Raw genomic sequence first — 278,756 nt, forward strand, 5'->3', positions numbered from 1 at the left:
AGGGTCTGAGAATAATGATCAACTCCATATCTTCTATTATGTTCCCTCGATTTTAGATGAAAATAAGCAAAAATAGAAAACAGGTTCTGAAACTTCTTGTCAATATATTTTCATTCCGACCTATACGTGAATATACCTGAATAAGCAGTTGGCCAGTTACACGTCTGGTTTGATCAACATCTGGTTGAAATCTCTCTTTCAGCTCACTCCAGCTCAACCTAAGCCGCATGTCCTCCTGGTTAAATCCTGTTGTGTGCATGACCATCTCTGAGAGGTGCAGCTGAGACAGGGCAAACTGTGAGGTGCAAGTGTATTTAAATAAGCCATTGTAGTTAAATCCTTATATTTTCCTGGACTACATCTTCTTGGCCACAGTTCCACCTCTGGTCATCTCCAAATTTCACCCAGAAAGTTGTCTTATAAAAATGATACATAATTGCACCATCCTATCAGCTTGTTCACCTGCATGTAAATTGAGATCCGTATGAAACAAAGGTTCGTTATCAATAATGTCTAATTCTGTTTATTCAACCTATGGCCAGGTGGTTTTATCATGTAAGGATTTTTGTTTTTTCTATGTGTTGTTTTATGTGGTACTGGAAATATATGATGTAAGCAAACTGCCTTTAAAGAAACTTTAAGGACACATTTGCTTCCTATGGTCACTTTCTATAAACAGATTTGATAAAATACTACAAACTACCATCAGTTGAACAACATAAAAGCGAGATCAATGACAATTAGTCTCTCATTTTGCCTTTTGTAAGTGCATCTCTTTTTCTGTGCATCTTTGTTCAGGAGGAACACTGCTCCCTGTTCTGCTTCTTTGGTTAAATGGCTGAATAGAGCGCTGGTCGTGGCCTCGCTCATTTCCAAATGGTCCTGTTCGTATTAACAGCATCATGACAGGTTGACCTCACAGCATTCACAGCTTCACACCTCACACCCATTCACTGCCCGAAAATGAAAACAGGCTGCACCAAATAAAGAAGAACCGCTTCCCCTGAAAAGATGGAAACAGTTTAGTTGGCTTGCTGCAACAATGTGGGATGTTGCACAAGGAAGCAGCGTCCAAACACTAATGAGGAAATGCAGAACACTGCGTTTCCCAAATTGAATGCTCTTTCTGGCATCTTTTTATTTGTGGCTGCTGGACCATGTACAATTATCCACCTGCTACCACTGAATGATGGCATTTTCCTGAATGTTGATTCAAATCTTCCTAAAAGAAATTAAATGGCTTTTCAAAAAAAAACAAAAATGTGGACTTTGCATTCTCCAACATGGAGGCGCAGCCGGCCCACACGGTTTCTGTTGTGCACACAAAAACTCAGCTGTTTAAGGGTAAGTTCTTCATCAGAAAGTTGCTTCGTTCACCAAATGAAACGCTGGCAGAGAATTCCACAATCTGAATCGGTCTAGAAACTCTGTAACAGATACAGAAGATGGGACAAATCTATAATTATGTTTACTTTTTAACTCAAGGATTTAAGGATCTATAATCCTGTTTCCAAAAACATGGAACGCTGTGTATCGAATGCAATCATTTGTAAATCAACTGACAGACTACGGTGTTCAAAAGAATGCGTGTTTGTGAAAGTCTCTGTGAGGCCGTCATAAACGTCATTGCCTGTTTATCAGATTATATGTGGAATGATCCAAACGGTTTCTCGCCCCTCTCTCTCTTTACTGGAACACGTTTCTGTAGTTAAAATCAAAATAAGTGTTTATTTATATTTAAAATATTTAAAAATTCTCTTCGTAGAGTTTTTAATTGTCAAATAAGAGTCACCCGAACTTACGTTGCCTTGGTGGAAACATGCAAAGATAAAAAAAAAAAAAGGCTACAACATCATGTACAGTTTCAGAGTTCAGTAGCAGTTGCACCTGCGCATTTTACCTTTAATTTATTAAATAAGACACGTTCTTAAATGTTTGTCTTTCAGAACATCTAAGTTAAGCTAACAACAATAGCCTCTTTATTAAAGAATCGAAAGGGGCTCTTCCTTTGAAGGACAGCCAAAAGCAGCAATTCTGTAAGACCCCCAGCGTCAGAAAAGGCCTACAAAGCCTGATTCCGAAAGGACAAGGACTTCTGGCAAATAATAGAAAAGCAAATGTTGAGAAATGAGAGCTTAGAAGACTGGAAAATTTGCTAGAATCTGTGAGGAATGTATTGAGTGCAATTCCCCGGGAGAGAACGCGAAAATAAAGGGCAGCGGAGAGGGGCATCAGCTGAGGTCAAATTGTGTCAGCCTGAGTTAGGTCCAGATGAGCGCACTGAAGTTGACCTGTGTTCCAAGTGTAAGCTTTCACCGGCCCATTTAAAAGGCTTGTCTTCATTCCCGTTCCTTGATGCCATTATATCTCCAGTGGGCCATGTGCCGATAGTTGACAGCCTCCTGGTTTGGATGACATTATTTGTTCACAACCGCCCATCAATGCAAGCATCGGGGAAACCTGCAGCGTTTGTGATGTGGCAACAAATTAGACCATTCATTCAGAACAATGACAAGGATTCCAGCGTCTGCACGATCACTTTCAAAGGCCTGTTCCAGTGAAAGAGCGCAGATCTGATTGGAGGTGGGGTTTAAAATGATGCTTAAACTTTGTTTATGTCATCTGAGGACTGAAGGTTGCATTAGGAGATGTTATATTTTATAATACTGGACTGAACTATCCTGAATAATGAAAAGTGTTGCGAAATAAAGGAGCGGCTCAATGTAATTAAATGGAAAAAGTTGAATTTGCAATAGATTTCATGGGAAATTAATGTCTGCATTAAAACAAATATTCTACTAATATTACACCCTCCCCTTTCCAGCATGTACTGTACATACTTACATTCAACCAAGATCCATATTAACTCTCTGTCAAATATATATATACAACTTTGACTCCCTTTTGCAGAAACACATTAAGACTTTTGACCAAATATAGATTTAATTGAAACAAAGTGTAACAAAGTGTAACAAAGGCATGCTGAGAACACTGACATGTAGAAATGTGATTATTATTAGCATCTATTTATTGATAGCTTTATAAAAGAAATGACTGGAAACACTGTTGGCTGCTGGGTTTTTATTGCCACCTTCAGGCAGGAGACCATATTACAAGCTGGTGCTGAGTAACAGACAAAGAACAGGTTTCTTCCATGATGCGGTGTTGCTGTTTAGTGCAGGATATTCCATGTATTTGTATTTATATAGCACCATATCATAGCAGAACGTTATCTCGAGGCACTTTGCGGGTGTAGGAGGGAAAAACCTGCAGGGAAAGATGTAAAACATCATAAAAGCATCTTATGATGCCCTCTTTGCCACCTTTAAACAAGTTCCGAGTTAGACCAGCAACAAAATAATAATAAAATATAACCCAAATAATCTTTGTAATAAAGAACTAACCTGATAATGATGCCCAATTTATTTAGTTAGCTATCCACCTTGTGGACACACAGCAGTACTACACCTGTCATTGACACGTCTCACTGTTCTTGTGTCAGTTTATTACTCATTTGAAAACTGATTAAAAAATAAAACTGACTAACTGACAACAACAAAAAGTATTTTAACAAATAATCTTTGAATGCAGAGTTTTGGACTTTATCTAAAATCTACTATGATCTGTTAGAATGCTACACATATATGTCTCTGATTTGAACTTGAACAGAACACATCATATTCGTACAAATGATGTCCATAAAAACAGACGTTGCCTCCGGCTGTTTAATTAAATGCTGCCTGCAGAGACATCAGGCACCCAAAACAAGGACAGAATCAAAGATCGTGACAGGAAACAGTCAGTCGTGCAGGAGATTTGATGCTGTTGTGATTCATTTCAATCGTTGCCTGTATAGGAACTCTGAGGGTGTCGCTTCAAGGTGAAAATCTATTTGATTGACTCATTTTTAGACACAAATTAACAGCAAAATGTGGGCGCTCATTATCTTTTCTTTGTGGCTCCATTAAGAAGCGACCTTCAGAGGCCTCGCGTGCCTCCTGAGATCTGCAGGGGATGACAGTGGAGACTCTTTTCTCCTTAGGCTGCACTTTATGGCCTCGTCCACTCTGCAGAGATAATATCTTTTCTTTCCGAACACCCAACACACACGATGAGATTCCTCAGCGTAACGCAGTCACACAGGCCTTCAGACACTCATTAGCCCCTCCTGATACAATAAGTGTCACCCTCCATTACATGGTCCTGGGATGGATATCAGGATTGGAAACTCACCAAATCTCCACACAAGGGCTGCAACCCTCTGCTGCACAGCATTGTTTTTCACGCACAATGTTGAATTGTTTTCTTTTTGCTATTTCATGCCTGAAATATCAATACAGTTAATTAATGTAGATAGAAATAAGAAATGTTTTCAACAACATTGAAACAAACCACCAATAAGATGAAGTGTTATTATTTCTTCACTGCGTTTGTCCTTGGCGCTAACTTTGAGGTTCGTTTCATCTCAGGCAGCTGTTTTGAGGGACCCTCCGCACCCCTCCCCGATCAAGCCATTGTCTCACGTAAGAACAGCACATGCAGACTTGTCAGAAATCTTCATTAAGACTCTTAATTCTCCGTGCCGTCGCCTGACCGAGGCTGTGTGCTCACGTGAAGCGGCATTCTTTGGTCGTTGAGATTCCCGGCTTTTCTGAGCAGCTAAGAATTTTCCTTTCTTTTCCAGAAAACGTGGATTTTGCGCAGAAATGATTAATATAATGGTTTATTTTCCATTTCAAATGAATGACCCTTCACGTCTGGTGCTGACGGAATGATTGGATTCTGGAGATGAATAGTTCACATGCATGATGCTAATGCATTTCCCTTTATATATGCAAAGATACAGTTTGCTGCACATCACCACACACGCAACGATGCTAAGTGACAGCTGTTTGACACTGTAAATGTTATTCCATCCCTGGGTTTTCTATGCAGCCCGTTGGTTTTGGAGGCTTCTCCCCGTGAGCGGTGGCAAAGGTCATGTGTTCCTCTGCAGAGCAGCAGATGCCCACGAAGAAGACTTGCGACAGATGAGTCAAAAATTGAGGTGTGTTAAACAGGCGAAGCCCCACAACACTGACGTTTGACAAGATGATGGGCGTAGGCAGTCATTATTGTCTCCGCTCAAGCAAGCAGTAAATATTCAAAGCAAAAGCCATAATACAAATCAGCTTAAACTGACGTTCATTAATGAGTGACGTATCTGAATAGATTGTGATCACAGCGGCCTGGTAAGACAAGCGTGAGCTAAAAATTACTACTTGATTTTGATAATGAGTTTATTATTTGCACTGTAAGTGCCTGAGTCCATGAATTCCTTCCTCGGCCACTTTTCCTCCTAATGGACCTTTGACCTTGGTCCTTCCCGCCTGACAAAGGTGCCAACGATAGCGGGCTAGGCATGAAGAGGAACATGGCAAGGAGATGCCGCCCTCCAACCCCCCTCCCCACGACACCGCCACCCCACCCCCCCACCCCCTTCCAGAACCATTTGGACCACAGGGAATGGGTTAATCACATTAGAGGCCCAGAAGAGAGATGGGAAGTAGACAGTACCGTGACAGCCGGGGTAGCACTGGCACGACTAATCCCGTTAGGCCGAGGAAAAAGGGGGACGCCATCGCGCCTACAAGGCTGAGAAAGAAAAAAACATTTTCCCAGGAATGAGTTCACCTGTATGGTAACACAGACAAGTCGGCCTGTTGATGCCTATTACAAGAAACAATCACGCTTGGCACATGGAATTGTTTTTTCCATGCTGGGCACCACTTTATTGTCAGTGTGCTAAGATAAAAAAAACAAATCAGCAGCAGACAGTGGCATTGCATGAGATCCTCTTTCATGCCATGGTGAAACAGCGCCTTTCAAGCCAGCGCTACCAGCCTCAGTGAGAAGACGGGGAGGGGCGCTGTAAGGAGGACAGAGCTTATTTCATCAGCTATTGTAAGTGCACCCGAGTTCAACCTTAATGTAAACCTTTGCAGGCAGGATATGAAAAGGATGCTCTCTTTAAAAAATATATCCTGCTGGGTAATCCGGCAGATGGGCCCCGGCAGCGGACACCGAAGCTGGCCGCTGCAGAGGTAAGAGGGGAACGTCCGCTCAGCGGCCACTCTGCATCCTGCAGGGAAATGCGGCATCAAGATTCTTAACTCCCTTCAGCAACAGAGCCGTCACTTTAGATCCATCAAGCGTCCACTTAATCTCACGCAGCACTTTTTCCTCTCCGTTTTCTCTCTTTTTGTATCCTCCCCTTTTGTTGTGGGGATTAAACCAAGTGGTAAAACAGTGATTTAATGATCTTTCCATGGCTATGTGCACCACTTAAACCATGAGACAAACAAGCTGAGGCATTCTAAGAGTCACCCCCTCTAAAGGCGGCCCGCTCAGGAACGCCGCTAAGCTCCGACTGATTATTTTTCCCACTGTCGTGTGGTGTGCTGAGCTCAGCTATGGGAAAATGTTGTGTTTTGTGAAGGCCCGTTGTAAACAATAGGAGAGGAGAACAGTTGATACTTATTTAATTGTGGTTTTATAAAGATGGTATGGTGGATTGTAATGATTGTATCATGAAGATGAGAAGAAGTGGTGTTGATTTATCATAAATAACAAATTATTTGAATGGGGTTTTTTTTATCAGTTGAAACACGCACATGAACAAAACCTCCATATAACACTATTATCATGTGTTCTGACAGATGTTTTGACTGCATTCTCCTACTGCAAGCCATGTGCAAGTACCGTAAAAATGAATTTTAAAAAGGCGCAAATATTTTATTCTGCTGACAAGTTTAAAAGCATGATGTGATGATGTCATGTGCTATACCAATAACGACCAACAGGTGGCACTAATGGAAAACTGAGCGGGGAGAGAAAGAGCACTGGAGGATTCAACTTTAAACTTAATTTATTCTTTCATTTACAAAAATGTTGTGAAAAACTTGTTGCCATTGGGATATAATAATAATGCATTGGTTTTATTTGGCACTTTTCTCGACACTCAAAAACGCTTTACATTGTGCATTATTCATTATTCATCCACTCCATACTTATAAACACCATAATTTATGTGCATTGTAACTTGATGAATTCAAGTAAAATATTCAACAGAGGTTTGGAAATGTTCCATAATATTTCATTTTCATGGAAATATAGTTGTCATACTGAAATGTTTGTTTTCCATATAATTGTGGAACTCGTAAAAAATTACATTTTACATTTACAAGGACCAAAGACATCCTAAATTTTATTCCCCAGCATGGATCATTCATTCAAGCTCTGGGATACCTGTGTTTTTGTTGAGACAGGGGAAATGTTGAAATGTGTGTATGTGTGGGTGTGAGTGTGTGTGTGTGTGTGTCGCCCATTTTCATTAAGTAACCATCAAGGCATTGACCTCATTCTCTCATGGCAAATGACTAAAGCCATAATAGGGTGGAAACTGGGGGTGATAATGGGAAGATGGGAAGGGGAAGTGTCGTACTGTGGTAAATACCTCTTAGCCGGTCATGAGATCATGGCACTGCCTAAAATATGGAAGACCCCTCACGGGGCTATTTGACTTTTAGGCTTAACCAACTAACTCGATCAACAGCAAATATAAATGTACTCTGAGCATCCACTGATCTTCTTCATGCATCAAACAGGCTGTTGTCTCTCTGTCTTTGTCGACTTTCTTCTTCCTGCAGCAGACTTTGTAACTTTAGATTTTAATAGAAGCACAAATATAATTGTTTGCAAGCTACAATTTCTCTCCTTTAACTTTTTAATTTCATAATACCCACTGCTATAATAACTGTGAGTTATAGAATCATGCGTGCTGCTTACAAAGATTTAAGCCCTCATATCTGGGTTACGTTTGTCCATCCAGATGATGCCATCTGTGAGGAAAGAACAGTCTGTGCGTGTGCGTGTGTGTGTGTGTGTGTGTGTGTGTGTGTGTGTGTGTGTGTGTGTGCGGTGGCTTTCAAATCGAATGCTGTCTCATTTCATGATTAATCCACGTCGCCCCACGAAGACATTAACAGAAACTCTGGGACAGACAGGCTGCTGTTCATGCCAAGTGGGTGGTTGAAACAAAAGTCTGGCATGACAAAGGAATTTAATTATCAGTTTTAGATTTAGACTCTTTGTCGGACAAAACAAGTTCTGTCCAAATCTTCATGTTGGTCTGCTGATCTGGATAAATTCAATTGAGCAGGAAACAGCCGACCCTTATTAACATATTACACCAAAACAGAGGCATTGATTAATTACATTTAATTAGGCATATTAAAAATCTAAATCACAGAAAGCAGCTAATGAGGTTTGCTAAATAACATACAACTGATCTAACAATATCAAACTGCCGGCACGAAGACTGTGATTGGATAATGGCTGTAAATCTGGTGCACAAATCCCCTCATGGCTCAAGCTGTGCCTGAAGAGATTTGTTTTCTCCGTCCAGCAGCCGACCTGCAAAGTGTTCTGTTCCTGCTCCAGTTGGCTGATGAGAATAAAATGACAAGAAAAGCCAAGGTAAGATACCTTGTTGTTGTGTCCTGGTTTATAAAGCGCTCCGATTAACCTCAAACTAGCAGAAAAAAATGTTTGTTTCCATCATTCTTCATCACTGTATTTATTTGCAAATTATTATTATTTTTAAATTATTATTACTTTTTAAATTGACGCAAGTGGAGGAAACAACATTTAATATAAACAGCACTGACGACTGTAGTAATCCTCCCCCTCATGGACCGACACAGCCTCTGCATGATGTCATCCTGTGGCTGCATGGAGACGCTGTATCAGTCACGAAACCGAGCACACGGGTTCGCAGTGGCGTTCAGGACCAGAGCAGAAGCACCTTCTGTTTACCAGCGACACAATCCTCTTACCCCAGCTGTCACGTTTTTGCAGATGTCCTTTTCTCCCTGGTCCTCGTCTGTTTTTAGAAGGGTGGGTTTGCTGTTGTTGAATATAGGTATTTCTGTAAAAAAATATATATATATTTTCAGACTCACAAAAATCAGGCAAGCATTATTAACTATGTATTTAACCCGTTTTTTTTTTTTACCTTTGGTTCACTGAAGACAGCACAGATTAGAAAGCAGTGTCCTAATATATATATTTTTTATCCAGTACTCAACACGGGAAACATAACAGGTCAAACCTTGATTATGATGCTGTCCATTACATGCAGTATTAAAGACTCCTGCATCAAAACAATAAAGGAGGTCATAAAAAAGCCATGCTTGAAGTTTAATTCCACTTTGACCAAAACAGTAGAAATAGTGCAACTTTTAAAAACCTACTGTTCCAAGAAGATGTAGCAGCTGTCCTGCATCACCCAGCAGGTGCTGCAGCTGAGATGTGAGACGAGGTCATGCCTTTGGTCAAGAGAAACATCGAGCCCCGGCACCTGTGTCACGGTGCAGTGCCTGATGGGATTGGCACCGAGCTGGAATGTGTAACCAACAACACGCTTTCCGCCGTCATCCGTCAGCTCAGCAGTTTGAGTAAGAAAACAGTCACGTGAATTTAGCAATGTCACTTGTCATGTAAACTAAGTGGGCAAACCCGCTGTCAAACAGATGTTCAAAAAAACAAGTCGTTTAACAGCGGATGGAAGGTTTCTGCGGCGTTTATTTATACTTGCTGTGTGAGTTCTGATCCGGATGAAATTGGGCGGTGAGATAGAGCTCCCTCAGCCTACAATGACTGCAATGTTAACAAACATTTGAAAGTGTCTTGTTTTGTCAAGAATGTTTTTGAGTTATCTTGACAGACAAACCTCTGCCAGGTCCTCGTGGGCTCTCTTAGGATTCACCAGTGCCACGTTGACCTGCGTCTAGTTTATGCCAGAAGTGATTAAATATTGTTCATCCCTGCAGGATGATTATATGAAAACAATGGGCACATAGCAAGAAAACAATCATCCGCTGCTGATTACTGTGCACTCAGATCAGCAACGTTTGTGTAGAAGACTGGTTGAAGTGGTCGGGACGCCTGTGTGTGTGTTTGCTGTGGAAGTGGGCCTGTGGTGCACGGAAAAATGTTAGAGAGGGAAATGCTGAAGTGAGGAAAAGGCTATTTTGGGAAGGACATTTACTCCTGGACATGTGTGTGTGTGTGTGTGCGTGTGTGTGTGTGTGACGTTACAGGAGCTTAAAGCTTACCGTAAAGCTTTGTGTCACAGACAGATAAGACAGAGAGTGGGGGGGCGGAGACATTCTAATGAAGGCACCGACATTAACTGGATTTCAGCTCTTCGACGTGTGAAATTCTGACATTTAACAGGAGTAAACACTCATGCTACAGTATAATCCACGCAAATGTAAAGGATTTGTACCTTTTTAAGGAATAATCTTTGTTTTCTGACATACAATTAAAATTTGAACATACGTATGGTACCTGGAATCAGAGCCAGTCAGAAAGGTGCTGCTATATCAGAAATCACAGGTTAGCTGATGTCTAAAATAGATGTTGCTCCTCTTTCCTTTGCCTTGGAGATTCAACCTTTTTATTGTATTTACTAAGTACAGTAATTGTATGTGGCTGTGATTGTTCCACTTGCCGACGGATTATTAAGAGTTCCCTTTTTCCCCTTCCTCCCTGGCTGCAGGTAAACAAGCAGAAAATGTTTTTGGGGAGCTTTTTAATGAGGCCAACACTTTTTATGGGCGCGCCAACTCTCTGCAGGACCGTATTGATCGCCTGGCCGTCAAGGTCACCCAGCTGGACTCCAGTGTGGAGGAGGGTTAGCGCACTGGGCTTCCTGTTTGTTCATTTCATTATATGTGTTCATTGTCACACACAGTATATATATATATTTATTTATTTTTGTATTTTTTTTAGTATCCCTCCAGGACATAAACATGCGGAAGGCATTCCAAAGCTCTACTGTACAGGACCAGCAGGTGTTGTCCAAAGACAGCATCCCAAACTCAGTGGCTGAGATGCACAGCAGCAGCGACGGGCCTCCTCCCCTCGGCACCCTGACCGCCTTCAGGTACTGCACAGTGTCGCGCATCTCCCCTGGATGCAGGTCCGGTTAAAATGGCTAAATTATTATTATTTATTTTGTAAACACAGAGAGGATTCCACTGATGCCATGAGATTCTACTCAGACCCATCCCACTTTTTTGACTTGTGGAAGGAGAAGATGCTCCAGGATACCGAGGATAAGAGGAAAGAGAGACAGAGGCAGAGAGTGAGAGTACACTCCACCACGGCTTTGTTTTTATGTGTTCATTCAGCACGGGGGGGGGGGGGGGGGTTTCATCACTTCTTCTGTTCTGCTGCCTCCCAGGAGCAGAAGCGATCCATGGAGACCAGCACCCTTCAGCGTGAGGTAAAGAAGGTGAGAAAAGCTCGGAACCGCAGGCAAGAGTGGAACGTGATGGCGTTCGATAAAGAGCTTCGCCCAGATCACCGCCGTCCACAGACTCTCCGGCGAGGGGCGTCATCGGAGGGCTCGCTGTCCGCAGACGGCAGGTTGGTGCTTATTCTGTGTCACAGCAGAAATGTGTCTTTCATGCCGAATCAGCATTTGAAGCAGAGACTGTGAGGTTATTAGCAGGGATGGCAACTTTAATGAACGTTAATTAAAAATGTAAGAATAATACTCAAAATACTGTATTCTGTACTGTACTTTGACATCTACTCTGAATGAGAAGCTCTTCCTCATTGCACTCATTCACTCATTCATCCAGGCCTGACCTACCAGACTATCCCGTCCCTCCAGTGCCTGCCCACGCTGCTTGTAATTATGGCAAGTCACGTGATTATGTGTCAAGGAAGGCGCGGTCTTCATCGCCCGTGGAGCATGAATACCACAGCATCGATGTGAACCACAAAAGAGTGACCTACGCTGCAGACCGAATCGCCGGTCCCAGACGCCCACCTGTAGATTACAAGTATGCTCATTTGCAGCTGGGACAACAGCAGAATTAAAATGTCACTGAAACACGATCTCTCTTCTTTTGCTGCCCACCAGCTCTTGCCCCCTGCCACTGGCGGCCCCAGGCCCACCCATCCCATCGGCCCAAAGGGCCTTCGGGTTTCCTTCGGATGCTCTACATGACGGAGTAGGTCGAGGCTACCCGCTGCCACCTGCGCCTCCTACAGGGCCACGCAAGCTCCCTCCACCCCCAGGTCCCCCGCCTCCACTCCGCCCTCCTCCGGATGTGCCCTCAGGTCAAGCAGGCAGCAGACCTGAGACGAATCCTGTGAGAGACGCGAGAAGTGACCTGCTGTCCGCCATCCGCATAGGTGGGGCGGCTCTGTTTATTTGCCACTGTTTTCTGCAGGTCAAATGAAAGCGGACACTATTCTATAAAGCTGTGCTTTTGTCATGCGTCTGAACCGTGTGCAGTCACCCTTTAACATACTGAATCTCTGCCCCTGTCAGGGATCCAGCTGAGGAAAGTCCAAGAGCAGCAGGAGCAGCAGAGCAAGCAGGAGCCGGTGGGGAATGACGTGGCGACCATCCTGTCTCGACGCATTGCAGTGGAATACAGCGACTCTGAAGACGAGTCTGAACTGGATGAAAACGAGTGGTCAGACTGAGCACATGGATGATATATTACTCTATTTGATAGCTCCTCCTGGTGGACCTTTCATATCGCCCCAGCACGATCACAGTCGCACAGTATTTCTATCAGTGGATTACAAAATGTTGATAAATTATCTAATATTTCCAATAAGAGTCATAAAATCGTCTTGCGATTGTGTCCCCCATTGTCCTCCTTTGAATGTTTCAGAAATACTGGGCTCTATAATTTAGTAGCAAAGCAGCATAACAAAGTTTATTCTGTTATCATTTTTGTTGTGCGGAATCGGTGGAGTGTGCACCTGATTTTAACAGGTACATTTTGATACATATCACCCTCCTAACATTTTATCTAGTGGGCCCACTTTGCAATTAGTTACTTATACTTACTGATAGATTACTGATACTGAAGGCCTGAATTTAATAAATATATGTATAAAAACAAACAGGTTAACTGTCCATGTTATGTTGTTATGAGATAGAGAGGAACAAAATGTTAAATGTGGATTCTGATTCTAACTGATAGGTTAATACTCAAGTAAAGCATGGAGCCAAGCAGCTAAAGTAGAAATTAATCATTCAGGTGGCTGCCCCCACCTCATTACCTGAGGAGATGAAAATACAGATTTGTACGTGGAGTCCTATTTAGTTTGAATTGAGATGATCGTTTACATTTGCATCCACTAGAGGGCAGCAATGCGCCCGGATGAGCATGCGCAGAACGCCTAGCGGAAATGATGGCGCATCGGACGCCATTTTGGCTCTAGAGGACAGCTCAACGAGTCAGCGCAGAGGAAACAGGCTGAGCCACGATGGAGGAGGTGTGTTTTTTTTTCACCTGACTTTCCTTAGCGTCACGTGATTAGCACAGCGACGATCGGAGACGAACCAGGAGGATTGGTGAGATACGTGTAACAATCTAAACGTTTGGGTTTAGAGTTGTTTGGCATTCGCCTGGATCGTTTGGACCAAATAACGGGTAAATAGTCGTGAATCGATCTCAGTCTGTTTGTGATGACGGTAGACGTGAAGATAAAACGAGTGTTTGATAGCTAGCTAGCTAGCTAGCGCACCGACACACGTCAGCTCTGCGCACGAAGATCACGCCGTTTATCCGTCAAGTAGACCTTCAGAAACAAAAAGTGTTTCTCTTACTTCTCCTCGTTTTTGTTCTACGATGGAATCCATTTAAGGTTTTTCAGCTTCGAGTTAGCCATTTAGCTGTCGTTCATTTTCCATGAAGCCAAAGCGCAGACGGTGGCTTGTAAAAGTCGTCTTCCACATTCTGACAGCCCGCGTATCCCAGTATAATAATAATAATAATAATAATAATACGCACCGTGTGTGTGTGTTAGATTTGTCTATCGAAGTGCGTCGTTGTTCATTTAAGCTAGTTGACCGCATCGATGTCTAATTTTAGCACCTCAGAAATTCTGCTGGACATAAATACGATCAAGATGGACACGTCAAACCTTCCGAAGATCCGGGATGAGGAGCGAGAAAGCGAGTTTGGATATGTGCATGGAGTCTCCGGTCCAGGTCTGGTTTGTTTCCCTTCTCTTTAAATAGTTAAATGTCACTCTTTGGCGATGGATCGATCACAAATCCCTTGAATAATGTGGCACATGTGAGACTTGTTTATTCCAACTCTTCTCATTAACAGTGGTGACGGCGACAGCGATGGCCGGAGCAGCCATGTACGAGCTGGTTCGCGTGGGTCACAGTGAGCTGGTGGGAGAAATCATCCGTTTGGAGGGAGACATGGCGACCATCCAGGTCTATGAGGAGACCTGTATCCTTTCCGCCTGCATCGGTAGCGTGATCTGTGGTTATGAGCCACCTCCACATGGCTCATTTCAAAATGGGAGTCTGAATGTTGACGTTTCCCTAACTTGATGCTGCAGCCGGTGTTTCTGTCGGTGACCCCGTCCTCAGGACGGGGAAGCCCCTCTCTGTGGAGCTAGGACCAGGAATAATGGGCTCCATCTTTGACGGTATCCAGCGTCCGTTAAAAGACATCAATGACCTCACTCAGAGTATCTATATCCCAAGAGGAGTAAACATTGGTGCTCTTAACAGAGACCTCAAGTGGGAATTCACCCCCAGCCAGAGTCTTAGGGTATGAATAATATCTTTATTTTTCATGATTATTTTTCTCTTGTCTCACCTCCACCTGTCTGATTTCACTGATTTCATGCGATCTTCTCCTCTCCAGGTTGGCAGTCACGTGACGGGAGGCGATATCTACGGCATGGTATTTGAAAACTCTTTAATAAAGCACAAGCTGATGCTTCCACCGCGAAACAGAGGCACCGTCACCTACGTGGCCACGCCTGGACACTACGACATTTCTGTACGGTGACTTTCCTGGAGCGTAATTCTCTACTTTTCGGATAATAATTCTGTTTCACACGCATGTTTTTTTTTTTCTCTCTCTCTCTCTCTCTTGCTGCATTCAAGGATGTGGTTCTGGAGCTTGAATTCGAGGGCGTGAAGGAGAAGTTCACCATGGTGCAGGTGTGGCCCGTACGACAAATCCGCCCAGTCACGGAGAAGCTGCCTGCCAACCATCCGCTGCTGACTGGTCAGAGAGTTCTGGACGCACTTTTCCCGTAAGTCGACAAACTCAAGAGAACATTACGTATTGATTTGCAGAGGTTAAAGAGCTGGTTTGCAGTGTGTATGTTGTGTTTAAGACTTGTTTACATAAGCTGAGGAACAAATAAGGGGTTAATAGCATGTATTTAGAATATAGTAACATACACTGCTGTGTAATCTCTGCGTTTCTAAAAATGAAAGTTTCATTAATTAAGCCGTAAAACGGAATGCCTGTAGGAGGACTCGTAGTAAAAGGGTCTCCTTCATCTCTGCCATGCTTTATGCTTTGTGGTATGAGTGAAATACGAGGTTTGCTTGAGTCTGGTAGGGCTGGGGCTGCAGTATTCCTCGACCACGGGGTCCGTCCTGTATTTTACGGGATGGTGATCGAGGATCATGTCGTGCGTGTTCAAGGAAAACTGTACCGTCGGCTGTTTCACTACTGTTGAACTGTGGCTGCTGTAAAAAGTCTATGACCTGCCAATCAAATACGGGAACATGCCTGCGTCGTTCGGAGCAAAAGCTACATCCTCCCTAGTCGTTATGTGCCCCCGACTAACGGCGGCCGTTGCTACTGAATGAGTTACTTTAACACGTTTGCTGTGTCGTAGAGTGTTGAAGCTGCAAATGAGAATGCGGTGACGTCTGTGCTTTATAAGTTGTGTGCAGGGTGGCACCACTGCCATACCGGGCGCCTTCGGGTGTGGAAAGACCGTGATCTCCCAGTCGCTGTCCAAGTACTCCAACAGCGACGTCATTATTTACGTCGGATGCGGCGAGCGCGGAAACGAAATGTCCGAAGTGCTGCGGGATTTCCCTGAGGTGAGAAGGAAAGCTTTTCGGGGGGTGGGGGGGGGAACACCAGTTTTTGTTTTTTTTTGCTCATTATGTGTGTTTGCATGCCATGCAGCTTACTATGGAGGTCAATGGGAAGGTGGAGAGCATCATGAAGAGAACAGCCCTGGTTGCGAATACATCCAATATGCCTGTAGCTGCCAGAGAGGCCTCCATCTATACGGGTAACCACCGTTCACATGGCATCCCTTTACATTGTTCTCCTTGGTGCCAACATTAAGACAAATGTCTTGACTCTATCTGGTTTTTTCTTCGCTGCGCATATAATCCAATAAATGACGCATTTGTGATCTGAGCATTTGCTGCCTTCGCAGGCATCACCCTGTCTGAATACTTCAGAGATATGGGCTACAACGTGAGCATGATGGCCGATTCGACGTCTCGCTGGGCCGAAGCCCTGAGAGAGATCTCTGGACGGTTGGCCGAAATGCCCGCTGGTAAGTTGAAGACGGATGTGTGATTGCTTGTCTATTTCTTTTGCGCCGCGGCTGTGGAGACATTGTCGGCGGAGCCGGTTAAAGCTGTGTCCGTCATCGTCCCACAGACAGTGGGTATCCCGCTTACCTGGGCGCAAGGCTTGCCTCGTTCTACGAGCGTGCCGGACGCGTGAAATGTCTGGGCAATCCCGAGAGAGAGGGCAGCGTCAGCATCGTAGGAGCGTGAGTCCCACATTGATTTGATTATTTAACATGCTGAACTTTGACTTATTGATCTGGTATTCCCTTCAGTTGATGATTGTAAACCAGTCCGACCGGGGAACATTTAGTTGTGTTACTGCCGTGTCTTTGACGACTACTTGAGTTTCACCAACGAAAAGAGAAACTAGATACGACCTTAAATGGGCCGAAGAGAAAGAAAGAATTAGAGCATTCGTCAAAAAGGGAGCTTGAATGGGATTGAGCCAAAGACGGGGTTAATATTGTTGTTTACATACATGTCACAAGATGTTGTTTTTAGCCTACCACATTGGGGGCTGAGCCTCCCCCCCCCCAACGTCTGACCCTAGAATTGCCCCGGCCCCTTTATCTACATTTTATTGCAAGTTTCTTTCTTTTGTGCAAAGATAGAGTCTAAAGTCTTAAGATCAGACCTCATGTTCAGTTTTGCAGTTGTTTTTGATAGATTATTATTATTGACTGACCTTTCCTCAAATTCTCTAAATTCCTCTTAGTGTTTCACCCCCCGGTGGAGATTTCTCCGATCCCGTCACGTCAGCCACGTTGGGAATTGTTCAGGTCGGTGACTGGGTAGCCCCTTCATCACCTTGCCAATGGTTCTTCCTCACACACCGTACAGAATCTGAAGTCATGGTTTTACATGGTGTGTGTGTTTTTTTATAGGTGTTCTGGGGATTGGACAAGAAGCTGGCTCAGAGGAAACACTTCCCCTCTGTGAACTGGCTGATTAGCTACAGCAAATACATGCGAGCTCTGGATGAATATTACGACAAGCATTTCCCTGAATTTGTTCCCCTCCGCACAAAAGCAAAAGAGATTCTCCAGGAGGAAGAGGATCTGGCTGAGATTGTACAGCTTGTCGGCAAGGTGAAGCCAGTTCAGGTTTTAAAATGTGTTTTTATACAAACTGTGGCCCCGGGAGATCCGGTGGCGTCTGTGAAAGGCTGATAAATGATCGTTTAATAGCTTTATCTGATCACATGATCAGATAAAGCTAAAAAATCACATGATCTGTGATGTGATGACAGAACTGTGTTTTTTCCAAAGAGGCCTCAGGTTAATATTTTTAATGGTCTGAAAATGGTTGTTTTTTTCCTCACAGGCTTCTCTGGCAGAGACGGATAAAATCACTCTCGAAGTTGCTAAGCTCATTAAGGATGACTTTCTGCAGCAGAATGGTTACACACCTTACGACCGGTAAACACAACTTCTTACAATCACAAGTAGCAGATCTGCTCCGATCAGAATGGCTTTGTCTTCTCTATTGGTTTAAAAATCCATAATGAAAATAAAATAAATTTTAAAGACTAAAATAGTATTTTTGCCACAAGAAATGAAGGCGACGTATGAAAGCTTCCATATTCAACTCCGTCTTTCGGCGGGATTTGCTCAGAAGAGCAAGCTGACAATCTAACTTACCAAGCTGGACTGTGATTGGCTGTCAAGCAGCTGCACGGTCTGGACGGATGTCTGGAAGTTTCTCACTGTCACTCCATTCCTACAGAAACCGAGCTTTATCAATCAATGACGTTTCATCCCCACAGCTTCTGCCCTTTCTATAAAACGGTTGGCATCCTCTCCAACATGATTGCGTTTTACGACATGGCCCGGCACGCCGTGGAGTCCACGGCACACAGCGACAACAAAATTACCTGGTCCATTATCAAGGAGCACATGGGAGAAATCCTGTACAGAATCAGCTCCATGAAGTTCAAGGTACCCGCTTCCTCGTTGGGGTGTTTCATATTCATCGGTCGCCACTTAATGCTCGTTTTATTCTGCAGGATCCTGTGAAAGATGGTGAAGCTAAGATCAAGGCAGACTTGGCCCAGCTGCTAGAGGACATGCAGAACTCCTTCCGTACCCTGGAGGAATGAGTTTCTTGCCACGGTGCCTCTGCACAACATCCAAAGCCCAGTGAAAACACCGCATAGAGCGGATTCATTAATGGGCTAATTGTTCTGAATGTCTTCCTTCGTTATGTGAACTCCGTATTCCTCTGTTTCCGGTTCCCTTAAAAAACATTCCACAACCTGCAAAAATGTCCCTTTTCCCCTTTGTTTGATTTCACTTCAGAAACGCAATCCTGCGATCCCTTAAGGCACCTGAATTTATGGTTTATGATTACGGTTCTGTAGATTTAGCAACGCCATCAGCTCGCAGAGTAGCGCTTACGGATCAGTGCACGATCATGTTGTACAATCAGTGGGCCCTGAACCAGCTGCTGTACTTGCACTAAGAATAATACTTGGATCAAAGAGTGGAAGCACTGTTTATATTGGCGATGAAGGCATTCTTCCACCTCTTACCTCTTTGGTGTGATTGTGGTGATGTGGAATATATACTTGATATTATGTGTAAAAATGTGAATAAGTTCGTGTTTGTTGTGTTGTAACAGATGTCTTACAGTTATATTCGTGCCCTGAAATAAATGCATAGAAAAGAATAACGATGATTGTGTTGACTCTGTTCAGTGAAACAATGAATGGCTTTTTGGTTGTGTACAGCCGTGTTGGGGAACTACACTACTCAAATATGATCCCGTATGAGGTCATTGATGGGAAATGCAGACATTTATCAGAGATATGTTTTGCACAATTAAAGACCTGCAAAGGGCAGGGTGAAGTGGAGAAGGTTGATCTGCTGCGGCGAGCCCTCACGGGACAAGCCGGAAGTACAGTAGTAGTAGTAGTAGTAGTAGTAGATGTTTGCGCACTAAGATTAATACAGATTAAGACCATAATACATGGCATGACAATTATTTCATATGAAAAGTCGTTGCATGTACGAGTGGGAGGTAACGTGATCCCAGAGGGCGGGGCTGCCCTGTGGATCATCGCTGCCTCTCTCATCCGTGAGCGCCTGTCATGCTTCTCGTATTCACTGGTCCAGCATCAGTGTGGATTGTCGGGACTATTCATCACCTCGACGTGTCCCACGGATCAAGAGCTGAAAGGCTCCTGGCGCTCTGACTGCCCCAACCACACAAGGTAGTGTCTATATTTACCAAGCATACCAGCTTTAGAACTTCAAAGGGCAACTGATAGGAGGTCTGGGGCAGAAGTGATTTGTGTTGTGAACTATTTAATGACATTTACACCAAACCACTTGTCAGTCGCCTCCTGTTGGGACAATCTCACCTCGGGATTCAAGGACCGGCCGCCGTCCCACTGCGCTGATGATGCCGACTGGCTGCGTTGGTGCAGCACCGTCCGGCCAGAGACTTGCTGATTTCTTTTTTTCAACACAAATGACTATTTAGAAAGGAGGCTTTTAACTTTTGACCCACCCTGACATTTACAGGGTGACAAATGGTGATCTGAATCGTTTCATGCTGATGATCACAAAAGCGTTTACCCCGGAGAGGGTAAATCTGACATTTCAGCACATTTGCAGGTTTTTTTATATAATTTTTTTACTTTTTGTTCAGGATAAGGTAAGATGACAGGTAAAAGGTTTTACCGATGGTGTGACGGTGAATTGTCCTTTTTACACAATTGAAACAAACGCATTAGTAGTAAAATAAGTAACTGTGGATGTGTAATACTGCTGGTTATTATAATCTAAACAGATTAATTGAGAGAGAAATCTGATCAGGCAAACTTGCTGAAATGTCTATTTTACCTTGTTATTTTTAATTATTCTTATGACATATTTACAAACCAGACCTCAATGAACTATAACTCAGATATATGTGAGAATTGAGGTGTTGGATCTGCTGGCCTAGATAGTTTGTCTCTGTAGACACAGTGTCCTTGTTTCAACAAATTACATCAGGATCCATTGGGAAATGACAATCCTCTAATTTTGACAATTTTTAATTTTCTGACACGCTTATCTTGCAGTACATTACAGGCCACGGTTGAGTCCTATAATATGTGTAATGCTGTGTTGTTCTTCTACGGCTTGACAGATTGATGGTAACAGATATTAAGTAAAAGTAGTTAAATAAATACATTAAATGGACTTTCTCAATCTATAAAGAGGAATCAATATATATATAAGGTAAAATAGAATTTAAATTACAGACATTACATAATATTTTAACATTTTCTGTACCCAATTTGCTGTTTATTGTTCAAGGTTAAAGAGTAGACACATCTAAAAACATCTGGTAAATTCCACTATCGTCCACTATGAAATGGGAGAAGTTAAAGCCTCCGGAACCGGATGATCGTATGTGTTGCTGTGAGTGCGATGGCTGCCAATGTGGCTGCAGCTGTGACTGTGAAGACCTGGATGAAGCCTTTAACAGGTATGAAGAAAGTATTGCATGGCTTAGTTAATACTGTACTTATATAAGAAGCACCTATTCAACTAAATCCTTTTAAAATTCTGATTATTTTTGGTAAAGTCCCTAATATTAAAATTAAAAGCAGTGCGTGAGCATAACATAAAACAAAAATGGCAGAGCCAGTCATCTGTCTGACAAAAAATAGTCCCCTCGTGCAAATTCAAATTCTACATTTTATGTTTAGTTTGGTTCTTTTGCGCCGATGCTTGTTACATTTTGACAGCCAGTCCATGTCCAGTCTTTTTTTGCAAAGCTTCCATCTTCTGACTATAAAACAGTTTAGTGAAACACCAAAAGAACAACATCTCTTCTTTCTAACTAAGGAAAGCCAATTTGTGAATATCTCAACATTATTCCGTTCGCATGGCATCAATATCAATGCCCCCCCCCCCAAAAAAAAGAATAATGATGTTAAAGTGTGAGATGTCCTGCTTTCCCCCAAACACAATGGAACTAGATGGGGACTCCACGCTGGCGGGCAGGATGCCGCTATTGTTTGCATCTCGCATCTTATTAACATGATTCTCAGGTGGATGCCTATTTCCTTCTGACGATACAGTGTTCTTAGGAAGAACAAAAAGAAATGTAACAAATGAAATTGCTTAACCATGATGTGATATTCTGATTCTGAATCAGCAGTGCAGGTAAGACAGGATATATGTTGATTAATTTGTGTTGCCTCATATAAGCCACAATAATCGATTAAAGACCGCTGTTCTCAGCAGGTGGCTGAAAGGGCGACAGATTCAACGTGGACGCCTGCCTGCTGCACTCGGAGCCGTGACCGATCACCTAGAAGTCTCCGTGATCCCTGTCTTGGTGCTGCTACCTCTCCTACTGCAGGCTGCAGCGCTGCACTACCTGCTGGGCATCCTCATCCTGACAGCTCTGCCCGGATTGGTGCTGCGGTACTACCACGTCACACACCGGAAGAAGAGACGGACCCTCTTCTTCCTCACTCTGGCGCTCTACTCCCTGTTCTACATGTATTACCTCTTCGTAACAGAGATTTTACCACGTGGGGACATTAGTCAGGGGCAGGCGTGTGCTGTGACGGCTGGTATGGTCTTCACCATCCTTTCTCTAATTCACACCAAGAGAGGCCCCGGACTGGTGGCTGCCGCCTCCCGACATGAAGCACCAAATCACGGCCAGGAAGCCAACGGGGATCCCACGCATATTTATGGATCATCTGCCCAATCAGAAACCTCTTTGTCAGGAACTGTGGCAGAGTTGCAAATGATAAAAGAGGCCCTGGCAGAAAAAGGGAGCAGATGTCCTGTTTGCAAAGTCATGAGACCCCCCCGGGCTGGACACTGTAGGACCTGTGGATCCTGCGTCCAGCGGATGGACCATCACTGCATCTGGTGGGAGGATTTGACTTTAACGTTTTGGCTGCAGCTGAGTGTCGTTGCTTCAGTCTCCTCTGACGGATATTGTTTCTGTCCTTGTAGGATTAACAGTTGTGTTGGACAGGCAAACCATCGCAGTTTCCTCTTGACTATTTCTGTGTTTGTGGTGACCTCTATGTATGGGATCAGTTTGGTGATTTGCAGTCTCTGTCCACGGCAGTATCTGATGACAGCTCTCTTCTACTGCCCGGCCGTCTACAGTCAGTCGAGGTACATCACTACATGATATGTGTCTCAGCCAGAGGATGCAAGTCACTACTATTTAATACACAGACAGGACAGAATTTGATTTAAAAAAAAATCACACATGGGGTTTGTTGGGGTCCTATTAGTATGCATCACATAACACTTTGCTTATTTCCTAATTTTTAGACACACTAACTTGGAACGTTGGCTATTTTCAGTTGCTCAGTAAGGGAGTCTGTTTTTTTTTTATGATCCACTATAATACTGCATATGAAACACACTTTTTCTTTCTGTTTACAGCACGGCATTATGCTTCACATGCGTCTGGTACAGCAGCATTGTCACAGGTGGGCTGCTTTATCTTTTAGTGGTACAGATTCTGAACATCAGCTTCAACGTGACGGAGCGGGAGTCTCTGCTGGCTCTGAGGAACAAAGCGGGCCAGAGACGCCTTTGGGGACTCGTCATTGATACTGGAGAGTATTCACGTGGCTTCTGTCAGAACTGGATCGAGTTCCTCACCATGGCAGACGCCTCGGTTTCTCCTCCCTCCACCTTCACTGACTTGGTGTAGTTTCATATAAACACTCTGCTGTAAACTTATGAAAGCGGAACAAATGCTACACGTGTGAAGACTTTTGCACACATCAATGTCAACTGATGACCTCCAAAGCTTCTTTTTTTTAATTAAGCAACTCTTCACATGTGGTATAGGAGCAGCATTGTCACGGATAGGCTATATGTATTTAGAGATACAGGAATTGTTTTATAGTTTATTTCAGATATTAGTTATTAATATGGAGTTGGAGACCAAAAATATGTCCTTTGTTGTAAAGTACTACTTTAAGTCAACCTCTTTACCCTCATGTAGAATTTAAAATAGCAAGCTAAACAGTTTGTGCGCTGTAACGTCTCCAGTGTTTCACTCAGCATACCATTACTTCCCATTATCATTTCTTATAAAGTCCATTTTGGGTGGAGCCATTGATCAGGCTGTTTAAATCAATATCTATTCTCCACTTAAATCACTCATCAACTATTAAGCCTTTGTGGTGTCTCCATCCTCCTTACCTTCATGCCCTTTGCTCTGGAGACGGTGATCATGGTCTGAGTGGTCTTTGGTGATTATCTCAGACCAGTTTGTGTTTTACAGCCACATGGCAGTAGCTGGCTCCAAGGCTTAAATTATCTTTAAGTAGATTTAATTATATAAAAAAAATATATAAAAAAATAAATAAAAATAAAAACATTTTATGAAGCGCATGTAGTTTTACAATAATAATAATAATGCATTGATTTTTTTATAGCACTTTTCAAGGCACCCAAAGACGCTTTACATTGTGCATAATTCATTCACTCCAGGAATCGAACCGACAACCTCACGGTCGTAAAGGACGACCCGCTCAACCACCTGCGCCAAAGATGTTTGTTGTTCAGCTCAATCAGCTGTATCTCTTTTTCAAAGTTTGTCCTAAATATGCCGTTGAATCTTATTTTAAGTTGCATTTTTACATTATTCCTCTCTCCGTCAGGCCTGGGCAATGAAAACAAAATGTACGCGTTAAAAGCCAACCCCGCTTTCATTTTAACAAACGGCTCCTGGAGATTTTACCGAATGAATAAACAGTACAGGTGATCTCATCGCATCAAGGTGTGGTCATGGCAGTGCAGGGAATTCTGTCGTTTCACCTGAAGGTATGGAAATTGATAGAAGTCGGCCGCCGATATGCATTCAGAGTGATAGCGCCACCTGCTGGCTAAATCTTATGCCAAACATTTGAATATTACATTCTAATAGATGGACAAAAAGCTTTCTTGTTGCAAACTGTAAAGATGGTGTTAATTCTAATAATGTGTGTAATGTGTTTTAGGTGAATATGCAATAAAAGCTTGTATTTATTGATCATGATTTGAATCAATAATCTGAAACCACAGGCATTAAGCACAGTAGAATACAAGGTTAATGTATTTAGTGTCCAGTGATTTAGATTATACACTTAATTTTACTTCTGTCTTGTATTATTTTCCTCAGAGCATGAAACAGCAGGAATTATTAACAATACTGTTAAAATAAGAGATTTAAGAGACATGTTTCACTCACTTAATACTTTGTGTATATATTTTTTCTTTTCTCTCTGTCCTTTTCACCCACCTGTAATGTAATCTGTGTCATTTTGAAGACAGATGAGGACGGATCGTTATTTCTAGATTTCTAACCCATGAAAGAGACTACAGTTTCCCAGAGAAGCATTTCAGTTCACCAAACGTTGATGCACGCGTTAGCGATCCAATCAGCAACAGCCTTTTTATTGTTGCTGTGTTTTATCATTGCAACTGCTGATGGATGATTTTCATTCTGTGGGCTTCTGCGATCGAAAGCCCTGGAAGGCAGCCATTGTCTGGTTTACCACTGTGTTTTCGCAGTTTAAACTCCTGACCTGGAGGCTGAAGCATGGACCTACACTATCAAACATGTTGCTATGTAAACTCTTGCTACTGGTATGCCACAGGACATATGGGTTGTTATTCAGGTTGTTGATTCCAGACATGTTCCCCCTTGCTTTCTGTCCCCTGTCAAGCATTCAGCTCTCACACAGCTGATTGATCGAACTGTTCCTGGCAGGATTCTAAGTTTCTCTTGTTGCTGTGAAACTGCCCATTTGTCTGAAGCTTCATGTGTTTGAACCAATCCCAGCTCCCGAATGTGTGTGTATGTGTGTAATCCTGCTCTCCACTATATAAAGGGTTGGTCAGGCAGAAGCCGGGCAGCAGACCACCAGACCTTCATCTGCATTTTTCTACGACTGGAGCAGTAGCTATGACTTTACTGCCGATGGTTTTGGGAGCTGTGCTCTGCTCCTTGGTGCTTTCTTCTGATGTCCTACCCCAGGCAGACTTCAATTTAGAGGCGGTAAGACACACAACAGGGAGAACGACAGACAGTTATGTGTTGCTGATTTTAGTTTCAGAATGCAGGGAGGTGGGGATTATGATGTCTGATGAGATGCATGGCTAAATCAGAAAATGCAAGGATTTTAGTGTGATGTTTTATTCCCTACACATTTTAGAAAATATATTTAAACAGCTGTGCTCATAAATCAGATTCCTATATCTGCATTGGCATTTGCAAGGAGAATCCTGAATTTAGGGGGGGAAATTGAGAGGAATCCACCATCACATTTTTGAGCGTCAGTGGACAATTTAGAGCCAGAATCTTTTGGAGGGCCACATTACAAACTAGCAGCCACTTGCTCGCATACCTCCCCCAGGGTCCAGCAGTCTGCTTTCAGTTGAGGTCAAAGCCCTGTAAACCTGATTTACGGTTGCCATTTTTTTTTTTAACAGCAATCAATTAAATCTGGTGGATCCACATTTTTATTTAGATCCACAACAAACTGTAATACATGACGAATTTGTCATATTTTTCTCATCATGAACAATCCACAAATGTGAAAATGTACTTTTTTCCCCAAGTATTTAAAGTCCACTGTGTAAAGCTAACATGCCATCAGTGCTGCAAGTTCCCTACACCTTGTTAGGGTATGCATAGTGCTTTTATTTTACTCCTGCTGTTTACATGTTTCCAAAGATGGCAGGGAAGTGGCACCTGATTGGATTTGCCAGTAATGCCCAGTGGTTCGTTTCCCACAAAGCCAATATGAGGATGGGCATTACCATGTTGACCCCAACTGCAGAAGGGGACCTGGAAGTCGCCTACAGCAGCCTGAAGTGAGTGACGGAGCAGGTGGCGAAAGAGGAGATTTAAAACCAGTGGTGGGCTGCAACGCGTCTCAATGGCTTCTCCTTGCAGGTCTGACGGCTCTTGTTGGAGACTCAACAACATGGCCAAAAGGACCGACGTGGCTGGAAAGTTCTCGTACACGAGTCGACGTGAGCACGCACAGACACACACATTCTGCACAAACCATTTGTTATCCCCGCTGTCGCACGACCTGTTCTGTCTTCCTCTCTCCGTCAGGCCTGGGCAATGAAAACAACATGGTGGTGGCGGATGTGAAGTACGACGAGTACGCCCTGGTTCACATCTTTACGGCTAACGGAGACGTCCCCACCGTTGTTAACAAACTCTACGGTAAAGTCGTCATCTGCCCATTTCTCACGCCGCCCTAGGAATGTGTTGATCGGAGCCGGTCAGCCGTAGTGCAGCAGACTAATGCCGTGTTTTGGCAGGTCGCGGCACCGACCTGAGTCCTGATTTGCTGGAGAAGTTCAGGCAGTTCTCCTTGAAGGCTGGCATCCTGCCTGAAAACATTGCTTTTCTTCCCAAAAATGGTAAGTTTTCTATCACTGAAGATAAAAAAAACAAAAACATTTCCTGTAAAAATAAGGCTGCTCTTTAATCTCATTGCTTTCCCCTTCACCAGCGGAGTGCCCAGCTGCCTAAATCTCCAGTCATCATGTCAAATGATGCTGTCTGAAGATCTTGTCGTTGGTTGCAAATGTTGACGCAATAAAATGTGGAGAATAAAAAAGGGATGCATTCCCTCTGCTCTTTCAGGGCGGCTCCTTTCACCATTTAATTTATCTATCTTAAGTGGTAAGCGAAACAAAGCCATTAAAGATCCACTTTAAAGGTTTTTGAGACATTAAAGTCTGCTTCTAATTAGGTCTCACAACTTTCTATGAAAGTTGCATTTTAAAATGCTTACAAAAATGTCCATCAATGCCGAAATTGAATGCTGGACACAATACCTCCTCATGCACAGAGGGCTTCAGATGCTCACATCTGGCACATTGGACTGGGATTAGAAAATACGTGTTCTTCAAGGTTCCCTGTAATTTTTCCTCATATAAGAGGTCATTATGAATTTGTCATGTTTTTCACATCAACATGTATAAATTATTCTCTGTTAAAGGTGGGGGGTGGGGGGGTATTCTTGATCTGCGTGTAAATTCTAAAGGGGTCTCTTCTCGCCATAGACAGATCCTCAGACAAAGTTTCATGGAAATAGTTTTTACGTAATCCTGTTCCAACAGACAAAACTCCTTTCAGAGATAATGAACGATCCACAAATGTGAAAAGGAACTTTTTTCGAGCACCGGTATTTAACCTCCACTGTGTAAAGCTAACATTCCATCAATGCTGTTTCACACAAGTAAAATGCTTCGTTTTTATTAGTTTTTTTTTTTTAACAAATACGTTGAGGTACATCCATAACGACACAGTTCAGATTTCCTTTTTTTTATCAAGTGTTTACATCTACACGCTTTGTACAGGTTGTATACAAAACAATAATTTACGTCCCATAGAAGTCTACTTACACTTAACTATACAACAACTTATAAATGAAATAAATATTAAAAAAACAGAAGTAATCACTGGTGATAACGAAAAGTGTAAAAAGCCAAAGTACAAGTACACCACCAGAACCTGTCTCCTGGAGTAGCATTCTAAAGAGACAAGTTTCCCCTTCTACTGGTAAAAGTACATCAGTGTGTGAGAAAAACACAACGCTCAATCCATGGATTTACAACAGTAGCCTCCAGATGGACTGTGCGATTCCAATGTAGAGCAGACAGTCTCGCCAGGATACTGATCTTTAAACTCAGCCTATCGGAGTCACACGGACGCCAACAGGTCGGGCCGGTTCTAAGATTTAATGTCAATTAATTTAACAAATTTGCTCATAGAAAAACAAACCACATGTCCAAATAATTCATCCTCCTCACAAATTGGCTTTTTTATATATATATATATATATATATATATGTCGCATTTCACCTCCTCGTTGGCATAGCAAGCTTAAAAGCAGTTGGTCAGGATTTCATCTCTGCTGCTTTGTGTGCTGATCTGGAACAAATTTGCAGCACACCTACTGATTTGGAACGTGAATACTGGACAGGTGTAGGCCAAACGAGCTTACGGTGTATTGATGTCATGGAGACATAGCTGCTTGGGAAGCTTAATTCACTGCCTTGTGGGAAAGACGCAGCCAGCCTTGTGTTTCGTGTTAACACAACAAAAGTTCACCATTTAACAGAGTGGTGAGGTCAGAGCACCAGGAAGCGCGACAGTTGCTTTTGTCAGTCATACATGTACGCTCACACACACACACACTCGCACTCACACTCACACAGCATTGCAAGTGCTACTGGGAATAGGCTGTTCATTCAGTTAAGTACATTTAAAATAATGTAAGCTTTTTTTGGAAATTACAATTGAGTTTTAAGATAGATAATTAGGGCCATTGTGGCAACTGATCGCTGCCTGCAAAATAAAAACATGTACAAAGAGCCATCTGCACTATCTGTCATGCACACTGTCACCAGGAAGGGACATGCAGTTTAAAGTGCAAGTCTACAAAGAGGTTCTGTTGCTAGCTCTGACAAAGGCATTAACGTTATGTACACGTCTATACATTTCTAAACAAACGTGACGAAGGATAAAAAAAAAAAAAAAAAAAGACCAAATGGTTAGGATTATTTCGGCGTGACCGGTGCTGTGCTCAGGGAGCAGTGATTGGGATGCTGCTGCTTCTTCATTGTCCTGTTGAGGCACAGAATTTGGCTCGGTCAGAGTCACTCTGCCTGCACCGCGTCCTTGTGGTGGCGCATGATATGCTGGTTCTTCTCCGAAGGTCGTCTGAAGCCTTTCGAACAAATCTCGCAGCGATGCGGGTAGTCTTTTGTGTGGATGGAAATCACGTGCCGCTTGAAACCTGAAGCGTCTCCAGTGCTATAGTCACAGTACTGGCATTGGTAAATTCGCCTCTCTTTTTGTCCTTTGCCAATGACGACAGTCACGCTGCTGGCTAAGCTGGCCGCGCTCACTCTGCCGGCTGGGCCAGAGCCGCTAGGCGCACTGGGCGCCGACTTTTTAGGCGTCGCAACAGGAGTGTGTGTCTCTGTCCTCTTGGCCTCGCTCTTCTCGGGAGAGGCCTGTTGCTCTTTTGTGTGGACAGACAAAATATGACGACTGAGGACGAAAGGGTCTGCAATTTTGTAGTTGCAGTGCCGGCACTGATGAAGCTTCTTGGTGCGGTGGGACACAGAATGCTTCTTTAGTTCAGACGGTCGATGGAAGCCTTTTCCACAGATGGCACATTTGTGTGGGTAGTCTTTCGTGTGAACGGATATGATGTGACGTTTCAAGTCGCTGGAGTTGGAACTCTTGTGATCACAGTGGGCACAATGGTGGGTCTTGTTTTCCTCGTGAGATAGTCCATGCTGCATTAACTCCTCCTCGTCTGCAAAAGTCTGGAAACATCGCTCACACTTGTATGGCATCTCTTTACTATGCTTAGTCTTAATGTGTGTCTTGAGATTAGAGGAATCAGCCGACTTGTAGTCGCAGTAGAGGCAGGAGTAAGGCTTCTCGCCGGTGTGCGTGCGCATGTGCTTCTTCAGCTCCGACGGGTGTCGGAAACCTTTTCCACATTCCACACAGATGTGAGGGAAGCTTTTGCTGTGAACAGCCAACAAGTGGCGATTGAGCAGTCCTTGCTCAGCAGTTTCGTAGTCACAGAACTTGCATTTATGCATCTTGGTGGGCGGCGGAGGCGGCTGGTTCTTGGGCTCTCGGTGGTGGTGCTGCAGTCTGTGAGAGAACAGTGCCGCCTGCTGGTGGAACTCCTTGCCACACATTTCACACTCGAAAGGGGCCTTGCTGCTCAGAGCGTGCACCTCCATGTGGTTGTGGAGACTGACTTTCTTATTGGTAGTGAAGTCACAGTCTGTGCATTGGTACTTCTTCCTTGTCAGGACATCCTGATGATGATTCTTGGTGTGACGTTTCAGGAAACCTCGTGATTTGAACTTTTTCCCACAGAGCATGCAGGGGTAAACCGTCAAGGGCTGGCCATATGGGCCGATGATTATGGCTGGAGAAAATGAGGACAAGAGAGACCGAAATGACAACATGATCTGGAATAACAGCGCATACATACAGAACAAATAAATAACCAGGATCATTTACAGGAGCGCAACACGAGCAACTGCCGTACATCTGTAATGATTTGTTAAAAGGTTAGCTTAGCACACACAACTCCGCTTTCTCCTGATTCTCTTTCAGGGATGCAGTCTGTCTGCGTGTGACCTTTGCATGAGAGTCAGGGTTTGTTTATGGTAAGAGAGGCTCAGGTAACAAAATAATATTTACATAAAAAGGAGGTGCATTGTGCCACAGAAACAACTAATACAAAGCTTTTCAAGTGCCGTCTTCCTGCATTCTCCAAATTTGAATTCTTCTTATCGCCCGATAAGATTAAAGTTAACTCAATACTGGTCCATGAAGGCAACGTCAATAGTCAATGGCTCAAGTCGCTCTTACCTGTCTGTACCTGGCGAGGCTCCGAGCGTCTTCTGGTCTTGTTGTGTTGTCTGTTGATTTCATCGACCCCGTCGGATTCATCTATGTGCAGCAGCGCACTGGCCGCACCATTTCGGTTTTCACAGCCTTCGCTGTCCTCCACACCTGTAAGACCAGAAAAATTCCTTTAATATAAATATTACAATTGACAAGACAAAACAAAAAAAGAAAAAAAATCTGCAGATAAGGCTCTTAAGAGATGGGGGGTGGATGCAGCACAGGCTTCCAGTTTAATAGACCGGGGTGCGCCCATACGCAGCTGCCCAGGCCACAGGCATGAAGTCCTTGCTTAGAGACACGCTGTCATACGAGCGGCCGTGAGTTACCAGTTCTTCACCTCCTACCACCACCCCCATATAAGCCTCACCAGTCACATTGGGCCCACCTGTAGATGAGCCCAGCATGCTCAAAACCAAAAAAAACTAGCAGCGTCGACTTTCGTTACAGTCGTTCCCCACGTCAGACCCAAACGGCTCACCGTGGGTTCCTTGATTGTGATGAGAATCCCCGACAGACATGTAAACCAACTTCTCTCTGAGTGTTTGGCCTGAAGACTCATTTAACGCGACACTTTCCGTGTCTCCGTCGCTGATGTCGACCGATTCTCCTGCAGAATGACAGTATTTTTGAAATACTCCGTGTATTGTTTATTTTTTGAAGTCTGTCATCGTTATTTTTCAACTGTCGGGAAAATGAACCCTCAACCCCTTTTTTAGAGGATTCATCAAATTATTAAAAAAACAAACCTTGGCATGACGAATGCATTTTACTGTTTTTCCCCAAAAGATGGCAAACAGTGTCCATGATAGAATAAGAGAACATTCTTGCTCCAAAAAGCGATGTAAAAATAAAAGAAGAACTTTTACTTACCCATGTCGTCCTCCCCTGAATCAGCCTTGAAGATGTACACCTTTATCACTTCCTGCCCATCTTCATCCTTCTCCACTTCCTGGTCCTCCACAGCCCCCTCCACTGTCACCTCTGTCCCATCCTCAGACACCATTTTCCCAGCTTCATCCACTGGCAGGGGGAGACACACAAAGCACTTTACATTTAAGAAGTACACACGAGTGTTGCATTGAGAAAACATCAATTTCAGAATCAAATCAGAATCAGGGAAAATTATATACTGCACTTTGTTTGTTTTAACCATTTCCGGATGTCTATCGATTCTATAAAGATGATTTTATTTTATATGCTTAGCTTATTTTCTGAAGCTTTTCTGAATCAGTTCTGAGACGCAATTTTCTGACCGATCACTAAAAGTCCTGACCTGCCGATCCCGATTTTTTTAAATAACTGACCAGCACACACCTTCAATGTTCCAATCTTATTTTACTGAAAACAAACAAAACTTGTGCAACAGGTTACCCTGCAGACCTGTTTTGCGCTTCTCGCCAAAAATGCACAGCAGTATTTTGCTTTTACAAATAAAAGGAAAACAGGAGCAGAGAAAGGGAGTGGCTGGTGTTGGGGAGGACGATACAAAGGGCAGGGTGAAGTGGGGAAGGTTGATTTGATTTGCTGTGACGACCCCGGACGGGAAAGTACAATAGTAATAGCAGTAGTGAAAGGGAAAGGGAAACAATACCACAGCTAAACACATCTGAGTTTACCGGTGAACTCCAACACTTGATCTCCAGCAGCCAATGGCCCTTTATATGCAGTTAACGCTTTATTCAGGCACCCGTTACAAAAGACAATCTTAAAACATTGCTGCTCATCCTCTGCTGCAGATCCCCATCCAGATTAAGTTCTACAATACAAGATTAGGTATGTGTCCATCTTTAAAACATAACTTCATTTCCACCATTTCACATTTTGAACTGATTTTTCCAAAGACTGAAGTTCAGTCTGTTTCTCAAATGCTTTGTGGATGCGTTTAAACTTTCTTCTAAATATAATTGCGATGGCCTTGAGATAGACGAAGTTAAATTATATCAAGGTGTCCACAGGAACATTGACACATCTGAACGCAATCAACACTTTTAACTTACGGGATATCATCAGATAATCTCCACAGCCGTCTTGCTCATCCTCTTGCTGTTCAGGATCCAGTCCATCTTCTGGGATGTCTCCCATGGCAACACCTTCCTCCTCACCCTCCAGAGCCATCACGCAGGTTTCTACAGCAACGTCTTCATCTTCATCGCAGTGCACGTACTCAGAAACCACATCCTCAACAGCATCCTGTATGACCAGGTCATCTGGGGCAAACCTGTGAACCGCCATGCCTTCCCCCTCACCTTCTGACACCAGCACAGTCTCTTGAAGCTCCACAACAAACTCCTGCCCGTTGGCACCACCCTCATCTAGAAAAAAGTGAGATTACTCAGTTAGCCAGGCAGAAGACAAGAGAAATGTTGTAAAGTATGTTTTTGATTGCAAATTAAATATTAGTACTAGTTTCTTACTGACAGAATGCAACCAATATGATCTTGAGCTAAACCGCCCTAACACATTACGTTATGCAAATCAATTAGTTCCACTTTAGTAATTACTCCATTACCATTCATTTCACACTCTATGAAAACAAAACACACATTAATATATTCGAGGCTGATTACCGGATCCGTGTAATATTATTTTAGGCTCTTCAGAATGTATTGAAAGCCTGGTGACATCCTCATCCATTGTCTTCGCACTGCATCTGTTACTGGAAAGCTGCAAACAAATCAAACAATACTATTTAGCAAGATCATTTTTGATTTATCATACAGTTGATGATAACATTGGTAATAGTTAAATTACCAATGTCATTTAAAATGTCATTACATCCGTACTATGTCATACAGTATTTACATAAGTCTTTAAATTTCTCACGCCATATTAAATACTTAGTACACTTTATTATTATTTTAGTGTATTGACAGCTATTGAGAAAATGTTTCATTGTGTTTCACTATTAGAGTTGTAAGTCCAAGTGACTTGCAGTCATCCTTCCCGCAAGTAGGAGTGTGTATTTGTGGTCATTAATCTACCAAATTTTAATATGACTATAATACAGTTATAATGCAGACCATCAAATGCCAGAATCCAATTCTTTAAGTTGACGCTAACAGAATCAAGAATTCACTTGTGCAATTTTGCCATGGGAAAGTAGAATCAGTTTGATATTCTTTGTTGTACAGTATTAAAATAAACATGTGGGCTGTTAGATCATATACATGTCCCATATGGTCTATATGTCCCAGTATGGGAACTAGTTTTGGGGCGGCAGTGGCTCAGCTGGTGGCTGGAGCAGGGACAGTCTACCCTTGAGCAATGCACCATCTGCTCTATGGCGGCGTCTTCACCTTATGCTCCACAGGATCCATATGTGTATGGATTGCTAAATGGGTGTAAATGACATTTTGTGTGCGCGCATTGATTGTAATATATATGGCAATAAAGAGTTCTTTCTTTCTTTTGGAGGTTTCACATTCAACATCTACTACAGCCAGTGGGGTTGGGTATCTCATCTCAGTCCTTTAGTTATCAGGAAATGTCCAGCTTATAGCACCGTATATTGGATACTGTTAAAAAAGAAAAAAAGTGTACTGTTGTATTTCCCCTCTAGCACCCTGCCATTATTTATATTATATGTCTGATGATAAAAAGTTCTATTTACCTGTGTCACACAAAACGAAGGTGACTTGATCTGAATAATATCACCCGACTAGCAAACGGAATGATTTGAATCTATTGAATTCTCATTATATGTATTAATACATATACAGTACTTGGAACTATCTGCGAAAACGAGAGTTGAACGTGATCACCATGGTGTCTCACTGCTTGATATCCGGAAACCAAACGAACATTTCAGGCCAACTGGCCCCAGCTTGGTGAGATAAATGGCAACGTGCGATCAGATGCTCTCCCCGTCAGACACACAGATGAATGGGAGATGTAAACAGTGACCGATGCAGTCCGGGTGCCATTAGATTCACACTGGCTGTACCATCCCCCACACTCCCGGTAGAAAGAGATGACAACTGAGCAGAGCTGTTGTGCGCACACAGTATACCACATTGCATCAATGTGCCGATGGCTGCAGCAGAGATAGAAGCTACAGGGCAGATCTGACCAACTGAAGACTAAACACCGCGTAAATCCCGACGACATGATAACAGTAGTGTCTTCAACTGACCACTGGAGTAGCATTAGCGCGGACTTCAACGCTGTCACAGCCGAAGCGCGCATATAAGAACAGCCGGTTGCAACAACATACATGCGGTTTGAAGCAACCACACAATAAAAAAAAAGTTAATTTGTCTTAGGTCTACACTGCTCAGGAGAAAGCTAAGGGAGGCTAGACCTGTATTTTCTACAATTTTCGTCACACTAGCGTCCGCCATTTTGTTAGCTTAGCGCCTAGACAATGCTAATTGTAACACTACAAAATACCCCTCTTTCGTGAGAAAATGCCGATTGTACTTCCATCGAAAGCAACATAACGCTTTTTTAAAACGCATATATACTGATTATTGTAAAGGATTAGAACTGATGTTCGTCATTACGCTAAACGAATCCAAAACCCCGCTCCTTTCAGCAAGTAGGCTAGCTAGCTAACCGGATAGGCCGTGTTACCAATTACGGCCTCTATAGAGGCCTGGGCCCGAGAAGAAAAGGCCCATCCCTTTGCGGCCTCTCAGTGACAATAAAGAAATATATTAAATTATAGCATGCATTTAAAAACAAAGACACACGAGCAAACACAATACAGTCAGAGTTCTTCAAACGCGCGCCCTGGAAACAAAATACCTCGCATACCAGATTTAAGCTGCAGGGATTGCTTCAGTCCGTTGTTTGGCTTCCCAGGCCGCCTGGTTCCCCCAGACTCGGGCAGGACTCAGTCGGGAATTTTGTGTTATTTGGGCGGGCCGGAGAGGAGCAGAGAAGGAGGGGTTAGGGGTTGTTTCTGGAGCTCTGCTGAAAGCAAAGCAGGACGTCTAAAGCCAGTTCTTGTCATGCTATAGCCCCCTGCTCCTCCAGCTCCGAGGCCGCCGTCAGCACGACACGTCACAGCCTGAGAGCAGCAGGAAAATGCGGAAGGGTTGTGGTGGAAATCACACCGACAAGCACCAAACAGGCCATAATCTGATGACCAACGCGCAGATGGGCTATGTCTAAACGGCATTAGTTTATATCCTAAGGCTGCTGGAGCTGGTTCAGATCCCCAAACAGTGGACTCATGCAACAATGAGATGGTTAAAAAAAAAGAGCTGTATAACCCCGCAGCAGACAGCTTCCAGCATTAATCCAGCCGGTTTATTATTCGATTTAACACCCTAAAATAGTATCATCCTAATGTGTCTTTATAACAAATAATCTGATCTATATTCATTTAAATTATACTAGAACACTGGCAAGAACCATTATGCTTCTTTATTAGTACTTGTAATTCATTTATCGTATGTAATACTCATATTATTTTATGAAAACAATGTTTGCAACGCATGATTCTTCCTATTGCATATACAGTGTAACATTTTTGTTTTTCTGCTTTGATTTCTATTAGTTATTTTAAACTCTATAGAAAAAACATTATAAATATAAAATACAAAGCAGTCCCTCTGCAAATTGTGGTTGTGTTATGAACATGTGTCACATGTAGAAAGTAATTAGAAACAAATCCGTGTATATGTTTTTCAAATCTTCAAATCTTTTGGATAAGTTTAGATTTACAGGTCTCAAATAAATCAATGGTATGCTCCAATCAATTAGTGGAAATTGTTAATTCGTTTTTTTACAGTCCATTTTTAAGTGAATGTTTACTTAGACAGTGCCAAATCAGCGAGCAAACAAAACGGACTGTTTTGCTATAATGTCAGTAAATAAAGGTACAATTGAAATCACAGTAAACTTTGTTGAGGAATCATCTTTAGCAGTCCTTCCTTTTCAATCCCAAAGAGATGCCAGCCCTGCTCAGATGAGAGATCACATGCTCCTCTTCGCTTGTAGAACTCAATAGACTTTGTGTTGTTTTCTGCTACTATGAAGTGCATGCTGCTACAGCGAGTCTTCACTGCAGTCTTAAAGAGGAAGAGCAAAAAATCACATGTGAACCACAAGACATATACAGTATTGGATGAAGTTGAAATTGAGTGTAATCTGTAAAAAAAAAAAGTCACATTGGTGATTGTACCTCACTCAGGACCTTCAGGATTTCTGAACCAATGCCAAGACCTGATGAAAGTGTACAAAGTATCATTAAAACTGTTAGTGGATGACTGTCTGTGGAAAAATGCATTTGAGGTATAACTGATTCACTTTTACTACCATTATTTATGGCAACACTTGTAAAGAACCTTACCACGAAACTCCTGCGTGACAAAGAAGTCTTCCAGGTAGAGAAGCTTTCCAGTCCAAGGGTCATATGTGAAGTAATACATGGCAAAGGTGATCACCGTGTGGTCTAGAGGAGAAGGCCACAAGTTATGTGTCTGATTTATGCTAGGTCGGCCTGATTCTGAATATACGACAACTTAAATAAAAGCATTTGTTTTCTTATTGATACATTTTCCATCTGAGCTCTGATCTTTGGGGACTTCGGCAACCAGACAATGATAGAATGGATGTTCTCCAAAGCCATCTTCAAGTAGATCTACAAGGGGGACATTGCTTTTATAAGAACAGTTAAAAATATTTTTGACTATCCAGTTATATGTCTACAAATTGGTAACACGTTTATTGCTGAGCACTATTGTTCAGAACAAACCTTTCTCACTAAGCATAACCTTCTCCTCCATCTCTTCAAATTTCGCAAGTTCCTAAAAGGTGAAAAAGAGAGAGGGCAGCTGTTAAACGAATGAAACGTGCCACTGATGGTCGAGAAGACGACGCTCTAAAACATTTGGCTTACCTTTATGAGTTGCAGGATATCGGATACGTCGTTGGGTTTAGCTTTCCGTAACCGGCCATTTCCTCTTTTTACTCTTTTTCCCTTTGCTTAGCAGTCCTCTGAATGTGAACAAAAGCAAAATGTGTTTCTCCATCCGCTCCTCAGGAGATCAACCCCGGGATGTGAATTCAGAACACAGCATAAAGGTTTTCAACAAATGTGTGACATGGAATGGCACCGCAGCTCCAGTGGTGGTGCTTTTATATTGCCCTTGGTGGAGGTCAGATTTCTTTGCACCATGTTTTTTTCCTTTGTCACTTGCCTTATCTTGAAGTAGGTGACTGTTCGTAAAAGTCTTTAAGTTGTAAATATGAACAAGACCTGATAAATCTGTACAGAAAATTAACCAATTATTTTTCCAGTGGAGCGGTTGTTTCAACGTTGAAAAAAAAAAATTGTAACGTTGCTTTTTCAGTTCCAAAAAATATTTCTGGAAGGGCTGACTGTCATCAGTACTTGTTTAAAAATGAAACACATCTCCTTTCATATTATTAGTAGTACTGCACTTCAAATATATAACTGGCTTTTCTAAAATTATGTTGAAGTATACACTGTTAAGGCGTTAATAAAGGGCTATACGCAGGGATTTATTTTCATTTTCTTTTGTTTTAAGTGAGTTTGAGCTAATCCATCATTTCAAGGTCATGGATTATTCCCAATTAAGGAGTGAATCCCTGATTTTTCAGTTTATCATTATGAGCAGCTTGAAGACAGCAATTTAACCAAGAACATTATACACAGGTAACTGTGTAACTATTTAACTACCTGGTAACTGTGTAACTATTTAACTACCTGGAAACAGGTAATTAAAATGTGATGGTCCAAATCTTCTGGAATAGCTCTACATGGAAGCCTTCACAGTGAAATGTTCTAAATACAGGTGCTGCATATAAAAGGAAACCTAATTTATGGGTGAAGGAAACTGTTGAGGGACTATTCAGTCTTAGTGGAGGTTTCAGAGTAGTGTTGGGCCGTTTCGTTGCGCTATACAAGAGAGATTTTGTAATTTTAGTTATCAATTTGCTGTTGATGCTGCCAATTAAAAGTTAGCATTTGGAAGCTGCTATGTGAATTTATTATATTAGTGGTGTAGGCTTTAAAGCATTCTATACTAAAAGGACAAAGTATGAACCACCGTTTAGGAAAACACACTTTATTTTTTCAGCAAGTCGTGGATTTCACAAGCTTGGACGAGACAAAATGAAGATCAGTTCAGCTTATCAAAATACTTCAGCTTGCCTGAAGGGTCCGGAATGATCTGTGAAGAAAAAAATTCTGAAATCACAGCATGATCACATTTTTTTTTTATACAAAAGAAAATACCCAAAGCCATCATCGACGCATACTAGAATAAGTTTACAAACCACACTATGACTAATGTAGCTCCCTCTCAACAAAGGTTCCCTCTCAGTTCTCTGTCATGCAATTTATTGTTCAGTATCCCAGCATGATCAATCAAACCGATATGCATGTGTACCCTTTTATTCTACCACAGTAGTTAAACAGAACGAATCAGAATGCAATGATCTCAGTAGGGCAGACAAACGTACTGCCAAAGACAGACAAGCTCAAATAAGAACACACTCTGCCTCCCGCAACACAAATGATGCGACACTCACAAGTCCAAGGGATAGAAGAAAAAGACAACATATTTGTCGTTGTAGTCCGAGAGCGTCAGTTCCTTGAATTCTCCATTAACCAAGAAGCCCCCCAATGAGTGTGTTCTCGTTTTTTTATTTTTTTTTATTTTAAGACTTCAGCATTTAAAAATGAGATTGTTTGTTTGTGAATGGGAATCAATATCAGAATTTTCATGGGACCATGTTTGTGATGAAATGTTACAGTGTTACTGTGTTACAGTGTTACTGTGTCTTTGATGTAACGTGTCATACTATTGTCTTTGATGGTGGCGGGGGGGGGGGGGCACATCAAAGGGTTACCTCTTTTGATGTGTATGGTGATATTCGACTTTGATGTGCTGTTGAAGTCATCTGAAGGAAACCTATATATACAAACACACGAACACTCTCAGGTATCTACCAAAAATCGATGACAATTACGGAGATGCAAGCATCACCACAGAACTCCGAGGACAAGGCTCTGGCCCTCCATACACAATCCACTTTAAAGCTCGGTGAGCTTTTCACAGGATTCCTTGGGAATCTCACCAAGGAAGAGTGGGAGGGTCTTCAGTCAGGGACTGTTGATCCGAATACTGACACACAGCTTGGGAATTTGTTCACAGATTTAGTTCAAGTTGTAACTGATGATGTGCGTCAAGCAGTTCTGGAAAAAGCTCCAGAACTGCTTGAAAAGATTCCCAGTTCTCCCCTGAAACCAAAAACGTCAGGGACCGGCTTTGCTGTTGCACACCAGCAAGTCCAGGAAGCGCTGGAAGACGTGATTCCACCGGTCCTTGCCTTTACAATGGGTGTTCCAGAGGTTGTTGAGGTCATGACACCGTATGAAATATCACGGCTTTTATCCAACGAGGTGATGAAGAGCTTATGCTCTTCGTCACACAGCAGCCCCGTAAAAACTGCGAACACGCCGGAAGCAAGTGAGCCGCGTGTCTTCAAAGATCCCGGGAACAATTGGTTGAGGATACTGCTGCACTTCAAGGTGCTCCTCCAGAGATTTGCACCCAAGGTCCGCAAATTCCTCCGCAGGAAGAAAGCGAAGGAAGTACCGGCAGTGAATGTGGGAGATTTTATTCCTCCAGACGACGTGCAATGTTCCATTAAAAATGCTACCGATGCCGTCGTCAAAGACATAGAAAGTACCGATTTTAAAAGGGAAAATGTCGTCTGTGAACCCACAGAAAGGAAAAAGGAAATTCTTCCAGAGCCACCAGAGGCCCCGGCCATCATGGAAGGGGTGCCTTTGGTGCCTGTGGAAGAGGAAGATCTCCCCACTGAAGAGAGGAGTGATGTCCAAACAGCAGCGTCGCCTGAAGACTTGGAGAAGCGCTGTCGCTGGATTGTCACAGTGCTCTTCTCAAGGATCTTCCAGGGGACGAACGTTGACATAACGGACATGATGGAAATGACCGAGCTGATGACGAGTCTGTTAGTCGCCAGGATGCAGGAGTCGAGCGTCTCTCTGGAGATGAACCTGAAACAGGTCAAAGAGCTCGCCAAAGCTGTCCATAAGAAGCTCTGCAAACTGATGGACGACACGTGGACAGTCCGCATGATCCTGATGGGGAAGAAAGTGCCAATTTACACGCTGGTCGTCGACATGCTGGTGACATGTCTGGAGAAGACAGAGACACAGAAGAGCAACGCTTTTGTTCGGGTCTTCAGGTCTTTCTGTGGCCTCTTTCGGAGGTCAAAGAAATCCGAAGACCCATCCAAGTCTTTTCGGTGAGACGATCAGGTCCGTGTACCCCGGCCCCCCACGCCTTGCAGGTCATAGGTGTTGCAGCACCTATCACCGCTGGCTGTGGGCGAGCGGCGGGGGTGCACCCTGAACACGTCGCCACACAGACAACCATTCACGGCCCGGCATCGTGTACCCCGGCCCCCCACGCCTTGCAGGTCATAGGTGTTGCAGCACCTATCACCGCTGGCTGTGGGCGAGCGGCGGGGTGCACCCTGAACATGTCGCCACACAGACAACCATTCACGGCCCGGCATTGTGTACCCCGGCCCCCCACGCCTTGCAGGTCATAGGTGTTGCAGCACCTATCACCGCTGGCTGTGGGCGAGCGGCGGGGTGCACCCTGAACATGTCGCCACACAGACAACCATTCACGGCCCGGCATCCTGTACCCCGGCCCCCCACGCCTTGCAGGTCATAGGTGTTGCAGCACCTATCACCGCTGGCTGTGGGCGAGCGGCGGAGTGCACCCTGAACACGTCGCCACACAGACAACCATTCACGGCCCGGCATCCTGTACCCCGGCCCCCCACGCCTTGCAGGTCATAGGTGTTGCAGCACCTATCACCGCTGGCTGTGGGCGAGCGGCGGAGGTGCACCCTGAACATGTCGCCACACAGACAACCATTCACGGCCCGGCATAGTGTACCCCCGCCCCCCCACGCCTTGCAGGTCATAGGTGTTGCAGCACCTATCGCAGCTGGCTGTGGGCGAGCGGCGGGGTGCGCCATTATTGAATAAAAATTAGAAAATGTCTATCTTTGTCTTGTCTATTATATTGATGGTGTAACTATTTACATGAATCTTCAACAAGAAAAAAAAAGTCCAACGCTTTCTTCACTTTTGGCAACGTGGGCGCTGACGCTCTCCTCGCAGTTGTCACACTGTCGGGAACTTCATCCTCGCTGGGCGATTTGATGGGCTTGACTTTCGACTTCCCTATTTCATGAGGGCAGGAGTCATTGATTCGGGCTGAAGCTTTTATTTCTTCCGTGCGTTTTATCAGACCCATGGCGACTTCGGAGGTGAGCCTCAAATCACGTTGACTTTGAACTGGAATCTTTTCTGGAATCCATTTCCTCTTTTTACTCACCTACTTCAATTAAAAGTTAGCATATGGAAGCTATGTGAATTTATTATATTAGTGGTGTAGGCTTTAAAGCATTCTATACTAAAAGGACAAAGTATGAACCACCGTTTAGGAAAACACACTTTATTTTTTCAGCAAGTCGTGGATTTCACAAGCTTGGACGAGACAAAATGAAGATCAGTTCAGCTTATCAAAATACTTCAGCTTGCCTGAAGGGTCCGGAATGATCTGTGAAGAAAAAAATTCTGAAATCACAGCATGATCACATTTTTTTTTATACAAAAGAAAATACCCAAAGCCATCATCGACGCATACTAGAATAAGTTTACAAACCACACTATGACTAATGTAGCTCCCTCTCAACAAAGGTTCCCTCTCAGTTCTCTGTCATGCAATTTATTGTTCAGTATCCCAGCATGATCAATCAAACCGATATGCATGTGTACCCTTTTATTCTACCGCAGTAGTTAAACAGAACGAATCAGAATCAGTCACAGCCCTGGTGATACTCACTGTGTCGCTGCCTGGTTTCCATCCTGCTGGGCACACTGTAAAGACAAAATACGATACAGTTCCAATTAAACAGCTACTACGAGTATCCATGTAGCTATATTTGCTCCTAAAAAATTCCTTTAATATGAAAACCTTAGTGAGCCCGTCTTAAAGGAGCTTTCCTTACCTTCACCGTGTTTGTCAGTGTACTGGAAGGCCTGCACCAGCCGGAGAGTCTCATCCACAGATCTTCCCACTGGAAGGTCGTTCATGGTGATCTGCCTCAGGATGCCTTTGTTATCGATGATGAAGAGTCCCCTGTGAGTGATTCGCCCACGACTTTAGCCGTTTACTGGTTGTGAAGCACATGTCATCCACATTGTAACAGCATCAAATACGAACACAACCTGACACCAATGTAAATGTGAAGCCGCACCTCAGCGCGTGTCCCTGGTCCTCCAGGTAGACGCCATAGTCTTTTGAAATCTGGTGAGTGAGATCCGACAAGAGAGGGATTTTCATTGGCCCAAGACCACCCTGCTTCCTGAGTGTATTGATCCTAGTGTGAACAAGAAATGTGAAGAAAATATCAAAGGAGAGCGCTGGAGCAAATCAATGAAGGCGCAGCATTAAAAAAAAAATATCTCGGGAACAGAATCCTGTTCCAAAAATTTATAATTCCAAGGCATCTAGCGCAGTATCCATTTTAAAGAGAGAGAGAGAGAAAGAGTGCAATCATACCAAGCCAGGTGGGTAAACTGGGAGTCCACAGAGCAGGCGACCACTTCTGCATTGATGGCTTGAAACTCGTGCACACGATCGCTGAATGCAATGATCTCAGTAGGGCAGACAAACGTACTGCCAAAGACAGACAAGCTCAAATAAGAACACACTCTGCCTCCCGCAACACAAATGATGCGACACTCACAAGTCCAAGGGATAGAAGAAAAAGACAACATATTTGTCTTTGTAGTCCGAGAGCGTCAGCTCCTTGAATTCTCCATTAATGACAGCTGTTCCCTCCCAGTTTGGTGCAGGCTTCGAAACTGAAGACGTTAGGAGAAATGTTTTAGATTTAATACATTTCAGAAACGTGTGAAGGGTTAAACGACAGCGCGTAAAGGACACCGGGACTGACTCTGTGGCAAAAACATTTTGAAGCCATTCGTTACATGTATTTAAGCTGAACTGTCAAATTTCAAATAAGTTTTTCCCCAATAATCAAGACAATTAATATTATTTATAACAGCTGTCAGAGACTTCATTCAGCAGTAGTCAGTGTTTTTCTGTTCAAGTCTAAATTTATATATGATGATTTAATAAATTCTGGTAATGTGGGACGTTAAGGAAACTGTCCAGAAAGTTAAGACGTTATTGCTGCCTGGCAAAAGAAAAAAAGATACAAAGTTAAAGTTGGAACTAGTTGGATCGCAGGTCCAACAGCGACACGATCTGGGCACGTCACAAAGAGGAAGCTGCAAAGCAGATTCCTGTCGAGCTAAAGCAGACGTATCCCTCAAGTGTCAGCAAAAGACCAGCAGCAAGACGTGGACGATGAAGTAAAACTTTCAGAAAGAAAGAAAGAAAGCCTTTACTTGTCATTATGTTACACACTGCAAACACACAACGAAAACACCTTAGTAGTACACGCGGTATACGTGTGTGTGGGGAAACACCTGTAATATACGTTTAAACTATATTGAAACTATTCTTCTTTGATGGTCTGGTTTTGATCTTGGCTAATATAGCAGGCAAATTAAATATATATTCGCCTTTAGCTCTCCAGCCCCACCAGAGAGGCTGCGTGGATGTGCGTGGAAGGGGCGGGGCCGGGGAGAGGAACGCAATCGATCCAGTTTAGTTTCATAGACTGACGTGTCCTTAAAAGCGACACATCGGAAGCTCAGCGGTGCGTCCCATTACCGAAGGGGAATAAAACCACGAGAGGAATCTAACACGAACCCACGCGACACGCAGACACCCATTTAACCTGCATCATCATCATCATCATCATCATCATCAGAGGAACTCACTCTTGGCTTTGCTGAGGTGCAGGGAATGGTCGGACACGGGCACGCGTGAAGCCTCTCCGGGATAGACGTGTCCCGCCGCGTAGTTGTGACACTGGGAGTTTTTCACGCGAGCACCTTCCTCTGCAGACGCGACTGCGCTGAGGAAGAGGAGAGCGGCGCAGAGCGCGGAGAACAGCTCGCGCTTTACATTCGTGTGGAAGAGACACGCCATCATTGTTTTTTGAATAGAAGACTTCTTCTTCTCCTTCCTCGCTCTTCTTCTTCTTCTTCATGCAGGGGTTGCAGCGGTCGGCGTCCCGCCTGCCGCATTACTGCCATCTTCTGGAGTTGTAGCGTATTACACTTTTAAATCCTGGAATAAACAAACTGCCGCAGACTTTTCTACAGTTCAGCCCCACGTCGCATATTGTTCATATTCCCACGCACATGGTTTATTTTGAACCTTACTCTTTTCTATTTTTAAATGCTGACGTTATCTATTTTATTGACACTCTCTATCAGTCTATCTCCTCCTGTTTGCGATAGTTGAACATGACTGAGTGACATCATAACACTGTATGGCTACAGCTGATAATTTAGGAGTTTCTGTTGTGATCACTGGAAATTCATAATCATAAAAAAGATACACCTTGAAAGCCTTCACTCCACGACATAGAGGCAGCAGGTCAATTAACGCTTGGCCAAATCAAATGAGATATGACAAAAAAGAAATCATCTGAATTGGAACTGGCTCTACTGCCATTCATTCATTAATCTTCCAAACTGCTTTGTCCATTACCGGATCGTCTACTGGCATGAGTTCACAATATTAAAGAAGCTATGCGCTACTGCATTTATTCACTATTTTGCAGAAAAGATTATTTGCATTGACCACAGTTCACACCCAGTAGCTCTGCATACATACAAAGAGGAGAACATAAAACAGTACCTCAAACTCCTTTATTATAATTTATGCACACGTAACACCAAAGCTTCCATGGAGCGTTTCCTTGCATATTTTTGCCACCCTCAGTGTAACAGTTAAGCACAACAAATCCCCCGTGGGCATTGGTACTGACATTTTAAATATACTTTTCCCGATTTGTCTCAAGAACTTTCCTCGCCACCATTTTAAGAGTTACAAGTGCTGTTACCATGTTGTCACCGTACATGTTGCTATGCAGGGCATTTATTTTGTTACCTGATATCACTCAAGATGGTTTTCACAATGTTCAAAGTATGTGACAAGAAACAATATAAATAAAAAAAATTAATAAGGTTATTTGCTGTACATTCAGGCAAATAACTTTCCACTATATGTGCGTTAAAATATCACAAAATATTGTGAGCAGAAGGGGCCCATCAAGTTACTCTTTTCTACAGGTGAAAAATAATACATCGATAGTAAAGCTCAGATGCCAAATCCACTCAATTGATATCTGATTGCATTTGATATTAATGCTTCAGCTCGGTTGATTCGATTGTACATGCTTGGGATAAATGTTTTAACATGTGGATCGTGTGTAGATGGAAAAACGGAGAATTTAGTTAATGTTTGTAATGTTAGCACAAATGCATCTGTTAAAACAACCATTTGAACAACAACATATCTATGAACTTCAAACTTTCAGATGTATTGAATCACATACAGTACTTGGCTTGGAGTGCGACACATTAGGGGAAACATTCATCCTCGAAACATTAACATCATCTGTAAGATAAATGTGAAACCTTTCGAATGAAATCATCACTTTTCGATAAAGAAAACAAAAACATAAGGAGGCTTACTAAGAATGTTGAGGGTAACAATTATGTTCTTAATTATGGGAATTTATTTTAAAAACAACACTAGTTAAGCAAATTTGAACGGTTTTCAAGTTCGGAACACAGAATACAAAGTCCTTTGTTGCCCAATAGCTCAATATTCTTTAAAAAAATTATAAATACATATTGGACAGAGCTTCTTCAGGAGACATTGGCACTGTTGTGACAAATAAATGTACCTGCGGATTTTTCAGACACTGAATGCATTGTGGAAACTACTTTTTTTTCCCCAACAGTATAAACATTAGTGGTGGTTCTTTTGAAGATATTCAAATAAATTAGGGCTAACTACTGAGACTGAGTCTGAAGATAAATGGAATTGCAGAAATGGTCAACAATGTCAATCTTAGCTTTACTCTCATGACGTCTGTTAGTACGGACTTTGCTTTTAAAATATAAAGTAGTGGACTAATTGACTTGCTGATTCTTCAAGCTCTGAGTTTGAGGCACACGTTTATGGTACATTATATGGTGGTGTTGGTGCGTGTGTGCGTGTGTGTGTGTGGTGGGGTGGGCAGGGTGACGAAAAGCTTTAACTGACAGATTTCAGCTTGGACCAGGGGTTTACTCCGCGCACCTCCAGGGGTGGGTTGTTGTGAAAGATGTGGCTGCACAATTCTTCCAGTTGGGGTTCAGGATCGTTCGTAGCAAACTGAGCAGCATCTTCTATTTCCTTCCTCACCTCCACATCAATCTCCTACAGGTAAAAAAGTCAGTCATTTCCTATCTGCCGTTCACAGTCACCCTACACAACAATCACATTTACGTAGATGAAGAGTTTGACTTGAAAGAATATTCAAAATGACCTTTGGAATTTAATTTTAAAAGATTAGTACCTTCAGCTCCTCGACACTGGCCATGTTGTTACTAAGAAGGCGGTCCTTCAGCAAGGAGATGGGGTCGCTCTTACCACGGACCTCCTGGATCTCTTCACGTGTTCGGTAGCTGAAATGGAAGACGGTATTGCTGGGATGTTGTAGGGATGCACTTTTATGTTTTCACATACAAGAGCTACACATTGAGAATTTGATAAAACACCAATACCGTATATATATATATATATATATACGGTATTGGTATATATATACGGTATATATATATATATATATATATATATATATATATATATATATATATATATATATAATTAGTAAATAAATAAATGTGATAACTTACCTGACACCAGGGTCACTCATACTGTGACCATGATAGCGGTATGTCATCAATTCCATGAGAATGGGACCCTGATAAAAAAAAATAGTAGCAGAGAAAATTACAAAATCACATTTGCTGATATTTATTTTTATGTTTTCAGCTCACTTTGTCGGATCTGCAGTGATCAGCTGCAAACTTGGTTGCTTCCCGGACGGAGAGGACATCCATCCCATCCACCTAGAAAAAGATTAAAATGTACAATATCCAACATTTTAGTGATTTACTGTATCCACTTCAGAAAATACAGCACAACAATTTATACAAAGCTCATCGGTTTTAATGGACGAACATGTCTGATAGCACAAGTATGAGCAGTACCCGCAGACCAGGAATAAAGTCTCCTCTCTTGTAGTAGTCCGTGCTGGCTGCAGCTCGCTCCACTGATGTGCCCATACCATACCTGTTGTTCTCACAGATAAAGATGGCTGGCAGCTTCCAAAGTGCTGCCATGTTGTAGGTTTCAAAAATCTGGCCCTGTGAAATGCACAAAAGACACAAAGAACAATCACACACCGATGTGGACAAGTTCCAGCTCCATTAAAATCTTTTCAGACAAATCAAGACTGATGAAACTTAGGTTCATTGTAATGTATTTACTCAAAAGTAGTGTTAACAACAGATGAAAGGATGTTAATGAGGTACATTTATGTTAATCCATAAAAAATACTGCCCCCTTTTCATGAACACGATGAGACATTAAAACCAGTGATTTCCAGACACACCTGGTTTGCAGCACCGTCACCATAGAGACAGACACAAAGCTCATTGTTGCCCATATACTTGCAGGCAAGAGCCACACCAGCACCGAGAGGAACCTAAAGACGAATTCAGAGATGTTTGAGATCGCGTCATATCAATTATTAACACAGAACAATCATTTGAAAGAAGTTACAAGAAGCTGAGTGACAATATATAATCAATACCTCAAAACATGGAATTTAACAAAACATTACTGCAACAGTGCAGGTCAACCAGTTTTTAAATGAATCCAGGGACACAATAAATTGCTAGTCCAGAAGAATTTGCTAATATAATAATTCTATCTGCTGTTTTGCTTCATTTTACAACTATATTACTAACGTTTAATGGCATCTCTTTAGAAAACAGATTATTTATTTTTTTTGCTTCAATATTTTTAGCAGCAATAGAAAGCTAGTTAGCCCTTTATGGAAAACACAGCACTTAAGTAGGGTTTATGCTCCATTTTCTGTTATTCCACTATACCAGAAGACAGGAACAACAGAGCATTTGATTCTGCTTACAATTATTACAAAACTAAACCGCAATTGCATCAAAGTGACAGCTGACTCTGCCGATGTACCTGTGCTCCAACAATTCCATTTCCTCCATAGAAGTTCTTACAGTACATGTGCATAGAGCCTCCTTTGCCCTTTGCTATACCTCCTTTTCGGCCTATAATTTGAAAGTAAATAAATTCAAGTTAGAAAAGTAATAGAGAAAAAATGACCTGAATATCAAAATCAATCCGAAAAATGACAATGTTTCAATCACCAGTGAGCTCAGCCATGATCTCCCTCACGGCCCCTCCCCTAGTGTAAGTGTATGCATGGGCACGGTAAGCAGTGATCAGGTGGTCGGACATATTAATTGCTGCTTCAATACCGACTGCACAGGCCTCCTAAAAGGAGAGAACACACAGCATGAGAAAATGTTCAAGTTCAAAAGGTTCACTAACCACCAGTTCAGGTAATACGTGGCATCTGCTTGCATTTCACAGTAGATTTTACGCCGACATCGTCACATATCATTCTTCAGTTAGACACTTCCATTTCATTGCATGATTGATATAAAAAAAAGAACTATAGCACACTCAACCTGGCCATCATACAAATGACAAAATCCTCTGATGATCTTTTGTTTATACAGCTGATCGGCCTTCAACTCCATACGCCTGATGGTCTGCATGGTGCGATAGTATTCCAGGCCCTCATCCCGAGTCATAACCACCTGCGTGGCTGGGCCCTCCTCAAAATTGTGGAGGTCGCATTTCTGAAGTGAGAATATCAACAACAGCTCAAAAACATACCTGTAATGATCAATTCAGCAGGAGATACAACTTGGTGTTTGCTCACCTTTATTTCAAAGGTAGCCTGGGTTGTGAAGTCAGCATACGTACGTGCCGACATGAAAGCTGCAGCTCCCTACAGATGAAGAGATGGATTGAAAAGGAAAAACAAAAAAATCACAAATAAAGCATTTTCAACGTATACTACGAATTTTCTAATTTGAAAAAAGTCAAACAATTACAAACCGTACTTATCGTATCACTAATAACTCATACTTTATCCCTCTGCATTTACTCATCCCACCCGTTGCCTGAACTTCTCAGCAAATCCACAACATCTCTCAGATTACCTTAATATTTTTAACATCTGAAAAGTTATTCAAAATTAAACAACTATTTTTTTTTTCAAGAAAAGTCTAACTGTAACAGTAAACAAAGTTCTATTTTCAATGTTGTCGGTTTATCCAGCACTTGACAGCAAGATTTTATGTTAGTCTTGACTTGGGCTAGCAATGCTACACACTTTAATAAAACAGCTGCCATTCTGACAAGATAGTTCTGACTCCATAAAGGCAACTTATACTTTGATATTTGTTGTAGGACTGTAATTTAACGAGCCAAAAACACTGAAGCTATCGTGAAGAGTATTGTGAGATTCCACGCATACATCAGCTATGTTAGCAAAACAAGCTATCATTTGGGCCTTACAAGGTCAGAACAGCGTTGGCGGTCTTGTTTAAAGTACACATCAGAGGCTGTGTTGGACTAAGTCCGTCTTTTCGTATAAATATTGTGCACTTACATTCCTCTGAGCGCTAGCCCTCAGCACATTACAAATCTTCACCAGCATCTTTCCCGAGCTCCGCACGGAAAGTCTCCGTCCTTCGGTTAAGCTACCGTCCTTCCGGCGTCGCTGTTCTTCTTCGCTACCTTTAAAAAGCAGCACCAAACAGGATGCCGCTTACTGCCACGCCCCTTCTGGCCTGGATGAGACAACGCACCCAGACCAGAAGGGACAGGGATAACAATAGCGACAATTGGATTTTCTGACCTAATTAAAGGCTCATTACTTATAAAGTAGTATTGAAGAGGCAATCTTTTCCTCAACTCGGTACAACAAAATTATCCCATAAAGGATTGTAATTGCACAAAATGAGCCAAATTGTTATGTTATGTGCATGCAATATATATATATATATTTGCAGCTGCATGGGGTCGGACTGCTAGAACATGTGTACTTCAAAATCATGTTCATTGTAAAGTGTCCCAAAATCAGCAAACATCATAAAATCATATATGTACACATCTTACCGTACTAATATGTGCGACCCACAATGAGCCAGGGGTTGGATACAGTTCAGTACAGGAGTGCAGGCAATAATTTTAGGACTACAGGCACACAGACATGTGCATTATTCACTTTAGAAGATGGGCACGACAGCGAAAGCTGCAGGAATGCTGAGGATATAGGGAATTTAAATTCCTTTCTCAACCAGGGGCCTCCATTGCCACAGCAAATGTTTTTACCGTGGTAAACCAGAGGCATTGATATAGTTTACATTTACGATGACGCTTTCCGCAGTAGCGATCTGCTATGCTCCACAAAGCTTGTTTCTATATTGGCTCAGCTCTACAGGCTCAATCCCCTGTGCGTGGTCTGCCACCATACACCTCTGTTTTTACTTTCTTTTTCCCTTTGGAGAAGTAAAGAAAAGATATTTAAAGAAAATATTTTCTAGTTTCTAAAATTTGGCACCACTTGGTTTCATGCAGCAACATCAGCAGTGTTGTATGGAACAATAAACTATAATAGCATGGCATGCAACGATATGCATTATCTTAATAAGGAAGGCCAGTTCGCGTATCAGACGGATTTCACACAGAAAGCAAACAAGGAAAAAAGAAAAACGAAAATCTGATTTGCTCCAACGGAGGTTTATGTCTCGCAACGAGCCGCGTACGCACCGACGCTGCGCGCTGTCCTTCATGTTGCCATTGTCATCTAACAGCGTTCGGTTGCGTTCTGGACTGCGTCTAAAAGGCGGGCTTTCGCTGCAACCAATCGATAGCGAACTCGATTTTGTGCGCATCATTTCGATCCAGCCCCGCCAGCATCCCTCTCCTCCATCCACGCCAGGCTGCCCCCCCCCCCCCTCCCCTCCCCATCCCTATAGCCTTTATTAATGACTTTCAGTTCATCCAGTTGAGAGGTGACTGACTGTTTTTTTTCTGGCTGTCTCTCTGAGCTGCGTCGGCGTCGCTGAGGAGCATTTTTGGATGAACGCGCGTCCATCGGGGTGACGGATATGGCGAAAACAATCGCGTCGTGTGGAGCAGCAATAACAGGCAGGCTTGGCGTTAGATTTGTGCGGCTGGCACCATCACGTCGTGGTTCTGTTGTGTTGTGATTTAAAGCGACGCATGAATGACGCAACTGTTCTTTTCCCCCAACTGCCTGTGCACGATGTTGTTGTTTTACGCAATGACGATCCGGTTTCACCGTGTTCATTCGCCAAATGCGAGTCATTCCATCAATAAGTCGCAGTAAAAATACAGAGGGACACTTTTATCTCCAGGGAAATCATTCCTGCGCATTTGGCCTGGTTCCGTTTCCTAATCACTTTTGCTGATTAGGAAACGCAACATTATAAGTTAAGGGCTAATCAAGATAAAAACCAAGCTCTGTGTTGCCGCTTCTCGTAATTACACTTTCATATCGAATTATATGATACAAACCGGTGGACAGGAAAAAAGGCCAGTCGGTATAGCTCCATAATTTCAGCGAGGTTCAAACCATTTTGTTATATTTTGTGGGATGAAAACAGGCAAGGATAAACCTTTAATTATACAAGGCATCTGCATCCTGGAATAAATAAACTGTCCCCATGCGTCAGTAATTACATTTTATTCCAATACACTAGTGATTCCAGGAAGGAGGGAAGACTTCTCACTGAGAATATCCTAGAAAAAAATGATATTATTGGAACTGTCACATGAATTTTCCTGCTCTCTTATAGTTGCTTAATCAAAATGACTTCCAGCTATAAAGAGCCAGCTCATGCACAAAACCTGACTTCTATATCTTTTTATATTTAATGGGTTTCATCCATGATGAAAAATACTGGAGAAGCTTTGTAGCACACATAAATAGCATGTATTTGAATATATAAGCAGAAAAGGGTACCGTAAATTCACCTCAAGCCTTTAGAGGTAGACTTTGTGGCCACTGAATAATCAATAATTCAACGAGCGATAAGACAGACTAAGCAGGATGAATGAGTAGTCTATGACAATTTAAATGTTATTTAAATCAGTTGAGTGTGACATTTTAGATCAGAGTGAAATACAGGCAACAGTTCTCTGTCTGACATCAGCCAAATAAACAGTTTAAAAAATAGCTCTGATATAATGATTTGAATTTAATGTGTGACCTTGATTTATTTCTAAAAACCTTCTTATTAATTAAGAATACATATAGTATTGTAATAGATTAATCTGGATGACAAAACAAAGGACATTTCATATTATGTAATTTGTTTCCTGCCTCATCCCCCCCCCGCATATTGCTGCAGTGTGCCCTTGGCATGGGGGGCAATATGGTATTTTATGGTAATATGGTATTTTGCCCAGCAATGCTCTGAGTCCGAACACAGGCAGCCTCATACATTGCTGAAGAAATGTTTCCCTCTGCTGATAACAAAGCAACACTGCAGGTCAGCGGTGTGGCGCTGATGTCATTCCTCTTGAGACAAAGCCTTCTCTCTCTCTCTATATATATATATATATCTATATCTATATCCCTCTGTCATATTGCTTCCAGCTCCTTCGAGCATGGAGAAGAAGCCACAGATCAATGGCTACTCATCCCCATCACACACAGCCACCAACGTCAACAACAACCATGCAGGTAAACAAAGTAAGTCTCAGAGTGTGATTTTATGTGTATTTTAATTTATTGTTGTTTTGCATCTATGGAGTAATTTATTTTTATTGGTATTGTTACATGTCAATGATTTACGCACTAAGGACTTTCAACGGAATCAAGGCCGCAAGGGCTTTTTTGAAATGCTCCTCTTAGACAGGGTGTTTGACTGTACTTGTACTGTAATACATGCTACTGTTTGACTGTACTTGTACTCTAACATTCTATCTAATAAATATATTCATCATCATCATGAAATCGATTTTTCACTACTTAAATTCTACTTCTCTGACATGTTTATTCGTTCATTTCTCAGCTCTGGAAGGTTATATGAAGGCGGATGACAGGATGCGACTGGCCAAAGAGAGACGCGAGGAGAGGGAGAGAAGCCTGGGTATTTTTTTTTTTAATTTTATTTCTCTATAAAATGTTTTTGTCCTGACATTTTGCCTCTCTGCAATTTAATTGGTTATGCAAGCACTTTGCCAAACAGGAGAGTTGCCTTTGAGTTCACTGAGCTTTTGAGCCGCGGAGCTTATAGGTCAGTTGAAAGAAAATGAAGCACAGAAGAATCCATTGAAGTAGGTCTCCCCCAATCACAGTTAATCACACAGCTCCTGCACTCACCTCATGGTGACACAGGTTTCTGTCTTCATAACAATCAAAGTCTAAAAATAGTACAAATACAAGTTCAACATATTATGTAAGTATAAGACAAACCTACAAGCTTGTGTTGCGCAACATTATTTTAGCAAAACGGCCAAAAGTCAGAGGACTTGATTTCTTCTGTGGCTGCACATATTCCGAGTCTACGTGAACGATAACTGTCCATTTGTTGTCTTTATTAATGGGACCTGAAGCAAAGTGTGGTCTTGTCTCTTTCAGCGGCCAGGGAGCAACTGATCCGGGAGAAGGAGCGCAGAGCTCGGCTGCAGTACGAACGCACAGTGGAGGAGCGCTGGAGGCGCCTGGAGGAGCAGAGGCACAAAGACGAGCTCCGCAGAGCTGCAGTGGAGGAGAAGAGGAGGCAGCAGCTTGAGGAGGAGAAGGTCAGCTGTGTAAAAAAAAAAAAGTCAGTCTAATCACAAATGCACAACTTGCACACAGTTTTTAATTTAATTTGTGGCTGTGTATGAGTAATCTCCATGTGATTTATTTAGTCTAGTACACTGTAATACATTCGATAATGAAACCAGTAGTGAGGCGTGGGATTGGTCAGATGAAGGTTTGGCTTTGCTCCATTTAGGAGCGGTTTGAGGCCCTGATGAAGCGCTCTCTTGAACGAAGCCTTCAGCTGGAGCAGAGGGCCAAACGCTGGAGCAGAGGCTGCCCTGTCGGAGCAGGTGAGAACCCGGGTGCCAAAAAACAGGCAGGCAAAGACAAATGTGAATGAATGATATAAAACCAAGACGTGAAATCAGGAAAAACACATTGATGGAGTTGAGTTACACGTCTGTAAACGCTAAATGCTGTGTGAACTTCTACGACTCACTGAAATCACGTAAATCAGACACATTAATGGGCTGCGTCGCCACGGCCAGGCTTTTCTTTCTACACTAAATCAGTTGCGTTATGCCACCGCATCCCAGCTGGCTTCTTGCCTTCCTATCCAGGTCTCTGCAAGCGGATGAGGGTTTACTCAGACAAACAGTTCATCATGCTCTGACTGCTCACCTCTGATTTGCTCTGCCTGCTGCCTGTAGGTGACAGTGAGAATGCCACGCTCCCTCCCTCCGCTGCCTCCGCCTTTCCCCATGGCATTGCCTCCCCCCTTCCTGCTGTCAGCGAATCTGGTAAAGTTAAGTCCCCATTGCCCACAAAATACATTCCCTCCTGCTCCAAGTTTTACCATGTCTGTGTTCGTTTGGCTTTGGAAAGGCTGGAACTTCAACTTGACGTCTCATTCCTGTGATGCGTGCATGATAAGCTGCTCGGCTGCCGAACCTTCAATGACATGAGAGATATTTTTTTTCTGCATGTTCACTGGGCTTTGTTATGTTTGGCTTGGCTTCAGCTTTACAGTGAAAGCATCATATTGTGGTAGCAAGTTGCACAGAAAAAAAGTAGTGGGCGTGGTTATTAGTGCCGGAGGTTTTACCGACATATTTGTCCAAATATCAGGGAGAATTTCAGGGAGAATTGAGGTGAAACACCTTTTGAATGTCCTTGAGAGGCTTTGGTTTTTACTCCTACCCCGCAGGGGGAACAGAACAACAAAAATTTCATAGGGATCTTTTTTTCCTTTTAGTAATTACAAACTGTACATGCAGAATATGTAACTCTCTCAAACATCCCTAGAAGTCACCCTCTGGATTAGTTTGACTAGATTAGTAAACTCTCAGTACGGTAATTACAGGCCAAAGGACACCGGATCAGATTGGCTTGAACAAAACCAATGATCACAACCACTCTGCAGCTGTTTTCACAGCCCATAGATACTGTATATCCATTTCACTTCGAATTTCATGACATGACATGAATGTCACAAAATGAACGCATCTAAACAGTGCCAACTCCGTGTGCATGGAGAGGACAGTTGTAGAGCTTAATCTCACATGACCTAGAATAGCAGCATGAGCACTGAAATAGACACAGAGACATCTGAGAGAGCGGCACTCTGCAGAGATTAGTCCTTACAGATGGTGAGAGACAGATGAGCAATTAGTGGAAAAGCACGTAGAGTGTTCTAGTTGTCTGCGTTTCATTGGCTGATTGTTCTTTGGGCGGCAAACAACATCAGCTAATATCAGCTATCAGCTAATCATGCTGCATTATAGGTTTCTGCAAATAAGTAGCATAAAACTGACATTGAGGGGAAAAACCTGTGAAATGGTGACATGACTTCTATAATTTTACAGTCATTTTGCAGTTTCTCTAACTTCAACAAGGAGAGGAGAAATTAATGAATCATGTAGTCGTGTTTTTTGGAGGATTATCCAAATATTTGATTTCAAAAGTAAGTCTTTAGACTTCAGTTGGGTGTAACATGCATTGTCCAGTCCCATTCACCCCCCCCCCAGGGTGCTGCTTGTGTATCCCCTTTGTTACTTCCTATTTGGCATCATGTGATTTAGTAAGAACTGCTTTTGTTGTCGTGCAGCACCCTGCAGTCCACACAGGTCACCTTTCTGCAGCTCCCTGAACCCTGCAGATCAAAGCAGAGCGGCGCACCAGGGAGGCTCTCAGTCCACTCCCAATACCCCTAAGGTCAGACCTTGCCCACATTTCTATGTTGTCCCAAGATATTTATGTAACCGCTGTGAGATTAAAGTTGGCGGGGAATACACAATCTCTTGTCGAACTTTCAGAAAGAACGACTGCGTAGAGAAAGAAGGATTGCGTCCCCTGGCTGTGCATCCCCTGTCAGAAGATCTGAATCTCCTGCTAATGTCTCCAAGCACATGGCTTCCCCTCCTACCTCCAAGTAAGGACACGTGTGTTTAGTTTTCACTTGAATTATCAGCTTGAATGATTCCCTTGTTTCTGCAGCAAGTATTTGCATTTCATTGTCGTCATCTGTTTGCAGGCTGGCCTCTAAGATGCGCACTCGGTCTCCCAGCAATACACGTCAGTGCCATCATTCTCCTAGCAGATATCATTCAAACCCATCGACTGGTGACAGGAAAGCAGAAGACAAGAAGGAGGGAAAACACAGAGAACAACCGAAACAAGAGGTGGCAGTAAGAAAGACTCCCAAAAACAACAGCGTGGATCCAACTTCACAAGCTGAGAAGAACATGGGCAATGTCGAAGTCCCTAGATGCAAATCATCTAAAGGTGAAAGTCATGACACACATCCGAAAGCTGATGATCAGTTTCCTGACAAAAAGGAGCTCATGCCTCCCAAAGTGGATTTCTCTGAGAAGAAGATGCAGAGCGGTGCTAAGGATGGAGAAAAGAGGAATGGTGGGCTTCATGCAAACGGTATATATTGTGACGCACTCATTTAAGCTTTAGGATGATTTTACACAAGTCTTTTGCGTTTGTGCAGATTCGGCACTCGGCACATCCACAGTGAAGATGGCATCAGGCACGGCAAATGCAGAAGAGGCTGCTAGGGTGCTGGCTGAGCGCAGACGTCAGGCGAGAGCGCAGAAAGAACTAGAGGAGCTAAAGGAAGAAGAGCGGTGGGTTCGATGACTAAGTTATTAATCAAAAAAAAAATGTTAAAAGCCTTACAATTATTTGTAATAAGTATATAATAAGTATGCACACCTGACTGTCAGACAAAGAAAAGAGCAGCTGATGAAGCAAACTGATCAAGAGCAAGAGAAGCAGCAGGCAAAGCTTCAACAGGCGAAGGAAACGGGCCAATGTGACGTAGATCCTCACAGAGTAAAGCAGGAAGAGGAGAGACGAAAGAAGGAGAACCAGGAGAAGGAGCTGCACACCCAAATCGACAAAGAGGTACAAGATCATTTTTTTAAAGTAGTGAGAATTTTTCAATTCATAAAATAATGCAAGTAATCAAATTCAACAGCTCTCGCTGTGTGTGTGTGTGTGTGTGTTTTATGGAATGCTGCAATCTAAAAATGATTTAGTGACTAATTATGGAAGACAAATATATAAAAAATAGTCTGTCACCAAGTCACAAATTCCATTTCTGCAGAGGGAAAAAGCTAAAGTCCAGGCTCAACAGGACGTAGAGCGCCAGCGGCAAAGCAGAGAGCTGCAGGCACAGCAAGAGGAAGAGGAGAGGCAGCTTCGGAAAAAGGTTGACAGTCACATTGATTGCTTGTTCCACTCTGATGTGCAGGGAATGCTGGAAAGTTTGCTCAGTGCTGATGTGTTTTCACAGAGAATCGAGGAGATCATGAAGAGAACCAGGAAGGGTGATGTTGACTTGAAGGTACTGTGAGAGATCACCCACTGTCCCCAGGCAGCAGCCGCCGCCGGCTTTGTGATCAATATCATTTTATCGGACTTTATTTATTGAACGTTTCTGTCGCCGTTGCTCTTATTATTAAACCCTTTTGTTGTCGATACTTGGGTTTTGTGTCCTGATTATCTCAAACGTTGACTCCGTCGTCTCTGTTCTGCATTGAATCAGAAGGAGGAGCAGGTGGAGACGAGGTCCGTCTCACCTCCAGGTTAGTGTGTCATTCAGTCGCCCTATAAACGCTTCAGTTTGCTTGCTGTCCCCTCCTTCTTTACCTGTTCGGCCTTGCAGCTGTAAAAATGCAAACAGGGCATGTGTGGTGTATGATATGATCCGCGTGTTTTGCCTATTCTGAGCATGCGCTGCAGCAGTCCATGAGTTGGCTTAAGCGGCACCTCGCTTAGGGATGGATGCCAGTATTTTTTTTTGGCATTCTGGTTTTTGTCTTTGTTCTGTAATAATTATGATGTTTTTGCATTGTTTATCCAAAACAAAGAGCAACAAAGATGACAAATTGGATCTTCAAGACTGTATCATCAATATTTTTCTTACAGTAGCTATATTTTCATGAGTCCTATAAATTGTGGATCACCAGATCAGAGGAAAAGAAAATCTGACTTTGATGTGAGGTGGATCTCATGGGTCTAATCTAATTTTTGCTCAACATAGCAGGCATTCTACGGAAGCGTAGAAGTGACAGTGTTGAGAAATTAGTTTTGACTGGACTATGTCGTTCGAACGAGATAAAGTCGTTCGAACTAGATCACAAAGTCAGGAGGTGGCGGGCAGGGGAGCAAGCGCGCAGAAGGTGAACACTGAACAGACTCGGTCCCGCTGTATGTTTTGATCATATTAATAATAATAAGGATAATATAAATAATACCTTGATGTAAGTAAGATTATTTTACTTACTTTATCTTCCACAGGCAAAGAAAAGACTGTTCAGACTAATGCTCAGATGAATGAACAAGCAATAAAAAAGGTTGAGTTTCAGGTTAAAGAGCCGTTGCCGGTCCCGGTAAATGTGAAGGATAGTTCCCTGGTGAAGAAAGAAGCACCAGGAGCGACAGCACAGATGGACAGTCGGGGTATGTCTGTGAAAAGCAACACTCGAGTGGCACCGGCTATTCCTGACAAGAAACCTGGCACCAAGCAAACCAGCAAAGAGAACGGCAACCAACCTTCCAAAGGCAGTCTCCTCAAGCAACAGGGAAGAGAGATGGAGAAGAATGAAAGCAAGCAGCAGAGAACAAACGTTAACGTTTCAGACCACCCAAGCAAAAGGTGCACAGCGCCTGCAGTGGATCCTAAAGCCATGAAAAAGGAGGCTGGTTTACCGAACGGAGCAGTGAAGGGTGAAGGTGCCTTGATGGGCCGCCATCCAGCTGCTGAGGTAAGCAAACAGCAAACCCTCCACGCATCAGCAGCTGAGGGGAAAGAGGCAGGAGGGTCAGAAGCGGAGGCAATTAGGCCCTCTCTGCTGATGGGACACCTGTCCCCACCCATGATAAAGCTGGAGCCGCTTGATGTGAAGGACAGGACGTCCTGCGATGAGGTACAGTCCATGGAGGTCAGGTGAGTCATTTTAAGAGCAGTGCCACATTTCATGCTGAGACTTCAAGGATTTTGACACCCAAAGTAATTGCTTTGTTATATTCCAGCCCAGCCTCAAAGGAGGAGCTGATTTCAATCCCAGAGTTCTCACCAGTTCACGAAATCCAACACAGCAGCATGAGCAACACGCGAGCTCTGGAAGATCTGCTGGACCTGACAGGCGTACCCCTACCCTACCCCAAACTGTCTTCTGCTGACAGCATCGGCGACTGCAACAAGAACCTCATTGAGGGCGTTGTTAGTCCCATGTCAGACTCAAAACTTATTGGGATGCCGCCTCCGCCCTCAAATAAGCTTAGCATTAAGTAATCCATAAATCTCTGCATTTTTTTCTTTCTCCTCTCTTTATGGCAATTGAGCCATAGAGGGTTGACTGCCTACTGATACAGCACATCATAAAACTGCTGAAGACTTATCATTATTGCATTTATGAGAGAGCAAACGCGCACATGTTTCAACAATACTATACTTAATTGATTCCCAGTTATGAAAATATGGGCATTTGTCTTTAGGTGTGCTTCGCTATGCTAAAGGCACAGCCCTCGTAGACAGATCTGTTATTTTATAAGCAGTAACACATTAACATTTCAATAAATAAAGTTTTAGCTATTGACAGGAGAGGTGGGAATCGGGTGGGAATGTTTGATAAAACATTCAACTTAAATGTGCCATGCAGTGATAAATGTGCAGCTTTTCTCCCATTGTGCTGTGACCTTCTGAATTAAACGGCATCAGTTTCTGTCATGTCTAAATATCTTTCTGGTCAGGATGCCTGATCAGTGATTTGACTTCACTGTGTGTCTGCTGGCTGCATATTATAATCCTCCTTGTTTTGCGACTGGGGTTGTTGCGTGTCACCTATTATACTTGAATGACAGTTTTAAATTAATCTCTTCTGCAAACAGTTATGTCAAGAGCTTTACATCGTGCTATGTCACTGATGATGTGACATTTAGATGTGTGTCCCTCTGACATTGGGCAGCTTGACATAGATATTAAATCTCATAAATTGTCTTAAGAAGCCTTTATTGTATATGTTCCACACTGTATAAATGTTTATTTTGCTGGTATATACTGTTGTCTCACATTGAACAAAACATAATTTTTGTTAAATGGAACAATGCGTAGCGTGTAAAGAAATAATAAATAAATAGCCTATCTGAGACATCGAAACATACTTATACATGATGTTATTATTGTGGACATTGTGCATGGATAGTATTATCGTAACATTTATTCAAAACAATAAAATAACAAATGTGAAATTTTCTTTCTTTCGTGGATCTGTTTTATCAGACAGTTGACTTGGCAATGATGGGCGATGAATAAGGAAGCAAAACACTTTAATAGGGAATAACATGAATGACAAAATATATCACAGATTCAAATCAAACCCAAGACACAAAAAAAAATCTAATTTTGTTTGATAAACACCATACAAATTACGATTATTTTTTAAATTCAGTTACTTAAAATTAACTAAGTCTGTCTGTCTATCTAGAATAATTTTAAATAAAATATTTATATTTATAAGAATAAATGAATAAATGAGTGCACAACAGCAGAAAAGAGAGCATAGATTGTCATTCCTTCGATGTTCAGCATTGATCTGAACGTTTACTACTGCTAAAGTAGTTAAATCCAGCAGATGGCAGTATTACGACTGCCTGGACGCCGGCTGTCTTTAAACAATAACACAGAAGAAGAACACAGGTCAGCCGAGGAAGAAGAAGAAGAAGAAGTCTGAGCTGCGTCGTTTGTGTGAACCGCGATAGGCCTTTGGTAAGTAGATCGTTGAAATATATTTACTTTGTTGGTAAAAGTAATTGTTTTGAGATGTATTTTTTGTTAACTGTACGTTTTGGGATTGCTAAATGTTCCCTTCGTTCCACTGTCGACTAGCGATAACGAAGGCGAGCTAACAGGCCTGAGCAAACGCAGATAAGGTTAAAATAGCGACAGGTCGGCCCGCATTCCAACGTTTGTGTTACTAAATCTAATCAAGACTACATGCATTGCTTAACCATAATACGGGATGCACGTTTCTTCCTGAACTGAGATATTACATTTTTTACAGTCAAAAATGAATGCAAATCAGATTAGGGCTGGAACTGATGAGTTAAAACAGGCAAACTAATTTCGAATTACCGGTAGGTTAATTTCACTTAATCCTATTAATATTAGTTTTTTCGGATCGACCATTTATAAATATAGATATGTTACCAAGAAAAAAAAAACTTCTGCACGAGGCCTAACGTTCGCAAAATGGACGCGACTGTTACCGGCGAGTCTACCGAGTCTACCCGGTAAATATATTCTACCGACCTGGTTGAACCGGTTGACGGTAGAGAGTTTAACAGAATAAAAAAAATAGACAGCCTCCTACGCCCTACTCATTTCATGCCAACTGCTAAAACAGCAGCTGTGGGGACTTTGCGCAGCTGTCCTGGATGTCTCGGTGGACTGTCCCCTGATTTAGTCCTGCATGTCTTGAGTTTCACCCCGCCTGTATCTGGTCTTCAGAGTTGGGGGGGTTTATGTAGCAGACTAAATGTGGCTTTAGACCAGAGTGAGAAGTGAATGTGAAGTTATGCGTAGTACAGGCCATGCTGTAACTCGTATGACATCACTAGTTCTACTTAGTGAGTGAGTTCTGAAGCACTGGTTTAATCTGAAATATGACTAAATACCAGGCGTTCTTAGTATTCTTAACATTTAAACTTTATTTGCACGGGTGCTTTTACATATTTAGATCACTACCCAGTTCTAAAACAGAACAAGATTAACAAGTATTGATTTTGCTGAGACGTCAAGGGCCATTTATAGAAGATGCGTTGCACCCAAATTCAAAGGGTCATCCCACCACTGCTGTGTAAAGGGTTTAAAGTGCAACTGCACAGCCCTACTCCACACAGAGACGACAAACTACGGCCAGAACAACTTACATTTTCTTGTAGATGATGCCTGTCCGGGCTCGCTATCGGTGAGAGTCCAGAACAGCTTTAAAAAAACTCAGAATTATTCTGTGGTGTTGGTTTTTGAAAAGTCACGCTAGCAGCTACTGCCTCAGCGCGCATGCTTCTGGGTTTCATTTTTTTTCTTTTATTGTTTTTATACCCACATTTTACAGCCATTTTTGAAATGATGCAAATGATTTTTTCGCCGTTGTTAACATTGCGTGGTCAGACGATAAATATGCTTGCGTCAGAATGTTCTCAGAGCAGAGTAAACATTCGATTTAGGAAACAGTGAAAATATGATTTTTAATTCTACTCACAGATTGTTCACTTCTTACCAACGATGGTTCGACCACATTTTGGACCGCCACGCTCAAAGCCCAGGTATGACCTTTCTCATATGTCAAGTTAACACAGATGTGTACTGGGTACTTAACAGTGGCATTTTGTAATCAGCTGTTTTCTTTGTGTCCTTTCAGACCGTACCTAGATGGGCACGACAACAGTCCGAATGAAGGGACTTATAACTCCAATTCCAAAAGTCGAAGAGATGTCCACGATTACCCAGGAAAGTCCACTTTCATCCCGAGAGACTCCAGGGGCAGAGGGCGGCCCCCAATTGTCAGAAGAGCCCCGCTAATGGCACAGCAAAGGGAGCCCCGTTTCAATCACTGGAGGTCCCGGAATCAGGATTCTTTTCAAACGTACCCTCTGAAAAGGGAACCGCACCACACACAGAGAAGGCCTTCTCCATCCAGACTGAACCGCTCCCCCCATGTCCAGCACCATTCGTCCTCTCGCGGTCCTGGACAAGGATCCCATGGCCACGCATCAGATTACAGGTCGCCCTCCCCGAGACATTTTCACAGCCACCCAGCTGACAGGAGACCGGGTCCTCCACCGCACTACCGGGGATCTTTCAGGGGCTATAAAAGGCAGCCAGATTTTCTGCGTCGAGACTCTCGTGGGAATTACGGCCCCAGAGAAAGGCCGCACGAGCACACGGGCCACGGCGTGAGGCGCTGGAATGACTCGGGAGCATTCTCTCACTCGCGTAACAGAGAACATGGGCCCCCTGGGCCACAAAGGATTCCCAGAGAGATGCACTGGAGAGGCTCAATGCCAGAGAGGTACAAGAGTGAAGCAACAATTCCAGCTGGGTAAAAATGTTTTAATGGGAGGCCTGAAGCAGACAAAGCCCCCCCCCCCCCCCCCAGTCACGGGAGTGGGAATAGTAATGCTTATCCCTACTCGGCCCCAGCTCACAACTATTAGTCGGGATGAATTGGTGCCGATGTGTGTGCTTTCTCATCCCAGTGAGAGAAGTGTTGCATCTATCATTTCTTTTCTCCTCTTAACTCTTTAAGAATCTGTCATGGCGTTATCAAGGGGCTGCATTAAGATAGAAAAAAAAAAAAAAAAAGAAAGTTCCGCCTCCCACTAGACTCGGCAGTGGATCTATCAATGTAATGATTTCTCTATTGTTTGATGGATGTGCAGGTGGTCATCTGAGCAAGAATCCAGGCGGCAACGTGGTCCGGTGGAGAGGCAGGGCAGCAGATCCCACAGTAGAGAGCGGGCACAAGATGTCCCTCATCATCCCCCATTCAGACCCCCCCCCTGGAAAGGAGGCCCATCACCGTCATCCTCCTACCACAGGAGCCCTCAGGAGAGGCAAGAGGCAGGCCCTCGCAAGAGGAGGATATCAAGCATCAGCATGGCGTCCTCGGACGCTGCATCGGAGCACGGCGACCTAAAGCACGCCAGGAGAGAGCGGCCGCAGCCGCTCGGTGTTCCCCGACCCTTTGGTGGTAAACCGTTGTCGCTTAGGGATAAGAGTTACCTTGTTAAGAGCAGACAAATGCGAACGGAGTCTCTCATGAGGCTCAAAATACCTCCGTGTGGGAAAGCCAGGCCTTTCCAGGGCGACCCCACCTCAGAGGAAAATGTGAGCTCTGTTCTAGCCATGAGGAAGAAACGTTTCGCGACGAAAGAAGTTCCCCTGAAAAAGCTGGAACCGAGGCGGCTCGATCCAGAAGAGCGCTCGTCCTCAGAAGAAAGCAGTGCCAGCAAGTCTTCGAGAGACTCTGACACAGGCAAAGAACAGGTGGAGTCTCGTCGGCCCTCGAACGCTCACAGGTATGGTATTTTCCTACTAGCACTGTTCGAAGGGGCTTGATGATGATTAAGAGGTCAAGAAAGAATGTCACTGTGTGAAGGGCTGCCGGCTGTGGAAAATGGAGATGACATGAGATAAATGCTGATTCAGTTGATGAAAAGCTGCAAAATGTGTCAAAGGCCGACGCCCCCCATATGTCTGCGTGCTGCCACTGTTTGAGAATATCTTCTTGTGAAGTGAGCTGAAGACCGTGCTGTATTATGCACCACATAACTAAAGCCACCCTGTCCTTAAAACCCGACAAATACTTTGAAGAGTGTGGAAAAATGAGTTGATCTGTGTTGTCGGACTCTTCAGTTGGTCGGGATTGCAAGCATATTATGAAGACCCCCCCCCCCCCCCCCCCTTTCTGTCGGAGCGCAAAAGCCGGAATTATAGCATGCAGTTAAAACATGAGAATGGGGACACGAAGAAAGCTGTGTGAATGAATTTGCCCTGCCTGCTGCCCCTTCTTTTGAACTATTGGCAAACCCTAACCCCCCCCAATGTGTCGACTCTTCATGGATCTTGGGAATAGAAGTGCATCAAATGGTCTATTCGACATTGGATGGCATCTGTTTGCAGCAGCAACTGCAACGCCAGAGCATAAAGTTTCAAGTCGTGACACATTTCGTCACGGAACTTCAAGAAAACCGGTCCCAGCGTGCGGCGTGGCGCCCCGTCTGAGACTAAAACGTATCGCTACAGTGTCAAGATGGACGACATGATGAAAGTCGAGCAGCAACATAAAGAGCTTCTGTTGCCGAAGGATATCAAAAGCCCACCGACAGAGTTCAATAGCAAAGTGCACCGGCCTTAACGTTCACGTTAAATTACTGGTGAGGTGTCCTGTTAGAGGTTCAACAGTGCTTAGATGTAAGACTTCAATCATTGGGAAAATATGTTAAAATTATACCGGGTTATAATCTTCTCCCTCTGATCGGTTAGAGTCCTGGAGAAATGTACACGTATTGAATCAATGAGTTTAGAATTGCGACTCAAATTCTCTCGGGTGTTTGTGAAGTTCATTTGCACTGCAAGGATTGGGTTTGCCCGAGTCGGCACCACCCGAGGAATGATTGAACTGAGCCTATAAGAAGTGGCCTATACATCCCACAGATGTCTGAAAGTTCAAGGATGCGTTCATCAAGGAGTCGCCACAACACCCAGAAAGAGAGTTTATGAAGGAATAAACCTGGAGTAATACAGCTGACCTTCGTCACGTCAATGCCGGCAGACACAAAAACCATTTAACGGGGGGGGGGGAAGAATCCAATCGGAGACTCCGAAAGGACGAGACGAACGTCGAACGATGATTGAACTGGAAGAACGGCTTAAAATGCAGCATATCGAGGTGAAATAGATTGCGTTGGTGGTCAGTACCAACTTGCTACTGCACGGCCACGGAAGCAAATTCAGTTTGGTCTGCGCAGTTCTGTTGTCGGTGAATGTGTTTGAGCTGGACCTACAGGGCCGGCATGTCTGGTGCTCGGATCGTGCATCGTTTGCCAGTGGCGATCAAAGTTGTGTTTCCAAGACTAACGCCGGCGTCCCGAGCAACAGCCCTCGAACCTGCAAGCCCCCGATTGCTAAACCAAGTGAGACGGGAACGAGGCGGTCTCGGATCCGTTCTGAAAACTGTCAGCGTAACTTCCAACGACTGCATGAAGAGGAAAGGAACTGCAGGACTGTATTTACTGCAGAACCAAGGAGCTCTTATGGAACGTGTCTCTCTGGTGCTGCCTGGATGTGGAAGTGTCTCCAAGGCTCGACATCGTCTTTGTTACATTCCGGATGACGAAACTGGAGGAATGACGGCGAATGCTGCGGTGACGGAACCCTCTGAAGTTCCGTCCAGATGAGAACAAGGCATTGGCCTGCTGCGAAGGATGATGGAAGATTCGGTGGCGAGAGCTATATCCATATCTTAAATTCTTTCCGAGATTTGCTCAGTCAGACATTGGCTGAGTAAATGAAGAGCGCTCGTTTTGAATCAGGGTGCAAAATAGGAGTAAAGAAGCATGGACATTTCATGGTTCTTGTAAGTACCCATTAGTAATATGATTATTTATGTCTGCTTGCAATACAGTCTTGTTCGGTATTTCAAAGAGTCAATAGGGTGATTTGATTGTTTTTACTAGCACATTGCACTGCGGTAAGTTCAGTGACGTTATGTATCCAGGCCACATTTAAGTTGTTCATGCACTGATGAAAGCTTGACACGGTGCTGAGGTAGGGATGCCGACTAACGCTGCCTCCACTGATCTCTACCCAGGTTGTCTCCCATAGAGAAGCGGGACCTTGTTGTTTTGTCCCACTGGGACTCGTCTTCCAAGGATGGCTCGCCTCCGAAAGCTCGCAGCCCAAAATCAAATGCGGGCAAGTTGACGTTGCCGTCTGGTGTTCTCGGGGGGGGGGCGGGGAGGGGAAATCCACAATCTGTTTCATAATTGTCTTGGTTAAACTCTATTTAATGTCAGAGTTTATAGCGTTGGCTTTGTGTGTGTAAATCACTTATCATGTGCAGATGCCACGGAGAACCGTCGACGCTCGAGGTCTAACGATTCCAGATCACCGCCTGAAGACCGAAGACGAAGTTATATTGATAAGAAGGGTTGGAGGTACAGTTATGAAATCGATCAAATTTTCTAATTACGTCTGATATGCAGAGTTTTCCAAGCTTCAGAGTGGGTTTGGTTTCTGACATCTTTCTTTCATATATATATTTGTTTCCCAGCAGACCGTTCTATATGCAGGACCATCACAGATCTTGGAGGCCCTTCAGGAGGCCAGGACCGGGTCCAGGCCCCATGCAGGTGAGAGAAACGTGCACTGCAGAAAGGAATGCAGATTCTCATAGCCGCTGAAAGTAAGGTAATGTAGAATATTGATCTGTAGAGGAGGGGATTAGCTGTGACATGCTCATTGTGTCAGCAACTGGTCAAAACTATACAAATAAAACGAGCAACATTAGCGACTGAACATAACATAAATATGCAACGTGGCGTCCTCAGTCCGTGGCTTTATGGGAACTGCGGTGGCTGCGTGTTCTCAGTCTTCACCGATGTTTTTCCAGAGGCCCAGGTTCTATGGCGGACCGAGGAGGCCCGGCCCCGACCCGTCTGGGAATTTTAGACGGCCACTCATGGTATGCGCTCTCAAATCTCTTGGAAAATTGCTAATGAGATAATCCACTCTTAAATCCAATGTGAATTTGTTTCCATAAGGAGGGCTTGGTGCCGCGTCCTTTCCCCAATCAGAGGCCAGTGTTCCGAAAAAGTCAGACTATCATGTACAAATACCGCAGCATGAGAGTGATGCGACAGCGTCCGCCGTACAACCGAGGACCCCACCAACAGCGCTGGTGATGACCTGGTACGTTGTGGTGTGGATGTTCTCTGGCATGGAGTTTAATGGCAGTCATCTATTTAGCTGTCTCTACCATTCATTCATTCATTCTGTGTTACTCAGGTCCTACATTCTGGAGACACTGGAAATCTCGACGTTATCAGCTCGGTGCGGCGGACTGCTCTGATTATTCTCTCTCTGCAATCCCGACCTGCCTGCACATGGTGGAAGAGTCATTGCTAACTTATTCTCCACGACCTGTTTTGGTCACAGAATACGTCTCACAAATGTCCAGTCTTTTTTCTGGGGTGTCAACATTTGGGATTTTCTTACACTACAGGATGTTGTCGTTTTCTGAAAATAGTTTTAGCATTTTTCTTCAACAAGCAGCAGTTGATGTCTGTTAAATCTAGGAAATGTTTACAGTAATCTCATCTGTAGAAGCTGCTTTGATTAGAAATGGCTGCTTCTCATGACACTGCTACTTGTAAAACGTAATCATGTTCAGTTTGAGACGAATAAAAACTGGATTTGTCAAACACCTATTGTTACTTTTTTACCTTTTTGTTTCTTGTAAATTTTGTTGCAACAAAATCACTTTAATACTGATGTGTTACTACATTTACCATGATGCAATTTAATTCACGAGACTACCTCCCCAATGACCAGTATACAAACAGGTCCTATAGGGGAGGGACCAGACAAAGGGTAGCTCACAAATGAATGAATAAAACAATTGGTCCAGAGTTTCCCTCGCCCGGATGCGGGTCACCGGGGGCCCCCTCCTGGAGCCAGGCCTGGTGGCCGGGCCTTTACCCATGCGGCCCAGTCGTGGGGCCTCCTTCCAGTGGGCTCACCACACATAGGAGGGACCAAAGCGTTGTGAGTTGGGCTTCTGCAGTAGTGCGGACTCTGCACAGATCCGTCATGGTGACGGAGCGAGCTGAGCCGAAAGGGAAGACCCAGGACACGCTGGAGAGACTGTGTCTCTCGGCTGGCCTGGGAACGCCTCGGGGTCCCCCTGGAAGAGCTGGAAGAAGTGGCCGGGAGAGGGAAGTCTGGGCTGCCCCCCCCGCGACCCGGCCCCGGATAAGCAGTTGAAGATGGATGGGATGGATGGATGTGCTTATATTTAATTGACAATGAGTGTGTGTGTGTGTGAAAGATTGTCTGTCTGTGTGTGGCCCTGCGATGACCTGGCAACTTGTCCAGGGTGTGTTCCCCCGCCTCTCGCCCATTTACTGCTGGAATAGGCTTCGGCGTGACCCGGTAACGGACAAAGCAATTCGGAAAATGAAAGAATGAAACGTTTCCTGCTTATTTCTTTCAGTTTAAGTAAAAGATCAAAACGCATGGAACGCGTTCTTCCAGCTATGCCGCCCCCCCCTACCCAGGGACAAACTAAGCGCCCCCACTCTGTCTGTCTGGAGCTAAACTTAGACCTGACCCCCCCCCCCCCAGTTCCTCACCACGCCGGGTTACAATGGGGGGGTGTCGCATTACCACAAGTGCTGCTGGACGCCCCCAGTGAGGCCGGGCCGACAAGGTGAGACCCTTTACTGACAGTCATTTGTTTACTAAGTTTACTAACTGCTCTGTGTTGTGTTCATTGATTTGTTTATTGCTCCCTGCCTGCCTCCTGTGATTAAGAATCAGACTGAAGTTGCCGCTCCATGATGATGATTTGTAGCACGAGGTCAGACTGCATGGGGCCCGCTTCTATTTGTCTCTGTTCACTAACTTGTCATTTAGATGTGAACTTCAAGGCTCTGCAGGTGTTTTTTCTGTCGGCCGCTCCACCACACTCGTCACCTCCGTGTCGAGATGGGCAGCTACAGCTCAGCCCTCGTTCCTGGTAAGCCGAGCCGACTGCTGTGTCTGACCTAATGTCATTTGAATATGCGACCACGCTGGATTGCTGCTTGTTCATAGAGTGGACTGCTAAATGCCAATGGATCGCAGAGATGCATCGCTGCTGCTGTGATTGTGGCCTGCGACGTGTTTGAATCAGTCGTGCTTTTTTGAGAGTGTTCTCTCTCTCTCTCAGAGACCGAAGAGTTTCATTCGATTGTGTCGCTCGCCGAGAAGCTGAATGAGCAGGTATAGCTCATGCTTCAGACTCTGGGAAGTATATGCTTTTGTTTCAGACTGTTGACTAGAATTTATTTGTGGCTCACAGTTTTGGAGAAAGAGTGTTTGGCCTGGTCTGTCCTATCTGCCCTTGGGATAAATTTAACTCTCCTAAGCTGCCTCGTGCACACGGCCAGGACATGACTTCACTTCTTCTCAAAGACGCCGGCTCTGTCATAAATAGAAGTTACTCTTTCTGAATGTTCCTGAACTGAAGGTCGTACTGGGCACTCACGAAACTTGAACTGCCCTATAAACGTATTTGTCCTTATCAGAGGTCTCAATCTAGTCTTCATTTACAGATGACCCTCATGATGGAGGAGGAGCCGACTCCTTCAACGTCTGAAGATGACTCTCCAGAAACGAGTCAAAATGGGTCTGAGCTGCCCGTAAGTGTACAAAAACAACTTATGTACCGGTACAGTATATATAAAAAAAGAACATTTGTTTCTTGTGTTCTCCATCAATCTCGCAGCGTTTTCTTCCACAGAAAGAGGAGCCCGCGCAGGCCTTCTCCTCTCTGTTACCGAAGGTTCTCTCTGCTGTGCTGCCCCCGGGCCTCGGCGCCGAACCTGAGCCCGACAGCAATCCGATCCAACACAATCCACCGAACCTGGAGCGGCTGCAGGCAGAGCTGAGAGAGCTGAGAGACCAGTTTGATAAGATGAAGAGTCAGCACAAGTATGGCTTCTTTTTATCTCCTCTGCTCAGACCCTTGCTACCTGGCGTGACATTCGGAACCATGCATAGCTGCAGAGCACTAATTTGATGATTATCTTGTATTCCAGCAAAGAAATTAAACTACTGATGAGTGAGCTTGATGAAGAGAAAAAGATTCGCTTGACTTTACAGGTGCAGGAGTCACAATATTTAAAATATAGCGGCTTTTAACATTGTCAGAAGGGTTCTAAAGTGAGAATATTAAGCTTGCTATGTCACATCTGCTGTCGCGGTTTCATTTTCTTTTGTTTCAGATGGAGATTGAACGTCTGAAAAAGCGCATGTCTAAATGAGGAGAGTAGAGAGACTACTCATCATCTAAGTGAAGAGATCACAAGTTGATGTTTTAAAGGTCCCGCTCTATATTCCAATGCTACATGTTAGTATTTGTATGTTAAGAAAAAACTTTGTTCACCCCCTGGGGCATTTTTGTGCAAGAGGTTGCGATATACAAATCACACAAAATAAAGTCAAGCAAGGAAGAAGAGTAATATTACCCATAGATTTTAGATTTAAATTGTCTATGAGACTGATTTTAAAATAATATTCTAAGTGTCCTGCTCATGTTATTCACACTGATAGGTGTTTAACTTTCCTCCTTAGTCAAGGGCTGAGTTGTACAGCACAGGAGTTATTGCATTTTTTGTTTTTAATTGCAGGCGACAGTATAAATTTCCACCTGCAAAGAAAGTTGATGGTATTTATCTGTTGGCCAGTGAATGAACCTGCTAAACAGCCAGTTTGTGTTTATTTTAGTGGGCATTCTCTGGCATCCTTAGCAACCTGCAGAGAGAGAGAACAGTGTTCCAATGTGTTTTTATTATGAGAAAAAATAAATAGTTAATGAATGTTTGAAAGGAAATATTATGTGAAATTGCAATTAACCATGCAGGTTAAAACCACAAAAGAATTCTAACATTTTAGTTTCATACAGTTTCTTTTTTTTTTTTTATCAGTCAGAAAACTGAGAATGCTTACAGTCAAATCATCCCTTCTTGATTTGGACTGTAGCAGCGTAAACTCATTAAAAGGTTTGCACATCACTGACTTTAGATTTTATTAATAAGGATGAATTTATATACATATTCATATAAAAAAATAAATATAGTTACTAAAGATGCCATATGTAACAAAAAAAAACATGTTTGAAGGAGTGTGTATTGAAAAAGTATTTAATCTTTCAGTCTTAAAGATGCCTTTTTGGAATGTGTTTGGACAATCACCAGTTTTCTTTCTCGGTTTCATTAAAATCACAAACCTTTGAAACCGGCGTCATTATTGTTGTTGCAGTCAAAGAGTCTTACGACGGCGACTCGTCATCGGGAGTCGTTTTGAGGTTAATTCATTTTCAAATGAATGACAAGTCAGAATTCCTCTACATGTGAAATGCATTAAAAAAAAAGGAAAGTTCTTAAATGGGATACGTTCTCTCCAAACACACGCACATATCTTGACCTTTGATTTTCAGATCACAGTTGATCACACCCCCGCCTGGTCTGCTGCATTGATACGGTGTTGTTGCTGTCTTGTATAAATCCCGAAGAGTCAGCTAAACCTTGCGCTTTCTGTATGAGTTGAGAAATCTTTTGACACAGGATCTGATATGAGCTCAGAAGTTGGACTCTTCACAGGGAATGGGCCGGAAGGTGACTTCCTTGTTCTCAAGAAGGATGTCGTATCGACAGAGGGGCCTGTAAAGGACGGTCGGTGTTAGCATTCATTTAGACGTGGAACAAGTGAAGAAAAATAAAGGGTTGGAGGTTATAAGATTAATATTACATTGGATTTTTACTGAAATACAAGAACCAGAATGTGTCTCACCTATCCTTACGGTCCAGGTTTGTGAGACGGATTCGGAGAAGACGGAGCTTATATCTCGGCGTGAACACATTCCCACTGGAGAATGTGAGAGATATCGTTTTCACCTCCTGGATGTCTTTGTCAAACTGGGCAAGCAATGTCGTCTCTGTGTACCTCCTGAACTTTGTAGCTGCACTGATATGAATGCAGAATTGCACAAGTTGAACACCAGAACCAAGAGGAGACATGATGGAACGTTTGCTCTGGATATTATTTGAAGTAAAGATTTACTGGTTTATCTTTGCCACTGATTCTTTACCATCACCGTGAAGTTTCACAGTGATGTATCCCCAACGCACGTCTTTGTTCCATATCATCATGTCCACCCGGAAGTTTGTCACTGAGACAAGGAGGAGAAATATGAAGATACAGCTGCATTTCCAATGTGAAAACTAGACCTGATTTTTTTGGGTGCGGAACTATATATATCTATATGACTTGATCCATCTGTTTCACCTAAGATAAAATACTGCCCAAGTAAATGGAGAGGAGACATTGTGTTGTTAATCTAATTCCCTTGAATTGTTTTTTGACGTATTTAGCAACTGTACAACCACACAAAATTACAACATGCCTTTTAGTGTATTCCTTAAAACCACATATGGAAGTATTTAGCTGCCACACGGAGGTTGAGGGTTGTACGATATGTTTCTTAAATTATGTTTACTGTTGTACTTACTGCAGAATGGAGAAACGGTGTTTGTGCTGAAGAAAACTTTTGTTTGCCCGAGTTCCAACAGCACATCTTTCCAATCGGTGACATTATAACCTGGATGTGATAGAAAGACCCTCGTCAGGTCTAAGCGACAACACACCCAAAGCCATGACAACAGAATGGTGACATCATTTATTGTGTTTATTGGAATCCAATAAACCTTTTTATAGGGGATTCTAATGACAGTTGAACCGCTTAAGACAAAACAAGATGTTTTTCGTCACTTAGAGATAATTAAAATACAAACCAAACACAGGACACCCCAAGTCTCCGAACCGGTCGCAGCTCGTACAGTTCCCGTCCAGAAAGTCTTTGTAGGTGGAGCAGGGGTAGGCTTTGCTCTCGCAGGTGTAGCTCACAGAGTCGAGATAGAGCAACACTGACCTCTGATGGTCACATTTAAAGTAGGCTCCTCCTGAAAGGGCACAACAACAGCTGTCATTAGTGCAGGATTGCTCCTTGATGATGAAATCCTTCCTTCCACCAAAGACAGATGGAAGATGTTATGTGACCATCCACATTTTGTTTGTTTGATTGTCTACAAGATAGCTAAAGAGTGTTGTCAATGGACTTTGAGGAAAATGTTGCGCCGGTCCAGATCTCAGACCAAGGAGGCAGGTTCTGCCAGTGTCACGAATAAAAGAAAAAGTGGTCCAATGAGAATCTAAATACCCAGACACGAGCAGCTCATGCTGTTTCACCAACTAAAATATACGTTGTATGAAATCATTATTTGAGTGGGTGTACTATGCATTGGGTCAGAATCACAGAGGCGGTACAGACGCGGCACTGCCACCAATACGTAGCTGACATAATGCAGATTCAGTCTTTCAAAAGAGTTTGTAGTAAGTGTGGAAGATGAAATGACATTGAGATGAAAAATTGATCGGAATTCACCATAATGGTAAAATCAGATTTTAGTTGATGTGATTTGTTTTTACAATTTCAAAGATCTCACCAGAAAAGATGGTCTTTGGGCATCCAGGTTGGTCCGTTCCGCCATTAGCGTAGAAATCGACGTGACCAATGGGCTCTCTGTAGCCCAAGGCTGTAAAAGACAGTCAGCACGTGATGTCGTCATGATTTAATATTTATGGATGCAAAAACAGCATTCCAAATTAACTTACAATCTATGTCTGTGTGCAGGACATCCACAAACAGGGCGTCTGAGGGGTCCAGCCGCATCTCTGGAGGAGTGCCGTTGAACTCAGGCCCAGCAGGATCCAGAGCTGCAAAGGTCACACAGATGTTAGCAGAGCTTATTCACCATCACTGAAAATGTCTGAGTAATGATTCGACCACAACGCGATTGAGCATTGTGGTTGAATGTGTGGGAACAAATCAGAACAGAACAGAGTAGGTGGGGACAGACAAACCAGTAGGGAAGGGTGTGTATATGTCAGTTCATGTGCTTAAGATAAGAGCCACAGAACACTGCGACCTGTGCTTGGGATAAGATGTTATGGTTACAGAGACAGATGAGAGGCCAGCTGCGTGTTGTACTCTCTCATCATACAAAGTCTGATTCGACTGGTCACAACTGAGGCATCACAAGAAATGACCACATTCTTACCTGTGATTCTTCCAATCGATCCATTCAGGTTAGCGCCTACGAATCCTGATATATGAGCCCCGAGACTGACTCCAATCATGTGTATGGAGCTCATGGAGGCACCACATTCCTGATGAAAACACAAATCACTATTCTCAATGTAGAAAAATAACCAGCTGTCTGGTGTTTTCCCAGAAGTGGTCACGGAGGGAGTGTTTACCTGCATTTTCTTAACGAAAGCTGTGAGGTTTTCAGCTTCCTTGTGTGTGTTTTCCACAACTCTGAAATAATTCAAACTGGTCGCTCCGTGGTTCCAGTCCACTATTATGACATTAACATCTTTCCTGATCAGTAACAGCTCTATGATTCTCTGTAGCCACATCGGTGGGGATCCTGTGGGCCGGTACCCATGAATGACAAAGGTTGTCGGTTTTGACAAGTTAAACTGGGGGTGGTTGCTGATGTCGGTGTGGGACATGAGCGTACCGCAGGTGACATTCTCCCTGGTGTACAGCAGCAACCTTGTTTTCATTGTGGTTCCAATGATAGCGTGGCCAAAAGCTAGATCTGTGAATTCATCACATGCTTGAGCTAGAATTGATGGAAGGAAAAAAGGAACAGGGTAAATCATCTTTTTTACAATACTGCCACCCAATGGTGGAACTGTTTGACTCCTGCCCTCAAAACATGCACCTCTTTGGCCTCATTCAAAATGGCCCTAAAAATACACCTTTCAGGGGGGCAGAAATGGAGATAGTCATCACGACTCTCTCCGGATCAATCCCCCCCCCCCCCTTTTTTTTTTGGACCACCTACATTGTACATATTATGTGTCTTTTTAATTTATTATTATTTTGCATCTGTGATGCAATTTATTTTTATTTTATTGTTATTTTGCATCAATTGAGTAATTTAATATTAATTTTATTGGTATTGTTAAATGTCGATGATTTATGCACCAAGGACTTTCAACGGAAACAAGACCGCAAGGGCTTTTTTGAAGTGCTCCTCTTAGACAGGATGTTTGACTTTATTTGTACTCTAACATTCTATCTAATAAATATATTCATCATCATCATCACAGACACAGAGAGATGTTTGTTTTGGCAAGGGAGAATGACAACGTAGAAAGATGCGATGCGGTCATTTGGATGGTTCACAAACATCGCACGGGTTTGTTGTTTTTTACTTAAATATGTAACAAATATTGATTCTATAGAAGGACGCTTTTGTTTCATAAGCCGACGTGCGTTAATTATTAGAAGGAAGTTATCCTTCAAAAGCTGGAGCCTCTCCCAGCTGACCTTGGGCACGAGGTGGGGTACACCTCGTCACCAGGTTATAGCTTGGTGATCAATTACGCAAGACTTTTCACATCCAGTGAAACTCTGACGTGTTTAGTTGAATGGCCTTAGAATAGCAGGTGTGGTTATGGCACCAATGCACGGTAGCAATTAAAACATCAGGATGTGTGTTACAGATTATCGGGGGGGTCATTACGGACCATTACGTTACAATTAAGACCAAAAGCAGCCACACGTTCACGTGTGCTTGTGTACATATACTAATGCATTCAGAGTGTCATGTTTACCTTTGCGTATTTGAGCAGTTAACAGCAGCAGTGCCAGATATTTCAGCAGGAACATGTTTTACACCAGATCTGTAATCTGTGCACAGATTGAAAGTGGTTGACTATTACTTACAGACGCGATTTAGTCCTAATATAATGAACAACATATCACATGCCGACAAACAAACAAAAACAGCAAGGCAGGAACACAGTTTCAACTCCTGGGAAAATGGAAATCATTTTATGATAAGTAAAACTGAAATCTGCATAATTCTGGTTTGTCTCCCACAAGAGTTGATGCCTCAAGTTCTCTGAGCGTTCGCTGTCTTCCATAGGGGGTTCTCGATCATTTCAACAACGATGACATCTACGTACACCGTGCGTCTGTTGCTATCAGAGTCTTACCTTTTGCTGCGGGATATTGTTTCCTGGTTGGATGTGTCCAAAGTCCACAATATGACAGCTTGTCCTATATGTTTGTAGCTCTACATATTTGGGCAGTGATCAGGAAATGAGAGGAGGAACAGCGAAGCAGCAGCGCTCCTCTACTCCTCTCCTGTGTATGCACTGAGGATAACCCCACCCCTTGCTCCAGGTCATTGTGTGCATGGGTGAAACATTCCTGTGAAGTCACTCCTGGTTCCTTGTAACCGGTTTTGTGACCATTTCCAGTTAACTTGACTTGTAATCTACAGAAATCAAGCTTTCTGTTTTCTGGGTATTGAACCCCTGTTTGTTCATGAAAAGTTCAGTGGATGTGAAAAATATTTAAAAAAAATGTTCACAGAAAGAAATATGTCACCCGCATGTCAAAAGTCAGTCAGGATGTACACACACACACACAGCTGTAGTTACATAATATCCAGCAGCGTAGCATTGTGGGTAATACGCACTGCTTTGATAAATGTTAGAACATGTTGCCCCTCTATGTTTGGTTCCAAAGGCTGCCAGTCTAAAGGCTGTGGATCTCAGGTTTCTTCCCACAAGACTGTTCTCACGTGAAAAAGTTCAGAACTACTGACTGGACTGTTTCATACTTTATGGAATGAAGCTCCTGTGTCTATGCAGAGCTACTCCTCACAAGGTCAGTATTGATGACAAGTGCAATCTTCATTCCGGATACGTTTATCCAGCTGGTTTGAACTTTGCTCTCAACGTGTATCGTCATCAGGGTCGGGGCAGGGTTATGGGATTTGAAATCCCTCCTTTGCACTAGTCAGGCCAGCTGCGAGGATCAGCGGATGACTGTATTAATATTGTTACTGCGGGAGGACACAGAGCATCCAGGATGGCCGGAAAGAGACGCGGTCGAAGCAGCAACGTCCAGCAACAACGAGCAGCACAACGCCAAAGGGGAGGCTCTCGTAGGGTAAGTCCTGCTGCATCATTTAAAATCATGTGGGATCTCAGCGTCACATGAACAAGACTCTCATTGTCTGAAATGTTTGAACATAAGTTCAAGTGTTACTGATATGACAGGTGGAACAATGTAGCCATGGCTCATGGTCATGTCACAAAGAATAGTCATAATAAATGATTACGTCATTCTGCTAGTTAGACTCATGCTAATGTTATCTGTTTTCATTGTTGTAAATGAGTCAGGGAAAAAGTAGAACTTTTCACAATAGCGTCTAACATTTGTGTGGACACATATGGAAACGTGCATTTCTGCCGGCTTCTTACTTAAAGGCGCAGAGTGGGACATCATGGCTATTCCAGTAAATAGTAAGGTAATGTATAGAAGAAGCAGAATAAAATTAAAGCATAGGAAATAGATGCTAAAGCAGGCTGCAGTCGTCTTTCTTGAAATTAAGCATAAAAATCTTAGCAAATTAGAAGTAACAGCTGAAATCTGAGCAGAATCTCAGTTCAAAGTATGCCTGGCAGCACCACAGATAAAGCTGCATATGGATCCACACACAAGACCAGACAAAGCTTATATAAGGTGCTCATTACATCTGAATGTTGAGATGACTCCCATGTCTTAAATTACATATTTTAAAATTTTCTTTTTTCTCTCTTAAAACTTTACGTTGGGACTCAAGACTATCAAGCATGATTAAAACCTTTATGATGATTATATTGTTATTAAATTAGTATCTGATCAAAATGAACATACTTTCTGTTACTGGTGTCTGTTTTGTCTCTGTTTTTGTAATCAGGCTATGAGGGAGCCGGCTGCCTTTACAAAGTCCACTGGTTGTGAATCAGAAGTCCTCTATGAAAAGCTGACCATTGATCAGGCGCGGAGGGGTACACCAGGTCGCACCTCTTAGTACTGCTGTGACCCAGTTTGTTTCCAATGACCGTGCATATGCCATCCATCCATCTTCTTGTAGACGAGACGATCGCAATTGTCTCATTAAGAGGAAGATGGATGGATGGCATCATGTAGTCACTGACATAAGCATCTTTGTATCAGCAATGTGTTAATAGTAGTAAAAACTCGTTTTAGTGCTATATATTGGGCTGATCTGCATTTTTGTGATGTTTTTCGCCATCAATTAGTGCACTAACATTGCAATAAAAATATCAAGGACTTTAGGTGATCAAATATTAGCATCAGCTAATAAAAAAATCGAGGCAATTTCAATGAATATCTATAAATAATTTGAACAAATACAGAGAGTTTGGTCGTGTCATGCTGAAAACACTTTTAGACACTTTTCTTTTCTCCTTCATTTCTTACCTTATAGCTCATCGTCCGGTGCGAGTCTACGCCGATGGGATCTTTGACCTTTTTCATTCGGGCCATGCGCGAGCTTTGATGCAGGCGAAAAATTTGTTCCCCAACGCACACCTGATTGTAGGAGGTATGCAAATATACATGGAAAACCTGCTGGAATAGTCAGTGTGTAAATGAAAACAAAGTGGACTGATCTGTCTTAACCATGAGGGAAAAACAACCACAATTTCAAAATCTTGAATCTTGGGCTACATCCTTCAGTTCAGTGACTCTAAAATATTGTTATCCATGACCATGTGACACATCCTCTCTGTTTCTGTGCCTCCAGTCTGCAGTGATGAACTCACCCACAAGTATAAAGGCTACACGGTAATGACAGAGGACGAGCGATACGATGCCCTGAGGCACTGCCGTTATGTTGACGAGGTGTTGCGTGATGCTCCCTGGACTCTTACCAAAGAGTTCTTGACAATGCATAAGGTCAAAGGTCGCACACAGCTTCTAGCAACATCATACAGTGACTCTCAAGCAGATGATCCATCTGAACACTGTAATGCTACACTCACAGATTGACTTTGTGGCCCACGATGACATCCCTTACACCTCTGCTGGATCAGAAGATGTTTACAAGCATATCAAGGAAGCAGGTGAAAAAATGAAAATTCCCCTCACAATGATTTAGAATCACTCAAACTCATCATTTATGTTTTAACATCAGGGATGTTTGTGGCTACTGAGAGGACGGAGGGGATCTCCACATCCGACCTAATCACTCGTATCGTCCGAGACTATGACATCTATGTTCGACGTAACCTGCAAAAAGGCTACTCAGCCCGAGATCTGAATGTTGGATTCATTAATGTCAGTGAATTTAAATTGAATCAATGTAAAAAAAAAAAAAAAAAATATATATATACACCGGTACTGCTAGTTTTGAATCAAGAACGAATCAATTATTTGTCAATTATTTTGCCCTTTTCTGGCAGGAGAAGAAATATCGACTCCAGAACCAGGTGGACAAGATGAAGGAGACGGTCCGTACAGTGGAGGAAAAGTCCAAACACTTTGTGTACAGAGTGGAAGAGAAGAGCCAAGACCTCATTCATAAGTGGGAGGAGAAGTCCAGAGAATTCATTGGCAACTTCTTGGAGCTCTTCGGACCTGATGGAGCCTGGGTATGTTTACTTTTACATTGATCTGTGACGGCAATTCTTCATTTAGAAGAATGTCATGTAATGAATTGAGACAATCAATGCAGAATTAATCAAAATACCTGGTCAAAATGTCTTCCATAAACTTGTATAAAACATCAAATTTTAATGTTTACAGTTTCCTGAGGATGAACCAAACTAGATGTAAATTTAGTTTCATTTTAGGTGGTGTTGTACGTTTGACAGTGTGAGTTACCCTTGTTTCTGGTCTTCATGCTAAATCAAGCTAACAAACTGCTCACACTTGAACTAGAAAACAACACGATTCGGTCTCAGGATGCTGGTGGGCTTACCGTTTACTGGGATGTCGTGTTCACTAAAAAACGTTTCATGTTCAGCATGCCATCCAGGAGCGGAGTGGTCGTATGCTTCAGGCCCTGTCACCTTACTCTTCACCCCGTGGCTCACCCAGCAGCAGTCCCACCAGAAGAGGTTCATTTTCCTCAGACTGCTCACCCACCTCCACCACCTCTGTATCTCCATCCTGCTCCTCTGTGTCCCCTCCCTCTTCTCCCACATCACCGCGAAAAGGCAAACGCTCCTCTTTAGAATAATCTTCGAGATACAGCAGACATTTACAATGATCTCATTATGCTGTGGTGATTTTATTGGTGTTAGAGACTGATGGTCATTACTATACGTAAATCTAAGAAGACGATTAATGGAAATTAATACATAAAAACAAAATAAAGATCAACACAAAGCATTTTCTTTGTCCAGCTACACGGTATGAAGCATTTCTTTGATAGACAAACTACACCCTAATTTATTTTAAATGGTCCTCAGCAATATTTTGCTTTCATTGCCTGACCCATCCCCCTTTAAAATAAAGGGGGATGGGTCAGGCAATGGGGGAAAATGCATTCTCCCCACCGCCTGACTATTTTTCTCCAGTCAAGTCCAGGAGCTACATCAGGGGACTGCGGTGGATGTGCGGCCGGGAGGAAGCGGAGGGAGTGCGGCACGTCCTTATGAGAAGTTAAAAAAATCAAATGATGATAAAATAAATATTATTTAGTCTACAATTTGTCTGATCTGTAAATTAAATTCATTGTTTAATAAAATAAAATTGCTATTTAGTAATTAAAATCACTGAATTTGCATATTTCCTGTTCAAATACAAGCAAACGATCCCACAAACACTGTATTGAGGTGCTGTTAGCATGTGCCAGTTGCTGTCTCTCTCTACGTCACAATATGATGTTTGTAGACACTTTCATTACATGTTCTTATTTTTAAGTCTTAGTAATGTATGTTTATAATGTATTTAGTCTTAATGGTTTGACATAAAACCGCATACGTAAGTTACACAAAAGCGGAAGAAGAAATACGCGAGTTCCCCCTAAATAAATATCTTAAATATCTCAAAAAGCTTAAGTATAACTCAAGTAGTTGTAAATCTCTGGTATTTGCTTGATGGCAATACTGTGGAAAATATGATTTAACAAAGAGCGATGAAACAAGTTTAAAACTAATCGTTATCGGATATTAATTGTTCCAGATATTAATTAATAATAATGATAAATCATTATGTTTCGTCGCCCGAGTGAAATCAATGCACACAGATGGGTGTCGACGAACCGTAAACCTCCGGGACTTGTGAGAACTACAAACATGTCGGCTCGAGTTTCTGGGCCTCTGGGCATCCGTTTGTCTCGTGCGCATATAAAATAATGAATTTGACGTCACGCGGATTAAAGATGGCGCCCTCTCATGCGCTGAGGTGCTGTAAACGGGCTGTGAACTGGGTACCCGTTCTGTTCATAAACCTGGTTGTCGGCTGGTCTTATTACGCTTACGTTGTGGAGCTCTGTGTCTGTGAGTAGCCTTACTTTTATAAGTACCGACAGGCCGCAGGGCGGATAGTTGTTCGTGTTGACAGGACGGCTGTTGCCAACTTTGACAAGCTAGTCGAAGTGAGATTTAAAATGATCCCCAGGCAGTTTGCGTACTGTCTGCCCTTAAACCTGTGGGCAGTATTATCTAAATATTCTATCTAAATATATTTGTTTCTGATTGACATTGCCAAATATGCAGTCCATTATCGGCTTACGTTATTTAACGTTATTATAACCAACAAACCACTTTTTTTTTTTGTCTAATTAACGTTGCACGTAGAACCAAAGGAGGGAGTCTGTCCAATGCACAATCAAAAATAAGAATTAAATTAAATAATTTCATTATGGTAATTATAATATAATACATCATCACTGTGCAGCTTGGTCATGTTTTTGTCAAAGATGAGAGAATATTGCTACTAAACAAATATGGACTATTGAAATGCAATAATAGATTGCAGAGTAAAGCGTTGACAATGACTAGACTGGTTAAAGTTATTGAGAGGCCTTTTGTAATGATTGGTATTCTCAGTTTATTATAAGTAAATGAGAATGAAAGTTTATTTTTCTATTGTTTCCAAATGTCTAATTGCAGGACCATATTTCTACCGTCCTCTGTGCAATCTGAATTATAACACATAAATACATGCTTTATTTATTTTCTACAAGTACAATTCCAAAAATAAATAAATAGAGTATTGTTTAAACGTAACTGAAAATAACATTTGTAAAGCCTTTACTGAAATCAGCACAAAACCCGAGATGTTTGCTGTTCAAACAGCTGCTACCCAGGAAGTGTTTTATTTTCTTATTTTTTATTAATGTTTCAACAAAACATGGAATCCAGTTGAGATCATAATGTTACCAAAGGGACAAACTATAATTGATGTAATTTAATGCAAAACAACAGAAAAACTTTTCATAATTAAACCGGAAGATCCAAAAATAATCAAGCAGGTCTGAACATCTTGGTGTTTTTTTTTTCATCCTTTACATATTGATCAGGTTTGTGTGCCGCGGCCGGCACCGGCACCGCCCCCTCCCCCTCCTTCAGATTCTTCTATGTAGTTATTCTGAGGTATCCGATGATACCATTATCATCAGCTCCATTATGTAGGCAGACTGCAGTTACGGGCGTCAATCAGTGGCTGTGGTCAGGACAGGGACATCCCTACTGAAACAAAGGGCTCTCTTATGGGTGGTCACTGGTGGCAGTGCCAGGCTGCTGCCGCATGGCGTGAGAAGGGGAGCGGGGGGGGGGGGGGGGGGGTAGGGTACGAGTAGTCATGCATTCTCAGACCTTTCATTTATTTATTTTTGTCTTTGCCTTATCTAGATACAATCTCAAACAATGCAGAAAGAAGTAAGTGTTAACTCCTACCATGCAAATAATTCATAGCAAAGATCATGTCGGAGGTCATTAAAAACTCTCTCTTTCTCTCAACAGTTGGCTATTTGGTCATCTTTCACATTTTCCTCGCCATTTTTATATGGTCATACTGGAAAACTATTGGATCCAGACCTGAAAACCCCTCACAAGCGGTAAGTCTGGGTGCGTACTGTCAAAATGTATCAGTAACGTCACTAGAAAAGCACTCAGAGAGCGCAGACCTCCGCCAAGCAGCTCATTCCCCTTATAATTGGATTTACACCGTCCACTTGGTGATCTGGATCATCATTGAAAGGCTATAAATTGTTCTTGGTATCTTTATACACCAACCAAGTGAATCGGAGTTGATGTGTGTTTTTAACTGATTTTTGAATCCAGAAATGAAGTTTTCAATATTAAAATGTTATGTTTTTTCCAGAAAAAGCCTCCATTATAAGTAAATGGGAAATCTGGACGGGTATTCAGATCGCTCACAAAATGTAAGGGGATCTAAGTTAGACCAAGGCCCATCTTTAGATTTTATTTTCTTCAAGATCTATCCAGCAGTCTTTCTGTAATCTTGCTAACAGACTGACAAAGAAACAGACAGGCAGACAAACGCCATCAAAAACAGAACCTCCTTGGCAGAGGTAATAATTAGAAAAAGCTTTGCCACAAATATATCTACTCTTGTCATGCTTTGAGGGCAGGATTCTGTAAATATAGTTTACAAATATAAAAAAAAACTCAATTTCACCCAAAGACTTCCTCAATTCACTCTCCTTTCCTGCCGTCAGTTCGGTCTGCCCAGAGCAGAGAAGGAGCTGTATGAGCGCGAGGAGAGACGGGAGATGCAGCAAGAGATCCTGAAGAAAGTGGCCAGGAATTTACCTGTGTTCACACGCACCGCGGGAGGAGGTGAGTTTACCCCCCAGAGCAGGAGGAGGTGAGTTTACCCCCCAGAGCAGGAGGAGGTGAGTTTACCCCCCCAGAGCAGGAGGAGGTGAGTTTACCCCCCCAGAGCAGGAGGAGGTGAGTTTACCCCCCCCCCCCCAGAGCAGGAGGAGGTGAGTTTACCCCCCCAGAGCAGGAGGAGGTGAGTTTACCCGCCAGAGCAGGAGGAGGTGAGTTTACCCCCCCAGAGCAGGAGGAGGTGAGTTTACCCCCCCCAGAGCAGGAGGAGGTGAGTTTACCCCCCAGAGCAGGAGGAGGTGAGTTTACCCCCCAGAGCAGGAGGAGGTGAGTTTACCCCCCAGAGCAGGAGGAGGTGAGTTTACCCCCCCCAGAGCAGGAGGAGGTGAGTTTACCCCCCCCAGAGCAGGAGGAGGTGAGTTTACCCCCCCCAGAGCAGGAGGAGGTTTGCCAGCACAGCAGCCTTTCTTCAGACTTAGTAAAAGGTTTGGGGAAACTGCTCCGTTGCCTCTTCGGAAGAGAGCTGCTCAGAAACCCGCATCGTTCAGTTGTTCCCTGCCTCACACAGCATTCTTCTTTTGGCTTAACGTGCAGCACTGCTCGTATTCTAAGTGTTCATTCGCCTCGGATGCACCTCATCGTGACCGGAGGCCACACTGTCAACAGTATATTTCACTCCATTGGTTTCACAGGGAAATCTGAAAATACCGTTTAAGGTCAAGGTTACTTTATTTGTACCCGAAGGTAGATTTGTTTTGCTGTGAGGTAAAGTTAAAACATCCACTATCCATTTAAAACCAGCAAACATACATATAAAATCTAAACATCTAAACAAACCGTTCAAAGTGCTCAAATAATATTTCATCAGCGCCAATGATGCATAAAAAAATGCATCATTAAACTCACGGGGAAAATACAATCATGGCGCTACAGATCATGAGTCGGTGGCATATTCTTCGCAGTGTCACAAAACATCTCATTCTTCTTTTATTGAAAACATCAGCTCCTTGTCATCCACTGTGAATGTGCAGCCTTTTTACAAAACCGTGTGTGTATGTGTGTGTGTCTGTGAATGTGTGTGTGTGTGTGTGTGTATGTGTGCGTGTGTGTGTGGAAGAAGCAATAGCTCTCCAGTACAAGTCACCAAAATGCTGCTTTCATTTTCGCCCATCAGCCATCCGCTACTGTGACCTCTGTCAGATAATCAAACCTGACCGCTGCCACCATTGCTCCACCTGTGAGATGTGAGTGATGTTTAAATGAAGCTTCCTCATCCATCTGCAGGGTTAATATGGGCAGCATTAGTCTGTGCTAACAGGATGTGTGTTTTGTCTTGTTTTACAAGGTGTGTGCTGAAAATGGACCATCACTGCCCCTGGTAGGCGTTTCCTCGTGTATATATATACGCACTTAAGCTCTTTCTGTTCCATCGTGACATCAGACTTTTGGAAATACATATCGTTCTTTGTCTGTTTTTCAGGGTGAATAATTGTGTTGGATTCTCAAACTACAAGTACTTCATCTTGTTCTTGGCCCACGCTTCACTCTACTGTTTAGTCATTTGTGCTACCGTCATTCAGTATTTCATCAAATTCTGGACCGTAAGTACCATGTTAAGAGGCCCCTGCACATTCAGTGTGTGCATGTGTGTGCTTGTGGAATGTTACATATAATTTAATCATGTGTGTTTGTATTGAGTGTATTTGCAAGCATAAAGATTAAAGAATGAAATGTTTCATCTCCAAAATAAATCTTCAAATAGCAGAAAAATTTCAACTAAAATTATTGTCGTTATTATTATTGTGCCTTTGACTAAAACTAACTAAATCATTCGTCTTCGTTGAGACGCGGGTGAATTTATGCTCCTTTGTCAGTTAGCTTGGCAGTAACGCATTCTTTACATTCTTTTTCCCGATCTGAAGAAGCAGCTGAGTGACTCACACGCCAAATTCCACATCTTGTTTCTGTTCTTCGTGGCGGCCCTGTTCTTCATCAGCACCTTGTCACTTCTCAGCTACCACCTGTGGCTCGTAGGAAAGAACAGGACCACCATAGGTAGCTACGGGAGCGTGCCATTTATATCAGCTCGCATCTTTTTACAAGTCACCATCACCAACTGTTTTCATTTTCCGTTCCAGAGGCTTTCAGGGCTCCTGTCTTCACTAGCGGTCCGGATAAGAACGGCTTTTCTTTAGGCTTTAAGCGAAACGTAGCTGAGGTATTTGGAGAGCAAGCAAAGCTCTGGCTGATTCCTGTTTTCTCAAGGTGAGATTACTCTGGCTGGTGTTCACGCATGGTGCACTTACCTGACTCGTCCAGCTCTAACATGTTCAGCGATGCTGTCTTTGCTACCATTTTACCAGTCTGGGAGACGGACAGTCCTTTGTTACTAGATTGGTGCACAATGAGCCTGAACACGTGAACAACGTCCTGCAGCAGAACGGCAAAAGGTCAGTATCGAGTATCATAGTTTATCATCTCCAATCTCAACATAAAAATGGATTCCGGTGTCAGTTTGTCTGTCTGTAATCATTTTTTTTGGGGTCTATATATACATCCGAGCTTTACCAAACTTAAACACATTTCAATCTCATTACAGAGTTGTGCCTTTTGCTAGTTGATTTTGTGCTGTTTCCACGGAAATGCAAACTATACATCATCAGTTTAACGCGTGAATAAACCACGATAAATGCGATGTAGTATTTTCTGTGAAAGGAGGAGTTTTTACATGGTTAGACTCACCAAAGAAAAGGGGGACTTTCAACGGAAACAAGACCGCAAGGGTCCTCTTAGACAGGATGTTTCACTGTACTTGTACTGTAATACATGCTACTGTTTGACTGTACTTGTACTCTAACATTCTATCTAATAAATATATTCATCATCTTCATCATCGGATATGTCGCATACAGATGCATCTGTTGATGTTTCGGGCGATGTTGCTAATGCGTTACCTTCAGGCTGTCCTTCTGCGGTTTAATCTCAGTCTCATGTGACTTTAATCGCAGCCCTGCCGATGAGCAGAACCGCGCCTGTGGACACGCAGTGGACGACAGCCACCGGAACACTGGTAGGTGCTTTCTCTCTCTCCTTTACAATGGATGAAGTATTTTCTAGTTGCTTTTCTGGGACGTCTGGTGTGTCCTCCCGTTTCCTTTCAGATGGAGGACAGATGGTGTCGGTGGTTGTGGAGAATGAGCAGTAGCAGGCGGGTAGATGTCAACGCGGCCCACTTCTGCAGGCTTCTCTTCCCGCTGTCTTTATTCGTGCTTGGCGAGGCGTCGCTGCGGATCACAGCGCTTCAGCAAATGATGACGACGATGCCTTAAACGATGAGCCTCAGCGCCTGCAGGAGCCATCCTCCACCCTTATCCTGCATATAAGCACACAACATCACTGTTATGGTCTAAGAAGAGACTGCACAGCGGCCTCGGGAAGTGCGCTGGCCTGCAGCCGAGATGATTCACGGGTTGTCTTTGTTTTGAGCCAAATTCAAGCGTTTTGTTGTTATTATTATTATTATTATGATGAAAACCTCTGGAACTGACCTTTGACCCTTGAGCCAATGTGTCCACGTTGTATGTGCTTGTCTATGTGGAATAATCCCATCATGCTTTTCAACTAGCAAATCATCATGTGTGTGTGATAATCTACAATTAATAACTGAGGCTGGTTATTTGATGTTGATGTAGTGGGTGAAATATTTTTGTAAAATACAAAATACTGACACATATCAACGCCCTCAGCACGTTCACGTATATGTGATCAGGTCTAAATCCAAGCACAGAAACGCTATGCAGACGGAAATTCATCAAATTGTCTAACTAAGTTTACATTTTACCTGAAATATGTAAAGATTTTAATGTTTACATTTTTGATATATTTATTTTTCTATGTTTTAGACATGAGACGTATATTAATCTCAAATTGTGGAGACCAAATGTAGTTTAAATGAGGCTAGAATGATTTCCATCTCTATTTCAGACGTAGCAGGTATTTTTCCCCAATATGTTTTCCATTTAATAATTGCACTATAAATCTGTAATTTGTTCTCAAATTCTTAATTTAAATGATCCATCAGTGTTTGTTGATTTAATTGTAAATTTGTTTTTGTTTGTTTAGTGTTATGAAACTATCGATAACTCCACATCATGTTTTCAGTCACGATTGTTTACTATAGTATGTTTGTTTCTAAATTATTCAGTCTTTATTTATTATACAAAGGATGCAAGCTCCGCTCTTTACATTTGTCTTTTCCAATTTGATGATTATATTATTTGAATGTTGTAAGTAAGAGCACAAAGTGAAACAATAATACATCTGAGGGACTTTTGATTCACTGTGTCTTTGAGCCAGAGCCAGATGAGATAAGACATTATAACCATTACTGAAGGAATGGCCTAGTGTCATTGTGTCATTACAACATTCCATCAAGTAGATCTGATGTACAGACACCAGTGATATTACTGCTTAATTTAAATAACTAACTTGTGACTAACTGAACAGAGCAGCTGGATATGATCATCTAGGCCTCTTAATACCTGTTAATGATACTAAATTGTTAGTCTAAGGTGATCATTATTCTTTAACTATAAATTTGATTTCTGATCTTGCATATTTATTTGCTGTGATTTTCTAAAATAAAAGATATATGAAAATATTTGCTTCTCTGTGATTGGATATTGGACCAAATATTTTCAGATGTTTGCAATCACAACTATAAATAAATTAAAAATGTGCTCAGAGGCCAGCCAAATCATTTATCATGAAAATGTATCCATCGGAATATCCTGTACCTTGTAACGCAGCTGATGACGTCACACAATATGATGATCCTGTAGCACCATCTGCTGGCAAATATATCAAAATGATCAAAAAAATAGGATAAATGAAAGTTATAAAAATGAAAACGCACATGAATCAATGACACATAAACAGTTAAATAAACAATGTAATAATTATTTAACATAAATAAATCAGCTGTAGCCTATGAGCCAGGGGTTTTACTGGAACTTGATATGTCTAATCCAGCTAATCCTCACTTTTCCTTTTGACAAGGACACGGGGAAAAGCTAACAAGACCAACATAAATAACATTTTAGGTGGTTGTTCTGTCCTAAAACATGAGAGAGCCTGCATGTAGCTGACATGAGATGGTTTATCATGTCTGACATGCTCAGACAAGTGACCTCTGATGACCTTTTGTCTGGTGAGGAGCGAGTTTGTCTTGCAGCTCGGGAGAGGTGAATGACCTGAGTGTCGCTCACCTGTCAACAGCAGCGCGGCCAGGAAACGCATCAAATGAGCAACATGATACAGATAGTTTCTACTCAACCATCTTCAGTCTACCCCTTTTTAAACAATTTTTTTTTATAGTCTCCCTTTTATCTAATGTCGACATTCTGGACAGCACAAATGATTAATATTTATTCTGCAGTCATTCAGGAAGTTTGATATCATTGATGTTCTAGTTTAATCAAATATCTGATTGTATCCTTTAATATCGGTTTTAGATTATATAAAAGGAATCCTAATACTATACAGCCCGATCCTTTAATTCAGTAAAAGTAATAAATTGTACATTAAAAAGATTTATGTATTATCTCCGAATGTCTCAACTACAAGAACATGGACGGAGGGATCTCCGAATGTGTTTCTTGGTATCTTGTTTTATATTTTTACACCATACACATTCACTGGGAACGAACCAACACACCCAGTCAAAGTCCATCTCTGCTGACACACTCATTGGGTCTCACCACTACCACTGTGACCTTGTGTTTTATTTTATTTTTTAATTATTGTGACTCAAACCTGCGAATGAATGAGCAACACTTATTGAAGTCCTCCCATAAAAAGTTCAAGCCCTGAACTTCTCGTGGCGCCTTCACTTCTAAAGCCCATCCACAGGGCAAAGTGCACTGCAGGCACTGGAATCCGCTACCTCTTAAGATAATGATATCAGATAACATTTTCACTCTCAACTCAGAGATACCTGGGCTGGTGTCTCATCCAGAGTGTACCCCACTTCTCAGCTGAGGCTCGGCTCCGGCAGAACCAGTGACCCAGAACTTTGGATAAGCGGCTGAAGACAAGACGACCGTAAGAAGATGAATGAATGAAGGCAGGAAGGAGTGAATGAATGAATGAATGAATGAACTCAAAGATCAGGGACTGACTTAAATGTATTTCTGCTCCAGAATCTTATGTTTAATTCTAATCAGCTACAACAGATTTGGTCAGTTTGGTACATTTCTCTGGTCACCATGGAGGAAGCCCTGAACAGCTCCATTGATCCGGCTTGCTTACAAGAGCCCCCGCTGGCTATCGATGTGATCAAGCGTAAGTGACTTATATTACCTTTTTGTTTTTTTTTCATTTCATTTTCTAACCGCTTATTCCGTTATCGGGTCGCGGGCCAAGCTGGAGCCAATCCCAGCAGTCAATGGGCGAGAGGCAGGGGACACCCCGGACAAGCCGCCAGTTCATCGCAGGGCAACACAGAGACAGACAACCAGCCACACACACACTCACACCTACGGGCAATTTAGTGCCACCAATCAGCCTAGGCTGCATGTTTTTGGTGGTGGGAGGAAGCCGGAGAACCCGGTGAGAACCCACGCAGACACGGGGAGAACATGCAAACTCCTCACAGAATGGCCACAAGCCGGAGACTAACCTGCGACCATCACGCCGGGAGGCAACAGTGCCTACCACTGCGCCACCGAGCCGCACTTATATTACCTGATTAAAGATAATGCTTACTTATCAGGAAGTGTGACCCAATGACGTGCCAGGGTTGTTGCTAAGCTTCCACACTACGCCTGACGTGTTCTAATCTAAAGCGCAGTAAAGTGTTCAGGCGGTGACCGTTGGTGCTTAGATTAATTATGCTTCTGCTGAAATGTTTCTACTCACATACATCTTTGTTAAAGTTTTTTAAATGAATGCTAAATCCTTTCGGTGCTGTTTTGCATTTATAATGTTTATCGTGTGTTTACTGTGTGATAAAATGATCCAAACCTTCCCCCCCCCTCCCTTTGCCAACTCAGAGCTGGATCCGTTTGAACTCTGCCTTTACTCCATGCTCACCTTCATGTCCTGCATCTCGCTGCTGCTGTACCTGGAGCAGTGTGCCTTTATTTATAAAAGCCAGTCCTACCCCAAGAGGACGACCATCATCTGGATCAGCGGGGCAGCACCAGTAAAAGCATTTAGGCCTGTTTGATTTAATAACATGTCACAACTTTTAAAAAAAACCCTTTGCTAATACACATTAACACGTTAAAGTAAATTCATTAGCGGTGTTAAGGACTTAAAATGCAACGTGACACCTGATAGCATTAGAACATCACTGCAGATTGTTAGTGTTTCATGCACATCATTGTGTTTCTCTGTTCCAGGTTATTACCACCATGTCTTGTTTTGGAATGTGGATCCCAAAGGCAGTCATGATCACAGATATGACATCTAACTGGTGCGTTTTCTCTTAAAAACACCTAAAGTAGGACAAAGTGCCCCCCCCCCCCCCCCCCCCCCCCAATAATTTCACATTTCCTTTTCATGTTCTAGCTAATGAGGAACTATTATTAGGTTTAGCACAAGATCTTGTTATTGCATTAAGTCTTTGTGAGAGGAATCAGAAGTCTCACGGTGGAGTTCAAACTAATTCATGATTCTGTATTCTAAGATGTTTCCTCTTCTTTTTCAACTGCGTATTATTCTTAAACAACTGAAAATAGTGTAGTTACATATTGTTCTATTGATCTCAGCCGACGCTCTAATTGGATACAATCATCTGCAGCGTAAAGGTGACCGTCACGGAACATCGATGCCACGGCTGTAAAATGAAAGCTTTATAAGCCCGTTGAAGATTATACTGCTCGGTCTATCCAGTCGATGAATCATTACACACACAGGGTTTGAGCTACAATTAAAACTCAGGAAATCTTTATAGGATTTTGACATAATAAGTGACTCATTTTATATGATTTCCATAATTTCAATTTAAAGAATAGTATGTTTGATTTTTTTTTTTTTTTTTTTGCTGTAGTGTTTTATGCAGCAAAAATACATTTAAGATAAATCTGAAAGATTGGAAAATAAGCTTCAGGTTTTCAAAATAATGCAAATCCTGCTATAAGAAGTAAGAACGCATAAACCTCCTTTCTGTTTGTCTGCGCAGCTACTTTTCAGTCGTGGTGTATAAGGTTTTGGTTCTGATGATTGAAGAGTTTGGGGGCAGCAAAGAATTTCTCAAGCGGTTTTCCGGAGAAACATTTCAGATCAACACGGGACCCTGCTGCTGCTGCTGTGGCTGTTTACCCCGTGTTCCCATGTCGCGGTAAATATTCTGTTCCACCCCCTCCTTTTATCAATACGCATTCTATACTGATGGAACACTGTATACTGATTGGATACATTTCCAATGGGTCATCAAGGAGAATGTTATTTTGGCTGAAGTTATTTGCTCTTCAGTACGCAATCCTGAAGACAGCGCTGTCTGTCCTCTCCGTGGTGTTGTGGACAAACGGCAACTTTGACCTCTCAGATGTGAGTGTTCGATGCAAGTAGAACGTCCGCCTACATTTTCCAATTGTGGCAGAATCTAATGACGTGAAATGCTCCTTTCCTTCCGTTTCAGTTAGAGATAACGGGCACATCTATTTGGATCAACCCGTTTATTGGTGTTCTAACAATCACCTCCCTTTGGCCTGTCGCCATCATCTTCATGAACACCAACAGATTCCTACGACGTCTCAATATTATACCCAAGTACGCCATGTACCAAGTAAGTTAGCTCAACCTTTGCCACAAGCATTAATAAAACCCGTCACAGCCGACTCCCTGCAACTCGTCCGTATTGTTCTGTTGCTTCGTGACTCAAAAGGAGTCCTTCTGTTTGTTTTACTGCAGCCTCTCAGCAACAAAAGAGAACATGTCAGGCTGAGATAGCCACAGGGTTCGTCTCATCTAGTCTCACTTACAAAGACACGCTTGTTTTAACACCAACCCCCTTGCATTCGCTCAATTTCATGATAGCAAACTCGCGCTCAGACACACTAGAGTAGGGCTTTAAGGCCGCGCTGTAACGTAAATGATAATGCCTTGCGTTTATTCACAGCTGATCCTCATCTTGAGTCAGCTGCAGACATCAATCATCAACATCTTGGCCTTGGATGGGACCATCGCCTGTGCCCCTCCCTTATCCTCTCAAGCTCGGGGCTCTTGTAAGAAACAATTCCGAATATGCATTCGCTGCTGATGTGTGAAGTGAAATAGTCCCCACCTGACATCCTGGTGGGGTTTCCTTCTCTCCCTATCCCGTAGTGCTCAGCCAGCAGCTCATGATCATGGAGATGTTCATCATCACCCTGGTCAATCGGGTCTTGTTCCGTCGCACATATGAGACACTTTCCTTTGAAGCGCACGACAGCAAAGCTGACCCGCAGGCTGCTGTCCTGGAGCACGATGTCTAAGAATGGAGGAATACTGCAAATCGGCTGCTCTTTAATGATTCAACAGATCATCGCGTCATCGGACCTGTATTCAGTTTAATGATTCGGAAGTTACTGACATTTCATATGTGACATTTTTATGTGACAAATACTACAGGTTAGTCTAGACTCTAACACAAATATCCTCTTCATTTAGAAGTTCCTCTCTGTTAATTCCAAAACATGTTTGTTTTGAGACAACAACAACTTCAATTTCATTAATTCATGGAAGTGAATGAAAAAAACCAAAATAAAAGAGTTATCTCAAAAAAATTCAAGATAACACGAATTTAGATCCCTCTCTCTAAAATAAATATGAAGCTTATTTGGCTGAGCAAATAGCAAAATTGTTTATTTTGAAAACATTCCAAATTATTTGTTTCTGTGTCTCATCCCATTCATTTTGTGACTCAAACACATCCAAATATTTTCATATATTGTTTGTTTATCATTTATGCTCCTTGTACACTGATAATACTTTAACACCCAACAGCAATATTTGCTGCTGACCCACTTATTCAGACTCAGTTTGGGGATAGGAAAAGGTGGACTAGTCAGGAATTTTATTTTAAGACCAAATATTTATTTTTGAGTATTGCGCAGCCAACAGGCTCCTCCCTCATGTTGTTCCTGTATTAACCACAAGAGGTCGGGCTTAAAACAATATAAAATGTAATTAATTAATTTCAACCTGAACAAAGGAGTTGAATCCACTGTAACTTTAGTTTTTGGATCATATTATATTATATTATGTTATGTTATAATTAGGGATGTCCCAATCAGGTTTTTATTTTTACCCGGAGTCGAGTTATTTAATCTGATACTTTTTTAATACTTAAAAAAAAAATAAAGACGAGTGAAAAACGGATCCAGGATGTCCCTTATTTTTAATTTGAATCATCTTATTTCAACATTTAACTCTTAAACAGAGCACTTCTGTGGCGTAGCTTGAACATTCAAGTAATAATTAAAATACTTTTTTCACTTTGAACTTGGACTAGTGCAACAGGAAATATTAAATACGAATATTTAAAATAAAACGAACAGCAGCTCAATCGGCAGGTTTCTGTCATCCACTTCAGAATACTTCCACAGCGCAGACATCCTCGCGCGACTAGCTTCAAGCTGCTTCCGTGTTTAGCCAGCATTCAACCAATAGTGTCACAGTAAGTGACGTCAGGCCGCACGCGTTACCATCTCTGTCTGTAGGAGAGAGGTCTCACTCTGTGCCACAGCGTAACTCCAGATCTGACAAAAACTAATAACAGTAACTATCCATATAATTATTGTCACAATCATCTCCTGAAAAAGTTTATAAACTAATAATGTCTCATTTTTATAATTTAAGAATTTTTTGGCGCAACATTTTCCAGAAATGACGTAACCTTTAACTGAATGCTTGAATGGAAAAAAAGGCTCTAATTTAAATGACAAATGGGCAACAAAACCAAACAATAAGAGACATCCGGATAACACTACAATGCTATCTATCATGACATCTAAATGAAATCTATTACTTTATGATAGATTGACTATCTTCAAGACGGTTGTTGTCGCCACTGAATGGCGTCAACATGTTGAGTCACCGTTAGTTTCAGTTTATGTTACTTAAAAGTAGCACTTAATGCCTCACGGAGATCGTACAATGTGCTTTTGCATTCTTGAACAGGGGATGAAATATTTATTTTAAAGTAATATTATGCAAAAGAAAATATGAAAAGATCAAAATCCACAATGCTTTAATCAGGATGAGATGAAGCCAGAATGTTTGTCCCTATTAATGGAGTAAACAGTAAACCGAGTCATCAGACAGAGGGGAAGAGAGAGCTGCATTCAGACTGGGCTGATGACAGCCCCTGGCTCTGCATTGCTGACGAAAGCTGCTTAGCTCCTCTGTTGCTATGGCAATCGCGGAGAGCAGCCAGACAAAAAATGAGGCAAAGGGGAGGGGCTTTTCAGAGAGAAATAGAAGAGAAAGGGCTGGATGGGAAAGCTGGGAAGAGGGAGGGATATAGACACCCGATACATAAAACAGCAAGAGGTAAAGAGAGCATCAGAGGTAAAGCACAGCAGATACAGACCAGGTCTGGATATATTTTATTACATCCCTGGCTGCAGAAAACAACAGCATTCACTGGAGGATACAAAGAAAGAGGGAGCTGAGAGAAGATGGATGTACAAACGGAGAACATGGACCCCCCGTCATGTGAATCCCAGCCGAGTGGAAAAATCAGGAAAGGATTTAAGCTCTTTGGCAAACGCAAACCAGGCAACATCTTTTCTATCCGAGGCAAAGGGGATGGAAACAACAAGTCACCTGTCAGTAAGACCAAAAACCTAGATGGATTATCAGAGACCACTGGACCGAACTCGGAGCAGGAGCCAGACAAGGAAAATGGACAGCAGGTGAGTCAAGGGGAGATGGAGCACGGAGAAGAGGAATCGCTCGGCGAAGATGGCGATCTGGCTGCCGCCGATGCAAACGCCTCCATTTCTTCTGCCTGCTCGGCCAGGTCCCTCAGCTTCCTGTCGTTACTGAAGGGTGGTCGTAAAGGAGGAGACCGCCAAGTCCAGACCGTGTCTCATCCTGCGGGTCGGAAACGTCGCGGGCTGAAGGGTCTTTTTAACAATGTTTTGTTTCGATCCAAGGATAAAGAGGACCAGGAGGAACGCCCTCCGAGTCCACTTCTCATGTCGTCCCGCGCCAACAGTGTTGAGATTATCAAAGAAGACCTCACGCTCACCCCCAAATCCACGCCCCGCTCTCTGGATAGTCCAGAGACAGAGAGCTGTGAGCCCATCAGGAGTTTAACCACACCAGACAGTGCAGCCACGACTCCGTCAGAAACCGCATCTCCCCGGGTGACGACAGGGAATGTGAGTACGACTGATAAGCATGTGTCGCCTTTACCCACCCCTAAATCACCTTTGGTGCCCGGTGATAACAGCCTGAGCTCCTTGCTGGCAGACATCTCCTCGCTCCTGACCTTTGACTCCATAACAGGAGGTGGGGACATCATGGCCGACGTAGAGGCAGAGTGGGGGAAAGCCAGCAGTGCTGTTGGGTCTGAGGTCACGGCATCATCCACATGTTTCTCCTCTCCAGCAACTACGTTTGTCACCGCTGCAAAACCTTCTCCTGCATCTGTCTCCACGGCAACCCCCAACAAATCCTTGACTCCTCTTGCAAAGGCAGCTTCATCTTGCCCTCCGACTGCCGGGCCAAGATCAATCATCACTAGTATGATGAAATCAACTCCTACAGTCGCCACAGGAAGACCTTCAACTACCCCTCCAACCACACCAAGTCCTTCACCTCCAAAAATCTCTCCCCCTTTAATTACATTTCACTCCATGACAAGTTCCTCCTCTGCTGTTGCTACAACGTCTTCAAGCGCCTCAGCCGCAGTAAGCAAGCCTCCCTCTGTGGATTCGGAGCTTACTCATATTCGCAAATTGGCTTCAGAGATTGCAGCACCTCCTCAAATGTTTCCTTCAGTATCTCAACGTAGCTTTGTCCCCACTTCACCTCTTGCCCTAGATACAACTCGACCAGTAACCCACAGTCCTCCCATCCCCTTTACCCAGTCTCCACCTGCTACATCTGATTGTGCTAACACTTTGAACCGGCAGGCTTTCTCTTCCTTCGGCTCGGCTTCTAAAGCTCCTGTGACAGTATCAGAGACCTGCAATGACGCGACCAAACCGTCCTCTCCTGCTCCCATCATTCCCTCTACAATGACAACGGTTCCCTCATCAACCGCAACCTCGGACATGTTTTCTGTGTCTCTTCCGAAGTCTCTGTTCACCTCCAGCCGAATGGAGGTGAATCAATCCACTCTTCCAAACCATTATTCTTACTCTACCTCGACTGCCACAACTAAAACCGAGCCAAGCCCAACATCTTCAACTTCTTTAGATAAGACACAGGCTATGACTGAACCTACTCCTGCACCTTTCTCTCCAGATAAGACACAGGCTATGACTAAACCTACTCCTGCACCTTTCTCTCTAGATAAGACGCAGGCTATGACTAAACCTACTCCTGCACCTTTCTCTCTAGATAAGACGCAGGCTATGACTAAACCTACTCCTGCACCTTTCTCTCTAGATAAGACAGAGGCTATGACTAAACCTACTCCTGCACCTTTCTCTCCAGATAAGACACAGGCTATGACTAAACCTACTCCTGCACCTTTCTCTCTAGATAAGACGCAGGCTATGACTAAACCTACTCCTGCACCTTTCTCTCTAGATAAGACGCAGGCTATGACTAAACCTACTCCTGCACCTTTCTCTCTAGATAAGACGCAGGCTATGACTAAACCTACTCCTGCACCTTTCTCTCTAGATAAGACAGAGGCTATGACTAAACCTACTCCTGCACCTTTCTCTCTAGATAAGACAGAGGCTATGACTGAACCTACTCCTGCGCCTTTCTCTCTAGATAAGACACAGGCTATGACTAAACCTACTCCTGCACCTTTCTCTCTAGATAAGACACAGGCTATGACTAAACCTACTGTTGCACCTTTCTCTCTAGATAAGACGCAGGCTATGACTAAACCTACTCCTGCACCTTTCTCTCTAGATAAGACAGAGGCTATGACTAAACCTACTCCTGCACCTTTCTCTCTCGATAAGACACAGGCTATGACTAAACCTACTCCTGCACCTTTCTCTCTAGATAAGACACAGGCTATGACTAAACCTACTCCTGCACCTTTCTCTCTCGATAAGACGCCCCATGTTCCAACATCCCCTCCAGCAACCACAACTCTGGCTGTTGTTTCTCCACCTCAGTCTAAATCCCCTCCTGCTCCTGCACAAATCAAAATGTCTGTACCTAAAGATCCACCGGCTCCTGGTCATGCTCAAGTTGCTCCTAGTAAAGCCCCTACTGCTCCTCCGCAGATCCCGGTTCCTTCACCTACTGACTCTTCTGCCCCTGAGCAGTTCCCAACTTTTGTATCTAAAGATTCTCCTACTTCTGCACAGATCCCAGTTCCTCCAGCTAAAGCCCCTCTTACACCTACCTCTGCCACTGCCCCTTGTCTTGCCCCTTTGCTTCCTTCTCCCCCTGAACATTGGGTAAGAGAGACAACAGAATCTGCTAAAATGACTGGAAGTAGACATGCATCAGTGGACGGACAGCTAGTCAGTCCAAGTAGCACGATTTCTCCAGGAGCCCAGGCTGTAGCATCCAAAACAGATGAACTGCATGAGTCACCAATGAGCCTCCAGGCCCCCTCCAGGGAAAAGAGGACACCACATGTAAAGACATCAGGTCTAAGCAAAATCCCAGTTGTTGGAGGAGGTAGAGCTGGCAAAATACCTGGCCGGGAAAATCAACATGCTAATGATGAAGCAAGGAGGGATCCGCCCACACCTGTGCTAGAAGAAGAGCGACCCCATTTTGACTCCCATGATGGACTGAGCAGAGAAAAAATCAGTGACGTCCGGACTAGTGTGCCGACCTCGAAATGTGCCCAGGAGGAGAGTCAGCAGCCTCCAAAAGTCTTCACCAGTTTGCCACGTGACTCGAAGATCCCCGTGAAACATGGTGCACAGTCTCACGCTGCCTCCCAAAGTCCTCACGAGCCCCCTCGCACCAAGATACCCGTGTCTAAAGTTCCCGTTCGCAGGGTGGGTAAACCTGCAGCTGCAGGCGGGATCACCCAGATAAAGAAGTAAAAAACAAACAAATGGAGTATCGGTACATAAATGAACAAAGCAGTGTTTTCCCCAGCGTAACCACAGGGCCATCCTTTTTTAACGTCCGTGTGTCTATAATTCTTGGCTTGTCTCTCTGCGATCTCTTGGCTTTTACCACAACTTAAGCAACAGTAACCGACTCAAAAGGCCGCCAGCACTCAAGCACAAAACATCTGGGCAGGCAGCCGACGCGACATGCCTGGCTCTTTGGTGCTGAGCCACCCGGACGTGCACTCAGGAAAGGTTCAGGGTCACACCTGAGCACACAGCAGCATCGCTGATGGAGAATGAGCAGGATTAAATAAAGGTCTTCTGGGGACTCAGTGACACACACAGCGTGGACGAGTGCCTTTCTAAGGTTGCTTTTCCAACAGACTCACTACTTCTTTTTTTTTTTCCCTTGGAGTAATTTTAACTTTTGTTACCGTCGTGTTTTTTGTAGGAACTGTCAAAAAAAACATTTTTGTTTTTGGTCTTTATGTCCAGCAAGTCTCTTTGATATTTAACTAGCTCCTTTACATTGTTATTTATTTCTGGAGGAGAGTGGAGCTCTATATATAAAATAAACCAAATTTTACATTCCACACCTATCTCTGGATGTATGTAGCAGAAAATGTGGCATTCATTTTTTATTTTTTTTGTACAAGATCCCGAGCTGTACAGCGCCTTGTGTATCCCTCTACCTGCATTTAACATGATCTCATCTCACTCTGAACTATGGGAGAAGACGGGTTTAGAGGAAGGACAAGATTTAACTCCTTCTATTGGTAATGGACAGTGGACAGCAGCCATTGTGAATGGTACTGCAGAAAGGATTCTGAGATGAGATTTCCAGCTCACACACTAAAGGCACAACCTCAACCTTAATTAACCTGCATTCAGATGAGAGCAATATCTCTGTGTACAGTCTCATCTATGTTGTCCTGTCCCTATTTAATCAATAAAACAATGAATACTTAGCAAGATGCAATCTGCTTAAGTTGTGAATTATATCCTGCTTGCAGACAGAATGCATATATAACTCTTCACTGGTTCTTTTCTGCATGATATAATGGGTTACAGATATGGGAGCGATTCCATAGCTCCACCATCTAAACGAGAAAGAGAAAGGTCCGATCCTCACACCGGTTTGCCATCTTGCTGCAGAGCGGTCAGAGCGTCCTCGTAGGAACGCTGCTCCGACATCATTCACACTCCAAGCTCACTGACCTGAATAGCAAGCACATGAATGCCAGCAGAGTCCAGCCAATCAGCTGCAAAGGAAAATGCTCAACATGCACGCCTTATTATCAAGAAAAGGGTTCGGGAATGTGAGTCATTGCTATTCTTAGTGTGAAATGCCCCAGATGCCTCTGCTGATTAATGTCCCTCCCTGAATATGAGTTGGACAAGAACAAAGTGTGGACAATTATTTATACACAAACGGCTGAACTGAGCTATGAAAAGAATCAGGGAAAAATAAAATAAAACTCAACTCTGTTTAAAAGTCAGAGCTTAAACCCTCAAGCATGAGGCAGAAAGAGTAAAGGACAGAGTGTTTCTTTCACCATAAGAAAAGCATTGGACAAGGGTTGTTTACTTCATGAAGCCAAGGCCTGCGAGCTATGAAGAGAAGACCAACACATGCCTCAGAAAAGAATGAGGATTTCAGAACATCAGGTGCTTACACGGACTACAAGCGGGTCAAATGATCTCCCTGGGAACAGAACAGCCCCCCCCCCCCCTCCCCGAGGCTCTGAGGCAACACAGGTTTGTTTCTTGGTGCAATGTGGGATTAAAACGGTCTTGAACTGCATGCAGTTTGCAGCTTTGTGATAGAATACTTGCCGCTGTCCATTACAGGGGACTTCTGATATAATTCTACAGTTTTAAATAGAAAACTGAGACAAATACATTCCGGGAATATTGCCCTCTCTCAATTTCAATTCACATAATCTTCCTCTGCAATGTGGCTTTCACACACACAACAACAGCTAGAACAGAAATGGTGCACCTTCTTTAGCATGCATCTGCCTGTGTTTCCATGCCAACCCCATTAGGTCAACCAATGAGTGTTTGGAGGAGGAGTTTAAAAAGGAAGGCCTTTTTAATGCTCATTCACATTAAACAAGCAATTATACTTCAGCCATAGAATAATTTAGTTAAATTATCCTTCAGTGCAATTTTACTGTCATACGTGGAGCACTTTGATGCATTATATAATAAGGTTACTAATTCCCACGGTCATATATTACATAATAGTGTTAAAATACTGCTGAGGTTTTCAGTATCCATGGGAACACAGCATGTTGTTGCATTTAATTCCTGAAGCTCCATTTCTGCAGTCCAATATTTAAACTCAGAAAAGACTCCATCAATCCACCACTTTATACAAAAATGCCGTTATTACAGAATTCTTTATTCATACGTTTTTCCAGAAAATGTAAAAAATAACAACCCTTTAATATAGCTCTAAAATACACAACATATAAAATTGTAAAAGCATTCAAATGCAGCCATTGGTTTGGATTAAAGGCTTGTGTCTCATGTTGTGGATGACAATGTGACTAAAAACAGTCTGCAAACCAACAGCCTCTCACTTACTTTTCTTTCATTATCAAATACTAGCAGACAATCATCAGTCAAATAATATATAGATCAAATATATGTATGTTAACATATCCAAAGGATAATTCTACAGATACATATCATCCCATCAATGATTTAAGATTTGCTTCGATAGCTTCCATACTACATGTGTGTTTTTTGTAATGCACATATCTGATTACTAGACATCCTAGAATAGATGCTGATCTCTTCCAGTATCTGCACATTTATTTAACTGCATAACTGGCCAGAGCATTACGTCATTTCAGTGCAATGACGCTGCACTAGCGCCCTCTGTTGGTGACACAGCATAATGGAACAGGAAGGTGTCGCAGCGAGCATCGCGTCGCTGCTGCATACATCAGGCCTCCCTTTGAAATATTTATCAAAAAGACCAATCGTTCATAACACTAAAATGTAAAAAAAGTTCTATAATCACTTTAATTAATCAAATTTCCACATGTAAAGAAAAGCCCAAATTTAACTGAGCATAGAAGGGGAGCTTATACTGGCAGCCAGGAAACACATCAAAATGCTTGAGCTAAATAATGCACAATAATAGTCACACAAATTATTGGAACAAACAGATACAAAAATAATAATTAAAAAAAAAGCACATGCATATAAATCTGACTCAGATACAAATGGATTGTAGCGACCAGACAACAAAGAGAAGAGGAAGGCAGTAAAGAATCAGAGATGGACCTACAAGTTAAACAACATACTGGAATCACTAACTTCTTTAAGCTACTGTTAATAGAAAGCTGTGGGACAGATGCGTCTGCAATAGAGAGGGATAATCATTTTAAATGTAGCCTGTTTGATTTCTGATCATTTAAATGGTTTCAAGTGTTCAATAAACCAAACATAAAATAACGGACAACAGTACGAGACCAGCAGAAAACAGCTTAATTTTCATGTGATTTAGATTTAGTGTAACTGATCGGTCGGGATCAGTTACACCATGAAATGCATCTGCCCTTCGGCGCCCGTAACCATGACATCCATCCAGATACGCATGGCCTCAGGTGACGGAGCCACCATGTAGTACACCCGATCGTGGGTCTTCACACTGAAGGTCAGGGAGGGATTGGGGCTCTGAGGGGGGGGGGGTGTAGGCGAACGCAATTTTGAGAAAAAGGATACATAACGGATACAGGGGGGGGTCGTACATGAGTGGGTGGAATAAAAGGAGAGAAAAGTCGAGGATAAACAGATGTCAACAGCATTCAAAGACAATGAGGCACGTTTGCATGATGCCACATGCTTAAAATCATGCACACACATGGACACAAGATGACTTACTTTGTGAGCGTTCTTTAAGTGGTCATAATAAACCTCCTCTATGGCTTGGAAGTAAATGACTCCTTTCATCTTTGTCTCATGTTTGTCTGCAGTGGAGAATGGGAAACACAAAAGTGAACGATCTGACGGCGCCCATTCTAGACACGCAGATTAATCTGACATCGGGTGGCTCACCTGCATAGTAGGTGAGGGTCCTCCGATTCTGGTCGAAGACGAACCAGCGCTTCTTCCAGGTTTTTATCTTGCCGCCCATTTTGACCAGAAATCCTCGGCAGGTTTTGTCTGTGATGGCCAGGTGGAAGCAGGCGTCTGGGTTGTGTCCAGCTGCCTCAATATGGCCGTGAAGATCAAACTCGTCCTTCCTCACGGGGAGGTAGCGAGTCAACAGCCGAGACTACGGGGGGGGGGGGGGGGGAGACAAACGTAAACACTTTTGTAAGGAGTGTTATGTGAAGGTAACAGCAAAAACATCACCAGTCATTCGTTTAGTGTTTTTTTGTGTGACTACCTGTGACCTTTGTTTCTCCCTGAGCTTCACTTCTCTCTCCACAAGTCTCTGTCTCCTGCTCGTCTCCTCCTGCAGCCGTTTCTCCAGTTCCTCCCGTCTTCTTCTCTCCTCCTCCAGGGCCTGCCTGCGCATCTCCATCTCACGTTCCTGCGCCGGCCACATTATGTAAAATGCATGTGATCCATCATCAAACAAACACACACACACACGAGGTTACGCTTCGGTTCGACACTGTACCCGATGCTCAAGGAGCCTCTGCTTCTCAGCCTGGGCCTCTCGGAGCAAACGCTCCATCTCCTCAATCTTTACCATATTGGACATACTGGCACTGATGGAAGCATGGAAAAAAAAGAATTTGTCAAACGCAAGCAGAACCAGATTTCTGATTTCTCCTGAACGTGCATCAAGCTCTCTCTGATCTGACACATGGCAGCCTCTTCAAAAGCACTTCCTGTTGTGTCTCGCTCCTTAGATCATCCTGAATATCCTTTGCAGCCTTTATTCTCGAGTCTCTCTTCTAAAAATAATGTTCCTTTTCTCCTTGCTCGCAGGTTTTCGCTGTGCCTGCGCGTCTTTATGTCTCTAACCTGGAGATGTTATCTGGGGAGCAGGCAGAGAAGCTGGTCTCCAGGCTGTCCGAGCTGCCCCCACTGACGGTATCGGACGTCAGGCTGTTGTCCGGGAAGGAGAAGGAGTCCAAGAAGACGCTGGACTCAGACATCATCCTTCTGCAAATATCACTCCTTCGCTGTCGGTCTTCACTCGTGTGCGCGTGGCTGCCGCTTGCTGGAAGGCAAGAATATGATGCGGCAAAGTGGAATCACCCTCGGCATGCATGATGTAATGGCATCATGTTGTAGCTTATATCCCTACTAAACTATGTTTGGAGCGGTTACAAACTGTTCTGGATAGAAAGATGACGGAAGCTTTTGCTCCATTACGTTGATTACATTTTTCATTTTTATTTTTAGTAGAATATTAAATCTTCAAACAAAACAAGGATTAATGTGCAAATGGTATTGTTGATATCGCCCCAATTCAAATGCATCATTCAACCTCCTCCTTTCTGTTGGGGATTCTGGCAAGACTTTTATTTTCCAGCCATGTCTCTCAAAAACGTCATTACACTTATCTGTTGAATTATACTCATGAAACGTTGGAGGATTACGCATGCTTTAATTTGCCTCAAACCACACACTGCCATCTAGTGTAGTGTTTCTGTTCAGGTGTGGCCCGGGTGTGGCTCCCTTTGTGTATTTCCTGTCCTGATAATGTGTGCGGTCTCAAGCTTGGTCTCACACACACACAGAACAATCTGATGCAGACTAGATATGACAGCCCAATGCTCCGACTCACTCTTTGGGAGCCGGCGGCTGGTGAAGCTGAAGCCTTGTGGGATGATGCTGCCACAGCTGGAAGTTTGTGACAGAGGTAGGTGGGTCTGAGGAGGACAGAATGGTATACTGTTCAGAAGCAGACCCTGTGACCTTCCAATGGCATATCTGTTCTCAACTGCAAAGCGCTTCATGAGCTGGACGGGTGCAACGAGGCAGACTGAAACTGAGAATTCCTGTTTGGGCGGGTCGTTCTCCAGGGAAGAAAAGTTCTGGATGCACACGAGGAGAGCAAGTAGAAGCAGCAAGCCTCGCAATACTCAAACTGCTTATCAGAAATGTGCCACTTTGGAGAAGTTTTGAAACGTTGAGTTATTATTGCTTGAAGTATGATTGAACATAATTTTTCCAAAACTCATTTTCAAGATTTGAAACATTTGGTTTGGTCTCATTGTATCCAACCGAAAAAATGAAAATAAATAAATACTAAAAAAGCACTCAGGGAGCGCAGACCTCCGCCAAGCAGCTCATTCCCCTTGTAATTAGATTGGCACCATCCACATGGTGATCTGGGTCATCATCTGAGGTTTTAAATTGTTCTTGGTATCTTTTTACACCAACTGTGAAAAGTAAAAGTAAATTGTGTATTTTTAACTGATTTTTTAATCCATAAATAAGGTTTTCAATGTTAAAATTATTATTTTTTGTTTTTGAAAAAGCCTACATTATAAGTAAAATACAGAATTTGTTTGCATCCAGAGGATCGCTCTCAAACTTGAATGGGATCTAAATTAGTCCAAGACTCATCTTCAGATTTCTTTTCATTAAGATCTATCCTGTAATCGTGCTAACAAACAGACAGACAGACAAACGGCATCAAAAGCATAACCTCCTCGGCGGAGGCAGTACTCACCCTGGGAGGAAGTGCACGCCCCAGGGATCTGCCATAGCAGGCGATGAGCTGCTGACTCCTCTTGTGAGGTAGGCTGTCATTTGGATTGGAGGAGTTTTCCTTGCTGCTTCTTCTCCTTTCCTTCAGAGAGTGCAGATGCTGCAGAGATCACAGACATCAGGAGCTGGTTAGAATAACAGGGCTTCTTCTAATGAGAGGCATCAAGGCCATGGGTCATTCCCGGCTCCTGGTGGATGGATGAAGTAAATCTGTAGCCGACGCTCACCTCCGTGACGGCTACAGGGTTGGTGCTGAACGTCTGATCCTCAGACAACGCTGCATATTTTCCTTCCAAAGACGTCAGCTTCTCTCTCTCCTGCAGAGATGAGGAAAGAGTTAAATAAAATTAAAAGTTTGCAAAGTCCACACGCAAAGATTGTTCTTGCCTTCTGGAGCATGATGAGTAGGTTGCTCTTCTCTCTCTGGAAATTCTCTCTTTCCTGCTGAGCCTGCAAAGTAATCTGCGACGACTGTTTCTTCAGCGTCATGATTCTCTCCTGTGATAAAAAGAAAACAACAACACATCAATACAAAATATTCTGCACCTTCACTTGAGGCAAAACTGTGTGTGCAGATGTGGTTTATTCCGAAGAAGCAACAAAGTCGACAGGTGCAAAATTCCAATTTTAGGATGTAAGATTTTTGTTTTCCTATGGCTACAGGAATAACCTCTGCCGGTTTCTGTCTTCTGTTGATCGCTTTGCCCCTGATTGAATAATCAGTTAATTCTCTCTTTGTTGATTACTATGCAAATAGTTATTTCATGCTTACCATTGCTGGTATTGTAGTTTCTTGTAATTAGTTCATGCTTTGTGTTGCAAATCTCACAATTTTGCAGCTTTATTTTCATGCACAACCTGTAGCAAGATTAACGACAACAAACCACATTGTAGTAATTTCAAAAAGCCAAAAAATAGTAATATAACGTTAGAGGCATAAACAGCACTTAACTGGGTGCTTTCATTTCTAAAGGCTATTGATGGAAAGTCTGCCTCTAGAACAAGAGGATCTCTTTAGTGCTATCACTGAAACGTGCAAGTGAGATAAAGAGCCTGAACTTCCAGGAGCATTAAGAAAAAGTGTGTTACTATGAAAATGTACTTAACAATCAGCTCTAATATTTTAGATCTACCTGAACTAAGGGATACATTCCATTGTGCAGCGCTTGCACTAACTGCAGGGTCAAACATGCACACATGCTACATGCATACTCGTAGAACTCACTCAGTCTACCTTGCGTGTGATTGTGAGACGCTGACACTCGGCGATCTCCTGCAGCAGCTGTTGGCTCCGTTTCTCCTTTTCCTCGCTCTGATTGACTTCTTTTTCCAGCTTCTGAAACTCCAGATCCTCCAAACTTTTTGCCTGCTCCTCTGTATCCTAGAAACAACACAGACAAATGCAGTACTCCAATCATGAAGTAAAAGTACTGGCACAATTGCATTATTTTTTTTTGCCCCCAAGCTAATTTGCAGGCCCCGCCATTGGTGCATACGGTTAATTACGGTTTAAAGCACTGTGCAGATTTTATATTCTTCCAAGCATTGCAGAATTCATTTTCAACACAATCCGAGACAGACTTTGTGAATCCTTTCACTGACAATGGCCATTAAATCGATTACGATTCTGATTCTTCTCACATTTTGGATTGAGCGGTACCAAGACTGAAACAGACATTGAATGAGGATGAGATAAAACCAGATCAAGAGAGAGAATAAAAGTGCAAAAAGAAACACATTTATTAGAATGAAAAAGCAGCCTGTGTCTTGGTGCACTCCTGTCAGCTAAAAACATGCAGCAGAGGTGAGTTGGCGACTCCAACTTTGTGACTTCAATGCCATTTTATTTACCTCTGATTTCTCAGTGTGGCTCTTCTTCTCACTCTGAATTTTCTCTTTAAGTTGCTCCAGATGTTCCTTTTCCCTCTTCAGCTGCGCCCCCTCAGACTCCTGTTCCCCCTCCAGCAGAGCGCACTCCACCTCCACCTGCAGGAAACAGCAGCGAGGTGAAGGAAAGCAAAAAGCCGTGGCGACTATACGGTTACTAAAAAGAAATTAAAAAAAAGACAATCTTTTATGTCTTTGTTTATTTGTGTTTTAGCAGGATCACAATAAAATCTGCTCGGCAGCTTTTCAGGAAATTGAAGGGTTGGCAATGTTGGAAGAGAAACCCGCTGAAATTTCAAACGGAAACAGATAAAATTACAGAGTTGTAAAAAAACAGATTCTGCATTTCGAAAAACCTTTCCCCCCCCAAATATCTTAGTTAATTACAGTTATTAGTTGTATTACAATTAATAAATAATTTCTTAGCAAAATGTGAATTTAGTTTACCGATGTGTATATGTACATATACTATATATGTGTGTTACTAATACTATATACCATACTCAAATATGTACATATTTGAATTTCAATCACATTATCATCATTATTAGTTATCTCTAATGCTTTTATTCATGATTGGTTGTGATGAGTTTATCAAGAGGCCATCAGTTCATCCGGCGGGAGATAACAGCCAGTACCGTGACGCCGCCGGGGTGTGTGTGTGTGTGTGTGGGGGGGGGGATCTGCAGCGTACCTCTCGGACGGACTCCTCCATCTGGTTGTCCAAGTCTTTGATCTTCTGCTCCAGCTCTTCGATGTTGTTCAGGACCTGGATCCTCTCTTCTTCTATGTGTGTTACTTCTTGTTTCAACTGCATGTTCTCCAAAAGCTGTCGTGACATCAGGGATGCATATAAATACTTGCCTCTGACTTTGTTAATAAATACGTGTAGAGCTAAGTACACATAAATATTCTACGCGGTGAAGTTTACGATGGCGTTTTCTCTTGGTGATCGTAAATAGGCTCTCTAAAATGAGAAACCTTTTATTTTCTTTCTAGAATATTGTTAAATGAGACGGACCCAGCCGGCAGAATTAGCTGACAGCTGCTGCTTTAACTCCTCCAAAGCTGGATGCCTGACAACAAAATTCTTTTCCACTTGGTGTAATGGAAATCTGTATCGGTGCACTCCTCCACTGCCAGTCATACCAAAGTACTCCTACGTCTTTCAGCGTACTCTAACAGTCTACAAATACTCATTCATACAGAGATGCAGTATTATCAGGTATTCTTCCATTCAGGAGTCAGGATGAGCAGAGGCTCATTTGGAAAACAGCTCATGTGATTTATAGTATTCCAGATGTCAGAGATCTCGCACGCCGCTCTGAGGAACGCAGCAGATACGTGACGAGAGGGCGTTTGGCGTCCGTAAACCCTGTCACTATGGACACGCTGCAGACATGACGGGGCTCAGCGTGGAAATCCAACCTGTATGAACTCTAGCGTGTTAAAAATTCTCACAATACAAAGATTGCATGATTGCCTGCGTTTCTGTGTTAGCTACATTTTCATTTTCATAACGTCGCCCATCCATTCGACATCTGGAAAACCATAGCCCTTTGCTATACATATACACTAGCATTCTTCCATTTGTACACACACACACACACACGCACACACACACACACACACACTCAAACAAATTCTCAGTGGGATAAAGTCATTTCCTGTCCCCCTCCTCCTGTAAGAGTTTTAATGGCTAAGTGCTGCAACAAAAGTAGGCTTCTTCATTAAAACCAGACATACCGCTCTGCAGTTACCCCACTTTAACAGAGACAGCGACTCTAACCACTGCGGCTGAGACAGTGGCAGAGACAACGTGTCTGAGGCCATAGTATTTCATTAGTCTGCATTTGTGAATCAGACATGTTCATGTTTTCCTGCATTTAAAGCGAGGCTTGTCGGCAGGAGAGATGAGCTCAAATGCCGCTGTGAGGAGATCTTATGTGAATTCCTGTCTGATTGACCTGCATAAACAGGAAATGTTTCTGTTGCTCTGTTGTAAATCCATCCATTCATTCATTCATTCATTTTCCAACCGCTTTATCCGTTATCTGGTCATGGGCCAAGCCGGAGCCTATTTCAGCAGTCAATGGGCAAGAGGCGGGGTACACCCTGGACAAGCCGCCAGTTCATCGCAGGGCAACACAGAGACAGACAACCAGCCATGTCGTGAGGACCAAATCCTTCCAGCAAATGAGTTTTGTACATATTTTTTTAACATTTAAAATAGGATTTTAGCGAGGGGTTAGGGCTGGTAAGGATCGTTCGACTGGCGTGACTTACTTTGTTCCTGTGGTGGGTGGCGGGCGAGGCGACGCTGCTGCTCAGGCTGACAGCAGGCGAATGGGACCTGGCCTCCCTGTAGCCGCTTTGCATACGCTGACTGACCTGCTGCTCCTCGGCGAGTTGAAACTGCCTGGCTTTGCTCCCAGGACAGCTCTCTGGAGCAGTGCTGCCGGGCGAGTCAGAGAACACTGACTCATCATCATCCGACACCTGCAGCTTCTCCAGTTCCTTATTGATCTTCTGCAGGTCTGACACGGCCGAGCCCGCTGGCTCTCTCTCCACGTGGCTCAACTCAGTGCACAAGTTCAGGATCGTCTCTAAGCGCTGGCACTCCTATTGACCGGAGGAGCCATACTTGATGATGTTGCACGGGCAAGTTGTTTTCATAAATATTGTAAAACTGCATGAATTAGATTTTTAAACAACTCACCAATCTCTGGACTTTCTGTTCTCTGAGTCGCTCATCTCTCTGGTGCTGGTGATAGTCTCTAAGCTCCTCCTTGCCATTCAGAGAGCTGATGCTACCCACCCTCTGCCCCGGACTTAGCCCACCCTTCCCAAAGGACAACCTCCTTTCTCCGAAGCCTAGATCCAACCCCGTCCCATCCAGGTCAACTCCCAGAGAGCTCAGGGAAGCCAAGCTGGCCCTCCTGGGAGTGCTGGGCATGCTGGCTGGCACCGTCACATCTGGTGGTTGCTCTAGGGAGGAGAGACTGTGCCGTGGCCCTGCTGACCCCACTCCTCTGTGGGAGCCGACGGAGTGGCGTGATGGCAGCGACAGAGCAGGGGGGTCTGCTGCGTTGTGCAGCCGTGGCAGGGAGCGGCTGTGCATACCAAGGCTGTTGAGCGAACCAGTAGAGTATTTTCTCTGTCGGGACTCCCCTCCAGCTTTGCCTTGACAGTAAGGCCGGCGGCCCATGCGAGGGCTGGACGGCACACTGGCCGCTCCACTTTTGACCCTGGGAGAACGAGGTAAGGGCTGGCCATAGGAGGAGAGCAGGGCGCTTCCCTCTGATCCTCCAGAGAGAGGCAGACTGTCTTGTGACTGGTGACGAGAATGGGTGTGGCGGAGCAAGCCGCTGTGGCTCAACTGGCGTTCGCCTTGGCGAGGTGACGGAGGCACGCTGCTGCTGGTCATGTAGGAGAATGCTCTGGAAGCAGATGGAGGCCTGTCGGCGTTGCCGAGGAGTGACACCGGCCGGGTAGGGTGGGATCCCACAGGTGAAGGCACGCTCAGGTACTTACGGCTGCAATCAGCAGCCCTCAGACTCGCCTCCAGAGCACTCTTCCTCCGCTGCAGTGTCTCCATCAGTTCCTGCAGCTCTGCCTTGGAGCGGGAGCCCCTCAGCAGCGTCCCGCCCACTGAGCCAGCACCACTTTGTTCAATCTTAATACAGTCTGAAAAAATACAAAGTTGTCAGAGCATGAAATCCTAGCTATATTTAGACAAGGTATGAGAGCTCCGTATAACATGACTTCTGTTGAAAGCACAAGCTCAGTTCAAGAAAATATCTATCTGTGTATGTGTGTGTGTGTGTGAGTGAAGAATGTATGCTCTTACAGTTCTGAGCCCAATACAAACATTGGCTAGATCAGTGGCTAAGCTTCTTCTAAAAATGGAAGAATGGTCGAGGACAAACCGGAATGCGTCTCAGTCTCTACTTCAAGAAGACGCACTCCGCGGACCGAAGGTCCTGCGAAGCAGCGTGAGGATGTTTTCCTGCAGCATGGGCGCTGGGCGCTGAATAAACATTCTTACAGAGTTCATGTGTTATGAAGAAAGCCCACTTCCTGCCTCATTAATGAATTCTCAGCCCTCATGAAAGAATAATGCATTCCACTGTTTTGACAAGGAGCCGTCCTGAAGCTGTGCTCTTCCGTTTCATGCTAAAATCTCAGAATATTAAGTGTTTCATCAGCTCATCGTTTTTCAAAGTAAACCAGAGGGTCTCCTGATGCTGATGTTACTTGGCGACACCTTAAAGAGTTCAGCCTCGTGATCCACGTTTACTCTCGTAGAATAATATAATTTTTATGCGTCACAGATCTTCCGACCTGTAACAGGTAGAGTATTTATTTTGTTTGTGAGTACGTGCAACTTGCACTGCCTTCCTGAAGAAGGGATCTCTTTATGGCTCTCCCTGAGGTTCCTTCCATTTACGATCGGGCTTTATAACAACAGTTTTTCTTCTCCTTCAAACTGAAGGAAACAGGTTGTTGTACAGATTGTTGGAATTTATGGTAATTAAAAAACAAATCGTGATTGCAGATTACTATTTTTTGCGTGTGTGTATTTACCTTTTTTTTTTTTGTCATCATTCAGCTGCTAATGTTGCTGTAGCTTGTGATTATCCAAATAAAAATAAATAAAACATAAAATAAAAATGAAAACATTATCTTGACTGATGTCTTACCAGAGCCATAACCCAGAGTGGCAACAGCACTCCTGGGAGGAAGCATACTCTTCATCACACTGAAGCCCTTCGAGTCAGTCTGAGGATGTAGAAGTCAGCCGGCCCCCGAAATGCTTTCTCCATGAGAAGAAGAAATCAAGGTGAAACTCACAACCATCAGCATAACTGTATAAAACTGTCAAATCTTCATCTTAATGGTGATGGAATACAAATATACAGTGTACCATCATAAAGCAGCGTCATTTTCAAGGAATCAATACCCTGTGGCCCTCATTCTAATCTCATTCTCTAGAGACTTGCAGCATTACTTCAATTCAATTCAAGATATTTCAGATGTGCATATTTAACCAGGACAATTTTTTCCCCCTTAAGACTAAGTAGAAAAGCAGATCTGGAGGAACCTTTTCGTGTTGGCGCAAAGTAAGCAATAAAATTTGCTTAATGAGATCCCAACTCTTGACCAGTTTTCCATCAGTGCCCCACTCCCACTAAGACAGCAGCAAAAGTTAGGGCTTCGGCCTATAGTTAAAGGTTAGCTGTGGAGTGTAGCTCATAATGGAGCCATTAGACCAGTGACTGAAAGGTAATTATCAAAAAAATAATAATAATATTTGCACTGGTCACTATTCCATGTCATGATAAATTAAGTTCTTCTTCACTTTGGACTTGAATAAATTATAAATTGTGTCATAAATGAGCCACTAAATTGGATGTTGATGAAAACAACCCAGCCACAGCTTTTTCCACTGAAGCTGTCAGGCTGCCAACAACACAGACAGACTTACTCTCTTCTGGGAACGATCGACGCTAAACAAATCATTATGCAAAGAAAATCAAAGAAAAATATCCTCAAGATTTGAGACTGAGTGACGACATAAGAGGTTACATTGGTACAATGGAGGGATTTCAAAAATCGGAGCGTTTCCACACACACACACACATGGTTTCAGATGGGGTTTCTGTCGGGCTGTCTGGAGAGAGGGCTTACAGGAAGCAAGGTATCCTTTTACACAGTCACACAATCAATCAGCATGAGTTCATTCTAGAGACCGCCTGAAAAGAGAGGGGGGAACTGCAGTTTTTTACAGCATCAGCCGGAGGCTCGGATGTTTAACGTCAGAATGTAAGCAGTTTGACGAATGACCACTGATAGCAGGTTTTTATCGAGCACTTTGACCTAAATACTTTCGGATTGTGAAAAGGCTCAAATGTCATTACTCATCATCCAGACAAACACAGCTCAGCTTCAGAGGCTCGCAGAGGACATTCACCTTAAGATCAATAAGTCCAGTCCAGTGACTGACTATTGTTTCCATTTCAAACTTGCAAGAATTTTCTTGTGCTTTTATTTGAATAAAAAACAACAACAACAACAGTATTGAAAGAGAGACTTCTGAAAACTAACTCCAGAATTACTGTGCTGTTTTAACAATATTCCAATTTAACATCTGGCATTTTGAATCCATTCATGCGCACACACACATCTATGCAAACACACACAGGAATGTGGCAAACAGACCGATGCTTTTATTTATTTTTTTAACCTGTCATCCGCTGTTTCTTTACGTTTTCAACAATTCACCAGAAAAGTTCAGTCAGTGGAAATATTTAAACTCATTTTACTTACTTACAAGTTACTTGTTTGTGTTTCTCTAATTTCATGAACTGCTCTACAACTTCCCAGTCTGTGTAGCTTATATATTAGTATGCAGTGATGTATTTTGTTTGAATACTTAAACTTCACTTTAAAAAGGTTTCTGTGGTCTAACTAATGACACTAAACGCATCCTTGTGATTCTGGAATCAGCGCTTGCATCCACCAAGGCATTATGATCTGTCTGAATCGACTCTTGCATGAAATAAAAGCCACTGACCTGAGTTTTCTGTTGGTTCACATAGTTTTCTGGTAAGTCTGCTGCTCCTGGGGCTCCTCTCCCTCTCCCTCTTTCTCTCTCTGCATCAAGTCTTCCCATGACAAAGGATTAGACAGGAGACCCTCTCCCCTCCTCTCTCCTCCCACCACTCTGCTTAGACCAGGGGGGCTCATTTGCTGCCCCCCTCTGGTTAGGCAGAGAATTGTATATGACAAGAGGGCAAGGACAGAGGACGCAGCCTCACCCTGTGTGGTTAGGTTTTTTTTTTCCACTATCGTGCAAAATGTCTTCTGGATTTGATCCCGAATGAGGTCAGGAAAAAATATAAAATGTTAACATTGAAAACCTCATTTATGGATTCAAGTGGGTGGGCATTCATTTTCAAAGTTATGCAAAAGGAAAAGTTGATTTCAGCAGTATGTGCAGGCAGAAAGAGGCCCCAGCATTGCCATCCTCAGTCCCCCCCCCCCCTCCCCCCCCTCGCAAAAGCAAAAAAAAAAAAAGGTTTGGGATGTTTACATAGAACCGCACGAAGGAGCATGTAACATGCTCTGATCATCCTTTCATATGTTGCATTGCTTTAGGAAATCTGTAAGAAGTCATTCAAATGTGGAGAATAAATGAACAAGGTCAGAGAGAATGAATGAAGAGACACTCTGGAAAAATCCCCTGAAAACCTTGAACCGCTGTACAAGAAACTCCAATTACATCATAGGGAGGGGGCTGTGGAGTGGAAACTGATGATTGCTTCCAGACAGAGAGCTGGGGTCTTTGTCATAAACTCACACACACACACACACACACACACACACCCACACACATACACACGCAATGTCTTTTTTCTTTTTAAACGCAGATGTAAATCTTAGGAGGGTGTCATTTGAAAACTGAGACTTCAAAGTTCCTGCCAACATGAGAAGTTAATTGTCATTGAGGGCTGAAGTATTAATCACAACAGTCCTGATCAAAGGATATTGAAAGAACAAGAACAATTCTGAGGGAAGCACACACAGCAAAACATTTCCTGAAATCTGTGTTGTTTCAAAACTGCGTTGTGAGAGAGCGCTGCGGAAAATTAAAAAGGACAGCCGGGAGAAATATGGAAGAAAAGAATTGGTGTCAAATTGTGAGAGAGGGCGGATAATCAAGTCTGGCAATCATTGGGGGGTCTGAGTCACAGTGACTCAAATGCTTGGAAATCAGATTCTTCTGCTCTTTTTTTCTACTGAGTCTCGATCACATATGTTTGTGTTTGTTCGTTTCCTAGGGGACGCTGTTCTACCTGTAATACCACCCAATTTCTTCACCCTGGAAATAACCGTATGCTTATTAATTAACAGTAATTTGTAAAACAACAACAACGATAAAAAGATGATTTTCCACAATGACAGATCTGGATCTAATATTTGCTTTGATATAACTTAATATCTTTGACAAATACATGAAGTCTATTTGACTCTGGAGTCTCCACCACATATTGGAGGGAGAGCTATGTCTCTCCTGCGTGGGGCTAATCCTGTAACCAATATGCGTTCACATTCAGATCTCGGTTCACTGTGCCAGGGACCAAAATTAATGATATTTTATTATTATTAATTAATTATTAACCGAGATATTGAGGAACTAATTTTGAAGCTGCATTGACTGCAATGTTAACAAAACTTTTAAAGTGATCCAGAATCCAGGACCTCTTCTGGATCGTCACCAAAATGTAATCATCTGTTCCTGCTAACATTCCCAACATTTCCTGAACATTTCAACAAGATCCTTCTGTAACTTGTCGAATTATGTTGCTAACAGACAGATAAATGGAGAGAGAGAGACAGACAGACAGATAAATGCTAAGAAAAGCATAACCTCCATGGCGGAGGCTAAAAAAGTAAAAAATGTCCTACATCATGTTCTCTTCCACCTCACTGTGCCATACTTGGTTGTGTCTATAATGGCAGATTTCACACCCGATGTTCTTTCAAACAACAAAACTTTATTTAGTCACTTCTAAATCTGTACATGAAACGACAGTATAACAGACTGCCTGCTTTCACTCGCACACTTATATAGAATAAATGCACACGCAGAGATGATCTCTGAAGAGGTGACATGAGTGTGATTTGTGTCAGTGTCTTCACCCTGCGATGCACGCTGTGTTACTCCTGTGGCCTCTGTCTACCATTACAGAACATTATCAACCTTGAATTATTGATTAGCACGGCTGGTAGTAGAGAGCTGCTATCGGTAACAAAACTGAATGGCCGATTCCTGACCAAACAAACTACAGACACTATTAAAGGAAAGCATATGAATTCAAAAACATGAAAATAAGCTGAAATGTATTTGCTGCCGTTTTAAGAAAAATATTTTTAATTGTGCACAATACAGGTACTATATATATGCCGATAATGTGGACTTGATATTCAGTCAGTTAGCTTTACAGATCCCTTCTCCTTTTGAGGGCAGCTATTATGTTTCTCTGCCTCCGACCTATTTGCATCATGTTCATTTATGCCCAAGTGTTTCCTGTGAAACCATGAAAGCAAGTTTATGTTATGAGAATCCTGAAGTTTAGCGTTTTCAAATCCCTCCTCCTCTGGATTGCATTTCCATCCTGGGGTCCTGCTGCTTTTCATGTCCTGTTTAAAGTGCCTGGTGGTGAAGCCACGCAGCAGCTCTCTGCTATGCTTGGAGCATTGCCTGCCAGGTGATCCTGCGCTTCAACAACCTGTACCTGTAGTCTAATGCGTTCGACTCCACGGGGGGTGACTGTGTACGAAGCGGCCCCCGGGTCTTTGTGAAGGCCGCCCTCAAGGAAAGCTGCTCCGTTGTATTTGTTGGAGGCAGCTCTGGTCTCCATTTCTGTACCAGGATGAGAGAATCCAAAGGAATAATGAACCTTAACAGCAGAGTACGCTATATGTTATACAGAAGTCTTTCATTCCAGAGGCATTAATATCAGACTGATTATTGTACATACCTCTCTGCCTCATGCATTGAGGGAGAGCTACGATGACGGTGAACAAAAAGAAAGCTGCAGAGCCGGCGGTGCTCCACCACAACCTCGGCACGCTTTGCTCATCCACACCTGAAGAGCAAAACACAGAACAATTCTTTTTTTTTTGTAAATTGTTGCTGCTTTCTTTCTTGGATAAAAAAAAAAAAAAACTCACTCACTTATTGGGAATGCGGTGATGTTCACTATGGTCTGAACAATGCTTCGACTCTGAAGGCCCAAGAAAGTGCAAGTGTAAGTCCCAGAATGTTCCTCAATCTCTGGCTTGTGAAGGAGAAGAGATCCATCTCCCAGAAAGAGCCGATCCCGATCCAGCTCGGCCTGACCCTCCCAGAGGTTAAAGGTGTGTCTGCTTTTTGAGTCGTATCTCAAGATGACAGTGGGTTCGCTGGATCCAGTAAAGGTCCAGGTAAGAGAGAAATTCTGGAGGCTGCGTGGTGCGATGCAAGGGATGGACATTTGTTGACCCCTTTTGTTTGTTATGTCGTCTGAAAGATACAAAAGATGTTTCGCTTTATTGTTCAGAAGCCACCTTCATCGTGACACTATGTCATCATCTAACCAAAACCTACCTTGGTTTGTCCAAGAAGCCGTCCACACTTGGCTCTTGTCAGATGCTACGAAGGAGCAGAAGTAGGTGCAGTTGGACAGATGTCCCAGAATCCTCAGCGAGCTCTCCACAGTGAACAGACCTTTATGGTCTGTGGTTTTCATGGCTGAATTGTCCAGAGCTTCCCGGGCAGAGGGTGGATCTGTGGCCCATATTACCTGGGGGCTGGGGTAGATGTTGTGAGAGGAGCAGGTGACCATTTCATTTGTCATCAGGATGTTCACTGATTGGATGAGAGCTAGAAGGAAAAGCAGAAAAGGCAAGAGAGAGAGAGAGAGAGAGAGAGATATTCATGATGGATAACTATATAAAAATAAATCAGTGGAAATATTCAATTTAAGACCAAGGAGGAAAATCAAGAAAGTAAAATGGGTAAAATAGCTGACATGGTGACTGCACTGACCTTTCACCTCGAGGTTGACAAATATCTCCTGATTGCCCTTTCGTGTGCTTGTGTAGCATTTGTATCTGCCCTTGTCTTGAACTTTGATCCTCCGGAGGAGTAGAGAGGCATTTCCATAAGGGATGTGGGAATTGAACAAGCAGGTCCGTCCACTGAAGTGCTTGTTCTGGAGTCTGAACTGGTCCTTGTTGTAGTAGTAGCTGTGCACGGGGATTTGCTGCTTGTACCAGTGAATGACCACCGTTCCTGTAGGCCTGAAGCTGCAGGGCAGGATGCAGTCATCGGGGATGAGGCATGTGACATTGGCATCTGACGCAGAGGGTGTAGCTACGGTCAGAAATCAAGAAAAAAACATTACTGCTATTGGTACATTATGATTTGCATGAAATATGTTGTTTTGGTTATATCTTCCTGCTGCACTCACATTGTCACTTTTGTTTTCCCATTTGACCTTAAATACACTCCTGCTGCTCTTTCAAGAACACAGGGTGCCGGGATTGGGAATTTCCCTCCACATCACTGGTGTGGCCCTTTTTCTTATATTTCACAACAGCATGAAACTGTTCTGGGAAAAGCAAACATCTTGCAAAAAAGCATCGGTTCCTCTCTGTTGCCTTGTGTTTAATTGTCTGGTATAAATCTGAGCTGTTGATTTTACTGGAACACAGTTTTCTTCTTCTTCTCCAGATGTGCATGGCTGACACAGCTGGCGAACACTCTCAGTGCTCTCTAGGCCACAGAGGTTACCACTGCTGGAAATAGGCAAACTAATGCTATCTGCAAAAGCCCTGTAAAACTGCTTTTGGCATATAGTCAATGGTACAGGCATGGATCAGTTTGTCAGAGCTTCTTGTAGCTTCCCTAGCTTTTATTAAAGAGGAGACATCTGGAGATCAGAGAGCTCGCCCGACATGTCCAATATACTGTACATCAAATCCACCACAATCTCCAGCCATCTTAAATCTTTTCATCCAAATCATAAAATGCACAATTGCTATTGTCAGTTTATGTATAAACTGTAATTGATGTTCTGGCAGATATGTTGAATGGCATTTTCATTTCTATGGAAAGTTAAGTTAAATTGACAGCATCAGCTTTGTGTTTTCTACAGAGAACTCTATATGCAAAAAAAACACACTTGTTTTGAAAGCTACCGTAAATTATTATTATTATTATTTTTAACTGAAGAGAGACAAAGCCTCCTTCACTGCCGTTTTGTGGCAAAGATCTGCATTTTCCAGAACTCTCCCTGAGAGAGAATCACAATCTCATTGATTAATATTTAAGACCAATATTTGTTTAACTCACAGAATCCCCCCCCCCCCCAAAAAAAGCCTTTCATCAAAGCAGTTTGGCACGTCTTACACAATGCAAGATTACATACAACAGTCATTATTTGAAATAATCCATCTATTTAGTGCTTTTTGCTTAGAATCATTTTCTCATCTCCAAACTGAAGGAAGAGATATCAAGTGTTACAATACCTTTAGAATTTGTGAATAACATTTTCTCCAAGACAATAAGCAGCATAATCTTGAGTCCATGCGTCGCCGCCATGTCAGAAGGTCTGCTTTGAAAGGTTTGGCTCTGTAACAGCAGTTTGGATGTTAAACACTCCGGTGTGCAGTGAAGTGTTTCTGTCTTTCCACTTTACATCCTTCCTAACACTCATGAAACACTGACTAATTAACCATGCGAGTAAAAGTTTAACTGGCTTTCTTGTAAATGTTTGAAACACCTCTGCAGATAAAGCCTAGAAAAAAACATGTAGCACCTAATTCTTAATTCTAGTCACGTTTTTAATCTCACATTGTTGACAAATAGCGTCCCAAAGGCCTTGTATCTCTGGTTTTGTCATTTTTGTTTTTATTTTATAGGATTTTGTCGGGAATGAAGGTGAGCAGGAGTAAAACAGAGTATATGTGTGTAAATGAGAAGGTCTCAGTGGGAACAATGAGGTTATTTAGGAATATTTAGGAATATTAATATCAAAAAATTCAATTGGAAGGGAAGACACTAATATTTCCAATCGTATATTAGATATGCAAAAATCCTTAGGTCACTGATTAATTAGAGACCTCTCAATCTGTGGTAGAGTCGCTTTATCTAAAGCAGGAGGTATTTTAAACTACTTTATCCTTGCCACCCTAATTATTTCTTCTAGAAATATTAATAAAACTAAGACAATTATGTTCCAGTTTTTGTGGAAAATAATTGTAGGTCTCAGCTTGTAAAGGACTACGATAAAGGTGGTTTTAAAGCCCCAGATTTTGGTCTATCTGTGGTTGGTACATTAAGAATTAACTGTATTAAAGACTATCTATATCACAGCCAAATTCCACGTAGTCACACATTTCAAGGTCATTCTCTAAGAAAATGGGAGGTTTAGATTTTATTTTGAAATGTGATTTTGATGCGAACAGGATCCCGATCAAGATGTCCAATTTTCATAAACAGGTACTCACAGCTTTTCTCCTCATAATTCCTTTTGGAATAATAGAGTAATTACAATTATTAGAAAATCAAAAGAGATCACACGCATTGTAATTTTAGATAATAATTTATTCAAACAATTAAGTCTTGTTCCGAAGATCCGGCACTTCTAAAAAAAATACCCCTTATGCTTACCGGCATTTCTCCAAGCGCCAGGAACGAACCAAAGCGCACGCTACGTCACATCTTGCCGAGACTGCATTACCCATACTGCCCTGTGCTTTACGAGAGAAGCGCGCATGTGTCGTTCAATCCGCGCCACTGTAAACATGTAAAGCGTGTGTGGAACCGTAGCTCATATACAACATATTAAAGATCTTTTGTTGAAAATATCTGGTCTGCTAACAGCTGGAGAGTTAAAGTTCAACAAACATTGTTGTTGCAAACTAAGGGGAAAAAATTAGTTTTCTAAATTTAACTATGACAAAAAGTTCATATAATACTGGAGAAAATAAAAATACAAAATAGAACTAATAATAAAAGTAATTATTCTAAAACTTTATTATTTAGGTGCAAAAACAAAGTATGACATAAAAAACCACACTGATGTTGACAGATGATGAACTCTAGAGGGCGCAGTTGAGACGTCAAACATGATGCGAGCCCACAGCTGCTGCACATGGAGGAGAGAACCAACGTCCACGTGTGTGATTCTTTAAGATGGCCCAGCTCATGCACTCAACTCTAATCCCAGATTAAAGGGACCATGCACGAGCATGGGGTCACGTTGTGCATGTTTGATTTCGTAATTGATTTGTATAAAACTTTCCTTTTTTCCCTAATGGTTTTAGTTTAATGATAAAACAAGATCTATCAATGTTACATCATATGAAGAGTATATGAATTTGCTGAAGCTATGAACACACGTTAAAATGAAGCCACCCAAATGTTTTTGTTTTAAGCCAAAACATCGGTAAATGTTGGACCAACCAATGGAAACCCATTCTCTGCTATGGGTTAGATCTGCTCAACGTCTGCAACGTTTGCAGATGTGACCCAGATGTATGCTTGCATCTGTCTCGTGTCCATGGAAACCTTTTGCAGCTTTACACCAACCACATGAAAAATCCTGCAATTCATAAGTAGGCTAAAGGCTTTTTTTTTTTTTGCTGTTATTTATAGAAGGATGACGAAACTGCTGGTTGAATTATCCCTCTCCCCGCCCCCTGATGTCTGTAGTTTGTAGGTTACTGAAAGATTTCACCAACCACAGATAAGAAGATTAGAGAGGAATTAACGCTATTCCTTTGTCATTATAAGAATAAATTGATATTTGGTTTTAAGTCAGAGGGTGGGGACAGCGGGGAGCCAGAGCAACATGCTGAGATGTAAGCAGGGGGATGCTGCAGCGACAAGCAAACTCAGCCACAGGGAATGCATGTGCACTGGACCAAAGCACTGGGTATCTTGACTGCTGTTCATGTTAGAGAAGATGGAGGAACACAATGCTGGGGCAGCTGGTGGAGCAGAAACTCCTGGAACATGGACCTGCAAGTAGAGCGCGGGGAAAGCTGTGGCATTCCCAGGGCAAGACGCTGACACAGTCGGAGGAACATTCTGGTTCCTCACCTCTTTCCATACCAAAAGGGTTCACCATGAGAACGGCCCTCCTGGCCTTGAGACTACTGTGCTTGGCCTGGTTGTGGCCCGTCGCCCAGCAGCTCGACAGCAGCAGCTTCCCGAACAAGAGGAGACACAAGGAGCTGCATGTTGAAGGAAACACCGAGGAGAAGCATGGCGGGTGAGTTACAGTGGGGTCTCTCCCTAATGATGCTTTACTGTGGAGCAGCTTCTGCAGATAAAGACTTTTTCCACCCAAGCAGTCATGAGTTCTCTTTGGTTCACAGACGGAAGGACATCAAGATGAAAAAGCTGGACAGCACCAAGTCTCTGCTAATTAAATCTGAGCAGCTGCTCCGCATTGAAGAACATGACTTTGCAATGAGGCCGGGCTTCGGAGGTGAGACATCAACTGATAAAATTTTTGTTTTTCTTCAATACAGTGTTCTTCTCTGGCAACTCATTTGGGTTCATGTCGGATACTGTGTTACCAAAGGCAACACAGCTCCCCCCGAAAAAATAAAAACCCAAGTGACCTAGATTGTCTGTTGTCGTGAGACAATAATGCGGCCAGTAGGACAGATTAAATAATCTGAGCCTCATTATGTCGGAGGGGGAGAAAGACTTATTTCTTGTTCTTGAGACTCGGAATAGCAATTGTTTTTGCAAACATATCAGACCGAACTCCTCGTGAAGTCTCTCCCCGTACAACAATAATGAACTTGTCATTTATGAATAACTGCATAGCAAAGTTATGCAGCTTAATATAGATCCAAGTACAGACATTAACATTACAAATGTATTACATGTGTTGTGTGCATGGTTTTGTCTTTTACAGTGCTGTGCTAGTGGTTTAATAAATTATCAATAGTTCATTTAATATGATTTAATAGTTTCAGGCGCAAATCAATAAATGAACCTGCTTCTGTAAGTAATTAGATTTACCAATATCTTTTAATTTATCGATTTCAATTAAAAGACCTTTATACAGTGAAGCCGCTAGGAATCCCAAACGCCACTCGTCAATGTACAAACTGACTTCAGTCTATTTATCGGCGATCAGCTGTTACTGATTAATGTGACTCAAGCTCATAATAATGTCTTCCTCCTTGTGCTCCTGGAGTCAAACAGTTCAAAGAGCACCAAGTCCCTTGCTGCTTGACATAACCCCCCCCCCCCCCCCCTCCCCACTGTTCCGATTCCATTGTTAGAATGGTCTGAATGCTTTGAGTCCTTGCCTTCATTAGATAATGGCAGGTTTGCAGGCCACACATACTGCTGGATGATCATCTGGAAAATTATTTTGTGGCATTGCATCTGTGCTTCCTGAAAGAGCAGCAGGTGAAGACTATTTCCTCATCCAAGCTGCTGTGTGTCAGCATCATCTGTCAGATGGAGACGACGAAGCAGTGTGGTGCTGCACATTGTTCTTTAGGAGATTGTCTTTAGGAGCAAACATCACTTCCAGCTGCCGAGTTGTTCCTCCCTTTGTCATCGTGCAGCTTGTGGCGTATCTCTTCTCGTGTTACAAATGGATTTGAATTGATAAAATCTGTGACTGACGTTTAGACTGATGAATCACAGAGGATGTGATCAAACTGATGTATTATAAGGTCTGACCTCTTGCAGGTTCAGCTATTCCTGTCGGGATCAATGTCCAGGTGGAGAGCATTGACAGCATATCTGAAGTGAACATGGTATGGTATGAGTTGCCGGGATGTCTTATGGTCTATTACAGTCTTCTATCTGTCGGCCCTGATCGCCAGCGCTTTGGTCTGTTTTCCAGGATTTCACCATGACTTTGTACCTGAGGCATTACTGGCAGGACGATCGCCTGGCCTTCCCCTCCGGCAGCAACAAGAGCCGCACCTTTGATGCACGCCTGGTGAAGAAGATCTGGGTTCCCGACGTGTTCTTTGTCCACTCCAAACGCTCTTTTATCCATGACACAACCATGGAGAACATCATGTTGAGAGTTTATCCCAATGGTAATATCCTCTACAGTGTCAGGTAACACAATCAGCCAAGCAAATGTTTACTTTAATTATAAAGAGATCACCATCATCAAAATACGCAGCGCTTCAGCCTTTATGGGCCCCTAAACAGAATTTAATTCAAAACTATTGACAATTGCCAACGCACGTGAAATCAGACTTAATCTTTCGCTTTATGCATAGAAATAATTACGATTTAATGAGCAGAGAATGAACATTTGCATTCGCTAGTTTACTAATGCCAGGCGACTAAAATTATTTTTCTGTGAACATGGATGGTGATGCCGACTGGCTGCTTGATGTTAGCAGGCTTTGACTGTCAGCTGTGTTTTAGGATCACTGTGACGGCACTTTGCTCAATGGACTTCAGTAGTTTCCCTCTGGACACACAGAACTGCTCTCTGGAGCTAGAAAGCTGTGAGTATCAAACCGCATTGCTTTTCCTTCCCTTTCATTTATTGAATATTAATGTGCGTTAATGTATAATTGTGTCTGCCTTAAATGATAACACAAGTAAAGCATAAATCCTGATTCCAGAGGAGAGTCAGGAGTCCAATTTCTGTGGCTTTTCTCCTCTCCTCTGAGGAATCCATCCATGCCCGTCCCAAGAGGCAGCATGTAAAGCCGTCATCTTCCCTTCCTTCTGTCCTCTCTTGAAGATGCTTACAATGTGAACGACCTAGTGCTCTACTGGAAGAACGGGAACGATTCATTAAGGACTGATGAGATCGTACTCTCTCAGTTTTTTATTGAAGACTTCCAGCCTTCCTTTGGGCTGGCCTTCTACGGCAGTACTGGTATGTGTTGTGTGGTTGGGGCTTTGGAGCCCTCTGAGCTGTACCCGGTTTGGGAACAACCAGAGGGCTCCTCATGTCAGAAAAACACTCCTATTTTTCCAAAAGCTGTTTAAGGATTGCGCTGTATTCTCACTGAGAATACAATTGGTACAGCTCTGAAATCTTTCATTGCGAAACTAGACTGCATTTCTATAATCAAAATATTCCTACAATAATGTCTACCTATATTTATTATATTTATTTATTTATTCTTAATTTAAAATAAGTATTTCTGTTTAATTTTCCATCACACAATTTTTAGTTAATTTGAAGGTCATACAGCAAACCATTTACATTTTAAACTTATCTAAGAAGTACCGGTTGTTGTTGTTGTTGTTGTTGTTTGGGAGTGTATTTAAATATAATATAATATTACATCTGTTGGATGCTTTTTTTTACTTTTCTTTTTTATCAAACTATTTTAGTGCAAAGCCCACTTCTTGAAACCCTGTCTGTTTCTACTGTCTCATTTTTAATGTGGTAAAAATCTGTTAGAAAAGAGGAAGACTTTCTTCTCAGTGAGGAATTATCTTGTGGGAACATCGCCGCTCTAAGATACTGTTACATAACTTTGGCTTTTGAAATATCTAAATTTCTGTCCCAGAGAGTAATTACTTCCTCATATAAGTTCTAGGTTCTTCCTCCTGTACTTTACATGTTGCTGTGCTGCACTTCCTAAAGTCTTGTTTTCTGCCTCAGCTTCACTCTGTCCATTTATGTCTCTGTAGGTTGGTACAATCGACTCTACATAAACTTCATTCTTAGGAGGCATATATTCTTCTTCCTGCTTCAGACTTACTTTCCCACCATGCTGATGGTGATGTTGTCCTGGGTGTCTTTCTGGATAGACAGGAGGGCCGTACCTGCCCGTGTCTCTCTTGGTACTGAGACCATATGCCTAAATGGCCATTAAGACGCACTTAAAATATAGTGTCCGAGTATTTCAGATTTATATAAAGTAATAGCATATATTCTAGTAGTAGGCTATACTTTGATTTTTTTTGTTTCTTAGTTAGATTTTTATGCTAAATTTGCATTCCGAGAGCTTTGCCTATTATTTAAAAACAACCAATTTATTTTGTTTGTATATGAAAACTTTGATTGCATGAGATATAATATTCTTATTTAGAGTTTTAAACCATAAAACTAGGGCATATTGTTAATGCTATTCCTGCTAATTACCAATCCACTATTTACTGATCCAGCACATTCCAGGAAACATATTTAACATTCATAATGTGCTGTACCGGTTCTTTCTATATCCAGGAATAACCACAGTTCTGACGATGTCCACCATCATCACTGGTGTCTCGGCCTCCATGCCACAGGTGTCTTATGTGAAAGCCGTAGACATCTACCTGTGGGTGAGCTTCCTCTTTGTCTTCCTCTCTGTCATCGAGTACGCTGCTGTCAACTATTTCACCACAATGGAGGAGATGAGGAAACTGAAGAAGGCAAAGGTGATTCATATATTTACAGCCATGAGTATTTCCTTAAATCTCAGCTGACATGGTTGACCCACAAAAAAAAGTAATTTCCTGCCATCTGGAGCTCGCTGACCTGAAAACTGTCCCCCTCTGCCTGTAGATCTCCAGTGCCTATGACGCCTCCCAGGCTATGGCATTTGATGGCTGCTTCCATGACAACGACTTTGAGCTGACTTCTATAGCAGAGGTTTCCAGCACAGCGAATACAGAGAGGAACACCCAGGCTCGAAACTCTACTGTCTCTGCGTCAATCGGGGGCACCAGGCTACAAAAAAAGCAGCAATTTAAAAAAAACCTCCGCTTCATAATGAGCAACAGCTACGTGATCGACTCCTACTCCAGAGTCCTATTTCCTCTGGCCTACCTGCTCTTCAACATCACGTACTGGATTTTGTATGCATAGAACATGAACTACACAGCAGAGGGTTCCTTCTCACCAAGACACACAAACTGTGCAGCAACAACTTGAGGATATTGCACAGATGGACCATCCTGCTGTTATTTTTGTGTTTTATAAGAGAGAACTGAAAAAAATAGAAGCAGAGCCCAGGTTAAATTGAGAAGTCAGGAAGCTTGAGTGGAGCAATGTTGTTGATGGAATTTCCCTCTTGGGATTAACAATGTATTCCTCTTAAAAACGGGGCAAGATTACCAGTAAATAATATGACTCAAATCCTTCATTTGGTTTTACGTTTTATTTGTACTTATTCATTTGGAGAAGCTTCGGTTTATTCACATTTTCAAAATAAAAAAGCATTCTGAGCGCACAAACCTCCGCCAAGTACCTCAGTCTCCCTATATTGTTATTTACAGCAGAAATAATGGCCCTGCATTTATTTCATTTATATTTTTTAGCTTCCCGAAAACAAACCTTTAGCAATTGCATTCATGTTGATATCATTATTAGTTCAGAAGTTATTCACAAAAAGCCCACTTTCGGTAATGGTGGATTCTTCTCAATCTAGATCTGTAGCCTTTGAAGATACAACAAATCTGTTTGCCCACTACTAATTTAATATTTTTTTATTTCCATCATATAACCAATCAATCAACCAAAATGTTTTATATGTGCTTGTAAGTGTTGGTGTATTGTTACTACCGTACTTACTTTAACATCAATTAAATACTGATGCCTTACATATTGGACAAAGTTGAAATACTACAACGCTGTAATGGTATGAGGGATTGAATTCAAACTGTAATTGTAGAATAAGTGGAGTAACTAAACAGTGTTTGGCTGGCAAATAAAGTTAGAAGAGACACAACAAATAGAATAAATGTGTGTTTAACCATATGCATACCTTGAGTTTGCAGGGAGGTGGTGCAGGACAAACATGTTCCTCCCATTTGCAGTCCTGAAGAGCAAGTGCGTGACTTCTTCTGTTGCACAACTAAATGTGTCAGCGCTCCGCATTGTTACCTGGGAAACAATTTTTAACAGTCGTGTGTGTCACTAACAACAATAGGACACACCCTGAGGCGCACCTGTAATGCCAACCATAATGGAAAAAGACAAATCTCTTCTCTCAGAATCAAATCATCGGTGTCAAAGGGATGCCATTACACAGCGGGGGGGCTTTACTGATCTTGTGTAAAATCAGTTATAGCTGAGGATCTGGAGACAAGTTTGAAGTGGAGTGGATGCGTTCACCTGTGCAGGCTGACGTATCGGGGGGGGGAGTGCCACATGTGTCAGCGACTGATCCTGTTGAGAGGCACGGTCATTGTGAGCTCACACAGCTGCCGAACAACAATCGAAACAGTGTTGGCAAAGAAGAACATCTGTGTAACGTCTGCTGTCTGGGTTTTTGTTTTCACGTTTGGATTTAGATCCTTGGAAGACATGTTCTATGAAAATGACGGCAGTCATTAAAGGCTTCTTTTCTCACGGATCTTCATACTGGCGCTCGTTTGCTGCCTCTCTCAGGTAAACGTGGGGTTGTGGTATCGCTCTCTTTGCTTCATTAATGCACAATTCACATAAAGTTTCTTTATTGTATTTAAATAATTATTTCTTTAGCAAAATCTGTAGCTTAATGTCTTTTGAAATATATTTTGATGTGTGTCGTTTACATTTGAATCAAAACTACCTTACATTCAAATTTATTTTCAAAATACCGTCTAATTTTACTTGTCAGGTTTCACAGCACACAGAAAATAACAACTCAGATCCATCAGTTTTATATAAACATTTTAGACACTGTCCAACACTCTTCATGAAAACTCAAATAAAATAAAATAAAACTCTGCAGATTGGACTCACCAAAATTCATCCGGTAACCGATCTCATTATTGATAATGGGAATACGGACATGTGAGGACATGCAGCAGACATGGTGACGTACAACGATGCTCAAATCACTTGGTTCACATCATTTATCAACGGGCTAAAGAAATGTTTCTTATTGTTTTATAATTACAAACCCCCTTCATGTCTTCATGCAGATGCTGTCTGATGAATTGAATTCACTTTCCAGAGCTGTGACTTGTGTTCTCATTCAGCGCATTGTTTACCTCTCCTTGCCACCGTGATCCACATCTGAGCGTTGTATTTTTTGCCAAACATCTTTTTTATGGAAGATTTTTTAATTGTCTCATTTGAAGATGCATTTGATGGATAATATTAAATTGACCACAAAGATTTAAATTGAGCTTTTGAAGTTCAGCAACACATTCAGGCTCATGCCATTTCGCATTTCTGTTATATCACTGCATCTCATTGCATTAAGTGGTTAGATTGTTTGTATTATCACAATTACAGATGTAAACACCTCTGAAATGCTTTTACCAAAGCAAATGTTTCTCATGTGTTTCTATACGGCATATATCGCTGTTTGCAATGCCCCTGAGCTGTGACAAAGCTAATGGGTTTGCCCTTTTGTATCGTGTTCTGATTGTATTCAACAGGTTATCTGGATAGGAATGCACTCAAGAGTTCCTTCTATTCAAACATGCAATTATACAGAAAGCTGCGATGTGAAAATGTGTTTAAGGTTTTTTGTGACGCACCATCTTCACCCTTTTGAACTGTTGTTTGTTATATAATGAGTATTGAAAGTAAAATATCACTGAAATGAAGTGTGAATATTTCCTTATTTGAAAACGTTTTAATTTATTTTTTAAATCTGTGCATTTTTTTAATTCTTTTTTGGGGGATGTGTGTTTCAGATTAAAGAAGAGAGGCTCACACATCGGACATCTACCCTGGCTGTACATTCTGCTGCTGCTGGTCCTGCTGACAGGTAGGACAGCTTTTGTTAAAAAAAGGAAATGTTTGCAGACAATAGGAGGAAGCTTCTGCCACAACTCTGCACGTCTATTTTTAACTTTCCAACTCTGACATTTCTGAAATGTCAGACATGCCAACAATTAAACCTTCGTCACACAGTGTCTGCTTCGTGTAAAACAAGGCGCCACAGTGGTGTAGTGTCTTTGTAAAGGAAGACAGAGAACACGTAAAGAACAATCAATAAGGGAGTAAAGTTTGTCAAGGGCCTATTACATAGAAATCAGATCAAATTACACAACTAGAATCAGCTTTATTGGGCGCACATGTGTACACACACAAGTAATTTGAATCCAGTTTCTGCCTGTGGAAAACTGCTGAGCTCCACTGCGCCTCCCGGAGGGAAGGAGATCAAATAGGCCGTATCCGGGGTGAGACGGATCTGCAGCAATGTTCCCTGCCCTTCTCCTGGTTCTGGTTCTGAATTGAGGGCAGGTTAGGTTCAGTAGTTCTGACTTCTGACGATCCCAGACTGCAGGAAGTGCATCCAATAATTAATGTTGTATATTCTCTTTTTGTCCTGAGAAATGATGGATCCCAGAAACCTGAAGGTCTCCACACCAGACATTTTATATTTATTTTGTTAATGTGTTGCTACTTTTTATTTATTTATTTGCTTTCTTTATTTGTATACCATTTATCAAATATAATCTCTAGTCTAGCAGGTCTTTTTTTATTATTCTACATGATCATTATGTTCAGCATCATACAGCGACATGGAAAACACTATGACGGTTTTATTTAAAATTTTATTTTCAGTATTTGTTTTTATTATTTCATCTGCAAGTGTTAAACGTTTTAAAGTGACTTACTGATAAAAATACATTACATTTGTATGGATCCATGTATTTTATGTAATAAAATATATTTTGCAAATGCTTATTTAATGGAATCATAACTGGTACAGCCAATGAAAATAATAGGAACATTAATTGCAAGTTTGGTCAGAGAATCATTTATTTAGTTCAAGTTCTGATGACTTCTAGTTTTTTTCTGTGCCATCCTTAAATACTCATTTCTTTTCCCCATCAGGTCAAGCTTCCTGTAATCAGACCTCTACAGCTCTTCCCCTTCTTTCTACTACAATAAATACACCAACTTCAGGTAATACTCAAAGGGCCTTACCTGGGCGGCGTGGACTGGACCGGGCCACTCCACTTCGCCCAGGTGTGCCCTAGGTCTACCCTGCTCCATCTCATTCCCGGAGTGGGATTTGAAACCAGTACCTGTTTTAAAGCCCTCAACAATGCTACCAACTATGCCACCGTGTTGGTGAGAAACCCCCCCAACTGTAGCAATAACAAAAAAGTTTGATCCTCAAGCTTCCCAGAAGCATGTGTTGGACCAGGCTATTCAGAATTTTATTGTGAAAGACTAGATTAAGATGAGTTTATTGATTATGGAGAACATAAAACGGTCTGTAAAAATTTGGAATATTGCTTGTACCTGCTTTGCTGTTGTGGTACCTGTGCCTTTCATGTTTTCATTATATTGGTGTCTACTGCATTGATTTTGATCATGTCTAACTATCTGCTGTCTTTTCTTATAACAGTATACTACTTTGTTGACGTCACTGTGGATGTCAATGGAAAGGAGATAAATGAAACAGAAATCAAGTTCCAGGTATGTAGAAAAACCGGGTATTGGACTAATTGCTTTGTGATTTTCTTTAACCTATTGTTAAAACTAATGACCACCCTGTTATTTATTCCAGCTCATCCAAGTGTTCAAAAACAAGCTGGAAAGTTGCATATTACCAAACAAGGAAGGATTAGCTGTCCCAACTACCTTTCAACTGACTACACCCACAAGCACAAATGAAACGACACTCACCATGTCGACAATAATGACTACACCAAGGTACAGCACAACTACAGGTGCAAAGCCAGCACTGTTTAAAAGCACAGAACACAGCTCCAGCCAGAACAAATCAGTTTCACAGCAGAATTATGCCACAGCTGCCAGATGGTGGCGGAAATGCAGCAACAAAGAGAACAATATCTGTTTCTAACAAAAATGCATACACGTAAAAATCAGACGTCAGAATGCAGGTATTGCTACAAGCGTTCCTCCAAGTTAATGAAAGTGTGAAGGTCGTTCAAGTTTTGTTTTTGTCTGCACAATTTCTCATTTGTACAACAAGGCAAGTGCTATTCACTTTTCAGTTACTCTTTTCATTGACATCACCTAATTTTATTTCCAGTGCCCTTACCAACCATAGAACCTCTAGCGTGTTTCAGGTAAGTTACCGATGGGTAGCAGAATACGGAAATTACTACATGTGACTCAAGCATGGGTTCCCTTTTGACAGGATATTGAAGTAGAGTGCACGGAAACTACAAAAAGGCAAGTGGCAAAACAAGAATTTCAACCGCAATCAAACAAACAAATGAAAGCATGCTCACCTCACCTCACTTCCAACACACTAGCTGTGCCGTGCTGCTGAAGCTGAGGCAGCGCGTATCTTCGTGTTGTATCCTGCGTACACTCTGTGCCGCCCGTAGCAATGTCTCCGATATTCAAATAGTGGGGAGGAAAGCAGATAGGACAAGTAAGTGCTGGATTTTCAATATGCACAGAATTACCTTCCTGAAAAGTGACCATATTAAATTGAGCCTCTTTTTACAGGTCAGCTAATAAATAAGTGCCAGAGTAATCCAGAAGAGGAGGACAGCTGTGCTTATTACGGACAAGTTGGTGCATCATGGTAATAATCATAATGATAATAATAACAATAAACTTAATATGTTAAACAAATATCAAGAACACTGACATGCACTTCCTAAGAAATATATATAATATAATATAATATATTATAATGGACTTTTTTTCTAGTGATAAAACTGATTGTTATTTGTGGTTGACTTTCACAGTGAAGAGTCTGAATCTGCGTATGTGGTTCATCAAAGCAACTCGAGTCAGTGTTTTGCAGGTGAGCGTCTTCTTGAATCATCCTCCAACCACACGATGTAAAGGAAGCATTCAGCCCCCTTTAGTTCAATACCACACGTTAATGTCTCAGTTCCAAATCCACCAAACTGTTTATATCCACATATTCTAAGCCGTAACGTCAAAAAAGACTTTTCATATTTTCCATTTTGATAAATTCACCCCCTGAATATATTGAACTATTCTTTACTTATTTTACTTTTCAAAGGTGCAAATACCGACAAACAATACAAGATATTCAGTCTTGGAAAAACTGTTATTGTGGCTGAACACTGACATCTGAATGCAGTAAACCAACAATGCATGACTTTCTCTGATTTCAGTTGTGGAGAACAACACCTGCAGCTGCTCTTCTTACTGTAGTAGAACCGGTATTATAATCATTATAAAGCTGCAAAATGATAATTTAAGGGAACATGCTCCGGAAGCTACTCATTATATTTTTTCCTTGTTTTTTTTAGATGCATACTACACTTTTCAAATTTCAATAAAAGATCCGGACATCAACATTTCCCACATCTTGTCTGTGGTGAGTTCACTCCACACAAGCATGCATTTGTGAGTCTTTATTTGCTTCAGGTAATTTTGTGACACAAATTATAATTTCATTCTTCCAGATTTCTATGATAAACCAAACATCAAACTGTTCTCTGATGACAGAGTGAGTTTTGACATTCTTCAAGTATATCCAAATTAACTTTCATGCATTCTTTTTATACCCTTTCAAGAATTTGTAAATAAATTACATGATTTTTATCATGTTTCTTTGCAGTGCTCCATGTTCACCATCCATCATTGCTTCAGAATACACGGTAATTATGTTGCCAGTTCTGACAGCGATAGAACTAAGTAATCCAAATGTACGTGGACTGGTTTGTTCTTATTGACAACAAAAGGAATTACAGTTTAACTGATGTAGGTCAAAATTTGATTTCAAGGAAATGTATCTTTATCGTTATCCATTTTAACATTATGACAGTGAGCAATCCGACTAATTGTGAGAGAGAGCTGATATAAATATGTACTGATGCTGTGAGACACATATCAATATATAGTACACACACACACACACACAGGTTATTACACACGTTACAACTTATAGCTTAACTAAAATGAAAATGTCTTCTCAGAATGCTGCTGTGACCTGTGGAAGCGCAGCAACAAAGTGAGCCTCTTCATAGTTACAGCTTTGAAACATCGTTCCCATGTGCAGGCACATCAGATTGAGTCTGAGGCTTTCTTTCTTGTAGCTGCACAGTGATTTTAGGCTTCACCAAAGAGGTTCCTGTGTGCGACGTCTTTAAAGCGGTGGCGAACGTCTTTGATTCTGAGAGAACGATCAACGTCATTGGACCAGTCACCCGAGCAGGTGTGTATTTGAACTGACTTGAATCAATTCAACATCCAGTCATTTAGTCAATATGCAGGTCTGTACTATACTCTAAATCGTGTCATTTGTGCTTTTGATTATACGTCACACAGCAATCTGTGGCAATTCAACTACCAGTGAAAATCTACAAAACCCCCAGTTGACATGGCTTAAAGTTAAACTAAAGCCGGCTAACTTTTGCCTGACAATAGAAGAGTCTAACATCCTTAATTGGTCTGTATTGTCTTCTTATAATTCCATATACTGCACTAACTTCACAAACTCTTAAATACTTTATTAATCGGTATCACCAAGCATATTTTGTCCTTCTTTAGTCAAAGTGGGGACAATGTGGCTGTGATGCTGGAAGAGCAGTGTGTCCTGGAGCCGAACTCACAGCCGTTAGCCACGCCAGGCCCAAATGTGACAACTGCACATCCAAACGCCAGCACGACTACATCCTCGCCAAACGCAACAGCTGGTGCCCCAAACGCCAGCACGACTACGTCCTCGCCAAACGCAACAACTGGTGCCCCAAACGCCAGCACGACTACATCCTCGCCAAACGCAACAACTGGTGCCCCAAACGCCAGCACGACTACGTCCTCGCCAAACGCAACAACTGGTGCCCCAAACGCCAGCACGACTACATCCTCGCCAAACGCAACAACTGGTGCCCCAAACGCCAGCACGACTACGTCCTCGCCAAACGCAACAGCTGGTGCCCCAAACGCCAGCACAACTACATCCTCGCCAAACGCAACAGCTGGTGCTCTAAACGCCCCCAACTTGTCTGTGAACGGAACTACTTCTCCTCCGAGCGCTGCAACCGAGGGCCGAAATGGCACCACGACTGTTGATGTCACAACTTTTAAGACAGCTACAACCACCGCCAATGGATCAGCCTCCGTCACGACACAAGCGATGCCAACAGTCACCGAATCAGGTCTGTTGCCGTCCACATTGAAGTCGATGTACGTCATTCTGCAGGAGTATCCCCATAGCCTCTGTTTTAAATGTGAACTGCAGCTGAAAGCCGAGCCTACGCCCTGCTTGAGCTCACCAGGAACGTGTCCAACCTGAACTCCAGTCAGGTGGATCAGCTTGTCGATCAGCTGGAGGATCTTTTGTCAGGCGAGACTGTCAGCCTGGAGCTAGGAAACATATCCGTCCGCATTGTCAGCAATCTGCTCGGCGCATCTCCTGAGATACTGTCCAACTCTTCCAACAGGTTGCAAACTAAAATACTTCAACTATAATTTTAAATAAAACAAATGTGCTGGGTTATTATTCAACTCAGAATAAATAATTAATAATTTCCAAAGCCTCATAGTGGGCCCAGGACCTGAGAACCACTGGCATGAATGACTTTCTTTTTTCAACAGGATTATAAAAATTGTTGAGACAGTGGCACTCAAGCTGGTCCTTACAAATCCGACTGAATCCCTCTTGGCCCAAAATGTGGGTATTTCTGTGAGAACAGCAGATGGCGGAAACTTTCAGGAAACACTTTTTTCTGTTTCAGACTCCAATACTGTACAGGTATGTGGCTGACCTATAATTCAATTCAGTTCGTTTGTATTCCTGTAGCACCAGATCATAACAGAAAGTGATCTCAAGGCCCTTTACAGGTGTCGCAGGGAAAGACCTGCAGGGAAAGATAAAACCGTCCCACGATAGCAAGCACTTTGCCGACGGAGGCGATGAAAAACGTCCTTTTAATAGGAAGAAACCATGAACAGAACCTAAGACTCATAGTGGGTGGCCATCTGTCTGGACCGGTTGGGTTGGGTTATAGAAGTCTACTGGTTCCCAAATTTTTGTCTGCCACATTTTTGCTTCACATAATGAGTGAATGAGTTCAACTATTTTTGGTATTTATTACTGAAAAGAAGACACAAACCAGCTTTTACAGTTTTCAAAACACATTTTCTCCTTAAACTGACGAGGCTACAGCAACCTATTTTTTTAATAATTTCCAGCCCAAAAAATGTATCATATAAATGTTTCAGATTGTGTCATTTAAATAGTATATATGGATTTGTGTAGCAGAAATTAAGTCATCTAATGTCTCCTCAGATTTATGCCAGCATCTTTCACGCTTTAACAAATTATCTTTTGCAGACTACTGTCATCTTACCCAAATAAAAAACTGGTATTAAAAGTTAAGGATAATAAAATGAAAAAAATCTATATACCGGTATACGTATTATAACATCTAATATGTCTCGGTTCATCTCCAACGTGTGTTGCAGGTCAATGGGAACTCCAGGGCCAGGAGGAGCGTGAGAAATGACTCCTCTGTCCCTCAAGGCTCCATCAGACTTCCCGATTCGCTCACACAGGACCTCACCTCAGTGGAGCAGCAACAGGTCTCCAGAGTCCAGTTCAACTTCTACCAGAAGAGCACTGTGTTCCAGGTCTGTACACTCAACAACCATCCCATTCAAAACCAGAGAGACATTGTTTTTACCAAGGAATAACACAATGTTGCTGTTTCATCTGTTTTTAAATGTATTCCGGATTTATTGTTTAATTAAATGGAAAATGATGGGCTACATTATAAACCACCTATTGCATTGCTTCTCAATTGTTTTCTGTTAAGCCCCCTCTAGAAAGAAGAAAACATTTTGCCCTCCGTCATGCCTAAATAGTATAATTTATCTAGAAAATTGTTAAAAGTACACCTCTGCATAATGTTGTATCCCTATTAAGGAAATAAAAATATAGATTAACATACAAAGAATAACTTTATTATTTTATTTTTTGTCAAAACCGGAAAAGCTTTAAAGTGCAGCAATTTGGCTTGATTCTAAGAAAATTAAATCCTTATGTGAACTATAAATATTTTCCATTTAATGCAGAAAAATAAACTTAAATAAAACTAACTAGTAATAATACATTAATTGGCCCCATTACCTCAGAGGCACAAAATATAAAACATTTTAACCTGCAAAACACAAAAACAGATTGTGCTGATTTGAAAAAAAGCCAGAGGAGCAAATGCTACATGTAGATGTCAGGGTGCTGCTGCCACCTGCTGTAGTTGAAGTGGAATTACACTTAATTCTAGCACTGCAAAGAAAAAGAGTTTGAGAATACCTGCCCTATTGAAAGATTGTATGTAGAAATGTGTGTTTTGTTTTCTCTCTCTCTAAATGGCCATGCAGGACAGATCTCTGGGACGACGCAGACTGAACAGTGGAATCCTGGGCTCAAGTGTGGCCAACCTGACGCTCACGGGGCTGCAAGACGATGTTGTAATTCGCCTCAGGAACACAGCGCCTGTACCGGTAGAGCTGTTTACAAAAAATAGATTAAAAAAAGACAGATAGGCCATAAAAGAGCTGACAGAAACTTAGCCGAAACATAGTAGGGTAACAAGCAGCTGAGGATTCCTGAACAAAAACTATTCTTGTGTCTCATCTCATTCCACAGGGTAATTTTGTGGCAGTATGTGTTTTTTGGGACTTTACATTAAATGGTAAGTTCTTTTATTTTTCAATGACAATTTAGAATATAAATATAAAGAAACATTTAAATGTGGATCATTTATTGTTTCAGACAGAGCAGGTGGTTGGAACTCAAGTGGCTGCTTTGTCCGAAACAGCACAGACAAGGAAACTGTTTGTAGCTGCAACCATTTAACTAGTTTTGCAATCCTACTGGTAAGACCACGATCCTTTTTCAATACCTTTCATCGACAGAGAATTCTAAATGCTTCTCTGCTTTAACGGCTCTCATTTGCTTTTTTCTTTCTCTTGCAGGACCTTTCCAGAGATCCAATAACCAATCGTGTTCAAGCCACCATCCTTACCTTTATCACATATATTGGCTGCGGAGTATCTGCCATCTTCTTGTCCGTCACCCTCCTCACCTACTTGTCCTTTGGGTGAGAGCAATAGATTACTTGATGGAATTGTATCTGTATCAGACACACATAGATCTGCCTGTTCAGTGATATCTGATGACAATCTCTATGTCAAACACACACCTTTACACATTGTCTTATTCATTTAAGAAATTCCACTCTCCAAATACATAAGTGGACACTGAATCTCTAGAATCAGTGATAAAAGCATGACTTTACTAACTCAATCAAGAGGTGTTTTACACTCAAAAAGTATCAGCAGGCTACACACAAATATCTTTCATTCATTTAGATTTACCTTCAAGTGAGGCTTGTTTTCCATTTAACCGTCTGTAATATCTGTAAAAGAGAACCACTGGTGGATTATTGACCTGCTCATCCTTCTTCATCCTCATAAAATGCTATCAGTTCTATTCAAAGACCATGCAATGCCTTGACTTCAGCACCATGGATCATGAAAGTTAACAGGGGTTTTCTAACCATAGAATAATGTTACATTACAGGACAATATGAAGAACACAACAAAAAAGAACAAAAAAAAGAAAGGTTTTCCCTTAAACAAATCAATCAGACAAAATTAACAAATGTGTAAAAATCAATACAACTGTAACCATTAGGATATTACTATATATTTCACAGGAAATGTTACAATCCACTCTCTTTTGTTAACACTGCAGGAAGCTGCGTAAGGACATTCCTTCCAGAATCCTAATCCAGCTGTGCCTGGCTCTGCTGCTGCTGAACCTGGTCTTCCTTGTGGATGCGTGGCTGGCACTCTACCCGGACGCAGTGGGGCTCTGCATCTCCACTGCCTGGTTCCTCCACTATTTTCTGCTGGCCACCTTCACCTGGATGGGACTTGAGGCCGTCCACATGTACCTGGCCCTTGTGAAAGTCTTCAACAGCTACGTGCCCCACTACATGCTGAAGTTCTCATTGGCTGGCTGGGGTGTCCCGATGATTGTAGTCATCATTGTCATTGCACTCAGTGAGGATAACTACGGCCTCGTCTCCTATGGGAGGTTCCCCGATAGAACCAGTGACGACTTGTCAGTATGCTTGTTATATGTACACTGTTTGACACGAGATGCATTTACAGAAAAGTGTCAGAGAATTATTAACTAACTATTTAATTATTTTCCATCCTTGTCCTCTCCTGACAGCTGCTGGCTGACAAATGACATTGCCTTCTATGTGGCGGTGGTCGCGTATTTCTGTGTCATTTTTCTCTTCAACCTCGTCATGTTTGTTGTCGTGATGGTGCAACTGTGGCGAATAAAGAAGCAGAACCCTCACAATTCACTTCACCGGAGCACAATGCAGGATGTACGCAGCTTCGTCGGGGTAACCCTCCTCCTGGGGCTCACCTGGGGCTTTGCGTTTTTTGCTTGGGGGCCCCTTAACCTGCCATTCATGTACCTGTTTTCCATCTTTAACTCCTTCCAAGGTGAGATGACTCATTTGGCGCCATAGAATATTAATCATCAGTGCTTCGCAGCAATAAAAGGGACAATTGATTGTATTATAATATTTTTTATTTTGTATGTGAAAAAAGCTTTTTTCTGATTGTGTTCGTAGGTTTCTTCATATTTTTGTTCAACTGTGCACTGAAGGAAAATGTGAGGAAGCAGTGGAGGATCTACCTGTGCTGTGGTAAAATGAAGCTACCAGAGAACTCTGGTTTGTAATGTTTATTTAACATTTTATTTACACATTAATGTATTTTTACAGTCCTTTCTTTATGGACATATATTCCTTTAAAGTAAAAGACTCAAAGGCATTAGATGTGGGATGATGGTGATTAATTGATTTAGTTGAATTTAGTCTTAATCTTTTTGGAATTTCTTTTCACAGAATGGAGTCGCACGGCAACGCAGAAACCTGCAAAGAAATCTTCAGGGACTCGAGGTTCATCGATTCAGTCCTCAAACTCCTTAAATTCAAACAACTCAACCGGCTCCTCAACTTTCCTCGTCAACGGCTCTACAGAGCAGATGAACAACATAGGTGAGTGAAAACAGTCAGTGTGTTTGTGGGGTGACATTAACAAGTTAATTCATCAATAAAACTGTTCACATTTAGAACTAGAAAAGCGCTCGGAGAATGCAAAACCTCCACCAAGCAGTTCATTCCCCTTCTAATTAGATTTACACCATCCACATGGTGATCTGGAATGGATCATCATCAAAAGGTTCTACAATGTTCTTGGTATCTTAATATATACCAAACATGAAAAGTAAAAGTGAATTAGAGTTTTAATGTGACCATTTGATTTTTTTTCCTGATCTCATTCTGGATCAGATCCAGAATACATTTTGCTTGATGGGATTTACTGGGATCTAAGTTAGACCAAGAACCATCTTCAGATGTATTAATTTTTTTACATCAAAATCCATCCAGCAGTTTTTCCGTAATCCTAACAGACTGACAAACAAATGGCGTGAAAAATATAACCTCCTTGGCGGCGGTGATAATGAATATTAAACATTCAGTATGCAGATTCATTGTAGTCAACTCAAAATATTTTTTTTCTGAAATATTTCACTGCTGATTTTATTAATTATAACAAAAGCATTACTGCTGTGTTGCAGAAAGGCCATTTGATGACAGAGCAATAAGAGCTGATGAAGACCCGAGCATGGACGTCAATAACATCAACAGGCAGCACGTAGAACGGCATGAACACTGATCCAAAAAAGACTGTTTCACTGCTCTTACTTTGAGATCCATGTATATAATGTAAATTTATAGAATAGCCTAATTTATGTAACATTGATCCATATCTCACATGTGATTTGACTTGTAATGGCACAAAGGAAGACTAACATCATACAAGGCCCATTATTATGTTTTTAATGATGACTGGAGCCTGGATATGAAACGCACTAAGCGAGCTGCCAAGCTACCAGGCCAGTCTGACCAGCTTCATGTGTTTGTACAATAATAAATACACGTGGCCTAGCAACTGGCATATTTGTTTGTATTTGCATTGCTTCCAAGAGTTTAAGTACCTCAAACAGAAAGAAATACCCAAGTGCACGTTAACTGAATGTTAGCAATAGTTTTATATATGTATATTTACTGTTTACATTAGCTTCTCACAAAACTCAGCACTGTTAGTTACAAAACAAGAATGGGATAATGTTCCACTTTCAGATCGATACAGCAATTGATCTCCTCAGTTCCCAAATGTTTACAAAGCGTTGTTAAAAGAGGTGATGCAAACTCAGAGATAAACATAAATTTGATATCTCTTACTGACATAATATTTAAAAACAATGACATTTTTTAATATTCAATATATATTTATATATAGTTTTTTATGTAAACATTCTGGAATTATTTAACATTTTGGATTTTATGATTGGGACTGATGCCACATTAGAAAAAGTGAAAGAGATATTGTAGCAAATCTTTGTTTTCATTTTCCAAAAGCAAAAAGGGCATTTTTGTCCACGAACATGTGGGAACTTTTTTTTACATTTTTTTTTTATTTTTTTAACAAAACGTAATGACGCATGCAAATAATAGATGCAGCTACACGCACATACACACTAATGGCGCTGCATTAGCCACGCCTAGTTCCGTAAAGTGAACTCGTAGCCGCGCTGCTAGCAGGGCCCTTCCTCTGTCTTTGCAGATAGACACTCGTAGCCTGCTTGTTCAGGCATGGATGACAGTTGTACTCCGACATGGCAATGCAACATTACATTCTCGACTTCGTCCTTTCTCGGCCAGGTAAGATCCCAACGAACAGCGGCTCAATAAAGACTCTGCGTCGAGGTTGACGTTATTGCATCTGGCGCTGTGTGTGTTAGCTCCGCTAGCCGCCTCGCTATTATCAATTATGCTGCTGCCCTTCAAGTCAGCAGCAACTGCACAGTTATTTGGAAGCGTGGCTGATAACGGGATGTGGTTATCTGGCCAAGTTGTTGTCAGACTTCATAGTTATTTTACGTAAACGATTGCGTTGTAATGTAGTTTCTATGGCGTTGTGTTGCTAGTATCGCATTTTATAACTTTGCATTTAGTCCAGTCGGTCTTATTAGCTGCTTCGGCTAACAATGCGTAAAAGAAATGTGGTCCTACGGGAAGAGGGATGTCGGCCATTAATGTAGTTTAGTTTTTCCCCTTACACGCAAACCTATATTTTATTTCTCCCAATATTGAATATATTGAAATTCCTTAGTTTATGAATTGCATAATTTAAAGTCTGTATTCATTATTTGTGACATTTGCGTTATCAAAAAGTACTCGCAATACAAAAACAATACCTAACAATGTTATCAGAATACTTTAATAATTACAGCCAATATACGCTTAGTTGTGAGTTTTTTAGTTATTGGATTTTCGTGCCTGTGTTTCTCATTAATTGACCCCCGTTCCTCCCAATGGAACAAATAAAAACTCTGTTCAGAACATCTGCATCGTTCAAACGTCAGTGTGGATTAAACCACATTTGATGATTACGTTTAGATGAGGCTTTACAAAAAGTTGTCCCATCGAAAGTCATAAACATGGTTAAAGCTGGAAGAGTTGCTCTAAATATTGCGTGTCATTCACGCGATCAAATTGTTAATTAAAAACCTGTTTGCTCAGAAGAGTCACTGATGCAGGCTATTGTGCTGTGACAGTGGTGTATCTGTTTAGAAAAGGACAGTGGAAATTGCAGTCATTATGCTAGTGCTGCAAATGTTCATTTTATTTTTTAATCAACTGATCTATATTTTCTAAGGGTGCACCGGTTTTTTTAAAAAGTCCTGACCTGCCGATAACGATTTTTTGAGCCTCTCGCCAAAAATAAAGTGCACAGCAGTATTTTGCTTTTTATAAATAAAAGGAAATGACAAGGTTTGTGGTCGATCTTGGGGAATCCACAATGTGTTTGCAGCACAAAAGCAGAGTACTGGCACAGACGCATCCCTAGGATGTTTTTATGTTACTTGAAATAGTTTTACGTATGCCTCAATGTGGATGTTTGATTTTAGCGTGCCAAAAATGTAATATTTTACTGTCAAGTGTCATGTCTTTTAGTTGACCCTGCTGCAACAGTTCCGGGTTTGCTGTCCATATTTCATGAGCAAAAAATGACAGAGACTGTCCATGACATGAAAGGGCATGGATACGTTGCCACACTCGTCGGCGAGAAGGGCCGGTAAGAACATTATTGTAACCATTTTTCAGACTTCCTCAGTGACTTTCCTTGTTCTGTAGTTTGACTCTTGTAGCGACCTAATACTTTATTTGTTTATAGGAGTGACTGCTTCCAAATTATAACCAGTTCCAATGTCAAGTTTTAGTTGCATTCTCCTTAACAGTACCTAAAGGAGTGTCACCCGTGCATTGAAAAGCAAAATGATAAAGTAAAATATCACTGGCTCATAATGTAACGCATAATTCCCCCCAAGATTTTAACACTAAGTGGAATTTTGTTTATGTAATGTCCCCATTTATGAAAGGTCTAGCCAAGCACACCTACCTGTAAACTGGCCATGACTGCTTTTACACTTTTACACACATTTAAAACAGTCAGCAGAGAACATAGTCGCCCTTTCACAAATATAGCGTGGCTTTTCTTTTGTGTTGTGTTTCTCAGGGTTGCCCTTCTGCGAGTGCACTCCCATGGGATGGTCACCATTGATGTACAGTGTTACGAGGATGATGACATTGCACAGCTAGATAAAGTAGGTGATTTAAAAAAAAGAAAATACAAATTCTGTATTGTTGCAAATGTTTTAGCTTGTCAGATTTTTTTCTTTTTTTTTACTTTCTGGTTCACTTATTTTTCTTTACAACTTCAGAACTATTTTAGAACATACGGTAACAAAACTTTATTGGCACCAACATCCAACAGATTCCTATAGACCATATTTGCTGATCCTCTGTTTGTAATTGCTGTGAGGTACCAGTTGTCAATCACAGAGCACAGCGAGGCAAAGCATTCTTCTGTCCTTATTTATTTTGCATCATAACAGTAAAGTATCCGAAATTGATAGAAATGATTGTGCACTTCAGTTTCTGTTTGTCACTTATTTATTTCCCCCGCAGCTTATAACCACACTGGAAAGCAAGTTAAAGGTTCTCTTGAATGGCAACATAACACGGATTAAAAGGTGAGTATCTCGGAGTTTGTGCTTTGGAATTATTTATATTGATTATGAATCTGAATTTTGTTCAATAATTCATGCGATGCCTTATTAGGCAAGCACGTGTCCCCAAATGACGTTTGAATACTTCTGACTCGGTTGTTGGGGTGTAATCTTAATCTTGAATAGCAACGTCTTTGTGAGAGGTGGAACGTATTCCAAGCTAGTTTGTCCAGTTGATTCAGATTCCGTATCGAGCGTGAATATCTACGCCAACAAAAACATTTAAAGGTTGCCATGCCAACCTAAACATTTATACAGTGAGGCCTTGTTTCATAAATTGAATCCCTTCTTTGACTCAGTTCGTGACCTGAAACGTTCGTCGTCCTCTTCTTTCCGGGGTCGCCACAGCAAACCAACCTTCCCACCTCAACCCTGTCCTTTGCATCGTCCTCCCCAAAAACCCTCTGAACTCTATTGATTATGCTATGTTTCATGCATTCTGAAATAATATTGATTGTGTTCTTCACATTTCACCCCCCCCCCAAGATTACCAGCCATTTCCCGAGGAGCAAAAATTGATCGTTACTGGCCCACAGCTGACGGCAGACTGGTCGAGTATGACATTGACCAGGTGCTGTACGATGAAGACTCTGCATACCAAAACATAAAAATACTGCACTCAAAGCAGTATGGAAATATCCTAGTTCTCAATGGAGACGTTAGTAAGTGCAACAACACTGCAGCACATTGCATGTTTGCCACTTAAAATCTTATTTTCAAGTCCAATGTTATGAAGTAAAGAGATCAGAATGAAGTAGTATTATTATTATTGGACATAATTGTCATGAAATGCACCAAAAGATCTGTTGAATTGAGAGGGACGATTGTTCCGTTTACCTTTCAGACATGGCAGAGAGTGATTTGACCTACACCCAAGCCATCATGGGCAATGGGAAAGAGAATTTCGAGGGAAAGGATGTGCTGATATTAGGAGGAGGCGATGGAGGCATCCTTGCCGAGATGGTCAAACAAAAGCCAAAGATGATCACCATGTTGGAGATATCCTTTTAATTCTGTGTATTTTCTGAGGCAGCTGTCCAACAGAAGTTCAGTTTAAGCTTCAGTCATCCCTGCAGGATATCACTCAATCCCTGATGAACATGGCTGTTTCCCTGAGCAATATAACTGCAAGGCAGTTGTTCTTTTTTTATGTGTGTGAGATAACGGTTGATCATTCCTTAACAGAGTTTGTACATTGACCAGAAGGTGATAGATGGGTGTAGGATGCACATGAGAGAAACATGTGGTGACGTCCTTGACAACCTGAAGGGGGACTGTTATCAAGTGAGTGTTGAATTCGTCTTGCAGTCATAAGATCTTAATGACAATGAATTCCTGTCCAGATGTGTCATTGTTTCTCTCTCTCTGCATCACAGGTACTGGTTGAAGACTGTGTTCCTGTGCTGAAGAAGTATGTCGAGGAGGGGAGGATGTTTGATTATATAGTTAATGACCTCACCGCCATCCCAATTTCCACTGAGCCAGATGAAGGTTTCTTTATTTAAATAATAAAAATGTATGTAAATGAGTGAGTCTGCAGTACTGCATTAATGCGCGTGCTACTTCTTGCAGACTCTACATGGGACTTCCTGCGACTCATCTTGGATCTGTCCATTAAAGTTTTACATCCCTCTGGAAAGTATTTCACACAGGTGAGGCCCTCGCCTACCCCCCCATTGTATAGTCTGTATTACTGTTGAATTTTTGTTCGCAGTTATCAGGCGAAGGTTTTGTGTTTTTGATTTTGCCTCAGCTAAAGTTCAGAATACACCGTTCCCACCAACATAACTTTTATATGTAGAAGAAAAAAGACTTGTTACAGTATGTGTGGCGTTAATATTTCTTTCTTGTGCTGGTTTTCAGGGTAATGGCGCGAACTTGACAGAAGCACTGGGTTTGTTTGAGGAGCAGCTGGGAAAGCTATCGTGTCCCGTGGAGTTCTCCAAACACATGGCTTGTGTGCCCTCCTACTTGGAATTGTATCCTTAAAAAAAATAAAACAGTTTAGGCGCTTCGGCCAAAATCAATTGTGATGGGGATTTATCCTTCGACCTTGGTTCGTTCATTAAGACATGGATAAAAATTACACCGTGCCTTCCCACAGGATCTACCTAGTGTCAAATTCTGATCTGGATCCAAGCCTAAAATAAAGGAATTGCAAAAAATTCACTACTGTGGGATAATGAATGAGAATTCTACAGACTTATAACGGACAACAAACCGGCTTCTCGAGTTTTCACAAAATATTCTATGCTGCGTTTCAGACTTTCCTCTACTGAGCAGTTGTTTTAAACCTGCTGAATAAACATTTTTGATTTGAATGCTGTCCTTTATGTGAACAACCTCTCTGATCACCACCTATTATGAAATATTTGTGTTAAAATTAACATTTATTATAATGCTTTATGCTGTTAAACTCGTTTCATTTGCCAGTGTCATAAAAGGTTGCATTCCAACATGCTTGTCCGATCCTTAATTCTTGATTTCTAGATGGGTTTTCTACACGGTATGGAAGAAGTGAAGGCCTCCAGTTCTCTCTGACTCCCCCGTGACTGGAATGTTTGTGGTTTTCCTCTTTCTGCTGCGTTTTTGCTTCAGGGTGTGTTCAGACTGAATGTGACATGGGAATCGGAGGCAACGCAGGATTTAGACTTTGTCACGGTCACTTGTTGGGGGGGGGGGGGGGGGAAATGTTTATAAATGGGTTATTACAAGAATAAAAGTGCAATGCAGTGTTCCTGCATTGTAAGCTGAGTTCCTAGTTGTGCAGCATGCAGTACGCCTTCGACTGCACCACAGCTGTGCTGTAAGCTGGCTGGCTGGACAAGGATAGACTGAAACACTCCATCAGTGAAAGTTAGTGTGAAGGACTCGATGCAAATTCACTTTGTATTCTGTCTGAACATGACTAAGCAGCATAATGAAGGAATTATCATTCCCTCTCTTAACCCCGGGCCTAATCTCCCTTCCTGTTTTGAGATCCTTGGAATTGTGTGGAATGTCTATTTGCTTGTACTCTGAGAGAGCTGTTACATGTTTAGACAGACTATTGTGGTATAATTTCTCTTGCAGCAAGTTTGTGTTCTGCTTTTCTTTGGGAGTGTTTCTTTGCTTTGAGTTATGAGCTCATTGTGCTGCTGAATCGAGCTGCTTTTTGTTTCTGACTCGCAAATGTGATTCCTGGTTGTAGCGAGGCAAATACGTACACGTCCGTCGAGAGCTGAAGAGTCCAAATGTGTTTTTAAAAGGGAAACTATTCCAACACCACAATGGCTCCTTCGTGTTTGTGCAGATTGTAATGTTTGAATAGCACCTTTGGTGTGTCTATATTTTATGTTTTTAAGGCTGTTTTTGGTGCATGTTAAGGATGGGGAATGTAGCTGCCATATTTACGCATAATCAACTCTGTGGGGTTGAGTTACATTTATTTATAATTTCATCAATTATCCTGTCTTTTTTGAAATCATTCTTGTGACATCTACAAATAAAAAGTTGTGGGGAAACAAATGGACTTTTTTTCCATATTAAGATTCATTCTGCATACAGCATTATAGAGTACAAGGTCAAATCAGCGCCTCATTGCAATGAAACGTATTCTTCTGTGGAATTTATTCATCATTGCAGGCATGAAATTGTCCAGAAAAACAATAAATAATTTAAATTCAAACACAGCCACAGTATCGTCAGAAAACTGAACAGAAAAATCCTTGCTAGATAATTATTGTAGAAAGAAGCTGACGCAATAATCAGAGGAAAAAGCGTGAAATGAATTTGAAAAACAATGAATTACAGATGACAAAGATAAAGTGTGAACTCCCAAACAAATGAGCTGATGAGGCCGCAGCAGAGAATGCTCACCCTGCTTGGAAGTTAACAAGGTGTCTTCATTTGATGAAACCATTTGTCATGATCTGATCAAATTTTGTTGAGTTTTAACAATTTAGTACATTAAATTATTTGCCATATTGATTGTTTGCTCATAACAATTGTAAGCTAAGAAAGCTGATCCTCATATTGCTTTCTGAAGCAGTCCCCAGCAGGGAAGAAGTCCCAGCAACGCTCCTGGTACATCTTCCACACGTAGGACTCCTGATGGGGGGGAAAAACATTTTAAAGTAGGTCAGAGCCGAATTTTAGGAAACCGCAAAGAGCACACTGTCAACAGCCAGAGGGAATTCTGATAACACTTTGGACTGACCTGACCGGTGTGCTCTGTGTCGTCTTTGTTGATGAGGTACATTAGAAAGAACCTGAAAAGGACTCGCATGTTAACATTTCCACACGTGCATATGTAACGTAGAGAAGGAGCACTCACAAGTAATTTGCCAGGTTGTGTTCATCTAATGTGTGGGTCTCAAACCCATGTGGCGTCGTATCAAAGTAGTCACTTCCAATTCCACATATGAAGCATTTCGTCTGCACATGAACCAGAGATGACCATTAAATGTGCATTGGCAGAGTTAAAAGGTTTTAACAGTATTAAGCTGTACCTCCATGTCCTCCTTGACCTGCTCTTGCTGGTCTCTGAGTTCTCCAAAGGCATCAATGATCAGACCTACAATGACGTGATTAGAAGTGTTTATACATCATCTGTTCGACATCCCCTTCCTACAGTCAGCAGTTCTAAGTCAATCTAATAAAACCGATTTAAACAGGGACTTCTAGTGGCCTGCGCCACCTTTACCCTGAATGATGGCCAGGAGAATGACAATGACGAAAAAGAAGAATGTTATATCGAAGACCACTCGATAGAGCTCGTATTCATCTCCAGCAGGATCCTCAATCTCATCTCCGATGCCTCCGCCAGCACGCACGCCCACGTACATGTGGAACAGGTAGCACTGTGAAGCATAGACAATGCACATTGTTAGGGAGGCGGGGCTCCGGCACAGTACGTGTCCTCCATTCGCTTGTTACTCACAGTCATCATGTCGTCACATTTCATGTCTGGTTCGTCTTCGTCTTCACTCTTGTTGTAAAACTTGCGGAAGAAATTGAAGGCGACTACAGTGTACAGGTACACCACCACGGCCAGCAAGCCTACAGTCATCATCAGCTGGCAGACACAAGAACAACGGCGGCTTAGTTTGTGGAAACCAGGCATGGGCAAACTAAGGCACGTTGGGCTCTTTAATCCGGCCTGCCGAACTTGTCCAAATTATATCATTAAATTAAATTATTATAATTAAACTTCATTCATTTGGCCTTTTCCATTTAATTTGTACAATGAGCCTTCCATATTCATGCTTTGCTCCCTGTAAAAGGCCCAATCCTTTCATGTAATGGCTTTTACATGTCATTTATATTAGTTCATACAAACACTCCATCCATCTGTTCCTGGCGCGGCTCCTCTGTCAAATTTTAGAACCCATTGTGGCCCGCGAGCCAGAAGGTTTGCCCTCCCCTGGTCTAAACTGAAGCCAAACTGACATCACGTGCCAGGTTTGATTATTTTTGTGCACTTGCCTGTTTGCCATTGTGTGTGACTGAGGACAGGATGGTGCGCAGAGTCTTGACGCCCATTGCAATATCCAGCAAGTGGCAGGCAAAGAAGAAGTTATTATAATGTCCAAGCAAAGACATTATCGTGTACCAGCAGAGATATAAGAAAGTCTGCAAATAAACAACAAGAATGGTTACTGGTACGGTTCCGTCAGTACAGGACGGCATACTGCACGTTTCTACGTAGCATGGGTTTACGTACACCGTCTGTGAACACAACACCAAATTTCCAGATCTGGTACTTGATGTCAATGGAGGTAATCCTAAGAAAAACATTTTGACGTTAGTTGATTAGTCCATTTTAAACAAATAGCATCTAAATGATGTACTTTACCATGTAAACACAGAGTTGTCTTGCTCTCCCTGCTTCTTCTCGTGTTGCTGACTCACGTCCAGGGAGGCTAAATCAACTCCCAGGAGTTCAGCGATTCTTTCTCTGCCATAGATGTCTCCGTACTTATCAAGAACCTGGACAAAGGATTTGCGTCACCAATTAGCCTGCACCTTAAAAATAAAATCAGACACAACTCACCTTTCGTTTGACAAATTTATCCCAATAGTTGTTTGGGAAGGAGCTGTGGAAAAAAAAAAGGAAGATGTATTATATTTTAATTTACTTAAACGCAAGACTATTGAGACAGATCTGAGACTAATATTTTCATTATCCACATACGGTGTGTTCAGGACCAGTCGGTCCCACTGGCCTTTAATGTCTTCATCCTCAGGCTGCTCTGTAATGTAGAGGCCATCGAATTCCAGCTTTCTCGCAAGTTCTTTCTCCCTTTTGAAGATCACCAGCGGAATCTTGTACAAATGCAAATAGGGTTTAACAGACAATAATAATAATTTTAAAAAATGAAGCACAAGAGTCAAATTTTACGCATTAAATCAACATTGTGTTGTATGCCGTTAATACTTTGAGACAGTTGTAGCCGATGATGCAGATGAAGGAGATGACCGTGTGTAGAGCGGCAAGGAAGGCCAGTGTGGGCTGCATGTAACCAGTGCTCTCCTCTAAATAGAAATAAATTGGGACGTCTTCATCATCGTCATCCCCTTCACCGACTCCCGAGCCCTCGAACTCGTGCCCTGAGCCTTCAAACAACCCTGAGCCTTCAAACAGGCCGCTTCCCTCTGACAGTCCAGACCCTTCCATGTCCTCGGCCTCAGGCGGGCTGTCCGACACCTAAATATAAAACAGGTTAAAGGCAGGTGAAAAAGGGAACCATGTATTTTACTCTGAAATCTGAACGTGTGACGTTGGTTGATTCATTATCCAAGGCAGGCAAGAAATACTGAGTGATAATTTTTAAATAGTTTAAAGAATTTATTTTCTCCTTCTGAAAAAACGATCTGTTTATTCCAGCATATCAAGCATAATTTCATTTTCATTTAAACTGCCAAATAATTGTATAGTATTGTTCTGTCATGTTTTCTTTCCTCAATTTGGGTAAGGGTCTTGCTTCGGTCTTTGCTTCCTGACACATATAACACTTGGAGAATCATAATTTACCTTGTAGAACAGCAGAATGAAGTTCAGAGCAAATGCCAGGAAGAGAGCCAAAAAACGCAGGTTGTAGAAATTTCGGGAGAGGTAGTTCTGTAAAATAAAAATACACTAACTGTTGTTGTTTTTTTTTATCTAGAGACAAAAGTTCATAAATCTTCTGCTATATATTTTATCCCAAATCAATTCTGAAACAACAACAAAACTAGCAAATACATCACCATGTATTTAATTCTTTGGGTTTCCAGCTCAGTCCAGATTTGAAACCCTTCCATCCTCTTGGGCTTCTTTTCTTTTTTCTTTGCAGATTTCCTTGGTGCTTCTGGCTGTTTATCTTCCTTACTTTGGGATTCCTTCTCTGCTTTCTCTCGGGCTTCAACACTGTCAACAAAAACACAGGAGTGTTCGAGTTTTGACATTTCCTCAACGTCAACGTCGAATCAGAAAATGTTACGGCTGTCGCTGCTGCAGATCTGAAACACTTTGACTTCTCCATCTGTCAACAACAATTACTACTACAAATAGATATTGTAAGGAAGAAAAGAATGCAGGTAACAATTTCAGAAGACTCTCACTCAGCCTTTTCCGGCTCTGGTGGAAGCTCCTCCACTGGAACAGGTTCAGGTGGTTTCTGCCAGGCAGCAGTCTCTTCCAGTGGCTGCAACGAAGGACAAACCCACTTTCACCAACACTTAAGTGATCCTTCTTTCTTCACTACTGGGAAAATAGTACGCAAGGCTTGAAAATTGAGCTAAAACTGTGTGCAGTTTACTTTGGGAATATTTGCATGGACCTTTATTCACTCTGAACTCACCATTTTCCTCTTCGTTATGGGCGTTCCTTCAGGAGTCGGAGGTTCAGCTGCTGACTCCACACCCATGTCTCCAAGTCCACCTGGGGCATCAATACCTGGTATCCTCCCACCTTCTTTTTCCTGAGTGTCCTCCTCTTCCTCCTCGCCGCTCCCACTCTCTCCAGTGTCCGTTACACCCCCAGCGTCTTGTTCCTCCCCTGTTCTTTGCTCCCCTGGTCCGTCTCCATGCACATCGTCCTGCGTGGGATCCGGCATGCTCGCTAGGATCTCAGTCACGGTGATGTTTTTAGCACCCTCCACTAAACCCCCTCCAAACAGAGCTTGCCAGATGATCATGAAGAAACCTTTGCACACATTGTAAATAAAATGTAGGATGCTCATCAGGATGGTCCAGAAAAAAGTGGTCAAAGCCACGACGATCTCCTTGATGCTCATCTTCCTCACTCTGCGGTATTGCCTGCGCAGGTTACGGAAGGTGAAAATGCTGAAGAAGCATATCATGCTGTTTATGAAGTCAGCAAACGCAGAGCTTGATTCAAGTTGCCCTTCCTCGCTATTGCTATCCTCATCGCCTCCTGCAGTTGCTCCCCCTCCTGGTCCTCCCTCCACTCCACTCTCATCTACTTCATCATCTTCTTCCCCCTTTTCCTCTTCCTCTTGCTCTGAAATTTGGGAGGCTATATTCATCTCAAAGATGGTGTCCTCGCAGAAGTTGACAAACATCTCCATCTTTTCGGACTCCCCGCCCTCATTGACGACGTCAAAGATGAACTGCCGTTTGGATTCTCTCACCTGCGGCATCTCCCACTGTTTGCGGTTTACTTCACTGATTTCAAAGTAGATGCGCTCAATCTTTCGGCTGGCGCCCATGATTTCAATACGGCCCAGAAAGGGGCGGAAGTAGTTCAGCACACTCTCTGCTTGTCCCAGGAAGTTCTGGAGCCTTGTGTCATGGGGGACGTGTTCAGCCAGGTTGGTGAGCAGCACTGCGATGTTAAACCCGATGTCCTTGGCAGGTTCCTGGAACCGACTGGCAAACTCCTCGTAGTGGATCATGTCATTCTCGTCTGCCTCGGAGCAGGACAAGAGAAACTGGATCTCAGAAGGGGAGTACTGTTTCTGACTGTCCATTGCCTTCTGAAAGTCCTTCTTGGAGATCAGCCCCCGAGGGTCTGTGACGTAATCCCGAAAAGCATCCGAGGCCACAATGTCTTTCAGCTTGAGAAACATGTCAAAGAATTTGAGGATCATCTCCACGTTGCTGGAGGATTCCACCAACATATCAACCATCTGCCGGGCTATTGTGCCGTTTACTACGTTTCCTGAAATATATTTCACGCAAAAAGTTATTCAGAGTAAAATTGAAGCAGGTTTTAAAGAAACGCGACAGGAAGAGATATAAAAAAGAAACGAAAAAGAGTTTAAAGAAACAAACTCATTTACCCTCTAATAGTGAAAGCAACATAACAACCATGTCTTTCTGTAGGTCAAGAAGCTCCTTCAGCAGGCTGATCTGGCTGGAGTCCTAAGACCAGAGACAGATGCAAGATCTTACAGTCAGAGCAACAGGCCTCATATCGTCTGAAAGTATTAGAGGTTTACATCGATTTATAAAGAACACTTGTAAAAAGTATCACGCAAAACTGTTCTAATATACAGTAAAGTAATTCAAATACTTGTTATGATACGAGGTGCCCATTCAAAGCCCTCTGTGCTGCAAACATTGACATTCAAAACAAAGGAGGCGCTGCAAAATGAGGTTAAATAACCAATCCCTCACGCTGACAAAGTCTGAATGTTATTTTTGTAAAACGTAATTATCAAAACGTAAACCTAACCAGTATATCTGCTATTCCTACTTCATGACAGAAAATTGATTGACTCGTGTTTAATATCTGAGGCTTTTGTCACACAACAAGCATCTTGGCTCGAGGGAAGCCATCAATAAATGCTACTCCTGCAGCAGTGTCCTTCCTCCCTGTGCAACAAACACAGAAATCACACTGCAAAAACTAATAATCAATAGTTCAATTAATTTGGCTTCAACTCAGATATAAACTATAATGTAATATAGTTATATAATTAATTTTTTGACACCACAGACACGGTATTGCTCCCTTTATATAGCTCATGTTTGGACATACGAAGCATCAAAAATACTGCAGATAAACAAATGTTAGTGATAGAACAAAACAAAAAAACACATAAGAAATAAAGCAACACAACACCAATAAAAAAGCATATTCTCTCCAGGTTAATCATTAGTGAATAAAAGGGCAACAGAACTGTAACCCTGTTAAATGTTCACCACAACAAAATGGATGTCACATCAAAATGTATATTCCAACAGCAAATAATTTCAGATTAAAGTGTAAACTCCAAAAGTGGAGGTTAAAAGTTGGCCTCTCTCGCAGGACGTTTTGTATCCACCTGCTTTTGTTGTTAATAATTAACAAATTCAGCAAAAATGATGCTTCAATTATAATACTATGGGTTTACAGTAAGGCAAAATGTTACAAATCTGTCTGGAAACATAGAACATATTATTCCTCAACATCTTACTGACACATTGGTGTAACTGAGGATTGATGCAGAATGACACCTGCTAACTTTGCTCTTACTGGATTAATTGTCTTTTTTTTTTGTCATATTTATGAGATCAAAGAAAATCATTTGAACTAAATTAACTTTTATACACCTCAAATACGTTCCAAGATGCAATTCAGCTTAATTCCTTGGTGGTCAGAGATATGTTTTTAAAGGAATCTCTTCACGATTAATCTAGTTTCCATTATTTCTTATGGGAAATATAGTTTAGATTTTGAAACAGCATTACGGTACAAATTATGTTCGAGAACCGATGTTCCATTGTATAATATAATATAATATAATATAGATAACATTGGGTGGCACAGTGGTTTTCTCCGACCTCCAAAAACATGCAATTCAAGTGAATTGATTATTCCAAATGGTCCCTAGTGTATGAGTGTCTGCGTGAGTAGTTGTCTGTCTCTGTGTGGCCCCGCGCTGGCGACGCATTCGGGGTGTACCCCGCCTCTTGCCCACAGTGAGCTGGCTTAAGTTAAAGCAACTCCCGCAAAGGAGAAAAAGTGGAAGAAAATGGATGGATGGATAAATAATATTGTTCCTTGTATTGCCTGTATTGATTTGTTTTCATTTCAACATTTTAGATCTTCCACAATATATCAAGCTAAAAGAGAATAATTAATTTCCTCTTATTTCATTTCTAAAACCAGGTGAATATAAAACAATTTCTTAAAAGAAGCCAACATTGAATAGATTTCACGCTAGTAAACACACTATCACATCAATAGATAAATGAAATGGATACATACTTTACCCTGCATTGACCATGTGGAAGACAGTTTGCATAATAAATTATTCAGTTGTTAAACAATTGAAAACATTATTGCAGTCTCAGATGATCTTGTGTATGTGTGAGACATATTAGAAAACAATGTTTAGGCTGTGATCGATTCCTTCAATAAATACAGCTGCACTAGCTTTACAGTTTCATTTAGGGAGTTACACATTTAGAATATCCCGTCCACTGATTCACCACAGTACTCCAGATTCCATGGCAACAAAACAAAACAGCTGATTATTGTGAGATAGAGCGATGGGAAATTTATGTCAGACACATCATACGTGTTAAGCGTGTGAACAAGCGTGTGAAAAGACATTGTGCTGATAATTAAGGAGTGGCATTATCGTTATTGTGTACAGCGTATTTTTGGCCACCTGTGAAACAGAAACATTGCAAGCATATCTAATATAGAGCTTGTGGCAGCAGAGCTCTTTTCAGTGCTGCTGTATGATTTATACTGTTAGATGAAACCTCCAATGAATATACACAGATGAACTGTTATTGGCAATACAGGATTATTTCATGAACTGTCACTAACTTGATGCATAATGAGATGAATGGTAGCACATGAAGCATAAATAAAACACAAAATGATGGGAAATACACAGTTGGGATAACCACTTGCTCTAAAAAGTTATGCTTGAATTGTGGAAAATAAAAGGGAGATCAAAGTTGATTTAATAAAAACTGGTCATGTAGTATATAATAAGAAATATATATGTATATATGATACATTGTGTATTTGTAAAGCATAAAAATGTTTGGTTTGGGAAGGATGATAATAGAATCATTTGTGTGTACCTGTGCTAGCTTCATCATCATGTGAGCAAAGACGTGCAGGAAGCCAACAATAGCGTCCCACAGCCTGCTGTGGGCCAGGGACTGCTGGTTGCCTGTGCATGGGCCCTGAAGGAAGATGCTGTGAGTTATTCAAATGAGGGGTGAAACATTAACTGGTGTTTATATTCATTTTTAAAATAAGTAGGGTTTTTTTACCTGAATGTACTCTGTTAGACTGTTGAAGATCTGCTTTGCAACCGTCATAGCTTTGGAGAAATTCTTTTTTCCTGGTTCATCAATGACATCTTTGCCAGAGTAGTACCAGTAGAAATCACTGATTGACTCCTTTATTGAAATAAAGGGGTGAGTACAATATTTACATGCCATACTAAAACTTTGTTAAAGTACAATTGTTTTGTACCACGGTATTAAAAAAAATGGCATAAATGGCATGTGTTTACAATATAAAATACTACATAGAGACTCTTAACAGTATCCTGATTCTTGATGATCTGATCTACCTGAAGCCGGAGGAGGTAATCTACAGTGCAGATGATGACATTGATGGTTGTTGTGCTGCCAATCTGTGTCCGCAAGTAGTTCTGAAAATCTACAATGGATTATTTAGTATTTAACTTCATTATTAAACAGTTTAAAAAAAAACAGGGATTTGTGAAACAAGTCATGCTCACCGTTATTGTGACCCTCACAAAGCAGCTGCAAGAACCGGAAGAGGTCACACGTGAACTCATCGTCTGCCATCACTTTTTCATCTAAAAAAATTCAATGAAGTATTTGTTATTTTACATCCTTAAATGCAGGTAATCTATTACATGATACTTAAAAAAAAAAAAAACAGCAAACAAACAAACCAAACAAAATGACAACAGTGTGATGTTTTGCCTGCTGTGAGAATATAGAGTCTTACTGGTGCCCTCCTCTGAAACCATGCCCAGCCCCTCCGCCTTGTTCTGCCTCTCAAAGGCATTTAGATCCAGGACACTGCAGACCAGAATCCATTTTAGATGTGCACCCAAACACTTTTTCACTTTAATAAACCCAAGATACTTTATAATTCACATCCTGAAAATGTGTTTTTTGATTATAAGAACTGACCAGCATGTCTGCATCAGTGCCTGGACACTCAGAAAGAAGCCAACGTCCTTCTTATCCTTCAAGTACTCCAGCATTTTCTGGCAAAAGGAAAGGAATAATCGTATAGGGGTAACTTCAAATTCAAACTTGCAACATCCACGGTTCAGAACACATACCCGCTGAACCTCACTGTTCCCACCATTAAGGATCGAGATACCCAGCTTGAGGGTTGTGGTCACCATTGGACCAGTCTCTCCTACACGAAAGAAGACAAAATCATGAAGTTGGTATTGGTAAATTGAATAAAGTGTAGACAGGTTTGCAGGGCGGTTGGGAGGAAGGGTACCTTTACAGGCGCTGATCATTTGCAGCACCATCTCTGCAGCGCCTCGATTATGAAGTCTGGACTGCTGGTAGAGGAGCCTTTGCTTCTCCATTTCTTTTTCCTACATCAGACACAAACATTATGACTATTTGCTGCTGTTATATTTGTTACGATCCATTTAAATAGATTCAGTGGGCCCGTTCAGGTAAGATATATGTATGACACTCATTTGAAGGCTAAGTTACACCAGGAGCTATTCACAAAAGAATTCTCGTTTTTTTGGTAAATATTACGAGGTGAGTTATTACTTTGTGACTCACCTAAAAGTGTAAGAAATTTCTGAGCTGTTGAATACATTAGGATTCAGCAGCAACCATTTAAACAGGGGTTCGGTGTAGGTCCCCAAGGTAGTACAAAGTCAAATATATATATATATATATATATTTAAGGAGAAACCCTCCTTAAGGAGAAATCCTCCTTTTGTCATTCTGTGTTGATTTTATAGCTATGCATTGTCAAAAACCTGTTGATAAGACTTGTATAATGAAACAGGAGGTATACAATACATTGTCATACTGTCAGTAAGGCAATATTTTGTATTTTTTTTCAAAGGTCTGTCTAATTTGTGGTGACAAAATCAATTTGTGCTTATTTCTCAGTTTCAGTTTTTGCAGTGTAGTCCAACATAAAATAACCTTGGGTGGGACATCAAGCCCCTTTTTTCAAGTTTGGGATCTGCACAGTTAAAAGGAAACTTGACACAGACTGCTGTAGATGGATCAGAAGGTTGAGCATATTGTATTGGGTATATAAATACAACACAAAATGAACGACAGCCATAAATTACTGCGTATGATCAATGAATTACTCAGATACATTCATGTATATCAATATTTCCTTCCAGCTCTGCAACATTGGTCCTGCTTGGTGTATCTAATAAAATAATATGGTAAGGTAAATAAACTAATATTTATTAAGGAACACAATTCTGTCGTGCAACCTCTTTCATTTAATCGTGCAAAAACCTGACTGTGTCAATATTAAATTAATTGGAATTAGAATTGAGCAAACTCACAGCAGACGGTGCAACTGAGTCCAGGCATTCAATTTCAACTCAAACTCAGTCACATGGTCATGAATAATGAATACTGATTTGGAGAGGATTAGCTATGCATTTTGGTGATAACTCGTTCCCTCTGTTGCTATTTGTTCATCAAATTGGCCATACTGCCTATAATTTATGTGAATATTAACAAATATATTTGCAGCCCTCAGGATGGCAACGATAAAATAAAATAAAAACACCCTCCTGATAAAACAGGAACAGTCTCTCAGAGAAAATACCTTTTAACTGGTAAAATCTGCCAATTGTCTCCTAATAAACTATAAATATTTTCTTTTGCATTTACAATAATCTATCTCTTCATTTGCATAATGAACATCTAAACTCTAAAGGGTCTATTTGACTCTTGTACACATTCTGTCACCCCACTTTATTAGTCATGGAGTTGTTACACAACATCCTCACGCTTGCTGGCTGGAGCAAGCGTTATGCTACAGGAAACAGCCAAATGAAATTAGCATTTTAGTCATACAGCTTACCAAAGCATCTTCATTGCAACAGTCCTGCAAATAAGATACTTTGGAAAAAGAGCTGTATGATATATTTCTTTGGCATTTCATTGTCTACCTTTACCTCAATAAACTATTAAATAGCAAAAAAATAAATAAACCTGGATTGGCACAACTTAACATTGTCCTTTGTTACCAGTAACTAAGTTACCAGTAATTAATTTACATTTATAGAAGAAAAAGAGGTAATTAAATGAGTATCTCTGACTCCAGAGGGCAAACTGTCATTCCTCTGTTCAGCAACATCACAAATCAATTTATAATTTCTCAATACGGACCCTCAAACAGCCCTCCCACCCACCTTCCCGCATCCAACCCCCCCTCCCACCCACCCATGTATGCCTGTAGACGCCCTACCCACTATGTGTCGTGCTGTCAGACGTCAAAAGTGGAAAGTCACTAACTGTCTAAAGAAAGCTGATATTGGACTCTATGCGCTACGGTGTGTGTGTGTGTGCGTGAATCGACCTCTGAGACTATGACTATGTGTCAGATTCTATAGCTTTAAATGCTGCATGATCTACGCTGTCTTTCACTGTAGTCTGTCAGTATGGTATGTCAGTGGGGAAAGGAACATTGATCAGTAGCATTCAGTTAATGAATAATATTATAGGGATGTGTAGGATTACATGAAGCAATGTGGAACGAGACAGAGAGGAAGACAAATGGAGCAGCTGTATAAACCGGGAGGAATGACGTCACCGGTCACTTTCAAATCATACTGACTGATATGTTCCGCAGAGATGTGAATTTGAAAAGCATTTAAAAAAAAACACATCCCATATCATCTGCAGGTTTTTGTGTCTTTCAGTAAATCACACCTCCCAGTTTGACAAAATCCCTCACACCATTCATAATAATTTCTTATAGCACCGAACAAATAGTTCAGCTCGAGTTGCTTCCAAAAATGAATTTGTTAATGTGTGTGCCAATGAATGATGTGAAATCTGTCTAAAGCACTAAAAGTCTACACGTTGGCAGCTGGAGCTGTCTTTCAAACTAAACTACTTCCTGTCCAGAGCTATAAAAAAAAAAAGACAAGTAGAGGAGTGTTCATGTTGCGGGTAGCAGGTATGGCAGAAGGAAAAACAGTGCTTAATTTTCATAATCTTTATATATAGAAGAGTTTATATTTTCCATAAAGCAGAGGAGATTTTTAGAAGTGAGTTGTTATTATTAGTGTAATGCCTATTATTTTAATTATTATCATTATTACTGCTGTTTATGTTAAAATTGCATTATGTTATTTGAATTTAATTAGACCCAATCCAGATTAAAAGCATACAAAAGAGTAAACAGGGGCAAAGATTTATTTAAATAATTATAAATACTTTTTGTCACAATTTGTAGAAGGATTTTAAAAGATTGGGGTACATTTTGTAGTTGATATGATAAAATGTTTTAATAATAATAATAAGCTGGATTGGAGCTTTCAGTTTCTAAATCAAGCAACTCACAATGAATGAAACACAACATACAAACAGAAGAGACAGAGCACCGACCGAACTTGCAGAGGTCATGAGACAAAGACAGATGTGGTTGTGGAGTAATGTGCCGATGATGAGGTCACTCAATGCGTTGAGAGCTACCGCTCCACTGTGTTCCTGGTCCCCAGACCCCGGCCGCCCATTACCAGTTCTGACTGTCGCACCTCAAAGGACATCTCATCCTCAGCATTTTCCATCATTTCCTCTCCCCATTCTTCTTCCTCACCAATATGGCAACTCTGAATAAATGTTGAGGAAAGAATTATGAGCGCTATAAAGCACACGTCAAACCTGAACTGAAACTGCAAACCCCTCTGCAAAGACTCACCTTTGCCATAATGTCGGCGTACGCCATATAAAGATGGTCCGTATCGAGTTTGCTAAAATTGAGAGGATGGAGACGACAAGTGATGAACAAGGAGGCAAATATCATCCTGTGATTTTCAGTGCAGCTCACAGGAGAGCGATCTAACCTCTTCTCTGTTAGAGCAGTACGACTGAAGTGCAGAATAAGCTGGTGGAGGGGATCAGGCTTGGTTTCCTTCTTCTCCTCCTCTTCATCTCCTTCTTCTTGCTCCATTGCTTTCTGGGATGCATCGTGGGGGGGGTGAACAGTGACATGGAAATAGTAGTTTTAGATCAAATGATGTGTTATGACACTCACAGATAAGTCATCTATCATCCTGTCTTCAAATGAGTAGCCCTCAGTGTGAAGCCAGTTGCGCTTGTATCCTTCGAGGAACATGTTTGAAGCTCTGTGCCTACAAAGAAAACAAATTTACAAATCATTTCTATTTTCGTGATCTGCTGTGATGTCACTAAAAGTCTCAACTCTGATAGCTAGCTCACCTTGGGATGTTGTAAAGTGGCGTCATCCGAAAGCAAGCCACCACAGCCCTGCGTCTCTGCTTGGACAGCAGTTTGTGCCACACCATCTTTTTGGATTTAAACGGGTGCTCCGTCTAGAACAGAGGAAGCAAAACATTCACAAAAAGGTCGTGTGGGTGGGTGACTTTTCTTACAAACAGGCAGTTATTTAATGTACAGATTAGTTACCGCTGCCAAGGAGCTTATTGTCTGTTTGTTAGCAGGATTTTGGAAAACCTGCTGGATGGATCTTGATGACAAAAAAATCTGAAGATGGGTCTTGGTCTGACTTAGTTCCCATTACAGTTTAAAACCAATCAAGATACTCGACTGGATAAAAAAAAATCCAGATTTTCCCATTTACTTATAATAGAGGTTTTTATCTTTATGAATTCAATTCACTCACCAAAAATCAGAGTCATAAAGGGGTCCGATGAACTATCATGAAAAATGTCTTCTGGAACTCATCCAGAATGAGGTCGGGACATAATATTACATTTTAACATTGAAAACTTCATTTAAGGATCAACTCCGATTCACTTTGACTTTTCATGGTATGTAAAGATTCATTTCATTTTCTAACCGCTTATTCCATAATCGGGTCACGGGCCAAGCTGGAGCCAATCCCAGCAGTCAATGGGCGAGAGGCAGGGGTATGTAAAGATACCAAGAACAATTTAGAACCTTCTGATGATGATCCAGATCACCATGTGGACGGTGCAAATCCAACTAGGAGGGGAATGAGCTGCTTTTGAGTGCTTTTCTAGTTATGATTCGGTACAACAATGCATCAACTACCCAGCTGGAAGGATTCTGAATGGTGGCTCACCATTTCCAGATGGTAAAGGACAGCAGCCACCTCCTGAACCCTCTTGACAACTTTCACTGGAGCATCGGCATCTTCCACCTTCCCCGCCATCTCTTTGTACAGAGCCATCTGCCAGCGCATGGATGGGTTGTCCACCTTTCCGCAACACAGGGATGCAAAGCTTTCCATCAGATTCCTTCAAAGTAAATATAACACAAACTGAATATCAGTCCAGCAGCCACACCTTGCCCTGAAGATGAAGGTTGTTCTGAAGGAACTCTCTCACTTCTTCATCAGTGTCTCTCTGTAAAGCAAATCAGTTATCAGTCACTGTTTTCTTAGGAATGGTTTGGAATATAAAACTGTCAACCACAGTATATTGTAGAACAGACATTTCCCAGAATAATTCAAAGTGATTTAAATAAATACCAAAGAGTATCTGATCTTGGCCAAGTTGATGAGTTCCTGATCAGCGGGAGAGCACATGTTGAGGCCTATGGGGAGCATCTTCTTCAAGGCAGCCACAATAAGGGAAGTCTGCACAGAGTAACGATCCCCCCGCCTCTTCTTCTTGGTGCGCTCAGTATCCGAGCCCCCGCCCTAAGAAATGGGACAGCAAACCAAAGAACATTCACAGTGTCTCATAAAAGGTAAATGTGAAATAATGCAAATGATTTCAAGCATGATGCATCTACATAGTCGTATGAATACAAACAGCACTGTTCTGTCAGAATGACTTAAGATGAAACCTCGTTGAGCGTGTGGACATTGTTAAACATCCTCCTACCTTTGCCTACGAGCACTAACAGTAGCTCTCCGTGTAGAAAAGCACAGCAAATCTTGTATTTTTGGGTCAATAAAATCTGTCTACTTGCTGCTGTTCTCCAAATATAAAATCCTCTTTTCTCTGAGCTCAGGCTGGTAGGTAGAGGGCATCGTGAAAATGTGAGGGTAAAGTGGGGAAGTAGCTGGTTTTGTCTAAGGGAAGCTGAAAGGAAGGTTTTTTAATATATATATAAACATGCATTTACAAAACGTGCATCAGTAATAGGATTTCATTCACATGACAAGCTATTCAGCATCCATTGAACAGGATAAACTCGATTCTGTAACAACCGCAGCCCTTAGTGGTTAAAATTTTAGATAAAGTTAAAGAAGACAATGGTTGAAATTAGAATTATACTTTGATTAGTAGGCTGTTAAATTCACACAATTGCCGTCACTCAGACTGTCTGTGGGGTTCGCCCATTGAACACCGGTTCTGTTCAGGGGTGGGGTCGGCCCTTATGTTATCAGCTCTTTCTGGAATCCTCCATGACATGTCGAGAAATGGGAACTTACAGTGTATAAGTACATTTTGTCACATGAATGTTTTAAATAGACCCTCAATAGATTTTTGCCACAATATTTGAGCAATATGATTAGAAATCAAACTAAAACAGTAGCAGCTAACTCACGCTGATGTGTTCAGTGTCACGCTACTGGACTAATTTACAAACATAATTTTGAGACTTGGCAACAGCGTTGGTAAGTGATATAGAGCGTATTAAGGCAATGTGCTGCACCTAGAAAGTACAAGGATCACCTGATTCATGCCACTAAATAAATCCAAAGTCAGTAATTCTGTTGTTGTTCAGTAGCTCAAGTGTGTGTCCCCTCATTTTGCCTTGTGGAAATCCCAGAGGCCCCGTGACGCTCCGTCAATTTGATTAACAAATATCAGTGCCACTGCTGCTACTTCAGTTCAGTGTCAGATGCTAGTTTGTTATGGAAGTCTAGTTCAGGAGAAACAGGGAGCAAAGCATTTTGGGAAATAATCTAGATAATAAGAGTGAATTAATGTATTGGTTAGGTTCATGGTCAAATTGAACACATCCTAGAGGATGAATCGAACAAAAGTTTGTCTTTAAAAAAAAACAAATCCTCTTCAGTGATGTTAAGCATCGAGTAATGTGTTAGTGTTGGGTCTAAGGAGTGTAAAGGAAACTGAACTGTGAAATGGCATTTGTCGAGAGAAGAAAGAGCACAGTGAAGGCTAATATCACCCCCTAGTGGCAAAGAGCTGCATTACAAGAACTGCAGTTCAACCATCCTTCAGTAAAAGGAAAACAAAAAACAACAACATACCAGAAGACTCCATCTATGATCAAAAAAAGAGCAAACTCAGTGACGGGATGATGGCACTGCACTCTCACCGCGCCTCCCTTGGCTTGGTGCAAAGCCCAGTGCCATGAGCCCAACTCTACAGCCGAGTACTTTCATCAAGCGCCTCCAGACTCCCCCCCTCACACACTGGCAGGACTGGGAAAGCCTGCACATGGGGCCTGCCCTTTAGTCCAGTGATCCTTAATCAGAAAAATGTGACTCCCTAATGCCTAATCATGACAGTTTGTTTTCTTATGTGTAATGTCGTACTAGTTAAAGTCTCGGGTTTGTAGGTTTAAATCAGTAGTCTGAGTCCCCGAACGAGTGCAAAGGCTAACACACTGGTGTAAAAGCCATATTAATGCAAGTGTAAAGTGGATCCTAACTCCATCTGCTGCTTCAGGATTTTCAGATGTTATTAATATAAATTAATGTATATTTATAGCAATGACAAATTCTTAAATAAGTTTTGTTCCACTCATGATGAATTCAAAAGTATTCATGACTAAGTGGATACAGCTGTTTCATAAAGAAAAAAAAACATCTGTCACTGGCACTAAATTCGATTTCTCAGGTCACGTCGCTCTCAATGGACTGTGTTTGTCTTTCGGTGAGTCTGCGCACAGTTGAGTACTTCTACTCTTTGGATTCATGTGGATCTATGTGCCAGTGTGCTGGAGAGGTTGATGAAAAGCTGCCTCAGAGCGAGGTGCCATGCGGTCAGCACAGCGGTCGTGCACGAACACAGTCTAACCTCTGAGTCCCCGCCCTGGAAACCCAGCCGCAACCCAAAGGAGACAAGGGACAGCCACAGAGAGAATATTGTTAACACAACTGCTATCGTTTTCAAATTTGCGAATTGAAAGACCTCAAGAAGTTATAGCAGGCTTCAATGTTTAAACCAGCCGAGTAAAAAAAAAAAGAATAAGAAGAAAGAAGAGTAAAAGAATCTTTAAAAAATTGTCTTTATGTTTTTGTTATTTTTGATGGATGTTTTTTCTGTATTACATATATATATTTCTTAATTTTATACTATGTACAATGAAGTTATAAAAATACAAGTATCCGGCTGAAAATGGTTTTAGAGTACAAAAAAATATGATAAATAAACAAGGTAACAAATGAAGAAGAATATCCTCCTGAGACCCAGCCCGCCAGTTAGCATGTCCTCTGTAATGGACAAATGTCCACTAAAGAGGACATGCTGACTGGCTGGGTCTCAGGAGGTTATTGTGTAACGGAATTACGCAGCACACCATCACTCTTCCCGTTCTGACACTATACCTGCAGCGGCACAGCTCCGCCTCTTCTCAACTCACCTTGCTCATTTTGCTCTTGCTGTCAGCAGTGAGGAACGACATGTTATTGATCTCATTCATCACCACAAAGTTCTGCTCCTCTCGTTTGAAATTCTACAACAGAGAGATAAATCGGAGACGTCCTGAAAACGTTTCGAGCTGCCCGGCAGGGCTGCATTCAAATGCCAGATGAGCACACTCACGTGAGATTTGGACCAGAAAATAAAGACTTCGCCGACCATTCGGAAGAGCTCCTCTGCGTCTGGGTCTGGACATGTCAGCCACCGGGCCCTGCATCACAATCAATTGCTTGAAACAAGCTTGGCTAATAAACACTAAACATTATGAAATCTTCCACATAAGATTTACATCTCAAAGTGTCGGTGATTGTGACATCACTGTACCTGTTGTTGTCCACGTAGCGAATGAGCAAAGGGTAGAGCGCATACAAGTCCCTGCAGAGGACAGCAAACTCATCCCGTATGGTCCCGTCCTCCTCATCCCCCTCTGATTTCCCCTCCATCCGCAAATGGTCTTCTTCAGCCACCACCTTCGAGGTGCGTTTCTTCAGCTTCTCCATCGTTGGGATGAAGTGGGACTTCAACATTTCCGGTTTTGCCCTGCTGACGATGGGCTGAGAGAACACTGGAAGACGAGACAAACACTGTCACTCACCCGCACAAACACGACTCGCGCGCGCTGCTCGAGCTTTAATCCAGCGCTCACCGGCCAACCTCTTCATCCAAGAGGCTTCGTCAATGCCCAGATTGTTGACTACGATTTTCATGATACTGCCCAGCAGCTGATTGAGGTGTTCTGATGTGACATCCGTGCAGAGCTGGCCCTCCATCTCAGGGAAGTTCTCAAGTCCTCTCTCCCACCACCGAGGCAGGTAGTTGCACAGCATGGGGAAAGTGATCTCGATCACATGAGGCATCTCGGTGTAGCGAGCCCCTGACTCTGCCAAGTCTCCAATCTCCTTGAGTAGAATGTCCAGTTCTGGGATGTCCGGACATAATTCCTGAACCTCGTTGGGAAGGCCCAATACTTTGGCAAAGACGGGGGAGAAACAAAAATCCAGATTTGGTTTGGCCAGAAAACAAATCAGACAGGGCAGCGATCTATACTCACTAGCTCTTTCTCTTGGTGTCTTTGTCGTATAGACGGAAAAGGCGTTGAACTCATTTAGATGAGGTTCCAAGTAGGCCACCGGCATGGCTGCTGCGAGGTGAGCTAAACACTCCCCAAGAGCTGGCCTCTGCCTGTAAATGCAAATGTTAAATTGCAAAAGTAAAAAATAAAAACAGATCCTAATTCAAACAGATATGGAGTTACCGCTCAACATGTGGATTCTTGACAGTCCCGAGGGAGTAGATGCTGCACATGATGCGATAACACGACATCTGTAGATCATCCACTGTGCGCCAGAGACGGGGTATAAATGGATGAATGCAGAGCGTGCACAATGAGAAATACTGCTTGGGTGTGACGGCACTCACGAATGACGTCATCTCCAAACTGATGTTGAGCAATATGATCAAACAAGGATGTGAGAACTGGGAGCAGGGCTATTGTTGTGTAGTTAATGTTCTGTGATACACCTTTCACTTGCTGCAAAGGAAGAGGAAAAGCCTGATTTACTCAGGAAGCAGATCATTTGCAGCTACAATTCAAGTAAGGATGTCCTTTTGTTACCTGATTGCCTTTGGACACTTTGCCCAGTTTGAGGTTCTCTACCATCTTCTCAATATCATCTGCAGCGCTCTCAAAGAACAACCGCAGACCTGCCTTGACAATCTCAGGCCCGGACTTCATTACTGTCCTAATCAAGGAAATAAGATCGATTGTAATGGCAAATGAGACCACGCTAATCTTTCTGATATTGCTCATCATGTCAGAAGTTTAAACGATACCAAACCTTGCGTCCAATGACCGTGCCAGAATGTGAAGACAGTTAACAATTGCCGGCGCATCCGTTCCTGCAAATCCAAATCCAAATCTGCTGTTTATGTCGCTGCTTATTGAATTCAGATTTTAAACAAGAGCAACTGCACTTCCCTCAAACATGGGTATATTACAGCTTGTACACCTTATGAGGAAGAAACTGGCATCTTACCAAAGAGAGAAACTCTGTGTCTCACCAGACCAGACATTTTACAGAAGATACTATGATGAGAAGGAAAGGACAGAGACGGAAAGGAAAATGCAAGAAAAAGGACTTATGGTAACAGGGGGAAGTGATGCGTGAAAGAAATACAAAACAGACCACGCTTTGTGTGATATATGTACGAGAGATCACCTGGCAATCATCTCCTTCTCCTTATTGGAAGAGTGGCCACCACTGCCCAGAACCTTTGCAGGCGTTGACAAGAAGTAGAGGCAGTGGTTTTTGAAATACTGGTTGATTAGAGGCATCAAGATCTGAGAGGGAGGATTTCTATAATACTTAGTACAGTGATGAGTGGAGTAAGGTCTTCAAAAAGTCTGCTCTAACTTGACATACAAAGTCCCACCTTGGCAAAGAATTTGATTTCCTGTTCATGAGGAGACTTTTCCACGCGCCCGCTGCTAACCACAGCCTCTGTCAAAGGCAATGGAAAAATATGGTAGCATCTTCAGAACAAGGGGGGGGGGGGGGGGGGGTCCGTAAGAATTAAGATTTAACCAAAAGTCATTTAACCACCGTACCGAGATGAGCGATGAATTCTTGCGCAATTTCCATCCATTTCAAAAGCTTCTGCAGAAAACCATACGCAAATCTCTTCTCGATGGATGAGATGTCGGACTCCATATCCTTCAGGCCCCTAAAGCCAAAAGAAACGCAGTCTTTGTGATTTAGATTTGACTTTGATCAATGTTTTGTCTTCTTTATTTCTTCCTTTCCTTCTTTCACAGCATCACAAATTATTATCAAAGTATTACTTACAACTAAAAATACCTTACGTGATACTTCAAGCACTGCTGCAGAATGGCACATAGCTACATGCAGCCATCATGCATAAAAGACTGCCAGCAGATTGAATGGAAATATAATTTAAAGTGTGCAGCAAATGCAGTCACCTGCTGAACGCTCTGTATGAAGCATTACCTTGTTACAGCATATCCATTAAGCTGCAGGAACTTGAGCAGCTCGTGAGCCTTCTCTCGGTCTCGTGCCTTCTCTTTCGCTGTCAGAGTATCATAAGGAACCAGCAGAGGATGTGTTCCACCTCCTACACAAATAAAGGGACAGTAAAGGAAATGAGCAAAACATAAAGCTCCCAATTTACATATACTCATATTTCCAACCCTAATTTTACCTTTGGACTGCAACTCCAACTTTTTCTTCCGTCCCCAGGTGTTATGGTAATTTTCTGCCAGTTGCTCTGCCATAGACTGTGAACACATGTGCATGATGGCTAGTGATCAGATGCTGATATTGTACCAGAGAGGGATCATTATTTTACCTGCAGGTCTCTTGAGAGAGCCATGTGTGTGATGTCGATGGGCTGTGGACTGTAGCCGTGGCTTGGGTCATAAGTCGCCTTTAAAAGAAAATGATTCCATCACATAGACCAACTAAATAACACTGCTGTGATTTTCAGTAGGTCTGTACAGCTGCTCTATACCTGAGCGGTCTGTGAGATCTTCCGTGATGCTGCCTTCTTCTTGTCCAGCTCCTCCTCCTCTCTAGCCTTATCAATGTTCCACTCCCATGCAATCATGGCTTTGATGGATTCCTTAATTGGCCATCGGTAGATCTCTTTGTCCTGGCAGACAAGATGTCAGGGCAATGAGATGAAAAGGCTGATAATGCCAAAACTAAAGTGTAAACTGTATACTTACCTTCTCTGAGAAGGTTTTGTATGGCCTGAGCATGGGATGAGTTTTTGCACTTTCATCCAGCGCTTCCCCATATGACCAGTTATTCTGAATCTGGAATAACCACATATATATACACAATACACACTAGTTGTATACAATGTACTGTAACTGTACATCTCAACAGTTTTCTTCTCATTTGCAGCAATTCGGCATCCATATTTCATTAAAATGCTACTTTACAACTGTTTTAATCGAAGCCATCTAGCATTTAGTTTCCACAAAGAATAGTATTAGATGAGTGATTACAATGAAAACATAAGCTTTACCTTTTCAAAGGCCCATTTGTCATGTGTATATTCTGCATATTTGTTAATGAAAGGATCCAGTCTCTCAGGGATGATGGTGCTGTGGATAAAAGGAAGATTTAGCTTCAATATTTTCTCTCTTGAAAGGCATAATGACAAAAAGTCCTCTCACTTTGTGGTCTCAACTGGTTTAGGATCAAAGTTTCCCTCTGCATCTACTGACGCTTTTTTCTCTGTTTTGGAAGAGTAGCTGGCATCTACATAGTCAGGAGGAATCGCTCCAGCAATTGCACAGATGCAGGGCATGGAAATTTTGAAAATCTCAGCATCAAATTTCTGGAATCACAAGAAAAATATTTCACAATATCGGCCAATGCACCATGTAATGAACTGATGATGACTAGTGCAGCAGCTCACACCTTATGTGCCAGTGATTCAAAAATCCCCCAGAAGAGCTTGCGCGTCAGATGCAGCTCTTCTTCCGATGAAACGCCAAAGTTCGCCCAACCATTAGGAAGGCAATAATATTTCCAACATCGCTCATAGTGATTGGTCAAAAGCTGTGGGAAGGGAAAACAAATATGAGTGACAGCAAAAAAATGAATGACAGGCAAACGCTTACTCAAAGCGAAGTTCAACTGTTGCTCTTTTTACCTTCAGTGGCATTTTGGCATACTCGTTGAGAATGGGCACATCAAACACCAACCTTCTCAGCAGGTGCTGAAGCATTAATGGGCGTAGATGTCTGGAAGAAAAAGCCGGAGATAACTTCATTTCTGAACCTGACACTGTTAAACATTACAGAAAACGTTTCCCCGTGAGCTTAAACTCACTTGCACAAACCCATAAGGCATTCTTCAATGATGTCTCTTTGGGCCTTTGTGAACGCTCTCCCACGAGACAGCCGGTAGATGGTGTGCAACATGGAGTCGATCATTATGGCTCGGTGGTCACTGCCAGCGAAGAGTGGGGCACACTTGGTGATGAGTGGCAACACGGCAGAACACAGGTAGCGGTTCAAAGCGAGGGCCATCTCTGTAGTGCCGAACGCAGCCTGTTGGGGGAGAAGCTCCAGCAGTGAATCGAGTCCAGGAGTGAGCTTTATAATCCTGCTCTGTACATCTATCCAACGACAGCATATTGTTGGGTAGCATCATTTGGAAACTGCTAGAATCTCACCGTGTCTAGAGAGGCAGCAGCCCTCATGTCGGGCAAAAAGCCCACCTCCAGCACATGGAGCAGGAAATCCTGATTGTCAATGCCATACACTCTGTCCAGGAACAGGACCATGGGCGCTTTGTGGTCCGGAACAAAACTAGCTGACATCTTTGGTTCTATGATGCTGTTGTCTTTACAATACATAAAAGAAAACACGCAGGAAACAACATTTAAAATGTTACACAAATGTAATGTGATGACAAATAATGCATTTAGAATGAACCCACATGGGATGTACAGTAACATCACATGCAGTTAAACCTTGATCAACCGTTAGTCTAGAAAGATACTAACGTTATACTATGCATTGATTTAAAGAATAAATGTTACAACATCACCTAAGGTAAGGTTTTACAAAGCTACCTTTTCCAAAAGAAGGAATTTGAACAGGTAGGCTGATGACTCCCACCAGATCCTCGATGGGTACTAGAGACCTCAGGATGGCCCTGATCCTCAGAGCCTCCCCCTTACCAGCCTGAATCAACTGTGGAGACAAAAGCAGGCTTTCTTCAAAGACATTTCCAAATGGATTTCCTATTCCTGTATATTTCTTTCTCAACCTATTTGATGAATTCAGAACGATCGCAAAAGAAAAAAAGAGAGGCAGCTTACATGCATTTCTGGAGCACAACGTCCCAGCAAGTCAATGAGAGCAGAGTAGAAGGCCATGATGGCATTTCCCAGGTGAACCCTGTTCTCCTCATGTTGCTCCTCTCCTCCAAACCTGCCGGGAGAAAACGATCCTCTTTCTGCGACGGCAAAACTCTTTCACGCCTCACAAAACACAATTAGAAAGCTGAAATCGCATACATGGGAAAGCGTCTGTCTTTCTTAACACTGGGGCCATCTCTCGCTGGGTCTTCAGATATCTTGATGGCCTCCTCTATTGCAGCCAGCAAACCATTGCCACCCTCCCCTCTGAGGGCTGGACCAAAGCACTCAGGTCTACGGATGAGGAGACGTACCACCACATTGGCATTCTCTTCTACACTCTCTCCTAAATCAGGGAAGAGGGGGGGGGCGTATCAACTGTTATTAATAAAGGAGAAAAACAAAATAAATAAATCTGTCATGTTGCAACAAAACAAAGATCCGACCATTGACAAATACAGCAAAGCGCAGAAAGTCAAGATATTTCTCTCCACCGCAAGGATTCCAACCAATGTCCGGGTAGCCTTTGGACAGTAGCATTGGACAGCTCTGAAGCCCACATCCAGCTAAATACTTCACCACCTGGAAAGACACCAGTGTATTCAAGTGATGGAGGATTTTGCACGATGAATGCTTTGCGTATATCGATTGCTCTTACCATTTCTAGATCCTGCTCTTGGAGGGCCAACGCCAACTCGTTGTTGTCAATGCAAGAAGCTGCAGCCACGTCCAAAGGGGTGGAGCCACGCATCCCTAAGGAAATACACAAACTTTCCAGCTTTACCACAGCTCACATACGAGGAATAATTGACCCACAATGAACTGGAAGCCAGCAAAGACAATCACCAAGGCCGATGCCACTGTTCTGGAGAAGGTAGCTGAGGTGGTCAAACATTGAACGCTGATTTTGACGACTGATTCGACAGAAATAGCAGAGAAAACGGCAGCAATTTGTCACCACTCGAGGAAATCTGATCTCCTGTTGGGAGAAATGTTAAAAACATAAAACATATGATCTGTTACTTGAGAACGTGGCGATTTAACTCCTATTTGCTCGTCTTCCAACGCAGATGAAAAAAATTAATTTTACCTTCGAGTCTCCACCGCCCAACACATTAACCATGACCTCCATGACGGTTTCATGCATGCCCAGAGCTCGCATCAAGTTGGGGTGCTGGTAGAAGACTTTGTTACTCATGATGTTCCTAAGAAAGACAACGTTCTCCTTACCGACATACGGTTTCACCTGCATGCAAAAATCAGCGCATTTGGAGTCCTGAATTAATTAAATGGTATATTAACCCGATGCTTTGAATCATTAGCCGCTCCTCTTCAGGACCCATCTGGACAATGAGGAGTGAGCGGATCTGGCCCAAACACTCCAGCAGGTCCATGGTATCATTAATAGACACGGCATTGATGGTGTAGGCCTTAGGAAGCGCACGCATGAGCTCACCCAGCCCATCGTACTGCCTGTGCAGGAGGCTGAACATCATACGCACTAACTCGGGGTTCTGGATGAATGACTCCTGGGCCCAGTGGCTCATGGTATGGGAAATCAACTCCTGTAATGTACCTAGAAAGATAACAATATCACAGAAGATTACAAAATATATCATAGTAGTAAGCGTAGTATTGCTTGCTATGAGAGGCTCACTTGGCTTTTTGTCCTCCTGTGGTTCAGGCTCGACCTCTACTTTCTTCTCACTGAGTTTCTTCACCTTGTCCAACAATCTGAGCAGTCGCCCACGGACGGAATTATCCATTTCTTCTTCTTGTTCTTCTTCGTCGATATGAACACCTGGGAACGTTTCGTATAAAGCATTCACCTCACATGACTTTTATTACACTCTGTCCATTGAAGGCTATGCCTTTGATAGTAGACTTGATGCTGTGTGTAAAAACTCACCGCAGTGCCCCAGCAGAGCGTTGTGAAAAAGCAGCATAGATTCCCGGACGTCTTCGGGAACAGGGCAGCCTTCCTCCTCAGCACAGTTTTTGAAGTTCATGAGCATGTTGACCTAGACAGCAGCAAGCACACTAGTTGCAATTTCATTTTCAAGAGTCAAAATCTCTCGTCTTTGTGCGGGAGTACCTGCTCCTGTGGTGGGGAGCGAAATTCCCGGGTCTTTCGGGCAGTCTCAGCTGCACTCATGGTGAAGGCCAGCATGAGTTCATTGTACCGCTGCCTCTGGTTGGACTGTATTTGGCTAACAAACTGTTCTGAAAATGCAATGATAGCCTCCACTCTGTGACGTAGCTCACAGTCGCAGAAGTACTGAAGTAAAGTGCACATCTGAAGGGATAAAAAGCAAGGAGAATCACTCCTACTGCATTACCTGGAGAGAAGGACTTTTCCTTGTGTTTTCTTAAAAGACCAGTCATACCTGCAATTTGACTGACTCTGGTAGCTTCATCTGGAAGAGGCCTTGTCCGAGGTGTTCGTCTTTACTCTCCCCACCCGTCTCTATCGGTTTCTCTTTCTCCGTCTCCTCGGCTCCTTTCTCTCCATTTACTCGTTCTGCCTCAACCACAGGCTCTTCCTGTGCCATGATTGTTTCTGTGTTCTCTAATTCTTCCTCTTCCTCCATGTCCTCCTCCTCCTCGTCCTCCTCTTCACCCAAACCATCATCCTCATATTCCTCTTCTTCTTCTTCTTCTTCTTCTTCTCCAACAGTGTGCAGGTGTTCTTCATTCGCAGCTTCCTCCTTTGTGGGTGATTTTAGTTCCATCTCTTCCTTCAAGTTGGCACCCTCCTCAGCGGGCTCCTCTGCTTTCTTGCCACTGAAGACTGTGGGCTCAAGTAACTTTAAAATGTGCGTGACGTCTCCGTCGTCAAACACACCCATGATTAGAAGGGTGCTGATGAGCTTCAGGATTGGGACAAAATGAAACTCGACGCTGCCTCCCACTGGATCTCTCATGGCCTGGCCTCCATCTTGAACGGCCTCAGTCAGCATGTTCAAGGCCTTGGTCTTTAGCACCTAGAAACACAGGCAAACGTATGCTGATCAGTGAATTAGGATTCTCCTACAAATGTGGTAAAACTGTTCAGCCTCACCTGTAAGGGGATGACAGGACTCAGCGTGTAAATGTCTTGATCTGTTCCCACAAATCCTACAGAAGAGAAATGGAGTTTCGGACGCAGACATGTGGTGAGGCCGACTCCGGGTAAGGCATGCGACCTTTCAGCAAATAGAGTAATGCTACGTGTTTCGTCCGTCATAGGAATGATAAATTCCTTGTTAGTTCCCAGCCGGCCCCTCTTTGCTGACTCCAGGTGCATGCTGATGAGTAGATCATAGAATCCGCTCCTCATTGGTCCAGGCAAGTAGGTGTTCTCTATGGCATAAAAGAGCTGGGATTCATCCACGTGGCTGCACAAAGCGTGAGCCACACGGTTGTTTCCCAAAGCGCACACCGAGCCATACAGCTTCAGGGTGTGATGGTGGAACTTCAGCAAGTCCATCCGTTCAGACAGCTCCAGGATGTCTATGCACCTGGAGGACACAAAGGGGGTCAACTTCTGTGAAGGAAAACACAACAGGTTAAGGCAGAGTGGGGGTAGCCCTGACCTATTCTCCTCTGGGATGTGAAGCGCCATCATGGTGAGCGGCTCTTGACATTGTACAATCCAGCCCAGCCTCTCACTAATACGACCTGTCTCTGGAGCCAGGAAATGGTTGGGCATGCGGCTCCAGATGACCGGGGTTAACATCTGGACATCCAATCGAGGAGGGCACTGGGGGACAGGATTCTTGCGCTCACTCCTGAACATGGCAGCTGAGATGGGCATTATGTTCTACACGAGACAAGCAAAATGCTGCGGGCAGTTACTTACAGCATTGAAATGTTCTTGAGACCTCAGTTTTGAGGACGGCGTGTATGGAGCGGCGTGTATGGAGCAATAATAATAATTTGTGACTGACCTTGAGCTTGCCTAGTTCAAACTGAATCATATTCTGACTCGAAGGAAGCACAAAGACAGCTGGGAAGAGTTTCGTGTTGGGCTCCACCTGAATATAGGACGCATAACATTATTTATTCAACCAAAACGTTACCAGCTAATTGGATGAACACAGCTGGTCCTCACTTAACGACAGAGTTACGTTCCTAAGACCCCGTCGCTAAGCGGTTTCATTGTTAAACGCAACCCTCCGTCGATTGACAACTTTTCCCCCGCGGATGAGCCGGCGACACTTCGGTTTATACCCCGAGTCGTTGTTCAGTGAGGACCGCCTGTACATTTAAACTTAACTTACCTGGTAAAATGTGTTGATCTCTTTTCCATTAGCAGTAAAAGTCATCAGGCCAGTGACCAAATCAACAAGACAGCCGATCACAAAGTCCTCTTGACTGATGCGGGTCTGCTGGGAGCTGCTGAACTCCCCTCCACATACCATGTAACAGTTGCTGCGTTTTATACTGAGGGAGACGGAGCAAAAGTCACATTCCATCATATACGCTTATCGTTTCCAATGAAAGCAAGCCGTTTGCATCTGGAAGGCTAACATACCTGTCATGAATGTTGCCTTTATCATCACCTACAGTAACCGTCACGTTTCTCACTTTGTTCATGTCAAAATGAGGGTCATACTGGTGATAGTCAGGCGTGATCCAACCCACCCACACGCCACTGGGCTCCTGTCCCGCAAATACTCGGACGGAATAATAGTACTGACAAAGGAAGAAGGTAGAAAATAGACACACGTTTGCAGTGAAGTTTATTTACTATTATTAGCAGTGTCAGTACTGCAGGCGTGAATGAACAAGTTGTGTGTGGTTGAGAGTTTGATAGGAATATAATTTTTTTGTCATACTGTGGTGGTGTTGAGGATGATGTCCACGTCGTCTCTGTCATCTGGCACCACGTCCTCTACCAGACGGGGTATGGTTGGCACCACAGGGGCCGGAGTTATCAGCGCAGCCTTCTTAGCTTTGAAAAGGAATCTGCGAAGAAGAACATTCACGACGACTTAGAAATGTAAGCACGGCGTCCCAGTTGTAGTCTCCTCCAGGCATAAGTCAATCAACAGTGTGTGCAAACCCTTTCTTCTTGCTCTTTTCAGTTGATACATCCTTTTCATTCTCCCCATTTTTGACAGCAGGAATGTCTTTGAGCACTGACGGTTCTTTCTTCTCTTCCTCCTGCTCTTTGCGGGTGGCTGACTTCTTCAGTATTTCAAAGTCAGAGTCTGGGTCCACCTCCACCACCTCGTCCTCGGGGATGGTTAAAGCACGTGTGAGAAGTGTGGTCCCCGCTGGGACTTTGAACGTCTCATGAAACTCAAATGGCATGCTGAGTCTGAAGAACAACAGATCTGTGTTGGCGTTCTGAGATCCAAATGTCTTGTGGGTCACTTTAAGACATGGGGGGGTTTCCACTGTCCCATCAACACGGGACACCTAGAGCATAAACGAAAGGAAGCCATGCCATGACCTAACAAATTCTCTGTGGCTCTGTGGAAAATAACATTGAAAATCGTTGACAGTACCTCAACATGATGATGGTCTGCAGGCACGGTGTTGAACTGGGGAAGGCTCTTGCTGAACCACATGGTGATATCTCTTTTCATGTTGATAGCAAAGGGTTCAAATCCCTCCTGCAGGCCACAGATGGTAAAGTAACGTAGACTGCTGACATTTTGACCCAAGTTGATCCTGCCGACCTGGGACAGGCCCAGACTGCACACAGGAAGGAAGCCTAGAAATATTTCATCAACGTATGAACATGCATGAGAAATGCAAACTCACATGTCCTAATGTCCACCGTCTTCTTGAGTACTCCAGTGTTTCTGCACTTACCTTCTCCTATTTCAATATCCTTAAAGGCCATCTCCGAGCCCGAGTCGCTGATCAACATTTCCCCATTGAGTGTGAACATGATATTCATCTCTGTGAGGTCAATCATACAGCCCACCACATCGCCAGACTGCCACTGACGACCAAATGACTCATTTCCCACATGCCAACGTTGTGCCTGGAAAAGAAGACTGTTTACGCCGACTGAGGTATCCTTCACGAGTTCTCACGCTAGGTCTCACTCCTACCTTGAAGCCATTGAAGACATACGCCAAGTCATCTGCACCAAGTTCAGTGTCAGCCCGGACGCTGGGTCTGGCCCAGCCCACCCTCATCTCCCCGACAGTCACAGCTTCAAACTCAAAGTACCACTTCCCTTGTGTGACCCCGTATGATTTCTCTGCTCGAAACACTCTGATCTTGTCTCCGCGGGCGCTGCCTGGTCCATCCCCACCTACACAAACGCAAGCACAAATGAATAGGTAATATAAAAGTGAGTAGGTTCCACAATACACCCGTAGCTTCATTAATGAATCTTGTTGGGTGAAAAATTAAAAAAATAACGCTTTCTGCTATCCTGCTTGAAGATAGCATTGTGAACTCACTGCTCTCCTGGTCAGGTGGTTCAATGTTATAACCGTATCCAATGAGAGTGCGAACTGCTGAACAGACTGTATCTCTGTTGGTCTTTTTAGTCTTTTCATCCAGTAGGTTGTAGGGAACAAGACGTGGATTGCGCTTGTTCATTATGTCCTGAAAAGAAAACCAATATCAAATAGGGCAGAAAAAAGGTTCCAGGCAGTATTTACCCATCAAGATATCTGCAAAGATTCATTGTTACCATAGAGAACTCTTCTTGAATGGTACCGCCTACCTGCACAATACTGTATGTCCAGCCCTGGCGTACTCGGTCTCTTGCCCATACGTTGTGTCCATTTTCTGCCAGTCTTTCCACAAGAGTGTTCTGGTTGGGAGTCAGCTTGACATGGTTGAGGTCTAGGGGGGCTGGTTTATAGCCGTTACTCTGCATGTAACTAACACATAATGCTTTTGTGATTAGAATTGCTCCTGGAGAGGCTTTTAGACGCCATTAGTAAACATGCATGATAAAAGATAAGAAATATCACAAAGAAAAAGAGCAAAATACGTTTTAGGAAGCTTGGTCTTTTTCAGATTCTCCTCTGCTTTTTCATCTCCCATTCCTACATGGCAGCCTAACGCCAGCAGAGTCCTTTCCAAATAAAAGACAACATGAATTATTATAAGCTGATCTAAATGGGGAGGGGGGGCACACACTGAAAGTTAAGCAAAGGCAGTGACATACTTGAGTGTCTCTCCTGACATTGCTAAATTGTAGTTTTTCTCTGGTTCAGGCAGACTTTGGAAATCTACCAGGCAGGGGTGCAGCTTCTTGTTGTCATCACGAATCTTCAAATTAATTTTAAAAAGTCAAATTATTTTGTTTTGTAAGGACAGCATTAAATATGGGCCACAATTGAAAATACTTACTGGTCCAAAAGTCCACCCTTGTTCGATGCGAGTAACAGCCCATAGCTCATGGCTATTTTCTGCCAGCTTCTCTCGAATGCGCTCCAAATGAGGAGGAAGTACAATCTGAAGGAAAGGTACCTTCAGTACTGTACAGTGGACAAGATGACAGTGAAGAAACGATAGGGTAGGACTTTACCTGTATAGTGTCCACCGGACAAGGAGTGAAGGCTGTGTGCGAGAGAGACTGAGTTGGCCCCAAAAGGTTACGGACGTCATCAAAATCCTGCTTATATTCCTTGATGGGCTCAATCCGTAAACGGTCCCTGGGCAGCACCGCTTCATAGCATGGAGCGTAGCCTGGAGGTGGGAGGAACTTGAAGTCGCCATGGCGCCCGCCCAGAAGAAATCGCAACCTTCCAGTCACAATGAAATATTGATATTAGTCTGTCTCTGTCACCTGTTCTGCCATTTCGAATGAAACAATCAAAAACATAATAATAACTGATAAATGTCCTACGAAATGCCTGCAGAGAAGCTGATAACAGGAAAGAAGAGGCCATCGAGGTTGAAGTTCTCAAACATGCCCTGCACTGGATGCCCATTGATCCGGAAGGAAATACTGGGCACGCTCAGATCCAAGCAACAACTGACCACATCCTCAGCAGCTAAGATGTGCTGACTGGGTGAGGCAACATGACGGGGGACCCGTCCTGTGGACACAGAGAGAACAAGCACATCTGTCAATGAGAAAAGCACTCGGTTTTTCCTTAATCCTGCTAAACGCAATTTGTACCGCCGGATGTCTGATCCGGATGAAATTCGGTGGCATCATAAAGGTCCCCACCCTGCATGACTGTAAACATCGATCAACCGAGATATTGAGGAACACATTTTGAAGCTCCTTTGACTGCAAATTTAACAAGGATTTTAAAGTGATCCAGAATTCAGGATCTCTTTTGGATCATCACCAAAAGTGAATAATCTGTTCCTGGTAACATTCCCAACATTAGAAGACTACTTCTAAGTCATGCCTTGTTCTCTATACCTGACCAGAGGTGAATTCCATCAAAACCATAGGAGTAGAGGTCATCTCCAACCCCATTGCCCCCCCAGCCTTCTCCCCCACCAGGGTAGGGACTGTAGCCTTCCGTCAGAGCCCAACCCACACGTAGATGATACGGTTGAGCTGTAAGGAACGGCTCCACGTGGTCCACCATCACCTCAAAATACCACTTCTTGTATTGGGTGGATCCTTCACATGTTCCAAGGAAAATGTTTGGTCTCATGCTGAGGAACATTTAGGAAACTATTATTTCACTCAGAGCAGATATTTTCGGAACTTGGCTTCAGCAAACAAAAGAGAGAACAAAATATTTTCCGCCCACAAATCTACCCACCTGGTTACATAATTGATGATGTTGGTTTGAAGTAGGAGGTCACGGCCTGGGAGAAGATTCTCTGTGATGAGGTTCTGATTGGATCTGACAGCCACCCCGTTGCACACACAGAGAGAGCAGAGCACATCCAAGACCTGGACATTACAAGGGAGGCAAACGTCCATGAAAACTGTCATCAGCACCGATGTGTTGGATGTCTCTCTTCTGGCAAACATTCTGAAATGTTTTGACCTTATGGTTGCGTCCATGTTTATCCAGTAGAGAAATGATTGATTTGATGTGATTCTCCTGGATGATGTTCAGCACCTCTGGACTCTCAATGAGAACGCAATACAAAACCTCCAGAATTCCTGTCGACAAAAAAAGTGATAAATACATGTCTAATATGGTGACGTGGAAAAGCACAATGTAATCCAATTACAATCCAATGTTCTTGCAAATAATCCCTTTTTAAAAAGTGTCCAAAGTTCCCACACAAACTGTTTGCTGCAGTTTAAATGGTCTGTCTGGTAAATTGAACGAGTAAACCAGCTTCTACATATCTTGTATACCTGAAGAAGCCTCCAAACGGTCCAGTTTACTGACCAGCCAGTCAAGGTTGTCACAGAACAGGGCACAGTTGGACCGATTACCTCTGATCAAAGACGCTTCACAAACGAACGAAAGCAGAAAAGGTTGTTAATGCATCACATTCACAGAGCATGAAGATGGGAAGCATAAATGACTGATACAGAATCACCATGAAATGAGAGGAGGAACCACAAGACGAGCATACCGAGCAGTTCATACAGCAGATTCACGATCTCCTTCCACGATTCTGCCGCTTCTTCCCCAGCGTACTCTGAGAAATGGGCTGCAGTGTTGTAGACATTGAGGCGATCAACACAGTCCAGAACAAGAGTGATCATTCCCTTTAAACCAAAAAAAGAAACAATCAAATCAAACTTAAAGAGAGCTGAAATACGATGCAAGCATATTTGGATTCAAACATCCGATAGCGATAGTCACAAATGTTCAGCGTTTACGAGCTGCGCCAACCTCTTCCTGAAAGAGGTTCTGTCTGTTCTTCAGAGAGCGCAGCTTAAACTGTTTGTCCTCATGCTGCAGCTCCTCTTCAGGGGGTCGGAAGTAGAAAATGAGATCCTGAAGAGAGAGCACCACTGTGTCCATGGGCAGAGATGGAGGATTGGCAGATTTGTTTTTCCCACTCAGGGCATCTAAACCTCTGGAGATGCGCAAATGACATTATGAGAACACCATACGCCGAATATTCCCCTGTAAAAACAAAGATGTGAATGTGTACAAAGATTTGAACAAAGGAGTTGTAGCTACTTGATGAACTGGTTGAAGAGGCCGGTGGTGCTGTAAATCAATCTGGCAGCCTGGGACTCTTCAGTCTGAGACCGAGCCACTGTGAGCGCGTCATCCATGTGGCCTTCTTTATGGAGTATGGCCTAAGAATTAAACACAAGTACTTTTAAAATCACAAGCATACACTCATACAAATAGAAAACACATTAATGCATACATCCGCATTACCTTTCTCTTAAGGGGACCCAGACGGGCAGATTTAGCATCAACAGCGGCGTATGTAAGCCAGAGGCCGGATGACACGTGATGGACAAAGCACATGGACTCTCCATACTTAATCTCAGGTATGCCCATGCCTTCCACATCTCGCTTCTGGGTCACTTCAATTTTCTCCTGTATTTTCAATAAAATCAGATTTTTTATTAAGGCTGATGAAAATCTGCGCAATGAGCCAAAAAATAAAAATAAAAAAAACTTCTGGCACGCTTGGCTCTGTATGACATTGACCTTTGAAATTCTGAAGCAGAAGGCTGACATCTTGGAATTTGCCTTCTCCGCATCCACCAACAGCAGACCTTTCTCTTCATCCAGGCAAAGGTATCTGCCTGTCGTTATGTGACGCATCCGGAAAGACTGGCCCCATTTAATGTGGCCGCCGCTCCAGCTACCAGCAAGCACAAACGAATGAGCATCGTCACACTGTACAGTTTCTGTCTGGGAGTGAATGGATGCAATGCTCAAGCTTGCTGATTGCATTGAATGATCACACTCACGCAATACGCAGCGGTTCAAGTCTCCAGAGGGATCGAGCGTGGCTGCATACAGCTCCTCCTTCGTAATGAGCCACTCTAAAATCAATAGTGAGCAACTTGTATCAAGCGTCATAAATCTCAACCTTACAGCCTGCCGATAGTTTATGTTTATTCCCAATAGACTATGGATATCAACTTGCAGATATAAATTCTCAAACTTTCTTCAAATTGCTTGCGTCATGTATGATAGCCCTCCCAAAAAAAGTTGAATCAAGAATGAAAAATGAAAAATTGGGTCTGAAAATGAATAAATTGATTGGTACACGTTTGTAGTATTTAACAAACATCGGTTCACCTGCGCTGGTCGTCACCTTGGTCAGCTCCTGGGATTGCCAAACACTCATCCATGTGGCCATGGAATAGTCTGAGCACATACCCTCCAGTCAGAAAACCTAAAGGAAGTCGTATTGCCGGGTGTGAATGAGCTAGTTTAATGGACAAAGGGGGAAAGACTTTCAGCTGCAACACAATAACGGACCTTCAGCGAGCTCACATCCGGACATCACGGGAGTCATGGTCCACAGTGTTTGCATGAATGATGCATCGACCATCAAGTCTCCACTGGCGTAGGACAGATGCTTAAGAGAATGCAAGTGGCAACGTTAATAAGATATTTGACACCGCGATATTAATAACGGCGCAAGCAATTAAAATCCTGCTTACCAGGTATCTTTCTGAAGAAACGCTGACAAGGATGAGGTCATCTCCAACCCTGACCTTCTCGCCTTCTGACCTTTGTTTGGAGGCGGGGTGGATGGTCCACCAGCAGGCCTCTCCTGTGGCAGGCGAATAGATTTAGAAGACAAAAAAAAAAACCTGCATTGCGTGTGTGTGGGACGCAGCATGTATGCAGATTCACCTGTGGATTCTTCTTGTAAGCCCACATCAAAAGCCAGCTTGTCAGTTAGTGAGCGTGAAGTCGTTAAACAGCTCAAGTACTGCAGCATAAAGAGAAAAAAATAAGGAGATCATAATTGAGATTTAGAAACCCATAAAGCACGGGTGCTTTGTGGGTTTATGATTTATGAGTCTTTGCAGGAAGATCTGCCCCTCTGTGGAAGATATAGCGTCGAATTAGCCGCGATTTTAACCAACATATTTTGTAGAGGATGTGCTCACCATGCTGGAGTGAGTGTGTTTCAAGAGGATGGCGTGTCCATACAGCAGTGTTCGGTGACCCCCGCCTTGGGATGACTGGAAGAAGAAGGTTCAGTTAAAGGTACAAAAATATTATCATGAAAACAGTTGGGCAAGTCCAGACACTGCGTAAAGCAGCGTGAAGAATAAAAGCACGGCCACTTAGTGAAGATGGAAGGGATAGTAAACATGTTTAAATATACATCGAAGGAATGGATCCGGGCAACGTTTAAAAGATGCTTAACTCCTATCAAAGAGGCTTCATCAGTTCTGGATCGGTGGGGAGTTCCAGATATTTCACATGCTGGTTGCATCTTTCACTCCCCACAGTCATGCAAATGAGGTTTGGGCCTCCTGGAGAGGGAGCGCCTAACTGCATGGAGGAGAGCTGATGGGCGGTGGCCTCCTCCTCTTTTGAGGAATGACTCTTTTTTAACTCCTCTCTCAATCTTTGTCCAAAATGTGTGCGCTGCTATCTTCAAAATATTCCTTGGTGCAGATGGACCGCTGAGTCCTGCCCTGGGGCATTTGATCGCCTCTCAGTTCTAATCCCATCCAGCCTTTTTGGAGACAAGGTAGAGGTAAAGCCACGCCCCCAATCAGGTGTTTGAGGCATTGCAGCTGCGCCTCAAAGCGCACACACACTATCTTCCACCTTGTGATCCGGAACTGTGTCTGGCAGCGCTTCAGAATTATGGATGCTGGTAAATTCTGCGCCCAGAAATCTGCCCGCCGCCGGCTCATACTGGGAGCCGATGCGCAGGAAAATGAACCTCTGGCTAAACGTGTGGCTTTGCTGGAGAAACAGGTACAAAGCCTTAATTTGACTTTCATGTGGAAGAGCTCAATGCATGGAATTCAGTGCCGGCGCGCTCAAAACGACGGCGGCGCGCCGACTTTCGGCGTGCGCGTATTTGTAGTTCCAGAACTTGCATCTGCGAGAGAACAGTCGGGGGAGAGAGACGTGGAATGAGAAGGACAGACGCGCAAGACTTCTTAAAGAAGATGCCGGAGAGCAACCTCTGGTGCTTCTGGAAGCCAGACGCCACGGAGGCGGAGCGGAGAGAGCGCCGCTCCCCGCCGCCTCCACGCCCGCCGTCACGCTTTATCCCCTGCACGTCTTCCTCGGGTTCCCCGGCGCAGAGAGCTGAGACCGGACTGAAACGTGCTCCGGTAGTTGTTTAATGATCCATGTGGAAGTTTATATTAGGACATTATAGCCTTACTCGTTTTCTTTCTTAGTAACTGTATTTTTAGACGCAATTTCGCGGGTGCGTGTGAGGACATTATTGTTGTTGGGGGGGGGGGGGCTTCTGGCTTAAGGTTATACACTTTCCAAATGTTTTTTTTTTTTTAACACGCCGACCGTCTGTTGATCAATGAGCGACGGCAGACGTCACTGAGATTGTTGCTTTAAAGTTTGACGCACTTTCCACTTTTACGCGTCACCAATGCGCACGCATTTTCACGTCACAGTTGGCAGCAGGTTTAATTGACTCGTCCTATAATTCACTTCAATGGCAGCTGACGCTTCCTGCACTGCATTTCATGCTTGGAAACTAATGCTGTTTGTATTTAATAATAAACCCATCCGCCCATCTTTCTGGCTGGTTCTTAATTCTGCTTTTCAGTTGGGTTCACTTTGATTACTGTCTGGAGCTGCGGGGGGGGGGAGGGGGGGGAGAGAAAGAGACATGCTGTGCTCAGGTGCACGCACACATGCAATTCCATTGCGTTACCGCTGCGTGCAAGCGAAAGTAGTCGCCATAAACATCCATGTTAACGCAGGGACACACTGATAAATGAATAAACATACCCATTTGTCCAGATCAACTGCCTATAGTCGGCAGGAAGTAGATGGATGTAGTCAGAAGAAGCTTAGTTGTCAATACATTGCTTTTTTGTAATATAAAAGGAAAGTCCACTAGAAGATATTTATAATAAACCAGTTTCAGCCTAATGTGGGATTTACCTCGTCCACGGAGGTGTTGGACAGCATCTCCTGCAACGCACGCACAGACAGGGACTGCTCCAGGATGAAGCAGCAGATGGCGAGGTCTGGAGGAACGTTCTGAAACCCAGGGCAAAAGGGTCAACCCTGGGGAGCAGGAGCAGTTACCAACAAGTGGCTATAAGGGATCGGGCAGTGTCCTCTCACCTGTGCATTTGAGGTGGTTTCAAGGAAACACAGGCGATTCCCAAATCCTTCACATGACAGACACAGCTTGATCTGTTCTTTCACAATAGATGCCGTGCACTGCAGAACCACCTGATCATCCTGTGGAGACAAAGCAAGCACAATGTGAAGAGAGAGGCTTTTCAGGGGCCTTTTTTTTTGTTTATTTAGGGGGGAGGGATCATGACGACGGGGCCGCTAATGTTCTTTAGGGAGCATGATACCTGTTGCACTGTTTGCACCTCCCACAGGACAGGATGCTTCCGACGACTCTTTACACAGGTCAATTTCACTTCCTGAATTCTGCAAAGCCTAGATTGCGTTAATACTCTTGGAGTTCATGATTCTAAAGGACCAAGATGGAAAGTGTGGTAAGGGGTGACGTTAAACATTAATGCTAGAGGACTACAGAGTCCACAAGCCCACTGGTCTGTTTCTTAGGACGGCTCCTTGTAACCTTCACTTGTGTCCTGTTAATGTATTTCACTCTGGCCAACCTCTAATCTCACCGCCTCTTTGGCTCCATGACACCATCCCAGCGCCATCCCAGCAGCCCCCCAGCCCCAAGCCCTCTATTTCAAGCCGTTGCACCTGCTGCTCATACATCCCATTCCGGAAAGCACCAGATATCGTAGATTTGACGACCTGAGAAAAAGATGGCCCGGGCTGCGCTGGCTTCATAGCGTAATCGGACGGGTCGGCTTGCTGAGGAGAGGAATGGGCAACATCTCACTCAGCTGTTTGAGTTTGGATCTGCTGATGATTCAGGTTTATTCTTCCCTACGATTAAGGCTCATGCTAGTATGAGTACGTCAGGCTGACGGGAGGCATGGCGACTGGTTGCTGGGCATTCATCCAAAATCCCATAACTCTTCATGGGACAAATAGTAAACTCAGATCTACTATATGATAAATCACATAAAATGTCTTGTAACTGGCCCGTGATAATAAACATTATACCAGCAGTACTTCAGAAGTGAAGTTCCTGCATGGACTGAAGCAAACAGGTGCTGACACGGGCCAAGTTGTGAACCCTCTAATCCTCACACCGTAAATATAGAACGCAGCTGAGTTCAGGGCGAACAGCAACAGACTGACAATAACTTTATGACGCATTGTTGACATACTTGACTTGACGCCACGACACAATGAAAAAAACCATGTTTTTAGAATGACTGCTAGATTAAATAGGCAAAAGAAAATGTTTTACTTTGATTATCACAATGTTCTGTCAATATTTCCAGCAGTCACTATTAGGATAGTTAATGGATAATATGGAACTATATTTCTCATTAAATTTATACTACAGTCTATAGATAATGAACATTTAGTGTACGCTAAGATAAGGATTTACCAGAGTCCAAGGAGAGTCGGGGTGATTTGGAGCATCTGTGATAGTTGATCTGTTTATCTAAAAGAGTGTTCTAATATTTAGACGTTGCTTTCTTTAGAAAACAGATATTCAGATATTCAAAATGATGCAATATCTATATATATATATATATATATATATATATATATATATATATATATATAATCAAACAAACCAACAAAAATTAGACAAAGAATAAAGGTTTTGAAGAAAATTATACAGCTGTTAAAATTACTGTCATAATATTTGTGCCTTGACTAAATGCAAATTGGTAATTTATCAAATAAAAAATGCTGTTTGGTGTACATTTTTGAGTATCAAAAATGATATCAAATATTGTTTTTTATCATATTAGTATTGAAGTTTAAAATGTGGTATTACGACAACCTAAAAGGATAATGAATTTGATTAATCTGAAATGTTCAAACCTCAATGGAAAACAGAAAGGTTTCCTGTTAGAAAGCGATTTGAAAATGACGCTACCTAAATCGTAGATTTAGTCTGTGGCAGACAGAGAAATGCGAATTCAAATTTGGAATATTAGGACAACAGGGAATAACCACGCATCAAACAAAAGTTTAGGACACTGGAATCTGTTGAACGTGATTTTTTTTTTCTCCAAGATGTTGAGGGAGTGGGCAGTCATTCCAAAAAGACAACTGGAAGTAATCCATCTGAATCAACGTGAAGTAACAAACACGGTGAGACTGCATCCCCTAGAAGTCAGTGCACTTCTCTGACTGAAGCTTCACAAGCATGACACCATTATTTTGACGCTGAAGCTCAACCACCAAAACCAGATCCACCTAAACATTAAAAGCTTAAGGCATGGTCGTCAGAGTCACCACTTTCGAATTATTCGTTCCAGCATAATTAGTCTGTCTGCATCATAAATTGCTGTGACCAAATAAAAAAAACATAAATAAATTAGTAAATCACATAATTGATCATTTTTGTTATTCTGATATAACTGTAAATGCTCGCCATCAAAGTAAACACAGTGATGTCATTGTCAAAATGCGACTGCATCTAATGGCTTTTATGAATTTGTTATATCTGGGTGACATTTTCTTAAAACAGTAACAAGTCGTCAGTGGGATATAAATAGATGACAATGCCAACAAAGCTTCCCACCTGTCCTTGTCGATCTGTGATTCTATGTGAAGAATGTAACCCAACACACTTAACATTTGTCTATAAGCCATTATAAAGCACAAAAGGCTAATTATGTGAATTAATTAGTTGACTAATAAAGAGAAGACAGGCAGCATCACTTACAGTACGTAGGAACTGGATTTCCTCTTCTCCATCTGCACCTTCTGCCATCCTCCAAATGCATTAAAAACCAAGACCTAAAGAGAAATTTGTGAATGTTTGCCTCCCAGTTGTGTTGTGCAGCTCTTGGTGCCTATATGCCCCCCCCCCACACACACACAAGGCGATCAAAAGTTGGTGGAGGCTTGTGAAGGGCACTGTGGGTCCTGTGTCTCTCTCTGGTTGTGATATGAGGCAGAGAGATTGACACTTCATTCCTGTTCATTGCAACGCCATAAGGAGGTGGAGCAAGCAGACAAAGCTGAACCAGTAATTCAAATGTTCTGAGGCTATCGAAAACATGTCTGCATCCTGGGGTTACATTATAAATGAGCAAATAAATATTTAAACTAGAAGTAACTCAATGCCGTAAAACAAAAGTAAAAATTACATTTAAAAAAAATGGATGGATGGATGGATTACCAAATTGATTAGTTTTCTTCGGTGACTGTTTGCATGTCTGTAATCATCTTGGTTGTCGTTTTATTAAGATGAAAAGCATGAAAATAACTTCAAAGAATTTAGAGTTGTATTCAAAAGCAGACATAGTAATGGTACGCAAATTAATCTACAAACATTTTCAGCTGTATCTTCACATTTAGCCACATTAGCGAGCCTTTGTAAGGCTTTACGTCTGATGGGATGTTACACTCCAGGTAAGACTCATGCTCTTCTCCAATAAATAATAACACAGCGTACAATAAGTATTCTTACAATGTTAAATGAAACAACATTTTATTTTTTATTTTTGTCTGTTTCTGTTTTAGATTTAATTAAAATGTAATTAGCACAGATATTATCTATATCTGGATGACTATGAATCTCCAGACGTTCCAGTCTATGTTCACATTACAATTAATTTCCTGTGGAGGGCAGCAAAGCGCTCGAGGCGCATTAACGTCCAATAGTTGGCCTTTACTTTCTGTAGAAGAAGAAGACGGTGCGTTGGTTAAATACGTCCGTCTTCACATCCGAAACACAAAACAAAAGCAGAGTCAAGTCAGGTAAGAAGCTTAAAAAGCAGAATCAGCGTAGCATAATCACATTGTGTGTGTTTTTCGGTATACTGCACGGATCTAGTATGTCTGAGCTTAACGAAGAAACAGATTCCCAGACGTAATAGGTGGCACTTTTGCTAATATAGCTGCTAGCTTAGCTTTGTAAGCGTCAGTCCACAGACTAAAACGATGGTGACATTGCTTTGCTTTTCTTTGTCAAAAAGGCCACACGTAGGAGAATGGATGCGTTCACCCACATGCTCACAGGCCCTCTTGATCCAAAAGAAGAAAACGATGGACAAATCACAGAGGAATGCATGTTGGGGAACTGCAGGGTGAGCCTTCCAGAGGACCTACTTGAGGACGTGAGTTATTGGCATCTAGACCAGCCTCTGGCATGTGTTTTTGAGTTATCTAATGGGGTTTGCCATGTTCCCGATGATGCGTTAATTGTTGCCATTTAATTTTGTTTGCAACAGCCTGCAATTTTCTTCTCTGTGATGAGTGAAAGCACCTGGAATGAAGTGCTGTCAGATTCTCAGAGGCAGCACCTTCGACAGTTTTTGCCACAGTTTCCTGACAACAATGTTGCCGAACAGAACGGCACCATCAGTGACCTGTTCAACAACAGAAAATTCAACTTTGAATATCCCCTCCGTCTCGCACAAAAGATGTTTAGAGGTGCTCACCAGTTATCCACATATTTACCCACCAACTTTTAATTATGTTACTTTTTGCTATTTTAGAACCATGACTCTCATTATGTCAACACAGATGGATACTTTAATCCAGAGGTGGTCAAGTACAGACAACTGTGTGCCAAATCTCAGAGAAAGCGCCGGTTGTACGCTCTGCAGCAGTATCACCACAGACTGCTGAAGCAGATCCTTGTCTCCAGAAAGGTATTGTGCACACGTGTTGGAGATGAGGCACATGATCCCTTGGAGCTATTTTTTTTTAATTTGTCTAATTGTTGCAGGACCTGCTGGAGTCTGCATTTCAGAATGGTCTGAATTTTCCACCTAAAAGAACGTTACCGTCCAAGACGAATGCTGAAATGCGGGAGCCAAGAGTGAGAAGAAGATTGACTCGGATATTAAAGGAGGTCAAAATTGAGTGTGGAGACAGCAACGCTTCATCTGATGATGACGGTTCGTCAGTTCTTCGCAACTTTACGACATAAGAATAGGTTATTGACAAAGATGAACAGTGATCAAAACTTTAAGATAGTTAATATAAAATTCAAGCGATAAAAGTCACATTTATGCTGTCAATATTAGTTTATATGCATTTTGTATTATTACTAGTACCGGTAGTATTTATGATTATAATAATTGTAAATGCTTCTAGACATATCGTTATGGACTCCGGCACCACAATCACCTTCTTCTCCAACGTCTACTGTGTCGCTCAGAGTTCTTCCCAGCCTCTCCACCCAAGACCTAAAGACCGCCGGTCAGTGATTTCTAGAATATTGAAATGATGTTCCTATAACGTCTTAAACGGAGTGATTATAATCTTTAAAGACAATTTCTTTTTTCTTCACAGAAAAGATAGAACTTGGGGAGCAGGACTTGAGAGCCATGCTACATAACCATCGGGAGAAGAGGAAGCGGCAACCAGTAAGAGGAAGAGCACAGGTATGGTTTAGTCTTCATTTGAACAGTATTTCTCTAATGGCTGATTGATTTACTCAGGGCCATCCAGACATGATGATTTCAGATATCCACCTTGGGGACATCCTCTCAAGAACAAATATTGGCCGGAAGGGGACCATACGTAAGTATAGACATTTTAAATTATATTAGGAATAAATCATTTTTTTTCCCCGTGTATTAAAGCCCTTGTCTTTATTTCTTTTTTGCCTCCAGCATTATTTGATCTATTGCTTCCTAAGAAAAAGTTGAAAGATGAGAGGAGGAAGAAGAAAATGAGGACAATAAAGGTTGAGTCTGAGGATCCGAGTGAAACTCTTGCGCCTTCTGATGCCTCGTCGGCACCACCAGCAAATATCATCAACTCTCTGCCAAATACACCATCGACTCCACTTACAAACATCAAGGAAGAGTGAGTTTAGTGTCGTACAGATGTCAACAATACTTGTGTCCTTGTGTGTGTGTGTGTGTGTGTGTGTGTGTGTGTGTGACATAAAGATCCATGCTGATTGCAGGATTGTGGAGGAGTGTCAGAGCAGCCCAGTAATTGTTGAGGAAATTGCTGTCAGTTTCTTCAGTTTGTTGGAGAACATTTTAAGGACAGAAACTCTTTCCAGTACTTCAGTAGTAAGTGCACAAATTCCAGAGTCTTTGATTATCACAAAATTGTGACTACACGTGCACGTATAAATATATAAAACGAAATTGTGATCTCTCAGTTGGAAGATAAAGTCCAAATATGGCAGTCCTCTCCAGCCAGCTCACTCAACGTGTGGTTCTCTGCTGTTCCTTGTTGGTCTGACTTGGTTGTTCAAGCCCTGCAGTTTCTTGCAGGAGAGACTAAAGGTAAGTGGAAGTGATCGAACACACTGATCTCTTTTAAATATCTGTTATTTTACTCCTTATGTAGTTTTCTTTTATCGCTAACCAGATGGCATGATGGCCCTTCCCAGTGGATTTTCTCCATTTGTGGAATTTTCAGATGAGACTCAGCAGTGGCGGTGGATTGGTAAAAGGGATTAACTAACCTATACTTGATCGATCCAGGTATTGATTGTCAAATTGTTTGTGTTCTTGAGGTATAAAGTTGTTCACTTATTTCAGGCCCAACTCAAGATACAGAGAAGGATATCAGTGCACTCTGTCAGCTGTGGCTGGACTCCAGAGATTTAGTTGTGAAGGTAGTGTATTACCTCGTGTGTACGACGACATACACACTTTAGGCTGTTTTCATTTTGACTTCTATTAAACAACTTCTTTGTCCACAGATGGAAAATGAAGACATGTTAGAGATTACTTCACCCACACCGAGAGTGTAAGATTCAATGATTCATTAAGTGCTGCAAACATGAAAGATATGCTGAAGTATTTTGAGTTGGCTGCTTTATCGTAATCGTTAACATTAACATCTCTAACCGAGCAGTTCAACTGATTATGTGGTGCGGCCCAGCACTGGAGACGAGAGGCAAGTGTTTCAAATCCAGGTTTGTGCTGGTGGAATTGTTTTTCATATTTACAATCTGCCTGCAAATTATTATTTTTTTTAAGATGACAAATGTTTTTTGTTTTTTTTAAAGGAGCAGCAGAGATACAACCAACCGCATAAAGCGTTCACCTTCAGGATGCATGGCTTTGAGTCTGTGGTGGGTCCAGTTAAAGGGGTGTTTGATAAGGAGATGTCTCTGAACAAAGCCAGAGAGCACACATTGCTCCGCTCGGACCGACCACCATATGTAACCATTCTCTCTCTGGGTTAGAACTTCTTTTTTTTTTTTTTTTTACCCGCTGCTCTTTTGTTTTTGGGGAAGTGATGCCTTCAGGTGTCCAAAGGAAAACACTCCATTCTGACCTTTTCCCCATTTTTCTTATTCTGTAGTGCGGGACGCTGCAGCCAGGTTACCCAATGGAGAAGGAACAAGAGCAGAGATTTGTGAACTGCTGAAAGACTCACAGTTTCTTGCTCCAGATGTTACCAGTGCACAGGTTAATTCCTTTTACTTCTTTTTTCACTCACTGTGACCGAGAGGTTTATTTCGTTGTGAATTTCCATCGGTCTGTGTAAGAACAAGTTTCCAGGGATGGCATTTGCCCTTTAAAAGTTTTCTCTATGACATGACATTTGTGTTAGAAGCTTTCTTTACCACTTAGGTGAACACAGTTGTCAGCGGGGCTCTGGATAGACTTCACTATGAGAAAGATCCTTGTGTGAAGTATGACATCGGACGTAAACTCTGGATTTATCTCCACCGTAGTCGCAGTCAAGAGGAGTTCGGTAAGCAGCAGTGGCTTGTGTACAAGACACGATTGTCTGGGCTTTAAGTTTGTATAAAAACATCAAGTATTCTAATCCTAAAGTCCTTGGTTCGAGACAGCCAATGAGAAGCCAGAGGAAACTATTTTAGCTGATGAATGATATCACGTGAGCTGACTTAATGGTTATGTCAGTTCATGCTGACGCAGACAGTTTAAATCTCCATGTCAAAATGTTGTGTTTTTAACTTTTGGGTTGTTGTTGTTGTCCTCTAACCTAACATGAGAAGTATGTTAGGTCTATAGATAACTGGTGTGAACAAATGTAGACTCTCATCTTTGTATTTCTCCCATCCAGAGAGGATCCACCAGGCTCAAGCTGCTGCTGCAAAAGCGAGAAAAGCCCTGCAGCAGAAACCGAAACCTGCATCCAAACCTGTGAGCCCCGCTCCCTTGTTCCGTACTGCTCATCTCTTTATTTAGCTGCAGCTGTATGAACATTCTCCGGTTGTCCCAGACATCCCACTTCCACTCGCCTGTGCTTCAGAGTGCATTTTAGTTGTTGCTCTTGAATTTCATGCCCTTTCTGCATTTCAGAAGTCTGGAAGTAAAGACGGAGCCAGTAAAGTCCCTGGCTGTCTGGAAGGAGGACCGGATATTGCTCCCAATCCCATGTCACCAACCCATTCTTCACACAACAGCAACACACATGGAACGCCTAAGTCACCCTTACCATGCACAGCCACCACACCAGTAAAGGCTGGAGTCCCAGATACGGTCAAACCTAGCCCAGGGTCAGTTCGACATTCACTATTATTATTATTCCTGAAACGTCATAGTTTCATGTTCCATGGAGGTATTTCTCTTATGTAATCCCTTTTTTTTTTTGCCGTCTTGCTCTTCCAGGGTCCTCCTTGTGTCCCCTCCATCGTTGCCCCAGCTGGGAACCATCTTACCCAGCAGTCAGCCAGGTCCACCAGCTTCTCAGCCAGTCACAGCCCAACATGCAGCTCGGATCATGAGTCACCTGGCTGCCGGCTCCCTGCCTCAGGTGCGGGTGGTTTCTTCTCAGTCTGGTCTGGGCTCTCCGGCAGGAAGTCAGCACCCAACGCTGCTCCATCAGACCCCTCACCAGATCAGGATGCCCGTGTCGGTGGCAGCCAAAGGCATTTCACCGGTAAGCAGAGAAAGAGCCGTTCGTGGTCATGAACAAACATGCACAGCTAAATCATTCTGCCTCGTGTTTATTGTCGATAGGCAGTGGTTTCTGTACCTCTAAGGAGTCAGTCTGCTGGTAGCCCAGTTCAGGTCTCCACCTCAGTATCTGTGTCTGCGGTGGCCAGACCTCAGAGCGGGTCACCAGGTAGCCCGGCTAACAATCCTGCTCCCCCTGCTGTGCTGCAAGGAGTCGCCAACACCAATATCAAACAGGTGAGCTAGTTTGTTCCGAATCGTCTGTTTATTCTGGAAGGGCCTTTTTTTGAGAAGACAAACTCTTTCCACCTACCTGGAAGCTGGTTTTTGCACATTTTAAGATGTGTCAAAGGGGCCTTTGCCCAGAAACTGAAAGATGAAATTAAGTTTTCACTTCACAGTCCTTCAATGTCCAAAGCCAAATTTAGCTAAAAATGTTAATATAAAAGGAAGTAAACCTTCCATCCCACTCGGGAGGACTTACTATAAATGTAAAGCTCAGGGTGTTTCGGTTAGTTTTGTCCATGTTGGACATTTTGAATTGTTGATTTTTTTATTTTATAAAGATGTCAATCACTGGCCAGTTGGGACTGAAGACTCCAGGAGGGGCGGGAATTCCAATAACGGCAACAAATCTACGCATCCAGGGTAAAGATATCTTGCGTCTGCCACCATCCTCCATCACCACTGACGCTAAAGGGCAGACAGTGCTGCGGATCACCCCAGACATGATGGCAACGCTTGCCAAATCGCCAGTTACGACTGTCAAGCTCTCCTCGGACTTCTTGAGCGCCGCCTCCACAGGCAGCAAGAGCTTATCAGCCACGCTCCATGTGACGCCTCCCTCTGCCTCCAGCGCTGCATCCTGTGCAGGGGAGGCACAGGCCACTAAAGCAGGTCCTGCTGCTGCCTCTACTTTGCTGAAGGCTGCAGGAGACGCAGCCATTCGTCTGATGCCCACGTTGGGCGTCACGGTGGCCGACCAGAAATCGAGAACCTTCTCTACGCTGTCCTCCCCCGACAAGAGTGGCACCACCATTCGGATAATGCCGGGCCTCGGTGTCATCCCTCAAAAACAGGGCCAGTCCATCACGATGACGACCGCCACATGCAGTAAACCGCTCACGGCCTCTACTTGTGCTAATGTTGTGACCATGGCTGCCAATGTCATGGCGGGGGCAAAGGGGATCACGGTTGGCTCTGGAGTTTCAAGCTCGCCTCTGACGCTTGGAACGGCTACGGCAACTGTGAGACAAGTTCCTGCTACAGTGGTTACCACACAAACGGTGAGCGAGCGTTCCTCCAAGAATATGAAAGGAACAGTTCACCCAGAAATTAACATTCTCTCGGGATCAGGGTTGCAAAGGGGTGGAATATTTCTTTGGGAAGTTAAGCTGGGGAATTTTGGAAATATAAAAATAACCAGTCAAGATTATGCCAACTATATTTAAGTTCCCTATGAGGAGAAAACCTTCAATTTTGAAAAATCCCCGTTTATTCTCGTTAATTCCAACGATAAGTTTCCATCTTTGAAAGTTCCCAGACTTTTGCCACCGTAGTCGGGATCTACTCGCCCCTAAACTTGCTTAGGAGTTAACTAAACTACACAGCAGGTAAGAGGAATGTGTGTATTTTTAATTTTGGGCTGAACTGTTCCAGGTGTGTGTGTGTTAATCCATTCAGCTCTGTTTATTTTAGAACCCGTGCTTAATTATCTCTGTTTACTTTGACAACATGAAAGGGGAAGTTACCTGCACGGATAACTGTTCCCCTGTCCGTCCTCAACCAACCGCTGAAGAACAAGAGTGTTGTGACCACGCCTATTGTGAAAGGAAGTCTTAACACAAAGTAAGCGTCGTCATGCACACATTTTATTTTTTCTCTCTCTGTTCGGGTGCGTTCCATATAAAGGTAACTTATTTAGCTTACCCAGCTTTTGGAGTGAAGCACAGACATTATTTTCTAAACTTTGAGTGTTTGTTTAATGGACACGTGTTCGCTGAAACGATGAAGAATTTACAGAACTGGTGATTTCTTCCCGGAATGTTGGTGGTTCAATCACCAGTTGAAGTATCCGTCCATCCCTTCATCCACTTTCTTTATGGAAATACAATTTCTGCACCCTGCAGTAGCAGAACTATAAATGTCATGTGATTATTTCTTCATCACCTGACTAGCACGTCTATGCTTGTTATTCTGGGCAGTATTGGGAGTCTGGGTAGGAACATTATCCTGACCACCATGCCTGCCGGCACGAAGCTGATCGCGGGAAACAAGCCCGTCAGCTTCGTCACAGCTCAACAGTTCCAGCAGCTTCAGCAGCAAGGACAGGCCACACAGGTGAGCGTTTATCTGAAGTGCTGTAAAGAAAAAGGAAGTGGTAGCTTTTATTGCATCAATTCCGCGTTGCATCGTTTTGTTTTCACAAAATCCACAGCATTATTAGAATAAACCTGTATCATTTATGGGCAGTCCTTGTAATTAGCCAACAAACCTAGAAAACAATCACCCAATGTTATGTCCTGTCTCCAGGTTCGCATCCAAACTGTGCAGGCCCAGCAGCTCCAGCAGCACATGGCAACAAGCTCCAAAAAATCGGTCTCAACAGTCGTAGTCACGACAGCGGCTTCACCTAAAAGTGGTCCCGATGCTGCACCCGCCCCTCAACAGTGATCCTGCCTCATCCAGCCAGCAGTGAATAAATGATCAACAGTATCTCTGTTCTCAAATGTTTTCAGGGTTGTTTGACATGTTTGTTTTCTTCACGCGAGTTATGAGTGCAGCATGTGACTAAAGCCAGTGAGATGCAGCTTCTTCTCTTTCCGGGCCTGTGCTTAGGTTTACAGTTCAGTCTGAGAACATTCAACTCATTTAAGTTAAGAGTAGCAAGTAATGCTCTCTCTTTAATTAGAAAGATGTTTGTACTTAAAACAATTGTTGAAAGTTGCAACACCACCCAGGTTGTGTAGACATCCTGGTTTTCCTTTTCAGAGTTTGAAATCAGCTGCTCGGTTGATACTTCAACTCATCTCATAAAATTCAATTGAGTTTTGGTAAAATACCTTCTTTGTCACATCTTCAAATTCATGATGTAATGTTAAAAAAAAAAGTGGGACTTAAAACACCTTCAGAGAAATCAGAATTGTTTGTTTCTTTTCGTGGCGTTTTATTTGACAGGCCATGAACATAAGAGTACCTTGATGTAATAAACAGACTAACAGATCACATTTGAACACATTTGTCTGTACTTTTTATTAAAAAGTCATTGTATTGGAAAATACACCAGATAAAACACAAAATGAAGTTCGGAGAGTGACCATGCATTCAATCTTCATCTGATTCTTCCAGCAAGGCCTTCTGGGAGCCTGCTTTGGTGGATGTGTTTCGCATTCCAATCTCTACGTCCCTTATCCTTCCAGAGAATCTCTTCATGATGCTGTTGGAACGAGAACAAACAAACCAGCGTTATAAACGCTCATTCAGCATGTTTAGTGGGCCTTAAATATACAGTTCCTCCTCTTGGAAGTGTTGACTAGAATACAATGTTTGACCACAAAAGCCGGAGTCAATCTTTGTTCATGTTAGTCCAAGAGTTCTCCTTAAATTTGAATGCTGTGGATTCAAGCTCCTTGCTTGTGTGTAAAAAAACAAAAAAAAACATGTACATCCCATTCCAACATCTCATCTGTGTAATTTATATCTTCATTGGCATGAGAAGGAAAATAAAATAGAATTCATTCCAACCAGCATCTCAACGAAGGCATCATTTGAATGGATAAAGTTATCACCGATGCTCCTTTCAAAGCCGCATCATTATGGGTAATGTTCCATGCGAATAAGATTGGCTTACTTTGAATATAAATGCTTCAAGTGTTGTCCCTGGTCTGGGTTGACCTATAGCTACGGTGCATTAATAACTGCTAGCTCTACAACATCATGTACAAGTAAAGAACGGGCTACTTACAACCAAACCGTAGCGCAGGTCCAGGTCACTAAGAGCAAGGCCACAGCTAAGTGCCAACAGAAGCACATAGTGATGAACATGACGTTGTCGTGTAGCGTCTCATCCCACTTTGGCCCACTCGGTGGGTAAAGAACAAAACCAATCTGAAATGACAAACAGTATGATGGTGAAATGTAAAAATTAAACAGACAAGGAGACGAGTCTGGAGTCAGTTCATTCCCTTTCAGTCCATATACATACAAAATGTTCTATCTTCAAATCAATAGAATTGTCTTTTCTATTGGGTAATTAGATCTAATAGAAAAGGCATTTTGGCTCATGGTTTCCTTCAATGCAAGGTGTGCAGTAGACTTTATTATGCTTGTATGCTCCTTGGCTTTTTTTTTACCTGGTAGAACCACGAGCCCTGTAGGATGAACAAGCATCCTTGGAAGAGCTGTAGAATAATGTTGTTTCTTATAAACACCTCCAACATAGCGCTTGCAGAGGCAATAAACACAGCCACCAGCAGAAGGGAGTGAATGTGAGCATCCAGAAGAGGCCGGCTGTGCACGTGGTAATAAAACAGAAACCCTGGATCAAACGGAAGAGTTACACACAAAGCAGAGGGACATCGGCGACTTGAAGATGAATTAAAACCGCCCCTCTTGATGACTTACCTTCAACAAAAAGAGCCAAGGAGAGGGCGAGATTATCGACACCGGCCGGCACCAGATTGGATGCCGTGCATGCGACTCGTGCCATCCCAAAGATCCCATAGAACAAATACATGGTGCTGTGCTGCCAGTTCATCAGCTTCACCCATGAGCTGTTCGCCGTGTCGTAAAGGTGGGCGTGGGGCCCGTCCACCACAAACTGCTCAACCATAACACCTGAGGATGGAGAACATCAAAGCTGCAGATCCTCCAAGAGCACAGCATAGTTTCCGTAAACGATGATGATGAAAACTGACCCACGAATGAAGCGAAGATTGCAAATCCTCCCTCGATGTATTCCATTCTTTTAAAGACAGGTGGCGTGACCGGTTTTCCTTTCTGCAGATTTGTCCTCCAGTAGTGTTGAATAATGTGTTTTATTGTTAGCCAAAAGCCCAAAAACAGGAAAAAGGAGCCAGGAATAGCGTGTCCTCCGAAGTTGGCCATTGTTAAGACTGAAAAATGAAGACATATACAGCACCTCGGTAAGCAGCAACATGCACGCGAGAGAAATTTAATTATTATCAGCATTTTTGCACAATATTTGTATTCCTTTGAATTCAATCGGGCTCTATAGGATAAACTTCTCGCTCAGAGTTACGTTGTATGTCATTTAGAGGCATAATGATTACAAGCCAAGTGTCATTTAATGATGAGAGATCCTCAATCGCCAATTCTCACATATCAGATCACTTTACTTGCATATAAAAGGTTTATGCAAAGAAAAAGCCTGAACAGCCTGAACAGATCCTCACACGAAAATGTGGGTTAGAGAGTGGATCGGGTTCATTTTGATTTAATACGAGGAACTTTCTCTTTACGACTCTCCTGAGCATTGTGGGAAAATTTAGGTTGGATAACATGCAACCGGAACGAGGAAACATTTATCACCCGACTGCTAGATCCTGGATTTAATCCGATAAGGTTTGTAAGGCAAAACATATAATCTGCTGCTCATTTGTCTTGCAAATTGTAACTCACACTGAGCATAATAGCTCTTTGGTAAATGGGCACTATGCTGTGCCTACTTGTCTATTAAAAATCCAACTGAACCTCAGCTTTAAAATGACTGCCCCCCCCCCCCTCTCAAGGCTTCTCAGTCAGTCCAACAAGTTTTTCTTGATTAACCCAGCTCAGCAGGAATCCAACAATTTCTTCCCTCCACAGTCTCACTCATTTTCAGAGAAGTCACCTTGGAGGTCCCAGAAAATACCACCAAATGCAATTATTTTAATGATAAAGCTGCAATACATAAACACAAACAGATTTCCACCTACCTTGCTCTCCTGTCGTGAATAAATAAAGGCCGTGGAGCTCTTGGGAAATCGTTTGACTGTTGCCAGCTGTCAGTGATAACACACCTGTCTGTGAGAAACTGGGCGCACTAGTTTATTTGCGCTGCTGCGCTGAAATGACGTCATCGTGTAACCCCGCCTCTCATTTGCATTGGCGTCTGTGACAAAGCGACTCCCCCTCCAGGGAAACGGGTGCAGCTCCAGGTAGAAAAACAAGACCCGACTGTAAAGCCTGTCGTTCATAGGTGTTAAAAACAAGCAAAAACATGATGCAGATTAAACATATTCATATACTCTGTGTGTGTACATATGCATATGTATATACGTATATATATACAAATACATATACAAAATGTTTAAACCATATTTCTATAGGAATGAAAAAGCTAAATAATAAATCTAATTTATTTAGCTTTTTCATTCCTATAGAAATATGGTTTAAACATTTGAAATAAAAGCCGTGCAGCGACAGCTTGGCGTTCTGCAGGTGAGTTAATGTGTAAGCTCAGATATGTGCACAGAGACAACCTTAAACAAACGTTACACTCATTTCCAAGAATTTTTTATTACTCTTATTGTCACGATGGTCATTGTGTGGGTACATGTAGTCACGATAGAGATACAGAAATGGCAAAAACGAACGCTTTCTTATCCTGTTTGTGATTGAATTCCCTTATTAAAGTGTGTGTGTGTGTGTGTGTGTGTGTGTGACATTTCTCTTTCACTTTGTTCTCTTGTTTTGTGTGTGTGTGTGTGTTATAAAATCAGACAGAATAATTTCTTCTCTCGATACGGGTTCTCAGAGGACGCTAGCGGTGTCACCAGCGGGTCTTCTTTGGCATGATTTTCACAGTAGGCCATCAGTTCAGCTGCTGCTTTAGATACCTGTGCAAGAAGATTGAGTTATTTGTAGTTCTTTATTCTTTTATTTATACCCAAATAACTTTTTCCTGCATCACTGTAAAACTAACATCAGCAAAGGAAAGAATACAAAAAAATCATTGGGGGGGGGGGGGGGTTATTAAAAATGTATTTACTCTACAGAAACTTTAAATAGATTTTAATATGTTCATCAATTTTGTGACACCAGAGTCACGCCCATTTATATAAAACACATTTCCATATTTAACAAATGTCATTTCTAAATCTTTCCATTATTATGTGCTGCATAGTTTCATAAAGTGCTGACTCACCATCATCCGCTCTATGTTGACCTCCAGTTTCAGCTGTTCTACAGTGTTTCGTGCATCTGCAATCTTTGCCATGTTGTTGGACATTATTCACCTTTGGGACAAAATAAGTTGTTTTATTGGACAAAAAAATAAATAGAGTAATGCATCACTGAAAGGCGATTTAAGAAATACAAACATGGCAACAATTCTAAAGTTCACAAGTTAAACACTGTGTGTAGATTTCTTGACGTTATCTGAGATCATGGATGGAGTCTGTTTCAATTTGCTCATTAATTCTGCTCCCTGGGTCTCAGCTGCAAGGAGCACAGGGAGGGTCTCAAAGGAGGGAGGCAGGGGAGGGGAGGCAGAGCATCATCCTCAGGGGACAGTAGCCACTGGATGAGCATGTAAATATACCTAACATTAAAATCCTCTTCTTCCTCCCCAAGAATACAAATCCTTTTTTGTGTATGTATACAAAATTGCAGATGTCGTAGCAATAATCTCAGTACTGTTGTGTCTTCACAGCTGCTGTTGTGTTGCTCAGCTGCACCCAGCAGCAACAGATCAGTCGAGTTGAAGCAAGAGCGCGGCGCGTAAGAAGCATCATGAGTCCACAACAGACAACTATTTACTTCAGGTGTGAAATTAATACAAATAATTCTGTTTACTAGTATAATCCTCACTCAGCACGTACGCACACACAAGAAGACATGTTTCCATTAATCTATACATTTGATTTAGAAAACAATATACAGTATATAGATGGTGTATACCGATTCTCTAGATGTAACCTAACTGATTATCATCACAAAGCTCACCTCAAGACCAGCAGCAATCTTTTAGCTCCTGGAGTGAACGTCTTCCAGAGGGTCCTCCACAACAATCTACAGCCACACTCGAGGTGAGATTAATGGCAAAGATGAGGAGGAAGGCTTCAGTAGGTTCCCTCCTTCAAATAATAAGCTGCGGTTCTGCCCCCAGGATGGGCTCAGCGCAGCAGCTAAAGGCAACATGTGGCGTGACCTTCATCTCCTTAGCCTTCATCACTCGCCTTCCTCACATTGCACAGGAGCTCAGCGATGAAAACACAGAAAGCAGTTTCTTCAGAGCCGTAATGGGAATGAAATTTAAATGGATATTGTGATAAAGACAAATTTCTCTTAAAACCTGACAGCAATACCAAAGGACATTGCGTTATAATGAGCAAGCTCTTTGTGTTGTGTTTATAACAATTGCATTATGTGGCACAATTAAATGATATAAATGAAAGTAAAACACCAGAAGTCACGTGCTTAAATTTCTCTTTTACTTCCAAATACTCAGTACTGTATTTGGAAAGGGGCAAACACAAAATGCAAGTACCGGTAGATTATTTATCACACGTTCTGATACGTTTCTATGCTTGCACTGCATAATTGTAGCTGTAGGTTAGAGAGAAACTGGATTTAATTTCTTTGCTACTGCCAATACATAAGAACACATAATAACAGTTTGATAAATAAATACAAAAGTGATTGAATTCCTGATACGGTCTGAGTTTTCCCAGATAACATTATTATTTATTCTCTATCCTCCATGCTGCTGCCAGTCTTTCCTATTGAGCCGCCAGTTATTCCTCACCACAATGGGGGGCAAAGTGGCAGTGAAATGGAGTTAAATGTCAAGGGCCTCATTAACATTTGTTTCCCTCTCTCGCTCTGTGGCAGATGTGGGACCACATGAAAAAAGAGCTGCTATTTCACCTGACCAACCTCTGTCAATAAGGGTCATGAAATATCATTTACACAGAGATGCGATGTATAATTCAGAGCAGGAATGTGTGCTCCTCCTAAGGCGTTAGTATTACTTTGCTGCAAGGCAATTTAGTGAAAAAGAGACGGCACGATCAGGTTGGGGAGATAATGAAGAAGTTGTTCCTTTATGTGCTCCTTCCTAAAATAATACACCTAGATACACACACGGAATTTAGCTGGTATATAAGCAGGATAACTGTTGTGCCACATGGCTAAACTTATGTCCTTATGTCTAGTTAAAGTTTAAACTATTTTTGCTGCAGCTTTTATTCAAGGAAATTAATATTAACGGAGATCAGATGGCGAAAAGTAGCATAAAAATCAAAATAAATTTGTAATGTAGAGTTAAAAAAAAAAAAAAAAATCAGGGACGTTTGCCATATTTTTTCGTACAGTTAAAAAATACCCTAAAAAAATTCAATGGCAGATGCTTGAAATGAAGACAGCTTGACATCTTTTAAAAAGATGTTAAAAGTTACATATTTTATTTAGCTTTGTGACAATTAAAATAATTGATGACACGCAAATAACATGTCAGAGCACTAACTTATATTTCTGCTTTGTGACGATAGCTCGGTTTCATTTACGTTCATAAATGAGTCTGTTACAGAATGTGCAGCTGGTGCTGCAGACTGGAAAAACGGGTCTGTGACCAGTATTATTAAGCAAAATAAAGATCCAGAGAGACCATGCGGGAGAGGAGAGGAGAGGAGAGGAGAGGTCGGGACTTTATGACGCAGTCATTCCACTTTAACTACAATAAAGAAAATGAACAGAACGGAAATACAGAAGAATGTCTATGGGGGGGGGATCAGTATTGTTGCAAGATAAATAAATCAGCAAATAAGTATACACAGGAGAAAAAGCCAGCTAAAACAAACAAATAAATAAAAAATATCGATCTCGTTATCTCTTTGGTTGGTGGCTGCTTTTTAACGTGTCGCGGTTGATGTATTTATTGAGTACGCCACAGGGCGGCGTTTATGCTAGCTCGTTCGCCGTTCGTCTTCTTTAATTACCGTCGGCTACCGGACGCGCGCGCGCGCCTCGGTGATTCAGCCGAGCCTCGGAAGCGTTCATAACGGGACACGCATTGAGCTCTCTCATTCCGCGTGTTTCTTTCTCCCCCCCCCGTCGGTGGTTTTAATCGATGCGTGTCTGCCTCCCGGGATGTGCGGGATGTCGGGATGACAGGAAGAGATGGCAAACGGGATTGGGAGTAAGTCTAATGTTCACATGCATTAAATGTCCAGGGCACGCTATCTGCGAGCAGCGCGTCGTCCTTCGCTGATCTCTACCTGCTTTTCTTTTTGCATGCAGCCTCCTTGTTGTTGTTATTAAAAGTTGAGTCCTATTTGCATTGATTCGGATTGACCTCTAATTGTTTTACACGTCATGTGAACAGGATTCTGACCAGTCAACTCCTGTTATTATTGTGGGTGAACTGTAGGTGGCATAGAATAATAAAAACATATGAATATGAATATGAATATAAGATCCAGATTTATGTCGGTACCGGGCCTGATAAAGAACGTCCAGTTGGATCACACGTCATGTTTTCTCCCGCACATCCTTAGAACACAGGCTCCTTGTGATTGGTCCAACAGAGCCATGGTCGGTGAGGGAGAAGCTGTGTCTGGCCACATCCGTCATGAAGAGCGGAGACCAGAACTGGTACCGGTTTATTCTTTGATTCTTTATTGTGAATGTATTTTTTATTTTTTTTTATCCCAGAGAGTTATGATGTAGTGACACATTTGCAGCGCCTTTTGTATTAAACCTCATTTTGTTAAAAGCTGGGACATTATGTAAAATTAGTACATTTACATAATGAAAGATTTCTGCCAGTTAAAAGCGGAACTAATTATGCACTTTTTTTTTTGTAACTTAAATTCAATGAAGCATGGACATCTGTAAATTTGGGCAATTGCGTTTCAAGAAACTGCCCGACTATTTACCCATAACACATTTTTGTGATTCTCTTCCCAATGTTATTTGTGAATTGAGACTTTCCAGTATTCCCCTTCCCATCCCTCCATGCATCCCTCCATGCATCCATCCATGCATCCATCCATCCATCCATCCATCCATCCATCCATCCTCTTAAAGATGATTGCCTCGTAATTGCCTAGTCTACATCCACATACAGTATCTGAATCCGGGTTAAGGTGGGGTCTGTCCCAGCTGACTATGGGGGAGAAGTCGGGTACACCATTCAATAAGGATATCACCTGTTACCACTAAACCAATGAACTGTTATCAGTTAAAAGCAGAAATTATTGTCCTTGTCTCAACTAGTATTAATAAGCATATTTCAGTTAATGTCATACAGCTTGATACATATTGAATTACTGATTTCTCATTGAACTAAATATCCTAAAAATGTAAATGGACATAACAGACTCAGAAGAAATTACCGGTAAACTTCATTTACTTTAGACTCCAACAACCCAGGAATGAGGATTAGACTGTTCTGGAGTTAAATGCCTTTCCCTGATTTCGTCTTGGGTTGTCTTCATCTATTCAGGGTATCCGTCAGCCGAGCCATTAAGCCATTTGCAGAATCTGGGCGACCACCTGACTGGTTCTCTCAAAAGGTACGACACAATTCAAGCTGACGCCGCTGCAGAAAGCAAACGGCATGCATGTGACGTGCAGTCGGGGGTCGGGGGTCACGACTCTCCTTTGGCTCTTCACAGCACTGCGCCTCCAAGTACTCTGAGCTCCTGGGAACAACCGAGACCCCAAAGTGAGCTAATAAGTGGGCAATATATTACATGGTGGTTGTTGTTTTTTTTACTGCATTGATGGTGTATATCACAGAACTTGACTGAACTAACAATAATAACTATTTATCCAACTTCAGGAGGAAGCGCGGTGAAAGAGGAGACGTGGTGGAGACAGTGGAGAACGTGATCGTACAGAGGCTGACGACTGACAGGATTGAAGAACTCAACAAGTTGATTAAAGAGACGAAGGAGAAGCACAGGTGCAGAGTGCAGACGCATCCCTTTGAAAAGTATGAACAAAAAGAATCAGTATTTGCATGAATACAGGTCGATGTGTTCCTGTTTTTGTTTTTTACAGGAAGCTAAAGAGCGAAGCTGAACTGATTCAAGGAGGGTATCTGGATTCCAAATTAGAAACATTATGGGAAGAAACTCTGCAGTAAGATGCAGGAAATTGTAATCTGATCTATTTATTCATGATAGATCTCTCTTTGTGAAGTTTAAAATGATCATTTGGGTTGGTCTTTTAGGAGGAAGAAGCTGCACGAGGAGGAAGCAGAACTGAGCAGAAAAAGCACAGATGCTGCCTATCAAGGTATCTCCTCCTCTGGCTATGAATGGGATTATAATCCAGTAGTGGGAGTTGAATATCAGTTTTTGGTATGACTGAGAAAATGTTTTTTCTCTCTGCTGCCCCTCCCTCTTCCAGCCAGGCAGGTGGCAAAGAACACACCGAAGCAAATGTCAGGCATCCCCATCCATTCCCCCTCAGACTGCTCCCTGAGTCAGGAGTTCAGGCCGGGTGACCCATGTGAGAGCCGGACACTGGAGCTTGCTTCGGCTAAAAACGTACGTCACTGAATATTATAAAAGGACTCCTTTCCATTTATCACACATATTTCTTGGGACAAAAAATAATTACTGATATTTTTTTGGAGATAAATAGTTTATCATAAAAAATCTGAATAAAGCTTTAAACTTTGAGTTATATCTTAAAATAAAACATCCCAGCATTTTAATAATGTAATCTTTGTTAATTATCTTCCAAAAATAATTCTAATATTCCCACCTATTCCTAGAAAGACCTCGATAGAAGAGCTGACTTTGGGTTTAATCACTGAAAGGGTTGTTATGGCAACGTGACTTCACGCTCCCCTCTCTCTGTCTCTAGCATTCAGGATTGGTCAGATTAATGACAATCTGTGCACCTTCTGATCCTGGTAAGGACAACGTAAACCACGGGCCACTTCTGAATGAGCACAGCCAAAAGAAGCTCGAGGTGCAGAAAGACACGCCGTCGCCGTCCCCACTCCTGTCAGAGTTACTGAAGAAGGGCAATATTCTGGCCACAAATTTCAGACTGGTATGTAGCAAGTCTTTCAATAATCACCTTTATACACCATCTATACGTACGATGTGGACGGCGAGTAGATTCACACCACATGCATCTCACTCTCGCGGCTGTGTTTGTGACATTCTAAGTGTTATGGTCAATAAACCCAGTTTGGAATTTTATAAACATCTCATGATTCCTGCAAACATCCAGCCCTTAAAATCTGCCAGGTAACAGTCGCGGTGGCAACAGTCGAAGCAGGGAATTCCAGACTTCCCTTTCGCCAGACACCACCTCCAGCTCTTCTGTGGGGATTCCGAGGAGTTCCCAGGCCAGCTGAGGGACAGTCCCTCCAACGTGTCCTAGGTCTTCCAGGATGCCTCCTCCCGGAGGGACATGCCCGGGACAGCTTCCTAGGGAAGCATCTGAAATAGATTCCCCAGCCACCTCAGCTGACTCCTCTCAATGTGTCAATCTCACGCTCCGTCCTTCCCTCACTCGTGAATAAGACCCCCCCCCCGCCCGCCCCCGGATGTGCCTAGAAATTCTGTCCATAAAGATTATGAACGGAACCGGTGATAGCGGGCAGCCCTGCCGGAGTCCAACACGCTCCTGTAATAGGTTTGACAATGCGGACCAAGAGGCCAGAATCTTGGGAGTTTTCCAGGAGTGATTGCAGAGTAGAAATATCTGGCTGTTTTCTTTGCAGTTTCCTTCTGACGAGTTCTGTTAATCTTTTAGTAGAACATTTCCTCCTCTACAAACGTGTCTGCTCTAACTTACACTGCCCCCTATGGGCTGTAAACTAGAACACACAGGAATCCCAATCAAATGTTCTTATAGATGTTCATATAGATTTGTATTATGAACATCAACGTAATGAATTGTGCGAATCATCAATTTAGAAGATTGCAGGTTGATACACAAAATGACATTTTATCGTTTTTGTGTTTGCTTCTCAGAATGGGGATGGCGACTTGTCCACAGCAAATCCCACAGCAGCACATGAGACGCAGCTCAGTCCACCCGGTCAGCTTCTCTCCCAGGCAGCAGGTACAGGTAACTGTATTTCAGACAGCATGACTCCTTCAACGCCGTTACCAAGAAACTGAAGCCAATAGTTTCCAAACCAAACCACAATAAAAGCTTATAATAAAAGGTCATTAGGGACATATCTATTTTAATAGTAAACAAGAATCCATAAGAAGATAGGAGAACAGCTCTTAGATTAACACTGAACATTTATTCATTCAAATACTTCTTGATATTTTAATTTAAAAGCAAAAGGTACAGAAACAATAAATCATCGTTCATAAATATTAGCAGAATAAATGCTCTTGATCTTTTTTTAAATGATTCCTTTAGAAAGTCTTTACTGCACACCCAGATTTTGGAATCAAATCAAAAAAAAACATTAAGATATCTTGAACATAGTCAGACAGACGGACAGAAGCAATGACAGAGGTAGAGATTACAACGTTTCAGAATACCATTGCATGCATATAATTTAATAAAAATGAAGGATAGGTTTAGTGGAATGAATTCTATTTGTTTTCTTTGAATACCGACTGAATTTTCTATATATTCGTGATAGCGGTTTGCTCATACAGGAGCTGGAAGCTGCATTGTCCGCTAGCTGTTAATGTGAATGCTTGAATGGCAGGTGCCCCGATGCTATCTCGCCTCCTGGAGCCGGGCCCCACCCAGTTCCCTCCCCCATTAGACTTCATGGTCTGTGCAGACTCACCATCCGTCGCTCCTGTTTCTGTTGACTCTGCTGCCTCAGCAAATAAAGGTTTGTCCACGTCGCCCTGTGTCGAAAGCACTCGACGCATCATCCACAGGCTAAACCTCCCTATATTCCTTATGTCAGACCCTTAACACATAATAATAAATATTACAGTTTAGATTTAGTATACATATAAAATGCATGAATTTACAAACTTCTTGTGATACTGATACTCGCTTAAAATTGTATTTTGAGAGGAAACAAAAACCTAATTGTCTGTTTGCAGAGATGCAAAGAGTTGCCTCTGCAGAGGATAAGGTGTCAGAGCGTGAGGAGGACGTAACTGTGTCCTACATGGGTGACGAGCTGGACCTAAAGACTGCGGGAGACGTTATCGCCACCGTTGAGGACAAGGTATGAAAAGGACAAATCGTTTGAAATACTTTTGCAGCACCTGGAATCAATAACTGAACAAAAGTAAATATAATTCCTGCTTGAGATTTTAAAGGAACGCTATTCCTATTGAGCTATGACAACACTCGGCTCGCGTGCATCGCTGCTGAAATAACGGCTGTGAAAGAAAGTGTATTATTTAAGCCATAGCCTCCTCTCTGTTCTTCCACAGGGAGACGAGGCTGCGGAGGCTTTGGGTGCAGCTGCATCCGAGGCTGCTCCGTTACGGCGTGTGGAGAACAGTCATGCTTTTTCCAGTGCCTGCGGGCCTTTCCAGCCCCACAAGTCTCAGCCCTCAGTGCCCACAGAGGCCACAAAGTCCTCGCAGTCCTCGTCTCCTCGCAGCAGCCTGGAGGGGAAGACAGACACATGTGAAGTTCAGGGTAGGACTTCTGCTTCTCTCTCCTCTTTGTGCAAGTGTGGAGATAACTGCCTCGTGGCATTCTCCATGGGACTGAGGAACCTGACCCCCGCCTCCTCATCTTCCTGCAACTTGAAGAGCTTGCACCACTGCCAGTCTGGAGAACCGCCACAGCCAGAGGCAGTGAGACTGGACACCAGAGACACGTATGCCACCATCAGTAAGAAATGGGCACGGCAAAGACCTGGGAAACCCCACGGAGGTATGCACGCCCTCAGATGAAGACTAGCATTCCCTTAGGTTCACCTGCAGGGTTGTATTTCGCATTTTCTTCTCATTATTCATCTCTATCTCGGCAGACTCTGTATTAGGAGACAGCACATTGACAGGAAGGCAAACAAAGGTATAGCAGCGCCCAAGAGGGCAGAGTGAATGACATTACGAATGCATAGCTCTAAAGTTTGACTCTCCCGGAATCTTTCTCCTTCGCAGGACATGAAGGCAGTGGCCGGAACAAGTGTCGGGCGAGGAAAGACTGCCTCCGGGATGAAAGCGCACGGCGAGGTCAATGGTCGAGAGGAATGTGGAGAAGAAGAGGGCGACACGATGCAGAGATTTTCTTCCGAGCCAGACGCGGAGGATCGGTTTAGCCCCCAAGCAGCTTCCTTTTCTCTGCAGCTCGACACGACTGCAGACTCCATCCCCAGCAGCCCCGCCTCATCGCAGTTGTGAGTGAGACGCTTCCAGACAAATACAGCAATGAAGTTATAGTCGTAGATCGTGTTCAAAGGCGTGCTTTGGTTTTTCATTTTCACCGGATAGCGACAGGAGTTTCAGCTCAATGTGCAGTGAACACCAGGAGGCGCTACAGGCTCATAAGATCTGGAAGAAAGCCATAATGCTGGTCTGGCGTGCGGCAGCCAATCACAGGTCAGAATGGGACTAATAGCAGAATGAACACTAATAGCAGTCACTGATGCTCAGAGTCTTGTTATTACTGAAACAAGTCATTACTGTGGAATTGTTGTAGGTATGCAAATGTGTTTCTGCAGCCGGTAACTGATGAAATTGCACCTGGGTACCGCAGTATTGTGCACAGGTAAGCGCAGCAGTATTTACATTTCCTATTTGTGGAAAAAAATAAATAAACAGTTGCCTTTGCTAGATGATATTGTATTATGGACAGCCACCAATCGGGAGCCTTCACAGCTCATCCGTCACACATTGCTTTCGCTGCTTTAGGCCCGTGGACCTGGCCACCATAAAGAAGAACATCGAGACCGGCTTGATCCGAACCACTGCTGAATTCCAGAGAGAGATCATGCTGATGTTTCAAAACGCAGTCATGTACAACAGCCTGGATCACGACGTGTACCACATGGCCGTGGAAATGCAGCGTGACGTCCTTGAGCAGATCCAGCAGTTTCTGGCGACGCAGCTCATCATGGAAACCTCAGAGTCTGGTATCACCTCCAGGAGCCTGAGGGGCCGCGAGAACGCGCACAAGCAGGACTCCACTGACAAGGTGCTTCACTCGAATTTAGTCAAAAGAAGAAAGTACAGAAGAAGAGACGAGGTTGATTCAAAGGGAGAAGACAGTAGACCCGCCTGCCACTTTTCAAAGCACAGCATTGGTTTGTAGCCTTTGATGCAACCATCACAGTGAAGTTCAGACATCAGCTAATCGACGCTTCCTTTAGCTGCATCTGATATTAATCTGATATTAATCCTAAATTAAACAAAAAGAACACATTGGTGTTCCCTTCTGTTATTATTGGAAAGATCATCTGGAAGGCAAGGAATGAGGCCAAAACAGATTTGTTGTGATTTGAAAATGGTAAACAATCGCGTAAAGAACGACCATTTATTAATCACTGTGGAGTTTTGCATATTTTGTGGTCTGCTATGAAGAAAGGCGTTCAATTCATCCTGAACCGTTTTTGTGGATAATTGAGTGTTGAATCACACCAGGTATTAAGGTGCATTATTGCTGCGTGATGCTGTGAAGGACTACTAATGTTGATTATGGGATATTTTTACAGGACTCTGTCTCCATGTCCTCTCCTGCCTTCCTCCTTTCTCTTTTTGTAAGTTCCTTCCTGCCTGAAATACTTTGTTTTCTTGAAGCGCTGCTGGTTTGTAATTTCAGTCTCCAGTCCGGTGGTTTAACAATGGCTCTTTTTCCCTGTCTTTGTAGGACGGTGGCACCAGGGGGCGCCGTTGTGCCATAGAAGCTGATCTCAAGATGAAGAAATGATCGTGCGAAAATATTTTTGACATTTCCTCATTGTCGAAGTGAAAGACGCGATACCATCAAACTGAATTCATTCTGTCATTTGCACAGGCCCGTATAATAACCTGCACTCTATGTTAAATAGGCACTGTGTTGCGGAGAAGATCATTTCTTCTGAGGCAGCCTTGGATTACATAGTGTGTAATCCCAGATTACTAGAATAGCAAGGTCAAACATAAACCCAGTTGCAGATCTGGAAGATTTAACCTGCTCTGAATTACATCAGGTTTTTATAAATGAAGGTAAAAATTACTGCTAGCATACAAAGCGACTGAAAAGCACGATGGATGAAAAGACTATGCAGGAGATGTGTAAAAGCAGAGGCTAAACTTTCTGATTGCCGTTCCTGATATGGGTCACATAGAAAAGAAAAAATATATATATTTTCATTGCTGGTATGAAATCAGATGATAAACGTTGACATCATCTTTTCGTTTGGTCTGTGCTCATCCGTGCTTCCCTTCCGGGACTCACGTCCATATTCTGAGTCACTGTCAGTATTTGAGGAAATGCCCTGTTATTTAATAACCTTCTCTTTCTTAAATTTTACCTTGCTGTCCAATCAAAGATGGTGTCAAAAAACTAATATTTCATGCCCTTACTTTATTAATCTCTGCTCTGCTCTCATGACACCATTACATTTTGTGTAACAGGAAATGGTTTTCTCAGGAATGGTTTAGGAAGCAGCAGCAACACGGGTTTATGAGATGGACACATTCATCCAGAAGGTTCTCACTGTGGAGAACACATTGCATTAGCTTTGTTTAGTCATGTTCAGTGTTATGGATTAGCATGGTCAATAAAACATTTCTATGGCTTTCACTCAGCCTGACAGCTTCTTTTTTTAAAAGTTGCCACATTACTGCTCTCGTCTACGACTACGCCCGCATGTTTCATGTTTCCCTGCTATTACCTCCACAGAGTGAGCGTTCATTTGTTAAACTAGTTGGAACAGAAGTAAAGGTGTGTTAAGCCAACAGATGATCAGAGGATAGAAATTGAAAGCTAACATTTGGAGTAAAAAAAACAAACAAATCACACGGGGCGGGGAATCATCTTCTGGTTAAATCTTTAATTTTCTGCTATTCTTGGCTGAAAACGTGGCTCAAGTGTCCTACCACACTTCAACTTGATTTTTCTGCATCACAGTCAGTTTGAGAAATTTGTGAATTACAGCGCAGACCTGAATATTCTAATGATTTAACATCAGTTATTCTCGAGTGTTCACCCAAAAAGATGTAACAAATCAAACTCACTAGGGCGCATGCAACAGGAAGTCCAACACAATATCAAATACCAACTTAAAAAGTGCTTGAGATGAACCTGAACGTTTCACAAGTATGAGATCAGCTAAGGCAGCCTAACAGTCTCAGTGCGCAAATATCAATATTGGATTTGAATGATTTGTGATTAACAATGAAAATTTCACAAACTTTAGCGTCCGAGAAAACCGATCAAAAAAGGTCAGTATTCTGGTTTCTGTGACAGATCTCGACTCGCGTTCATTAATACTTAATCGAATTTTTAAATGTTTTCTTTATGTGAAAACGGGTCTTTATACAGAACACCATGCTGGACTGGGATTGTTTTTTTTTGATTTAGGCAGACTCTACTAGTGATGACTCGTATTGCAAAAATATGGTCTCTTTTTCAACACAAAAGTCATTTAAACCTTGATCTTAAACCTCAAACGTGTCTGCAGAGAAAACACTGGTTCCTCCCTCCTTGAAGCTTATGGATCAATCAAGCAGGAAGTGGAAAACTAAACTTATTTTTTGGCAACTGAAACCATTTTTTCCACCAGCGGGCACATTAACGCGCCTCCTTCTTGCTGCAGTGCCAGAGGTCAGCTTGCCTGATTCCCTACAGTAAAGATTCTATAGTAAGAATTGTCTTAATAAATAAAAAGGTCCTTTCATTGCACCGTGCATAAGATCTTAGATCCGTCCAAATACTAGTGTTTTTATATGTCATTAATGTCCTCTACCATCCATGAAATAAATAAACCTAAAATTTAAGCAGCGACACAAAATAAATACAGGTGATGAAAAGAAACCTCAACAATGCATGTGTGAACATACGAAGGCCTTCATAACCCCCAAAAGGGACACCCAATAACGTCGTGCCATTTCTATAAGAAAGTTTATAGGCTCAGAGACTGTCACAGTGAGTTTGCAGCAAACGTGCAACTCTTGATTTCTACCATTGAAGAGGAGGGAAGGCACATTGTTCCCAGTGGCGTAATCTCCCACCGGCTGCGCCGTACCTAAAAGGAAATTTATTTCCAGAGTGGCCAGATTGGACAAATGACACGCTTGAATTAAATGAAATATTGTAAAGTCCGTAAAGAACCCGCGTTCTCCTCTTGACCGGTCGTTATTTGCCTCTCTGACGGCCGACCAATCGATGCAGCTTCTCGCAGTTGTCCAGCCTCATCGACTCCGCCTTCTGCTTTAAGCGCTCGTCTCGGTACAGTTGTCCGAGGTTTGCCAGGTCAGATTCTGAAAAAGGAGGAGAGCATGACCATGACTGAAAAACAAAAACAACAACAAAGAAGCATCGCAACTACCACACGTTCAAAAGGAATATTCCAACCTGAAAAGATCATTTTATTCTTCAATTTCCTGACTTGCTTTGCTCAGTGGCTATAAAACGCCTCGTTTCGCCCCCGTAGTCCGGGCCGTCCTCCGCAGGGCTAGCCTAGCTGAACGCCGTGCTCACTTTGCTGTTTCTCTTTCCAGCAGCTGTTCTGCAGGTATTCGATGTAGTCGCTCTCGATGGTTTTCTCCAGCTCGTCTAGCGCCGCGCCGCGGTATTCCTTCTCAAATCTTTTGTCCACGTAGTACGGCACGCCCATGTGCTGCGTTTCCCTCGACACCACCAGTCCCATGGCCCTGAAACCCAAAACATCACGAAAACATTTTTTTTGCACGGTGCAACTATGGTTATCGATGACAGTGAGCCCAGGGAGCGAGTGCAATGTCACCGGGGCTGCGGTTATTGGTTAGAACAGACTCACGGTTTATAGAAGAGACTGTAGGGCGGGTTAGTGGCCATCATCTGAGTAAACACTGATATGAGGATTAGCACCAGCACGGGGAGAAGCTGCAGGAAAGCTGTGAAGGTGTTCTGGGGAAAGACGAAATCAGCACAGATTACAAAGCATTCAGCGACAGCCATGTTTTGTACACGCGTGCAGCGTCGGACAGAAACCGTCAGCATCCAAAGCGAGAAAGGGCTCTTCAGTTAAGAGGGAAATAAATACACAAAATGGAATTAAACATGGGGAACGGCACCATGTCAGTAATAATGTCGGGCGCATGACGTTAGAATAATGCTTGATGCTTCCTCCTCATGTTCTGCAGCCACTGACCTGACTCTGGTTCTGGTTCTCCTCCACCACCTCCTCACGCCTCTCGTATGCGCGGCGGCGGCGAGGCTGATAGAACTGAGAGTAGGAGGCGCCCTGGTTTGTGTACACATGGATATTCCCTGGAGAGACAGACACACACACACACCCTTCTATAGTAGCTACACTTCCACAATAATAGTTTGCATTATTTTTGGACTTAAGAAGGTATTGGCACATTTTCAAAGTAAAGATTTAATGACTTTAATATTAAAATTCAAATACAACGCCATTACTGTGGCTAGAAAAACTAACAAACCAGACCGTAGTAAATGTACAAAACAATTTGACATTTAAAATAAATACGTGTAGTTAATGTGTTCTAGAATGAATGGGGATCAGACAGCATGATCACCCCGACGCCGTCTACTTCAGCAGAACCCTTCTCTCGACCTTCCGTCACAGCAGCCGTTGTTGACACACTCATGCGAGCGCAAAACACAAACCTGTGGGGAATCTTCCTCCGAAGAAAATGTTGAAGAGTTCCTCGGGGGAAATGTCGGGCTCAAAGTCCCTGTGGAAGCTTCGGTAGTGCCCGGGGTGGCTGTGACCGGAGGGCTGCGGCGCCTCCTGAGCTGCAGATGCGTCTCCGTACTGATCGTACCGTTGCCTCTTCTCTGGGTTGCTCAGCAACGCGTAAGCGTTGCCTATTGCTGTTGGGAGAGGACGGTTGTGGTTACAATTACAAATGATATTATTATTAAAAAGGGAAACTTCGTGTTGATGTTTGTTCGCAAACACCAATAAATATCAGCGTAATTGTAGCACCAGATCTTTCTTTTCTGCAAACCTTTGAAAGCGTCTGTGGCTCCAGGAGCAAAGTTCTTGTCAGGGTGAAACTTAAGGGCCAACTTCCTGTACGCCTTCTTCAAATCCTCCTCGCCGGCATCTTTAGGGACACCCAGGATTTCATAGAAGTCCTTGCAATTCTTTATCCTGCAGTAAAAGTAGATCAGAGCGGATTATTTGAATTCCTCAATGTGATATTTACCGTTTACATGCCACACAAGTCAATAGTCGCTTATTTATTAGGAGCGATGGGAAGGCTGAGGACCGCCGGCGCACCTGAGGACGCCCTGCCGTTGCTCCTCCGTGTAGCTCTTCTTGTCGTCGCCGCTCGGCTGACTCGTTTCTCTGCGTCTGAGGTCCTCGTCTCTCCAGCCCGCCGGCGGGGGCACGTGGTTCTCCTCTGGAGACGCCGCGCCGCCATTCCGTACGATGGCATCTATCAGCACTGCAAACATAAAGAGAGGTCAGATGAGTCACTTGTGAGTCCTGACATGCATCTATAAGACAAGACCCGAACATCCAGACTGAAGACACGTTAAAAGAGAAAATAACACCCGACTGTTTTTGATCCGCAGAGGGGTCAAAGGTTACTCAGCCATGGTTTTCGTGCATGCTTGCAATTATATCTCCAGATTCTCTGAAACCTTTGATATGATAAAACTCCTCACTCCTTGCAGGTTTGCGTTGATAAATGCTGCTCTTAATCTGATGAAGTGTCGTCGTCCTCCTCTTTTCCTGTCATGATGCTAACACCGACCTGCTTATCTGTGGAATAGCAGTTTATAAACTTGGCCTATAATGTCTTTCTAACTGTTTTCAATTCTATTTAATGTCCAAAAAGCCCCAAGAAGATTATCGCATCCTGCTTTATAGATATTTTTTCTTGAATTGTATTAGCATGGCGTTCTAAATCAACCTTATTCTTATCAGCTAACCTTTATTTGCTAGTTAGCACGATGCTGCTACGTTAGCTTGCCAGCCTGCCTCTGGGCAGGTGCGTCAGTTCATTTTACCTCTGGCCCGGGTGCTGGGGCAAGTATTCTGGGCTTCGTACAGCAGCTGCAGCGCCCGGTCCTTCCGTCCCGACCGTAAACACAGCTTTGCCTTTTCAATCAGCCTGTCCGCCTCCTCTTTGTCCATTTCCCCGTTACGGAGCTATTTTAGCTCGCCGATCCACTTGCTGTCTGTGGAGGTCTGTCCCGCTACGGCTAACGCTAGGTATCCGATTAGCTATTCCTCACACGGTTCGCAGATGGCGGCTGCTGTCAGGCTGCAAACAGGCCGGTCGACGGGCCATTTTAAGACAGCTTGACGGCTTCTGCTGTACGATGATGGTTAGCGGCTATTTCGAGAGCTACCCTGACAGCGGACACCCCGCAAAACGGGGCTGGAGGATTGTGAGGATGTGACGTCATATCCGGGTCACTGATAGATGCAGAAATGGGTATTGATAGTTGGTTGAAATAAATTGTATTTACTTTATTTACTTATTAGCATCTTCGGGGGGTAACATTTTTGTATTTTATTTCCCGACAATACTTTAAAAAAAAACCCCGACGAGCGAGTAACATCAGCGAGTACAGTGATGCTGCGTTCAAGAACATAAAGGGGAGAATTACGTACTATTAAGATAGAACTGATTTAATTTTTAAAAAACTTTCATAAGCGCATCTGCTGCGCCTACGGTGAAAAAAATAGATAGATAGTATCTAACTATGAGAAACTAGCGTGAAGATGATGCTTAATCGTACTAAATTGGTTGGCTAAATTGTAAAGTAACACATTAATATTTTATTGTCTAAACCTTTAGCAGCTGTATGTGGAAATAAGTGACCTTTGTGGATGACCTTGATAAATGCATCAGAGAGTTTTAAACTATACATTTTTGTCCATGCATATTTTATTCAAGAGTAAAAAAATGTGATCTGTCCCATAGGGCATGCTTACAATATGTGAATCATTTAGGAAGTCAAATGCGAAAACATATTTCTATAGAGAATAAAAATATTGTGAGATAAAATCCATTATAATTGTTTTGTTGAAATATGCATGTAGACCATACAATAGCCAATAACAGAGGAAGGCAAATAACCATAAGTTAAATTGTAACAATAATATCATCAGTAATAAATATAACCAGAGGACAATGTTTCCTGTTAAGTGTGACACATGATTTCCTTTTGTGTCCATTTACATCTGAAAACCATGCTATCATGCTTTGGCAGCCTGAAAGTTGCTTTTCCTTGAGATTATATTCATTCACACTATTGAACATTTTCTGTACATCATTATTACAAAACAAAAATACAGAGAGAAATGAATGCAAGTCTTCAAACCCCAGAAGAACATCTCTGCATATGATGGTAAATAAATATAAAATTATAAGCAGTGGTAATAAATAACAGATTGAAAAATGGACCAAATCAATAAAAGGAAGCCTATTTATAAAATGTATAAAACAAGACAAATAAAATTACAAATATTATTCAAAAATAAAAGAATTCAAGTTCACTATTTGAAACACGACTATCACAATTATAATCTCACGTAACAATTGGGAACTTAATTGCATGCATTGATGCGTTCCATACCATAGATGCTGTGAGAAAAAATATTTTTTGTCCACTTTTTTTTCCACATACCCTTATCATTAAATAGCAAGGTGAAATATAAAGTAGAAAAAATATTGGAAAAGAAATGATCATGTGTGATTTGTGGTTGGGATTCTCTGTTTTGGCTTTCACAAACTATTTATTTTGAACAGACTATCCAAAAAATTAGAGAATTAAAGTATTCAATAATATTTGAAGATGGGAACTGATGTTTTACTTGGATCACAAAGTTGACGTACTTTAGAATTTGATTGGATTAGAAAACGTGTCAGAAACATGTGAAATAATATGTTTAGATTCATCATGGCAGGATTTATAATCCAAACACTTGGTCTACACTGTGCTCATTTGTCAAGAGAACATTTCTTTTGATAAATTTGTATAACTTGTACTGAAAAACAAATCACATTTCTGTCCATGATTACATTCTTCAATTTGCTTAAGGGATTGGTCTAAACTTGTAATTATCAGGAGAAACATAATAGCATTTGACCGTGACACACAAAACAAAGATTTTCAAATGCATGCATTCAATAATTAGTAGAATGTCATTCTATTTTTCATGTAGTACTTTTTAGTACTTTAAGATATTATCACATTGAAAATGTATTAAAAAGAAAAAAACAAAAAAGATTGTCTTTGAAATTCACTTACGCACATCAATGAACTTGCATCTTTGTATGGTTCTGTGTTTTCAGATTAAATCATCCAAAATATGAAATCAATTAAGACTAAATTCTTTCATTTCTAATGCAGCGATACTGACAGTGAATAATGGAAATCTATTTTCCAAATGCTCCTTTCATCCACACCCCACCGCCTTTCTTTCCTCACCACCTCCAAGTTACCTCTTGCAAGGAAATGAGTGTCAATGAAGGAGTCGAGGAAAGGAACAGTCCCGAAGAGAAGAGGAGACATGCAAATCTTCTGATCTGCTGTGGGTTCAGTAGCTGCGGACACCACAAAGTAAATCAATAAATTCAAATCCAATAGTAAGATTGTATTGCCGGCTTAAAGAGGTATACATTTTACTTCCTTTTTTTTTTTTTGCTCTGTCTCTCACAAAATGGTGTGATTTGTAAATACTAGCAACACATGTAGGTAAACATGTAAGATAAGTTTCCTCATGAAGTGAACTTGTGAGCGTTTCGCAAATTAACATCTTATGAAAGAGTGAAACGACCGGTGTGGCATGGAACACAACAGTCGCTTTCTGTTAGGCCCTGTAATGAAGGAGCAGACGTTTGCCCAGAACAACACAACTGCTGACAATTCAGTTTGTAATTGAACTAGAAAGAGAGCAACAGGCAGAAACAACCTTCACCCAGTCAAGCTGCAGCCTGCTGGCCTCTCCTTATCCCTGCCCTCCGCGGTGAACCCCAGCTGCCCCCCTCCCCCAGCCGTGCAATGACATACTGTCATGAAAAAATGACCTTTCTCATCCATTGTAGATTTGTTGCAGATTTCATGTTCTGTCTGTGGGCCTGGTTTATTTCTATGTTCTGAGGCCTGAAGTCCCGATTTGGCAATGTCCTGCTGCACAGTGCAATAGCAGCACGGTCCGGAGGCTCAGACAGTGCATCACTGGATGTTGCTATTGTCATCCGTGCCGTTTGCCTCCGACATGTTCATCTTCCCCATGGAGTGGCCCACATGGTTGACGCCATCCCTACGAGGAGGCATGCGCTCGTTGATGCGGTCCAGACCTTTAGCCTCCGCAAAGCTGGTGATCTTGTGCTGAGGGGAGAACCCACGGATGGCTGAATGGAGAAACACACACGAGGGGATCAGGTTTTCATGGCAATGACACAATCCGACATATTCCCGACGTCTCCCAAAATATCACATGTCGTTGGAACTTCGCACAGATTGAAACCAAAAATCCCAACGCTCATTGGATCAGTTTCAATTAGGAACAAGTCACAATGTACTATAAGATAATAATAATAATGAAAAAAGAGAGATACTTGTGCTGATGCTATAAATTGTTGCCTGAAACCGTAGCTTCCTGGTTAGGGAACAATGCTTACTTCAGGGGCACCACAGAGATCTGAGGCTTCAGGATGCTTGTTTCATGTTGACGTTTTGGTTTCTTGTTCTTGTGCACGCAACCACTTTATGAACCAGATGGAGGCCACTTACGAGCCAATTCCAAAAATAATTGAATAGTCTAGTCCCGGATAATTAAGCATTACTTGACTGTGCAGCATTTTAAAAGCTGTCCCTGTTTATTTGAGATGTTCCCTCTGTTTCTTCCAGTTTTGTAAGGCTCAAGCCCAAATATGTTACAGGTAGAGATTGGAAGAGAGACACACATGGAGGAGCTTGGATTTATTTTCATCTGTTCACCCATCTATCTCATCATAATCCTAAATACCCCCCTTCTTCTCAAAATGCAAACAACATTATCAAGTTGTTGGATTTGGATAAATCAATAATATTGCAAAACAAAGTGCAAGCAACTGTAGCGCCAAGCTGTCGTATGAAATGCTATTGGATGGAATTATAACCGATTGGCCTCGGTAGCAGGACACCTGTATGTCGAGAGGGATAGGAGCCCAGGTTTACCTTCTCTGTCCTCATCCTGCGGCTCGATGGCTTCAATGGCTTCGATGGTGGCTGAGGGGGGGAGGAGGGGAGCAGGTTACTCCTGATAAAGCCATGCAAATGTTAAACGCAGCCCGGCCAACAAAACATGAGGCCAGATGAGGTAAAAATGTTCGTTTGGCAGGGCAGCGAATCTCGGAGGAGTGCCATCATGCATGAGAAAAACAGGGAGTCGGTGTCGATGTAGGATGGGGTTTGGGTGAGACAGAGGAAAAAAGAGAGAGTGCATTTAGGATGAGAGGACAGGACAAGCCTTGCTGGGGACAAGATTTTAATGTTAAAGCATCAAAGATTAAAATGTTAAAATAGATGCTTCTATAGACTTGAATAGAGATAGATATATTATCTATTTGAGAATTAATAAAAACTCTAGAGAGTGACAGAGGGGCCATAAAATGGGTTCCAGTGATGTTTCGCGTCTGCAGAATTCAGAAGGAGTTCCGTTATTTTGATGTGAGCCTGTTTTTTTTTCCTGCCACCTAGAGATGACTCGGCTTAATGTGGCTTCACATTCATGATGTTTATAATGAAGCCACCAGGGTTCTGTTGTAATGATGGCTCGTAGCAACAAGTTCTTGTGGCCACTGTAATGCAGACGTTATATTATAAGAAATCGCTTTGGATTATTTATTTATTTATTTGCTAATTTAAATACGATCAGAGCATCGCCGTGAGGCTTAATTAAGAGAAGAAGAATGCGCAAAGTGATGGGTTAGGCCAATGAAAGTGCTGCGAAGGGCTGATGAAATAAACGAGAGTGAGGAGAGGCAGAGAAACGGCTTCTGCTACGCCCTGGACTCACCACTCTGCAGCGTCTGCCTGCCTCCAGAGAGAACTCCACTCGGCAGCATGCCAGTGGGCGTCAGGCCCTTAAGCGTCAACACATTTTCACTCTCTTCTCTGCAGGGAACATGCAGACACGTAAACAGGTCGTAAAACTTCACTGAACCAAGATCCCGTAAAAGACAACAAAGTTTACCGATTCACTAATGCAACACACGTCATGTCTCACAATTACAAAAATAAGCAAAGTCCTTAATGCCAAAAAAAAAAAACACAAAGTCTACCTGAGAACTGAGAACATTTTGGCCATTTTCCCAATAGCACGGATCTTGTTTTTGATCACCTCCTTGCGTGCTGCAGCTGCATTGGCTGGAAAGGAATATATCAATACAGAATGTTATTAACTCTGGTACAATAAATACTGTCATTATAAGCTTGTATAATGCACAAGAAACACTCTAAAGCGCCACATGACTCAGAACTACTATGGTTATACTGTACGTACCGTAATCCCATGTCAATGGGACTCGATAGCAAAGATTATATCAGCACAACCAGAATGCAGTGAATGTACGTTGTGATATGAAAATCAACGCCCGATCTTCCTCAAAAGTGTCTTACCGTCAAAGATCTCATCTTCATCATTCATTAGTTCGTCGTCAGAGCAGATGCTCAGCACATTCACCAACATTTCAGTGACTGGGGAGGAAGCAGAATACAGTCCCTGAGCCAATCAGATCGAGGATGAGGATGTGGTTCTTGCATTAAAAACATCTGACGGGTATCAGAGGAATGATTACCTTTCTCTCCGACGAATGGCAGAGACCAGGTGAAGACGTCCATGAAGTTGGGAAGCCAGTATGGGTGGGGGGAGCAGTTGAACTGTCGGATGTTCATGACATTATTTTCATATTTGAGTACAGCAGCTGTCGGAGAAGAAAAGACACATGCTCCTCTTAAATCTTGAAACTCAGTGATAAACTGCTTGTCTATTTTACTTTTAGTTTTAAGGGTGACATATTCTACCCTTTTTCCACAAGTTAAGGCAGTTCCCAGACACTTGTATGAAACATCTGTGCCAGTCTTTGGTCAAAATAGCAAACAGATGCTGCAGGACAGCGTCCGTCATTTCTGTCTCGAACAGAAACGCTCTAAACTGCCATTGCTGTATGCACAGCAGTGCTTTTGTGTTTCAGACGTAATCATGTCTGGTGAAGTTACATCCTCTTTAAACAGCCCCGTGTGCACACATGTGACAATGAGATTTCACGCCACTAGATGGCCGTGCTGAGCCCAGGGTTTGCTGACACTGTTACATCAAGAGGGATAAAGACACATGAAGATAGTTAGCAATGCCGACAATCCCTCCCACGCTCCCCCATCTCCCTCAGCCCATAGCAACCGTGGCACAGATCAGAGAGCACAAGCCAACGGAGGCTCCCTGAAGCCTTCTTACGCCTGCTCAAACAATAGCTGCAGCTACATTTAACCATGCAATGGGAGGCCATGATGGCCCCTTTTCCTTGCTCAGACTTCAAATTACTTCAAAATGTTCATGGTCGAATGTGCCCTCACTGACAATGGCAATAAGCTTATTCTGATAAATGCATTCTGATAAGCAAAATGTTTGAACCTGATCTGAGGTGGTTTGAAACGCAATCCTGATCTGATTTCTGCAGAGGCTGGTCATGGAAACAGGATTTAAGAGTGTACACCTCTGCAGCGTGATGTTCTGACCTTTATTGTTGTAAACATCCAGGTAGTTTGGTGCTGAGAAGATTGTAATGAGGGACGGGAATCCAGTGGTCTGGCTTTTGCGGTACATCCGGTAGCTTGGAGGCAGCGACGTGGTGGCAAAGACAAAGATGGAGGGTAACACAGCATGCTTCTATTATTGCTAAATGCTGGTGTGTGTGTGTGTGTGTGTGTGTGTGGGGGTCATCTGTTGTTTTCAGGGTAACATACCCTGCATCTTGAGCTTCATGTGCCCGAATGATTGATAAAAGGTTATTGCTCTGGAGGAACTCGCAGACCGCTGGGTAACTGGAAAACAGCAAACAAAAACAACGCCTAACTGAATGCAATTTAATTAAAAACCACATACCATAAAAAAAAAAAAAACGTTCTCCCATCACATCACAGAACTGCAGTAAAGCTGCAGGTGACTAATCTCACCAACAGTATCGACACACCAGCGAAGGAGCAAAGATAACTCATAAATGCATTTATGAACGCCTCGCTGTGGATGATGCAAGGGCGTGAAAACGCAATTCAACAACTACCTGTTGCACACAAAAAAAAAAGAAAATATGGAGCAAGCCCTTAAGCTGGAGTCGGAGCTTCCTGCCCCCACCCAGCAGAAGGATGCCAGGAATGAATAGCAGCCGGAGACACGCACAAAGGTTTGATGATATTATTCGCCACTAGATCAAGGCAGAGTTTAGAGATTTCTATTTGTGCTCATGCTGACAATTTTAGTTTAGTATTATAATTGAGCTGTAAAATATATGCATAAAAATACACTTTAAATACTTGTCAATGCTCATTTTGATTTGCAGTTATAGAAATTACACAAGAACCACAAACATATATAAAAGTAGAACAAAATGAAGAAAATGGGGGGAAGAATAAAACAAATTGTGAAAATAATATAAATATACATCTCAGGTAGGGGCGTCTGCTTTCCAATCAACCTTTTGACCCATCTTTTATCTGACTGTGGAATTTCCTCTATCCAATAATTTACACGTTTTAATCTTTACCAAGGAAGTTAAGTGTTTGGCTCACTTTACAGAATTACATAAAAACTCATGAATGGATTTGTATGATATTTTTATCCTTCATGGACCCGAGCATATCCTAGAGGAGATCACATTTTGGAGATGATCTATACCAGGATCTGGATCCATAACCTTTTTGACATGATTCTGATGAACATAGCGGTGTTCGTCATTCTGGGTCATCATTTTAGAAAGAAGTGCACATGTCAATCACAAAGTAGGATACACTTCCTCCACAATCCCCTTCCAAACGTCACAGCCTTGGTTTTACGCTCTCTAACTGCAGTCTTTTATGAAATATATCATGCCAGATCTTATCAAGTTGCAGGATTCTGTCTCAGAAGACATGCTGCATTCTTTCCAAGTGTTGCGTACTGGTTAAGTCACGCTGCCATGTTTTAGAATTAGGGTCTAATGTCGGCTTCCATGACATAAGATGTGATTTTTTTTTTTTTTGCTGTAAAGAAGCAGTAAGAGAGGAGCTGTGCTGATGTCGATATCCGTCTTTTAGATTTCAGATAACTCAAGGATGAATATTAAGGGCTCTGGATTTTATGGGGCATTAATAAGTTTGAGATGTGGTTGAAGTGCTGCTGAGGATATCAAACTGATTGCTGAGATCTCTGAGTCATGCTACCGCGTGAAGTATTTGCTGAGTCATTGGTGTCTGTTAGCTGCTAATATCATTTACCTATATCCAATCACTCGATTCTATTACAGTATTTGAGAATTGACTTATTTCAGTGAGTTGCTTTTCTTTGTTGATCAGAATATTTAGTTCTATGTGTGTGGCGGTCAGGCGATTGTTGTGACTGACTTGTTTTGTCGCCTCATAGCTCGTTTATCTTCAAGTTCCACAAAGATAATTTATATTGCAGAGTTTCATCCCACACATTAAACTAAACATTAATTCAATGACATGCATTCAGTCATGAACACATGAACTCTTTTATATCCGCATTCATGAGTTCTTTACAGCAAAAAGCAAAAACACAAAGTTTAACTATTAAACTTCATTATACAGGAGCATGATGAGATTCATAGAAATAATTGATGAAAATGATTTATTCTTATCCTAATTATTATTGATTGCTGCTGCAGACACCTTTCTTCCAGACCTACAGTAACATACAGTCCATACCCCCCCCCCCCCCCCCCCCCCAGCAATAACCTGCTCTTCCAGCTCTTTTGTACAGTTGCTACCATGCATGGACGCATCAAACTTTCAGAAACATTTAAAATATTAAAGCGCTCTAAGGTTTGTGCTGCAAGAAGAACAAGTCGACTGCTGAGCCACGAGCACCTGGTGAAACTGTGCCATCCTCAAATATCTAGGTCACATGGCTAACATTCCCTTGGTGTCCACTATGTAAATGACAGAAATAGCTTTTCCACATGATCGTGATCGTGAATATGGTGCAACGCTGCCGTCACGGCTCCCACAGCTCCTGAATGAAAGCGCAAAGTTTTTACCTCCCCCCAAGGAGGTTATGTTTTTGATGCTGTTTGTATGATTGTTTTCAGGATTACAGAAAAACTACAAGTCGGTCTTGATGAAAAAAGAATCTGAAGATGGGTCTTGGTCTAACTTAGATCGAGAGCAATCCAGATACCCGTCTGGAGACAAAAAAAATCTAGATTTTCCCATTGAATTATAATGGAGGCTTTTTCAAAAATATTGTAAAATATGCATTCAATTCACTCACCAGAAATCACAGTCATAAAGGGGTCAGATATGAACTATCATGAAAAATGTCTTCTGTATCTGATCCAGAATGAAGTCAGGAAAAAAATATTACATTTTAATATAGAATACCTCATTTATGGACTCAAAAAGCAGCAACTTCGATTCACCTTTACTTATCATGGTTGGTGTATAAAAAGATACCAAGAACAATTCATAACTTTTGGTGATGATCCAGATCACCATGTGGACGGTGTAAATCTAATTATGAGGGGAATGAGCTGCTCGGAGGAGGTCTGCGCTCGCTTAGTGCTTTTCTAGTTAAGTCATGTTTTCATTGCTCCAAAGCAGCAGATTTTGTCTCACGCTATTGGCACGTTAAAACAGTAAAATTAAGAACTCAGCACACATTATGCACTTATTTATTATTAGTCTACTACTGATTAGCACGAGGTAAGACAGCACACACACATTTCTTGCCTGCTGCTTCACATTCCTTCTCTCCCCTTAGCGAAAACACACAATTATGTGTTGGTGAGCCTGTGAGTGAGAGAATGGGAGGAATCTGACAAGTGACTATGAGCGAAAGAGATAAAGAGATAGATGGACACGCTGCATTGTGAGTGAGAAACTGACTGACTTTTTTTCCCTTCCCTTAATAAAAATCTGTCAGGCTGGTTGTCATTGTGTTCAAGTCTGCCTAAAGTCAAATTTAATTCTGTACCTCATCACAATTGCTCCAAGTCATGAGGTCTATTGGTTAGTTGGTGCGTCAATATTGTAATGATGCAGTACAGAACAGTTAGGCTTCATGCATCTTGCATAATGGAAATGGTTATATGGAAGTTGGAAGTTGTAACAAGAACAATATGACAAGATGTCAAACGCATGCATTCATGGCGTATTGGAGCAACCAGCAATGGTCAACATATAGCCTCAGAGCAAACAACTGCACCCTCGTTTCTCGACCTGCCTATGCAACTCTCTGATTTTAGACAGATGCTTTCTTGCATGCATCCTGTATGCTTGCCAAGACTCCTATAACGATGGAGAATAAAGGCACAGCAAAGCCGTGGTCGAGAGATTACTATTACAGCAGCATCCTCCACACAGCCACCGCATAATCCTCACCGAGGCCTTCTCTTAATCCGAATAGCCCGCTTGTGTTCACTGACCGCTGAACAGCTGATGGTGAAAGGGGAAGTTAGGATGTAAATATGTACACGCTTGCTTCCACTGTGTTCTCCATTAAGCCTCATGAAGTCCGCACTTAACAGCGGAACGAGTTCATCTGAAACCATCCGAAGCAAATGTCACCTGTGACAAATTTCCTTGTATCCACCGAAACGCAAATTATTCTGTACACATTTCCCATTGCATTGAGGACTAAATCTCGCTGGCTCACTTGTAATGTGAGCAGGACTGCAGCTCCCACGCAGCTGCCTGTGCTGTTTGGAACCTTCATTAAGAAAACTATCACCACAATTGGAAAACAAATCTCTTCTCCCCATCACCACCTACTTCCACAGCTCCCTTCCATCTGACAACAATATTAGGACAGCGCTCGCTCTCCTCCCTCCACATGCTCTGGTTGAATAGTTACATAAGAATCCCATGCTTATATATTGAGCTTATTATTTTCTATGTCTCTTTTAAAACTTAAAAAAATTGGTGGCAGCATGATAAATCTAGAAAAGCACTCAGGGAGTGCAGTCCTCTGCCGAGCAGCTCGTTCCCCTCCTAATTGAGTGAATGAATAAATAAAGGTTATAAATTGTTCTTGGTATCTTTATACACCAACCATGAAAAGTCAAAGTGAATCAGAGATTTAACAAACAGATTTTTGAGTCTGTAAATGGGGTTTTCAATGTTAAATGTTTTCATCAAGTAGCAATTAATGATTAATCTCAGCTAAAAAAAGCATAATCATAACATCTATTTTTGATATGAGCAAGAACATTAATGTCGAAGGGCAGCACTGCCCCTGCTACAAGAAACCGACACGCCCCCCATACAAAAACACGCTGTGCAAAAACACCTTAAAAAGATTGCACTCACTGAACTGTAGGCATCACTTTGCAACCCATGGCTGTAAGAATTATTCACTCTCAAGAGCGTAAACAGAGCCTTGCAAGAATGAGCGAGGCTCACATTCCGTTTTAAAGCACCACCTTTAGCTCATTCTATGTTTTCAGAGGCGTTTACTTATTTGGACTTTGCTGCAGCAAAGAATTCACACAACACCATGTTCACCCGCTGTCTCATTGGGTCCCCAGCAGACCACGTCCTTCTGTCTGTCTGACTGCCATAGCAACAGACATTCCCTGTACTTTTGTCAAGGCTCTAAGTCTAGAAAACATATAATGACTCACATGGTCCAGAGCACTGGAGGGCAGAAGAAGAACCAGCTCACCTGTAGAAGTAAGAACAGCCTCGCACCGTGTTGTGGCCGAAATATTCCTGGGTTTTCTCGTTGCCAAAATCCTCCAGTGGATCAGCCCACAGCAGGTCACACATGGGTCCGAAAGCCGGTGGCTCCTTGAACCGATCCAACTTTGCACAAATAAGAAGAAGCACAGGCTTTAACAACCACGAAAAACACAAACAATCGAACGCAAACAGACCTGGCGCCAGCTGTTAATACCTTTTTAATGTCATCTAAGGTGTGTATTTCAGGTGAGAGTCCGCCATGGACGCACAGAAACTGTTGGTTCATGAGTGCAGCCAAGGGAAGGCAGTCAAATGCATCCATACATGAGTCGTACACCTGCTCCGAGTACTTGATTTTACCTGAGGAGACATGCTTATCATCAGCTGCATCAATGGCAAAAAAAAAAAAAGTGAAAGAATATACTGGTTTGTTCCCATGTGCCACTTCTGTCATAGATAACAATAAATATATATATATATTGTGTTTAATTTAGGCTGTGACATTAGTACATGCAAACAATCTGTGCTTTCATATGTTTTGCTGTAGCCGACAGACAATTTCCTCAACTCAGAATTACAGAATTCCCAGCAGACACATTTATTGTTATCTGTACTAAAATAGCTTCAGTCTACACAGAAAATTAGAAAGACAGAAAAGAACAAGCTAAAAGTAGAACGAATATGATAAACGCCGAGAGCTACTCACATTCTTGTTTGAAGGTGAAATATTCTGTCAAGTGTCTACATTCATGATTTCCACGAAGTAAAAATAGCGTCTTTGGATAGAGGATTTTCAGCGACCAAAGGTATAAAACGCACTGTCAAAACAAAGGTGAAAAAAACAACAACAAGGTGTTATTTCATGCAAAAGCTCCCAGGATGAGTGTAGGACTGAGCGTTTTACCTCAATACTGAAGTAGCCACGGTCAACATAGTCTCCAAGGAACAGGTACCGTGTCGTTGCCGGTGATCCTCCCACTTCAAACAGCTTCATCAGATCAAAGAATTGCCCATGGATGTCACCGCAGACTGGGAAAACAACCACAGCAGAGCCAACGTCACAGAATAATACAAATAGTTTACACAAGTATTGGAGAATTTGGTGGAACAGCCCTCACGCTAACGCCAGCAACCGTTACGAGATCCACTTCTCTCTCTCCCTCTCTCCTTTTTATGGTTTTGAAGATTCAAAGACAGAAAATATGAAGAGAACATTCTGAGAGGACCTCGTGGTCGGAGAGTGAAAACACAGTTTGCGCCGCAAATCGTAGGAACGTGATAAAAGCTCTTTTTTTTTAAATCTCCCACCATGATTTATAATAGCACACAATCAACAACACAGAGTGAGTAAACACAGCCTACAAGCATGGCTGCCCACAATGCATTGTGGGATGTTTAGAACAGATGGGCGGTTGATGCTACAATTTGTGTTTGCATCTGTAGCTAAACAGTCACTTGAGCATCAATAAATTAAAGTGTTTAATATTCTATTCACTGTTTAGTGTTGGACCTCAAATATCCACAAACCGGGTCAACTAGGCAACGAGCTGAATATAATATTCATACACTTTTGTACTCCTTTAACAACAATATGAAGTATATTTAATCTGCAATTACAGTCAGTATACTTTGAACACTGTGATTTGACAGTACAACGGCTCAACTATCTCTGGCCCTGATGTCATCATCATGTTGACATCTTTCTATGGCCTTAGGCTGAAAGAACTCTGTCCTCCGCAGAGCAGCAAGAGGCGCTCACCTCAAAGCGGTAGAATAAGCTCAAGCCCCCCCCCCAGGGGAGATGCACACTTCTTCACAGCGAACGCTGCAGCTCCAGAGTGCAAACCGACATCTCATTTCCACATTTCCTTCAATTTTTCATTATCATCTCCCTCTGTCTCCTTCTCTCCTACTCGCCCTCCATCTCCTCTCTCTTTTCTGTCTCCCCTATCAGCTCCACAGTGGCCTTCGCCCACTCGAAGCTTAGAGCAAAGTGAGTGGGTTGTGTGACTAAAGCCATCAAACACACATGTGCGCATACCTACACATCCATGCAAGCAATGACTCAAGTGCATCACTAATAGCATAACATATGACTACACGCACACACACACACACACACACACACACATGCACAAGTGACTGCAGTAATTCAAACACAACTCAAGCTCAGAGATGAAACAGACCTCCACACTTATAAATATCTGTACACAATGCTCAGTTCATCATCCATATTTCATGCTTCATACATAAAGCCTTGATTTTCCTGATTTTCGTCTCAAGTTAATGTGCATTTCACCCAGACATCCATCCCTTACTTACTTTTAAGGATGATAACTAAAATGATGACATGCTTATTTCATGTTTTGGGTGAAGCTATGTTATCTGTGTGGAATTTGTGCGTTCTCCCCGTGTCTGTGTGGGTCCCCCCCCCCCCCCCCACCTCCAGAAACATGCAATTTAGGTCAATGGGCTACTCCAAATTGTCCGTAGTGTGTGTGTGTGTGTGTGCGTGAGTGGTTGTCTGACTCCGTGTGGCCCTGCGATGCGTTGACGATGCATCCTCAAAATATGTTTTTGAAATGTCTTGCCTAAAACACCACTCCAATCATGTACTTTTTTATTGTGTTTCATTCCCTTGCCTGTGTCGGTGGCTTTCAATACAAATGAGTTGAGGATGACCGCACCCCATTTTGGAAGTGGGTGTAGCTTGGGCTTGCTGGTGTTATGCGCCAATGCGAGTGTGGGCAGGATAAGTTGGTGCAAACTCTACAATGACATCATAGTTGTCCTCAAATCTGAATGGCACTTCATAAGAAACACTTTCTGATCGCTGGAGCTAGAAAAATAGAGTTTTTTTTGCTTCTTCTTCTCATAGCTGGGTTATCTGTGAAAGACCAGGGAAAGGTGTTTAAAAATCATAAAAAATGTTACGTTATATGGGGCCTATAAGTAAACAAACAAAAGAATACAATAAAATAACCACGAAAAGAACTCAACAAATAATATAGGATTGACAAAACCTTGAATCAAGTAAAAATCAATTTGGGAAAAACTGATTAAAAACCAGATATGTGACGCTAAACAGACGTACCCGGTACAGGGTAACTACAGCATGTGGTTCATAAGGTTGTTGAACATTTGCTGAATGAAACTTAATTAACTTTGCAGTTGAAAAAAAAGTATCCTTGGAGAAAAATGGAAAATGAATGAAGTTTATAACATTTGTTGCAATTTGCAAAAATCTTGATACAGATGAGTGGCTTAAGTGCTTTTTGCTGCCTCAGCAACAACAAGTTAGAGTCTGGATTCAAAGCACAGTCTGACTATCTCTGCAAGATTAATGCCATTGCCTTCCCCCGTATTCAGGGTACTTCTAATTAGCAAATCATAACATATTACCATTCCGGCAGAAGATGGTAAACATCACAACATCAGACCACACACACACACACACACACGGCATTCCTGTGAAGTTTCGTGAGTGTGTCCTACACAAGTGTGACACTATCGCATTCATGCAATTTGTCTACAGACAGATATTTAAACACCTGGAGAAGAAATTTAAAAACTCCTCTGCTGTAGCTTCTGCAACAAGAAGTGTCTCCTTGAATACATTTTGCTATCATCACACACATTCAAACAGCTGTTGCATTTTATAATGAATATTTTATCTGCATATTATCATGTTTCAGGAAATTAGTGAGCATTAGTGAGATCTCTAATTCGAGCCCCTTGTCATATTAGAACTTTTGACCACAACACCGAGTCACTACAATTCCTTTTTCTGTAAGAGCGGAGAGACACACATACCTCCACTATTTTAATAATACCTGTGACTGGGGCCTCAATGTCCAGTATAGTTTTCTCCTGGCGCAGGATGGCGGCTCCCTCACTGATGATGCGGAGGGCCACAGCTTCCTCTACGCGGCCCTCCTTGGTGAGGTGGGCTTTAAGGAGATCCACGCGGGGCTTCCCTTCACAGTCGAACACTTCCTTCAATGTAAGGCGATGGCTCAGGGGGAAGGGGACAGCTGAGGACAGAGCATAGGCACGGTGACATTTCAGTAGGGGGGGGGGACATCACAGGAACGACAGCCACTGTTAACGTCATCAAGAGGTTCGCTTTTTCTTTTTTGCATTGGGGTGAGAGGAAAATAGTGATCACAACTTAGGAGTGGTGCGGAGCGGACAACACATTAAGAAATTCATGCAGAAATCCTGAGACTATTTTTTGTGTTGCTGTTGCCTCATTCCGTGCATCTTCGTTCAATACATGTGCATTTATATTTACATCTAGAAAACCAGCCTTAGAACTAGAAGCATGTGTTTGTTTCCTATGCAGAGGGCCTCAGTTCAACAGGAACAAGATTGATCTTCAATTGTTACAAAATAGGCATCAAACTCCATTATTCTTTTAGCTCAGGCTTTTCTATGAGCTGTAGATCATCCACAGACAGTAATTACCACTACTAATTAGAATTGGAGATAATTAGTTTCTCAGCGCATAAAAACTTGGCTTGGAGACCAGCTCGAAACTAATTCAAGATGAGCTCGTGGCTAGTGGTCCGTTTGTGGACTGACAGTTTGGGAGGTGCCAGTTTGTCTCCTGAGTGCTGCTGAGGTACCCTTGAGCAATGCACCGAACCCCAGGAAGTTGCTCTCAGGGTGCCGCTATTGGGCTGCCCTTTTACTCCACTCCACTTGAAACACGAGCGTTTTGCTTTGAGATGCGAGTATACATTTGAGATACGAGCGGCGCGAGCGGTGCGAGCGCTCCAAAGGCGCTTCACTCGTTCAGCGATTTTGGCTGTGAGTATTCTTTATAATAAGTGATAGGTCCAAAGAGAAGAAAAAACACAAGATGACGATGGAGATGAAGCATTAAGTTATCATAAAGTTTTTTTAGACGGCCGGAACGGATTAAGTTGTTTTCAGTTACTTTATATGGGAAAAATTGATTTGACATACAAGCTTGGACAAGGAACGGATTATACACAGGAATGGATTATACTCGTATGTCAAGGTATATATATATATGTATATGTATGATACTGAGCCAAATAAGTGTTGATTGAATTCTTAGACTCATTCAGGCGCAGATGATGATTCTGGATGACTTTTTCTCCTCCGTCAACACTGGGAGAAATAACACTCGTCAATATTACTAAAAGCAACCGCCGGCCTTTCAATGTCAAATGCTCATAGACAACGGATTTCCACAAAGGTTTTAAACAAAACTATAAACAATAACATACGTGTGGTTACTTTGCTAAGTATTTTCTGAGTGCTGGATGAAACGTCCACCGGTATTTCTCATCCAGCACTCTCCCTGGATTGCTAAAGCCCGTGGCCATTAAAATGCTGCCAGTCGCTGCCTGGGAAACTGCACAATCCAACCACAGATCATTACTTCGGTGGCAGCAAAGGTTATTCACTAGATCCGCTGTTGATCTGCGTGTGCCGTCATCACTACGACAGCTCACACAGATCAGCGTTTGGCTCCACATTAATCTACAGATCATCTGGCTTAACGCTGGAAACTCTTTCTATGTGTCGCCGGGGCTGTGAGTAACTGATGCATAGAAAATCCAATCCCAGTCCAAGTCATCGTGGCTAGAAGCAAACACTCTTATGCAGGCATGAATGTTTTCTGTTGATCACCAAATTAATACAAGTTGTCTTTAGAAGCATGTGCAGCCTGGGTCAGGATAAAATGCCAAATGCCAGTAGCCCCATGTTGGACCCTCCAGCAGAGAATTTTACAAGTGATTAAAAATGTATGAGAAGCAGGGTCTTTGTGCGGGTCACGGCTGCGACTGCTGCATTCAGGTCAGAAGACTTTTTGAACTGGAACAGAGGAGATGTTCTTAAGATCCTGTCTGGCTGCCTGGATGATGCATTATTAAATGGTCAAATAATGTTATTTTATTTTATCGATCTTATCCTGGCTACGTTTTGCCAGGCCACACAGCAGGAAGAGGCAACAGTTAATAGACAGGTGGAAATATACATTTATAGAAAATGAATTCATTGTTGACATCAGAACTCACAACCAGAGACATAAATCCACTTCAGTGACCTGAAATGAGCATTATGTAAAATAAAAATAAAAAATGACCTGCTTTGTATTCTTTTATCTGGGATGTTACACAAGTATTTGAACTTTTCCTTCAGTAACATTTGTCTCAACCTTCAGGCTTTATCTGAACACGGTTGACATGCTCTTTAAAAATGAACGCTTGACTAGATAAATCTCAAAGTCACTCCTCTTGGCCAATTAATGCGAGCCCCAGCAAGCGGATGCAATGGGACGACAACGTTTCACAGTGTGCAGTGTGTATCTGTGATTGCCATGTGTGCTTGACACTTTACCAGTTAGCGCAAACTCATCATAGTCACCGCTCGAGTTTGAGTCGAGTTAATGTCTTTGTGCACCGAGGATTCTGCAGCGTTGTTTCTTTGACTTCACAAACACACGAGCCGAGCGACAGTAGTCCCCTGTTACCGTAAGTGTTTTAAAGTCCGAACTGAAAGACATTGGCAAAAGAATATCACTTTACTTTGAACAAAACAACAACATGTAAGCGCTTTACGGAATCCTGACACCTCCTGGATCTCATAATGCAAATGATTTTACTGTTGGCACCTTTGTAACAGTAAAAGGACGTTACGTCAGTATTCTTGAACTATTTTCAGGCATTCTTTTTTTTTTTTTTTACCCAATGACAACGCAATAGAAAAAAAAAACTAAATTAAAGCAATGGTAGATCTTAACTAGATTTCAGACACACACTTGCGCTGACGCAGACACACAAATCCACTGATGCAGATGTATGGCTGGATGAAAACAAGCTGACTTCTGCTCAGCACCTAGACAGAGTTACAGTACCTGAACTATGAAATACTGTATGTTGCTGGGCAACAGCAGCAGCAGCAGCTGACTGTTGGAGTTCAGCCAGTGCCGCTATGGAAAACTGCAATTTGCATTGCAGACTCACATAGACGCTGTTGGAAATGCTCATGCAGCAGGCAGGCACTCAGTGGGAGTCAGTAACGGACGTCTCACCACACCAAAGCCTTAACAGACGATCCTTCAAGCCCACATCAAGCGACCGCGGTTGGATTGTGCTTCTTGCTGAGCAAACCTGGGTTCACTCAGCAACGCTATCATCTGATTGGAAGACTGAGACAGTGTGCATTTACGGCCTGCACGCTGATGAACGTACACAGACCCGCGTTACATAATGAGACTTTACGCTTATTTTCAATCACAACCCATAGCTGCGATCTGCTTTATGTGACGTTTGAAGGGCTATGAACCTCCAAGATGACCATTTACCATTATAATAGAGACAGATCTATTCAAACTACTGCCCCATCATATTCAGTTAACATGTTGAGTGTTGTTGGATGTGATTGGCCTAAAGCTGGAGGGAAGGCAACAAGGCCTTTAATGTGAAGCTGAACTATTCTTCTGTTGTTGTTTTAAAGGAGTCATTTTTGTTCCAAAGAACGGATGTAACATTTAGAGACGTACACTACGTTTGATTTTATGTAATTGACAGTGCATTTTGGAAAGCAAGCCGCACAGAGAGCAGTCATTGCGATGGAGAAATTATTTGTCGCATCTAAACGTCAGAGGAACGTCCAAATATCTAAGATTCCTCGCGAGATATTACAAAGACAGAATCCGGATTGATTGAACAATTATCCAAGACTTGAAATAATGGCGTTTTCGATATATAAATGAAACTATCAAGAGATTATACTAACACACATTAAATCTGAAAAGGACGACCCCCCCCCCTTATGAGTGCTCCTTACCCTGGGCCCTGAATGTTACATGTTACAAAAGCAACTGAGTCACAATGCTTGGCTGCATTTGCTTAAATAAACCTTTTGATTTGTTTTTAATGCCTGAATGCCACTAAAGACATACAAACCTTTTATGTCTGTCTTTATACTGGATGTGAGGTCGAACACACAACAGCTAAAAACAAAGACATTTCTAAAGCAGATGGAATAAAATAAAATAAAAAATCGACAACTCTGGATGATTGAATGTGGACATATGTCGGCTCAGGATGAGTTCAACTTAAACACGATCACAAAGACCAGGATTAAAGTGAGCCTGAACGCATCATCCTCCGCGCATCGAAGTTCCACAGTCGCCGTCGGGCAGCCGGTTCTGTCTGTTTGTGAGCTAATCAATGGAAAACATGCGTCTTCCAGTGGCCCTGCCGTCAAAGCAGGAGCGGATCCTGCTGCATCACTGCCTCCAACGAGCTGCTTTGGTCCGCCTCTTCTCTTCGCTTCTCTTCGCTTCTCTCGCGTTGACGCAGAAATAGATTCGACTAGCAATGGCACAAAAAAATTAAAGTCGCCTATAAATAAATTAATGCAATAAAAAAAAAAGACATTTTTTTCCCCGGCGCAGATTCTAAGCATCTTCGTGTGTGTGTGTGTGTGTGGGGGGGGGGGGGGGGGCTGTGCAGCAGAAAAGAAACCCCGGTTGTTTATCGCCCACCGACACTTGGACTTGATGGCCTTAATACGCGCTATGAACACACGACATGACATTGAAGGCCACGTCTGGAGACGTTATGTAATGTCTACACAGCCCGGCCGGAACTCACATTTCACCACTCGGTCGGTGTCAGCGTTAGACATCTTCATGGGCAGATGATGCTTCTTCTCGGCTCAAGCGTTTTTCTCTCCCTCCCTCGGGACGGAGCTCTCAGTGTTGGTCGGGGAGAAGCGGCTGATGCTGTGGCATCACTTGGACGGCGCGTCCCCTTCGTGCGTCGGTGCTGCGCGCCGGGTAGGAGTGCTGCTCCCCAGGCAGGCAGGGAGGCAGGGATGGATGGATGGTACTGTAGGAGCTGCTGCTGTTAACGTGGGGGAGGACGCACCGAGAGAGCGCGAGAGATGAGGAGGAGGAGGAGGAGGAGGAGGAGGATGAGAGAGAGAGAGAGAGAGAGAGAGAGAGAGAGAGAGACGTTAACCCGACATGGCGGTGAAGGGAACTCCCACGCAAATGTTCCACGGGACTTGCCTGCCCGATGCTGCCATCAGATGGAGGCTCTGATACGGGGTTGCCCTTTACGCACCGTGCGCACGGCGCGACACATTTCGCGCTTCTCTAAATTTTTGGTGTGCCCGAAGAGGAGCGTGCGCGTCAATAAATGAAGCAGGATCGTTTGGATTACACGCGCCATTTCAACGATTGCAAATACATTTCACTTGGTGGCGACAAAACATCAGGATCTGTGCAAAGTACGACGCGCAAAAAAAAAAAAAAGACAATTTAGTCAACAATGTTCAGGCAATGATGGAGATGCGATGACGTCCCCAAGGTTTTGTTTCTGTCCCTTCTCTTTCCATTCCATTTTTGACTTGTGATTTTCATTTCCGGTGTGATTTTTCTTGTCATTTCTTTCTTTCCCTTCAGTTTCTTGTTCAGCCTGTGTCTTCCTCTCTTCCTCTTCCTCCTCTGCATCCACATTTCAGTTCAGTTCAGACAACTTTATTTATCCCAAGGGGCTATTCAGTTTACACAGTTTACCAGACCGTACAAACATCCACAAACATGATAAATAAATAAATAAATAAAATAAAATAAAGTGCTTACTTTTTGTTGCCTTTCTTGTAACTTATATCTGTTTGCCTATTTATGGATTTTTTTTTTAAATGTATTCACAAGCAGCACTGACCTCCACACAGAACTATTTTGGTTAATAAATTGCTGCTCTGTTATTGTGTCTTCATCTGGATCCTTTACTCAAAACTTGCTATCTGTCTATCAGAAGAACTATGTAGTAAAAAAAAAAATCTGACCATCTTACGGTATATTAATATACTCATGTCAGGAATTCCCATACATTCAGGAATCATATCTGATTCCTGAAGGGAAATATGTGAACATTTAATTTCCCAATATTAACATCTGAAATTCTTACTACATGATTGAAACAACATTTTTACCAGTGATGGTCATAACTGCTGGTCGAAAACAAGAAAAGGATTTAATCTGAGATTTTCAAGTCCATTTTTGCTTCCAGCAATAAAAACTCTTTCCTCTGCTGCTCTAGTAACTTATAAATGTTGGAATAAACAGTCTGACTTTAGTTGCAGATTGTCGATTGAGTTTTATTTGCTCATCACGTTGGATTGGTTGCATTTTTATCCAAAACCGTTTGTTGACTGCATTGGTTCCTCATAATCATGTAAATGCTCTGTTGAATAAAGCATCGCTGAGCTCAGCAGGGTGTGAGCGGGACATTATCCTACCCAAGCCTTGAAGTCTTATGAAGCAGCATTGGGTAAATACCACTGGGAGTAATCATGAGGAGTTTTTCTTCATCCATTTTTCAGGAAGCCTCTGTGAAGACTTTCCACTAGATGGGGCTCCAACCCTGATTTAAACAGCATCAACAGCTGGTCTGTTCTTGCTGCTGAAGGAGCAGTGATTGCTGCTTAAAATGTAGAGACATGACACAGAAATCCGTCACATTGCTTATTTAGTGGTGCAAAAGCTAGAGTAGTTGCATGGTTTGATTTTTACTTATCTTTTTGGTCTCAAAATGATTCTAGAAAGATAAAAGAGCCACATGCTTCCTGATACGTGGCGATGAGGATGGGATTAGCAGCAGGATACATTTTAGTAATGGAGCCACTCATTGGACTGCCGGGGGTCTGCAGTGTGGAGTTGTGATTCTCACACAGACTGGCGCGAGAGCACACGACAAAATCAAACACGTTTAGAGGCTCTGCAGAGAGCAGAGTGTCCAATACCCATCCTAGGTGTCCATGCCATGTCCTGGAAGTTGCCAATATCGCTAGTGGAGACAAACACGAGTGGGGATGAAAGAATGAAGCAGTATTTTCTGCTGGTGATCTGCTTCTCAGTTTAGTTTGAAGGCCAAAATGAAAACGTTTGAGTTATATTTTCATTTGGTCAACTCATAAAAAGACAATGACGACCAAATCCTATTTACTGCCGCAAAAAAAACAACAACTTTTAAATTACTTGGAAATGTTCTCGGAAAATTAACTAACTCAGTAACCTGTAGAAGCACAATGAATGTGAAAAATCAAATTTTAAATGAGAGTGGATGAAAAACAATTCCACAAGTGTATTTCTGTGGCTGCAATGAGCTGCTGGCAGCTGCATTTGTTGATCCCTCCTTTAAATACTGGTGCTGCTGGCATGCTTTGCTGGCACAGTGACAGGGGAAATGGCACTAAATGATCTATTCCAATACTATATACTGAAGCCCATCCAGCTGTACGTTCCCACATAATTAACACAGGTATACCTGCAGAACATCAAAGGCGCACGCTATTAATTAAAGCACAAGCCGTGTTGTGTGTGATACATTTAGATCACATTCAATTACATCTTAAGCAAATGCCTTGGCGCATAAAAGTAACAGTTCACAAGTGCATTGAGCAGAATTACCTTACACTTCTGTGCCGTCTAACTTCAGAAAATGTAGTTCAAAAATAAAAACACGACTACAGTTGAATCATTTAATGAAGTAATTCTGTATTCACTGGATTGTTAAAGGAAAAGTTTGACTTTTTTTTCTCTCAAATAATTGTTTTTTTGTACTATGAGACTGACATCACTTGGTCTGTGCATTGACGATAGAGTCAAAGCCATGGCTGTATTTAGCTTAGCTTAGCTTAGCTTAGCTTAGCAGAGAAACAGGAAATTATGTATACCTGCATTTGAAAAGCTTGCTAATGTATCATATCTAATTTGTTAAATATGTACAGAAACTGAAAGGAAACATATCCTGTTTCATTTGCTGGAGTTATTTCTCTCCATGATCGGAATGCGTTGCTCTCTAGGCACCTGCTAAATCTTTTAGCACAAGATGATAAGAGGAATGCTATGGTTAATGACATCACCAAAGCACAGCCCATTGAAAAGTTCAAAAACATGTGTGTTTCTAGTACATGTCCTGTATCACACACATACTGCAGAAGTACATGAGTAAATGCAGTACATGTAATTTTTTACATTTATGACAATGACAAATGTCTCATCTGAACTTTATAGGTATGTAGAGGTCAGTGATGTTAACTGATGCTACAAATTGATGAACAAACAGCTTTAGAACAACTAAAAAAAAATATATGAAAATACGTGAGCGAGAAGCCATAGTTTCTCCATATTCTCGCTCATCATCCCTGACGTACCTCTTTCTGGGGGCATCTTTGGGGGGCTTTCCTACACTGCTGGTCATGTCTGCATCTGGGGATGGAGGCCATGGAACGCTAATCCTCCTCCCCATCTCAGGAAAGTACCCTGCCTTCCTGTGCAGAAAGAAAACAACAAAGCGCCGAGTGTGGCTGCAGCCTCCGGGGCTCAGTGAACCGACCGGAACACGTCCAAGAGTCCCAGCTTGCTGCTTCCTCCGACCCATCGAGCCACGCATGACTCGCCTTCCCTCTTGCAGCTCCTCGATGAGTGTCTTTTCAGCCTATTCGAGACTGCAATATATATTTGATCCGTTTCATGCCATGATTAAGAAGATGCAGGATTATAGTCAGGAGTATTGTGCTGCTGTCTTAAAAATATTCTCTTTCTGCACCTCTGATTTATGCTACTGTCATGTAGCCAATATTTGCAAATGTGACAACTTCATCATTTCATCAGCCTCTCCAGCCTCATCAGTCTCAGCAGGGCCATCAGTCACCACCGCCACCAGTATCTGGACTCCATAGGGGGGGGGGGATTATCCTTTGATCGGAATCTTCCTGAAGTGTCTAATTGCCAAAGATTTTCTGACAGAGTAATTGTCACATCTGTTTCATTTCGGTGAGTCTGGTTTTGATATACTATGGTGATGAGGCGGTGCGGATCTGTTTGCAATAGGAAAGCCACACACTTGTGTGACAGGGAGCACAGAGAGGGTATGCCGGGTAAAAGAGGAGCGTTACAGGTGGACAGGTTGTGACATTAGAAGTAAAGGATACGTGTCTGTCGGCATGCAGGCATTTCTAAGAGATTCAAAGATCTGGGGCTGACCCCAGAGGAACTCTCGTGCAGATTCATTTTAGCAACTGTTTCACAAACAGATTTTTTTATCTCTTGATATGCTCTTGTTGCCCAGACAGGATACGAATGACTCCGGTGTGACATTCCTGGACTTCGTCCTTGCAATATCGACCCAACCGTCTCCCTGTGGCTCCAGCACGGCTTACAAGGAGACGCTGCATTTGAAAAGATGCGTATGCATACACACAAATCCTTTATGTCTGTTTTTCTATTTCATCACTACATGCGAAGAGGCAATATTATACATTAGGTTGTCTGCTTTCCTCTTCTTATTGCAATCCAGTATTTACTTTCACTAATGAGACTTAGCTGATCGCCTCCTGGTGACACGCGTCTTCACAGGATTGTATATTCTGGATATGCATGGAAACAAGAGAGTGATATTCCAGTTTGTGTCCTTTCAAAACATTTAAACCCTGAAATGATCAAACATTGTAGTGAACCATCAACGGATGACAAATCAAAGAATGATAATAATGTTATTCTAAGATTTGTAAATTTCCCTGGCCATGGAGTCATAATGTGAGTCAAACTATGGCATAATAGTGAAACTGCGTTGCCTCTGCAGGAGTTTACACTGTGCAGTACCGTCTAGTTCAGATTTTAGACTGTAAATGACACCTGAAATACAAATTAGAGGTCATTCATATGCAATCAAATATAAAAGTCAGTTGATGGCATGATCCTTTTCAATACACAGAGTATTTACCCAAATATACATATAAATGAATACCCCCCCCCCCCCCCCCAATTTATTAAATGTACTTTAGTATATTTTCTAACAACGTTATGTTTTGCATCGTGATAATGTAAATCATATGAATTACGACAAGAAGGATTTCCATTTGAAACCATTTAAATTGATGTTTACACTATTCCTGAAAGGGTCTTTTGTTTTGTTTTTTAACACTTTGGAAACGTCCTTTCAGCTCTATTCTCCATTGTCGGATATTATTCATTCCCTTTTCGATCATTTCCAATCATCAATAATCAAACCATTGTCTTTGGAGGACATGTTGTTTACCGTGTGTGCGTGCCGGTAAATACCTCATTAGGGGGGGGGGGGGGGGGGTCTTAAACTTTATTAGCCTTCTCGCTAAGTGTCACGTTTATGAGAAGCCAGAGCAAATTTGTTTGGTTTAGCTCCTGACAGAGTTGGTTGAATGCCCCCCTCTCTCTCTCTCTCTCTCTCTCTCTCTCTCTCTCTCTCTCTCAACCGCGCCTCAACCGCGCAGCTCGATCGATTCGCATTGATTGTCCCTGACGAGCTGCTCCACTTTCTAGCCAATGTCAGCCAGTCTGCGATCGGGAAGGAGAGAAATGAAGGAAAATCTCTGCCGCCCTGGCGGTGTCATTTCCACACACTCGGGTTGGCCGCCCGCCAGCGGCAGGCCGGCCGGCGGGAAGAGGCGGAGTGGATCCCGGGCTGGAGCTGGAGCTGGAGCTGGAGGAGGAGCCGGTTTCATCGAGGACAAGCTCTCCAGAATAAACTGACGGGTGAACCGAGTTCACGGGTTCGCATCCCGTCACCTCGCACGACCTTCAGCTGAGATCAATCAAGGAAAGACAGTTTTCAGGAAGCAGCTTACAACAATGCGCCAAAAAAAGTTAACATTAACAAAGAACACCACTGCTATCCCAGACGCCCCCCCCCCTACTTTCCCGTACGAATGTGGTTATTCGGAATAATTACCGGTACGTCATAGCTGTCATCGGAACCGCAGCGTCATTAAATAAAGATTGATTGAACAGACATCTTTCGGGGGGGGCAGCGCTGAGTTTTATTCTGAAAGCGCGCCACCCCCCCCACCCAGCTGTCCTGAAATCAGCCGATAAGAAACCCACGACCTCTCTCTCTCTCTCTCTCTCTCTCTCTCTCTCGTGATTTTTGCGTTCCCGCGGCTGTGCGCGCGCGCGCCGCGTGAAAAAAAAAGAAAAATCCACTTCGGTTTTTCCTTGAAGCTCCAAAAATCCATGAAATGTGTTTGCGTGTTCCTCTCCGCGAGCGGGGACGCAGAGAGGTGGGACTGCGAGGAGCGAGAAGCTGGGGGGGAACCCACGCGTGCAGCCTCACAGGAAAGTGCGCTTTTTGCCCCGAAATAACCGGCGCTGAATAATTTGTGTTTTTTTCCTTTTCTTTTCACATTTGCCACTAACAGACGGGGAGGACTGTGTTCCCGGAGGATGAGCTTTATTTCCTGGCCCCCTTGCTCCTTGTTTTTTTTTTGTCACCATTACGCACGACAGTCTGAGAGACGGACCCGCTCCGGGACTGTGCACGGGAGCCCTCCCCTCTGCGCGGATCTGCTTTGGTAGGTGCGAATAAAATAGGTCCGTGTTTGGCAAATTATGCAGATACATGGAGGGAGGGGGGGAGGATGGGGAGGGTGTGTGTGTGTGTGTGGGGGGGGGGGGTATACTTTGTTGAAGTCTGCTGAAAGTTGGGATGTCATCTTTTTTTGAGGGATCAAGGAGCAGCGACTGCCGGTGCCGCAGGTCGGCGGCTCACAGATCACGTGTTTTCATCCGTTACGCGCTTCGATAAAAGCTTTTCCCGCTTTTGGCTCTGATTGGATTCGGATTTGGGAATTTACAGGATGCTCTCAGTCTTTGAAGAAGAATTCTCTTTATTCAATAAGTCGCCCCGGAGCGCGCAGACGAGGAGCGGCCGCGGCATGGAGCGCAGCCCCGATTGTGAATCAGCTGTTTAACGATGCGCGCAAAAAAAAAAGTTCCAGTTAATGGAAGAAAAGAGCAGCGCGCGTTTTGCACTCCGAATCTTTTGTTTCACATTTTGGCTGTTTTTTTTATCGTCCGTCCACATGTTTGAACTTTTAATTCCCCAAAACACGAGAATGTTTCACATTGAAAGGTGAATAATTTCACGTCTTCTTTTTTTCTTTTTTGGGGGGGGGCAGATGTCACAATTTCGATTGTTCCTAATCTGCTTTTCTTTCGGACATCACGTCCAGAGGGTTCCGGTACCCTGTCGCTTTTATACCTCGCATCCCGGAGATTTAACGGCCGCCGCCTCCGGATGCAAGCGCTCCGTCTGTTCGTGAATAATTTGGCGTCACGGCGCGCTTATTTTTCTCCTCTAACTTTTTGTGTGCGTGTCCTAATTAAGGCGAACAACGCGCAGCGGGCGATGGACAATGGATGAATCCCCGAGTCCAATTATTGTCACCGGGGCTTTTTAACTTCCTGTGTTCGTGCGTCTGCGTGTGCGCGCGCGCGCATGAGTGGTGTGTGTGCGCGCGCGTGTCCGTCAGTGGACAAGAGGTGGGAGGAATAGAGAATCTGAACAGAATCCGGAGACAGCGCGTCTGCACCGGGGACGGGGACGGGGGACGGGGGGGGGGGGGGGGGGGGGGTGCACCGGAGGAGTCAGCCAATCCAGGGTTCAACCCTTTAGGAAATGAGATCATATTTTTGTCCCTGCCTGCAATTACCTCACACCTACGCAGGCTGTGACGTCATCGGATGAAACTTGTCCAAGAGTTTATTTAAGTGTGCTCAAAAAGGAGTTAATTGCGCAGTGAAAAAGATCAATGATTTCATTGGTTTATTCATCACATTAAAGAGGCCGATTAACTCTTTAAGGGCTGTGCCACGAGGTGATCCTTTACGCGCGTCACAGCAGTTCCACACCTCCTCGATGGGATAAGAGGACGCAGTAAATGTGGGAGGAATGTTTAAGCATTTTTTTTTTGCCCTTGATGCCAGTCCTGGCATGGAAGGCAGCAACAATGATTAAGCAGCCTTTGATAAACATCATATTCTGGTTAATTATTGATAATTATCATGCGTATTTGTCAGGACCCCAGAAGCTTTCTTCCATTACTCCACCGATTGATCAATGGTCAATCCATCACTCAGATGTCATGCGTTCATGTTTATGTACACACCTGTGTTGTTGTTTTTTGCTTGTTTGTCTTTTGTACACAGGTTTGGCATGAAATACCTGAGATGAGAGATTATTTTTTTAATGTCTTTTAAAAGTTTGGAGGTGCTGTTGTTCTGGATGAGAGCTGCACACAAATGTGAAACCATGAGGCGCTCACAACTATCGCTGCGCCGACAAACACCCGCCCAGCAGCACCGTGGCTGTTAAGACATACTCAACACTTTTATTGCACTGCATGGCGTAATTCACCAATGATTTCGGACCGAAGGCGGGTGAGAACGCTCCAAGTAGACAATGTTCATCTGATCAATCCAGATTTGTTTATACAGTTTTGCAAGCGATTCGCATCCTGAACATCGGACATAATTCTGAATGACTTTTCCCAGTGGTTTCCAGGCATCGCTTTCAGAGAGTTAGATTAATGCCACTCACATAGGCTCTGTGCTATAAGTATGAACAGACATCAATATTATAATAAATGTGTCAGGCAGCACTTTGTAAACATTGAAGTAAAGCGGCAATCATTTTCACGCAGCGGTTGGTCTCATCATCCGTTCGGGGCTCCCGGACCTTTCCAGCGGCTTTTTTTTTTTCTTTCTTCCTTTTAACTCCTCGCTGCTTTTTAAATATTCCTCGCCACATCCCCATCCTGTCTGTCCAGCCGCCTTGCTGGCTCGCATGTTTATACAGATGTTTTATTTGGCACTGTTTCGTCCCTCTGCTGCTGTCACAGGCCTTTTTTTTTTTTTTTTTAATGGAGAACAGCATCACAACAAAGATCTCTTTCCACGATGCATTTTGTTTGTTTAATCTTAACAAGAGTACAAGAAGAAGAAGAAGAAGAAGAAGAAAATCCTTCCCCGTTACAGGACGGGGTGGGACACTGAATTTGTCTTCTAATCCCTAATCTCCTCTTGGAGTTAGGTGCTAACTGCTAACTGCCGCTAACTGCATTCTAAGGCTTCTGGTGTGGGAGCGCTCACCATACCTTTCACACTCACGCGACACTCTGTCGCTACGTTTACATTTCAGTCGTCTTTTCTTTTTTTCAAACACATTTCTTTACATGCTTTTCGACACAGCAGCTTCAACACAGCCAATGCGAAAACAGGATCGATTATAAGCTAATATCTAATTGAAAATTTGCACCCACATATTATATACAGGTATATAGATCGACTACCGTTAGCTCCATTCAAACATTACGATTTGAAATGAACAGGCTCCACAGCCGACATGATCTGCAGAGTTGCAAAGTTTCAGAGGAAGTCATTTAAGTCAACATTAATAATTATCTCTCAAATGTTATGCTAGACCCCCTGAAGACGGTCGCATTCATGGCTTTAATGGCTTTACTCTCCACTAAAACTGTCCCGCATTCAGGCTGTAATGTGAAATGTAGCAGCATAACACATCAGAATGAGTCCGTCCCCCCCCATCATAAAAATTAGACAATAATGAATCAGTTCATAAAGTTGCTCCACTAAATACACAGCAACCTTTTCCACAGATGCAAGCTGCTGGAGGTCTGAATTTTACCGAAAGCAGAGGTCTCCCAATTATTCTTGTGGATGCTTTGATTGCAGGCAACAACGGTGGAGCTCATTGGTCGATCTGAGCGAGACATCACACGCACACACACACACATAGCTGATGTTGGATCATATTGATTACGGGGAACATTTATCTCCGGATCTTTTTCCACCGTCTCTTGGATAGATTAAAAACACAGAAGACGGACTTTGGGAGAAGTAAGGGATGAGACAGTATGCGGTCCACCGTCCAGCAGACGTGTCTCCCAAATGCTCTAATACGCGAGTCAGGCTGAATCAGAGAAACCCGAGGTGTAAGGCCTGAATGTGAACCACGAGATTTAGTCCGTAGCGTCCAGCAAACTGAGCGCCAGCATGCGTAAAGGACCAAACAACAGTAAATATCTGGTTTCAGCAGCGTGACATTGAGACGCCCAGTCGCAGCGGCAGTTGCGGTTTGGGAGACGGTTCACATAAGGACATAACCTCTTCTATAAATGATGTGACGAACGGAGCTGGAGAGCCACGGAGCTGGAAGTCCAAGAGGGTGATTAGCCAAAGACGATACAGCGAGCTCAGGGTTGATGATGATGACGATGATGGAAAGAGCGTGACTGATTGGTCAGTCGGATGGACGGCAACAACTGTGGTGCAGTCTGCATACGAGCGTGTTAGCTTGCATAGTACAAATCTGTGTACAAGTATTCAGCGTTTCTCACTGGTTTGGTGTGAAGTTTATTTACTTGTAAGGAAGGAAAATGTCAAAGCACGATATTCATTAATAGTAGTTTCAAACGTGTTTATTTAATTCTGTCTACTCCCAACGGGATTTGCTGTCACACCTTTTAAGTATTATAACATTTATTTGACATAAATACAAGACATAGTTTTACATCACCAAGCTGCTACAGAACATGAATGATTTTATCAAGCGCATGAAATCTGTTGAATTCAAAGTCAGTCATTTTACAGAATAAGCACGAGGTGGCATCGGTGTGTGTGTGTGTGTCGCCGCGCAATAGTCACGCAAAGTCTGCAGCCCAAAAATATTGTGTCACAACCTCGCTATCTACATTGCAAACACTATAGGAGAGCAGCAGCAGCAGCTATTTGTTGTTGTTTTCTCCTTTTTGTTCGGGTGACGTAGTTTTTTTTTTAGAGCAGCGGTGTCATCATCAGGTCAACTATTGAGGGCTGGTGAGAAAACAGCTGCTCGCCGATATTCCTCAGCGTTCCCAACTCGAGAGCTACTTTGGTTCAGCGATTGATAATATGCCAGTTTGTTAATTACACGTAATACTCCGGCCTTTGAGTACATTTCCTGTGTTTAGAGTATTGACATAACTGTTGGGTCGGAGCGGGATATTTTCCCAGGCCAGGATTAATAGAGGAATAATGCTGTTGTCACAGCTGCCATTTGTGACATTTAAAAACAAAAAAGGTACTAAAAATATCTTTTAAAGCATTTCTAACTGACCGCATTACGCGTAACTTCTGCTTCAGTGCTCTGTGAGACCCTCCCTGCATCGCCGGCATGCGTTCAGCCGCAGCTGGGGAGAAACGCAGCTTGTTGGAGAGGCTTTTTGGGAAACTGGACGCTGGCCGTTGCAGCAGGAGAAACTGAATCTATAGGGCTGGGGGGGGGGGCTGCAGCGCTGGCTCTGGTTCGCTGGCGCCACATCCCCCTGAGCTGGTGAGAATGTGGGGGCTGCGCTCTTGCCTTTGAAGCTTTACCTCCCACTAATTCTGGCCTTCCAATTTCCACACACTGCACAGACACCCCCCCCCCCATCCCCCCCCCCCTTTCCCTTTGTTTCCCTTATAAGGACTGGCCCGGCCATTTCCTCAGCTTTTCTATGGGAGGGGTGGAGGTGGTGGTGGTGGGGGGGTTGTCTTGTTTGTGAAAACGGACAGGTCAGGACAATAGCGGCATCATTTTTCTTTTCATAGATGACCAATCACAGGAATCTCAGGCTGAAAGTCAACTGGTGGATGCGTGTCCGTCACTCATCGCGGGGGGGGCCCCAGTGAGCCCTCGAGTCCGACCGCTCCTTTTAATCTAATATTTTGTCAAATGAAATCCCTCTACAGGCTGGGTCTTTAAAAATGATGGAATAGAAGATCTTTTTTGCTTAATTAACGAACGTCTTGAGCTGTCATTGCTTTTTAAGCTACATTTCCGGCAGCATCTCACATTGCCGTGTGAGAGTGTCGAATACATAAATGTATTTTCTCACATATTTGCTGATAAGATAATAAACCCACATTAAAGAAATACACTTTATCAGCAGTCACTGTTTTGCTTGCAAAGCTTTTAGGTCGATCATAAATAAATGAACAGATTTCACTAACGATAATCTCCTCTTTCAAAGATCAAAATAATCAGAAGGAGAGATACGGGAGTTCATCTGGGTGCCACTTCGAATCAGGTGTTTCGGTAGCATAACAGATTCAGACGCTGACTGTTACGTAACCGCCTTTACGAAAACGCTTTTCCAATCACATTTTTCACTGAAATGTGGATGGAGCTGCAGATAGCATTTCAGTTTTCAACATATTACAATGTATTAAAATGTAGCTTAATTTAAATGCTAAAGTACTTTTCCAAAGTATTTTTTTCCTCAACTAACTTAATGTTCATTGATTCAAATAGAAAGATTAGGCTCCTGAGCTGCCATCCAGTCGGATGCAGGTGTCGCCAGACGGGTCAGGAATAACATTTTTAGAATAATGTGTGAAGATTTAATGGAAAGACACAAGTTTGGGATGCATGCTGCGTTTGTCAAGTCTCTCCATTTATCGACTATGATCTCTAGTTAGTTTTCTTTTGGCCTCTGTGAAACAGCTGTAAATGAAAATGACACATAATAATGTGAAAGCACGAAGGAGGTTACTTGTCGTGAAGAACCTGCAGAGAATGATCTGTTTCGATGGTAATTGATCTCCCTCTTCTTCCTGTGTTTCCAGATGGCCCATTGAAGACCGTGGATGAGGGCTGAGCTGTAGCGTGGGCAGAAGGCTGCGGCCTGCCTGTTGTTGGCCGGCTGATTATTCCATTGAGGTGAGGCGCCACTCTCAAGAGAACGCCCAGAGCGGACCAAGAGGAGGTCTCTGCTCCCTCCCCCCCCCCCCCCCTTTCCACCCTCACCCCCAACCCGGGCAAGTACGCTCTGGACCATGTCTAGCCGGCTGTCGGAGGGGGGCCGGACAGGGGACCAGGAGCGGAGTAGCTGCAAACAGGGCTCTCCTGCTATAGAGCGCAGGAACCGCAGTGGCATCATCAGCGAGCCCCTCAGTAAGAGCCTTAAGAACTCCCGTACCCTCTCCCAGTATAGAGCAGTCTCGTCTGCCACCACCAACAGACACACACACAACAATGAGACTAAGAGCCGCTCGGCCAAGCCTCAGCCACCCCCGCAGCCCCAGCCCACTGTCTCTGCACTGACGGCAGCCAAGTTGGACCGTACCCTAGAACAGGTTCTGGAGGGACAGAATGGCCTGCTGCACTTTGCCCAGGCAGCAGCACTTTTAAAGCGGGCCGGTATGGAGCACATGCTCCTGCCTGGGGGCATGGGAGTGGGAGTTGGCAGTGGAGACGCAAGCTCGGGGGCTAGCGACTTGGAGGGGACGTCTGTCACGGACGCCGTAGGTGGTCCTGTAGACTTCCCATATGGAGTAGGGGGTGGTTTCCCCTTCAACCCAGGGCTTTTCATCATGACTCCTGCTGGAGTGTTTCTGGCGGACAGCGCACTGCACATGGCTGGCCTAGCTGAGTACCCGGCGCAAAGCGAGCTGGCCTCTGCTATCAACTCCGGTAAGAAGAAGCGGAAACGTTGCGGCATGTGCCCACCTTGCCGACGGCGGATTAACTGCGAGCAATGCAGCAGCTGCCGGAATCGCAAAACAGGCCACCAGATCTGCAAGTTTCGCAAATGTGAGGAACTGAAGAAGAAGCCCTCTGCTGCTCTGGAGGTAAGACGGTGGTGGCTGTAAAGTAGCACTGCTACTTGTACGGTTTTCATTCAAACAATTGCTACAATGCTTGAATGCAATGACAGAAAGGAATTATTAGGGGCCTTAGCCATTTACCATCAATGAGAAAACACAACATTAGAACTCGCAAGATTGTTTCAGTGGGATCCACAGCTTGGAGATGGGTCATAGTGAAGAGCCAGGTAGTATCGGTAGGCTTTTTGGTTGGGTGACGGCCCCACTAGCAGCAAAATAACAGATGAAGAGGAATGCTGTCGGTATGTGCAGAACAATGGCGTCTTTCTATTCTCGCCGCTTGAACCTTGTAATCACACATCTCTCCTTTGGAAGGCGAACTCACTCGCTATGATTCAGGTGATTTCTTGTCTTTTTTGTCCCATACACATCCACCCTGCACTTGCGTGAGCACTTGTTTGTAAAACTCTATGTGGAGGCAGAGTCGCACTAATTGTAAATTTGTGTCCAGTATGTGTTTGTGTGTAAGCGTGCACGCGTGGGTACGTGTGTGTGTGTGTGTGTGTTTGCAAGTAATAAGGTCCATCTGGCCACAGAGCTGTCATCTGGAGCACCAGGTGTCAGTGTGGCACATGCCGGCTCCCTTTAGCCGCTGCTGTCCTTCGCTCCGGTGACAGCCCTGCTCATCTAAATGGCCTCGCAGACTTCCTGTCGGTTGCCTCCATCGCACTCAGTGGTCTAACCAACCCCGGCAGTGATGACAGAATGACCAATCATAAAATCAATTCCAGCAGATGTTCCGTCTCAAAGGAAATAAACATTTGTGATCAATGGATAATAGCGTTACGTAATACATTGATGAGTACGTAACACAGTTTGAACATTGCCCAGTGGCGAGGCCCCCAGTTTAATTGACACGAACTGGATCTGTGCTTCAATCTACGGGTGGCTTTGCTCCGTCCTCTTTCTAATGATGGCGTGTGACAGCTTGGACCATAGTTTGAAGGCTGACAGTTTGGCTGCTTAGCTCCCATGTGCTGCCTTTGGCCAATGACATGCACCTTGAGGGGATAGGCCTGAATTCTGAAGCTGTTTGAATGAGATTAGCTTACTTGAACTCAGTTAAAGGGGCCTTCCCACTTCCACAGTTCCCTAACAGCTGGCTAGCGCTACGAACGTTTGGCTAACGTTTGTCGACACAGATGTTCATTTGCTCATATTACGGATTCTGTTTTGCTTTAAAAGCATCGGTCTACCCCCGTTAATGGAGGTTCTTGGACCATTACGATTGACTGGTTGGTAATGGTGCCTGACCGCAAACCAAAATGTCCACCGTCTATATTTTTATGTCCTTACTACAGGAGGCCCACAGGTCCCTTCTAGTCTGTCCATCTATCTGTCTGTGTGTCCTTCATGGGGAGAAGCTAGCTACATCTCCTCTAAAACCACAGGACAGAATTCAATGAACTTTAATGCCTTTAAGGATTCATTTCATAATTCGTTTATTCAATTTGCTTATTTTCACATTTTAACGCACAGGGGAACGTTTCCGTTTTATTCCGTTTCAGTTTTTTCCACTTCCAGGTTATTTTATTTTTTTCTCTAGTGTCAGAGAATCTTTATCCCGAGACACAAATTGTCTTGATGTTTTGATTGGCCTGTTATTATTATGTTTCACAATATTGGCCTCATTCTGCCAGAATCTACCTTACTCTTCCTCAGTCCATGACTCGCCATTTCATAGAATTCCATCGAGATCTATTCCAATGTAATATACATGCTATATTAAGTTATTTAAAAGGCCATATCAGGTTTTAGCCTCTTCACTTCAAATGATGTGGTTATATGATCTTCTGACCCGTTTCAGTACGTTTACATCGAAAGGACAACGCCCTCTGACGAGATGTGACTCCTGTCAATCAGGAGCAAAGGAAGTGACGTGACGCCATGTCCCTGTCAGGAGGAGGTCGCGCAAAATGTCTTGAAGAATTGTTGGGCTTTAACATATTTTCTCCAATCGGTAGTTGACAATTTATTCTAATAATGACACACTTTTTAAGTCATTTTAACCCAAACTATCTTTTCCTAAACCAAGTTGTTTATTATACCACAAACCTAATATAATTTGAAAGCAGTAGTATTTTGGAATACACAGAATCATGTTACCTTAGACCAGAAAACACTATTGTGTGTCATTCTAAAGGGGAAACAAAGTATTTTGTGGTTTATCTGCACGTTGACAAACAAACGTAAAAACAATGACAACCTGGACGATGAAGCAAAAGCATATTAGAAGAAATGTAAAGGTTGAAAAATGTTTTGGAAATTGTGGAAATTATTTGTCAGCAATAAAAATATTTTTTACTTCATTAAAGTAAACTCCACATTTTCAGAATCGCCTCATGAACCTGATCGTGTTGTTGTCTTGAGCAGCGCCGGAGAAGAGAGACCGTGACTTTCTCACAAGATCACAATCACAACAATGCTGCTGAATATTAGAACGTTGCTTTTTCGATGTTGCATTGTTTTAGCTGCAGATTAATGAGAGGCTTCATCTGTCTCTGATGATGATTCACGGAAATGGAGAGAGGTGTCATCCTGCTATGTAGGTGGTGTGATTAAATGTCTGTAACCGAAAGGAATATCATTTTAATTTGGGATTGGAATTTGATGTTTTCCTGGCCGTTGGCCTAATACCAGTCATTCACAACAGCGATGCCAGAGCCAAGGGCGGCTTGAATATTCATGAATGTTGTTGTTCGTGTCGGCCATCACGCCGCTCTAACATCACAGTCTGCTGATATTGCCAATGGCCACGTAGAAACTCGAAGGGACCGTAAACCTGCCAAAGTTAAGAGTGATATGTATTCACACAACCCTGCACATATATTACTGTGATGCATTTCATGTGTCTCTCCAGCAGTTTGTCTTTTTCAGTGATGAAATTAGAAGGTTAATATCTGCGTGTGACTTAATGAGGGTACCGTTTTCTGCTTCTTCGTGTGCGTCTTCGGCATTTGACACCTCTGTGTTACATCATCGCCGCTCAATGACGTCTGCTTAACATCAGCATCAATCCTCGGAGCCAAATACGCCCGGTCTAGTCGATCAGAGTTTAGCTCTAATGTTTTTCGCCTTACTGAAGTGTGGATTAATATTTCACACTAAATTTGTCCCATTAATCAGATAGAAACAGATGTGAATGGATGCTTCCTGGTCTCATTCATGTCCAACAGAATAGGTGTGTTGTTCATGTGCAATGAGTAAAACGTGAACAAATATACACAATATATTTTACAGAGAAAGTATGATCATGCATGTTTGAGGCTTCTGCAGCTTTCCCTGCACAGAAAGCAAGAACCAAACCTTGGTTCAAATGGCAAAATGGAAAATGCATTTTGAGATAAAGCCAGTATTCCCTTTCCTTTCCCTTGAGGAAGCCACAAAAAAAAAAAAAAGTATTGTTGTGTCTTTGCGAAACTCCTGATTTGTTCGTTTTCACTCCGGACCTCTGAGCGTAGTAGAACAATTTTCAATTTTACCTGCATTTTATTTGTCCTCATGCGCTCATACATTTCCCATTAGTACTCTCGTAGTTGTCTCAAATGGCTTTGTTATTAAGTCAACAGCTCTTGTTCAGTGCGTGATTAGATCAGAGAATACAGGGCCGGGCTGTGCTGTCAGTGAGCCTGATGTCATCAGTATGAGCTAAATGTCAGAGGATGAGATTCAGAGAGGATGTGCTGCGTCAGGGAAGAACGCGGAGAACAGAGAGTCAGCAGTAAATCCTAAATGTCAATTATGAGTACTGGTGAAATATTGTCAATCACTGTACATATTATGGACGTTTTTTTAAGCAGGACGCCTGAAAGAAGTTCACAGGAATCCCCTTAAAGCCCTGACTGGCTATTCAGGGTGACTTGAGCAGCACCTGTGTCAGGAGATCATCCACAGACACTGACAGGGAGCCTCAGCTGTAGCTCAAACAGTCGAGTGCCCCCCCCCCCACGTGCATGAGTCAAACCACCGGATGAAGTGTCTTGGCTTTGTTTTACTGCATTTGCATTGATGTTTATATTTGTGTCTTTGTGCACGCCTGCAGTCCAGCAGCAGTGTGCCTATTTTCAGTGTGTTGACGGCTTCCATTGAAAGCTCATGGCAACTCAAAGAGGAACGTAAAATTGGCAAGTGAGGGGGAGTTAGCATACTGAGGCCTTCTTTGCCACCTCATAGCGCACTGGCTGAAGATGTCTGCATTTATTCTGGGAATGGTACATTTGCGAGATGTAAGTGGGATGGCAGTTCCTCTCTGCTCCACGTCTGAATACCTTCCAGTGGTGTCAGTCTCAGCGATGATGTTCAACACAGAGACAGAAGAAGAGCTGGGGTTAGGAAGTGTTAACAGACATTGTTTTACTTGTGTGTCATTGTGCCTTTTAGAATGTACTGTACAAGTGGGATGGGTTGAGTGTTGTTGTTGTTGTTTTTGTCTTGTTTGTATAGGAGAATATTTCAATCAGATGAGACAAGTGAATGGTCTAATTCACTCAGAAAGATAAGACCCCGTACAGAGACGCTGGGGGTGGTGGTGGTGGTGGCTGATGACTCTGCTGAAACCAATTGGAGAATCTGTGAAGACTTGCCGCTGAAGGAAGATTAAGGATGTGCATAACAGCAGCATGAAATGGGTATAGACAATCGCAGCAATCTGATTGGCTAAAAATGATGGCTAGGGTTAGAGTATGAGAGCAAAATTATGGCCCAAGTGTGTAAACCAATTGCCATTTGTGACAAGTACACCGCTAACAACTGAACAGAGAAGTGTTGTCCATCGGTGGGGGGGGGCTGTGTTTCCAGAGTAGCGTATACCCTTGTGGTCTTTCCTGCCTTTCCCAGACGCCATTCGCGAGACAGCAAGCAGACAGGCATGCAAATGGAAGCAGAGACGCAAGGACGTTTTTTCACAAGTTGCTGGGCAGAAAGAGAGACATCTTGGACCAGACAGAGGACGCCAAGCAGGACAGAATGAGAGTGAAGGTGGGCGAGGCAGCCAGGGTGTCATACGATAGAATGGACATCTGGATTAAGCAAATGGCCTTTTACTCAAACAGAAGAGAGAGATCAGGTTGTAGTAATATGTAATATGCAAGTTAAAAGATGTATTTCAACATGTAAATATAATCTGTTATACATATATATATCAAATCCAATATATTTGCAACTAAAGCTGCAACAATTACCGACAGGCAAAAATGACCAGTGACTTTTTATTAGAATGATTTCTTTTTGAGCTTCACACCAGTAGCCTGGGCATTTCTAATAAAACCCGCATGGCTTCAACTAACATATAAGATTGTCCATGTTAATATGTTCGACGAGGTTACTCGATGTACGTTCATCCAGTGTGAGGAGTGAATTTATTTGCATCAGAATCCAGTCTGAGTAGTGGGAGGGCACGCAGGCTGAGAGATGCCTCGGCCAGATTGACGGCGAGCGCTGGCGTCAGCTGTGGGTCAGTGCCGTTTTCATTCTGTTGCTTGTAAAGTGTACTTTTCTCTTCCTTGTTACCGTGCTACGTCCCACTTGTGCTGCTGCATGTGGAAATGCCTCGCATTTGTGTGTGTAACTATCCATAAGGGAATTCTCACGACGTAATGAAGCAAATGTTGATGATGGAGCCTTAAAAACAACAACCACAACCAACCATCTCGGCGGTTTGCTTCTGGAACGTCCAACGACATGTGATGCTCTGAAATCCGTAATCATTTATTGTGGATTTTTCGATAAGTCCAGTGGCAGTTTCTTTCAAAGATTGATGCTTCCGGTATGTTGGACACAAATTAACACGTATCATGTGCAGCATTGATTTTTGTTTGTTTGTTTGTGATTGGCCACTTCACACCCACACACATCCCATCTGGTTGAACCTGAGCAATCAGGAAGGTTTTCACTGTTCCTGAACTGCCGCCATTCTTTTATTGATTGCTCACATTTGATAATGATGAAAAACAACATTTACAGTTCAATCAAGGCACGTGTTGTTTTTCTTTCCACACAATACATGCCCAGTCGCTTGGCAGCTTCTTGACATCTGTAGCATTGCCAGATGTTACTGCCCACTGACTGCCTTCTGAGCAGCTCATTGCTGCCGACAAAAGGTCATCACAGACATAGGCGATGGACTAATGACATTTGACGCAGAGACCATGACAAAATCTAGACATTGCTCTCCATTAACATCCAGGTTCGTGGTTCTTATTCATATTAATTAAAGAATAACATAAACAAAATAAACATACACTGCTAGTCAGATGTGCCAGGATTCATTTGTGGATTTTATTGCTGTCTTAATGGGGGCTGGGGACCTCAGTTGTGTTGTGCAGAAGTCGTTGGTTAGTTACAAAGTTGACAGCAGGACGCCACAACTGTTAGCTGATAGGTTCTTGCCATAATATGGATTCTAAGTCAAAAGAGAAATGACAGTCCATCGTTACTTTAACAACTTAAGGTCAGTCGGTCTGGGAAATTGAGAAAACTTTGAAGGTATCCCCGCCTGCAGTTACAAAAACCATCAAAGCGCTTCGATGAAAGGCGTTCACATGATGACCGCTGCAGGAATGGAAGGCCAAGGGTCACCTCTGCTGCTGAGGATAAGTTAATGTGAGTCACCAGCCTTAGAAGTCACAAGTTAACAGCACCTTAGATTAGAGCCCAGATAAATGCCGCGCAGAGTTCTAGTAGCAGACACATCTCTTATGAAGAATCTAAAATATAAAACAACAAGGTCTGAGTTATTTTCCTTTTTTTGGGGGGGGGGGTCACTAACCCATATGTCTTCATTCATAGTCGAGGAAGGGTTGAAAGTAGACCTGAAAAGTCATTGTTGGCGTGGTTTGTGGTTTCAGGCAAACTTATTGAGTCATCCTTTTGTCTCATTGTAGTGAGGTGACAGATTTTTGTTTTTTATTATAATGTTGACACAATTTAAAATGTTTTTAATGTCTTCTGACAGCAATGGAAACATGTAAATGTCGACGACAGAAGCAGTGAATGTCCCGTTTCCTACAGGTTGAATTGCATGCGTGGGTTTATGTATTTGTTTCTGGACTCTGAGCATTTATGATTCCTTATTAAAGCTTCTGCTGCTAGAAAAGTGAATCTGAATCCATCGCGTATGAGAATTTCATCTTAACGGTCTCACTGTTTGGTGTGATTTCGGGGGGTGTACTGTGAGTGTCTGTGAACGTGCGACTGTGTGTGGAGGTGTGGGACTGTACTTGAATACATATTGGTTCGGTGTGAGAGCGTGTGTGGGTGCATAAATGTTTGCTGAGCTCCTCCTGCCTCGCTGCCAGGCATACAGGAATCCGTGCCGGAGAAATCTAGTTGCACTTTGCCGGACGCCAGCCATGCTGCCGCTCCGGAGGCCGCCGCCGCCGAGCCCCTGCAGCTGCATGCATGCAGGGTCAGTGTAATCAGACACAAAGATAGCCACAGTAAGGGCGAGGGAGGGAAGGCGACACAATCACTGGTGCTGGTGTGGGAGAGCAATGTGTGTGGTGGCTAAATAATAAATGTGGTATATCGGGTTCTGTGTGAAGCTAAGACTGAAACCTGTTCTGAGAGGAGATGGGGTGTGCAGAGACGTCACACGCACGACTCGTCAACTAAAAATGCAAAACGTTCACGAGATCCATCTCTAGTAAATGTAAAACGTTTCTGGTTTTATGTGTTGTATAACTATAAATTATATATAGTTTTTATTTTAGACCGTTGCTTGTTAGAACCTGCAATTTGAAAACTTCACCTTGGACTTTATATTTCACACAAAAATTAAATGATCATCATTTGCGGCTCCTTTTTAAGAAACAATTGAGAATGTTCTCTCTGTCAAGGTGTGAAGAAATTGCAGCTTCTCATTGAAATCGTAGATTAAGAATTAAACATTTTCATTTTCTCAATAACAACGCCAACCTTCCTCTCTCTCTCTCTCTCGCTCTCTCTCTGTCCCCGCCTCCCTCCCCCTTTGTCTTCTGTTTCTCCAAGAAGGTGATGCTTCCTACAGGAGCGGCGTTCCGGTGGTTCCAGTAGGACTCCTCCTCCACTCCCTACCCAAAGCTCTGCCATCAAGTGCAATGCCAACTCCTGGATTGTCTCCGGAACAGACACTGGCTTAAAAAAATCAAAACAAACAAGATGCAAATAAAATTCTCGAAAAAAGTAAGAAAAAACAGAACTGAATAAAAAATGAATAAAATAAAAAATCAATCGGGTAATGGATGCACCTACATATTCCTTGAACCAAAAATGAAGCGTTAAGAAATGCATCTATGGAAATTCTCATTCCCTTTTCTTTGTTTCCATGTTGGTACCTTTGGTCAATTTTCCAGCAGTTTTGTTTTTCTTCTTTTTTTTTTTCTGTCGCTTAAACATGGAACTGTTCTTTGCCAGAAACAGAAATGACGGACTGAGTGTGGACAATCAACTAATTTCTGTGTTTGGTGTTAATGTTGTTCATGTGTGGAAAGATACAGTACTTGTGTAGAGAATGTAAATTTACAGCTATATTTCAAAACTAGTGGCTAATGGCAAGCATTATTGTAATTCTACACCATTATGTTTCTTAAACCCTTGTCCATCTTATGATTCACGTCATTGGAAGAATTTAGTTTTCAGACAGAAAATGTTAAAACATTTTGATGAAGTGGATTTTTGAGTCAAAACCAAACCGATTGAGTCACATTACTGAGCAGATCTCCAGAGATTATTGGCAGGGGTCAAACATGCAGTTTTTCCCAGCCACCACTACTGCAATCTCCTCAATCAGCCCGCCACTGCAGTTCCAAACTATTCCTTAAATGAAACTGGCAGTGTTAAATTAATGTGGGCCTACTGAGCATGTGCCAATACTGCTCAGGGTTTAGCATTTTAAAAGGCAGCACTTGCTCTGAGTCTACCCGACTGAACGCACTGATACAAGATTACGTTTTTATTTGTTATATTTCCATGACTTTTTTTTTTTTATGTTTGCGGGGTAGCTACAGCTTTTCAAAAATAACCAATCTTTGTATTCGTTTAGAAAATTGGACTGGTTTTGTGAATAAAAAGGAATGCATGTATACGTGTCAAAATTTACAATTCTGATGTTTGTCTATTTGCATGTTTTTATTTCATTTTTTTCAAAAAGACATGTGGTTTGACAAAAAAACAACAAAAAAAGAACTTTTAAGTGTAAATTTTCCATGCAATACAACAAATGTTCCCTCCTTTTTATAATTGGATAATGCAGGAAAATTCTCCTTCTCATTGAAACCAATTGAGGCAGTAGTGTGGGTCACCATGATGTCCTTCGTTTGACTGAGACATTTCTCATTGTAATATGTTCCTCCCATGGAATGACTGATGGAGCCTTGCTATGCTAAAATGTAACCAAATTTATTTAAAATACGTTTGACTAAGAGCACTACTGGTTGCAGTGTTTCTTCAAAATGCACCAAACATTCAGAAAATCCTCCAGAAATTTTATTTTCTTTCAGCAATTTTGCTTGCAACATTCACCCCACTCCATGACTTTTACAGTCAGAAAACACAAACGGAAAATCACTGAAGATCAAGCAATACTGTGGTGAGTGCTGATGGCGAAGCCGTCAGGTACGGTGGCCCTAAGAGCTCAATTCAGATATGCAAAAGACTAACAAAAAAACTACAACTTTCAGCAACTTGGCAATACGTGGAATGAAAAAAATGCAAAGAGGGAAACCTCAACCTTTTACAATATTTGGCAGATGCTTAAAGAAATACTTTAAGGGGATGTTAAAGGTCAGAAAGACGCCCAAACACGGCACACTGGTCCCTTAAAAAGTACTTACAGGACTTCATTGGCATCAAACTACACAGCAACAACAAGCATGTCCCATTCGACTCTCAGCTTTGTCTATTTGTTTGTTTGTAATTGCAACGTGTTTCTAAATAACTGTGAAACCAAACCGACTTTTGTCTTTTCGCGCTCAGGCCGCCGCAGCCTTTAAAACCTGGATGACGTCTCCGTTTTCAGGGCTGAAGGAAATGAAGTTTGGCTAAAGACATGGAAAAGCCTGACTAAACGCGATCGCTCTCACACCAGACTTCGCTTAATTTCTGAATCTGTGACACTGGAGTGAATTTTCCATTTCCTGTTAAGTGATATTTTTCTCTTCCCAGCTATCTCATATCCAGGTGGGGAGGTAGATGCAGATTTCTACTGCAGTGTAGTACTGAGTGTTTTTAATTAGTGAGTATCCGTGGTGGAAGGCCCAGTATGGTGGGCTTGTGTACGAGTTCGTGATCAGCTTGGTGAGAGGAGGGTTGGAGAGCGTAGCTATATTCCCAGCCCCCCCCCCCCCCCTCCTTCCACTACTGGGCTTGTGCCATCGCCATGACGATGGGTGAGTGTGTGTGTGTGTGTGTGTCTGGGGGGGGGGGGGGCTGAGCTTTTTCATTATTAATGTGCACCGCGGCGTCCTTACCTCCTCTGAGTCCGCACAGCTCACTGCCTGACCTGCCATCCGAGGGAGTGGGAAGGGAAGGGGGGGCTGAGCAGGCAGAGATAAAGAAAGAGAAGTGAGCAAGAAAGAAAGAAAGAGAGAGAGACGCCACGACTGGTGGATCGTGCATAAGACTGGGAAGTAGAAATTCATTCCTGTATTTTTATTTCACATTTTACACCTGAGAAGGCAAAAAAAAAAGAAAAAAGTCAGATTAAGATTTTTAGTTTGGCTGCAGAAGTTTTGGGTGTGACTGCAGGTGATGTCGGCTCCGGCCTGCCGGGGCGTAACGGCCCAGGGGTGGAGGGGGTTACGAGGAAGTGCTTGTCTTCATGCGGAGGGGCGTACAGCTTAGCGCGCCGGCCTGTCACGCTGGGAAAATCCTGGAATCTTATCACAGCCTCACAGACACTGAGCAGCACTGATCTACTCACCCTCATTGCCAGGAGACATGCCCCCCCCCCCCCAACCAAATGCCCCTGCACAGGCTGGCCCCTTCTCAGCTCGCCATCTTCTACGAGCGAGCGGGGAGACAGCAAGAACTGACGCAGTAGAGGTGGGAGGAATGTTGCCCCTAAAAATGTGACAAAAGGAACACACAATAAAGAAACGAGCGTTGGAAGCGAGAACACGGGCCAGAGCGACCCGATTGTTACTACATGATCATTAAATGTAAATGAAGCCACAAGCGAGAATCAGAGCCCATCAAGCAAGACAGCATGGTCGCCACACGTGAAACCGTTCAGCTGTGACTTTTGACCTCTGGAACAGCGTTCTTCAACGGCGGCCTTGCTAGCAATCAGAAATCTGCAACATGCAGTTGGATTTTTAAAATAGCCGAAAGGTCGGCGTTTTGTGAGGTTCCGGGACAAAAAACGTCTCGTCAGTGGTGTAAGGTAGGGTTACGGTTAAATTATAAGTAATCTATAAGTGAAATAAAAAAAATGTGAGTTAAATATATATGTTAAAAAACACTACTATTAATGTGTTCTCGGTTCATTTTTTATTAAGACACCGAAATGAATGAAATGAAATTCTGGATATATTATGTGCTCATTTTGAGTCGTGTTAGACACATTAAACTGATGTTTCTGCTTTATGTTTTTACTACTTGGAGATGAATATACCACACTTCTACTGCACTCAAACCTCCCGAATCTCTTAAGGTCAGGCTCATCAGATATGATGCACAGCGGGCCAGGCATAAATGTGTTGTTAGAAGGAACCTGCAGCAGGTATTTCTGCTTTGTGATGATTTACAGGTATTTGTATCTTATGGAATAGAAGAAAGACGGGTCTAATTTGTGGCATAAGGTCCATTAAACCACTTCTATTACATTTAACAGGAACATATGGAAACTTCCCAAGACAACAATGGGTTTTTTTTCTGTGGTATGTTTCTCAAAAAAATAAACTTCAAAGAGAACAGGCCCCATAGTAACATGCATATACTAAATATTAAAGGGTGAATCTCACCTTTGGTTTGGATGGGTGAAATGTTTACCAGCCCTTGCATCCCTACGCTCTTACGATCAGCTGCTGGTATTTAAGCAGAATTATGTGGGTTGATTTCAATCACTTGTTGATTGACACATGCTTCTACTCCACTATAAATATTTCCATTCAGAGACATAAATACGTACATAAATCCACTATAATCGATCTATAGACTACTTTAAGGGGAATAAATAGACTCATTTGCAATATATTATAATGAAACGAATGATTTCGAACCGATACAGAGATTATTGTAATCATTTTATTTCAACATTTAACTCTTATACAGAGCACTTCTGTGGCGTAGCTCGAACATTCAAGTAATAAATAAAATACTTTTTTTCACTTTGGACTTGGACTAGTGCAACTTCAACGAGTTGGTTTCAACATGTTTTGTTTGCAGCTCAGGCAGACCAAGACGTTATCCTGCAGCGAACAAACCCCCCAAAAAACTGCCTCGGCCTCGGACTGCAAGAATCAGCGTCTGCGCTACCATCAAGAAAATCTCTATGGATTTCATTTACCTTTCTGAATCTTGGAAGTTTAATGAGTTTTGATGATACGCTCCACAAATCCTGAAAGCAGAAGAGGCAAAAACCAAACGTCAACATTAAATACTTATACGTTTTTACAGATGTGTTGTTGACATGATGGAAACTTCTGGACAAACTTTGGTATGGTAAGAAAATATAATAGCCACGGTTCAGCGAGGAAGAAAAGAACACACACACACACAATTGACTTATATGCTAAATCAAACACATTCTTAAACGCAGACACAAAGACATAATGTAAGCATTTTCATTTCTGTCTCACTCTGTCTTTCTCTTCTCACACACACGAAAACGCGCGTGCACGAACAAACACACCCACGAGGACACGTGGGAGCAGATAAGTCCAAATCAATGGCTGTGGCTGGACTGGGAGAGAGATTTCACCCTGGGTTCTCGTTAAGGTCTGACACATGCGGCAAAGGCTGGAGGGAGTGTTATTACCAGGGTGATGGTTGATAAGACCCTCGTTTCGCCACGGTGCGTCCTGCGGGGAAATGCATCGTGCAGCCATGGAAACCGTAAGGCTAGGTGCTAAGCTATAATTGGGCCAGCGTTTGGAACGGTGCAGCTGTGCTGCCAGGTATGCTGCTGTCTCCAAATGAGAAATTATAGTGGAAAGAAAAGATGCAGCTGATTCCCCCCCATCACACACACACACACACACACACACACACATTTCTCCAGTGTGGCTCCTTTTTTATTTGTTTTGATAAAGGAGAAATAGAGGATGTGATACAAGTTGTAAACAACAATGTCAACTATAACGGAGCTGAAAACAAACATGGACTCTTGAAGAATTGTTTTTGAGACTGGGTGAACGCGCCACAAACATTTACCTTTACGTGTATACTTGGGTATATATATCCACAGTAAAAAAAACAACAACACAGATTCATTTTAGCCTGGGATGAAAACGGTATCGGGAAGGGCAGCATAAGATGGAGGAAGGAGATGAGAGGGGAAAAAGAGGGGGAGGTATAGGAGCAGGAGGAGAAGAGGCAAAAGATAGTCAGTGGCCAATCCCTGCTCAGTCTCTGTAACTTGGTTGATTACGATCAATTTCCCTCGTATCGATGGCCTCCCTGGCCCTGAGCTACACTCTCCCCTGCAGTTTTCATGGTACGTGCTTTGTGTACCATGACATGACTCACACTTCACCCAACCTCTGGCACTCCCACCTACAGTCTGTGATCCTGGCCTTGAGAAATAGCAACAGCTGGGTAACAGTGAGTTGGAGGGGGGGGGGGGGTAAAAACAAGCAAAACACACAACCCCCCCCCCCCCACGTGTTCTGCGTCTGCTAAGAATCTGGGTTAATGCGGCAGTCTAAAGTGATGTGGTAAAAAGTTTGTGGGTGTTACTCAGGATGTTGGGAGATTTTGTGTGCGTGCGCGCGCATGTGTGTGTGTGTGTGTGTGTGCGCGCGCGTCAGGGCCACAGAAGTATTGAGTGATAGCTGGAAACCTCCGAGAGACACGGTGGAAATTCTGAGATGAAGTTTAGTCACGACGCACTGTGCCGAAAGCCCAAAATCTGTGTTTGCTCTCCGGAATGCGAAACCGTCCTCCATCCGGCATGCGTGAGGTCGCATCCTGCTCGCTCCATCCTCGCACACTTGGCACGCTCTATCCAGATTAATTGCGTCTCTGCGAGGGAGAGGGAGAAGCGTTCAGTCCTTTTGTTGGGCTGATCTTGCTACAAGGGGAGTCGTTTAAAATTCTGCCTCCCATGTGGATCCTGGTTTCCGCTTTAATGACCCCCCCCCCCCACACACACACACACACGCACAATTTCCTGGATTTCAAGCTGCAAGCTTGGTTTCCCATCTCTCTGATTATAAAAAAATTAAGATTTTTGACCAGTATTTGAACCATTAGTGATTAAATACCAGATTAGTCTCTCTCCCTCTTCTCTCTTCCTCTCCGTCAAACAAGCATCAGCCCCCACCGCCACGTCTCCAATCAACCACGGCGCCATCAGCGCTCCGCTTCCTGCGTTTGCCTGACAACGCCACCTTTTGTCTAGGAAAATGGCTGCTACACCTGTTACCGCTGAATCAGAGCTTCTACTGAGCTACCCTGTAAAAAAAAAAAAAAAAATGCCTTGCTTTGGAAAAAAAGATTAAAATCTTGATGTGTTTTATGTGTGTCCACTAATACGAAACATTTAGTCTCATTTAGAGGTCCAGCTCTGGATCTATTTAACGGTCTGGGACGACAACGTTGTGTGCGTGTGTGGGCGTGCGTGTGTGAGGCAGAGGCAGCTGAAGGCCCTGCGGATGGTTAACTGCCGCAGTGTTTACTGGCAGAACTTCGGAAGCTTCGGAAGAGGCTTGATAAGGAATGGCCTCAATAAGATAAAGCTGAGCTTTCTAGTTCTATGTAGGGGTTTCTGTCTCACAGACACACACACACACACACACACACACACGTCTGTGTGTGAGGTGGGGGGCAGAGTGGTGTGGGCTGTAGGACAGTGATGGCTCACAAGGTCAGAGTAGGCAGCATATATGGTTGTTTTTCTCTCAGCGGTGGAGCTGTGTGCTGCCTCCCCGGGTCTCTCCTCTATCTGGTCAATACCACCACGCAGCGTCTGACGATCAATGGAGGGTCAATACCTCTCAGACGCCTGCCTCTTTGTGCTCTCACTGATTTAGCTACCACCTACCCGTGCTTTTTTTTTTTTTTTTTTACTTTCTCTTCCTCCCTCCCTGGTTTTTTTATGACCCTGGCTCTCTCTTAAATACGTGAACCTGCTGAAATTAAAGACACAGCAGTAAATCTGGGATGCAGGGTGCATGTTTTCTGCTAAACGGCGTAAACCTTAGCCCATCAAGTATGCACGTGGCTGTGGTGAACTATTTGTTTTTACCATCTCAAGACATAAAAAAAAAAAGAAGCATTATTTTAATGAATGGTTTCCGAGTCCAGGCAGTCTTACATGTACTGAACTCAATCGCTTTCACCTGCAGATGGGGCCAGATTAAGTCTAAAACAGCCAAACTATGACATAATGGAACATGCAGCAGCACATAAAGGGACACCCAGTCATGCGTGGAATCAGCTGAACCAAGAGCAGAAGAGTTTCAATCAGACTGACAACAAGTCGGGGTGTTGGCGGTGGATCACTCTCATTGCTGCAGCACATTAACACTGCTGCTGCTAATGATCATTGGTGTGTGTGTGTGTGTGAACCCCACCTCCACTCTCTCTGCACTGGTTCTGGTTCCAGTGACCAATTATGTTAATTATGCCACCAGATAAATCGCAGCATTTATTCTGTTTAGTCTCAGATTTTTTTTCCTATACCTTGATCTCCTATAACTTTTTTCCTATACCTTAATGTCAGATTTTGAGGCCATGCACTGTGTGAAAACTGTTGGGAAGGGAATAGTTCAATCTCATAGGATTTAGAATGTAGAATGTGAGCGTGATTTATTATTGGATGGATGCATGAATGGATGGATGGATGGACCCATGAAGAGGAAATGTTTTTTTAACAGTTTTTCAGTCCGTCGCACAAAATTCTGAAAATTCTTTACGACATAGTCACCGCCGATCAAGAATTTAATTTTGAAAGTAAGCAGACCACAGTCAAAGGAGTTGAAGAATTGTCATCAGTGAGTGTTTTTAAAATGCTATGTGTTTATTGACTAGTCCAATAAATACTGTGATTCTATGTTCGTAATAGTTTGACTGCTGTTGTCAAAGAATATCTTGGAAAACACTTCATCCCTCGAGGCGCAGTTATTATTAGAGCGTTATTGCTGCGGTACAATGGCGGCATGACATTGGTAGTTACCGGGGTATCCAATTTCCCTGTTGATCAGCAAAACAAGTTGCGCTCTTGCTGAAAGAAAGAAATGAGAATGGTTACAAAAATTAAAAAAATCCAAACTCGTGGTATGACCAACAATTGCTCCATCTGTAAGTCAAACATACACACGTTCAACGACTACAGAGCAAATTAAATGGCAAAAATCACATTTTAACTGCTGTTCAGTTGATTCCCAAATCTTTGTATTTATTTGCTTCTCATTTCAACAAACTGGCATGCATGGTAAGACACCGTAGGGGGGAAAAAGAAACATTGATTTTTCAACATTAGGAGAATAGCAAACACAGTATGCCGCTAAAATCACACACAGAGCCATTTGGCATTGTTCTACTGGAAGCCCTGCAAGCCTAATATTCTTTACCAAGGAAATCAAGGGGGAATAAACAAACAAACAAAAAAAGCAAACAGAATTTAAACTATTTTTTGACCAAATACTAGTTTACCAACTATAATCCTATCTGAAACAGTTACAGCTCAGATATTGGCTTCGATTGATTCTGCTTGATGAGTGAGATCCCGGTGCAAATGTATAGCGATGTGGTAAAGGACGAATATGTCCTCCGTGTGCTTTAGATCTTTTTTGTCTGCACTTGATCTACTACTGTAAGACTCATCCCAGAGAAGGAGCTACGAAACTTTGGAGAACATGCAGATTAAAGGCTGGATCCGTGATTGCTCCCCCCCCCCCCCTTTCTCTCACATGGCGCGAACCCTGTGGGCAGCTGTTTAATTCCAAAGACTAGAGTAGACAGATTAGCATGAAAATGTTATCAGAGAGCGGCATCAGAGACGGGAACAAGCGATTTGTTTTGGAAAAACCCGACCAATGAAACAGGAAATGTTGACTTCTCTGGAACAGCCATTTCTAGGACCATGTTCTAGGACCTAGAACATGGATCCATTCATAACCCAGGGTAAGAAACAGTGTTCTAGGTTAATGTTCTCAAGGTAAGAATCTCATTTATGGGGAGAGAGGACGTTGGAACTCAGCATTGGCTGAATGCACTTGTAAACCCTGTACCCTGATGCATTACTGATATTCACCTGATACAAATCTGAATCAGGAGGTTTTCGGTCAAAGATGAACTATTTAAATGTTTATATTGATTCACTTAGACTCCGCATCACAGCCAATAGCTTTGTGATCCCACAAACAGGATGTTCCTGAAATCAACACAATCAGCAACTTTTACTTTGCATTAATTCGTGACTCATGGTCCAGATTCCAGTGCCAGCAGAATTTAAACATCCAATGCCAACGGTGACGCAGATGTAGCAATGATTTAAAGCACCAGCTTGCAGTTGCATGAGGTGATGGAAAGAAGTCAAAGGTGCAGTTTTCCAAACGATGTAAGGTGATTTTACAGCATAAGGAAGCCAATGACTGCCTTTACATCATTCTCCTTCTCTCAGCGACTCTTTATTGCATAAGACCACCTATATTTGTCTTCACCTCCTGACCCACGCTTGACCTCACTTTAACGCAACTTTTCTCGCCATAGTAGTAACTCATGTCGAATCTGCAGCTTCTGCCTCAAGAATCGTACTTACCAAAAGGGCACAAAATTGCACACATTTTATGAAAACCTCCGCTCAGTTTCAGCATAAAAAGTAACGAAGAGGAAACCGTGATTATTGAAAGCATAGAATATATAGTTCATATGGTGTCAAATATCGCGTCGCTTGAAACTCCAGCAGCAGTTGACTAACACACCATTTCCCAAAATGATGGATGGTCAAAACGCCGATGACACGGAGCCCGATGACATTATGATAATTGCCATCACTGGGGTTGGAGTTGCGTGCGTGACCGACGCCATTAGAGAAAGTGCAATTACAGTAGGCTTTGCCGACCTTGCTGACGAGCAGAGGTCAGGGCTTCTCATTAGAGTGCGGTGGAAAGCAGCCCAGTGTCTCCACTGCCAATCAATAAGAGCGTAGCTTGGTCGGTGCTAATCACAGCTTTGACGCAGTCTCACGCCCCACCGCCCCCCCAACACAACGCAACCCTTCACCCGTCCTCTGTTCCGCCTTTCAGCCCCCAGAGCATGAGCATATCCGTTTCCCTCCAACGATGAATGAGTAAAGTAGTTTTAAACACATCCAGCGATGTCATAACGATGGGCTGGCCGCTGTGCTATAAAGGACCCACATTATTATAGAATAAAAATTACCTTCATATATGTTATAGGTGACCAAAGTAATGTGATGCAAGATGTATTTAAATACTACTAATAACTCACCTCTGCAATCTGCAAACAATTTGAAATCCTCCTTTCAGAAACGTATCGGTGCAATTATGTATTAAAAATAGTTTAATAGACAAGGTGCACCAATACCAAATAAACGTACAATATAATTTAATTATTGTTAATAATCAAATTAATGAGAGTTGTCGTTTTGACTTTTAATTTTTACTCTCCAGTGTCTGCGGGGATCTACCGTGTTTCATTTGAGAATATGAGATTTTGATATCGTCCGCTGTCCTTCGTTACGCTGACGTCACACACAATAGGACACAATGCACGTAGAAAATGACGTATCAACACACCGCAATGAATGTGGCTCAAACAGGACGCAAATTCTTGGCTTTATAATTGTCTTGACTGCCTCTTTCTTACCTGATTCTTACGCTCCCACTTTCTCTTCCTCTTTATTCTCCTCTCCCGCTTTGTGCAGTATAAAATGTCTTATTTCTCATTTCTTTAGGAAAAGAAAAATACAGTATTAACTGATATGCATTCATGTGCACTGATGCTGATGATGGATGTGCTCGAGCACCATAAATAGCCTTGGAGACTAATTGTCATGAATAACAATTTTGTTTTTTACAAATGTAAATGACATTTAAACATTTAAAAGGTGTTGACCAGCTGTCATGTTAATTAAAGATAAATGCAACACAATTTGTTGCACACACGCAGCATTTCCACAAGTCAAAATGGGTTGACAGATATCTTTAATTCCTCTTACAGTTGCACATAAAAAAAAGTGTGGCTCTCTATAAATACATTTTTACATACTGAAAAATGATTAGGATATGTGAAAAATGTAATTCCATTTATCAATAATATCAATCGTTCAAGATATTTCTAGATATCCTGCTCTTGATAATCAAACAACCCTTCTCAAGTATGTCACTCTTTAATTGATATTTCTCACAAAAATTGAATAACGAGCCAGAATTGAGTTGCAGAAAACATTAATTGGAATTGCTAGTAATGAATGTTACTTTTCATATGTGAACGATAGCATCTGCAGTTGAGTCTGAATAGAAGTTACTGGTACAAGTCAACTCGATCGGCTACGAAGATTTCCTGACAAAAACATAAATGTTGGCGTCATCATCAACATTTGCTGCATAAGCAATGCTGCTGGTTATTACCATCATTGGTTTATCGCATGGTTAATGATAAATGAATAATAAAGAGGCAATAAATTCATGATGGACGCTTTCTGAGACAGGCCAGGAAAAGTTTGTCCCTAAAACCTCAGAGGAGAACTTTTTTCTGAGCAGCTTTGCCACCTGTGGTCAGAAGAGATGAACTCATGAATGCTGCAGAATTGATGATGACTCTTGTGAGGAAGCAGCGGCGTTTCTTGCCCTCGCCTTCATGAGGTATGCAGTTTGGCTCGGGGGCAAGCAGTCAGGCAAACAGGCTGCCGGCCGACAGAGACGGAGGGGGAGGGGTGGCGTCCAGTGGACTGCCCCCCCCTATCCACCACGGTTCTTTCTTTGCACTCTAGTGGTCTAGTCACCAGACCCGGCGGTGAAATCAAAGGCCCCGTCTGACAAAGACCGCCAATTAGGCCTGGATGAGATGCCCCCCCCCCCCCCCCCGTCTCACTGCTTTCGTGTCCCCATCTGAGTTTTGTCATTATCCACTCTGTTTTATGTTGCTTCCACCCTTTTCTCACTTGTTCCATCTGACATATTGTTCCAGGTCTCGGTCAAATGGGAAAAACGGTGTCTCTCTCTCTCTCTCTCTCTCTCTCGCTATTCGCCCTTCTGAAAACTGAAGAAAGACATAAAGATTTTATTTTGGTGTAACTGTAGCTGAGGAGTAAACGGAGCATCCCATGGCCTTTGCGGTTCCTGGAGTCGTGTTTGCTAAAGGCTGCTTTGTGTAATGTTGATAACAAGATCAGGAGGGACACATTTTTTTCAGCCGTTCTCAACGCAGCTCGAGCGACGGAAATGTTCGATTGCCACTCTCCCCTGGATTGAAACGCCACATGGCCCCTGGTTGGATTTCCATAGAGGACAATTCATCCTGTGCAGATTTATATACATATTCATTCCTTCATTTCACAACTGCTTGATCTGTAACAGAATGAAAGTAGATAGTTATCAGATGTGTAGTGGAAATTAGAACTATGAACTGGTGGAACTATCCTGGAACATAAAATATTGCATACATGAATGCATTTTAGTATTTTTAAATGATATTATATAAACTCAGCCCAATCCATCCTACAGATACACAAATTAGGAGCAGATAAAAGTAGTTTATTATTATTTTTTGGTCATTTCACAAAACAGTTGGACAAGGTTAGTTTAAACCAGAGTACATAGCAGGCTTGTTGGAGTCTAATTTCAGTCACAGCTTTGCCGCTGAGAGAGTATTTATGGCAGTGGGACGTGTGTGTGGGATTGACTCAAAATAATCTACAGTGTTCATGCTAATGAAGACACATATCATCCAGTGCAGGGATGTGAGCGCGACGGCTCACAGCAATAAGCTAAGATACATTGATTTCTCAGTTTTACCCTTATGACTTTGATTTTCTGACAATAAGCAGACAACAAGAAAGAAAGACTGCTTTTATAATATATGTACGGCATATATTCAAATCAATACACACACACACACACACAACTACTATTGGGCCCCTTTAACAATCCACACATATGCATATACAGCATGTAGGGGCCCTGTGACATGCATGGAGAGGGCATAGGGTGAAGGTGCCGCCGTCAATGGCACACATGGAGCAGTTGGGGGGACGGTGCCTTGCTCAAGAGCACCTCAGCGGTACCCTGGAGGTAGACTGGCCCCTCTCCTGCCACCAGCGCGCGCTCCCTATTCTGTCTGGGCCGGGACTTCTCTGCTTCTCAACCCAAACCAAGGCCCAACCCACTGAGCCACTGCTGCCCCAACCAGACTTATACAGTGATGTGAGTGCGTACGTATCTCTCTGCAGCCATGTGATGCGCTGGCGACGCATCAAGGGTGTACTCGGCCTCTCGCCCGTCATCAGCTGGGAGAGGGTCCAGCAACACCCGTGACCCGCAGAGGTGGATTGTGGTCGTTTACTCTTGAAGAAAGAAGATGGATGGAGGGACAACAATCTCCAACTTTATTGCTAGAATAATCAGTTATTCTGTTTTTGCCCTCTCTCTCTCATCCGGGCTTACCCTAACAATGAGGGAGAAGGGAAGAGGAATGGCCTGGTCTGAGCGGGTCCTCCTCTCAGTGGAGGAGACAGACGCTTGTTTACTGGCCTCATTATGTCAACCGCTGTCCTGAGCAGGATGCGCTGTGGTCCTCTGTCCATCTACTGAGACCTGGAAGTCCAGCACCAGGCAATTGACACACCTCAAGAAAAGCTTATGAGGCTCTTCCTTTAAATTGCTGCCACTTGGCCTCATTGTGTTCAAGCAATAATTGCTGCTATACCAATAATGGTTTCATATTGTCTCATTTAAAGGTGTAAAAAGTATTTTTTGACAGTATACATCACAGGGATATCCACATATAATTGAGAAGTTACGCTCTGCCGTGTGATGAAATGCTACTGTTAGCTTCTTAATAAAAATGAATTTGACATCAGCAAGAATGAGCTCCTGGATAGTATGGAGACTTTTACTTCTAATATTATTATTATTTTCACTTTTCAACCAGTTAATAGTCTACAGTTATTGAAATGTACAGATTATTCTATTATTCCCAAACACATGAAAATAAAATGTACAGAATAAACAATACACAATAATAGCATTTATGTGTCTGTAATGCTAATCAAATGCGTGTCTTTGCCCCAAATGTGTTGTTTTTCCTCTCTGCAGTCCCCACATCTATAATCCCCTTTATTGAAATCCGTGTCACCTGCCGCCTGCGCAGTCCAGCGCCCCGAAGCAGTCGACGGCTGGCATAGTGACGGGCACTGCAGCGATAGGAGACACGGGAAGGGCAGAGGCATGAGCGCAATGTTCGTTTAGTTTCGTCGCTTTTTAATTTTAGACACATTTGTGGTTTACTCCGTGTGTAGATTTAGCAGCAGAGTTACACGGCAGAAATTGGAGCCGCTGAACGAACCCTACATTTTCTGTGACAGTTTTGCCGTAAGCCTGATTTCTTCCTGTTGTTATGGCAGCAAACTGTCACCTGCATTGTCCTCGGTGTTGGTCAGAAAGATGGCGCCATGGCGGTTGTCTTTCCCGGATGCTTGTAGCCTCTTTCTTCATTAGCGCTTCCTCTTCCTTTAGAGAGCATGCGGCAGCACCACACTGAGCGTTGGGTTTGGGAAGAGATTGAGATGGAGCGCGTGAGGTAGCTCATTCCACCAGGGAGGTGGAGAAAAGACAGAATAAATGGGAGAAGAGAAAGCCAGAGGGGGGAGAGGAAGAAGGGAGGATTGAACAGAGAGAGCGGAAGGCAATTTTGCAAACCTGTGACACATTAATTATTAACAAACGGGCTAAATGCGTAAACTCTCCCTCCTCATTCATTCTCTCCTCTGCTTTCTTCACCTTTTGCGCAAAATGACATGCACCACTGAGGCACACACGCACGCATGCACGCGCACACACACACACACACACACACACCCGAGCGCGTGCACAGTGAGGCGACGTGTGATGCTCATAACATGAAGTGGAGCATGGCAAAGGGCGGAGGAAGGTGTCAGGCACGAGGCCCACAAAGGAGGAAGGAAAAGGGGGATGAAGAATCTGCTTTCATCGTAGATGTGAATTTGAAACTCACCAATTCAGCTCGCGGAATAAATGTATAGAGCAGGACGAAGTAGTTTGACTTTTATTTTGATGATTTTGAGTCTTGTGTGATTGCATGCAGCAGGGTAGCTGGCTTCTCCGTGCTTGGACAGCAGCATCAGGCGGGCTCAGCTAGCAGCTAATCATTGATAGGTGACCAGTCCGTTTGGCATTCAGTATCATCTAATCAATCGGCTAGAAAGTTGCAACGACATTTCATGAACATTTGTTAGTGTGTGTGTGTGTGTGTGTGTGTGCCCAGGCGAGCGGTGCTTGAGCGGTCACTCTGCCCCTCCGGCGATGCCGTGTATTTATTTGGAAGGGAATGGATCCACCCCCCCCCCCCCAGGAGTGCAGGGAGGAGATGTGTGTGAACGTCCCTACAGTAGTTTTGTTTTGCTGCAGTCCTCTCACACAACAGTCTGGTGTCCACATGTGGTTGGACACGGACACGGTGTCCAATAAAAGCTAGAGATCAGTTGAGGACACTGCGAAATAGCTTCCGAGCATCATCGTCGTTATCTATCAGGCTGACAAGGTGCAGTCAAACAGTAAGCTAGTAAAGTTTTTCCCATGACTATTACACATGCTGCGTATTCCAAAACGCTGATGCAGTTATTGTTGTATCTGCATGTGCTGGACATCTCCGATAAAGAGGATAAACCGCTGGCATGTCTCGCCTAGTAGCCGCTGTTACCTTGTGAGCTTACGGCCAATGTGATTGTTCTTGAGAAAAAAAATACAATCCAAACCATGCAACAGAATATTGTATTTTTTTAATCCCACACATTTCCCTTCCATGTCACAACCACCTGCCACTTCCATGTCATACCCACAATGCAACTCAACTTGGTGACAATTCAGTTCCTCAATGCAAAAAGTGAAGAAGAGACCATAAAGGTCTGATGAAATAACTCTTTTTTTTACTTCACTTTCAGATTTGTACCTTTTTACCTGCCCGTGGGAAGTGCCATAATTTATTTTAGGACAATATGCCAGACTTTGCTGGTATTCTATAGACAGAGCATGTCTCTCCGAGCATCTCTTGTTCTGTGCACAATGCTTCTAAATGGCTGTCAATTGAAGACTACCAAAATATTTGTTTGGTTTGTAGTGTTTATTTGTGCAGGCTCTTGACAGCTATGTATTTATTCTCCGCAAAGACAACGACAAAGAAAAGTACTTCTTATTCTAAAATATCCAATATGGTAATGAGAAACAAATGGCCATACATCCTGGCATTCACATTCACACCACAATGAGCAACTTTACATCACAATTGGCACCATTTAGTTACAATGGCTACTTTGATTCTGGCAGCAGGGTGTATGACATTTCTGTGATTTCAAGGGGGACAAATGTCGCCTTTGTTGTCAATACAGATAAGATTAGCATAAAATCCGTTCTGTGACGCTGAATTACTTTTCGGGTTCGGGCCATGCATATTATTAATCTTAGATATATGTTGATTTTTGCATTATCTGCTTCCTCTTTATACTCTAAAATTCCTTCACAATGAAAGTTGATGTTGACAATTTTGTTGCATGTATTTTTGAGAGTTAGCAAAATATTGTCAATCCAAAACAAGCAGGAAGAAATAAAGATGTCAAAAAAAGGCTACTCGAGTAACGGTGTTCCTGTCAGCTTTGTCATCAAATCTCTCAGAACTTATGTCATTTGTCAGAAAATGATGTCCATCCTAATGTCTAATCATTTTACTTTGTACTATTTTTATTATTCTTAGCGTCGCCTACATCTACGCTGTTTCGCTAACAGTCAGGGCATGTCACCGGCCATTTACTCAAACGCTTAACTT

The 278,756-nt window shown here is 42.7% G+C and overlaps 28 protein-coding genes across 29 annotated transcripts; 17 read left to right on the forward strand and 11 right to left on the reverse strand.

Annotated features, from left to right (window-relative positions):
* Positions 1-9,364: 9,364 nt before the first annotated feature.
* Positions 9,365-12,549, forward strand: LOC137900489 (actin-binding protein WASF3-like). The gene is made up of 8 exons (XM_068744582.1): positions 9,365-9,497; positions 10,604-10,738; positions 10,837-10,990; positions 11,074-11,191; positions 11,291-11,475; positions 11,694-11,897; positions 11,978-12,252; positions 12,392-12,549. Exons 1-8 carry the CDS (start codon positions 9,365-9,367, stop codon positions 12,547-12,549), a joined length of 1,362 nt encoding a protein of 453 aa, XP_068600683.1.
* Positions 12,550-13,989: 1,440 nt separating this feature from the next.
* On the forward strand, positions 13,990-19,102 carry LOC137899986 (V-type proton ATPase catalytic subunit A). The gene is made up of 14 exons (XM_068744023.1): positions 13,990-14,071; positions 14,196-14,324; positions 14,437-14,651; positions 14,748-14,885; positions 14,993-15,144; positions 15,790-15,952; positions 16,041-16,149; positions 16,300-16,422; positions 16,530-16,644; positions 17,157-17,220; positions 17,326-17,529; positions 17,765-17,859; positions 18,207-18,378; positions 18,447-19,102. The coding sequence occupies exons 1-14, from the start codon at positions 13,990-13,992 to the stop codon at positions 18,537-18,539; spliced, it is 1,854 nt and encodes a 617-aa protein (XP_068600124.1). The 3' UTR covers positions 18,540-19,102.
* Positions 19,103-20,798: 1,696 nt separating this feature from the next.
* LOC137900410 (palmitoyltransferase ZDHHC23-A-like) lies at positions 20,799-23,128 on the forward strand. The gene is made up of 4 exons (XM_068744491.1): positions 20,799-20,917; positions 21,682-22,323; positions 22,411-22,578; positions 22,855-23,128. Exons 1-4 carry the CDS (start codon positions 20,799-20,801, stop codon positions 23,126-23,128), a joined length of 1,203 nt encoding a protein of 400 aa, XP_068600592.1.
* Positions 23,129-25,372: 2,244 nt separating this feature from the next.
* zgc:153704 (Lipocalin-like) lies at positions 25,373-27,040 on the forward strand. The gene is made up of 6 exons (XM_068744493.1): positions 25,373-25,465; positions 26,144-26,283; positions 26,366-26,445; positions 26,534-26,647; positions 26,746-26,847; positions 26,940-27,040. Exons 1-6 carry the CDS (start codon positions 25,373-25,375, stop codon positions 26,957-26,959), a joined length of 549 nt encoding a protein of 182 aa, XP_068600594.1. The 3' UTR covers positions 26,960-27,040.
* Positions 27,041-27,628: 588 nt separating this feature from the next.
* On the reverse strand, positions 27,629-33,517 carry LOC137900105 (zinc finger Y-chromosomal protein 1). Its single transcript, XM_068744162.1, has 7 exons — positions 33,451-33,517; positions 32,881-33,195; positions 31,754-31,903; positions 31,362-31,490; positions 31,131-31,268; positions 30,845-30,988; positions 27,629-30,395 (listed from the first exon to the last, which is right to left on the reverse strand). Exons 1-7 carry the CDS (start codon positions 33,515-33,517, stop codon positions 29,095-29,097), a joined length of 2,244 nt encoding a protein of 747 aa, XP_068600263.1. The 3' UTR covers positions 27,629-29,094.
* A 3,203-nt stretch (positions 33,518-36,720) lies between these two features.
* Positions 36,721-42,162, reverse strand: LOC137900277 (uncharacterized). The gene is made up of 11 exons (XM_068744341.1): positions 41,981-42,162; positions 41,543-41,621; positions 40,884-41,024; positions 40,720-40,774; positions 37,731-37,816; positions 37,587-37,638; positions 37,386-37,472; positions 37,182-37,283; positions 37,014-37,054; positions 36,935-36,979; positions 36,721-36,900 (listed from the first exon to the last, which is right to left on the reverse strand). The coding sequence occupies exons 1-11, from the start codon at positions 42,160-42,162 to the stop codon at positions 36,721-36,723; spliced, it is 1,050 nt and encodes a 349-aa protein (XP_068600442.1).
* Positions 42,163-42,347: 185 nt separating this feature from the next.
* On the reverse strand, positions 42,348-45,023 carry prdx4 (peroxiredoxin 4). The gene is made up of 7 exons (XM_068744936.1): positions 44,766-45,023; positions 43,661-43,778; positions 43,474-43,590; positions 43,169-43,291; positions 42,920-43,050; positions 42,754-42,788; positions 42,348-42,468 (listed from the first exon to the last, which is right to left on the reverse strand). The coding sequence occupies exons 1-7, from the start codon at positions 44,977-44,979 to the stop codon at positions 42,418-42,420; spliced, it is 789 nt and encodes a 262-aa protein (XP_068601037.1). The 5' UTR covers positions 44,980-45,023; the 3' UTR covers positions 42,348-42,417.
* A 666-nt stretch (positions 45,024-45,689) lies between these two features.
* pdha1a (pyruvate dehydrogenase E1 subunit alpha 1a) lies at positions 45,690-50,702 on the reverse strand. The gene is made up of 11 exons (XM_068744037.1): positions 50,612-50,702; positions 49,877-49,945; positions 49,620-49,793; positions 49,296-49,422; positions 49,105-49,196; positions 48,506-48,598; positions 48,102-48,257; positions 47,889-47,960; positions 47,745-47,812; positions 47,405-47,513; positions 45,690-47,265 (listed from the first exon to the last, which is right to left on the reverse strand). Exons 1-11 carry the CDS (start codon positions 50,657-50,659, stop codon positions 47,101-47,103), a joined length of 1,173 nt encoding a protein of 390 aa, XP_068600138.1. The 5' UTR covers positions 50,660-50,702; the 3' UTR covers positions 45,690-47,100.
* Positions 50,703-53,405: 2,703 nt separating this feature from the next.
* Positions 53,406-60,796, forward strand: map7d2a (MAP7 domain containing 2a). Its single transcript, XM_068744342.1, has 16 exons — positions 53,406-53,418; positions 53,630-53,716; positions 54,048-54,125; positions 54,617-54,780; positions 54,978-55,074; positions 55,435-55,524; positions 56,832-56,938; positions 57,040-57,155; positions 57,258-57,637; positions 57,723-57,858; positions 57,958-58,138; positions 58,341-58,445; positions 58,530-58,580; positions 58,785-58,821; positions 59,537-60,185; positions 60,272-60,796. The coding sequence occupies exons 1-16, from the start codon at positions 53,406-53,408 to the stop codon at positions 60,531-60,533; spliced, it is 2,553 nt and encodes an 850-aa protein (XP_068600443.1). The 3' UTR covers positions 60,534-60,796.
* Positions 60,797-66,645: 5,849 nt separating this feature from the next.
* Positions 66,646-69,224, forward strand: si:ch211-114c12.2 (uncharacterized protein LOC336578 homolog). Of its 2 annotated transcripts, none has more exons than XM_068744889.1 (7): positions 66,646-67,380; positions 67,615-67,718; positions 67,867-67,960; positions 68,077-68,155; positions 68,416-68,487; positions 68,567-68,714; positions 68,811-69,224. In XM_068744889.1, the coding sequence occupies exons 1-6, from the start codon at positions 67,361-67,363 to the stop codon at positions 68,705-68,707; spliced, it is 510 nt and encodes a 169-aa protein (XP_068600990.1). In that variant the 5' UTR covers positions 66,646-67,360; the 3' UTR covers positions 68,708-68,714; positions 68,811-69,224. The 2 variants fall into 2 exon arrangements, with proteins under 2 accessions (XP_068600990.1, XP_068600991.1); XM_068744890.1 differs by having other exon boundaries at positions 68,080-68,155.
* Positions 69,225-71,080: 1,856 nt separating this feature from the next.
* On the forward strand, positions 71,081-72,538 carry si:dkey-71d15.2 (SH3 domain-containing kinase-binding protein 1). The gene is made up of 4 exons (XM_068745021.1): positions 71,081-71,206; positions 71,308-71,498; positions 71,606-71,669; positions 71,792-72,538. The coding sequence occupies exons 1-4, from the start codon at positions 71,120-71,122 to the stop codon at positions 71,828-71,830; spliced, it is 381 nt and encodes a 126-aa protein (XP_068601122.1). The 5' UTR covers positions 71,081-71,119; the 3' UTR covers positions 71,831-72,538.
* A 155-nt stretch (positions 72,539-72,693) lies between these two features.
* lipia (lipase, member Ia) lies at positions 72,694-77,720 on the reverse strand. Its single transcript, XM_068745018.1, has 11 exons — positions 77,640-77,720; positions 77,256-77,331; positions 75,885-76,255; positions 75,686-75,794; positions 75,240-75,341; positions 75,071-75,160; positions 74,360-74,527; positions 74,077-74,166; positions 73,629-73,737; positions 73,359-73,532; positions 72,694-73,228 (listed from the first exon to the last, which is right to left on the reverse strand). Exons 2-11 carry the CDS (start codon positions 77,308-77,310, stop codon positions 73,147-73,149), a joined length of 1,350 nt encoding a protein of 449 aa, XP_068601119.1. The 5' UTR covers positions 77,311-77,331; positions 77,640-77,720; the 3' UTR covers positions 72,694-73,146.
* Positions 77,721-78,522: 802 nt separating this feature from the next.
* LOC137900559 (choline-phosphate cytidylyltransferase B-like) lies at positions 78,523-81,685 on the forward strand. The gene is made up of 8 exons (XM_068744666.1): positions 78,523-78,603; positions 79,397-79,496; positions 79,931-80,047; positions 80,249-80,400; positions 80,489-80,567; positions 80,639-80,781; positions 80,907-81,095; positions 81,470-81,685. The coding sequence occupies exons 1-8, from the start codon at positions 78,523-78,525 to the stop codon at positions 81,683-81,685; spliced, it is 1,077 nt and encodes a 358-aa protein (XP_068600767.1).
* A 1,146-nt stretch (positions 81,686-82,831) lies between these two features.
* LOC137900874 (palmitoyltransferase ZDHHC20-A-like) lies at positions 82,832-89,904 on the forward strand. The gene is made up of 12 exons (XM_068745019.1): positions 82,832-82,949; positions 84,306-84,332; positions 84,417-84,511; positions 85,136-85,256; positions 86,425-86,494; positions 86,596-86,628; positions 86,731-86,851; positions 87,173-87,305; positions 87,389-87,515; positions 87,614-87,700; positions 88,259-88,320; positions 88,412-89,904. The coding sequence occupies exons 1-12, from the start codon at positions 82,832-82,834 to the stop codon at positions 88,453-88,455; spliced, it is 1,038 nt and encodes a 345-aa protein (XP_068601120.1). The 3' UTR covers positions 88,456-89,904.
* Positions 89,905-91,513: 1,609 nt separating this feature from the next.
* On the forward strand, positions 91,514-94,729 carry LOC137900768 (organic solute transporter subunit alpha-like). The gene is made up of 8 exons (XM_068744904.1): positions 91,514-91,592; positions 92,303-92,454; positions 92,654-92,727; positions 93,436-93,594; positions 93,692-93,803; positions 93,895-94,041; positions 94,375-94,480; positions 94,581-94,729. The coding sequence occupies exons 1-8, from the start codon at positions 91,517-91,519 to the stop codon at positions 94,727-94,729; spliced, it is 975 nt and encodes a 324-aa protein (XP_068601005.1). The 5' UTR covers positions 91,514-91,516.
* A 2,187-nt stretch (positions 94,730-96,916) lies between these two features.
* On the forward strand, positions 96,917-100,441 carry LOC137900279 (APC membrane recruitment protein 2-like). Its single transcript, XM_068744343.1, has 4 exons — positions 96,917-97,812; positions 98,013-98,155; positions 98,289-98,572; positions 99,662-100,441. Exons 1-4 carry the CDS (start codon positions 96,917-96,919, stop codon positions 100,439-100,441), a joined length of 2,103 nt encoding a protein of 700 aa, XP_068600444.1.
* Positions 100,442-104,005: 3,564 nt separating this feature from the next.
* LOC137900479 (pleckstrin homology-like domain family B member 2) lies at positions 104,006-113,791 on the reverse strand. The gene is made up of 16 exons (XM_068744571.1): positions 113,737-113,791; positions 111,753-112,720; positions 111,320-111,655; positions 109,728-109,862; positions 108,998-109,132; positions 108,381-108,527; positions 107,534-107,644; positions 107,374-107,463; positions 107,109-107,246; positions 106,218-106,302; positions 105,449-105,647; positions 105,099-105,189; positions 104,862-105,008; positions 104,528-104,747; positions 104,354-104,439; positions 104,006-104,146 (listed from the first exon to the last, which is right to left on the reverse strand). The coding sequence occupies exons 1-16, from the start codon at positions 113,789-113,791 to the stop codon at positions 104,006-104,008; spliced, it is 3,084 nt and encodes a 1,027-aa protein (XP_068600672.1).
* Positions 113,792-123,718: 9,927 nt separating this feature from the next.
* Positions 123,719-128,403, forward strand: gabrr3a (gamma-aminobutyric acid type A receptor subunit rho3a). Its single transcript, XM_068744121.1, has 9 exons — positions 123,719-123,864; positions 123,971-124,083; positions 125,313-125,380; positions 125,470-125,693; positions 126,012-126,094; positions 126,337-126,474; positions 127,242-127,394; positions 127,780-127,973; positions 128,101-128,403. The coding sequence occupies exons 1-9, from the start codon at positions 123,719-123,721 to the stop codon at positions 128,401-128,403; spliced, it is 1,422 nt and encodes a 473-aa protein (XP_068600222.1).
* Positions 128,404-129,687: 1,284 nt separating this feature from the next.
* On the forward strand, positions 129,688-142,432 carry LOC137900280 (adhesion G-protein coupled receptor G2-like). Its single transcript, XM_068744344.1, is given in 32 exon segments — positions 129,688-129,806; positions 129,808-129,927; positions 131,169-131,242; positions 132,319-132,390; positions 132,839-132,909; positions 133,001-133,146; positions 133,490-133,526; positions 133,598-133,632; positions 133,716-133,837; positions 133,915-133,993; positions 134,160-134,218; positions 134,559-134,606; positions 134,697-134,764; positions 134,853-134,896; positions 135,008-135,047; positions 135,366-135,400; positions 135,486-135,604; positions 135,718-135,838; positions 135,940-136,181; positions 136,323-136,550; positions 136,634-136,835; positions 136,990-137,146; positions 137,860-138,024; positions 138,775-138,897; positions 139,043-139,088; positions 139,169-139,272; positions 139,372-139,496; positions 140,153-140,524; positions 140,639-140,922; positions 141,054-141,155; positions 141,330-141,486; positions 142,071-142,432. Coding segments are annotated over 32 exon segments (3,810 nt in total). The 3' UTR covers positions 142,165-142,432.
* Positions 142,433-143,095: 663 nt separating this feature from the next.
* sms (spermine synthase) lies at positions 143,096-148,284 on the forward strand. The gene is made up of 11 exons (XM_068744806.1): positions 143,096-143,213; positions 144,510-144,630; positions 145,072-145,159; positions 145,524-145,588; positions 146,111-146,286; positions 146,469-146,623; positions 146,819-146,908; positions 147,001-147,115; positions 147,197-147,276; positions 147,488-147,603; positions 148,115-148,284. The coding sequence occupies exons 1-11, from the start codon at positions 143,168-143,170 to the stop codon at positions 148,143-148,145; spliced, it is 1,083 nt and encodes a 360-aa protein (XP_068600907.1). The 5' UTR covers positions 143,096-143,167; the 3' UTR covers positions 148,146-148,284.
* Positions 148,285-148,332: 48 nt separating this feature from the next.
* On the reverse strand, positions 148,333-190,074 carry LOC137900870 (ryanodine receptor 1-like). The gene is made up of 107 exons (XM_068745016.1): positions 190,027-190,074; positions 187,359-187,478; positions 187,173-187,271; positions 187,017-187,037; positions 185,183-185,257; positions 184,923-185,001; positions 184,727-184,839; positions 184,542-184,641; positions 184,359-184,455; positions 184,025-184,099; positions 183,759-183,915; positions 183,480-183,644; positions 183,273-183,394; positions 182,979-183,165; positions 182,716-182,851; positions 182,492-182,587; positions 182,172-182,290; positions 181,941-182,074; positions 181,589-181,830; positions 181,061-181,253; positions 180,740-180,956; positions 180,562-180,666; positions 180,377-180,480; positions 180,200-180,283; positions 179,927-180,086; positions 179,658-179,805; positions 179,301-179,506; positions 179,056-179,230; positions 178,746-178,954; positions 178,298-178,656; positions 178,071-178,200; positions 177,767-177,927; positions 177,513-177,675; positions 177,180-177,266; positions 176,826-177,052; positions 176,312-176,750; positions 175,638-176,234; positions 175,346-175,546; positions 175,160-175,271; positions 174,908-175,051; positions 174,553-174,826; positions 174,341-174,455; positions 174,097-174,229; positions 173,909-174,003; positions 173,697-173,832; positions 173,410-173,596; positions 173,212-173,323; positions 172,963-173,083; positions 172,561-172,730; positions 172,215-172,435; positions 172,036-172,126; positions 171,801-171,941; positions 171,554-171,717; positions 171,403-171,481; positions 171,098-171,187; positions 170,881-171,021; positions 170,719-170,796; positions 170,572-170,647; positions 170,361-170,484; positions 169,961-170,076; positions 169,786-169,853; positions 169,572-169,693; positions 169,389-169,438; positions 169,191-169,251; positions 168,968-169,094; positions 168,772-168,883; positions 168,608-168,689; positions 168,404-168,534; positions 167,999-168,319; positions 167,677-167,917; positions 167,476-167,563; positions 167,294-167,386; positions 166,729-166,743; positions 164,259-164,429; positions 164,074-164,133; positions 163,851-163,985; positions 163,004-163,116; positions 162,819-162,915; positions 162,628-162,740; positions 162,483-162,534; positions 162,301-162,393; positions 159,057-159,156; positions 158,887-158,966; positions 158,732-158,808; positions 158,544-158,617; positions 158,308-158,388; positions 158,137-158,225; positions 157,832-157,960; positions 157,637-157,741; positions 156,804-156,809; positions 154,891-154,972; positions 153,448-154,769; positions 153,209-153,291; positions 152,855-153,014; positions 152,640-152,726; positions 152,043-152,312; positions 151,800-151,930; positions 151,659-151,701; positions 151,461-151,594; positions 151,329-151,389; positions 151,091-151,237; positions 150,546-150,680; positions 150,309-150,465; positions 150,115-150,179; positions 149,940-150,040; positions 149,823-149,874; positions 148,333-149,713 (listed from the first exon to the last, which is right to left on the reverse strand). The coding sequence occupies exons 1-107, from the start codon at positions 190,072-190,074 to the stop codon at positions 149,618-149,620; spliced, it is 15,282 nt and encodes a 5,093-aa protein (XP_068601117.1). The 3' UTR covers positions 148,333-149,617.
* A 1,225-nt stretch (positions 190,075-191,299) lies between these two features.
* Positions 191,300-199,381, forward strand: nfrkb (nuclear factor related to kappaB binding protein). The gene is made up of 25 exons (XM_068744470.1): positions 191,300-191,425; positions 191,540-191,741; positions 191,835-191,962; positions 192,040-192,211; positions 192,411-192,515; positions 192,609-192,682; positions 192,758-192,839; positions 192,932-193,127; positions 193,231-193,342; positions 193,435-193,561; positions 193,647-193,724; positions 193,820-193,896; positions 193,984-194,030; positions 194,139-194,199; positions 194,293-194,467; positions 194,592-194,698; positions 194,864-194,987; positions 195,324-195,403; positions 195,563-195,759; positions 195,872-196,142; positions 196,223-196,396; positions 196,726-197,445; positions 197,901-198,007; positions 198,364-198,499; positions 198,692-199,381. The coding sequence occupies exons 1-25, from the start codon at positions 191,300-191,302 to the stop codon at positions 198,830-198,832; spliced, it is 3,819 nt and encodes a 1,272-aa protein (XP_068600571.1). The 3' UTR covers positions 198,833-199,381.
* Positions 199,382-199,388: 7 nt separating this feature from the next.
* tmem45b (transmembrane protein 45B) lies at positions 199,389-202,174 on the reverse strand. Its single transcript, XM_068744471.1, has 6 exons — positions 202,096-202,174; positions 201,076-201,273; positions 200,783-200,995; positions 200,512-200,696; positions 200,124-200,266; positions 199,389-199,595 (listed from the first exon to the last, which is right to left on the reverse strand). The coding sequence occupies exons 2-6, from the start codon at positions 201,263-201,265 to the stop codon at positions 199,484-199,486; spliced, it is 843 nt and encodes a 280-aa protein (XP_068600572.1). The 5' UTR covers positions 201,266-201,273; positions 202,096-202,174; the 3' UTR covers positions 199,389-199,483.
* A 695-nt stretch (positions 202,175-202,869) lies between these two features.
* gng8 (guanine nucleotide binding protein (G protein), gamma 8) lies at positions 202,870-203,390 on the reverse strand. Its single transcript, XM_068744525.1, has 2 exons — positions 203,307-203,390; positions 202,870-202,998 (listed from the first exon to the last, which is right to left on the reverse strand). The coding sequence occupies exons 1-2, from the start codon at positions 203,388-203,390 to the stop codon at positions 202,870-202,872; spliced, it is 213 nt and encodes a 70-aa protein (XP_068600626.1).
* A 2,891-nt stretch (positions 203,391-206,281) lies between these two features.
* LOC137900484 (bromodomain-containing protein 8-like) lies at positions 206,282-213,943 on the forward strand. The gene is made up of 20 exons (XM_068744575.1): positions 206,282-206,300; positions 206,659-206,755; positions 207,609-207,678; positions 207,781-207,830; positions 207,948-208,070; positions 208,169-208,249; positions 208,341-208,405; positions 208,520-208,659; positions 208,982-209,173; positions 210,106-210,196; positions 210,807-210,938; positions 211,159-211,286; positions 211,498-211,948; positions 212,046-212,089; positions 212,188-212,414; positions 212,524-212,616; positions 212,717-212,785; positions 212,929-213,211; positions 213,729-213,773; positions 213,884-213,943. The coding sequence occupies exons 1-20, from the start codon at positions 206,282-206,284 to the stop codon at positions 213,941-213,943; spliced, it is 2,460 nt and encodes an 819-aa protein (XP_068600676.1).
* Positions 213,944-215,031: 1,088 nt separating this feature from the next.
* On the reverse strand, positions 215,032-219,326 carry dnajc18 (DnaJ (Hsp40) homolog, subfamily C, member 18). Its single transcript, XM_068744453.1, has 8 exons — positions 219,191-219,326; positions 218,454-218,622; positions 218,179-218,324; positions 217,835-218,041; positions 217,353-217,471; positions 216,999-217,108; positions 216,701-216,873; positions 215,032-216,480 (listed from the first exon to the last, which is right to left on the reverse strand). Exons 1-8 carry the CDS (start codon positions 219,315-219,317, stop codon positions 216,356-216,358), a joined length of 1,176 nt encoding a protein of 391 aa, XP_068600554.1. The 5' UTR covers positions 219,318-219,326; the 3' UTR covers positions 215,032-216,355.
* A 3,044-nt stretch (positions 219,327-222,370) lies between these two features.
* ppp3ca (protein phosphatase 3, catalytic subunit, alpha isozyme) lies at positions 222,371-239,752 on the reverse strand. Its single transcript, XM_068744046.1, has 14 exons — positions 239,713-239,752; positions 234,907-235,107; positions 231,978-232,102; positions 231,780-231,891; positions 231,288-231,433; positions 231,057-231,196; positions 226,145-226,222; positions 225,917-226,011; positions 224,980-225,105; positions 224,801-224,878; positions 224,464-224,548; positions 224,199-224,296; positions 223,358-223,408; positions 222,371-222,549 (listed from the first exon to the last, which is right to left on the reverse strand). Exons 1-14 carry the CDS (start codon positions 239,750-239,752, stop codon positions 222,371-222,373), a joined length of 1,554 nt encoding a protein of 517 aa, XP_068600147.1.
* A 13,009-nt stretch (positions 239,753-252,761) lies between these two features.
* cxxc5a (CXXC finger protein 5a) lies at positions 252,762-262,663 on the forward strand. The gene is made up of 2 exons (XM_068744785.1): positions 252,762-253,556; positions 261,579-262,663. The coding sequence occupies exons 1-2, from the start codon at positions 252,762-252,764 to the stop codon at positions 261,621-261,623; spliced, it is 840 nt and encodes a 279-aa protein (XP_068600886.1). The 3' UTR covers positions 261,624-262,663.
* The last annotated feature ends 16,093 nt before the right edge of the window (positions 262,664-278,756 follow it).

Source organism: Brachionichthys hirsutus, chromosome 10 (genome assembly GCF_040956055.1).
Source record: "Brachionichthys hirsutus isolate HB-005 chromosome 10, CSIRO-AGI_Bhir_v1, whole genome shotgun sequence".
Taxonomy (NCBI): Eukaryota; Metazoa; Chordata; class Actinopteri; order Lophiiformes; family Brachionichthyidae; genus Brachionichthys; species Brachionichthys hirsutus.

Coding starts and splice junctions, on each gene's coding strand:
- LOC137900277 (XM_068744341.1), bottom strand. CDS start 42,162: ATGGGTCTGATAAAACGCACGGAAGAAATAAAAGCTTCAGCCCGAATC. Junction 37,817..40,719: donor GCGCTTCTCCAAGTCTTCAG/GCGACGCTGCTG, acceptor AGGACTGCTAAG/CAAAGGGAAAAAGAGTAAAA. Junction 37,639..37,730: donor ATATCCTGCAACTCATAAAG/GTAAGCCAAATG, acceptor TTCACCTTTTAG/GAACTTGCGAAATTTGAAGA.
- nfrkb (XM_068744470.1), top strand. CDS start 191,300: ATGGATGCGTTCACCCACATGCTCACAGGCCCTCTTGATCCAAAAGAA. Junction 191,426..191,539: donor CAGAGGACCTACTTGAGGAC/GTGAGTTATTGG, acceptor TGTTTGCAACAG/CCTGCAATTTTCTTCTCTGT. Junction 194,200..194,292: donor GGCAAGTGTTTCAAATCCAG/GTTTGTGCTGGT, acceptor TTTTTTTTAAAG/GAGCAGCAGAGATACAACCA.
- gng8 (XM_068744525.1), bottom strand. CDS start 203,390: ATGTCCAACAACATGGCAAAGATTGCAGATGCACGAAACACTGTAGAA. Junction 202,999..203,306: donor TCAACATAGAGCGGATGATG/GTGAGTCAGCAC, acceptor CTTCTTGCACAG/GTATCTAAAGCAGCAGCTGA.
- dnajc18 (XM_068744453.1), bottom strand. CDS start 219,317: ATGGACAAAGAGGAGGCGGACAGGCTGATTGAAAAGGCAAAGCTGTGT. Junction 217,472..217,834: donor CGGAGGAAGATTCCCCACAG/GTTTGTGTTTTG, acceptor CTGTCTCTCCAG/GGAATATCCATGTGTACACA. Junction 216,481..216,700: donor CTGGAAAGAGAAACAGCAAA/GTGAGCACGGCG, acceptor CTCCTTTTTCAG/AATCTGACCTGGCAAACCTC.
- prdx4 (XM_068744936.1), bottom strand. CDS start 44,979: ATGATGGCGTGTCTCTTCCACACGAATGTAAAGCGCGAGCTGTTCTCC. Junction 43,292..43,473: donor CAGTTTACCCACCTGGCTTG/GTATGATTGCAC, acceptor TGTTCACACTAG/GATCAATACACTCAGGAAGC. Junction 43,051..43,168: donor GACCAGGGACACGCGCTGAG/GTGCGGCTTCAC, acceptor AATCACTCACAG/GGGACTCTTCATCATCGATA.
- LOC137900484 (XM_068744575.1), top strand. Junction 210,939..211,158: donor TGCTGCCTCAGCAAATAAAG/GTTTGTCCACGT, acceptor GTCTGTTTGCAG/AGATGCAAAGAGTTGCCTCT. Junction 211,287..211,497: donor TCGCCACCGTTGAGGACAAG/GTATGAAAAGGA, acceptor GTTCTTCCACAG/GGAGACGAGGCTGCGGAGGC.
- LOC137900870 (XM_068745016.1), bottom strand. CDS start 190,074: ATGGCAGAAGGTGCAGATGGAGAAGAGGAAATCCAGTTCCTACGTACT. Junction 184,840..184,922: donor CTTACAAGAAGAATCCACAG/GTGAATCTGCAT, acceptor CGCCTGCCACAG/GAGAGGCCTGCTGGTGGACC. Junction 157,961..158,136: donor ATTACCTCCTCCGGCTTCAG/GTAGATCAGATC, acceptor ATTTCAATAAAG/GAGTCAATCAGTGATTTCTA.
- ppp3ca (XM_068744046.1), bottom strand. CDS start 239,752: ATGAAGATGTCTAACGCTGACACCGACCGAGTGGTGAAAT. Junction 231,434..231,779: donor TTTCACCTTCAAACAAGAAT/GTGAGTAGCTCT, acceptor ATGTCTCCTCAG/GTAAAATCAAGTACTCGGAG. Junction 226,012..226,144: donor CATGAAGCTCAAGATGCAGG/GTATGTTACCCT, acceptor GCTGCCTCCAAG/CTACCGGATGTACCGCAAAA.
- LOC137900489 (XM_068744582.1), top strand. CDS start 9,365: ATGCCTTTGGTCAAGAGAAACATCGAGCCCCGGCACCTGTGTCACGGT. Junction 10,739..10,836: donor GGACTCCAGTGTGGAGGAGG/GTTAGCGCACTG, acceptor TATTTTTTTTAG/TATCCCTCCAGGACATAAAC. Junction 12,253..12,391: donor GCTGTCCGCCATCCGCATAG/GTGGGGCGGCTC, acceptor TGCCCCTGTCAG/GGATCCAGCTGAGGAAAGTC.
- LOC137900105 (XM_068744162.1), bottom strand. CDS start 33,517: ATGGATGAGGATGTCACCAGGCTTTCAATACATTCTGAAGAGCCTAAA. Junction 31,491..31,753: donor TTCAGGGGAGGACGACATGG/GTAAGTAAAAGT, acceptor GTCATTCTGCAG/GAGAATCGGTCGACATCAGC. Junction 30,396..30,844: donor GCCTCGCCAGGTACAGACAG/GTAAGAGCGACT, acceptor CATTTTCTCCAG/CCATAATCATCGGCCCATAT.
- sms (XM_068744806.1), top strand. CDS start 143,168: ATGGCAATGCAACATTACATTCTCGACTTCGTCCTTTCTCGGCCAG. Junction 147,277..147,487: donor CTGGAAAGTATTTCACACAG/GTGAGGCCCTCG, acceptor GCTGGTTTTCAG/GGTAATGGCGCGAACTTGAC. Junction 147,604..148,114: donor GTGCCCTCCTACTTGGAATT/GTATCCTTAAAA, acceptor CTTGATTTCTAG/ATGGGTTTTCTACACGGTAT.
- pdha1a (XM_068744037.1), bottom strand. CDS start 50,659: ATGCTGGTGAAGATTTGTAATGTGCTGAGGGCTAGCGCTCAGAGGAAT. Junction 49,946..50,611: donor GGGCTAGCGCTCAGAGGAAT/GTAAGTGCACAA, acceptor CTTCATCTGTAG/GGAGCTGCAGCTTTCATGTC. Junction 49,794..49,876: donor AGGCTACCTTTGAAATAAAG/GTGAGCAAACAC, acceptor TTCTCACTTCAG/AAATGCGACCTCCACAATTT.
- LOC137900410 (XM_068744491.1), top strand. CDS start 20,799: ATGAAATGGGAGAAGTTAAAGCCTCCGGAACCGGATGATCGTATGTGT. Junction 20,918..21,681: donor CTGGATGAAGCCTTTAACAG/GTATGAAGAAAG, acceptor TGTTCTCAGCAG/GTGGCTGAAAGGGCGACAGA. Junction 22,579..22,854: donor GCCGTCTACAGTCAGTCGAG/GTACATCACTAC, acceptor TTCTGTTTACAG/CACGGCATTATGCTTCACAT.
- LOC137900279 (XM_068744343.1), top strand. CDS start 96,917: ATGGATGTACAAACGGAGAACATGGACCCCCCGTCATGTGAATCCCAG. Junction 98,156..98,288: donor CTTCAAGCGCCTCAGCCGCA/GTAAGCAAGCCT, acceptor CTCTTGCCCTAG/ATACAACTCGACCAGTAACC. Junction 98,573..99,661: donor TCACCTCCAGCCGAATGGAG/GTGAATCAATCC, acceptor GCTCCTCCGCAG/ATCCCGGTTCCTTCACCTAC.
- LOC137900768 (XM_068744904.1), top strand. CDS start 91,517: ATGGAGGAAGCCCTGAACAGCTCCATTGATCCGGCTTGCTTACAAGAG. Junction 91,593..92,302: donor GGCTATCGATGTGATCAAGC/GTAAGTGACTTA, acceptor TTGCCAACTCAG/AGCTGGATCCGTTTGAACTC. Junction 94,481..94,580: donor CTCTCAAGCTCGGGGCTCTT/GTAAGAAACAAT, acceptor CCTATCCCGTAG/TGCTCAGCCAGCAGCTCATG.
- lipia (XM_068745018.1), bottom strand. CDS start 77,310: ATGTTCCTGCTGAAATATCTGGCACTGCTGCTGTTAACTGCTCAAATA. Junction 74,528..75,070: donor CCCAAAGACCATCTTTTCTG/GTGAGATCTTTG, acceptor GTGCCCTTTCAG/GAGGAGCCTACTTTAAATGT. Junction 73,229..73,358: donor AACCTGGACCGTAAGGATAG/GTGAGACACATT, acceptor CGTCCTTTACAG/GCCCCTCTGTCGATACGACA.
- si:ch211-114c12.2 (XM_068744889.1), top strand. CDS start 67,361: ATGGACATTTCATGGTTCTT. Junction 67,719..67,866: donor CAGCCCAAAATCAAATGCGG/GCAAGTTGACGT, acceptor TATCATGTGCAG/ATGCCACGGAGAACCGTCGA. Junction 67,961..68,076: donor ATTGATAAGAAGGGTTGGAG/GTACAGTTATGA, acceptor TTTGTTTCCCAG/CAGACCGTTCTATATGCAGG.
- zgc:153704 (XM_068744493.1), top strand. CDS start 25,373: ATGACTTTACTGCCGATGGTTTTGGGAGCTGTGCTCTGCTCCTTGGTG. Junction 25,466..26,143: donor CAGACTTCAATTTAGAGGCG/GTAAGACACACA, acceptor ATGTTTCCAAAG/ATGGCAGGGAAGTGGCACCT. Junction 26,848..26,939: donor TGCTTTTCTTCCCAAAAATG/GTAAGTTTTCTA, acceptor CCCCTTCACCAG/CGGAGTGCCCAGCTGCCTAA.
- tmem45b (XM_068744471.1), bottom strand. CDS start 201,265: ATGGCCAACTTCGGAGGACACGCTATTCCTGGCTCCTTTTTCCTGTTT. Junction 200,267..200,511: donor AGGGCTCGTGGTTCTACCAG/GTAAAAAAAAAG, acceptor TTGTCATTTCAG/ATTGGTTTTGTTCTTTACCC. Junction 199,596..200,123: donor ACCTGCGCTACGGTTTGGTT/GTAAGTAGCCCG, acceptor TCGTTCCAACAG/CATCATGAAGAGATTCTCTG.
- si:dkey-71d15.2 (XM_068745021.1), top strand. CDS start 71,120: ATGACCCTCATGATGGAGGAGGAGCCGACTCCTTCAACGTCTGAAGAT. Junction 71,207..71,307: donor AAAATGGGTCTGAGCTGCCC/GTAAGTGTACAA, acceptor TTTCTTCCACAG/AAAGAGGAGCCCGCGCAGGC. Junction 71,499..71,605: donor AAGATGAAGAGTCAGCACAA/GTATGGCTTCTT, acceptor CTTGTATTCCAG/CAAAGAAATTAAACTACTGA.
- LOC137900559 (XM_068744666.1), top strand. CDS start 78,523: ATGGCCGGAAAGAGACGCGGTCGAAGCAGCAACGTCCAGCAACAACGA. Junction 80,048..80,248: donor CGCACACCTGATTGTAGGAG/GTATGCAAATAT, acceptor CTGTGCCTCCAG/TCTGCAGTGATGAACTCACC. Junction 80,401..80,488: donor AGTTCTTGACAATGCATAAG/GTCAAAGGTCGC, acceptor CTACACTCACAG/ATTGACTTTGTGGCCCACGA.
- gabrr3a (XM_068744121.1), top strand. CDS start 123,719: ATGAGAACGGCCCTCCTGGCCTTGAGACTACTGTGCTTGGCCTGGTTG. Junction 127,395..127,779: donor ACCTGCCCGTGTCTCTCTTG/GTACTGAGACCA, acceptor TTCTATATCCAG/GAATAACCACAGTTCTGACG. Junction 127,974..128,100: donor GGAAACTGAAGAAGGCAAAG/GTGATTCATATA, acceptor CTCTGCCTGTAG/ATCTCCAGTGCCTATGACGC.
- LOC137900479 (XM_068744571.1), bottom strand. CDS start 113,791: ATGAAGAGTATGCTTCCTCCCAGGAGTGCTGTTGCCACTCTGGGTTAT. Junction 109,133..109,727: donor TGGAGGAGTCCGTCCGAGAG/GTACGCTGCAGA, acceptor TGTTTCCTGCAG/GTGGAGGTGGAGTGCGCTCT. Junction 108,528..108,997: donor GCCACACTGAGAAATCAGAG/GTAAATAAAATG, acceptor TGTTGTTTCTAG/GATACAGAGGAGCAGGCAAA.
- LOC137899986 (XM_068744023.1), top strand. CDS start 13,990: ATGGACACGTCAAACCTTCCGAAGATCCGGGATGAGGAGCGAGAAAGC. Junction 14,886..14,992: donor CTGGACACTACGACATTTCT/GTACGGTGACTT, acceptor GCTGCATTCAAG/GATGTGGTTCTGGAGCTTGA. Junction 16,150..16,299: donor AGAGGCCTCCATCTATACGG/GTAACCACCGTT, acceptor CTGCCTTCGCAG/GCATCACCCTGTCTGAATAC.
- map7d2a (XM_068744342.1), top strand. Junction 55,525..56,831: donor TCCTGCTGTCAGCGAATCTG/GTAAAGTTAAGT, acceptor GTTGTCGTGCAG/CACCCTGCAGTCCACACAGG. Junction 57,638..57,722: donor GGATGGAGAAAAGAGGAATG/GTGGGCTTCATG, acceptor GCGTTTGTGCAG/ATTCGGCACTCGGCACATCC.
- cxxc5a (XM_068744785.1), top strand. CDS start 252,762: ATGTCTAGCCGGCTGTCGGAGGGGGGCCGGACAGGGGACCAGGAGCGG. Junction 253,557..261,578: donor AGCCCTCTGCTGCTCTGGAG/GTAAGACGGTGG, acceptor TGTTTCTCCAAG/AAGGTGATGCTTCCTACAGG.
- LOC137900874 (XM_068745019.1), top strand. CDS start 82,832: ATGGCGCCCTCTCATGCGCTGAGGTGCTGTAAACGGGCTGTGAACTGG. Junction 82,950..84,305: donor CGTTGTGGAGCTCTGTGTCT/GTGAGTAGCCTT, acceptor TGCCTTATCTAG/ATACAATCTCAAACAATGCA. Junction 84,512..85,135: donor CTGAAAACCCCTCACAAGCG/GTAAGTCTGGGT, acceptor TCCTGCCGTCAG/TTCGGTCTGCCCAGAGCAGA.